Source organism: Coccinella septempunctata, chromosome 7 (assembly GCF_907165205.1).
Source record: "Coccinella septempunctata chromosome 7, icCocSept1.1, whole genome shotgun sequence".
NCBI classification, from domain to species: domain Eukaryota; kingdom Metazoa; phylum Arthropoda; class Insecta; order Coleoptera; family Coccinellidae; genus Coccinella; species Coccinella septempunctata.
The window spans coordinates 19,041,420-19,329,777 of record NC_058195.1 but is presented as its reverse complement, the minus strand read 5'-3'; the positions used below and the strand labels follow the sequence as shown (position 1 = coordinate 19,329,777).

The window sequence follows — 288,358 nt, the reverse complement described above, 5'->3', positions numbered from 1 at the left end:
CAATTCCGAACGATGTCGCAATCCTGAATTGGAAATTCGAAAAGATTTCTCGGAAAATTAATTCAAAATAAAACTATTTAAAAATGAAAACTAAAATAATTATTCTAAAATGAGGGGGTAGGTTTGAAAACTACCCTCTCGTTACATCCCCCCGGCTCCGGTTGAAATATTGAATCCACGATGAAATAGGGGATTAAATTTTTCACGGAGAAATCTACTAAGTCCGGTTAACGGTTTGACTATTCACGGCAAGACGATTGAGATCGGATTTACATTAAACAGGTTCACCTAATCTACTCCAGGTGGCGTATACTCGGCTAATGCTATCTCGGTTACTCCCACTCTATGGTCCGCGTTGACGGCGCCTTTCGATGTTGAAGTTCCGTGTTCTATCAGCTAACCTCCAAAGTCCAATTGTCAAATCTCGCCGGGTGGTTCCAAATTTCGATTTCCATTTCCATCGGTGAAAAAAATGCCGGAAAATAGTGGAAACAGTGCAGGACGGAATCTTCAAAGTGAGTACCATTTCGATTTGTCATTCGTTGTGTTATTTCTGAACCATTTTAGGGTGGACTTCGCAAAGCCGGCTCCGGGCACATGTCATAAGGGTTAACAGTTACCAATATCATCGAACCAGGGTAGTTTGGAATACCAGACAGCGTCGTTGGCTCCCCCTGTGACGGTGGTGCAATTCTCCGATGGTGTTGGAGTCAGCAGCAGTTGTAGGTTGCATAAAAATGAGAGAAAAGCATTTAGTATACTGATATCCTGGAGCAGAGGGATAACAGGGTGTACGGTGGAATTTCGGAAGAAACGGTAAGTACGGTCGGTAATTTTAATAAGGAGATACAAATCTTCCAACGCTGGCAGACCAGGTTAGATCTATCGGTTATGGTGGAATCGCGGAAATATAGGTATGTACATTTTGTCAGTTAATAAGGAGATACAAGTATAAGGCTCTATTTCACTCACCTGGGCACTTATTCGGTGGAAGCAGCGGCAGTACCCCATTACTAACCTGTTTGCAGTGATGAATATTATTTTTAACGGTAATAGAGGAGTGAAATAGAGTCAGACAGAACGGATGTATCCCATTTATTATCGGTGCATGCTATAATATAACGGTACGGTTGATTTTTATTTCGGTTGCTATACAGTGTACTTACTAATGATCAGACGGATGGAACGGTTTTAAATCCTTCACATGAATATTGGTGATTTTCTTACCACTGTCATCTTTCAGGTCATAAACAACGGGTGAAATCACTTTCACAATGGTATACGGACCAGAGAACTTCGGAGCCAACTTGGCTGCAAAGCTATCAACGGCGGATGACAGCGGATTAGCACGGCGCAGAACTCTATCACCGACATGGAAACGAACTTCTCTTCGACGGAGGTTGTAATGGTGAGCTTGCTGCTCAAATGCACGGTACAACCTGGTATTGACAAACTCATAGGCCTCCTGAAGATGACGGATTTGTTCTGTACGGTGAGTAAGACTTACTCTACTTTCTTCTGGGCTTCTGTTTGTCTCCTCGGTATCTTCGTCTTGGGTGTTTGACAAGTAGATTGCCTTTGGAACTGCTAATTCCCCTCCATAGTTCAGAAATGCCGGTGTGAATCCTGTAGATTCTTGTTTTGCGGTATTCAGGGCGAAAGTTAGTTCACCTAATTTCTCATCCCAAGTACGGTGATCGGCTTCACAGAACTGACCTATCATAGTTTTCAACGTACGATTGGCTCGTTCTACGGCGTTGCACTGTGGTGTATACGGAGGGGTGAAACGGTGAGCAATGTTTAGCTCTCGGAGACTGTTTTTGAACAGTCTACTGTCATATTGTACCCCGTTGTCAGATATCACCAGTTTCGGACAACTATATCGGAGTATAACCTGTTCATATAGGGCTGAGTAAACGGTTTTAGCGGTGGCTTTCCGCAACGGACGGCATTCAACCCACTTCGTGAAACGGTCCTGCATCACCACTACGTAAGAATTTCCCTTCTTGGAACGGGGGAGTGGCCCAACCACATCTGTACAGACCTCTTGGAACGGTGCATCAGTCATTCTATGTGGTTGCATTTTTCCAGGCGTCTTCTGTTGTGGTACTTTGTACCTTTGACAGGATGGGCAGTTTCTTACGTATTTTGCGACATCTCTGAACATCACTGGCCAGTAATAATTCCGGGCTAGCCGAGAGATGGTTTTGGAGATTCCCAGGTGACCAGCTAATTCAGAATCGTGATTTTCTTTCAGGACCTCCAGTCGTTGTTCGGTGGGTACAGAGAGCTTCCATGGTTGTCCGGATCCAACTTCAGTAAAGTCGGAAGAGTCCCAGAAGTGACGATACAGTTTCCCATCCTCAACGGCGTAGTCAGGGAAATCCTCTGGGTCTCTTTGTACCTCTTGGAGCTTTTTGTTGTACCAACTGCAGCGAACTTCGACGTCGGCCAGGCATACGGAATCTACAGACGGTAACGGGTTTCGGGACAGACTGTCGGCGACTTTGTTCAGGGCACCTTTCCGGTATTGGACTTCAAAGTCGAATTGCTGAAGGAAAACGGCCCATCGAGCAATTCTTCCGGACGGTGACTTGATGGAATTCAGCCATTTAAGACTCATGTGGTCGGAAATTACGGTGAAATGAAATACTTCCAGGTATGGTCGCAGTTTCTCTATCGAGAAAACAATGGCGAGACATTCCTTTTCGGACACGGAGTAGTTTCTTTCGGCGGTGTTCAAGGTACGGCTGACATAGGCGATCACCCTTTCCTCTCCATCAAGAACTTGGGTCAGGGCTCCTCCGAGGCCTACGTCACTGGCGTCTGTTTGCAGGACGAACGGTTGATTGAAATCCGGACAGGCCAGTATCGGTGATTCGGTCAGTTTTTGTTTCAGGAGGTCGAACGCTTTTTGTTGTTCCTCACCCCACTTCCAACGTGGTTTCTTCTTTAACAGGTGAGTTAACGGTGAAACGACATCGGAAAAGTTCTCTATAAAATGGCGGTACCAGCTAGCAACTCCCAGAAAACGGCGCAATTCACGGATGGTTTTCGGCGCTGGGAATGCTACGATAGAGGAAACTTTATCCGGGTCGGTACGGATTCCTTCGGAAGTAACGACATGTCCTAGGTATTTTAGGGATTTTCGCACAAAGTCACACTTTTCGGGATTGAGACGAAGATTGGCTTCTCTCAACCGCCGGAATACTTCTCTTAAGTTCTCCAGGTGCTCCTCGAAAGTCTCCCCCAGGACAACTATGTCGTCCAGGTAAGCGAACGCCTCCGGTTCCATTTCTGGGCCAATAACGGTGTCTAAGAATCTCTGGAATGTGGCTGGACTAGCGTGAAGACCAAACGGCATGACGGTGAACTGGAACAATCCCCTTCCTGGAACTGTGAAGGCAGTAATCGGACGGCTTTCCTTTGCTAACGGTATCTGCCAATATCCTTGTTTCAGATCCAGTGTGGAGATGTACTTGGCCTTACGTAGTTTATCCAGAATCCCAGAAATGTACGGCAACGGGTATGCATCTTTTACAGATACTTGGTTGACGGCACGGAAGTCGATGCAAAAACGGTATTTTCCGTCTTTCTTCCTGACCAATACTACCAGTGAACTCCACGGTGACTTGGAGGGTTCAATCACTCCCTCAGCCAGCATACGGTCTACTTCCTGATTGAAGATCTCCTGCATTTTCGGGTTTAGGGGTCGGTATCGTTGTTTGATCGGTTCGGTGCCCGGTTTCAGTTTGATCTTATGTTCAATCAGGTCGGTTGTACCATATAGGTCTTCAAACTTCTTCAATTCTTCTTTCAGAAATGCCTCCAGCTCCTGCCTCTGAGACTCCGTCAGCTCCAATAGGTGTTCTTCGGCGGTGAGAACTTCTGCGGTGGTTTCGACGGGAGTCATCGGTTTCGAGATCAGACGGCCTTCCAGAAAGCACTCGGCGGTACTGAGATTTACGGAAAACTTGAAAGTCGACAGAACATCCATCCCCAGAATAATGTCAACCGGTAAGTTTGGGACCAGTAAGAATTTCAAATCAGGCAGTGTGTAATCGGAAATTTGCACGGTGGTGGTGTACAGTTTCGGTGTGACGGTGGTTTGTCCGTTCGCTATTACTGCGAAACTGTTGTGCATTGTTTGTCCTGTGATTCCTTTACTTTCACACTGATCGGATACGGCCTGACTGCAGAAACTCCTGGTCGCTCCGGTATCTATCAGTGCTCGGAAGTGTTTGCCGGCTATTCTGATCTCTACTAACGGACGGTTATCGTTACAGGTAGTCGGTGCCAGTGGAGTCAAGATTCCGGGAGATGTGGTCGACTCCGCCTCCAATCTCCCTTTCAGTTTCCCGAACACGGACAGTCTCGTGAGAGAATGTTTTCCCTCTGGCATCGAGAACAGAAGATCTTCGGTGGCCTGCGACACTCTCGACGCATGTGGCCATATCCACCACATCGGAAACACTGTGTCTGGAAGGACACTCTCCTCCCTGATGGTGGTTCGGTCCGGTCAGCGTGGTTATTTTCGGCTGGACGGCGGGGTGGCGGTGTTGCAGGTCTGGATCGACCTTCGGACCTGTCTCCAGAAGTAGGACGGTGAGATTCCTGTTGTTGGACTATTGACTCTCTGGACCTGGGCGGCTTTGGACGGCTTTCTCCCGGCGGAGAAAGTCGTGACTGGTTGGCTGGTGTCGGCGGGACTGATTCCCGGTGATCAGTTGTTTGGCGAACTTGTTCTCCGGTATCCATAGAAAAACTGGCTTGATATCGGTTCAGTTGACCGGGACTGTATGTCAGGTGAGGTTCTTCCACAAAACCTGGTTTGGAGGGTGGCTGGGTGTACTGGCTTATCTGCCACTGGACCAGTTCAGAAACTTTTCTCTTACGGAGAAGTTCATCATAAGTCTTGGTCTCCTGGAAGGCCAAGGCTTGTTGTAAGGGCGGGATCAACCTCTGTCGGATAAGCCGGATCTGCTCCACCTCGGATGGTTTTGCATAGGTGAGTTTCTGAAATAAGTTCTGCATCCGGGTAACATATAGAAGCAACTTTTCTTCAGGGCCTTGTGTTCGCCTTTTCATTTCCTCCAACAGATTCTCCTCGTAGTTAACTGGCAGAAATGCTTCTTTTTGTTGGTTGCTAAAATCCTCCCAGTCCTCGAAAGTACCTCTCCTGGGAATGAACCAATCCCTCGCATCCTTTCTTAGTAACTCATACACTGATTCAAAAACTTGCTCCAAGGATACCCTACGGGATTAAGCCAGCCTCTCCACCTCTTCAAGAAATCCAGTTACACTACCAGTGCCATCAAAGGAGATGTTCCATTTGTGTACCGGAACAGCTGGTACTGTTGATCGAGACTCCGGTTCCGATCTGGCAGGTGTTGTGATAATTGGCCGGTCAGAATTTATCCACGGTGCAGGTAAGTGTGGAAAAGACACCCTTCGTGTGGAATTAACCCATCTACTTTGTGTCGGGCCCTCAGGTGTTGCTGTCCCACAGTCCTGCGACTGTGTGAGAGGTATCGCTGGTAATTGTTGCAGTAATGCTCTACATGTCTGCCTTGTCTCATTCATGACCTGTTCTAATGTTGGATTCCTTACAGGTGTACCGGTATGTGAGACATTAACCACTGCAGGAGGATCGACACCATCTCCTAAGTCGATAAGTGATGTCTCAACCTTTGATAACCTCTCCGGTTGGATCGGTGACATCCCAGGTGAACTGGGCACCTCCTCATCCAAAAGAGACCTCTGACCTCGGTTGGATGTCTGCGGCTGTTCACGATCACTCCTCCTACGCAGCTCCTCCAGTGTCTCCAACGCCTTTTCTGTAGTCGCCTTCATCTGTTCAATTAATTGTAACTGTGCTGTGTCCGTGGTAAAAATAAAGTTCAGCCTGCCTTGAATGTGTATTAATCTGGTGTAGATTCGCGAAAATTCGTTAGCCGCATTATTATGATTGAAGTTCTGAAGGGATTCCACCAAATCGGTGAGTTTATTTTGACAGATCTCAATCTCGGAGGCGGGATTCAATGATGTTGGGGGTAGTAGAGGTTCATTAGACTGAAGCACTTGTCGTAACAGACTCCGTTTAGTCATCACAGTACCGGGTATCGATTGTCTCCTCAGTTGTAATTCGAATGTAAGTTCATCACTGAGTAACCGGTTCACATCCATGTTCGACATATTATATTCAACTAAGTCCGATTCAGAACGCACCAATATTTCACACTCGGTATGTCTTTCACAATCCGTTTAAGTTCTAGGTCCAACCCGGTAAGTTAATCGTTAGCCAACCTATTCACTTAAGTTCGAAGTGGGTATCGGTGTACCCCAAACAAAAATTAAGTCTAAGTGTATCAGAAAAGAGTCCAAGTCCCGGCGCACCAAAAACAATCTAAGTTCCGATGTATCACAAAAAAAAAATTTCAAAAATTTTTAAAGTCCAACGTTACTCGAAAAAAATTTGTATCAGTCCCACTAAAGTCCGAAAATATTCGAGAAATGCCGCACACAATCGCAAGTCACTTCGTATAGTCCGAAAAATTTCCCGAAATTCGAACACCACCAAATGGCACAGGTTAAATTTCCAAAAAAAAACAAAAAGTTTTCAAAGTTCAATAGCCAGAAAATAAATCACAATAATCGGCTTTCAGTTTTCAGAAATAATCGGTAAATTTCAACAGTACAGGTCAAGAGAAAGAAAACAGGTAGATAGGTTATCAACAGGTAATAGGTGATTCCCTATTGAACCGATAGGTAAATCACACCTATTAAATTTTACCAATTGCGACAATAAATTTTCAATTTTTCAAAGTCCGGAAATTCACTCACCTTCAATGTGAAATTAAAACAGTTCAATTCAATAAATCAGAAATATGCAATTAGAAATCGGAAATAATTTTCACTGATATAACGGCGTAATAACAGTGCAGTTTTCAACAACTCAATACAGTAATCGGCAAAAAGAATAATCACAAATTATTTTCAACGGTAGGAAAATTTTCAACATATAGTCCAATTCAATTCACAGTATAACAGTTCAATATGGAGTGGCAGGGAATAAAACACAGTTCAAGTTTATTCTTCACAGTTTTCCGTTCAGGGAATAGTTACTCACTGTTCTGAGGTTTTACTCACTGTTTCAGGAATTCACTCACTGTCCGGTTATTATCTCTCACCTCAGTTGTTTCCTGGTAGATTCTGAACGGTCCCTGCTCGGGCGCCATTTTTGTAACGGGGTTTTCCTCGGTGTACTCGAGCGCCAGCTATTCTTTAAGGGAGAATAGCAAACCTACCCTGGCAGCTACTAGCCGGAGACAGGGTTCCCTGGTGTCTAGGGTGTTAGCGACGCACAATGATAGGCAGAATCAACGTATACAACTTTTATTTTTCGATTCGTAAAAGGGGAACACAAATGGCACTATTACAAAATTCTTACAGTGACTCGAAATCAGTGAGATTTACAGGGCAAAACGGACGGAATGACACGGCATCCGATCTCAGACGTTATACGGGGGTTAACGGACTTGTTCGCCAGCCAGAACCTGAGACGTACACTTGACGGACAGATATTGGACTTCAGCCAGGCCAGGGGATGAAAGACAGCACAGAAATACGACGGCTCACCCTTAGGCTCGTTCGGCACTCCCCGGGTATCCACACCAGCAGAATGCCTCCCTAACCGTAGGGGTGAACACAGGAACGGGGTAAAAAGACGGGAACTGAGGAAAGGGTGCGCCACCCCAAAGTGTCCTCGGTACCCCCCGGGTATCCACACCAGCAGGGTACTTTAACGACAATAGGGGTGGAACTAGATAAGACGGGAAATTTCGGGAAAGGGTGAGCCACCCCAAAGTGCCTTCGCCTACCCCCCGGGTATCCACACCAGCAGGGTACGTTAATGACAGTAGGGGTGGAACTCAGACTCGGGTATAAGAGGGATGTCGACGGAAAACTGAAGTTCCAATAAAAAAAACTAACGGAGTGTCATCTTACCTCTGGGCTATATTCGGCCACTTACACTCACAACTCTCGAAATCACCCGAATGGTACACGGTAATTACTGAGAGAAAACAAAACTAAAAATTTATATTCTGAACGGCAAAAAAATGAACCCAAAACTCAAAAGAAATCTTATACTCTCAACGGCGGAAGGTAAGAGTGAAAATCGTAAGTCAATCAGTCCAGCGAAAATCGTAAGTCGGCAGCAAGTTAATCGTAAGTAAGTGGCCTGCGGGGGAACATCTGATTTTATACCCACAGGGGGGGTGCGGAAATCTGATGTGCCCGACAGTCGAAATTCGGTAAATTTGCGTCGACGAAGACGTTTTAATTTCGACTTATCTGTGCTAGCGAACAAAAAAAACTCGGTTATCTTCCAATTCAGGATGTTTTATACGGTGCGACATCGTTTTTAGGAAATAAAAACTGAATAAAAACGGTACGGTATGTTTACAATTCCGAACGATGTCGGAATCCTGAATTGGAAATTCGAAAAGATTTCTCGGAAAATTAATTCGAAATAAAACTATTTAAAAATGAAAACTAAAATAATTATTCTAAAATGAGGGGGTAGGTTTGAAAACTACCCTCTCGTTACAGTATCCGTGATGATAATGATGTCGTCCAAATAGACGAATACATAAGGCTCCAGATCGGGACCAAGGACTCTGTCAACCAAACGCTGGAAGGTGGCTGGACTATTAGATAATCCCATAGGCAGGCGAAGGAAGTGGAACAGACCTCTATTGGGAACTGTAAAGGCAGTCAGAGGGCGAGAAGATTCCTCCAGGGGCACCTGAAAGTATGCCGACTTGATGTCCATTGACGATAGGAACTTGGCATTGCGAAGTCGATCCAAAGTGGCATTTATATAGAGGAGGGGATACGCATCTTTTTCCGTAACCGCGTTTAGTTTCCGGTAATCGACGCAGAACCGGTACGAGCCATCCTTCTTTTTCACGAGAAGAATGGGAGATGACCAGGGGCTGGTCGAGGGCGCGACAATACCTTGCTTGAGCAATTTATCCAACTCAGCATCAATATGAACCTGCATCACCGGACTAACCGGATAATACCTCTGTTTGATGGGACGACAAGAAGTTTTTATCTCATGCTCCACCAAGAAAGTACACCCCAACTCGTCACCCATGTCCCTGAAAGCCTCCTGCACAACCTCATTCAGAATTCTGGTCTGGTCGGGCGTCAGATGCTCCTCCGAGGCAATTGCACCCACAGACAAATCAGCATCACGCCGGAAGACCCAGTTCCCTCCATGAAGATCCGGTACGATACCAAACTTCCTCCAGAAATTAATGCCCAAAATCAAGGTGTGCGGCAAATCTGGAACCACCAAGGCTGAAATCATCCTAACCCGATTCTCAAGCTTAATCGGTAGATCAATCGAACCGATACTTGAACAACTTTGACCATTAGCGACCCTACAAGAAGCAACATTATCAGAATTGATCTTAAGCTTCAACTTTTTCAATATATCCCATCCTGGACCTCCTATAATCGTGCTCGAAGCACCCGAATCTAATAAACCCAAGAAATCAACATCAAGAACCGAAACAGACAAATATGGACGTTCATCATTATGCGCATGTGCCAACACATAATCCAAGATGGCTTTCTGACGTCGAGGCAAACGAACACTGGCAGTCGATTGAGGGAAGGCACACGTACTGCCATGAGAGGTCTTCCCCATCAGTTTTCCGACGGCTTACACCCCGGACAAGTCCGAACAGTGAAATCTGGACGACCACAGCGGAAGCAATACTTCTTCCTCGCCGAGCGGCAGTCCCTAGCGGCATGACCAGGCTGCCGGCAATTCGAACAGGTCAAAACTGCATTCACCTGAGGAGAGGAGGAGGGGGTTTCGGCATATACGTAAGCCAGATCTGGCTCTACCAAAGAGCTTCTATTTCGTGGAGGAGGCACATAAGATTCAATTGACTCTTTGCGAGCCTCCAGTTGTCTTCCGATATCCAGAAGTTGCGAGATTGATGTTATTTCGGTCAAACCTATCTGACTCTGATAGCAAGGGGAAAGATTACGGAGAAGGATCTTCAGTCGGACATCGTCATTAACAGGGACAGTGAGGCGCTTGAACAGGTTATCAATCATGGCAAGGTACAAACCTATGTTCTCGTCAGGACCTTGAGTTCGGCGCTTAATTTCATCGAGAAGTTTCTCGTTATAATTGGGGGGTAAAAACTGTTTCCGTAATTCCTCCACTAATTGAGACCAGGTTGATACGGTGGCCCGAACCGATCTGAACCAGATAAGAGCCTTACCTTCAAAAAGATCGCTAGCAGACGAAAACAACTATTCTTTCGTAACGTTCCGTGAAATGCACAATTCCTCCACATTTTCTAGGAAGGAGCTCAGAGAGCACCTATCATTATTCCCACTGAATTTAGTGATACTCCACTTAGCCACCGATACAGAAGGGGCCCTACAATTATGGACGGCAACCGGAGCCGTGGATTGGTGAGCGATATCACTATCTATATCAACATCCGACCCAGATTCCGAAGCTGAATCCGATGCATCAACTGAGGCCATCAAAGTGCTCAACTCCAAAGGGGTCTGTGCCTGCAACGAAAATCTTCGATATTTCCTCGCGCGCGCACGTAACTCCGACTCTAGCCAACTATCTGCGCCAAATATCCCGACCTGAGAACTTGTTCCGTCTCTGAGAGTGCTTGAGAACGTTCAGCCCGCTTAAATAAATGCACCAAACGAGAAGACAGCTTAAGAAAAGATGAACTCCTCTCATCACCCGAAAATTCTGATACCTCTCTTTGAAGGACCGATATCGTACCTCCGATTACTCCCGAGTCATCGGCGAACTTAAATGGATACGGTGGGTATTTGGTTTCAATTCCCGATCGTTCTAACCTTAAATAGCCCCTAAGACTTTTCCTCATCTCGACAACCGTAGTTACATCGTCTACGCCTCTAATTGCCAACTCATACCCTAACTCATCTTTATCAAGACGACCTACATCTATACGGCCCTCCATACTTAAATCGATACTCAACAACGAATATGACCGAAACAAAATTACTATACCTAACCTCACAACGCGGAAGAACTGTATCTGAAAGAAGAAGAAGCAACAAAACTAAAATGATCACCACGGCAAGTCACGAAGTTTGATATCCTCTCCGGTTGGATCGGTGACATCCCAGGTGAACTGGGCACCTCCACATCCAGAAGAGACCTCTGATCTCGGTTGGATGTTGTGACCTTTCGTCACACCAAAATGCAAGAAATACCCGGGCTGCCAAGCGAGGGTATCCACGGCTCACTCAGTGAAGATAGGGTGGGTTCAATGTAAGGAACCGACAAAAGAGAAGTAGGGCGCCAGGTAGATTTATTTCCCCAGTAAATACCCTTAGGAACAGCAACAACCCCAAATCAACCAAACGAGTTGTACTGAAGAACGATTTATTCAGGCAGCAAAGAAAATACACGGGCCTACTTGTATGGCTATAGTTGTATTGAACGCCAAGGGGGGTGTGTGGTGTCTAATAATAATTGTAATACTTCAAAAGGATGGCCTTATTAAAATTAACCGAAATCGCGTCGCTTGAGCTCAGGCGCAGCGCGAAGTTCTCCAGAACTCCCAAATGTACGAACAACACTAATATACGTTCAATTTAACTGCACAGAATATCAACGTCACCAGGATGACGTACTCTAACTAAATTAATCTATATCTCGTTCCACTAGCAATAGAATGTGATAATAATAGCAATACGTTAAGGTTTTACAATATAAACCGTTATCGTTAAGGAAAGCAACAATATAATACGATATGCAACTTCTATAATACACTTGCGTGTCCTGAGAGTTCTCTCTCTCCGCTCCTGAATGGGAGAGATGGCCTCTTCGTTATGAAATTCTACAAGGTTTCTGTTGTAACAGCTCCACTTGGACTGGATTTCAAGAGTAGTTCTAGAAGGCTCGACTTGGACTGTGACTATACTAGGATTTATAGGACTTCTTCCCTACACGATGATTTCAGGGACTTCCTCTTTATACTAGGATTTCAAGGACTTCCTCTCTATACTACGATATGTCTCCCTACACTAGTATATGTCTCCCTACACTAGGATATGCCTCCCTACACTAGGAGATGTCTCCCTACACTAGGATATGTCTCCCTACACTAGGAGATGTCTCCCTACACTAGGATATGTCTCCCTACACTAGGACCCTGTCGATACGAAAGAACGTAAGAACTTAATCCTCACCATATAAGGAAGAATGAATGACAAACATTGTATCACAAAAGATGGTTTTATACATACCCAGTTCTTCGGGGGGAACTATTTAAATCTAACGTGAATCCACCAAATCTTTCCAAGCTCGACTATGCAATTAGACAACCAGAACCTCGGTTCTATCACAATCAACGTAGGTTGCTCCCAACTAATTCTTTTAAGTCAACGAATTTCACGGCAATAGCTGGTAATGGAGAGAAAATAACACACAATAATGAATTTGCAGAACGACGTACGACGAACATACCTTTATGAAGAAAAACTTCACGTGCCACAGCGAAGAAAGCTCTCTATCAATCCTCCTTAAGGAGATACGCCAATATAGAATCCAAATAAACCAGTTCGGCAGGAGATCACACAGATATCCGAAGATTATTCCCACAAATGGACGATTTTAATTATCGAAAACTCCAGAAATTCCTGATGGATACCTCCAAACTTACAAAATGGCTAATCACACAGAAAACTCATCTGACGCTGTCTAACCTTCAAAATTCTGTGAGCACGGAAAACTAAACTAAAACGTCAAGATCTAACCCCACTTGACCGGTAGCGGTAAAATAACAGTAGGCCGATCGCCCCACATCAACATAACCTGCAAATTCAATTCGTACCGTATTTATTGATGGTATTTGAAACCGTCACAATGTCTGCGGCTGTTCACGATTACTCTTCCTACGCAGCCATTCCAGTGTCTCCAAAGCTTTATCTGCAGTCGCCTTCATTTGTTCAATCAATTGTATCTGTGTTGTGTCTGCGGTGACAATAAAGTTCAGCCTGCCTTGAATGTGTATTGATCTGGTGTAAATTCGCGAAAATTCGTTAGCCGCATTATTATGATTGAAGTTTTGAAGGGATTCTACCAAATCGGTGAGTATATTTTGACAGATCTCAATCTCGGAGGCGGGATTCAATGATGTTGGGAGTAGTAGAGGTTCATTAGACTGAAGCTTTTGTCGTATTAGACTTCGTTTAGTCATCCGCTATCGATTGTCCCCTCAGTTATAATTCGTATGTAAGTTCATAACTGAGTAACCGGTTCACATCCATGTTCGACATATTATATTCAACTAAGTCCGATTCAGAACGCACCAATATTTCACACTCGGTATGTCTTTCACAATCCGTTTAAGTTCTAAGTCCATACCGGTGAGTTAATCGTTAGCCAACCTATTCACTTAGGTTCGAAGTGGGTATCGGTGTACCCCAAAAAAAAAAAAAATAAATAAATAAAGTCTGAGTCCCGGTGTATCAGAAAAAAAAGTCCAAGTCCCGGCGCACCGAGAACAATCTAAGTCCCGATGTATCAAAAAAAAAAAATTTTAAAGTCCAACGTTACTCGAAAAAATTTCAATCAGTCCGACTGAAGTCCGAAAATATTCGAGAAATGCCGCACACACTCGCAAGTCGTTTCGTATAGTCCGGAAAATTTCCTGAAATTCGAGGAGCACCAAAACGCAGGTTAAATTCCAAACAGTTTTCAAAGTTCAATAGCCAGAAAATAAATCACAATAATCGGCTTTCAGTTTTCAGAAATAATCGGTAAATTTCAACAGTACAGGTCGAAAGAAAATAGAAAACAGGTAGACAAGTTATCAACAGGGTAATAGGTGATTCACTACTGAACCGATAGGTAAATCACACCTAGTGAATTTTACCAATTGCGACAATAAATTTAAAATTTTTCAAAGTCCGGAAATTCACTCACCTTCAATGTGAAATTAGAACAGTTCAATTCAATAAATCAGAAATAATAGGAAATCGGAATTATTTTCACTGATATAGCGGCGTAATAATAGTTCAATTTTCAACAACTCAATACAGTAATCGGCAAAAAGCATAATCACAAATTATTTTCAATGGGGTTCAACAGTAGGAAAATTTCCAAAATATAGTCCAATTCAATTCACAGTATAACAGATCAATACAGAGTGGCAGGGAATAAAACACAGTTCGAGTTTATTTTTCACAGTTTTTCGTTCAAGAAATAGTTACTCACTGTTCTGAGGTTTTACTCATTGTTTCGGGAATTCACTCACTGTCCGGTTAATGTCTCTCACCTCAGTAGTTTCCTAGTAGATTCTGAACGGTCCCTGCTCGGGCGCCATTTATGTAACGGGTTTTCCTCGGTGTACTCGAGGGCCAGCTATTCTTTAAGTGTGCTTACAGATTCGCTCATATTTCATACCTAAATATATCTCCTTTGTACATATAATCAGTTTCCGAAGGTGTGAATAAACTTTTACATAATTTGATTTTGACTACTTCGTTATCGCTACCACCCTAGATAACAGCGAGCTCTGTCTCCGACTAGCAGCTACTCTGGTAGGTTCGAAGTGGGTATCGGTATACCACAAAAAAAAAATTAAAGTCTAAGTCCCGGTGTATCAGAAAAAAAAAGTCTAAGTTTCGGCGCACCAAAACAAAGTCCCGATGTATCCCTACAAAATTTCACAAGTCTAACGTTACTCGAAAAAAATGTCAATCAGTCCCACTAAAGTCCGAAAATATTCGAGAAATGCCGCACACACTCGCAAGTCGTTTCGTATAGTGCGGAAAATGTCCCGAAATTCGAATAGCACCAGAACGCACAGGTTAAATTCCAAATAGTTTTTCAAGTTCAATATCCAGAAAATAAATCGCAATAATCGAATTTCAGTTTTCAGAAAAATCAGAAATAATCGGTAAGTTTCAACAGTACAGGTCAAAAGAAAATAAAAGCAGGAAGACAAGTTATCAACAGGGTAATAGGTGATTCACTATTAAACCGATAGGTAAATCAAACCTATGGAATTTTACCAATTGCGACAATAAATTTTCAATGTTCGGAAATTCACTCACCTTCAATACTAAGTTAAAACAGTTCATTTCAATAAATCAGAAATAATGAGAAATCGGAAATAATTTTCTCTGATGTAACGGCGTAACAACAGTTCAGTTTTCAACAATTCAATACAGTAATCGGCAAAAAGAATAATCACATATTATTTTCAATGGGTTTCAACAATAGGAAAATTTTCAAAATATAGTCCAATTCAATTCACAGTATGACAGTTCAATACAGAGTGGCAGGTAATAAAACACAGATCAAGTTTATTTTTCACAGTTTTCCGTTCAAGAAATAGTTTCGGGAATTCACTCACTGTCCGGTTAATGTCTCTCACCTCTGTTGTTTCTTAGTAGATTCTGAACGGTCCCTGCTCGGGCGCCATTTTTTTGTAACGTGGTTACCTCGGAGAAAACTTATCTCGAGCGCCAGCTATTCTTTTCACTAGGAAGAATAGCAAACCTACCAGAGTAGCTGCTAGTCGGAGACAGAGTTCGCTGTTATCTAGGGTGGTAGCGATAACGAAGTAGTCAAAATCAAATTATGTAAAAGTTTATTCACACCTTCGGAAGCTGATTATATGTACAAGGGAGATATGTGTAGGTATGAAATATGAGCCAATCTATAAGCGAACATACATTCGGGAAATCCTATCCGGTCACGAGCACTTTATTAAGTTTATACCGGGTGCAGTGAAAAAATCAGGGGTTCAATGAAATGCGCCCACCAGAACTGACGGAATGAATACTGAGGACTTGCTATACGGTATCGGGATGTAATCGTATTTCTCCAGAAATGAAACACAACCAGGGCGGGTCTATTCGAGACTTTTGTTCGCTACCCCAAGGGCTATAACGCACCATGACTGATAGCGAAGAAAAGGTCTATTGTTAGCGCAACTACGGGATTTCACTGACGACGAGCGGTATCTCTTATTCTCTACCCCAAGGGCTATAACGCGCCATGACTGATAGAAAAGAAGAGGTTTCGGATTCAACACTTATAACGCGGACAGGGGGGTTGACGGGACTTTCCCTTCAGTACCCCAAGGGCTTACGCACCATGACTGATAGCGGAGGGAAAAGTCAGACCCGCAAAACAGGGTAAAGAACAATAAAATATAACAGAAAGCGATACAGTACAGCAGTGTCAAAGTCGAAGAAGTAACCGGTGTAGGTCTAACAAAGCAACTGAACGGTAAAGACAAGGACCTACCTCCTTTGTTTCAGGCACTCGCGAAAATCAAAGGAAAGAAAAAAAAACTAAAAATCAATTCTTAATATCACTGATGCAACACAAAATTATTCTTAAACGGCGAATCGTAGAAAGCACGGAGCATAAAACTAACTGAAGTAAAAACGACTGAAATAACAGAATCAAAAGTAGAAGTCACCACGTGAAAGACTGAAGTAAAAGAGCAAATGTATTCTATCAGTCATGGCGCGTTATAGCCCTTGGGGTAGAGAATAAGAGATAATACTCGTCGTCAGTGAAATCCCGTAGTTGCGCTAACAATAGACCTTTTCTTCGCTATCAGTCATGGTGCGTTATAGCCCTTGGGGTAGCGAACAAAAGTCTCGAATAGACCCGGCCTGGTTGTGTTTCATTTCTGGAGAAATACAATTACATCCCGATACCGTATAGCAAGTCTTTAGCATTCATTCCGTCAGTTCTGGTTGGCGCATTTTATTGAACCTTTGATTTTTCACTGCACCCGGTATAAACTATAAAGTGCTCGTGACCGGATAGAATTCCCGAATGTATGTTCGCTTATAGATTCGCTCATATTTCATACCTACACATATCTCCCTTGTACATATAATCAGTTTCCGAAGGTGTGAATAAACTTTTACATAATTTGATTTTGACTACTTCGTTATCGCTACCACCCTAGATAACAGCGAGCTCTGTCTCCGACTAGCAGCTACTCTGGTAGGTTTGCTATTCTTCCTAGTGAAAAGAATAGCTTGCGCTCGAGATAAGTATTCTCCGAGCCATTTTTTTGTAACGTGGTTACCTCGGAGAAAACTTATCTCGAGCGCCAGCTATTCTTTTCACTAGGAAGAATAGCACAACTACCAGAGTAGCTGCTAGTCGGAGACAGAGTTCGCTGTTATCTAGGGTGGAAGCGATAACGAAGTAGTCAAAATCAAATTATGTAAAAGTTTATTCACACCTTCGGAAACTGATTATATGTACAAGGGAGATATGTGTAGGTATGAAATATGAGCGAATCTATAAGCGAACATACATTCGGGAATTCTATCCGGTCACGAGCACTTTATAGTTTATACCGGGTGCAGTGAAAAATCAAAGGTTCAATAAAATGCGCCAACCAGAACTGACGGAATGAATGCTAAAGACTTGCTATACGGTATCGGGATGTAATTGTATTTCTCCAGAAATGAAACACAACCAGGCCGGGTCTATTCGAGACTTTTGTTCGCTACCCCAAGGGCTATAACGCACCATGACTGATAGCGAAGAAAAGGTCTATTGTTAGCGCAACTACGGGATTTCACTGACGACGAGTATTATCTCTTATTCTCTACCCCAAGGGCTATAACGCGCCATGACTGATAGAATACATTTGCTCTTTTACTTCAGTCTTTCACGTGGTGACTTCTACTTTTGATTCTGTTATTTCAGTCGTTTTTACTTCAGTTAGTTTTATGCTCCGTGCTTTCTACGATTCGCCGTTTAAGAATAATTTTGTGTTGCATCAGTGATATTAAGAATTGATTTTTAGTTTTTTTTTCTTTCCTTTGATTTTCGCGAGTGCCTGAAACAAAGGAGGTAGGTCCTTGTCTTTACCGTTCAGTTGCTTTGTTAGACCTACACCGGTTACTTCTTCGACTTTGACACTGCTGTACTGTATCGCTTTCTGTTATATTTTATTGTTCTTTACCCTGTTTTGCGGGTCTGACTTTTCCCTCCGCTATCAGTCATGGTGCGTAAGCCCTTGGGGTACTGAAGGGAAAGTCCCGTCAACCCCCCTGTCCGCGTTATAAGTGTTGAATCCGAAACCTCTTCTTTTCTATCAGTCATGGCGCGTTATAGCCCTTGGGGTAGAGAATAAGAGATACCGCTCGTCGTCAGTGAAATCCCGTAGTTGCGCTAACAATAGACCTTTTCTTCGCTATCAGTCATGGTGCGTTATAGCCCTTGGGGTAGCGAACAAAAGTCTCGAATAGACCCGCCCTGGTTGTGTTTCATTTCTGGAGAAATACAATTACATCCCGATACCGTATAGCAAGTCCTCAGTATTCATTCCGTCAGTTCTGGTGGGCGCATTTCATTGAACCCCTGATTTTTTCACTGCACCCGGTATAAACTTAATAAAGTGCTCGTGACCGGATAGGATTTCCCGAATGTATGTTCGCTTATAGATTGGCTCATATTTCATACCTACACATATCTCCCTTGTACATATAATCAGCTTCCGAAGGTGTGAATAAACTTTTACATAATTTGATTTTGACTACTTCGTTATCGCTACCACCCTAGATAACAGCGAACTCTGTCTCCGACTAGCAGCTACTCTGGTAGGTTTGCTATTCTTCCTAGTGAAAAGAATAGCTGGCGCTCGAGATAAGTTTTCTCCGAGGTAACCACGTTACAAAAAAATGGCGCCCGAGCAGGGACCGTTCAGAATCTACTAAGAAACAACAGAGGTGAGAGACATTAACCGGACAGTGAGTGAATTCCCGAAACTATTTCTTGAACGGAAAACTGTGAAAAATAAACTTGATCTGTGTTTTATTACCTGCCACTCTGTATTGAACTGTCATACTGTGAATTGAATTGGACTATATTTTGAAAATTTTCCTATTGTTGAAACCCATTGAAAATAATATGTGATTATTCTTTTTGCCGATTACTGTATTGAATTGTTGAAAACTGAACTGTTGTTACGCCGTTACATCAGAGAAAATTATTTCCGATTTCTCATTATTTCTGATTTATTGAAATGAACTGTTTTAACTTAGTATTGAAGGTGAGTGAATTTCCGAACATTGAAAATTTATTGTCGCAATTGGTAAAATTCCATAGGTTTGATTTACCTATCGGTTTAATAGTGAATCACCTATTACCCTGTTGATAACTTGTCTTCCTGCTTTTATTTTCTTTTGACCTGTACTGTTGAAACTTACCGATTATTTCTGATTTTTCTGAAAACTGAAATTCGATTATTGCGATTTATTTTCTGGATATTGAACTTGAAAAACTATTTGGAATTTAACCTGTGCGTTCTGGTGCTATTCGAATTTCGGGACATTTTCCGCACTATACGAAACGACTTGCGAGTGTGTGCGGCATTTCTCGAATATTTTCGGACTTTAGTGGGACTGATTGACATTATTTTCGAGTAACGTTAGACTTGTGAAATTTTGTAGGGATACATCGGGACTTTGTTTTGGTGCGCCGAAACTTAGACTTTTTTTTTCTGATACACCGGGACTTAGACTTTAATTTTTTTTTTGTGGTATACCGATACCCACTTCGAACTTAAGTGAGTAGGTTGGCTAACGATTAACTTGCCGGGTCTGACTTGGAACTTAAACGGATTGTGAAAGACATACCGAGTGTGAAATATTGGTGCGTTCTGAATCGGACTAACTGTTGAATATAATATGTCGAACATGGATGTGAACCGGTTACTCAGTGATGAACTTACATACGAATTACAACTGAGGGGACAATCGATACCGGGTACTGTGATGGCTAAACGGAGTCTGCTACGACAAGTACTTCAATCTAATGAACCTCTACTACCCTCAACATCATTGAATCCCGCCTCGGAGATTGAGATTTGCCAAAATAAACTCATCGATTTGGTGGAATCCCTTCAGAACTTCAATCATGAGAATGCGGCTAACGAATTTTCGCGAATTTACACCAGATAAATACACATTCAAGAAAGGCTGGACTTTATTGTCACTGCAGACACAACAGAGTTACAACTAGTTGGACAAATGAAGGCAACTACTGCTAAGGCATTGGAAACACTGGAGGAGCTACGTAAGAAAAGTAATCGTGAACAGCCGCAGCCATCTAACCGAGATCAGAAGTCTCTTTTAGATGTGGAGGTGCCCAGTTCACCTGGGATGTCACCGATCCAACCGGAGAGGATGTCAGGGGTTGAGACATCACTTATCGACTTGGGAGATGGTGTCGATCCTCCTGTAGCAGTCGATGTCTCACGTACTGGTACACCTGTAAGGAGTCCAAAATTAGAAGAGGTCATGAATGAGACAAGACAGACATGTAGAGCATTACTGCGACAGTTACCAGCGATACCTCTCACACAGTCACAGGACTGTGGGACAACAACACCTGAGGGTCCGACACAGGGTAGATGGATTAATTCTACACGAAGGGTGTCTTTCCCACACTTTCCTGCACCTTGGATAAATCCTAACCGGCCAGTTATCACAACACCTGCCAGATTAGAACCGGAATCCCGATCAACAGTACCAACCGTCCCGGTACACAAGTGGAACATCTCCATTGATGGCACTGGAAGTGTGACCGGATTTCTTGAAGAAGTGGAGAGGCTGGCCGAATCCCGTAAAGTGTCCCTGGAACAAGTTTTTGAATCAGTTTATGAATTACTACGAAAGGATCTTAGAGATTGGTTCATTTACAGGAGAGGTACTTTCGAGGACTGGGAAGATTTCAGCAACCAACTGAAAGAAGCATTTCTGCCAGTTAACTACGAGGAGAATCTGTTGGGGGAAATAAAGAGACGAACACAAGGACCTGAAGAAAAGTTGCTTCTGTATGTTACCCGGATGCAGAACTTATTCCAGAAACTCACCTATACAAAACCATCCGAGGTGGAGCAGATCCGGCTTATCCGACAGAGGTTGATCCCGCCCTTACAGCAGGCCTTGGCCTTCCAGGAGACCAAGACGTATGATGAACTTCTCCGTAAGGGAAAAGTTTTCGAACTGGTCCAGTGGCAGATGAGCCAATACACCCGGCCACCCTCAAAACCAGGTTTCGTGGAGGAGCCTCACCTGACGTACACTCTCCGTCAACTGAACCGATATCAGGCAAGTTTTTCTGTGGATACCGGAGAACAGGTTCACCAAACAGCTGATCACAGGGAATCAGTCCCGCCGACACCAGCCAACCAGACACGACTTTCTCCGCCGAGGGAAAGCCGTCCAAGGCCATCCAGATCCAGAGAGTCAATAGTCCAGCAACAGGAATCACACCGTCAGACTTCTGGAGACAGGTCCGAAGGTCGATCCGGAGCTTCAACACCGCCACCCCGCCGTCGAGCCGAAAATAGCCACGATGACCGGACCGAATCATCAACAAGGAGGAGAGTGTCCTTCCAGACACAGTGTTTCCGATGTGGTGGATATGGCCACATGCGTCGAGAATGTCGCAGGCCACCGAAAATCTTCTGTTCTCGATGCCAGAGGGAGAACATTCTCTCACGAGATTGTCCCTGCCGTCCGGAAAACTAGACGGAGGTATGGAGAAGGAGTCGACCATATCTCCCAACACATTGACTCCCATGACATCGACTGCCTGGAATGATAACCGACCGCTTGTCGAAGTTAAGATAGCCGGAAAGCACTACAAAGCATTAATTGACACGGGAGCCACGAAGAGTTTCATAAGTCGGAAAGTGGCAAAACAATGTGAAAGCAAGGGAATCACCGGACAACATGATGAGAATGGTTTCGTGGTGGTTGCAAATGGTCAACCCACGACAACACCCAAACTCTACACTACCGCCGTTCACCTGGCTGATTATTCCTTGACCGATATAAAATTTTTGTTGGTGCCTGATTTACCAGTTGACCTCATTCTAGGAATGGACGTATTAGGAAGGTTCAATTTTTCCATTAACCTCAGTACCGCGGACTGTTACCTGGAAGGTCGACTGATTGCCAAACCAACACCGAAAATAGAAACAACCCAGTGCAAATGGTACAACAAGAAGTTACAGGAGGTGGAAAAAGACCCAGCAAATTTTCCTGACTACTCCGTTGGAATGGAAAACTGTTGCGACATTTCTGGGACTCATCCGACTTCACAGAAGAGGGAACCGGCCAACCCTGGAAACTCTGTGTACCGACCGAATAGCGAACAGAAGTACTGCAGGAAAACCACTACTCAGAACTAGCAGGTCATATGGGGATTGCCAAGACGATTGCACGGATAGCCAGAAACTACTACTGGACAGGAATGTTTAGAGACATTGCGAAATACGTGAGGAACTGCACATCGTGCCAAAAGTACAAAGTTTCGCAATAGAAAACCCCTGTGAAGATGCAACCACACCGAATGGCGGATGCGTCGTTCAAAGAAGTATCCACGGACATTGTAGGACCATTGCCACGGTCAAAAAAGGGAAACTCCTACATCGTGGTAATGCAAGACCGGTTCACAAAGTCATCCTGAAATACGGTTGCCCAAAACTAGTAATATCCAACAACGGAGTACAATTCGACAGCAGACTATTCAAGAACAGTCTCCGAGAGCTGAACATCGCTCACCGTTTCACGCCACCGTATACTCCTCAGTGCAACCCTGTGGAAAGAGCTAACCGTACCCTGAAGACTATGATAGCACAGTTTTGTGAAACCGATCAACGAACCTGGGATGAAAAGATAGGAGAGTTAACGTTTGCCATCAACACCGCTAAACAGGAGTCTACTGGATTCATACCGGCATTTTTGAATTATGGAAGGGAACTAGAAGTCCCGAGGGCGATTTATTCGACAAACCCCCACAATAAAGAAATGAACGGAGAATCCAACCGTCCAGAAGAAGAAAACAGAGATATGACTTACCGTACTCAACAGATCAGACATCTCCAGGAGTCTTGTGAGTTCGTCCGTACTAAACTGTACCGTGCCTTCCAAGAGCAGGCTTAGCACTGCAATCTTCGACGAAGAGAGGTCCGATACCATGTGGGAGATCAAGTCCTACGCCGGGACCGTCCTTTATCCTCCGTTGACGGTTTCGCCGCCAAGTTGGCTCCGAAGTTTTCCGGACCGTTCACCGTCGTTAAAGTTGTTTCACCTGTCGTCTACGACCTGAAAGATACAGGGGGTAGAAAAATCACTAACATACACATTAAAGATTTGAAACCATTTCATGCATAATATAGACTAACTAGACGCCCAACTACCCACTATATTTCGTCCGATGTTTTGCATCCTTGTCTCACAGCATCGACCCTGTTTGTAGATGGCGCCAAAGGCCCTGGTATAGCGTTTAGCGCGGGAATTATGAATTATTCTTTCGTGTATTACTGTTTTCTTGTTTTGAAGTATGAGAGCGATTTCGCGCAACCATGAAATTGATGCTAAAATTTCCATGTTGATTATTATAATTCAAATTGGCAAACAATTTCGCTATCAATATGGCTGCGTGAAAATTTTTGGACGAAAATACAACTTTTCGAATGGTGGTTTTACGATTTATTTGAATTTGAATGAAACTAAAAACAAACATATAGGAGAACAATTGAAGTATTAAAAAAGGAAAATATAAAACAAAACAAGTAAAATATGAAGCAAGTAACGTATAAACAACAAAATAGGTCAAATGACCTTCACATATTCTTCTTTTTCATCAATTTTTTCGATTTGATTATAGCATTTTTTTGGTTTTTAAATTTCTGGTTTTCCCTTTTAACCCACCAGACTATTCCAATATTTACAATACTTTGCACTGTTATAGTTTCTATCTGTTCGCAATGTTGTTCACATGTTAACCATGAAAAATCAATGTGATTATGAACAAATTTAGAGGCATGATATGGAAGGTCAGAAATATTAGAGTTATCCACCATAAAATTCTCCAAAGAAGTTATACCTTGTGCAATGGATACTGTGAATACAATACTTGGATAATACAAACTCCTCTTATCATCTGACCATTCCTTGTTCCAGATGAACATGTTCTGTGCCTCCAACACATCTGATGACAATAGAGCAGAACAACCCGTACACGTTATTTTTTTATAGATGCCTTTCAAAATGAAACCAGCAACATAAGCTACTGAAAAAGTTTCTGCACGACCACCATTCACGTCTGCTTCAATTATGGATACCGTCTCCTCTGTTGATATTTCTGGCATACATATGACTTCAACTTCATTAGGTTGACATTCTCCTTCTTTATCATCTTTCTCCAGAAATGACTTCAAATTGCTGAGAAGATCATTATTGTCCTTCTCACAATTTGAATGAGTGGAACAATGAATTAGATTGTTTAAAATTTGGGCTTTCAAACTACCCACAAATTGAAAAGCAGAGGGATTATCATTACATCCTGATCCATATCTGATGCATCCAAATAGGTTTTCTAAAGGATCTTGATTTAGAGACCTTGGACGCAATACCGTAAATCCTTTAGAATGCACATATGCCCAGATTCCCCTGATAGCATTCAGAGATGTAATCCAACTCATTTGAGATGGTGGTGTACTTTGCTTGACCTGCCCGCTTTTTGAAAGCCTTTTAAATTTCCAACTCTTCACCATTTGCAGAGCTTTTGGCCAATATTCAATATGAGGAGAGTTTTCACTAATATTACATTTCAACTCCTTTCCTGACTGGTTGGTGTTCCCATCAAAACTATCGAACAGCGTATCCACTTCCATCAGGAATGAGGCTGTGCAATACACTCCTTTTGCATTGCTCCTAAAAATTGGTATTCGATGAAAAAATATAAAGATAAATTTGAAATTAATTTTACCATTTCTTATCATCGAGTACAAATATGCTGACACAGTTCTACTCATTACTTGTGCAGCTATGTTAACCTTCATGGCATACTTCATGACTGGGTCAAAAAAATTATCCTTCAGCTTATGAAGGGACCTGAAGACATAAGGAGATGCCTTGTCATGCTCATAAGCCCAACGAACATGCGAGAATTCGGCCTCCATAGTTGTAACGCTTTCTTCCATTTGAACGTCCAGAAATTCATTGTATTTCCTGAATAAAGCATAAGTACGCTTTAATAAATGAGGGACATCGTACATAATAAAAATTTTTTTGGCTCCATATATAAAATATGGTTTTTGAGTTGTCACACCCAATTCTTTCAGGCACTTGACATTGTTAACAACCATATCACAAATAGTTGCAACAATGTCTAATTTTGCTACGTTTGTAACAGCTTTGATGACATCAAATAGACAATTTCTAAGAATTTCTGAACTGCAACTCTTGTGGGTAAAGTAATACGCTATAGGTTGCTTCCATTTACGGTTTAGTCCCACAAGCATAAAGGCTAGAACTTTTCTGGCAGCCTGTTTTCCACTTCTTTCTCCTCCAAAGTCCTCAAAGCCAATGATTTTCTTCTGGCCCTTATCTTAGTACAAGTTTTCTTTGATGTCCATTTCATCAAAAAGCAACACGCAACAGCGATCAAGGTCCTGTTTTATATTTTCATTAATATGCTCAAAAATGTTTTTATTTATTCCAGCATTCAATGGCACCTTTTTGAGCAAGTTCAATACAGTGTTACGTGAAGGAAGCGCAACAAAGGAGCTCAGCAATTTGTAGCATCTGGGACTTTTCTTCAATAATAATAGAGACATAATTTTATCGTCCAAAGTCCATCTTCTGGCTCTTTTACCCTTCACTTTCGAACATCTCAATTGAGACATCATGAAGTTCCAGGATGTTTTAGGCATGTTTTTATATAAATTTCTAACCTCTGGGGCATCAGACAACTCTAAAACGCTCCTCAAAGTTTCAGACTTTTGTCTACACTGTTTTTTGAGTTTCCGTAAGTGGTCCTCTTTTTGTTGGATGATTTTCACCAATTTCTTTTTCCTGGGTGAAGTGTGTATCATGGAGAAATTTTCTATATCTCTGAAAATTCTGCCTCTTCGTTTAGGTGTTTGTGGCTGATCCAACTGCATACTATGAGAGGACCCCTTTGCATCTAAAAACAATGTGAACTTCAATTTTTATATACCTAGAGTTTTTGAGAATTTTCAATTCCTCTCACATTGAAATATTCTTGATAACAGCATACAAACAAAGGAAAAAGGGCGCCAAAGTTTATTTTGAATCGGGGCGTTGTATACACTAGAGAGCCGGTCCTGATTTAAAACATACCTGATTTAATAATATTGGGGATATCAGATTCGATTGGCATATCATTGCTACTTTCAGATACAATAAATCTGCTTTCTTCACATTTTTCTGGCGTTGCAGAAGTCGAAGCGAGTGATGTATTGAAGAACTGCATCTCTGAGCAGTCTATGATTTATAGAATCTGTGTATGATTCTAGAGTGAAATGTTTAGAGCATATTCTGTAATTTCGGAGATTCTCTCCCATGAATCTCATTCCTAGTTTTTCTTGCCAGATTTTGGATCTGAAAATGTAAAAAACAACATTGTATTCACAGTTATCACTGGTTTAAATATCTTCAACTTACTTGTTAATATTAGTTGGAAATCGATGCATTTTTGGTACTTAATCTTCTCCACCTCCACAAATAAAACATTTAACCATTTTAAAAGAATAATTTGTCATAAACAAAGTCTCACAAAATTCAAATTTCAAACCACTGTCACTCAGTTGACGCATGTGTAGCTGTATTCCGTGTTGCCACAACTATTTGCACGTGGACTGATGAACATAGAATAGCGCTTTCGCCATTGGAAATGGAACATTGATTTTGTTAATTATCTCGCAATGGCAGTTTATATTTATACATTTGGCAACGCCAGCAAAACCGTATGCAGCGCCTCTACATTCAGGGCCGTTGATGTAGACAAAGATAGATTTATGTTATTTTCAGTGAAATAGACAAAGATGATTGACATAGCCTGAATCGGACAAATTTAGTGAAGGAGTTGACCGTCTCATTGTTGTCTCTGATAATATATATTATTGTCATGATCCGTTAACCTCTGAAAGGAGGAAATCCGTTATTTCTTTCCGTTACCGAATATATATATATATATTTTTTTCGTTACCGATTATATTAGTTTCCGTTTACCTGTTTATCTGAATAACTGTACTTGCTCGGCCAACCAGAACCAGTGTTCCGTAAGACAAAAGGTGTCTAGTTAACATGTTTCAGATGGAACATTTACACCTGGAGGAGATCCTAGGAGAAGGCAGCTTTGGGCGTGTCTATAGAGGCCAACGACACGGCCAAGCAGTGGCGGTGAAAAGGACTATGTTGACTCACCACGCCATCCAGGAAGTCGACATACTCAGGTCCCTAGAACATCCAAACATACTATCCCTGCAAGAGGCCATCATTGAGGCAGATTACCTTTTTATGGTGATGCCTCTCTGCGACGAGGACCTCAACGCATTCCTGCGTCGAGAGGGACCGAGAAACCAGCCGTCTCGGTTCTTCCGGGTGATGAGGCAACTGGCAGCAGCCTTGACGGAGTGTCATCGTCAGCGGATAGTGCACTGAGACATCAAGCCGGCCAACATCTTACGCCGCCGGTGCCGATTCCTGCTAGCAGATTTTGGGTCGGCCGAAACGCTTACCACCGCCCAACCCCTGCTCACCGAGCCAGCAGGAACCGTGGTATACTGGGCACCGGAACAGCGAAGACTGGAGCCGTATGACACGTCCGTCGACCTGTGGGCGTTGGGGTTAGTGGCCGTAGAGGTGGCGACCGGCCTACCGTGCCGTCAGGGTGAGGAGGAACAGCATTGGGCCTCATCCCTGGGCGAAAGATACCGGGCGGAGATGGAACGGTTGAGATTTCCCGTCCGATGGTACATCGAGGGCTTACTCCAGGATAACCTGTCCCACCGGAGACCTGCTGCACAGTGGGAGTGGCCCGGAACAAATACCGTACTGTTAGTTGAAACCGTAGCCCAGCCACCCCCACTGATACCGGTATCCACACTAAGGCCAGCACTGCTTCCACCAGCTTCTCCGTTAACGCCACCACCCCAAATCTCACCTGTCCCACAGTAACCGCCAGCACCAGGGAAGACACTGGTTTTACCATCGTGGCTAGCATCCAAGATCCAGGCTCAGCCCAATCCCCGTCTGTGGTCACCCAGTTTTCGGACAGAGGTCATCGCCCTACTACCAACCACCGTCGAGGGCAGACGCCGGATCCGACTGAAACTCAGGTTTCCCTCCGGCACTGCCCGCCGTCTCTGGGTGCCAGTAGATTAAATCCGTAAGAATTATCTTACTGAAAAAAATTTGCGCCAGTCAAGCCGTGTGTTCACCGTATAGAAATACATAAGAAATACCAGGTATTAATGATCTTACCTCTTTTCAGACTCCCGTTAGACGGCTGCAACATGAGCGACTCAGAATTCCTGGACCGACTTGAAGAGGAGCTGGGCTTTGTCGATCCGTTCAAAGACCAGGAACCGGAATCTCCTCCTCGTCCCGTGCCGTTGCCGCTGGGAGCACTCAAAGCATTTGGTCGCCCCAAACCGATCACCTCTACATCTGTCACTGACTGTTCCCCATCACCGTCCAGGAAGCAGAAACCACAACAGGCGGCTGTTCAGACTCAAAGGCAGAGTGCGATGGAGTTAGACATTCCAGCTGAAAAGAAAAACACTTGTTGGGGTAGCGAATAAAAGTCTCGAATAGACCCGCCCTGGTTGTGTTTCATTTCTGGAGGAATACAATTACATCCCGATACCGTATAGCAAGTCCTCAGTATTCATTCCGTCAGTTCTGGTGGGCGCATTTTATTGAACCTTTGATTTTTCACTGCACCCGGTATAAACTTTATAAAATGCTCGTGACCGGATAGGATTTCCCGAATGTATGTTCGCTTATAGATTCGCTCATATTTCATACCTTCACATTTCTCCCTTGTACATATAATCAGTTTCCGTGTGAATAAACTTTTACATAATTTGATTTTGACTACTTCGTTATCGCTACCACCCTAGATAACAGCGAACTCTGTCTCCGACTAGCAGCTACTCTGGTAGGTTTGCTATTCTTCCTAGTGAAAAGAATAGCTGGCGCTCGAGATGAGTATTCTCCGAGGTAACCACGTTACAAAAATGGCCAAAAAAGAGCCAAAGCTATTTTACTTCAGTCTTTCACGTGGTGACTTCTACTTTTGATTCTGTTACTTCGGTCGTTTTTACGACCGACGCGGAACGCGGACAGGGGTGTTGACGGGACTTTCCCTTCAGTACCCCAAGGGCTTGCGCGCACAGTACAGCAGTGTCAAAGTCAAAGAAGTAACCGGTGTAGGTCCAACAAAGAAACTGAACGGTACAGACGGGGACCTACCTCCTTTGTTTTAGGCACTCGCGGAAAATCAAAGGGAAGAAAAAAACTAAAAATCAACTCCTAATATCACTGATGCAACACAAAATTATTCTTAAACGGCGAATCGTAGAAAGCACGGAGCATAAAACTAACTGAAGTAAAAACGACTGAAGTAACAGAATCAAAAGTAGAAGTCACCACGTGAAAGACTGAAGTAAAAGAGCAAAATATGCGATAAACCGGAGCCATTTTTTTGTAACGTGGTTACCTCGGAGAAAACTTATCTCGAGCGCCAGCTATTCTTTTCACTAGGAAGAATAGCCAACCTACCAGAGTAGCTGCTAGTCGGAGACAGAGTTCGCTGTTATCTAGGGTGGTAGCGATAACGAAGTAGTCAAAATCAAATTATGTAAAAGTTTATTCACACCTTCGGAAACTGATTATATGTACAGGGTGGGCAAATTTCGATGTTTTAGTACTACAGCTTTTAAACCAGAGGAGATAGACAAAATCTGATACCCCATTCTCGTTCTCTTTTTCTGAGAAACTTACAATAGTAGAAGTGATTTTTGGCCACTTTCTTTTGTTTTCGAGTTATAAGCAAAAATTGGAAAAATGGCGATATCGAAATAAATTTATATCTCCGCTAATACTGATGATAGAGCTCTGAAATTAAAACATTATACAGGCACTTTGTTCCGTAGAATCCAGTGGCGTGCTCGCCTTTTTTGCAGGATTCTTAATTACGATGCTATTACCCATAGTTATGTTTTTTTAAATGGGAACACTAGTTTTATGTGCAATTTTTTGAAAGCTTAATTTTTACTGATTTCAAAAATATATAACATCATATGGTTTGTATCAATATAAATAATTTAAAATGGTCAAAAACCTTTTTTCTCAATATTTCTATGGTTTCAACTTTTGACAAGCACAGAAAAATAGAGTTTCCTATAACAAAAGCAGTCTTCTTCAGGCAATGTCATTCTTTCTATGCTTTTTACCAATTTTCACAAAATTTAAATCAAGATATATTTAATAAATTTTCATAATAATGAAAAGGCTTATAGAAGGAGACAGTGGTAATCATACGATGCTATATGTTTCTGTGCTCATCAAAAGTTGAAACCATAGAAATATTGAGAAAAATGGTTTTTGACCATTTTCTATCATTTATATTGATACAAACCATATGATGTTATATATTTTTGAAATCAGAAAAACTTAAGCTTTCAAAAAATTGCATAGAAAACTAGTGTTCCCATTTGAAAAAACATAACTATGGGTAATAGCTTCGTAACTAAAAATCCTGCAAAAAAGGCGAGCACGCCACTGGATTCTACGTAAAAAAGTGCCTGTAAAATGTTTCAATTTCAGAGCTCTAGCATCAGTATTAGCGGAGATATAAATTTATTTCAATATCGCCATTTTTCCAATTTTTGCTTATAACTCAAAAACAAAAGAAAGTGGCCAAAAATGACTACTACAATTGTTAGTTTCTCAGAAAAAGAGAACGAGAATGGGGTATCAGATTTTGTGTATCTCCTCTGGTTTAAAAACTGTAGTGCTAAAACATCGAAATTTGCCCACCCTGTACAAGGGAGATATGTGTAGGTATGAAATATGAGCGAATTTATAAGCGAACCTACATTCGGGAAATTCTCTCCGGTCACGAGCAGTTTATAAAGTTTATACCGAGTGCAGTGAAAAAATCAGGGGTTCAATAAAATGCGCCAACCAGAACTGACGGAATGAATACTAAGGAATTGCTATACGGTATCGGGATGTAATTGTATTTCTTCAGAAATGAAACACAACCAGGGCGGGTCTATTCGAGACTTTTATTCGCTACCCCACTGACGACGAGCGGTATCTCTTATTCTCTACCCCAAGGGCTATAACGCGCCATGACTGATAGAATAGAAGAGATTTCGGATTCAACACTTATGACGCGAAACGCGGACAGTGGATGTAATTGTATTTCTCCAGAAATGAAACACAACCAGGGCGGGTCTATTCGAGACTTTTATTCGCTACCCCAAGGGCTATAACGCACTATGACTGATAGCGAAGAAAAGGTCTATTTCCAGCGCAACTACGGGATTTCACTGACGACGAGCGGTATCTCTTATTCTCTACCCCAAGGGCTATAACGCGCCATGACTGATAGAAAAGAAGAGATTTTGGATTCAACACTTATGACGCGGACAGGGGGGGTTGACGGGACTTTCCTTCAGTACCCCAAGGGCTTACGCGTCATGACTGATAGCGAAGGGAAAAGTCAGACTCGCAAAACAGGGTGAAGAACAATAAAATATAACAGAAAGCGATACAGTGCAGCAGTGTCAAAGTCAAAGAAGTAACCGGTGTAGGTCTAACAAAGAAACTGAACGGTACAGACGGGGACCTACCTCCTTTGTTTCAGGCACTCGCGGAAAATCAAAGGGAAGAAAAAAACTGAAAATCAACTCTTAATATCACTGATGCAACATAAAATTATTCTTAAACGGCGAATCGTAGAAAGCACGGAGCATAAAACTAACTGAAGTAAACGCGACTGAAGTAACAGAATCAAAAGTAGAAGTCACCAAGTGAAAGACTGAAGTGAAAGAGCAAAAGTCACCGCGACTGAAGTAATAGAGCAAAAGTCGAAGACAAGGTTCCTTGGTGTCTGGGATGTTTGCGACAACCAGTGAAATTCAAAATCAACGCACACAAATTATATTTTTCGACTCTTACAAGGAAGCACAAATGGCACTATTATAAAATTTATAAAATTCGTACAGTGAATTTACAGGGCAAAACGGACGGAATGAAACGGGATCCGATCTCAAAAGTTATACGGGGGTTTACGGACTTGTTCGCCAGCCAGAACCTAAGACGCACACTTAATCAACGGACAGATATCGGACTTCTGCCAGGTTAGGGGATGAAAAATTACAACACAGAGTTACGACGGCTCACACTTAGGCGCGTTCGGCACTCCCCGGGTATCCACACCAGCAGAATGCCTCCCTAACCGTAGGGGTGAACACAGGAACGAGGTAAAAGACGGAAAAATGAGGAAAGGGTGCGCCACCCCAAAGTGCCTTCGGTACCCCCGGGTATTCACACCAGCAGGGTACTTTAACGACAGTAGGGGTGGAACTAAGAGAAGAGTGAGCCACCCCAAAGTGCCTTCGGTACCCCCCGAGTATCCACACCAGCAGGATACGTTAATAACAGTAGGGGTGGAACTCAGACTCGGGTATAGAAGGGATGTAGACGGAGATTGAATGTCGGATCCTACCAGCTTACTTTTATAATAATTTAATTTTATTCGTCATGACACTGTAGAAAAAATAAATGTTAATGTCAGTTGGACAGAAAAATAAAGATCGACGAGAAATTTTGGAATATTGATATTTTGAGACAGTTCAGCAGCAAACTAAACATTTGGTGACCCCGACGTGATCTTTTGAATGGAGCAGAATAGACCAAGAAGAAATTCAGCTGGGATGAATAGATCATTATCGGCAGATTTTGTGTGGCCCGACAACTTTGGTAATGGAACCGGAACTCCTAGGGCAGACAGAAACACATCACATGCTGGATCTACACATGATACTGAATTTCAGCCTGCATCCACAAGTCGTTTCATTGCAAGAAACGATAAACCAACTTCTTCCAAAGGAGCAGAATCAAACCGTAGCACTATTGATTTGCAGAAAAAAAGGCGCATCCTAGAAAATGAGAAGAAAAGGCAAGAGTTAGAAATGTTGAAACGAAAACAAGTGCAGTTTGAGCTCGAGTCGAAACAAAAGGAAATAGAAAACAGTCTCCGCCTGCAAGATATGGAAGAGGAATTAGAAGAAGCAGAATTTGAGGCACAAAACAGTGAAAGTGCTAGTTGTGTATCTAGAAAAACGAAATTTTCTGGAACGTATAGAAAGAATGATGAAAGAAATGACAATCATGTGACAAATTGGACTAATAATATTCCAGAAGCAAGCGAAATAGATGATTCTGAAAGTTTTCCAAGAAAGAATTCCAAGAATGATATCCACATGTTATGCAACACACTACAGGAAGTACTTATGACATTCAAAACTTCAGGACAACCCCAAAATGCTTCGTATAAAATTGGAGCCAGACAATTGGTTGACAAAGATTTTCCTTGTTTCGATGAAAATCCCCAAGTTTGGCCACTATTTTATAAACATTTTACGAATATTTGTTCATTATGTGAATATTCGAATGAGGAGAAAATGCTCAAATTACAGAAATGCTTGAAGGGATTAGCCAAGTCTACCGTTTCTGGAATGATGCTAACATCGAACGTGGATCTGGTTATGAAAACACTTGAAACACGCTTTGGCAGGCCTGAATTCATCATCGAAACACTCGTTATGAAAATCAAAAATATCCCGTACATAAAAGACTGTAATTTGGAGAAACTCATTCATCTATCGAATGAAGTTAATAATATGGTATCTACTATGAAAATTTTGGAATCCACAGGTCATCTACAAAACCCACAGTTGATGAAGGAACTCCTAAATAAGTTACCAGATATATTGAAATTGAACTGGGGTGAAGTTGTTTCAAGGAGGAATGGAATAGTAAATCTCGCTGATTTTGCAGAATGGTTGGAGAATTACGCTAGCGCCGCATGTTTTGTGAGTACACCTCAGCCATTTGAAATCGAAAAACAAAATCAATGCCCATATTGTGGCAACGACAGTCATCAAAGTGAGTGTCCTAATATGAAGGCTGACGACATCGATACCAGATGGAAAACCGTTACGGCGAAACCACCAAAAATTAAAGTGTCGGAACAGAAAAGTATGTGGAATCTCTGGTTGCAAATTGTTCCACCACCGTCTTCTCCATAAAGAAAAAACCTATCCTTCAAGTGAAAATACTGCTAATGACAGTACGTCGAAAGTTGAGATGATATGTGCAGTAGCCAGCGACAGGAAAACGTTATTGCGGATGATTCCAATAAAGCTTTATGGTCCGAAGAGCATCCAAACAGTATATGCACTTTGTGATGAGGCATCCACCATTACGTTGCTAGATGCAGAAATCGCGAAACATCTAGGTATTGCAGGTTCTCCAGAACAGATATGTTTGCAGTGGACAAACGAAGAAATCAACTCACAAGCGAATTCGATTAAATTCGATTTGAAGATTTCTAAGGTGGATAAAGGAAGCAAAATTCATCTTCTAAAGGGTGTTCGAACCATGGAAAATCTGTCGTTGCCGTCACAAACAATAAAAATAACAGATATTGAAAAAGAATCTCATCTGAAAGGAATACCGATTCGGAGTTATGAGAATCAGAAAGCTGTCATGATAATCGGACAGGATAACATTCATTTGATAACCCCTCGGCAAATACGATGTGGAAGAGAATATTCTCTGATGGCGACAAGATGTTTATTGGGATGGTCAGTACATGGGCCCAGTTCAAGAAGAAATGAAAAGTAAAATACTCGTGTGTTACATGTATGCGAAAAACATAGTAAAGACGATGAGCTTCAGGATCTAATGAAGAGGCAGTATTCGACTGAATCTTTTGGAGTTTTAATAACACCCAACAGATTGAGCCAAGACAATTCTAGGGCAATGAATATAATGAAAGAGACAATCAGAAGAGTAGATGGTCGATATGAAGTTGGACTTCTTTGGAAAGAGGAAGACATGCAGCTTCCAGAGAGTAAATTTCGAGCATTGCAGAGACTGAAATGTATCGAGAAAAAGTGCCGAAAAAACATTGACTTCGGAAAAGAGTATTGCCTAAAAATTCAGTCCTACATAGAAAAAGGGTATGTGACGAAACTCAATGATGAAGCTGACGTATATGGTCCACGAACTTGGTACCTTCCGCATTTTGCAGTCGAGAATCCAAATAAACCAAATAAAATCAGGTTAGTTTTTGACGCAGCCGCCAAATCGAATGGTCTCAGCCTAAATGATGCGTTATTGTCTGGTCCTGATCTTTTACAGTCGCTGGTAGTTATTCTATGGAAATTTAGACAAAGAAGATTTGGATTCTGCGGGGACGTGCGTGAAATGTTTCACCAGGTTCATATCCGCAAACAAGATAGGCCTTCGCAACGTTTTCTTTGGAGAGACTTGGAATATAATCGTAATCCTGATACATATGAGATGAACGTAATGACCTTTGGAGCTACCTGTTCGCCAGTTTGCGCACAATTCGTAAAGAATTATAACGCTGAGAAATTTGCACAAGATTCTGAGATACGAAAAGCAATCACAGAGAAATTTTACGTAGACGACTATCTTGACTCAAGGGACTCAGAAGAAGATGCGATAGTAACAATTGCAGAGGTTCGTAGGATACAAAAGCTTGCTGGATTCGATGTTGTGAATTGGATGAGTAATTCAAGTAGAGTCCAAGAATTTTTGAAGGAAGACTTGTTATTGGCTACATCAAAAGGCATAGACGAAAATTCCCTCTATCGTGTATTGGGCCTATGGTGGAACGTTCAGGATGATGATTTCTCATTTCGCCAGAACAACATAGAAATGATGAAATGCGAACATCCAACAAAAAGACAAGTCCTTAAATCTGTTATGTCTCTCTTCGACCCTCTAGGCTTCATAGCATGCTTCACCATCAGGGGAAAAATACTTATGCAAGATATTTGGAGATCATGAATCGACTGGGATGTAGAGGTTCCTGAAAATTTGAAATATACCTATAGAATGTGGCTTGAAGATATTGCAAAAATTACCGAATTGAGAATTCCAAGGTGTTATAGTATCAACATACCAATTGCCGAAAGAATTGAGATTCATACATTCTAAGACAGTAGTGAAAAAGCATTTGCTGCTGTGTCATACCTCCGTGTCATCACAAAATCCGAAATTAATGTCTCTTTCATCAAGGACAAGAGTATCCCCGTTAAAACCTCTGTCGATACCCAGATTAGAGCTGCAAGGTGCTGTGTTGGCTAGTCGACTTGCAGAATCCATCAAACAAGAACTCGAAATACACATTGATAAAATGTATTTTTGGACCGACTCACGATGTGTTCTTGGATGGATAAAAGGTGACGGAAGGAAATACAAACAATTTGTCGCACATAGAATAGGAGAAATTCAAGAACGAACGCGATGCGAAGATTGGAGATGGATACCTTCTGGGGAAAATCCAGCAGATGAAGCCACAAGATCGGAAACTGCATGTAATCAAAAATAATTTAATCGTGCTTCAAAAATGATCATCTCACAACAATGGTTCAAAGGTCCCGATTTTCTGAATCAATCACAAGACCACTGGCCCCAGGAAAAAAACAAGTTGGAATATTTCACCGAGTCTGAAATTAAAAAGGAATTTCTGTTGTGTGAGGTATGCTTGTTTATAAAAAAGACAGAAAATGTTTTACCAGATATACAAAGGTTCTCGAAATGGTTAAGATTAATTAGGTCAACTGCTTGGTGCTTGAGGTTCATCAGGAATTCAAAAACTAAGCGTGGAATTGGCGAAATGAAGGGAGAATTGAAAGTAGAAGAGTTGAACGAGGCTGAAAGAATTTGGATAAAACAATGAGAGTTTTGGCGAAGAAATTAGGCACCTGGAAGAAGATTAACAACTGAAAAAACATAGCAAAATCATCTCTTTGTCTCCACTGATGAAAAATGGTATTATGGTATTGGGAGGAAGGACAAATTTGTCCAAAACTATGGATCAGGATACCAAAGAGCCCATTATCTTATGTCCAAAACATCACTATACCAAACTTCTGATTCGACACTACCATGAAAGATTTCGTCATAGAGGTATAGAGACGACGCTGAATGGATTGAGACAAAGATTTTGGATAATCAATGGACGAGCAGCTGTTAAATCTTCATTTAACCAATGCAATAAGTGTAAGATTGAACGTAGCAAGCCTAAACCTCCGATCATGGGACAATTACCAGAAATTAGGCTGAGGAAAGAAGTTCGCCCATTCGTTAATGTAGGTATGGACTTCTTTGGACCTATACTGGTTAAAATTGGAAGAAGACATGAGAAAAGATGGGGGGGGTATTGTTTACGTGTCTAGCTGTCAGAGCTATTCATCTCGAGATTTTTCATACGTTGAATACAGACTCCGCGATCATGGCTATGATGCGAATGTCGGCTAGAAGAGGAAAACCAGACACCATTTATTGCGACAATGGGACAAACTTCCGAGGGGCATCTAAAGAATTAAGGAACATGATTCGAGACCTAGATACATCAGCCATCGAAAACTCCATGTCGTCAAGAAATATAGAGTTCAGATTCATTCCTCCTGCTTCTGCCCACATGGGTGGTGCTTGGGAAAGGCTCATTGGATCTGTGAAACGTATTATCGGCAACGTCCTCTACCAGCAACCGTTGAAGAAAGAAATTTTGTAGACCCTATTCGCAGAAGCAGAATTTCTAGTTAATTCTAGACCTTTGACTAGACTATCAAATGATCCAAATGATCTCGAAGTACTTACACCAAATCATTTTTTGATTGGTTCTTCAAATGGAGAAGGTCCCCCATCCTGATAATTTGAATGAAAACTATCTAAGACGGGGGTGGAAATTATCTAGACATCTTTTAGATTCCTTTTGGAGTCGTTGGGTAAAAGAATATCTACCGACTCTAACCAGAAGAAATAAATGGATTAGAGACCAGAAACCAGTTCGAGTGGACGATGTTGTTGTTCTAGTTGATGATACTGCCCCAAGATATAAATGGAAATTGGGAAGAATAACTAATGTTTATCCTGGACCAGATCAAAAAGTAAGAGTTGTGGATGTAAAGACGTCTTCAGGGGAATATCGACGACCTGTCACAAAGGTGTGTCTATTGGAGCTAGAAAAGAACTAGTTCTTCTAGCAGAGGGGAAAAATGTCGGATCCTACCAGCTTACTTTTATAATAATTTAATTTTATTCGTCATGACACTGTAGAAAAAATAAATGTTAATGTCAGTTGGACAGAAAAATAAAGATCGACGAGAAATTTTGGAATATTGATATTTTGAGACAGTTCAGCACCGAACTGAACACTGAAGTTCTAATGATATATAAAAAAACGGAGTGTCATCTTACCTATCGGTTTGGACACTTGCACTCGCAAACTCCCAGAAAACAGAAAAAAAATCACCCAATAAGGTAAAATTATACTCCAAATCGAAAAAAAACTCAAAAAAAAAATAAATCTTCTCGAAATAACCCACGTTTTGTCGGTGGACGGTGTTATAATCGTATACGCTGAGAGTGAATTAATCAAGCAATCAGTGACAGCGAGTCAATCAATCGGCAGAAGCAAGTTAATCGTAAGTGAAATGACCTGCGGGGGAACATCTGATTTTATACCCACAGGGGCGCGGTGCGGAAATCAGATGTGCCCTGACAGTCGAAATTCGGTAAAATATGCGTCGATGAAGACGTCTTAATTTCGACTTATCTGTGCTAGCGAACAAAAAACTCGGTTATCTTCCAATTCAGGATATTTTATACGGTGCGACATCGTTTTTAGGAAACGAAAACGGAAGAAAAACGGTGCGGAATGTTTACAATTCCGAACGATGTCGGAATCCTGAATTGGAAATTTGAAAAGATTTTCTCGGAAAATTAATTCAAAAACAAGATTACTTAAAAATGAAAACTAAAATAATTATTCTAAAATGAGGGGGTAGGTTTGAAAAACCATCCTCTCATTACACAGTTCTTCCGCGTTGTGAGGTTAGGTATAATAATTTTGTTTCGGTCATATTCGTTGTTGAGTATTGATTTAAGTATGGAGGGTCGTATGGATGTAGGTCGTCTTGATAAAGATGGCTATTTAAGGTTAGAACGATCTGGAATTGAAACCAAATACTCATCGTATCCATTTGAGTTCGCCGATGACTCGGGCGTAATCGGAGGTACGATATCGGTTCTTCAAAGAGAGGTATCAGAATTTTCGGGTGATGAGAGGAGTTCACCTTATCTTAAGTTGCTAAGCGGGCTGAACGTTCTCAAGCACTCTCGGAGACGGAACAAGTTCTGAGGTCGGGATATTTGGCGCAAATAATTGGGCTAGAATCGGAGTTACGTGCGCACGCGAGAAAATATCGAAGATTTTCGTTGCAGGCACAGACCCCTCTGTAGTTGAGCACTTTGATGACCTCGGTTGATGTAGCGGATTCAGCTTCGGAATCTGAGTCGGATGTTGATATAGGTAGTGATATCGCTCACAAATCCACGGCTCCGGTTGCCGTCCATAATTGTAGGGCCCCTTCGGTATCGGTAACTAAGTGGAGTATCACTAAATTCAGTGGGAATAATGATAAGTGCTCTCTGAGCTCCTTCCTAGAAAATGTGCATTTCACGAAACGTTACGAAAGAGCAGTTGTTTTTGTCTGCTAGCGATCTGTTTGAAGGTAAGGCTCTTATCTGGTTCAGATCGGTTCGGGCCACCGTATCAACCTGGTCTCAATTAGTAGAGGAATTACGGAAACAGTTTTTACCCCCCAATTATAACGAAAAACTTCTTGATGAAATTGAGCGCTGAACTCAGGGTCCTGACGAGAACATAGGTTTGTACCTTGCCATGATGGATAACCTGTTCAAGCGCCTCACTGTCCCTGTTAATGACGATGTCCGACTGAAGATCCTTCTCCGTAATCTTTCCCCTTGCTATCATAGTCAGATAGGTTTGACCAACATTACCTCAATTTCGCAACTTCCGGATATCGGAAGACAGCTGGAGGCTCGCAAGGAGTCTATCGAATCTTATGTGCCCCCTCCACGAAATAGGAGCTCTTTGGTGGAGCCAGAGCTGGCTTACGTGTATGCCGAAACCCCCTCCTCCTCTTCTCCTCAGGTGAATGCAGTTTTGACCTGTTGGAATTGCCGACAACCTGGTCATGCCGCACGACGAAGAAGAAGTATTGTTTCCGCTGTGGTCGTCCAGATTTCAACGTTCGTACTTGTCCGGGGTGTAAGTCGTCGGAAAACTGATGGGGAAGGCCTCTCATGGCAGTACGTGTGCCTTCCCTCAATCGACTGCCAGTGTTCGTTTGCCTCGACAGAAAGCCATCTTGGATTATGTGTTGGCGCATGCGCATAATGATGAACGTCCATATTTGTCTGTTTCGGTTCTTGATGTTGATTTCTTAGGGTTATTAGATTCGGATGCTTCGAGCACGATTATAGAAGGTCCTGGATGGGATATATTGAAAAAGTTGAAGCTTAAGATCAATTCTGATAATGTTGCTTCTTGTAGGGTCGCTAATGGTCAAAGTTGTTCAAGTATCGGTTCGGTTGATCTACCAATCAAGCTTGAGAATCGAGTTAGGATGATTTCAGCCTTGGTGGTTCCAGATTTGCCGCACACCTTGATTTTGGGCATTGATTTCTGGAGGAAGTTTGGTATCGTACCGGATCTTCATGGAGGGAACTGGGTCTTCCGGCGTGATGCTGGGTGCAATTGCCTCGGAGGAGCATCTGACTCCCGACCAGACAAGCATTTTGAATGAGGTTGTGCAGGAGGCTTTCAGGGACATGGGTGACGAGTTGGGGTGTACTTTCTTGGTGGAGCATGAGATAAAAACTTCTTGTCGTCCCATCAAACAGAGGTATTATCCGGTTAGTCCGTTGATGCAGGTTCATATTGATGCTGAGTTGGATAAATTGCTCAAGCAAGGTATTGTCGATCCCTCGACCAGCCCCTGGTCATCTCCCATTCGTCTCGTGAAAAAGAAGGATGGCTCGTACCGGTTCTGCGTCGATTACCGGAAACTAAACGCGGTTACGAAAAAGATGCATATCCCCTCCCCTATATAAATGCCACTTTGGATCGACTTCGCAATGCCAAGTTCCTATCGTCAATGGACATCAAGTCGGCATATTTTCAGGTTCCAGCGTTTGGTTGAGTCCTTGGTACCGATCTGGAGCCTTATGTATTCGTCTATTTGGACGACATCATTATCATCACTGATACCTTTGAGAAGCATGTTGAGGTATTAAAGGAGGTCTTCAAGCGCCTGAAGGCTGCCAATTTAATGGTTTCTAAGAAGAAGTGTCATTTCTGCCGATCGGAACTCTTATATTTGGGATATGTGGTGGATTCTACAGGGTTAAGAATGGATCCAGCTAAGGTCCAAGCCATCTTGAACATACCGGTGCCCACAAGTGTCTCGGAGGTTCGACGTCTGCTGAGACTAGCTTCATGGTACCGACGATTCGTACCAAATTTTGCGGATCTAATTGCTCCTCTGACGTAGTTATTAAAAAAGGGTAGACCTTTCAAGTGGAGTGCCCACTGTGATGAGGCTCTGAATAACTTGAAGGAATGGTTGATTGGTGCCCCTGCGTTGTCTTGTCCTGATTTCTCGAAGCCATTCACTATACAGTGTGATGCTTCAGGTTATGCAATAGGTGCAGTCCTTACTCAACAACAAGGGGATGGAGAAAAGGTGATATGTTATCTTTCTAGGTCTTTAACTCGGTTAGTACGCAACTATACCACCACGGAATGGGAATGTCTTGCCGTTCTATGGGCGATTGAAAAGCTGCGACCGTATATTGAAGGCACCCATTTTGAAGTGGTCACCCATCATGCATCTTTGCTCTGGCTGGACCGATTGGAGTCACCTTCTGGTCGACTAGCCCGTTGGGCGATCCGGCTCCAACAATATGATTATACCATTATTCATCGAAAAGGTAAATATGACATCGTACCTGACGTTTTGTCTAGGTCGGTACCCGTACTCGATACCGTTGACACTACTTTGGGTTGTTCCTCGGTACAGGAAAGCTTTTGGACGGGATAGTCAAGACCCCGCACCGTTTCTCTTCATGGCATTTTATCCAGGGTAAACTCTTTAAAAATGGTACCCCCCGCATTCCCGAATTGGCATCTCCTTCTGACTACTGGAGAGAAGTTCTTCCGCGACCTCATCGGAAAGCCTTAATTGGAAAGGTTCACGAATCTCTTTTGCATGTTGGCGTGTATCTATCATAAGTTGGCCGAGCGCTATTGTTGGCCCAAAATGCGATCCGACGTAGCCTCGTTTATCCGTCGATGTATCACTTGTCATGCTATCAAACCGGAGCAGCGAAAACCTCCTGGTTTTATGCTCTCTAAACAGGTATCAATCCATCGACCATTCGAACTTATGTCTGCCGATCTGGTTGGACCTTTGCCTCGAACTCGCTCAGGTAACCAATATATTTTTGTCATCGCTGATTGTTTCAGTAAGTTCCCTCTACTGTTCCCGTTGCGTTCCGCTACCGCGTCGGCGATTGTGAAGATATTGGATACCCATGTTTTTCCTATCTTTGGGTGTCCAAATTCCATCATTTTGGTTAATGGCGTGTAATTTCGTTCCAGGGAAGTTACTAATTTTCTGAAATCTTATAATGTTAACATTCAGTATACGGCCTTATATCATCCTCAAGCGAATCCGGTCGAGAGAATTGATAGGGTTATTAAAACTATGTTGAGGTCATATCTTTCAGAAGATCAGAGAGGTTGGGATAGACAGTTGAGCAAGGTTGGTTTGGCCATTCGCTCCTCAAAGCATGAAGTAACCGGTCATTCCCCAAACATGATTGTCTTCGGAAGAGAAATTTCACTAAAGGGTGAAAACGCCTGCCCTGACCGGATTCAGTTCGACAGATCAGCTTTGACTAAGGAGCGCGAACAAACCTTCGCGAGGCTGTACGCGGGTGTCCAGAGAAAGTTGTCGCGAGCGTACGAAGTCAATAGCCGCACATACAATCTTCGACGACGGGATGTTCAGTATACGGTTAACCAATTGGTGTGGAGGATGAATCAGGTGTTGTCCGATGCGGCGAAGTATTTTTCAGCTAAGTTGGCACCGAAGTATGTTGGACCTTTCTTGGTCTCGAAGCGAGTCTCCCCTTGGACCTATGAATTGCAGGGTGAGGATGGTAAATACCAGGGTGTTTGGCATGTTAAGGATTTGAAATCCTTAACCACTGTTAAGAATTCGGGATGTATGTTTTTTTTGTTTGCGAATGGACCAATGCTCGAAAGTGTTTGCCTTAAATTTACACCAGAACTGGTATATTTGACAACGTCGGTGAATCAGCGAAAGACGAAACTGATCCTGGAGAAATGAAGAAAGTATCTCTCTCTCGACGGTCGAGTTTGTTTCGAGGAGAAAATTTCGAAAACTCCGAAAATAATCGAGAATATAGTGCATGGTCGATGCAAGTAGAAAGGTGAGTCGAATTACCGTTTTGGTGACTTATTTCTTTTGATTTAAAAATTATTTATTATTAAACTTTCAATCATTACAGTCCACTAATTAATTTTGTCGCGTTAACAACCACCTTAATCACGGCAGTAACCTTGCTGTTATGGTTGATGTGACCTTTATTTTCCTTTTGAATAATGATGACCGGGGCAGAGGATAGCTGTCCCTTGCTTTTGCATAAATTGACGAGGGTGGTCACTACCCCTATCCAGTGACGGGAATTCCTCTCATCATCTATGGTACAGACCATGCCACGGCAGTACTATAGCTGTTGTATTTTCCTTCACTTGCCCCTCATGTAGATCGTTTGTCGGGGTAGGGAGATTTTTAGGTTGAGTGTGGTCTTGAGCCTTCGTGTTTTCGATTTTGACGTTTCGGTGCCGAATTTGACGTTCCTTGATATTTTCCTTTATCGATATCGATTTTGATGTGGATTTGGTCTACCTTCGCTACTGGCGGATTCGCAAAGTATCTATGTTGTCTGAGGTGACTTTTCCTTCTGATTTTGATTGCTAATAATTCGACGTTCCTTGATATTTCCGTTCATCGATATGGATTTTGATGCGGATTTGGTCTACCTTCGCTACTGGCGGATTCGCAACGTATCTATGTTGTTAGAGGTGACCTATCCTCCCAATTTTGATTGCTAATTTCTTTTCCGGATTATGACGTGTCCTGGGTGACACTTGCCTTCCCGATTTTGAGTGCATCGCTTTTCTGGATTGTCCGTTTTGGGTTTGCCTTCGCTTCGGCGGATTTGCGACGTGTGTTGCCTGAGGCGATCCTTCTTACCGATTTTGAAACGATAACTGCCGTAAGACTCCCGACGAGTTATGACTCTCAGCGGGTCGTGCATGAAGCTGTGCTCTCTGCCCATGAGGAACCCAGATTTAAAGTTAACTTATTTGATTTTGACTTATGATGTTTTTTTTTGTATGACCGTAGGATTCCCGACGAGTCAAGACTTGCGGTTGGTCGTGCACTGAGCCGTTGCTCTTTGCTCACGAGTACCACCGTTTTGCCGATTTTGACGATCTTTCCCGATTTTATCGTTTTCTCGATTCTGACACCCGATTGTGACATCACCTCCTAAGGTTGTGGTGGGGGTCGTTCAGGTTGCGACTTTGAGAATAAATGAAGTCCTCCTGGTCCAGCGCCTTTTCCGTGGTCTTCGACTCGGTCTGCGGAGAAGTTCTCTTTTTAGTTCTTGAAAAAAAAAGTATTACATAATATTAGTTTTCTTTTTAGTTGAGTCCGTACTTTTCTTGTCATTTAGCTGGACCTGTCGGTATCTGGTCACCTTCAGTGGTCAGATAGCTTTCACTTTTTCATGTCGTTCAATGTGGTGGTTAGAGGCTCTTCGATGTCTGGATACCTTCGGCGGGGGATGTTGTTTTTTTTTTATCGTAAAGGGAGAATTGTAACGGTTTCAAATACCATCAATAATACGGTACGTATTATGAATTTGCAGGTTATGTTGATGTGGGGCGATCTGCCTACTGTTATTTACCGCTACCGGTCAAGTGGGGTTAGATCTTGACGTTTTAGTTAAGTTTTCCGTGCTCACAGAATTTTGAAGGTTAGACAGCGTCAGATAAGTTTTCTGTGTAATTAGCCATTTTGTAAGTTCGGAGGTATCCATCAGGAATTTCTGGAGTTTTCGATAATTAAAATCGTTGTGGGACTAATCTTCGGATATCTGTGTGATCTCCTGCCGAACTGGTTTATTTGGATTCTATATTGGCGTATCTCCTTAGGAAGGATTGATCGAGAGCTTTTTTCGCTGTGGCACGTGAAGTTTTTCTTCATACAGGTATGTTCGTCGTACGTCGTTCTGCAAATTCATTATTTTGTGCTATTTTATCTCCATTACCAGCTATTGCCGTGAAATTCAATTACTTAGAAGAATTAGTTGGGAGCATCCTGCGTCGATTGTGATAGAACCGAGGTTCTGGCTGTCTAATAGCATATTCGAGCTTGGAAAGATTTGGTGGATTCACGTTAGATTTAAATAGTTCCCCCCGAAGAACTGGGTATGTATAAAACCATCTTTTGAGATACATTATGGTGTCATTCATTCTTTCTTATATGGTGAGGATTAAGATTAAGTTCTTTCGTATCGACAGGATCCTAGTGTAGGGAGACGTACCGTAGTAGACAACCTAGTGTAGGGAGACGTATCCTAGTAGACATCCTAATGTAGGGAGACGTATCCTAGTATAAAGAGGAAGTCCTTGAAATCCTCGTGTAGGGAGGAAGTTCTATAAATCCTAGTATAGTCACAGTCCAAGTCGAGCCTTCTAGAACTACTCGTGAAATCCAGTCCAAGTGGACCCGTTACAACAGAAACCTTGTAGAATTTCATACCGAAGAGGCCATCTCCCCATTCAGGAGCGGAGAGAGAGAACTCTCAGGACACGCAAGTGTATTATAGAAGTTGCATATCGTATTATATTGTTGTTTTCCTTAACGATAACGGTTTATATTGTAAAACCTTAACGTATTGCTATTATTATTGTATTCTATTGCTTGTGGAATGAGATATAGATTAATTTAGTTAGAGTACGTCATTCTGGTAACGTTGATATTCTGTGCAGTTAAATTGAACGTATATTAGTGTTGTTCGTACATTTGGGAGTTCTGAAGAACTTCGCGCTGCGCCTGAGCTCAATCGACCCGATTTCGGTTAATTATATAAAGGCCATCCTTTTGAAGTATTACGGTTACTATTAGTCACCACACTATTTTCTTTACTGCCTGAATAAATCGTTCTTCAGTACAACTCGTTTGGTTGATTTGGGGTTGTTGCTGGGAAAAGAAATCTAGGGCAGAGTTCCTTTGAATCGGATGGCCCATGAACTGGACGCTACAGTTTTCTACTACACTCGATAGTAATTTAGCATCCTTAACTTAAATCCCATTTTTGCAACAAGGTGCGAGCCAAAGGGTCGGCCATTTTCCAAGAGATATCGATCGATGTTGCGAAAATGGGATTTACGTAAAGGATGCTAAATTACTATCGAGTGTAGTAGAAAACTGTAGTGTCCGGTTCAGGGCCGTCCGATTCAAAGGAACTCTCCCCTACCTGGCGCCCTACTTCTCTTTTATCGGTTCCTAACATCGAACCCACCACATCTTCACTGAGTGAGCCGTGGATACCCTCGCTTGGCAGCCCGGGTATTTCTTGCGTTTTGGTGTGACGAAAGGTCACACACTTTCCTCGGACCGATTGACTAACTTTTCCGAGATACTTTTTCCCCCGGTCTTTCTCTCCCACGCTATGGGTGGTACCAATACGTCCCAAAATCGAAATCATTGAACGATCATTCTTGCTGAGTTGAAAAATCAGCGTGCCCGAGCTCGGCGGTTACAAAAAAATTTCGGCTACTTCGAATTCTACGAACTGATTTCCTCTCAGGGTCTCCAGACTAATAAATCTCCTTAATCAACATGACTGACCGTTTTCAACCGTTCTGAAGTCCCTATCACCGGATATTGGAATCAATTACATAGGCACGCTATCGCCGGTTGTTCTCCGAAACGTACATTGTATCAATATCTGCAGATTTTCTGACTGAGTGACACTAACTCTTTCAACTCTTATTGAACTGGTTATTATTTGAATTCCCGCGACTTGATACCGCCTGATCTCAAGCGCCTCAAAGTGTCATATTTCCACCTAATAATCGCCTCTGCAGCACGGCTGCAACAATGTATGAAAATTCTAGCAATACCTCTTTCGAATTATGCCAAACTTATTCGGAATCTCGTATTCCAATTTATTACACTGGTGAGGAGCAACTATGACTTACTTGGCCCCTGGAGTCGCCCTTAGACTCCAGGCAGACCCAAGGAGTAGTGTTAGTGCTCCACACTACAATCTCCCGAACAGTGGCGGATTTACATATTTGCCGCCATTAGGCTATTCAAATTTTGCCGCCCTTACCATAATTATTTAGTTCAAGTTCAGCAACTATAAAAACAAGTAGCAAAGACGAAAACAAACAGCAAATATAATATACATGGTGCATAGGAATTGTTGCGAAAAATTAAATTCTTTGTCAAAAAATAGGGTGGATCTTCAATGTAAAATTTTTTTCTGAGCCCCCTGCTTAGTTATAGCTCCCTAAAGGTGGCACCCGAAAATCAGTTTTTGATTTTTTTCTTGGGAATCGAAAAACTGACAAGAATGAAATTAAGCAGATATTTTATGCGGGGAAGTTTTCGGTGCTGTTCCTCTATGATTGAAGGTGCTAGCTATTGAAAGCCACCCCTAAACATTGTTCCGCAAGAAACTTTTTTCCATATCCATATTTCATAATAAAAAAAATTGATTTTGGATAGCTTGATCTATTCTTGACAAATAAGGTATTTTGTAGTATCTTGCGAAAATTCACGGTTTTTCAGAAACCGTGTGTTTGCGCACACAATCATTTCAATAAGTATGCGACAAAATTCTCAAGATGATAGTCAAATCAACAAATAATTGTAACTGAATCAAAGTCAATCCCTATTTTGTCAGTTGTCATATCAAAATTACATCCGCTTACTAGATAAATTCTAGTTCAGAAATGATTCCAGCCTCTACGACTCACGCTATCATCATGATTATTTTTTTATACCGTGAATTTTAGCACGAAATCATAGTCAAAATCATTTAAAATATCCTTCTCGCATCAAATTATGATGTTTATAGGTCCAATAAATTATTCTCCATTGCTACTTGTTCAATATATTCAAAAATAAAAAGGTTTCAGTGATTTCGTTTTAGAAATCAAGTGAATGTCAAATCGTTGATCGCAAAATCAAATATTATGAAACCTGCTGTTGAAATATCTTTCTGCTATGTCATCATGTGAAATTTTGTTCATTAGTTCTGACTCTATACACAAAAAACCAAAGCGTTCAGCTTTTCTTGCCTTCATGTGGTTCTTAGGTACCTAACTTTTCACCTTTTTCAAGCAAAAAAAGCTTCTCTCACCCGAACCATTTGTCGATGGTGTATACATAGAGCCATAGGTACGAACTGCTTTATCGAAATTTGGACAATCATTTCTTGAATTGTGTTTTTGTAGGAACCGAAGAAACACATCCCAACGATTCAGAATCACCAAAAATTTTTCACTTTTCACCCTCACGAAGTTTCAGTTAAGAGTCCAATGCGGCCGAAATAAGAGGGAAACAGGAAAATAATAATCATGCAGGGCAAAATAATGATGCAATACTTGTTCAGTTTTTTTTTATATGTCGGGAAAATCAGTTGTAGATAGATATTCTACGATTCAGAATCACCAAAAATTTTTCACTTTTCACCCTAACGAAGTTTCAGTTAAGAGTCTAATGCGGCCGAAATAAGAGGAAAACAGGAAAATAATAATCATGCAGGGCAAAATAATGATGCAATACTTGTTCACTTTTTTTTATATGTCGGGAAAATCAGATGTAGATAGATATTAAAATAGATTTGAAATAAAAGTATTTCAGTTTCTATAATGGGTTAAAAAAAAATTGTCCCCAAATTTGCCGCCTCCTAAAATCTGCCGCCCTAGGCATCAGCCTACCCAGCCTCTACGGTGAATCCGCCACTGCTCCCGAACCCAAATCCCTTCCAAATCCAAAGGCTCTTGTAGCGGTGTACGCCTAGATAGTGACATCTTCGCGACCCATCCTGAGCTTGAATGCCTAGCAGACGCTGCGGACAGAGCTAGTAAGAAAAGCTACCTGGTGACCAAGAAGCAACGTTAGTACCACCTGCGAGAAGCAACTATGACTCAATTGGCCCCCCGAGTCCAAGGACCTGGGGTAGACCCAAGGAGTAATGTTAGCGCTTCTAAACGGGAGAAGCTACGACTTGCCTACTCCCCGCCGGAAATCCGAGCGTGGACGCAAGGAGTACGTCTCACTTTCCCCCTCTGAACCAAGGGCTTGTCATAGATCCAAGGGGCACAGCTTCATAGTGACGTCAGGGCGACTACGACTCACTTGGCCCTACTAAATCCCCGGATTTGGAGGAGACCCAAGGAGTAACGAATGTCTGGCAGATACCGCAACCTCTAGCACAATCCCATAGGAACCAGGGCCAACGGCGCTATAAATATGTTGTAGAATTACGAACTATACATGTGCCGGGTCAAGACCTTCCGAGGATCTCCCCCTGACCGCTCGAGTTCCGTAACCAGAGCCAGGGAGCAACTACGGAACAATGGTTAGCAAATAGCAGCCCTCAAGTTCTTTGTGAGACCTGTAATTTGAGATGTTAAGCTCCCCCCACATCCCCGACATCCAAGTGGGAAGGAGTTAACGGTTTCAAGGGCCTTCCGTGAAATACCAATCGCCTTGGTGAGCTGGTTGTGCCCGAAGCGACGACACACTTTAGTTGGAATCAGCGTCCTTGGGATTCCGACTATCGTGTAGAGGAGGGGGTTTTAGTGGGTGAAAGTCCCACACGAATCCGCAGCACTCCGCTGCGGAGAAGGCCATAGGCTTTCCCCCTACCTCTTGGGCACGAAAAAAGGTCGTATGTCCTCTGCGCAGGGATCAGTGGTACCAGAGACTCTCTATAAGTGGTTCCTGTCAGTGACTGAGTGACGGATAACCTCCAATTGTCCAATTCTGCCGGGTGGTTCTAGATTCCAATTTCCATTTCCATCGGCAGGAGAAACGCCGGAAAATCGTGGAACCAGTGCAGGACGGAATCTTTAAAGCAAGTACCATTTCGATTTTCCATCATTTGTGTTATTTCTGGCCATTTTAGGGTCGATTTCGAAAAGCAAACTTTGGACGCATGCCATTGGGGTAGCAGCCCCCAAAAACATACGATCTGATGGGGCTTGGAACCTGGAACGTCGTCGTAGACTCTCCGTAGCAATTGGAGGTTGCATAAAAATGAGAAAATAACATTTACGTCCAGTTTCATAATCAAATTTAAAGTCACTTTGCTCAAAGCTTCTTCTGATATCATTTTTAGTAGGGTTAAAGGAAGCTTTAAAATTAAAGCGACTTTAGGTTTGATTATGAAACCGGCCGTTAGTATACTGAAACCCCAGAGCAGAGGGATAGTAGGATGTTTAATATATGCACGGTGGAATTTCGGACATATAGGTAGGCACAGTCGGTAATTTTAATAAGGAGATACAAGTATAATGCTCTATTTCACTTACCGTTTAGGCAAGCTTACCTGGCTAGTGTAAATTCGGTTTAAGCGGTTGTCATTTTCTTTTCGGTTATTTTCGGTTTTATGTAACGGTAATAGAGGAGTGAAATAGGGGCAGACAGACAATTTTCCCACAATCATTACAGAATGAAGTAACAGTATCGGTTCTCGTTTTTCTTTTAGTAAATTAACGCAATATTCTGTTGTAGGTGTTCTGGGATACCCCTCGTCTACTTGATGACAGTTAGACGGGCCTGGTTGGTGGTAATAAAAACTGCACAGAACATACAAAATTATAGTGAACAGACACTTGAATTTTGCGTCAAATGTTTGGGCAATCATTGCACAAAAGATTGCGAACTTACCAGAAAAGGTGAGGAGAGAAATGCCACATGCATTCTGTGCGGTGAGGAAGGCCATCCAGCAAGCTACAAAGGATGTAGCGAATTCAAATTAGTGACAAGGAAGAGGAAAACAGGCCAGAAATCGGCTCAGCAGGGCACGATTCCTCAAAAAGTCCAGGAGAAAAAGAAGCCCACCCTCTCCAAAGTAGACGACAAGAAAAAAGAAGTACCCAAACCAGTACAGAAGAAGGAGCAACCGAAAATGCCCCAAGCTAAATCTACGATCAACAACAACAAAAGAAAACAGAAAAGTCTCTGAATCCGCCGACGATTTAGACACTTTTACTGAAAAAATTTTCAACAAATCATGTTGGAAATTGAAAGAGAGATGGAGAAAAAACTCCAAGGAATGTTCAGTAAACTGAAATAATGGAACATACAACTAGGAAAAATTCCCTTAAAATAGTCTCCTGGAACATGAACGGGGTCAGAACTCGAAAATCTGAGATAGAAGAAATAATATCAGAGAGAAAACCTGATATTATATCCTTACAGGAAACAAGAATAAAACCAAATACGCGATTGAACATCATGAATTATGAGATATATAGATGTGACAGAATCGCAAACACTGGAGGAGGCGTTGCCTTACTGGTTAGACGAGATCTGGAACACTATTTTACAGGAAGATCTGACGAGTCACTCACAAATAGAAACAGTGACGATTGTTGCTGAAATAAATCGACAAAGAGTCGAAGTCACATCGGCATATAAAAGACCCCCAAATAACTTATTGGAAGAAGAAATCAATAACTTACTAGATGAAACAAACCCGGAAATCTGCATCGGAGATTTTAATTGCAAATCTCCAGAATGGAACAGCAGGATGGAAAACAGAAATGGCAGAAAACTGAAAGATCTCGCTGAAAAACATGAAACTATCGTTATTGGACCCTAAGAACCAACGTACCTAGCATTCGGAAATGGATTACCAGATATAATTGATATCGCAATTATGAAAAATATCACTGGAGAATTCTCCCTTGTACATATAATTAGTTTCCGAAGGTGTGAATAAACTTTTACATAATTCGATTTTGACTTCTTCGTTGTCGCTACCACCCTAGACAACATCGAGCTCTGTCTCCGGCTAGCAGCTACTCTGGTAGGTTTGCTATTCTTCCTATTGAAAAGAATAGCTGGCGCTCGAGATTAAGGCTTCTCCGAGTATAACCACGTTACAAAAATGGCGCTCGAGCAGGGACCGTGCAAAATCAAGTAGGAGACAACAGAGGTGAGAAACATTAATCGGACAGTGAGTGAATTCCCGAAACAGTGAGTAAAACCTAAGAACAGTGAGTAACTATTTCTTGAACCGAGAACTGTGAAAAATAAACTTGAACTGTGTTTTATTACCTGCCACTCTGTATTGAACTGTTATACTGTGAATTGAATTGGACTATATTCTGAAAATTTTCCTATTGTTGAAACCTATTGGAAATAATTTAATTAATTTGTGATTATTCCTTTTGCCGATTACTTTATTGAATTATTGAAAACTGAACTGTTGTTGCGCCTTAATATCAGTGGAAATTATTTCCGATTTCTTATTATTTCTGATTTATTGAATTGAACTGTTTTAATTTCGTATTGAAGGTGAGTGAGTTTCCGAACATTGAAAATTTATTGTCACAATTAGTAAAATTTAATAGGTTTTATTAACCTATCAGTTTAATAGTGAATTTTGACCAGTACTGTTGAAACTTACCAGTTATTTCTGATTTTTCTGAAAACTGAAATTCGATTATTGCGATTTATTTTCTGGATATTGAACTTGAAAAACTATTTGGAATTTAACCTGTGCGTTCTGGTGCGATTCGAATTTCGGGAAATTTTCCGGACTGTGCGAAACGACTTGCGATTGTGGGCGGTATTTCGCGAATATTTTCGGACTTTAGTGAGACTGATCGAATTTTTTTTTTTCTTTCGAGTAACGTTGGACTTGTACAACTTTTATGATACATCAGGACTAAGATTGCTTTTGGTGCGCCGAAACTTGAACTTAGATTTTTTTTTTTTCCCTGATACACCGGGACTTAGACTCTTTTATTTTGGGGTTACACCGATACCCACTTCGAACTTAAGCGAATAGGTTGGCTAACGATTAACTTGCCGGGTCGGACTTGGAACTTAAACGGATTGTGAAAGACATACCGAGTGTGAAATATTGGTGCGTTCTGAATCGGACTTAGTTGAAAATAATATGTCGAACATGGATGTGAATCGGTTACTCAGTGATGAACTTACATACGAATTACAACTGAGGGGACAATCGATACCGGGTACTGTGATGACTAAACGGAGTCTACTACGACAAGTACTTCAGTCTAATGAACCTCTATTACCCCCAACATCATTGAATCCCGCCTCGGAGATTGAGATTTGCCAAAATAAACTCACCTATTTGGTGGAATCCCTTCAGAATTTCAATCATGAGAATGCGGCTAACGAATTTTCGCGAATTTACACCCGATTAATACACATTCAAGGAAGGCTGGACTTTATTGTTACTGCAGACACAGCACAGTTACAACTGGTTGGACAAATGAAGGCAACTACTGCTAAGGCATTGGAAACACTGGAGGAGCTACGTAAAAAGAGCAATCGTGAACAGCTGCAGACATCTAACCGACATCAGAGGTCTCTTATAGATGTGGAGGTGCCCAGTTCACCTGGAGTGTCACCGATCCAACCTGAGAGGATGTCAAGGGTCGAAACATCACTTATCGACTTGGGAGATGGTGTCGATCCTCCTGTAGCAGTGGATGTCTCACGTACTGGTACACCTGTAAGGAATCCAACATTAGAACAGGTCATGAATGAGACAAGACAGACATGTACAGCATTACTGCGACAGTTACCAGCGATACCTCTCACACAGTCACAGGACTGTGGGACAACAACACATGAAGGTCCGACACAGGGTAGATGGATTAATTCTACACGAAGGGTGTCTTTTCCACACTTACCTGCACCGTGGATAAGTCCTGACCGACCTATTGTCACAACACCTGCCAGATCAGAACCGGAGTCCCGATCAACAATACCAACTATCCCGGTACACAAGTGGAACATTTCCTTTGATGGCACTGGAAGTGTGACCGGATTCCTTGAGGAAGTGGAGAGGCTGGCTGAATCCCGTAAAGTGTCCCTGGAACAAGTTTTCGAATCAGTTTATGAATTACTACGGAAGGATGCAAGGGATTGGTTTATTCCCAGGAGAGGCACTTTTGAGGACTGGGAAGATTTCAGCAACCAACTGAAGGGAGCATTTCTGCCAGTTAACTATGAGGAGAATCTGTTGGAGGAAATAAAAAGACGAACACAAGGTCCTGAAGAAAAACTGCTTCTGTATGTTACCCGGATGCAGAACTTATTCCAGAAACTCACCTATACAAAACCATCCGAGGTGGAGCAGATCCGACTTATCCGACAGAGGTTGATCCCGCCCTTACAACAGGCCTTGGCCTTCCAGGAGACCAAGACGTATGATGAACTTCTCCGTAAAGGAAAAGTTTTTGAACTGGTCCAATGGCAAATGAGCCAGTACACCCGGCCACCCTCAAAACCAGGTTTCGTGGAGGAACCTCACCTGACGTACACTCCCCGTCAACTGAACCGATATCAGGCGAGTTTTTCTGTGGATACCGGAGAACAGGTACAAACAACTGATCACAGGGAATCAGTCCCGCCGACGCCGGGGGAAAGCCGTCCAAGGCCACCCAGGTCCAGAGAGTCAACAGTCCGGCAACAGGAATCACACCGTCCGACTTCTGGAGACAGGTCCGAAGGTAGATCCGGAAATTCAACACCGCCACCCCGCCGTCGAGCCGAAAATAGCCACGCTGACCGGACCGAATCATCATCAGGGAGGAGAGTGTCCTTCCAGGCACAGTGTTTCCGATGTGGTGGATATGGCCACATGCGTCGAGAATGTCGCAGGCCATCGAAAATCTTCTGTTCTCGATGCCAGAGGGAGAACATTCTCTCACGAGACTGCCCCTGCCGTCCGGAAAACTAGACGGAGGTATGGAGAAGGAGTCGACCATATCTCCCAACACATTGACTCCCATGACATCGACTGCCTGGAATGATAACCGACCGCTTGTCGAAGTTAAGATAGCCGGAAAGCACTACAAAGCATTAATTGACACGGGAGCCACGAAGAGTTTCATAAGTCGGAAAGTGGCAAAACAATGTGAAAGCAAGGGAATCACCGGACAACATGTTGAGAATGGTTTCGTGGTGGTTGCAAATGGTCAACCCACGACAACACCCAAACTCTACACTACCGCCGTTCACCTGGCTGATTATTCCTTGACCGACGTAAAATTTCTGTTGGTGCCTGATTTACCAGTTGACCTCATTCTAGGAATGGACGTATTAGGAAGGTTCAATTTTTCCATTAACCTCAGTACCGCGGACTGTTACCTGGAAGGTCGACTGATTGCCAAACCAACACCGAAAATTCAAGAAGCTGTTGAGGTGCAGGGCCGGAGAAAATCCCTGAATACACCTGCGGACAACCCATCACCTAAACCGTTACCGTCCGTAGATTCCGTATACCTGGCCGAGATAGAAACAACCCAGTGCAAATGGTACAACAGAAAGTTACAGGAGGTGGAAAAAGACCCAGCAAATTTTCCTGACTACGCCGTTGAAAATGGAAAACTGTTGCGACATTTCTGGGACTCATCCGACTTCACAGAAGATGGAACCGGCCAACCCTGGAAACTCTGTGTACCATCCGAACAGCGAACAGAAGTACTGCAGGAAAACCACGACTCAGAACTAGCAGGTCACATGGGGATTGCTAAGACGATTGCACGGATAGCCAGAAATTATTACTGGCCAGGGATGTTTAGAGACATTGCGAAATACGTGAGGAACTGCACATCGTGCCAAAAGTACAAAGTTTCGCAACAGAAAACCCCTGGTAAGATGCAACCACACCGAATGGCGGATGCGCCGTTCAAAGAAGTATCCACGGACATAGTTGGACCATTGCCACGGTCAAAAAAGGGAAACTCCTACATCGTGGTAATGCAAGACCGGTTCACAAAGTGGGTAGAGTGTCGTCCGTTGCGGAAAGCTACCGCCAAAACTGTTTATTCGGCCCTCTACGAACAAGTCATACTGAAATACGGTTGCCCAAAACTAGTAATATCCGACAATGGAGTACAATTTGACAGCAGACTATTCAAGAACAGTCTCCGAGAGCTGAACATCGCTCACCGTTTCACACCACCGTATACTCCTCAGTGCAACCCTGTAGAAAGAGCTGTAGGAAATGTAATAATTTCCTCGAAAACAAATGCACATGCCGAATTCCTACAACAAATTCGACGAAATATCAAAACGGAGAAACATAGGAAAGCACTCCTCCTTCGTCGTACAATTTCATTGGTGCAGAGAAAATGTTCCGAAAATGGTATAAAAAGAACCCATATGGAAAGCAAAATTCAGTCACATTCACACTCAGCGATCGAGACAGACGACCACCAGCTAAGAAAATTACGCATATCGTTTCCGCATTCCAAGCCTGCACACAAAAGGTTTTTCTCAAAACCACTCCAGCTACTCGAAGACCTGCGGTCCCAACACATCTGGCAACAATTATCAGGGCGACACTTGACCTGCATCCCGAGCCTGCATTCCGGACGTCAACAGTGACCGCACATTAGGGCGAAACAAATTCGTTTTTGTTAAAACGACATCGCGTATATTTTACTCTTCAGGGCAATCCTCATAAAAGTTGGGTTGAATAAAAACTGTGATATTCTGTGGGAATATTTTATTTCACTTCCCTTTTCCCTGAAAATACTAACGATAGTTCCAGCTCAACAGGCTATTCAACCCACAAATTGGTGACCCCGACGTGATCGAAAAGAAGCCCCGAAGAAAAATGGAACAACAAGCAGCCCAGGTCTCAAGAGTCGCCGTTCGGATGCCAGAGTTTGTAGCCGCCGATCCCGAATTATGGTTTGCCATGGCTGAAGGAAGTTTTCTTTGCTCCGGAGTGACACAAGACCGGACTAAGTTTGGCTACGTCGTAGGAGCCCTGCCAGCAAAATTTGCCACCGAGGTGAAGGACATAATCATGAACCCACCTACCGACGGGGCCTACGAGAAATTGAAGATGGAGCTTGTGCGACGTCTGAGTGCCTCCCAAGAAGAGAAGATCCGCCGCCTACTGGAACGAGAGGAAATTGGAGAACGTAAGCCGTCACAATTCCTTCGACATTTACAGGGACTCGCAGATCGAACCGTCCCAGATGCCCTGATGAAATCCTTGTGGATGAGCCGGCTACCCAAGTGTGTCCAGGTGTCATTGGCCATCATCAAGGACACAAATCTCGAAGACTTGGCAACCCATGCGGACAATATAATGGAAGCCTCCCGACCTATCGTCCACCAGATAGCAGAGACAACCAACATAGAGGCCATCATCGATAGGAAGCTGGAGCAGATGTTCTTAGGACTGAACCTGGAGATAGCCACCCTGCTAGCAGAGCTGGCAGCACACCACCGAGAGCGACCCAGGAGAGATGGTAACCGAAGCCGTTGCCACGACCGTCGAAGAAGCCAGAGTCGCAGACGATCGCCAACTGACGGAAAGTGCTGGTACCATACGAGATTTGGAGCCAGGTCCACGAAGTGCGTGCAGCCCTGCAACTACACCTCGGGAAACGAAGGGGGCCTTCACTAGAAGCGGCCAGTGATCCCAGCCCAACGACGCGCCGCTTGTTTATCACGGATCAGGACTCCAAGTTGCAGTTCCTGGTCGACACTGGAGCAGACCTGTGCGTCTTCCCACGCAGCGCAGTGACTGGCAGACGAGAGAAGTCCGACTACGTCCTTTCAGCAGCCAATGGGACACCCATCGCCACGTATGGTACAACCACCCTCACGCTGAACCTAGGACTACGCCGAGATTTCACATGGAGGTTCGTCATAGCAGACGTATCGAAGCCCATCATCGGCGTCGACTTCTTGAGTTTCTACAACCTGCTAGTGGACGTGAGGAACCGAAGACTTTTGGACGGAACCACCCAACTCACTACCCAAGGAGAAGTGGCTGAGTGCTCCATCCCAGAAGTCAAGACTGTCAACGGATCCTCCAGGTATCATGATCTACTAACGCATTTTCCAGAGATCACCAGACCTGCAGGAGCCCCAGGACGCATCAGGCACAACACGAGGCATCACATCAAAACGATGCCCGGACCACCAGTAGCTTCGAGACCACGACGTTTGGCACCAGATAAGTACAAGGCAGCCAAAAAGGAGTTCGAAGCCATGCTACGACTAGGAATCGCCCGTCCATCCAAGAGTCCATGGTCATCCCCACTGCATCTCGCACCAAAGAAGGGTTCTGAAGAATGGAGACCGTGTGGAGACTACCGTGCCCTAAACGCCCGGACTGTCCCTGATCAGTATCCCGTGAGACACATCCAGGACTACGCCCATATCCTCCAGGGGAAGAAAATTTTCTCAACCCTCGATCTAGTGAGGGCATACAACCAGATACCCCTGGCCGAAGAAGATGTTCCCAAGACCGCCATCACCACGCCATTTGGATTGTTCGAGTTCCCAGTCATGACGTTTGGACTACGGAACGCAGCACAGACTTTCCAAAGATTCATCGATGAGGTTCTACAAGGACTGGACTTCTGCTTCAGCTACATTGATGACGTACTGATCGCCTCATCGTCCGAAGAGGAACACATGGAACATCTCCGGATCATCTTCGAGAGGTTCCGCAACTACTCCATCGTCCTCAACCCAGCAAAGTGTATCTTTGGACAACCTGAAGTGAAGTTCCTTGGTTACCTCGTCTCTACCGATGGAACAAGACCACTGCCAGACAGAATCCAAGACATACTGGGGTACAGTCAACCCACAACCGCCAAAGACCTTCGAAGATTCCTGGGTATGATAAACTTCTATCGTCGTTTCATACCCCGAGCATCACAGACACTTGCACCTCTCCACGACCTGCTTGTGCCAAAACTGAAAGGAAAGGCGAAGATCTCATGGACCCCAGAAGCCACTGCAGCCTTTGAAGAAGGAAAGAAGATGCTAGCTTCAGCCACCTTGCTTGCGCATCCCAAGGACGCCGCTCCTCTAGCCTTAGTAACCGACGCGTCAGACACTGCAGTAGGAGCTACTCTACAACAGTTGGTCAACAGCGAATGGCAACCACTGGCATTCTTCTCCAAGAAACTGTCACCACCAGAGACTCGTTATGGAGCGTACGACCGTGAACTGCTAGCCATCTACCTAGCCATCAAACACTTCAGACACATGGTAGAGGCCAGAAACTTTACCATTTTCACGGATCATAAGCCATTGACGTATGCCTTCAAGCAGAAGCCAGAGAAGTGCTCGCCCAGACAGTTCCGCCATCTGGATTATATATCGCAATTCTCCACCGACATACGCTATGTACCAGGATTGCAGAATGTCGTCGCTGATGCCCTTTCAAGAGTGGACGAAGTGACTCCCATCTTGGACTATGCAGCATTGGCCACATCGCAAGAAGATGACAACGAACTGCAGAGATATCTTCAAGGTGACACAGGATTGCTGCTACGGAAGATGAAACCACATGGGTCAGAAATCGCTGTGTACTGTGATACATCCACACCTCAGGCACGTCCATTTCTCACCAAATCATTCCGCAGAGCAGCCTTCGATACCATTCACAGACTGGCACATCCCGGAGTGAATGCATCCATCAAAATGGTCAAACAACGTTTCGTATGGCCTTCAATCAACGCAGACTGCAGAAAATGGTCCCGTAGCTGTATAGAGTGTCAGCGAGCCAAAGTCACTCGCCACGTCAATGCTCCACTGGGTACTTTCATGCCACCAACACGTCGATTCGACCACGTGCACATGGACATCATCACCATGCCACACTCTGAGGGCTACCGATACTGCCTCACTTGCGTCGACCGATTCACTAGATGGCCAGAAGCCATCCCACTCCAAAACCAGGAGGCATCTACCATCGCCAGAGAATTTTACACAAACTGGATAGCGAGGTTCGGTACTCCACTTCGGATCACCACTGATCAAGGAAGACAATTCGAGTCGAGCCTGTTCAACGAATTAAGTAAGTTGACTGGCACGAATCACATCCGTACTACCGCCTATCACCCAGCAGCAAACGGCATGGTGGAGAGAATCCATCGACAACTTAAGGCAGCAATAAAATGCCACAAGAACGACCGATGGACCGAAACACTCCCAACCGTCCTCCTCGGAATGCGAGCAGCCTGGCGAGAAGACCTAAAAGCAACGGCAGCAGAACTAGTATATGGAGAGCCACTCAGATTGCCTGGAGAGTTCCTGGATTCCAGAAGTACGGATGGCAGCGAGAACACATCCGACTTCATAGTGAACCTGAGGCAACAAATGCGAGAAATAAGGCCCACTGACGGAAGCCACCACGTAGAGCGGACCAGCTTTATATTCAAGGACTTGGTAACTTCACCTTACGTGTTCGTCCGGCATGATGGCCCGAAGAAAGGCCTGCAAAACCCCTACGACGGACCATACGAAGTGTTGAGTCGAAGTCCAAAACACTTCATAATAAGAATGAACAACAAGGAAACGACAGTGACAATCGACAGGTTAAAACCAGCCTATGTCATCGCGGACGACGATATGGAGAACCAGCCAATGCAAGAACACCCTGTAGAACCCGATAGAGAAGATCAAACTCCAGCCCAGGAAAGAACAACTACTAGATCCGGCAGAAGAGTTCATTTTCCCAAGAGATTTCTACAATATGTTTCGTAACTTCGTCACTGGTGGGGGAGTGTGTAGGAAATGTAATAATTTCCTCGAAAACAAATGCACATGCCGAATTCCTACAACAAATTCGACGAAAAATCAAAACGGAGAAACATAGGAAACCACTCCTCCTTCGTCGTACAATTTCATTGGTGCAGAGAAAATGTTCCGAAAATGGTATAAAAAGAACCCATATGGAAAGCAAAATTCAGTCACATTCACACTCAGCGATCGAGACAGACGACCACCAGCTAAGAAAATTACGCATATCGTTTCCGCATTCCAAGCCTGCACACAAAAGGTTTTTCTCAAAACCACTCCAGCTACTCGAAGACCTGCGGTCCCAACACATCTGGCAACAATTATCAGGGCGACACTTGACCTGCATCCCGAGCCTGCATTCCGGACGTCAACAGTGACCGCACATTAGGGCGAAACAAATTCGTTTTTGTTAAAACGACATCGCGTATATTTTACTCTTCAGGGCAATCCTCATAAAAGTTGGGTTGAATAAAAACTGTGATATTCTGTGGGAATATTTTATTTCACTTCCCTTTTCCCTGAAAATACTAACGATAGTTCCAGCTCAACAGGCTATTCAACCCACAGAGCTAACCGTACCCTGAAGACCATGATAGCACAGTTTTGTGAAGCCGATCAACGAACCTGGGATGAAAAGATAGGAGAGTTAACGTTTGCCATCAACACCGCTAAACAGGAGTCTACTGGATTTACACCGGCATTTTTAAATTATGGAAGGGAACTAGAAGTCCCGAGGGCGATTTATTCGACAAACCCCCACAATGAAGAAATGAACAGAGAATCCAACCGTACAGAAGAAGAAAATAGAGACATGACTTACCGTACTCAACAGATCAAACATCTCCAGGAGGCTTATGAGTTCGTCCGTACTAAACTGTACCGTGCCTTCCAGCAACAGGCTCACCACTACAATCTTCGACGAAGAGAAGTCCGATACCATGTGGGAGATAAAGTTCTACGCCGGGACCGTCCTTTATCCTCGGTCGTTGACAGTTTCGCCGCCAAATTGGCTCCGAAGTTTTCCGGACCGTTTACCGTTGTTAAAGTTGTTTCACCCGTCGTCTATGACCTGAAAGATACAGAGGGTAGAAAAATCACTAACATACACATTAAAGATTTAAAACCATTTCATGCATAGTATATATTATTGTCATGATCCGTTAACCGTTCTTTAGAAATAACCTCTGAAAGGAGGTAATCCGTTATTTTTCTGTTACCGAATATATATATTTTTTTTTTTCTGTTACCGTTTATATTATTATTTTCCGTTTACCTGTTGATCCGAATAACTGCTAGGTACACTGACTAGAAATTGTCCTTGTCATTCTCATCATGGTCAAAGAGAGGCTGCCGTCCAGTGTAATATTCCTAGTGCACACCCCGGAAGGAGGTTGAACAGGTTACGCACAGTGACGGCTCGTGCTCGTTATCCTGAAATAAAATTAATATCTATTTTTTGAACCAATAACTGAAAATGAAAACGCGGAATCCCACCATAATCTCTGTTTTTCTAAAATTAAATATTGATATATTTTTTGTCGATTAAGTTTCTGAAGATAAGTTGGATAGGGTTGCGGCTAAGGGATGGAAAAAAATATTCAATTTTATTTCCCAAAAATAAATGCAATCAGAAATGACATGTTTTTCAGCATCTTGATGTTAAGTTATTGGTTGAGAAACTACTCATTGATAGAAGAAGAAGGTAATTGAAAAGCAATTGGTGGGTTTCAGTGTCTTCATTTTGAGTGGTTGATTAATATTGAAGAAATATTAATTTTATTCCAGACTTATGCCCCATCCTGTTGATATAGTCTGATTTATTTTTATACAACAGTGTATAAAAGTTTCGCTTTCAATGCGATATAAAGGCTTGTTTTTGGAGAAAGAATGTACTATACTTCTTTGTTTTTGCCCAGCTTTTGAATAATAGTTTTATTCTTCTTCGGTGTCTCTCTGTAAATACCGATAACAAATTCATTACAACACAAAACGTCAATACGAATCAAAATTTTAAGTTCACTGAAACACATCTACAATTTTGATTTTAAGTGAAAATGAACTAATTTTTCCTTTCTTTATTTCACCATTCTTCCTTCTACTGTCACATGATCTTGTGACAGGATGCAAAGTTTGTTTCGATTTGCTACTACTCCAATTATTCAACAATTAAAGAAATTTAGAACCACTCAGATTGTCAAAATTTACGAAATGAATCGAAGAAAACTGATAAACACGTGCACCCCTTTCTCTTATTCTACGACACTGACCTAATTCAATTCATAATATGGGAACAGCGAACAGCGATGCGGATGCGATTCTTATATCCCCACTCCGAGGCTCGGCCGGCCGGCCTACGCGTATTCAAGAAGCTTCGAAATCACCGTGCCCTTATAAATTCACTAGGAATTACGAATTTTTATGGTCAAAAAATCACTTAACTACTCTTATACGGTCGGAATACCCTTTTTCAAAAATTAACTATTCATTTAATAATAAAAAAATCTAACTATAATTAGGGATATATTATATTTTCATTGACTAAAACTACTCTTAAAAGGTGCGAATACGCTCTTTTCTAAAATAGACATAATATTTAATGATTAACTATTCATTTGATTATATAATATCTTAGAATAGACAATGAGGAAATCTAGAAATATGACAACTAAACGACCAAACCATAGCAAGGTAGGCCCAACAAGTGCTGGCCGACCGTGTATGTATCTAGCAGCGACGTAATACGATGTTCAACTTGGTGATAACTGCGTGCGACGTAGGTGCTGTATAGTACAATAACTTGAAGCGTTTCACTAGGCTACTTCTACTCTGTAATCTGTGCTAGGCTACTACCGGCTGGCCGACCTAGCGTGTAGCGTGTTTATCGTAAGGAAAGAGAACTTCGAAATAAACTAACTCAGGGCGACAGGGGCGTCACGTTGATCGAAATAAGTTGTCGTACGTATTACTAGGGAATTAATCGAGAATTTAATATCGAAATTAATCATTTGGAATGAGTTTTGAAGAATAAAATAATTATAATTATTTTCCATTTCTCGATTATTTTTGGGTCGGCCCGGCCGACCCTGCATACCCGGACGAGCCGTCATTGGTTACGCATGCCAGCCAGTAGAGAGTTAGCCCTCCGTGCCTGTCCAAGAAACAAAGGCCACCTGCAAGGAGAAATCTCGTAAATCTGAAGCCCGTCACTAACCTAGTTATAACCGATTACACCGTAACAATTCCGTTCGAATTCCGTACAGGCACCACCGTTGACCGAAATACTGTATCTACAGATTTTCATCCGTTCAGCATACAATTAAATATAAATCAAACCTGTTAAAACTGTCTGAAAATCTGTTATTCATGTAAGGAATACCAATAAAGGATACTTTTTCACATTTCAACTGAGTATATCGGTCTATTAATCAAATGCATCTAACCAATTTCTGTCCTGAACCGAATCGAAATTATTGTACCGTCAATTTAACACTGTTTACCTGAAGAAAGCACCGTCTACCTGAAAACAGAGTACAGAGGAAAACCGTTCCAAGAAGAAAAGTTGACCACGAGGAACGATGAAGATTGGAGAGTTTATTGTTAGAAATTACCCACCTGCAAGTCTCATGCCGGCTCCGAGAGTCCCAACGTCCGTATAGCCAGGTCGGAAGGGGTGAACCGGTCCATGGAGCCCCCACGTCGAGCTGTTGGAGGCTTTCCACCTGTTGCAGCTCCCACGAATCCCGGTTAACCTACAAAACCACGATGGAATTCCAACATCCGCCAAACACAGTTAAATTAGGTACTCACCGGAGGGATGAAGCATGGCACGTTTCCGACCAGCGATGAAGATGAATTTCCACATAGAGAAAGGAGATTTTCCACTATTATACACCATTACCATTTATCCACGGAACGCTGAACAAAGTTCTTTGACAAGATGGCGGAGACCTGCGCCGAGGTGACTGACGCTGACGTTTCTGCGTGCGCATTGGAACTATCCTTTCCAACCATAGAGAGGAATAAGTACTTGATTGAGTTGTGAACTGGTCACGAGTATAGGTGGCGCGCGCGAAAGTAAGGTCATTATTTCTAGGGGTAGATAGAGTCGTGAAATTAAACTCACTATTTCATCGTAAGTTAATTTCTTCCGAGCTGAAGGGGGTGTAATGAAGTCCAGTTTTCTGAGGAAAATTGGAGTTCATTTTAGTGCATTTCTTTCGTTTTAAATTTCCGTCTTTGAAAATATTTTAATTCTCGAATATTCCGTACGTTCATTCCGACAGGCAGAGTAAATGTAAAAAAACCGCTTATCTGTATTTCACGTTGTTTTTCTTACATGCCGCTGAAGATTTCGACGTTTTTCATCTGTTGATATGCGATAAACCGGAGCTGACGACGTTTTTCATTCTTGTTGCATTCTGGAATTTTCAGATTTTTACCGTGAGAGGGGATATGCCTATAAAAGCAAATTTTCCCCCCGCGACGGTCACTCTTCGACTGTTACTTCAGTTCTTCGGCTGACTTTTCCACTTTTGACTTTTACTTCAGTGCTTTCACTTCGCTTCAGTATTTTCGATTTTTCGCTTTCTAACGTGGTGACTTCTGTTATAGATTCAGTTAATTTTCGGTATTTCTTTCGCCGTTGCAGAATAATCATTTTGTGTTTGCATCAGTGCTTAGAGTTAATTTTTTTAGTTTTTCTTCTAAATCCTTTGAGTTTCGAGTGCTTGAAACAAAGGAGGTAGGTCCCCGTCTGTACCGTTCAATTTCTTTGTTAGACCTACGCCGTTACTTCCTTAACTTTGACACTGCTGTACTGTATCGTTTTCTGTTGTATTTTATCGTTCTTTACCCTGTTTCGCGAGTCTGACTTTTCCCTTCTCTATCAGTCATGGCGTGTTAACCCTTGGGGTACTGAAGGGAAAGTTCCGTCAACCCCCCTGTCCGCGTCATAAGTGTTAAATCCGAAATCTCTTCTTTTCTGTCAGTCATGGCGTGTTATAACCCTTGGGGCAGAGAATAAGAGATACCGCACGTAGTCAGTGAAATCCCCTAGTTGCGCTAAAAATAGACATTTTCTTCGCTGTCAGTCATGGCGTGTTAACCCTTGGGGCAGCGAATAAAAGTCTCGAACAGGTCCGCCCTAGCCCCTTGGGGTACGGAAGGGAAAGTTCCGTCAACCCCCCCCTGTCCGCGTTCCGCGTCATAAGTGTTAAATCCAAAATCTCTTCTTTTCTGTCAGTCATGGCGTGCTATAACCCTTGGGGCAGAGAATAAGAGATACCGCACGTAGTCAGTGAAATCCCGTAGTTGCGTTAAAAATAGACCTTTTCTTCGCTGTCAGTCATGGCGTGTTATAACCCTTGGGGCAGCGAATAAAAGTCTCGAACAGATCCGCCCTTATTGTGTTTCATTTCCGGAGAAATACAACTACATACCGATACCGTATAGCAAGTCCTTAGCATTCGTTCCGTCAGTTCTGGTTGGCGCATTTTTATTGAACCGTTAATTTTTCACTACACCCGGTATAAATTTCATAAAATGCTCGTGACCGGATAAGATTTCCCGAATGTATTTTCACTGATAGAATCACTCATATTTTATATCACACATATCTCCCTCGTACATATAATTAGTTTCCGAAGGTGTGAATAAACTTTTACATAATTCGATTTTGACTTCTTCGTTGTCGCTACCACCCTAGACAACATCGAGCTCTGTCTCCGTCTAGCAGCTACTCTGGTAGGTTTGCTATTCTTCCTATTGAAAAGAATAGCTGGCGCTCGAGATTAAGGCTTCTCCGAGTATAACCACGTTACAATGTCCCTACCGGATATCCACTAGGTGTCCGTGATGGACGTTATACGGACCATGTAACATATACATGTTATTTGGTCCATATTACGTCCATTACGGACTCCTAGTGAATATCCGGTATGGACATTCAAAAGATGTCCCTACCGGATATCCACTAGGTGTCCGTGATGGACGTTATACGGACCATGTAACATATACATGTTATTTGGTCCATATTAAGTTCCTTACGGACTCCTAGTGAATATCCAGTATGGACATTCAAAAGATGTCCCTACCGGATATCCATTAGGTGTACGTGATGATGATTACATATTAGACCTAATGGAAGAGAGAAGATTGAACAAGAATAACACCATAGAATACAAAAGGATAAACAATATCATAAGGAACGAAGTACGAATGGCTAAAGAAAAGGAACAGAGGGAGAACTGTGAGGAGATAGAGGCACTGCAGTTGAAATATGACTACTTTAACGTCCACCGGAAGGTGAAGGAAGTCACTGGACAAAGAAGGAATACAAACTTCGGGAAGCTAGTTGACGCTAACGGGAACGTCATTGTAGACATGGAAGAGAAAAAGAAGACGTGGACTAGGTATATAGAGCAACTCTTTGAGGATAATAGAGAGACCCCCCAAGACCCCGGAGTAACACAGACAATGGGCCAGAAATAATAGAATCAGAAGTGAGGGCAGCTATAGAGCAGAGCAAGGAAGGAAAAGCGGCAGGACCTGACAACATCCAGATAGAGTTCCTGAAGCTTCTAGACGAGAATGGGTTGAAGAAGATTACCAAACTTTTCAACAACATCTACAAATCAGGTAAAATACCACAAGAATGGCTAGTCTCAGAGTTCATTGCACTGCCAAAGAAACAAGGCGCAAAACGATGTGAAGAGTATCGAACGATAAGTCTGATGAGCCACCTGCTGAAATGCTTTCTCAAAGTCATCCATAGGAGAATATACAACCGATGCGAGAACCTAATCTCTCGAAACCAGTTCGGTTTCGTCAATGCGATGGGAACCAGAGAAGCACTCTTTGCTGTCCAAGTCCTTGTCCAGAGATGCAGAGACGTTAACCGTGACGTGTACTGCTGTTTAATTGACTACGCCAAGGCATTTGACCGGGTTCAACAAGGCAAAATGATGGAAATACTGGGGAAGACAGGGATCGATACCGGTGACCTGAATATCATAAGTAGCTTGTACTGGGGCCAGTCGGCAACAATGAGAGTCGACGGAGAAACAACTGAGGCCGTCAAAATAATGCGAGGAGTAAGGCAGGGCTGCGTACTCTCACCCCTGCTATTCAACATCTACTCCGAACAGATTTTTAAAGAAGCACTTGACAACGAAGAAGAAGGCATCTCAATAAATGGGAAGAAATTGAGTAATATAAGATACGCGGACGACACCATCGTGTTCGCAGATAGCCCACAAGCACTGCAACAACTTATCAACAAAATAGCAAGAGTTAGTAAGAAATATGGTTTGGACATAAACATACAAAAGACCAAAATTATGGTCATTAGCAAAAACAAGATCGACAACATCCAGTTATCCATCAACAACCAGCCAATAGAGAGAGTACCACACACCACGTACCTAGGAACACTTATAAACGAGAACTGGGACACAACTCAAGAAATCAAATCACGAATCGCCAAAGCCACAGCTGCCTTTAACAAAATGAGCAAACTCTTCAGAAGCCATGATCTTACACTGGAAACAAAAGTGAGACTTCTCAGATGTTACGTCTTCTCTATCCTCCTGTACGGGGCAGAATCTTGGACACTCAATGAAAACACATCAAAGAGAATAGAAGCCTTCGAAATGCGACTCTATCGAAGAATGTTGAAGATATCATGGCCCGAACATATCACTAATGAAGAGGTACTAAGAAGGATGAATAAACGAAAAGAAATTATGAACACCATCAAGATCCGGAAACTGCAGTATCTGGGCCACATCATGAGAAACGACTCCAGGTACTCTTTACTCCAGACAATCATCCAGGGAAAAATCGATGGAAGAAGAGGTCCAGGAAGGAGAAGAATATCTTGGCTGCATAATCTTATCAAATGGACCGGAAAAACATCAGCCGAGCTCTTCCGCATTGCCGTAAACAAAGTTAGGCTTGCCATGCTGGTTGCCAACATCCGTAACGGATAGGAACCACAAGAAGAAGAAGTACGTGATGGACGTTATACGGACCATGTAATATATATGTATGAGTTATATAGTCCGTACTAAGTTAATCACGGACACCTAATGGATATCCAGTAAGGACATATTTTTGACGTTGCCTGTATTAAGTCGGTCAGGGACTATTTTGGAACTATATGATACGGACATATGTCATCCAATGGATATCCGATACGAACATTGTACATAAATCGGACTAACAATGGATATATATCGTGGACGTCCTAAAGCTGTCCGTAAACGGACGTCCAAAGGACTTACAAATCAAGTTCATGGACGTTCCGACGTTAAATGGACATAAATTGTACGTCCCATGGACGTTGTGTGCTATTAGGGAAACATCCTGAGCGACAAAACGAAAGGATGGTTTTGTTTTGTGACCAGGATGTTAGTTTTCATCTGAACATTGTTTGGAATCGATTGGTATCAATAAAATACGCTGTTGGATGTGATAAATTTTTATTTGCAATCTATAAAAAAATTACAAAAATTTGAAATGATGGACAACGAATAGAGCTTTGACTAGGATACAAACAAGAGTACATGGTTATCTGCTATAGTTACGTGAAAGTGAAAGGTGTTTTTTCTGTGAAGAAGTTTCGAATTAATAAACTGGAGTTGAATTTTTACAATTTATATCAGAAATTGATATGAACCAATATTCAATTTACCGTCATAGGATACATATTTCCGTTACTTACATATTATTATTATTTACAAAATTTTCAGAACCACAATTGAAAAAAACCTTACAGAGGTATACAAGCCTTGTATTCAAGCCCGTCAGTATAATTTCTTCATGCTTTTTCATGATTTCTTCATGGTATGGTCTCTTTATGACACAATATACAAATTGATTGACGAATGAACACTCACAGAAGGTTTCATAAAACTTTGACTTTCCAAACAACAATTTGACACTCACCCGATTCCCAAATCGAAATCCATAAAACTTTTGCATTTCTGAATATATTGAAGGCAATTGAGAATATTTGAATGGACGTCTAAAGGTCATAATTTCCCCTAAATGAGCCCTTCATGTGAGGGATGCTTCCTGCATACAACAATTCACGTGGATAAAGAGTTCTCAATCGACTTGCAGTAAAATGTTCATTACACATGGTGTAGTCAGTAGTGTTTGCAGGCCTTTACGCCCTGAAAATTTTATCCACTTCGTAGCACTGAAAACAAAAATCAATGAATGGCCGAGTCACATATTACCAGTTAATATTACATTTCCATTTTCCTTAGTAAAATTCGTTTTATTTGATCCACAGTTCTTCACCATACAATAATTTTCGAACGATATTCTGGGGTTTTCGCCAAGAAATTAGACAACAATTTCAATAATCAGCAACTAGAACGGGATCGAAAAACAGAAGGCGATACGAGGTTGTCTATGGATACGAGAATCAAAACATTCAAAATCGGTTTGATCAAAATGGCCATCTGACTCTGACATCTCGCAAAATTTTATATGTCCCTCGAATTAAAATTTTAACCAGTCTTAGGGCCTTAAAAACACATTTGAAACACAGATGGCGCTGACATCACTATAGTCGCTTCGTTTCCTATCTTTCTACTCTATAATCTTTGCTGGAAATGATATCGACAAACCATAGCAGAAAATTGTGCTTTTTATCGCATCCACTTACACCACCTAGAAGCCAAGATTTGACAACTGTCAATGTTATAAATTCGATTACTAAAAAACTGTACATAGGATCAACTTCAAATCTGGCAATTAAATCGACAAACCATAGCAAAAAAAAGTTATTTTTATCCATAGACATATAAACATGGACTGTGCCTTTCCTTTCTATCTATGCATGAAATACGGTCAAAAAAAGTGACAGAGAGAAACGCACGTCGGGAATGCAGTTGTCTCTTTCTAGAATATTGATTGGTCTACACTCACCTCTATGTGAACAAAAAAGATACAGTTAAATTCCCGACGATCATTTCTCTCTTTCTATAAAAAAAGCCAATTTCATGCTGACATTGCTCAGTCCATGTCTCTATGTCTATGTTTTCATCCCATTGAACTCTATGGGAACCATAGAGTTCAATGTTTTATCCTATCCACTTACACGCCTTAGGGTGTGTTTATAAACTTACTCCGAGAGTAGAGTATGAGTATGGTCATGCTCAGAGAGCATACTCTTAGGAACTAAAAGTACGTTTGTGAACGCTTCGGGTAATCAGAGCTTACTCAGAGCTTGCTCAGAGTAAGTTTGTGAACGCAACCCTAAAAGCCAAGATTTGACACCTGTCAATGTCAAAAATTCGATAACTCAAAATCTGTACATAGGATCCAAGGAGCAAAGATTATATTATATTATATTATAGTATAATCTTTGCCAAGGAGATATAGGAGATATCCTATATCTCCTTGCATAGGATCAAAGAGGATCCTCTTTGATAGGATAGACCATAGCCTACTAGAAGTTCTAACTCTAGTAGGCTATAGGCTTCAAATCTGGAAATGATATCGACAAAACATAGCAGAAAAATGTGCTTTTTATCGCATCCGCTTACACCCCCTAGAAGCCAAGATTTGACACCTGTCAATGTTAAAAATTCGATTACTCAAAAACTGTACATAGGATCGACTTCAAATCTGGAAATGATATCGACAAAAAAGCGCTAGAAAATGTGTTATCAGTTTTCTTCTAGCTGCTATAGTTCTCGAGATCCCTTCAGTAGACAACGAATTTTGCTCACCCTATTACTTAACTGTAAAGCTACATTCACAATCAATTCACGGGCCGAAGTGCACTTCGGCACGGAAGCTTAGCAGATGGCGTTCTCCGTTACCATTCACAATGAAATTCAAGACAAAATTTCTTGCAAGTTGCAAACTATCACTTCGGCAAGGAATTTCGTGCCGGCTATAGATGATGCTGATGCTTATGTTTTGATCAGTTACATTTTTGATTCATTTGAGTATTTGGTTCCAAGATTATTGCGAATGGTAAATTTCGTGCCGAAGTGCACTTCGGCCCGCGAATTGATTGTGAATGCAGCTTAAGTAATAGTGACTCTAATCGTGAACAAAAAATTTAATTGCCAACACAAACTTTTTATGAGATCCTAGTGAAGAAGTTACGTGTTATAGACATAGCTTTTCACTTACTGCAAGTGACAAATATGATATATTTTGTTTAGTGTACATTCAACTGTTACTTGTGCCGAACAACTTTTTTAGTTGCAGTAAATGAGCACAATATCCTATCAAGTAACACATGATACTTGGATCAGGTCAATAAAGTCAGTTATTCTGAATAAAAATGAAATATACAAATTGCAAGTACCTTTGCTTAGTTATGATAAGTTACTTGTAGCAGAGACAAACGAGACGGTTAACTTGGCATTGAAATCTGTCCCATTTTAAGGAATTCGTGCATCTCTCTCTTTCTTGTATAAGCTTCCATAAGTCTCTCTTCGTTTAATTATGGGAAAGCGTTTGTAGAGGTCGCCCCAGTAGGAAACATTTCGTAGTTGTCACATGCGTCATTTGACAATTTTGACATGACAGCTTTGAGGTTGTGTTTATGTTTACTTGTGTGAAAATTCGCATGATTTTCAGTTCTTTTCTGTTTATTCCAAGTTTCGAGGTTGGCTTTGTTATCAACCAAAGTTCTGGAGTTCTTTTGACAATTTGAAAACAATCTTCCAAGATATCAAAATGCCAAGATTGCTTTGTTTACTTTGTGGTGGTGATGAGACTAATGTTCAAAAATTGCATAATTTTCCCCGTTGCAAGGTGAGTTAATATATAATTATTGCTTGAATTGTTTTGTACTAAAATTGTGATGTTTTTTATACTTGAAGTTGAAATATAGCTATGAATCTTACTGATGTAGTTTTACATTTCCTATTTCCTTAGTGAATAAACGGGAAACTTTGCATTTTTGATATCTGAAAATTTTCCTTGATGAAAATATGTCAATGAAGGCAATATTCATCAGATAGGAAATTTTCCGTTAGTCAAAAATGCAAAATTTCTCATAAAACAATGTTGACTCTTCGAACGGAATAAAATCGGCAATGCGTCAGTTCAAATTTCCCGCGCTTTTGCGAGATACTGCATGCAGCGCCTCTACAAATGCTTTCCGAAAAAATGAGAGAGATGGAGAATTAGGATGTGACAAACTTTTAGCAGGTAGTTAACCCAAAGAGGAACCTCTTTGGTTAACCATCTCGTTTGTCTCTGCTTGTAGTAAAAAAAAATCCTTTGTGGTAAACCCGCTGTTTAAACAAGTGGACTTCGGGGTGGTACGTAACTCGCCGGTACGTTGCCAGATCGTACGATTATTCAGATAATTGAAGGAAGAGTAGAACCTCAGATTTTAATGATTATTTTTTAAAGATAGAATTCTTTATATGGAATCAAATGGTGTTAGACTCAATCTGTGGAAACTCATAGTTCGGCATGATTTTTTGAAATTTTTGTAAAGTCTGTTATCTCGAACTCGACATTGTGTCATTATCCGATTTTTTTGCCGATTTTTTCCTATATGCAGAACAAGATACAAAATCTATTTGTACAACTATCAATCTCAACAAATTTGAGAGGAACGATTTTTCGAAAATTTCATCAGAATACGTGCATTATCATGACATATTATATTTTCACCTTTCGGTCCTTTAAACTTTAAACATACATTTAAATCCACAAAAATGATATTCTTATGTATAAAATTGTTTTTTCACTGTCCTAACCCAACCTAACAACCTAACCTAACCTCCAAATGATTCAATTAAATTTTTGGCCAAAATTGATCAATTATGCACATTTTCCCAATGAATTGTTTCAAAACCCCAATTTGTTGAGAAAAACATTGGAATTTATTAAAAATTACAGTGAACAAACATTCAGCTGTCATAATTCAGTGCATTTAACGAACATTTCAAAAAATTATACCTACTGAATTATAAGTTTCCGCAGATTGATTAGATTCCTCATGAACAAATTCTATCTATAAAGAAATAATCATCAAAATCTGATTCTAATATAAGGTTTCTGCACAATCTGGCAACAAAAAGCTCGAATGACGCTGTTACCGCACGCAGAATTTGACTACCGAATCTCACTTGTCTAAACAGCGAGTTTACCTCCTTTGTGCCTATAGCAAGTCACAATTTCAATTTATTGTATTGAAATTTTTTTTCTCGGTGTTGATTTATTCACGGGCTGACTTTGTGTTATTTTAGATACATTGTTTTATATTATCTCATTGCTGGTCAGTGGGAGGTTGAGTTTGAATAGCAGTATGCTAGACTTCGCCTTCGCTGACTGGTCATGGGAGTGTATTTTTTATTATAGGTTTCTGTATAATAAAGACGTCGCATTTATTTATTTCATTTAGCTCAATATTTTTCTTTCCATTATCGCTCCCACCCACGACCATATATTGTGATTTAAATGCATTTATTGTAAGATCCCTTCTTTCGAATTCATTTTGTAGTTTAACTAACATATAATTGATGTCATCATATAGTCTTTTGCGATTATTATACCTGGTCGTCAGCAAAATTATGTGATAGCGAAACAGATGACGAGATTAGTGGAAATACCATGAGTACGTTTTCTCTCATCCGTAGTTTGGTCGAATTTTTTTTGTTGCCATTTCTCCTTTGAAAATTTCGCAGCGGGGGTCAAAAGAATGCTCGTTTATCAAACTTTTATGCTTCTTAGATCGCAATCATCATTACTTCGCCTATAAACCAATATTGTCTATGACAATTTTTAATGAAACACTCTAGGAGTGATGAAAAAGTGATTTTTTTATTCCCTTTCAACTCAAAAAATGAATTGGAGAATACGTTCAATTTTATTTGAACAAGCTTAAAAGTGAAGATTCAAATGTTCTTGCATAATCACGGTTACTTTACCACGCATAATAGCTACAAATGAAATTGAGAAACGTTAATTTAATAATCCTTTTTTATTAAATACATAACTTTTACAATGACTTAAGAGTTCGTGAAAAGTATTCTTGAACTTTACAAAATATGGCATTTACATGAAGTATTGAATATAATACATTGAAAACATGAAAAATCAGCTTGCAGGCCAATAAATCGATATACAAAATGCAAACATAAAGAATGCAGCATTTCGAAGGAAGAACTCATAATAACATTGATGATAAAATGTAAAAGTTATATAACTTTTATAAAACACACCTTTTTCATTCACAGAAAGATATGATACAAGCAATTTTGTATCAATAGCAGTATATTTGTGAATATAATATGAAAGGAATTTTGACAACCAATAAATGAATTTTTCAAATGTAATTTCAATAAAAGGGGAAATTTTTATCTTTGGGAATGAATTATCGAACTTCTGAATAATGACCTAAATGGTTTAGATTACTTGAATCTGTAAATAAATAGAAGTCTATTATAAAGTTTTTGGCAATTTATCACAAATTCAACACCAAGTCACTACGAAATATTTTACTTTTATTCATATGCTACCTTATCCTAAAAATGGAAATTAATGCTACTTCACACACATTCAAAGGTTTTATGTTCCTTATATTATGTATATTTATAGAAGAGTCATTTGAGTGAATCCTGTTTGATAATACAGAACATTGAAATGCATGTCACATAGTAGTAACAAATTCAACAATGAAAAATATTCAAGAATCCATTTGTATCTTTATTGTTTTCGAAATGAAAATTAGTGTAAAATTCAGTCATATTAGATAGGTATTGACTTCAGATCAATTTTTCAGTAAATGAATGTGTTACCTCGAGTTGAGTTATTTCGACACTGATAACTTTCATGAGGAAAAGTTTTTATACACATTATTATTTACAAAACGAACAATACATCAACGACGATGAGGTTTGAGAGTTTTACTATCTATGAGAGACTTAGGTTATTGCGTTACTTGGCTAATCATCCATTGACTATACGCCTATCTACTCCGAGAATTTTTGATCCCATTTATATGGCAAAGGTCTTAAAAGTATTAATTATTATATTTCAAGGTAAATATCAGATCCATATCTCTGGATTATTCTAAATGAAGTGATTTTGGTGAAAAATTGGGACGACTATAGTTAGGTACAAAAAATTTAACTCATTGATAAATAACAGAAAAGATTAAGATAAGAAGCAATATGTGATGATTAATAGCTTGAATTGGATTATATTTCGTAAAAAAGTTGTGGCGCCGTTACGTATCACAGCAGATGACTGCGTCTTTTTCGTACTGCTATGGTAGGGGAGATCATTACTGCACCCGACATTCTAATGTTAACTCGGTACCTTAACATCTCATTAAATAATGATGATATTATTCGCTATATAAAACATCATGATATTGAATTGGGCTAAAAAATCTTCAACTATATTCTACATTTGTCTTTTTGAAAGAAGTGCGTCTTGACTTTAGAGAGCACTGGTACAAAAATTTCTTCTGCAGAGAATTTTTGTTTTCTGTAAATTCGATTGAAAGACACTCTGACTCTTTTGTGAAAACTAAATTAATTTTGCAATCATCAAATTGGGTTCATGATACAAAAAGTGTCTATTTCTCAACTATGTACTACCATTTTCCTGAATTACTACGTTTTTTTATTGAAAAAAATCATGAATTGACTAGATGAGAGAAAGTATGAATTTTCTAGTCTTCAAAATTCCTCCGTAAAAGCTTTGTGCTTTGTTCACAAAAACTTGGTTTTCCTATTATTACATAGAATAGAATAAGAGGTATAAACCTATTATATTATATTTTCCCTGCCTGCAATTACCCAAACATAAAAAATAAATTTATAATTCAGTTACAGCATACAATTGACGTTCGGTTTCATTATTGGCATAAACTGGACCCTCGTGCGCTTGGTCTTGTATTTTGGCCGACCTGAATTGAGAATGGGAGGACTGGTGTTGAACGCCCGCACCCCTTTGAAGAGATCGGAACTGCGTGTTTGGTTGGAATGAGCTGGTTCTATCTTGCCACGCACCCCTTTGAAGAGAGCGAAAATTAGCGGGATTCAACGGTGTCTCGATGCTAGTGTTCGGTACCATGGGTACTGAGGGTTGTTTGCGCGACTTCTCGTCCGGTGTTTGTGGAAGGGGACGCCTACCCAGGGTACTAAACTTCTGAATATTGGCAGTCCTTTGTTGGCCATCCTGATGGGAAGCACTTCGAGGAATCGAACGTTTATGTTGATGCTGCTGATCAAACTTAAAACCTTTGAAGTTTGGGAAATCCTTGCAGGCAGGCCTGAAAATGAACAGATTGCAACGTTAAAGGACCACTTGAATGATTTCCCTGCTGTTTATCTATACTGGTGAAACAAGATGGGTGCTAGCTGTTAGAGGTGAAACAATGCATGTCTGCGACTTTTACAGATGTTAGAGATAAAAAACATAAAAAATATCTAGAACATGAAAACTCTAGGTACCTACTTGAAATATATTTCTAAAATATGGTTTTTGAAATGAATTCATAATTTTGTAGTATGACCCTACTTTAGGGACCTGAAAAGTGAAGCGGTCTTCGTACATTTGAAACTCCGAAAAATCATCGCTTGTATTGCCGAACCTGGTTTAATTAACCCTCTAGGCCAATGAGCAAATAATTTTGTATTCTGGATTTGAATATTGAAGGCATTTCGAAAGACTATGTTTCAAAATTACTCCGCCATTGTATAAAGACAAGTGGTCTTTATACAATGCCTCCGCGAAAGAGGACTTATGTATTAATTGATATTTATTTATCTCTGTACAATTGGGATCTAAACGAGGTGAACCCCATATAAGGTATCCACTAATTAATAAAAAAAAACAGCTTCGATACAATATTAGGAACTAGAACTTAATTTTTATATGTAACAAGACAAATAGGAAAAAAAACATATTGGAACAAACATGAATCATCCAAGAAAATTCTCCTTCAAAATACGTTTTGCGGCTGCAGATTTTATTACAGAAATATCAAAAAGGTTGGAATACTGATTGGCGTGTCTAGAGATCCTGATCATCGGAGAATTCTGGGAAGAATTCGTCCGCATGAAAGGAATGTGGAAAAGTTCAACAGTTCTTAAATTTCTTGTTGGGACATTTATTCCTATTTTAGACAATAATTCAGGACACTGTATAAGACCCTGCAAGATTTTGAGCAGAAATAGAATATCCGAAATGGCCCTCCCATCCTCGAGGGACATAATAGAGAATCTTCTTCTAGCTAGTTGATAGTTATGATTATAGTCGAAGGTAAACCTACCACACAGTTGACGCAAAAATCTATTCTGTACTGATTCAATCCGAGAGACATATTTTTTGTAGTGAGGGCTCCAGATGACACTTGAAAAATTGAGTTTAGACGCTACAAATGCATAATATAATGCGAGTATATTCGAGGGATTTCGAAAATATTTAGTCCTCCTCATCACGAAGCCTAGCACTCGCGGCTATGAAGTCGATGTGCTGGTCCATCAACAATTTAGAGTCGAGAATAACCCCAAGGGTATCTGTTCTGATACCGGAAGAATCTCACCATTTAGTTGGTAGGAAAAGTGAATACGGGATTTTTTGCGGGTAAATATCATCTGCGAACACTTCTCAATATTTAAAAATAAACCTTTCTCCCGGCAGAATGCGACGAATCTATTCAAGTCAGATTGGAGTAATAAACAGTCGCGGAGCTCTCGTACTCGCATATATACCTTGAGGTCATCAGCAAACAACAGGAATCTGGCATATTTAAAACATTTTTGTATAGGGTCGATATAAATCAGAAAGAGAAGTGGTCCCAGGTGAGATCCCTGAGGGACAACCGACGAAGAAGTGTATTTAAACGACTTGAATCCCTGGACCGAAACAAACTGTGATCTACCCTTGAGATAGGATTGAAACCAGCGCAGGAGATCGCCCTTCACACCAACCTCCGAGAGCCTATTAAGTTGTATGTTATGGCTTGTTTTATCAAATGCCTTACATAGGTCGGAGTACACAGCATCGACCTGCTCCCGCGCGTCTAGTGCATGTATATATTCAGTAAATACTTATAAATTATAATAGTTTCCACAGATCTCCCACGAAAGAAACCGTGTTGTTCTGGTATTATGAGCTGAGCAACATGAGACAAGAGATACTTATGGACGAGTTTTTCGAACAACTTCGGTATCAACGATAATTTGCTGATTGGCCTGTAATTCCCTACATCCGATCTCTGGCCGCATTTGAAAATGGGTATCACCGAAGCTTCCTTCCACAAAGTTGGAAAAGTCCCCTCCGTGATAGACCTGTTGAATATGAGGACATAATCAAGAAAATTGCGGGTACATGGTCAGGCCCTTTATCAAGTTCAGTTCATGAAGACCCTCGAGTATCTCATTCCTAGATAAATGAATCGAACTGAGGATATTGGTATCAACGCTTTCCACTGAATCACGATTGAATGAGTACAGGGGCTTGACACTTCCTTACCCCCACCCCAAATACGGTTTTTAGTTCTGCAATCAATCGCTATGTGGCACTGCATACGAAAATATTCTCCACAGATTACTGTATTCTGACATATTGGATTTGTGAACGCCAACACTGTCAATGTCAAAGATATGTAATATCTTTGGTCAATGTCAATACGTTTTAATGCAAATTCTTGTTTACAAACGAGATCTTATACGAGAGTAAATTAAAAATACTCATTTATTGAACTCGACAGTTTTATCAGGAAATCAATTTTCTTGTAAGAAATATTTGATTCAAAGAACCACGTAATTATAACATTAATCGTTTATACTTAAACCAATCCAAACCCTTTAAAAATTGTGTTAATGGAAATGAAAATCAAACTGTGTAGTCAGTTATCAAGCCATTCCGTGGGGTCAATGATGAGCTCATTTCTCAATGGGGTAAGTATTATTTTCAAACATAATAATACAAAAATTTACTATTTTCCTTTTTAGAAATCAAGCATCCGGTTCAGCTTCACAGAGAGGCTATCGACACTGCTGACTTTATACTATTCTTGGATGAGTTATTTGATTCGTTGAATGTATCCAGAGCTTGGACATCCACTGCGAAACTCTTAAAGAAGACGGTTAGTATTCAAACAGAACACAATGTTTGTTGGGAGCAGGCGATACAAATTTTCAACAGTACATATTTCATTTTATTGCCCTCGAAAGAAAAGATCCATTATGGTGCCACTTTGAAGAATATAGTGACAACATTGAAAGCATTCCTTTACCTTAGGCAAAAACTGTTCAATGATTATCACTTTAAATATATTCTCACTGGGGCTTTCAATCAAGATTGTTTAGAAAACCTTTTTGGGTACATTAGAGCACATGGAGTAAGGAATACTAACCCAAATGTTGAACACTTTATTTCATCATTCAAAACTTTAGTTATTAATAATTTCATGTCAGTGCATTCCTGGTGATCTAACTGTGAGGAAGATAAAACAGGGAGTCGTTGTTTAGAGACTTTGAAATCTTTCCTGCAGGAAAATATAAAATCCACATAGGTCTTTGGGCAACTAATTTTTTTTTTCCGAATTTTTCATGCATTCTAAGCTTTGGCATGCTGTTTTCGATTTCTATGGCAGACTCCCAACAAACATTGTGTCCTTTTAGGATAATGTTGAAGATTTCTGAACATATAATAATTTCAACCTCATTTCCTATGAACAATATTATTACTGTTTATTATAATTATTGTCTTACGAAGATATGTGACCCTACTGACATTTTACCTCTGCTCATATATTCATTGCCATAATTATGGCTTATGTATTTCCATATTTTTTTTCCTGTGCTGGAAATATCAATATATGTATATTTTTCATGAGATGTTTTATTTCTCCTTTAAATTCGCCCTAATAATCCATATTATTCTATCGACGTCTAAAACACCAGTGAGTGGGCTAATTTAAATTTCGCGCCTTGCAATTGCAGTTTCCTTTTTTACCGACATTACTCCCGGTTAGTTGGGTGGCAACCGCATGGGGGCGCTGAGGGCGGGATAAACTGTATTTTTCACCGTAGAACGTGAGCGTCAGATCTATTCTACTCTGTAATCTGTGAATGAGTACTTCTCAGGTTCAAAAACCGATTAGAAGTGGTCAGCCAATAGTTGACAGACACTACCGCCGCCAGCCGCAGTACGTGCACCCAATTGCATCTCCGACGGCAAATGATTCGATCCCACTCCATTTCTCGACACGAAGTTCCAAAAAGAACTAGGGCTTGATCGCACGCCTTCCTCGTAAGATCTGATGAATGATTTGTAATCAGACTCGATAAGCATTTTCGATCGCGCTCTCAATTCTTTGAATATGTTGTAGTCATTAGGATTTCTGTGCATTTTCCACTTCCTATGACATTTATTTTTTTTATTATTGTTTGAATTGTTTTTTCAGAATAATAAAATGGGAATTGTTTTTGTTTTTTCTGTGAAGGTACGTGAGCATTGATTATAAATTTCAACTTGATATGAAACAATTCTTCAGCTACATTCACATTCAAGCCCTGCAGAAGGCGGTTCCAGTCTATGGCAGTAAGAGCACAGTTGATCAAATCATAGTTAGCTTTCTTATAATTCAAAAAGGACGGAATGGTTGCACTCAAATATCTTATGCATCTTATTTCTAAAAAGAACTCAATCGATGGGTGACTTGGATATCCATTTACCATCGGAAAAGCGCTCTTATTGATGGAAGAAATACAAAAATCGGAACACAAAATCAGATCCAAAAGCCTTCCATTCTCCTTAGCAATATTATTGAACTGCTTAAGATTAAGGTAAGCAAAGGTATCGAGCAAAGCCGAATATTTATTTTCTACATTAAATGGTTCCAGGACACCATGACTCGCCTCTCTCCACCGCGTACTCGGAAAGTTAAAGTCACCGCAGATCAGAGCAAGCCGGTTATCCTGAAACGAAAGATTATGTAGTTTCGAGGAGAAGAAAGTATATGCTAATGAGTCATCTGGCGGCAAATATGCACAACACACAAACACACAAGCATTGTCTACAAGAAACGAAACCCATAGATCCTCGGCATCACTTTGGAATTGAGTCCAGAGAGTTGGTTCGAGCTCATTTCGCACAGCGATAAGAACTCCACCACCCTCAACCTTCGAACTTGCACTCGACTCACGATCACGTCTGAACACACTGTAATCGCTGAGATTCATCAACTCGCAGTCAAGCACTGAGCTGTTTAGCCATGTCTCTGTGATGCAGAGGATATCAGGCTGATATGCTGCAACACTAGTACAGAAGCCATGAAGCTTCGTTCGAAGTCCCCTACAGTTTTGATAGAAAACACTTAATCCCATTATTTAAAGCGAAATACACATTCATGCTGACTTCCAATCAAAGATTATTGTCCCAGGTGTTTTACAAGGTCATCGTTGTTCCTAATTTGGACTATCTTTGAGTGTTCCGTCTTTCTTGCTAAAATGTTTCCATTTTGCACCCAAACAAATTTGAAGTTATTCGCTTTCATTAATGAAGAATTTATTTGGAATTGTACTCATTTTGAATCCGTAACGGTTTTCTTCATTTTTGCGGGCGATTTTAGCCGCTTCAAGGAACCTATCCCGATTTAATTTAGAGGCGAATCTGACAATTATATTTTTGGGCTTATCAGTATTTTGGGATGGTACCCTGCAGACACTATCTTTCATGTCGGGGCTAACCGATTGCTTCAAGAAACCTCCTATTTCAGAAACGGTTCTTACAAGATCCTCTCCTCGACTCTCAGGTATACCCTGCAACTCGAGGTTATCGCCATTGGTAAGATTCTATATTACTCAATCGATTACTCAGAGAACCGACTGCAGCCCTGAGATCCATATTTTCCCTCCTCAATTTATCCACAGATCGACAGCAATCATCGACAGCAGACAACCTCATCTCGAAATCCGTCACCGTATCTGAACCTTAGAACATAGAATATCAGGAAGGAGCTTTTTCGAATAAATGTGACGGGAATTGTGCGACGGAAACGGCCATATTGGTCTTCCAAGATCTGATTTGAAAAGTGGCAGACTTGGAAGTCAAATGCTTCTATTATCTGTGGCCAAATGAACTAAGTGATGTTTTAACTTAATTTTGGTAATTTGGATTCTTGAAATTTGCTGGAAATAAGGATTTTGGATATTTTAGCGTGAATAATTCATAGGTAGGTGATTTTTCAAGCTGAATATCAGGTATTAATTATATGAGTTTCTGAACTTCATGACATAACAAGGTTATCCCATGACAATAACACTCCATGGGCGTAGGTGATGTTAAGTCATAGACCTTAATACCATTAAGTATATAGCCAAGCAGTGTTAGGCGGGGTGAATTTCCGCTTTGATTAAAAATTTGAACGAGCGTGAAAAAGCTTGTGACTTTACGTCAGTGCTTTCCTAATTTTTTTGATTAATCAGAATCAACTGACTATTGAAGTTAGTTTTTAGGAAACTTCATTGTCCCACGCCACTGTTGAAACGGAAATATATGTCGGCCATATTTCTTCTCTATTCCGGTCAAATTGAAATGAGCAATATGCTCCTTCCTGTTATTCTATATTCTAAGATCTGAACAGAAATTCACGGATTCCTTAAGTTTCTGCATTTCATCGATCATCCTCCTCATCAGTCCTGGCAAGTCATCAGGTAGAGTACGCTTATCCTCCGCAAACACATCCGATTAAGATTCCCCGAACTCGGAATTCTTAGCGCTTGAATTAGCCTATCTCGTACGGGGACGAGATGATTCGCGGCAGCCCGCGCATATCCATCGCCCACCGGGGAGACACCGAGTTGCTGCTTGGAAACATCGGAACATGTGGAATTCGCATGAAAGAAATTACGACAAAAACCACTACATTCTACAGCCGGATTGTTCTTAGATATTTGTTTGGTACAAAACTTGCAGACCGTCATAGTAATAGCGATAGAAAATTCCAGAAACAGGAATTAAGACTATCGAGTTCACCAAACGCACAAACTGGCCTTTAATATTTTATTAAATTCAACGCGCCGATTTGAATAAAAATATAATAACAACGATATCGATACACACATGCAGTCGGATGCACGGAATAATTGGTTATAATGTTAATGATAGAAATGGTATAGCTTTAACTGATCGGATGGAAGACAATGATTCATTTGATTTTTGATAGTAAAGACAAATCCTCATTTTACTCTGCGAGATGGATACAATCCGGATCTATGTTATGATAATAACATAGTGATAATAACTAAAACTTTTTCAGAGTGAGTCTAAGAATCCTAAGTGATTTTCCGCGTAGCCAACATAGGCCCATGTTATGTTTAGATAATGTTATTCTTTCTGCTTCCTCTCTGATTAAACTTCGAGAAGGCACTCTGACTAAAATCGATAGCGACATAAGGTTCGTAGGTGTAGTGAAGGCTGCAGCTTAAAAACCATTCCTAGAGGTTTTCGTCAAGAATCCATTTCTTGTTGGTAATAAGAAACCCAAAATTTGTAAAACGATTACAAAATTCCCCACCTCAAGGAAAATGCGAAAAGATGACGAACTCAATAAATAGTGGTCGTAAGGAGAAATAAAAGAGAGAGAGGGCTGTTTTGAGGAAACCTAGGTGAGGCTACTCCACAAGCGATTTCATCTTCCATTTCGATCATGAACTCATTGCTTGTCGACTGATTGATGATTCTAATTCGATTGAAATTTCACAATCAAAAATAAAAGATATGAAGCATAAATTACAATTTTGGGGCCTCGACTCCAGCTGTGATGTCTCTAATCAATTCAATATGAATATGAATACAGAGTGTTTCACGAGTAAACGAAGCATAATATTGTAATATAGGTGGCTGTAAACTAGACTGTAATATACAGAAAAGTTTGCGGATTAATTTTCACCCCATTCGCCTTTTTAATGAGGGTATGATAAGTTTTTTTTCGAATTCTTCATTGATTCTATTATTGCCATTATTGGATCTATGAATATTATGGTCTAAAACCTACTTTTTGTTATTGAAACATTGATCTTATTCATGCACGAACAAAAGTATTCATCAGTATTTTATGTCCCTGACAACCGAAATATTTTGAGGGAAAACCGTAATATTATCATAGGAGGTGTAACAATACCGGTGTTCAAATGAAAGGTTGAAGAGGGGATCTTACCGATATCTATTAGTTCATAGATTCATACCGACCAATCCGTGTTATTAGGAAGGACCATACCTCTTACGTTTTCAGAATTCGTTTATTTTGCAGTTCTTTCCTTTCAACAGTGCTGTTTTTCTTCACTTATTCCGTTTTCCTTCTCACACTATCTCTTTCTGGGCCGTTTAGATTACCGTACAATTTGAATCTGTCCAATGGAGACATAAGTTTCCCAAGAGGGGGAGAATTTTCCGAGAGGGGATTTTTCTTCCGAGGCCCTCTACGGTGAAAAGAAGAATTAATTGAGATCGAAGTGCTGACGAAAGTGTATCAAGAGTTTTGGAATTTTCATAGAGATTTTTACCGAGTGTCCTATTGAGTTCAGTGGTGCTCAGATGATAAATTTAATTAAGGTACTTCTGTCCTTTGGGTTTGTTTGTGCACCCTGGGGTGACCACCGTTCAAAGAGATCAAATCATTTAATATTGTGTTAGATTGCCAGTTTCTACTACTATAAAATCTATCAAAGCAGGAAATTACTGTTCGGTTTGGGGCCCGTTATATGGACGAAAGGAAAAATGTAACTTTTAGTCTCTTTCAAACCTTTTATTAATTGACAACTACTGTCTCCACAATTGTTCATATGACTAGATGAAAATATCGTAACTAAGAACATTTAACAATGGGTCCAACAACTACCGTGAAATAGCAGTTAGGTTCCAGGAGGGCTTTGGGGCCCATTAGCGTCTCAGTCTTTAATATATTTTTCCGTTATTTACCGGTTAGGTTCTAGGTTAGCCGACTACAACCCATCGGACGAAAGGATGGGCAATAATCGGGGGAATGCACGTCAGAGACTCGAACATGTCCATTTCATGGGTCTGACAGATACAGAAACAGAAGACGTAGCTGCACAGAGCGTGAGCCTATACGATAGGAGCAAGAAGATAAACGACCAAATGTTTCCAAGCGAAGAAAAAAACGTACACGTGCACTCAATGATTTGAGCGTAGATACGAGAAGGAAAATTATGTAGTGCACTCTCTATGATTCCGAAGGCAGAATAGTGATATATGGAGCCAAGATATAGCCTGGAGAACGAGGCGAGAGGCAAAGACGATAACATGGCGCGGAGACTATCGTAGTCGAGAAAACCAAAGGTATGCACAGCTTGTAGCAAGCCTCAAAGATCAGAGGCATCAGAGAAACAAGAGATGGACATATATTGCTAGAAATCGAGAAAGGAAGCAAGTACGCACAAGACATATACAAAAAAATCAAGCAAACCATGAAAGTGGAAGTAGTGAAAAAATACTCAGGTGCGAACATTAAACAGGCAGTGAATATGTATGGAATTGACATAGATTTTAAAGAGGAAAAAATAAAAAAGGCAGTAAACGAAAAGCTAAATCTGCCACCGAACAGCGAGGAGATAGATGTTAAGACACTGAGGTCAATGTCTGGAGGGAGAAAAGCAGCCACCATACTGGCAAGACCCGATACAATGAAAAGACTAGTAGACATGAAACGTATGAAGCTAGGCTTCTCCACGGTACAGATGAGAAAGAGAGAAAAGCAGGTTCTATTTTGTCCCACGTTAACACACCAAGTATGTTCTATCAGAAGCAGCTTTCCTCCTTCAATTTTGAAGTGCATAACATGAATACTGGACATGCTTATATGTACCTATGGTACGAAGCTATTGCCAAGAGAGGCTCTAAAGAAATTGGTTCTTGTACTGAAGCATATGTGGTCGGATAGATGCACTGGACAAAACAACTGATGTGTGTTATCGATGTAAATGTTTTTACTACACACTGGTTACTTCACACAAATCGAACAAAAATTTGTCGTTCCTGGTCATAGTTTCATGCCCAGCGATAGATTTCGTAGTAATAAAACTTTTCAAAAAATGACAGAAGCCCATTCTTCCTAGTGACTGGAAGGAGGTGATAGCTAAAGCGCGGTAAATAAACCATTCTTGGTAACTGAGATGGAGCAAAAAGTTTTCAAAAATTTCGATCATTCAACAGCAAACTACAAATCACCGAGTTTGTTCGGTTCCAAATAACCCATGACCAGCCTGTTAATCTGTCTGCCTGAAAATCACACAGTTTTTTACAACCTAGGAAGGCTTCACTAGTATATTTCCCACAATTTTGGACATCACTAACACCGAACTTTTACCACCTTTATACCAGGAATTAATTCCAATCACAAAAGAAAAATGCTGTTTTGGTCATGCTTCAGTTCATAGACAAAGAAGGGCATCGACAGTTCTATAAAAATTTCAATCTGAGTTCCTAATAAAATTGCTTTCATTGTTAAAAAAGTCTCATCATCAACTCGTTATTTTCCTATCTCATTAAACTCAAAGTGAGATCGTAAGGCTAGAATAGCTAGGATTCAAACTACAACAGCTCTATGCTGAAACACTGATTGAATTCTATCTTCATATTATCCTACTCGGTTGCGTTCACAAACTTACTCAGAGAGTACGGCCATGCTCAGAGAGCATACTCTGAGCAACTAAAAGTAAGTTTGTGAACGCTTCGAGTAATCAAAACTTACTCAGAGCTTGCTCAGAGTAAGTTTGTGAACGCAACCCTCGTAGTGTCGTAGTATTCGTTTGTATTGATTAACGCTGAGTAAAATTTTTAAATCGATTTCAAGCGAATAACCTGGTCATCATTGGTAATTACCAACAATAACCAACTGCATTCAAGCGCTTTTGGTCATTGTTGGTTATAACATAGTGACGTCATGAAGTAGCCCTTCAACGTCATCATCTGGACCGCAGATAACCATACTCGAGAGCTGGGTTAAACTTCTGGTTATTGAAATGAGGTTAGAAGTTGCGAAGGGCCATAACCAAGGGCAAAATCAGCAATAACCGCGGTTATTACGGGTTATTCGCTTGAAATTGATTTTAGTTTGATGGATCCACCAGAATAGTTTGAAAACATCAAATTCAATCGATTGTACCCTCAAGACAAGGATTTCATCGCATTACCAAAATTACAATTGATATCTAAAGCAGCGTTAAAAACAAATTTAAAGAACGCAATAATAATAAGACCCGTTTGCACCAAACATACTCAGTGTTGAAGGTCCTTTAAAATGAACTCTTGACTTAAATTACGTTACACCAACTGTTAAATGACATTAAAATGGCTAAAGCTAACCTTAAATTTAAGCGCTCCTGTAATGACCACTTGAATATTTGAGGGCGGGATTCTAAACTAGAATAATTTGTTGAATTAGCTGCAGAACTTCCCATTTTTGATGGATTTTGAAAATTTAATGAATTCATTACTGAATACCAAGCCTTCTCTTTTGTCTTTATTGTAATGTCATAAAATCATATTATAGTTAGCAACAAACTCCTTTCTTCCGTTGAGAAGTTTATTGCCCTTGCAGATTACCACCATCTGCTTGGCAATGGTATTCGTACTAATAAGGACAATAGGCACATTTTCTTCACGTTCCTCTTCAACACAAGACCTTCAAAGAAAGTGTTGTACTTATATAAACTTAGGTACCTTTTATTCGACAATTCTTATCATTATCAATAATAAATAATAACCTGAGGTTATTAATCCTCCTTTAAAGGGGGATTGGTGCAAACGGGCCTAAACTGAATTTCAAATTACCATTTTTGGAATTAAATTGACTAATCTGAAATTCAATAAATTGACGGTTTCTGAAATAAACTTGATTAATCTGAATTACAACGGGAAATGGTGTAAGTCACTTGAGGTCATCAAAGATCTCACTCCTCTACACCTAGTGATAGATAGCGTAGCCCATGAGGCCATCCACAGAATATTTAGGGAAGGTACAGATAATGAGAGAATTGAAAGTCAGAGATCCTGATCCTCTCTAGAAAAGTACATTTAATCAGCGAAACTACCTAGTGATGTTATAATTAAAAAAGTAAGCATTGAGAAGAACGATGCTTTGTAAAAGGGAGGAATGATAAAAATAATACACTACCCAGAATTTTAAAGTCAATAACATTAAATGGTTTACTAATGGTTCGAAATACACGACAGGGGCTACATATACACGATCGTTAGACTGCTGCTCGAGTGCAATCGAAAGTATGTATGCTCATACCTCAAAAATTACAGAAATTGTTGAGTCCATCGCTAGAGAATTGCGATTCATCGTATTTCTATGATGTGTGATCCACTGAAAAAAGCCAATTATAGATTTCTAGACAGCTTCGTGAGGAAATTTTGAGATGAAAGTTGATCGTAGTTCAAGTGCAAATGAAGAGAATTCAATCCTTCAAATAGTGACAGAAAATTCATCTATCAGTACGCGCAGAATAAACAAGCAGAAGAGGTCCCTAAAAACAGAGTAAATAAAATAATAAAAAACATCATCAACAAATTGTACAAAAATTAGAACAAGGTGATGAAATTCCAAGGCTCAATTTTTCTCAATGGATCATAAGCCATAGAAGAATGATTTCTTGGATTCCGTTTACCGATGAATCGCAATTCACTGAGGATGGAATTAATAACTCCCGTAATTTTCACGTATTGGCTCAGAATAATCCAATATAAATAATTCAAAAAGATGCCTAAGATTACCCATAAATGTTTGGAGCGGTATCTACAACAATCGTTGGATTGGCCCTCATATTTTTGAGAATAGGTTGACAGGAGAAATTTATAAAAAATTTTTGGAACATACTTTGCCTGGTTTGTTGGGAAACATTGTGAACATTGTTACAACATGATGAATCTCCTGCACACTACTCAAGAGAAATGAACGACTATTTGACCAACATTTTTTGAAAACAGATAGATTGGCAGAGGTGGACACCGTTTCATTTAGGAACACTTTTTCACTAGTTTATATCTCAATCTGAACTCTTTACTTACTTACAATAGTATTCTTTTTCAGTCATAAAAATCATATTGTTCACGCACAGGCTGTGTAAAGGATGACAAAACTGTAGAATATGAAATAATTTTACCTGTAAGTTCGAGATTTATTAATGGTAATGTCCACGTACAGGGTGATCCAATATTCACGAAAATAGGAAAAGTCTGAATTTTACCCAAAACGGATCTGATTTATTTGAAATCTTTCGGTCGAATAGTTCAAGAGTTATGTTAAACTCTGAAATTTCAGGCATAAGATGAACATCACCCTGTCTAATCTAAGAGAAATGACAGGTTTTGATGTCTAATCATAAAGAAAAACCAATTATGTATAGGCCGACGTTTCGTTTATTTTTATAGACATCCTCAGGGCACTTGAAGAGACAGCAGAAAACTTTGTGTTATGACTCAATCAAAACATGAAAGTTGTAGGCATAATAACAATTAATGGAATACAATTTACAAAAACAAGCATGAACACCGGACGTTAAAGTTCAAAAATCAACTAAAATAGGTAGGTCAACAAAATATGACGAGTATAGAAAATGAAATAACAATAAAGCATAAAATACTCACAATACTGTATGATCTACTTTGTCAAACAAGACGCTACATCAATACAACAATGAACCAAACTAATTAGCATAAACACATTCATTACTCGGCAAGACAGCGAAAGTGAATGAAGATCCCAGACATGAACTGAATACGTAGCAATTTATTCATTATGGATATATAAGAGAATAATATGCAGTATTCATATTTTCGATGTCAGTTCTCCTATTAACAACATTCGAGTCATTCCCTATTTAAATCATTTCATGTAGTAATCTTTCTTTTTTCAAATTTGTTTACTTGCAAATGACCCCCGTTTCATCAAAATTAAAAATATGTAGAGAATCTCTACTAGGTGAAATAGGGGAATCATCCTGTATATCCCAAACGACGGTACTCAGGCGATTAAAACCTCTTGATACGAGTCCAGCCTGATAACATTGGGCACCTTTACACTAACGCTCTTTCCTGCGCGACTGGAACACCCCGTGCCACTAATGAAAGAATGCTAGTGTAAGGGCAAATCATTCGGGCGATAAACCCGACTTAGTTCGTTCGGATTCCGGGCGTCTGTGTATTCGCGCAGGATTCTAATTGAAGGTACCTCAGTGTTGTTACCAACCTTTCTTCAGCACTTATATTCTCACGCATTTTGGGTCTTGTTTAGAAATTATTGGAGAAACTAATTCTAATAATATACGAAAGATTTGGCATCCATTCTCAAATAATTTCTGAAGTCCATAGGAAAATTTTCACGCAACTCATTCAACAAAGGCATATGTCCAAATGCCGATTTTACATCCATTTTTTCACCCAACATCTTCTGTTTCTTTTCTTTGAAATATTCATATACACTGCCAAGCACGAAGCCACTTTCAGTTTGCGTTTTTTTATTTATTTTGTCCATTTCAAGCTATGCAGTCGCGCTAAAACCGTTGAAAATTTCAACATGCCACGAGTCACACCAACCTCTCGCTTATAATGGGAGATTTCGAATTGGACGCTCCAAAGTAAACGCGAAACTGCGCGAAAAACCTTTGCGACTTCAATGCACAAAATAGTTGACACGCGCCACTCCATACAGATTCGATCGCGCGCGAAGGAGAGTTTAGGTAAGGGCACCTATTAATTCATGGTGTCGAATTCTTCCCAGGATATTATCATGTATATAATTTCGATCTGGACTAGGATAATGATTACGTCGTAGGCCGTAGCTGAAATGAGGCAATAGGGAAGTTGTTTTAAGAAAGGTTGCTCAAATCTTCCGATATACCTTTTGGTTTTCATCTGTTTGAGGGAAAAGTAGAAACCTCTCACCTGTCTCAGTAAAAGTCAGAGCTCTCTAGCGTCTTGCACTGTTTGCTCAGAGTCGCGTACTTTCCATTATTGGGTCCTGCCAAGATGGGGTCGTGATGGTGTGATGGTAATCTGCCAAGGGTGTGACCGCGGAGATGCGACAGATGGGCTCCTCTATGATGTTGCTCGTTTGGCCGGTTGTCACATCCATCTCTGTAACAGGTGAAATCTGCGTTGCTCATATCTGACTCACTGGAATCCCTTAAGTATATCGAGTTCTTATAGATATTGATCCTGTTTTGAAAGACAATAATTCATTTGAATTGTTATTGATGATATTTTAATTTGAATCAACTTATCCTTCTCATTTTCATTGTCCATTTCGATAAGTTTCTAAGAAGTGATAAAATGTAATGAATGGAAATACTCATATCTGAAAAATTAGAAGCAGTTGGAAGATCAATAAGAAATCACAAAATCTTACCACATTTTCCTCGAAATCATTCGAGATAATCTTTATATGCATACAATAGTGGTGACAATTGCTCGTTGACGCGTAGTTTTGACAGAAAACATTTGAACTAAGCAGCAAATGAAGTGGGATGTATAAAAAATTTCCCCTGGGTGAATTGTTAGATCAACACGTCGGGTTACCTTTCCCGATTTTCTGATATGTACATTGCGTTGCTATGGAAATACGGCCATTTTATAAAAATATCTTTTTTTCTTGAAATTCTATCTATAACTTTGACGTTTCTTCATCTTCATCCTCAATCTAAACGTAGGTGGAGCAGGATATTTTGTTCTTAAGCTCTTCTTGTTTACAGATTGTAAATATAAGAAAAATTTCCGCCAATTGAACTTTCAACCCAGCCGTCCCATCCGAAGTCCGTGATTTTTCCAAAGAATGTTCTTTTCGCTTTACTGAATCATCGTACAAATCTGTTTGTACTACTTCGTCGTTTTCCTCATGAAAAAAAATTTGGATGTTAACATCCAACCCCTTAAGGGTTGAAGTTCCAACCCGACCGTTCCATCTGAGTCCACAAGTTTTTTTACAAAATATTTCATTGTCCCTACCGAATCATCGTACACAATTAAATGTAAATTATGTAGGTTGAGAGGTTGAACTTTCAACCCCGTTGCTCATCCGTCCCCACAATTATTTTCACAAATATTCCTCCCACCGTATTGATTCGTCGTAAAAAATCTGTTTGTGCTCCGTCGCCGTTTCCCCTAAAAAAAAACTAATGTTCTTGAAAAAAGTCCGGGATGTCATACCTCCAACTTTTGAGGATAACCCATAATAGGTTATCGTGAGGAGAGATTAAGTTTTGAGATGAATCGCGATAATATCCATTTCGAACTTTTTCATCGATGAAGTGGAAAAGAAAATTCCGTTGTGGGATATGGAATCTCCCGAATATTCCAATATAATTTGAAAACATGTGGAAAAGTTATCTGAAGGTGATTCAGAACAAAACTTTCAAAAAAACGGGAAAGGAGAAAATTCCCACAAAACTAAAGACCGATAAGTCAACTATCGTCTCTTCGTAAAATGTAAAGTAAATGAAAGAGTAATATCCAAGAGGCTTATAGAAGAAACTGAATAAGGTAAACGAACCGAATTCAAACACTGTACTGAAATATGAAGTTATTCTTACCAAAGTTCTGTTTCGTTTCAACAAGTTTCGATATGAGTGTAGCCATTTATAAACAGTTATGAACATTACTTTCGAAAATACGAAGTACGTAGGGAAATCCGACAATAACGACCATTTCCATGAAAACCTCTAACCTCTATTGTGAACGCCAGTTTCTTACAAGGAACGTGATTTCGGTGTGTACTTATAGGTAAGATTGTGATCAAACTTTCATGCAAATTCAACATTTTTTGTTTGAAGATCATTACTGAACAGTTTTTCCAATCGATTTTCATTCCATTTAATTTTCACTTGAAATCAAACTAATTTCTTGGGTGTCCAATTTATGTACCTACAAGAGCATATATCCTAATAATGAAACGAGGTGTCCGAATTATATCCATATGTTGAAATTAAGTTTTTGTGTTTTTTTTTTCTAGTATCTAGACCTCTGTCGGAAGTGGATTTCGCAGTTAATTTATCCTTTTCCTAATTCAGATACCGGGTGTCATAGTTATATCCGAAAGTGTCTGCTTTTGACACACACGTCAAAAGAACATTTTTATTCCAGGATGTCGAGAAGAAATTGTAAATACTCTTTAGAATCCTTGAATGCAGCAAGAGGCTATGAAAAATGGTATGCCAACTAAAACAGCGAGTAGGGTATACCAAATGCCTAAAACCGCACTGCATAACAAGTTTATAGGAATATATCCAGCACAGTGTAAAACTGGGGCTCCAACCATTGTAACATAAAATGAAGATTTATTAGTAAAATGGATTATACAGATAGCTAAGGTGGGATTTCCCGTAACCAAGGGGCAACTCTTAAACAGCGTTGTTCAAGCTCTCCTGTAAAATAAAAGTAAAGAAGATCCTTTCAAAAATAGAGATAAGGGTTGCATGCCAGGTCGTCGATGGTATGAAGGATTTTTGCGGAGTCATCCTGAGATTTGTAGGCGCACATGCCAGAATCTAGTACAAGCTAGGTTTAAAATATCGGAGCACGGATTGAGGGGGTGGTTTCGCGAAGTAGAGACATATTTTAAGGATAATAGTCTGTTAGATATACGGAAAGATCCCCGTAGGAATTTCAATTCGGATTAGCATGCATTCTTCCTATGTCCCAAAGGATCCCAAATATTGACAAAAAAAAAGAGTCAAGAACGTTTCAGAATGCTTGACTGCTTTAATAACAGGTGCTTATTTTATAGAATTTTTTCAACTTAAGTATCCAATCGTTACTTTTTTTCCACAGCAAATGCAGCAGGTGAATTGGTACCACCAGTCATGTTTTCCTACGAGAGAATTCAGCAAAACGTTGTAGCCTTAATGCCCCACAATTGGGGATTAGGCAAGTCGCATTCTGGATGGATGATTCTTCGAATATAAAATCAATGTCTTCTATCAATGGGTGATTGAAAATGGTATCGAATTACCCCTAATTTTTTTGTGGACGGGTATAAATCCCATTCAACATTGCATCTTAGCAATTTTTGTTCTGAGAAAGCAATTTTTCCCATTGTATCCCAACTCTACCCATTTACTTCAACCGCTCGACGTCGGTACTTCTAAACCACTGAAACCAATGAAATCTTCGCCTCGTTACTGAACACCGTAATAAAAAACACTCTTAATCCAACATTAATGAAAAACGCTTTCCAACCTGCAGCTTCTCCCCATTCGATGCTAATGCCATCAGTTTTGATAAGTTAGTCACAAAAGATCTTCAGGAAAAAGAAAATTTTGTGAATTCGATTCGGATCATCTGAAATTTCTCGAAAACGATATAGCCTCCAATACTCTTCAAGACTTCAAGAACACATACAGCTCTGGAATTTAATTTTCTGGCCGACTACAAGATTTATCTTTATACAATTTATGGCAAGAGTACCAGAATTATGTAAAAAAATCATCAGAAAATCAGAAAGGTGATGGACCAGTCCGAGCTTCTTCTAAAAATCCGAAAGATAATGATCCCATGGCAACAATTGCTAAAAATCCAGAAAATAGTTTAGTGCTTGAGGGAGACTGGATCAACGATATGCTTCTTGTTTTTTGATACTTAAATAGAAGACATAGAACTGGCCAGTAACTGACTGTTCAGACAAGAACATTATTGAGGCAGCTGATAAGAGAACTGTGGTGAAAAATAAAAAAGAAGGATCCACCTTGGGTGAAGCAGAAATGAGAGAAGCGAAAGTGAGTACGCTTGTAACAGCCGAAGCGAGAGAAAAGGTAAGAAGGGAGCTAGACGAATACGAAAAAGAAATAAACCAATTGAAAGTTGAGACAGAAATAGAGCCTATTGTAAGAGACCTTGCAACGATCTCAAAAAATTCAGGAGCATCATCTTCAGTTCAGCCAGAAGGATTGGAAAGCATTGTCAGTAGCATTAGGAAAGCAACTAAAAATAAGGAAGTACCATCTTCATTCAAGACCATTTTGTTCTGGCCTGAACAGAAAGAAGTTAAAAAAATGAGAAAAATATTCAAAATACCTAGCGTTGCCAGTTCCGATCAATGAAAGGAGTACTGTCATAAAAAAAGATAAAGAGAAACAAGAAGAGAAAAGATTAAGAAATGAAAAAATTAAACAGATAAATTTGGAGAATAAGGTTTTCGAACCAAAGGCAAAGCGGAGGAATTGTACGACACACAAGAACCAGAAGACTTTCGATATAGATACTGAAAATTCTCAGAAAAAATGTACCTTTAAAATTGGTAGTTTTGTGATACCTAGGTGAAAAATTTTCAGGAATTATTGAGAAAGTTAGAAAGAATGAAGTCCTAGTAGGTGCAATGAGTCCCAGTGGAGACCACTGGAAATGGCCATCGAAGAAGGATACTATACGGTACCGATTTACGAACACTTTAGAAACTATTGGGGAGCCAACTCTTCATAATAAGAATAAAAGGGGTATATACACCGTCCTTAAAATTGAAAAGTACCTCAATTTTCATGCAAACATGACGTGATGGGAGCTATGTCTGAATTTGTCTGATGAATAAATGGTGTAATAAGTAGAAAATTAAACTCAAAGCGCAATAGATGCACCCTGCTTTGTTAGGAACAGAAAAATATATCGAGACTTGAAATGGGAAACCGTCACGGAATTTATAGAGAGGGAAGTCCAGAACACATTTGAAACGGCAAAGACATATCCAAATCTAAAACTAAGGAAACTAATAAACCTTGAGACCTTGAGAGGAACATATACTCATTGAAACAATCCAATGAAGATATCCAACAGAGGATGAACCCATCATGAAAGCGATCAACGATTTATAGTCAAATGCTCGAAACGAATGAAGAAGCGTCTCAGGAAAGTGAAAAACCCCATTTTTTCTGCTTCAGTTGAGATATGGTTCGTCTTTTTGTATGTTATTCATAAAAATGTTATATGTAGCTATGTTTGGATAACATAAATGAGAAATTAAAAAAAAAAATTAACACAATCATATAGTAATAAGGACAGTGACAATAAAAATGTTTGTAACTCCTTCTAAGAACTGCTGAATAAATTGAAAAATTTTTTTCAGCAGGTTAAAAAAAATTTACCTGGTCAGCGAAGATGATTTGATTTCTTGTAAAATGTCCGCCTGGATATTCCGAGTGGTATACATCAAGTCGGGACATTGTTAGTAGCAAAAATAGAGTTATCACTCAGAATTCGAAAGATAAGTATCATAAGCTTATTCACCATCGAAAGTCCATTTTTTTTCTAAATAAAATTTGAAATTTGTCCTTCAAAATAGAATCGAGACTATTGTCGAAATGAACTAAAGTTCCACTTTAGAATGAATCTAGAAGATTCGACAGAAACGTTAAAACGAGGAAAAATATCAATTAATCCTTAAACCTAATAATGCATCTAAATGAAAGAAGACTAAGCGGATGCGTATAAACTAATGGCCTAAATTGTAACAGAAATTGCTGACAACGAAACAGAATATCAATATTTTCTAATTTATACCAAATAATACATACACAGATTGATTGAAAGCTTGGAAATTGTTCAAACCTCAGGAAGATGAGCAAAACGAAAAATTGTAATAGTCATTTTACCCAAAAACGGGACATACAAGTTTTTGGTCTATGTACAGGATGTCCCAAAATCGATGCTCACTTAGAGCATCTCAAACATATTTTTTCGAAATAATTAGATATCAGAAAGCAGATCATAGATATATGATTCGTTCTCTAGTTACAGGGCGTTTCTGAAAAATGACTGTTTCAAATATTTTGCCATATTTTGGTTCATGTTCGAGATATTCGAAAGATTTCTGATAGTTTTTTTCAGTAATTTTTATGTTTTATGTGATACTCGTAACGGATCATAGCAATTAATTACCATTTCAGGATATAGAGGGTGTCGGTTTCTTTTTAATAAGTCACCCTATATATTCCAACGCAGTTTTGGTTTCGCAGGTTTGTCGAAAAGCATCCCGTTTTTCAGGAATATCACCCGTTTCAAAGATATTAAGTTGTTCGACTTCATTCTTGACTAATATATAAATCTTATATTATGTATATCTATTCGACTTGCTTTAGTGCTCGTTCGAGTTCGTCAATGTCGCGTTTCTATCGAAGTTTCGATTCCGTTTATGTGTATTCTTAATAAAATTTTAATCTGACAGGTTTAACTGTCGAGATAACTGGCGGAATAAATTTATTTCGAAAAAATGCTTGGACACGTCGATTTTTGTTTCGAGGGGGACCACTTTCAAACACAAATTCACAACTATATCGCTTCAACCCTTAGTGTTAGAACACCAACCCTTAAATTTTGAATGGGAAAGATAGGGTGGGTGATACCTCATTTGAAAGGCCTTTTTATGCTGAATTCAGCGTATTAATTTTTCTCATTTAATTAGTTCATTTTCGAGATATTCTATTTTGAATTTCGTACAGTACCAGTAATTCCGCTAACCATGCTATGTGAAATCAAAAATTATTTGACTAATTCATTCTGTGTTAACGATGGTAACCGTTAATTGTCAACATTAGACAACGAAATAATTATTATTGGTTCTTAGTTTCTTCAACAATTAAGGTGAAAATGGTTTATTCTTTGGCAGAAAGAATTGAAATTATTTCTTTATTTTCCATTGTTGATGAGAGAAATGAACATTATTTTGATGTCTGGTGTATGGCAGTTATGGAGTTTCATTAAATCTACAAAATGAATGAATAAATTCGCTTGATTCAGACAGCTTGCTTGACGACAATACCATAGTTTTTTCAAATTCAAATGTCAATATTTCAAGAATCAATGAATCAAATGAAGAAAAAACCAATATGCTGAACTCAGGATGCGAAGACCTTCTGAATGAGGTGAAATTTACCCCATCTTCCTCATTGAAAATTTAGGGGTTGTTGTTCTAACACTAAGGGTTGAAGCGATGTAGTTGTGAATTTGACCTTAAATGTTGTCCCCCTCGAAACAAAAAATCGACGTGTCCGAGCATTTTTTCGAAATAAATTTATTCCGCCCGTTATCTCGTCTGTTTCGTTTTAAAAAGCCCACCCTGTATATAAAGAGTTCCATATCAATTATTGAGTAGAAAAACAAACTATCAGAACGGATGAACTTTTTGAAAAACCGGTAAAGAAATGCTTTACGTTAAATTGGCGACTAAAAAACTGCGTTGAAAAATATAGCGTGTCCCATTTGACTCTCTATATCTCTGAAATGGTAATTGATTTGTATTATCTTATAGTTCCAAAGATGCTCACAGTGAGCATAGAATTTGGGACATTCTGTATGTAGGAATCTACAGCTCGCTGATTTTCTCCTATCAATTGAACCAAATACAGAGTGTTTTAGAAGGAGTCGAAGTTGGAAAAATCATCGATAGAAGAGACCGTTATACGCCCCTTGATCGTGTGTTATATGCATCATCGAGAAAAACATGGAATCTTATTTGAGCTGTATGAATCGACCATATGTTTCCGTTCGGAATATTGACATGTTAGGTTCCTACGGGGAATTTGCATTAACGACACCTTAAGATATTAGTATTCCTTTAATTATCTTGCAAAGTCTGCGATTTTTATGAAATATTTCATTTCGGTCCGCTGTCTACCCCGACAGTTTTCTGTTGAGTCTTTTAGACTCTAGATATAAAGTATAAAATTAACCTAAATTGGCCTAAATTATCCATGAAAACTGTACATGTTGTCACCATTTAGTCTGATGAGGCAAAAATAAGGTGGTAATATTATCAGTTTCAAGAGCATTTTCAATACCGTACCACAATTCTTCACATTTCACTACAAAGGAAGTTCCAAATGACCTCAAACATTTTTTGGTTGTTAGAGGCATCTTTCGATAAATTTGGAGCCAAAAGTAGTGTTCACTACTGGATTCAATTCAGTGTAATGAACTAATGATTCATACCATTTCAGGCGGTCGGTGTGTGAATCCATTGGATATGAATGCCTAGTAACTCCGCCTTCTCAAATACACTGCGTAAAAAAATTAACGCACATTATGGAAATCTCAAATTTATTCTACAACTGAAGGTGTTCTCAATGATAATTATTTTTATCAGAATTATGCATGCATATGTATCCACTTTCAACGGTTTTCTTCAATACAGATGTTTTTTTTCCCAGCAGGAAAAAAAAGATGATATCAGATTTTGAATGTATTGGCTCCATTCTAAAATCAGTTGTTCTCGATAAATTCTAGTGATCAATAGTTTTTCTTTCGTTTGATTTTCTACACTCGATCGCTATGCAACGCGAAACACGCAATTTGACCCAAGAGGAATGTGCCCAAGCGGTAGTTTTGCGAGAAGAAGGGTGGGCATACACAAAAATTGCAGAAAGGTTTGGAGTTTCCCCATACAAGTGTGTCCAGAATGTTGCAGCGATTCAGGGAGACAGGTATGAATGTCTGAAGACCAGGACAGGGTAGACCACGGGTGACAACTGCCATTCAAGAACGTTACTTGAGAGTTTCTTCGTTCTTCGACAACGGTTTGCAACCGCTCGCCTCCTTCAAATTCAGCTTGAGCAAACTGATGAGGTGCAAATTAGCACTCAGACAATAAGAAATCGCCTCAGAGATTTTGGATTTTACGAGAGAGCATATCCATTGGGAAGAGGCCGATTGGGAATATGATTTAAGGCCTCGTGTCGCGGCAAGAGGCCCAGCTTTTACCCCAGCTCATCGAAGGGCGCGTTTGGATTTTGCGAGAGAGCATATCCATTGGGAAGAGGCCAATTGGGAAAGAGTTCTCTTCACAGATGAGTCTAGATTCTGCCTCTACCATAGTGATCGACGTTTCCTGGTATACAGACGTCCACATGAAAGATATGCTCAGTGCAATTTCCTGAATACTACTGGTTTCGGGGGAGGATCGGTTATGGTATGGGGTGGAATATCTTTGACTGCTCGCACAGACCTAGTGGTCGTTGATAATGGAGCTATGAATGCTGATAAGTATATAAGGAACATTCTTGAAAAGCATGTAGTGCCATTTGCCCCATACATTGGTGAAAATTTCATTTTTATGGACGATCATGCCAGACCCCATCGTGCGCGCATCGTTCAGTAGTACCTTGAAGCGGTTGAAGTCTCTCGAATGGAATGGCCAGCAAGAAGTCCAGATCTCAATCCGATTGAGCAGGTTTGGGACAACCTCAATACAAGGCTCAGAAATTCAGAAAATCATCCAGCTACTCTCAATGACTAAGGAATCCAACTCGGAGAAATCTGGGAAGGATTGGATCAGAACATTTTAAGATCACTCATTTTGAGTATGAACCGTCGTTGCCGAGCTGTAATTAACGCAAGGGGTGGAAATACCAAGTATTAAATCACTTATCAGCATTTCAGTATTTCTAGAATTGTTCATTCCTCTTCTTTCACATAAAATTCGGTGAAATCCTGAATTTTTCTTCCATTTAATGTATCTTGTTTTGACCAAAACCTTCCCGAGAGAACATAAAAAATAAGTTATAAAGTCAATGTAGAGTTAACTTTCATTAAAATTGAGATTTTCAGAATGTGCGTTAATTTTTTTGCACAGTGTATTTCATGTGGGCGATTCTGGTGAAATGGTTTATTTTTATGAGTTCTACCTTCAGTGAAGAAATAATTACCTTTGAAAACACTCTGTATATAGGATTAAGAAGAATTACGGAAACATAAATAAACACAAGGAGGTTCAATCCATGTAGTAAAAAACGTAATTTGATTCGTTTCATGTGAAGATGATATCTTGTCAGTTGTACAGCAAGGTATACCAAATGATTGGAGGATATAATTGAAACAATCTACGTAGACAATTAATGGACCAACAACCACTTGGTTGTAGCTAATTTCGACTGTTGAATTCGATGGAATATAAATTCATTCACAGAGAAAGACGGAAATTAAAAATAACTGAAATTTCTTCAAGAGAATTCAAGGGGATCTACTGTTGTAAATTTACTTCATTCAATCCAAGTCGAACCAAATGTTCAAACAACAAAAAGTTGACTTCTTCCGACAGTAAATACTTGAGGAAATTTCCGGCAAATGTTCGAAATAAAAAAGGAATAATATAAAAATTAAGACAAGTACAGTGGATTTTGAGCATCATGCAAGGGAGGGGCAGATGCATGCACCCTGTTATACATCAAGGCGGATGAGTAGCTGGGGGGAGGAGTGTCTGGGGGATAAGACGACCCTTGGCTCCGTTGTAGAGTGCGAGCTGCAACTGCCTGGCTGGCTTGTGCTGTAGGCAGAAATGGGTCAGTCTCATTATGGTCCTGGTAGTCTTTCCTGAAACAAACAATCGGTTTGTACTAATTTCATAAGTATCCAGTGGTAAGAGAGGAAAATCAGGTGATTTAAAGGGTTGAGAAATCGCTATCGATGAGCGAACCACTGCCAATTGGGTCCGCGAAGACGAATAACCAGAGCGTGCTTAGGCGCTGGTCTCCCTCACCCGCTGCCCGCTACCGACGACGTGCGGCTGACGTCATACGGGAACGCTGGCGGTCGCTGACAACGGGCGCATGGTCTCTCTGAAATACCTTTCGCATTCTACATGCGCGCTGCAACACTAGGCTACTATGTAGTGTGTTTCAAGATGAATGTAGAATTCGAGTAGAATTACTTACTCGTTTGATTTTTGGGGAAGAAGACGATGAACTATTGGCTTTGTCAACAAAGAGGCAAAAAACGGATACAATGTTCCAGAAAAGGAAAAAGGAAGGCACTTTTTACGGTTTGGATAACTGTATTAAGTGCAATGATACAAAATTTAATGAATTTTCTCGACTTCCCCAAGAAGTTTAAGTTCAATTGAACATGAAATCACAAAACCTCCAACCATTAGATGCCCACGGCCTATTTCACCCTCTAAAAATCATTATGCTTGAGTACATTACTTTTATAGTCACTATGTGAGGCATGTATAGTGCAAGATAACATTCTATTAACTGAATCAGCATTTCGTACTTTTTCTTATTAGAAGAACTCATTTTTCCCTCTGACGTCCACCCGTCACTATGCTATTGAATCAATCCAACCGGCGCGTGCGACGTGTGACCTTCGCCAGCCGCGGCTGAACGTCGCACGCGACGTTTCAGGCAGACCGTGCCCGTAGTTTTCCGAATATAGCATTCACACGTTGACGGCGGCGGGTCCGCGTACGTCGTCGGTCGCGGGCAGCGGGTGTTCGGGGAGACCAGCGCCTTAGCGAATTCTCTCGAGCCAGGAGCCAGATCGGAAATAAGAAAGAAAAAGCTCTAAATTTTTGACGCTCACCAAACGTAAATATAAACAAATCAACGTCAGTCGCCCATTTGACCAAAGTGAGGGTAGCACTGATCAACTCATTCACAAACAGAGAGAAAAACACTATAGTGTTTTTGGCCTCGGTTCAAATTAAATTCATTATGGTTTTTATGGAAAATCAGCCCGAAAAAGTGGATATCTCGTCCTGCCTATTAAACTCGTTTTATTCCATTTTGAGGCTCAAAGACGACGTTATTCAACCCATAGCTTTGTAGCTATGCAACTTACCCTTTTGGGTAAGTTGACGATTATCCATTCAGTGAAATAATTTTTTTTTTTTACTCACAAGTGGAATAGAATAAGATGAACATGACTGGATAAACGCCATCTTGCTCTTGTTGCCATGGCGAATAAAGCCCAGGCAACAATCAATCGAACCGACACCTTTCGTGCCATTTCATGATGCAATGAAATGAGAATTATATAATTCTCTGGAAAGTGTTATCATTTGAATCCTAATCAAAATGGAATGAAATTGTGTATACAACACATGTGTTATAAATGTTCATTCATTCGAAGAAATAAACCTATTCGCCCTTCGGGCTCGTGTATTAAACTTGCTTCTCATGAATAAACATTCATTAAACCCACTTGTTGTATGAATAACTATTATAGTTTGCTGAATCATAGACTAATTGAACAGAGAATAGATATAGCCCACCCAAAAAATACAGTGTTTCTGACAAAGCAGTGGCGACAATTGGAAACGTGGCCAAATCCGCCATGTTACTGCCAAACAATAAAAAACAAGACCACAATTGTCGCCACTGTCTTGTAAGAGTCACTTCATCTAAAAAATACAATGACTCTGACAAGACAGTGGCGACAATTATAGTTTCGTTTTTCATCGTTTTACCATATCATGGCGGATTTGGCCACATGAAGTGACCCAATCCGCATTCAGATTATTATAATCTGTCCTTCTGTCAGGTTAATGCAAAATTTCCAATTGTCTCCACTGTCTTGTGAGAGTGACTGAATGTAAAAAAAAAAACGCTTCAGCACCATCTGTTTTTGCGGTACAGTTACTATGTAATTTGAAACAAAACTAAATTGAAAAGGAATCTGTGGCGCCCATTTCGAATTTTTTTGTAGAAATCAAGACAAATAATTATCTTCCAAAATCAGAAAGAAATTCGAATTATGCGTTGCCCTGAGGCTTGTCGGCACTTAGCAAGCCTACTTCATAGGGACCTTACTGTAAAAGTTTCATGTCAACAGAAATACAGCTATTAAAGCTGATATCAACATCATGCTTAAACCTGTAAGCCCAACATTATACATGACTTTCGCCCTCTGTAGAAAATGCGTGTGAAATGGCCGACAATCAACTTATTGTCATATTTTTTTTAATTCTTTTGCTTACCCCTAAATTGTAATTGACCGCAAAAATGAATACTCACTTTTTCCTGATGTAGATCCAAGTGTGGGAGTCAACCCACACGAGTACAGTTAACAGAAATCCAGCTATTAGAGCTGATATCAACATCATGCTTAAACCTGTGAGCCCAACATTACACATGGCTTTCGCCCCCCGTAGAAAATGTGTGTGGAATGTGCGACAATCAACTAATGCTGTAATGGTGGTGACTAGGCCGTCTGCTGAGTTTATTTCATTTTTTAAAGAACTGAATTTGGTATCCAGTCCCTTTTTGGGAAATAAATAGGTTGCGGGTAGTCTCAGTTTCTGAAGGTTCGTTCTCACGTTCTCAATGGCTGTTTTGGCCTCCCGCAGTCGCTGAGTGAATGGGTTAGCTCTGGCTCTCTCACATATTGTATAGTATCTCAATATTTCTTTGGAAAGTTCGGTATATCCCCGATCTTCGATGAATTTGTCGGGTGCCATACAAAGATCACCTGAAAATAAATCAAAAATTACATCATTGCAACTTAATCACACTTTATTTAACCTGAAACTGAGTGAAGTGGAATAAGCAATAAATCAAAAACATGATTCCCATCCAATACAGGGTGTAATCGAAGGCGAGGCTTTTTTTCAATAGAAGGTAAAACTGGTCAAAATGAAGCGTTTCACCAAAAATTACCTATACAAAACTTTCAAAATGACAAAGTTGAAAAAGAAATTGAAAATGATTACTGAAATAGATCCTAATACGACCCGACCCTATACCGTTTGTTAGCTGAATTATCTCCAAGCAGTGGAAAAAAACTTATCTCCTGATTCGACCATGTGGTTTCGTTTAGGATATTGGCTCGTTCGATATTTACGTGGTAATGAAAATGGAAAGTTAGAATTGCCGAATTGTTCCATAGAAATCATATTATATATAATTATATTTTTTACGATGAAAATTCCGTTTTTAAAAACACAAACTTTATTTTTGGAAATTTACAACAGTGACTAGAGACTACTCTATGTAATGAGACTGATTGACTTCTGAATTAATTCTCCTCTTGCATCCTGAATGAATTGATATTTATAACATAGGGTTATCTTAAAAGAGATAAGGATGCAGGTGCACTATTGCGTAATATTAATATGGTATGGCTATATGTAGATTCAAATGAGTAACAAACAAAAGTCTAATTTAAGTTAATAAGGGTTAGGATTATGTAATTCCTCCCCACCTTGGATAAAGGTATCTCCCAAAGGAGTAGCTTTACAATTAAAATGATTATTGAAATATTTAAAGGCTAAAAATGCAATTATTGCTAAAATTATCAATATTAAGATTATTAAAAATGTATGATTATTATTTTGGAAGTTCCATCCTTCCAACTCTTCTAAATGGATATCTGGGATTTCTTCATCCTCTGTAGCATCTTCTCTCTTGGAGTATTTGTGTTTGGATACCATCTTGGGTAAAACGATGAATTTTTCTTCACTAATAACTGCAGTTGGGGAAATTTCTTTTTGACCATTACTGACGACACAACTTGTGCGTATGATAGCGATTGGAGGAACAAAATGCCATGTTGTTTGATGAGGGCAATCTTCTTTAATTTTTGTGTTTTCCACGGAGAGGATATTTCCATCTTCTAATAATTTGAGGTTTGACGTAGGAACCATTTTTCGTCTTGTACAATTTTCGAAGTGGGTTTTCAAGATATTTTCCATACATATTGGAGGCTTGGATAATGAGTCTTGATCGCAGAGGAAATCATCTTCGACTGGATGACATTCACTTGTTGACCATTTTAATGTCTCTTCTTGTGAGAGCAAATAAGGATAGGTAAAGGGAAGGGTAAGATTGTTTTGAGGCAAATAGTAAAATTTATGTAAATCAAAACTATCTTCATAAATTGTTGGAATTGATATTAGAAATAGTAAGATCTTGTCTTTGAAAATAACTTTTGTATGACACAATTGATAATAATCTTTTATGTGATGCATTGGAATAATAGTGACCTTTTTGACTAATTCTACGAATTTTGTGTACGGTAGAATAGATTCATGTAAGAGATGTAATCTGGCAAAACTAACTGCTGTTTGAATTTCATCTAATGTATTCTTTATGTCTTTGATTTCAAATGTCATGAGATGCATTTGTTGAACATCCCTCAATGCTGGCACAATTTGCAGTAATTTAAGATTATCATTCAATTTTTTAAATTTATCATTATATTTATCTTTAAGGTCATTTACAATAGTCGCGATCTGTTTTTGATTCTTCATGAGTGTCTTCTCATTTTTCTCTATGCTATTAAAATAAGTTCTATAAAGTTCTTCATCATCAGAATCTAATGTTCCAAATAGTATTTTAGAAATCTTGCCACCAAGGTTAATTAATCCTCTCTTAATTCTAGTTTTTTCATTTAAAAGTTCCTCGAATGTATTAGTATTAATTTCATTAGAATGTAATAAATACTCGTAATTAGCTGTAGCTGCAAAACCCAACTGTTGATGCTTCAATTTCCACTTGATATTTAAAAATTATATCTTGTATCTTTTTTAAATCAATATGATAGATTAATTGCAAATTCTTTCTTGTAACATAAGCCTTTCCTAGCAAAATAGGCAAAATATTATTTTCTATTGGAATTATTTCAAAGGGAGTGATCAAAATTATCATTTCGCATAATATAAGAAGGAAGCTCGTTTTCAGGAGCATTATGTCTGAAACAAAATAAACTATTTTTTCTTTCGTTGTTTAAGAATTCTTTTATGATAAATATGCTTATTCTTTTTATCTTGAATACGATGTGAATCAATTTCTCGAGCATCTATCTTTTTAAAGACCGGATCTAGTTTTCTGGTGATAGGATTTTTAATATAAGTGGGATTATCATTTAATGGATGGTCTTCTTCGGCGGACCTTTTCTGATTTATGTTTTCCAAACGATTAATACTTTTATACTTTCTTTTTTCTAACTCTTTCGAAATATCATTGAGATTTTCCACATAATTTTCAACATAATCTTGTATTTGTTCATTATGAGTTTTTTCAATGGGTAATGAATAATTTAAATCAGCTTTGATTATTTGCATTGGAGTCATTTCTAGACTCGAATGATTAGAATTATTATAACTTAATAAAGCAAGAGCTAATTTATTTTGAAAAGTAGAATTTTTATCATCTATAGTACGTAATTGCTCAATAAGTGTTGAATGAAATCTTTCCACAATTGCATTAGAATTTGGATTGTAATTTGTGATATAATGAATTTCGATTTTATGTACTTTACAAAAATCTTGAACGACACTATTTTTAAATTCTAATCCGTTGTCACACGTGATTTTAGAGGGTACACCATAATGACTAAAATACATTATTAATTTGTCAATTACTTCCGTTCCTGTTTTCTGAATTAAAGGATAACATTGTCCTAATCTTGAAAATGAATCTACTATACTTAAACAATAGGTTTGACCAAATCTTATGGTATCACAATAAACATGTGTAAAGGGTTTCGATCCTATAGGGTTAGGTTTGAATTGAAGTTGTATAGGAGTTCTTTCGTATTTACTTTTTTGACATATTTCGCATGAGTTAATATAATTTCGCACATCTTTATTCATATTAGGCCAATAATATTTTCGTCGTAAACTAATTAAATTTTCGCTTACACCACGATGTCTAGTTTTGGTTTCATGATATTGTTGGATTCGTAAAATTTGTTCTTCTTTATCTTCAACATCTTCAACAAATATTTTAGAAATTTTAAATTTAATAGTTTTATAATCAAATTTATCTTGTAGGATTCTAATAAGGGATTCTTCTAACTCTTCGGATTGAAAATATATCGTGTAAGGTTTTTCAGGACGAACATATTCTTTAATGAATTTAAATAAATCATTATCAATGGAATTTATCAAAACACGAAATCTTATTTTATCTCCAAATAACTTCGTTTTGGTAACGTTATAATTTGATGCTATTTTGAATATTATTTGCAAAGGATATGCATTTAAACATCGTTCCGTATATGGTAACTCTAAAATTGGATTCTCTACGTTACTATGGACAGTGAAATCATCATTTTCATCATTTTCAATATTATTATCTTGATTCAAATCATCTTCAATATTATCTTCATTATTATCATCATTATTATAATTTTCATTTAAGTGAGTTCCTTCATTATTATCATTATTAATATTCTGATTAGGATTATTAGTATTTTTATCATGAGCATTCAAGAGCTCTAAACATTCATCTAGTTCCTCTTCAGTAACTTGATTAATCATTGACGCTAATTCGTCTTCATCTACTTCTTCATAAGTAGCTTCTTTAATCAATTTCATAAATTCTTCATATTCAATACCATTAAAATCAATATTTTTATTATTTATTTCCTTTTTCTTTTTACTTCGAATATTATATATCATTATATTTATATTTGAATGCATAAAAATAAATTGTATCATTTTGAATATTATAGACCATTCCAATTGGTCTAAACCACACGCAATTCGTGGTAACGCTAAATATTTCTCATTATTATTTTCACATAATTTCCGTAAATCTATTAACGCTTTAAAAACTGTTTCATACTTCGGTGAATTTGGTTCCTTTAAAGAGAATAACCATGTCAAAGGTTTATGATCCGTGTATATCGTAAATTTTCTTCCGTATAGATAGGGTCTAAAGTGCTTACATGACCAAACTATTGCGAGGAGTTCTTTTTCAATTGTACTATATCTCGTTTCTGCAGGGTTCAATGTTCTACTTGCATAAGCTATTGGTAGGTCATTCGGAGGATTACCTTGAGATAAAATACTTCCAATTGCAAAACCTGATGCGTCGGTACTAAGCACAAAGGGCTCATTGAAATTCGGATATCGCAATATAGGGTGATTCAATAAATTTCTTTTGCATACTTCAAAGGCTTCAATATATTTCGGATCTATAACATTAATTTTTGCGTCTTTTTTCAAACATGCCGTTAATGGTTTCGTAATTTTCGCGAAATTAGGAATGAATTTTCTATAATAACCAACTAAACCAAGAAATGACTTAATTTCTTTTTGTGTTCTGGGAATAGGGAAATGCTTAACCGCTTTTAATTTATTTGGATTGGGTTTAATTCCTTCAGGGGTAATGTTATGTCGTAAGAATTCAATTTCATTTTTGAAAAAATGACATTTGTCTAATTGTATTTTCAAATTATCTTTCTTTAAAGCTTCAAGAATAGTATGAATGTCAGCTAAGTGTTGTTCGGGTGTATCAGAAAATATAATAACATCATCCATGTAAATATAGCATATTTTTCCAATATATTTTTTCAAAACGTCATTCATTAATCGCTGAAAAGATGCCGGAGCATTTTTTAAACCGAAAGGCATTCTTAAAAATTCGTAGTGACCATCTTAAACAGTAAAAGCTGTTTTTTCAATTGAATCTTCATCAACTTCTATTTGATGAAATCCGGACGCTAAATCAAGTACGGTAAAATATTTTTTATTTCCTAATTTGTCCAATATGCTTTCAATTTGAGGTAGAGGATATTTATCGTCAATTGTTTTATCGTTTAATTTTCTATAATCAATTGCCATACGCCATTTTGTTTTACCTGATAAGTCTTTTTTCTTTGGAACAATAACAACTGGAAAAGACCATGGGGAAATACTCGGTCGAATAATCTTTTTATCTAACATGTCTTTAATTTGACTTTTCACTTCTTCGCGATGAATTTCAGGATATCTATAAATTTTACAATGAACTGGAACATCATCAGTCGTACGAATTTTATGTTTTACTCTGTTTGAAAAATTAAGGGGTTGACCAGGGAGTTGAAGTACTTCTTCATTTGTTTGAAGTATTTTCATTAATTGACTATTTAATTTCGATTCTAAATGACTTAAATCGATTGGAATCTCCGTTTGATTCTGAAAAACTTGTTGGTAGTGAAAAGGTATTTGACAATTATCATTAAAAATAATTTGATTTTTGAAATCTAAGTTAAGTCCATATTTATTCAAGAAATCTGCACCAATTAAACCATCATAATTTTTATGAAATTTATACAAAATAAAAGGATGAAAATCATCTGTTCTAAATTCTGAAAATAATGGTAGTAAAACTTTTTCATCAGAAGTTTGCTTTCTGAAACAAGCAGTTAATGTAGTCGATTCTTTGAAAATATTCTTAGGGAAATTATTGTATGCAAATTTTGGATCTATCAAACAAACTGAACATCCGCTATCAATTAATAATTTACATTTTGGATTTGAAAATTCAATATAAGGTAATTGATTAGAGTGATCTAATGAATTATTTAAGTCAATGGCTCTTCTTGAGGCGTTTCGTGAAAATTTTCATTACTAGGATAACGATCAGGATCTTTAGAAGTAGATTGTACATGAGTTAATTCTTCAAACGTAAAATTAGGTTTAGGATTCTCATTTACGAATCTTCTTTGAGGATTTACATCATATTGTGAAGAATAATTTGGACGTTTTTGAGGATAATTTCTACTTTGAATGGACATTCTTTCTGGAGGACTATTATTTCGATAATTAGGATTTGGTTTAAAAACATTTTGATTATTATATCGATTTCCAAATACTTGCTGATTTGTCGGATAATTATATTTTACTGGACGTTGATTAAAGTGTATCGGTTGCGAAGGAAATTGCGTATTTCTTTGATTATTTTGATTAGAATGATTAAAATGATTGAAATTATTAGCAGGACGATTATAATTATTTGCTGGGCGATTGAAATGTGTAAAATTCATTTTTCGATTATTTTGGTTAAAATTATTAGAATAGTTATTCTTAATTGGTTGAGGCTTATTCCGTCTGCTTCTATCGAGTAATTCATATTGTTCTAAATTAGAAATATAATCTTTTACAGCATTTACAGTATCATCAAAGCTATAGTCATTATGCATAATCAAATGCGTTCTTAATTCGGAGGGTGAATTTGAAATTAGCACTGTTTTGCAAATTTTTAGAATATTCGTTTTATACAATAATTTTTCTGGATCAGTCATTGGGTCTGCATCAATTCGATAATTAATTCGTATTTTTAGAGCAATTATGCGTTTTATAAAATTCAATAAATCTTCATGTGGCTTTTTATTTAAAAATTGTAACTGGTGGATTAATACGTCTAGGTTGATAAGATCTCCAAATTTAGTATAGAGAAATTGTTTGAGAAGTTCCCAATTATTCGGAATATCGGAAGTTAATACTTCAGCACGAGCTCTATCAATTAATTTCGATTTTACGACAGCAAAGCAATAATTTTTAACAATTTGATTCTCATTAGCGAACATCATTAAATAATCTTCAGCATTTTGAATGAACGAATGCAGCTCATTTTCTATACCTGAAAATTGAGGTAATAGCATGCCAAATTTTTCTGCAATAGACAAATCTATTCTTTCCGTAGCCATTTTAAATTTATTTACTTTTTTATTCTTTTTGAAGGAAAAATGCTTAATTGAAGTAATCTTGAGATTTCGTTATTTTAAATAATTATTCAATATTAGAAAATTCACGTTATTATCGGTTTTTTGAAAGAAACCTAGAAAAAACTCTTTGAAATCGGTTTTAATGAAGAAAAACCTAGGAAAAACTTTGATAATCGGTTTTTTAGAAGAAACCTAGAAAAAACTTTGGTACCGGTTTTACGCTCAAAACTGGGAAAAAGAATGATAACTTTGGGCCAGGTTATTAGACTGGGGGAAAAAATTCAGGACTTGCTCACCACGTTGTATTCCTTAAAGTTGTCTTTTGAAGTCGTCGAAGGGCGCTACTCGATCAATCGAACTCCTACGGGGTTTCACCTTGTTCTTTGGTTGTGCTGGACAGTTGAAACTGACAATTGTGGACGCTCTGGATTCTCGGCTTCTCAGGCACAATTCCAGGTTTTCTGCTTTTCACACAAATCGGCACAATCCCATCCTCGTCGCCAATTATATTTTTTACGATGAAAATTCCGTTTTTAAAAACACAAACTTTATTTTTGGAAATTTACAACAGTGACTAGAGACTACTCTATGTAATGAGACTGATTGACTTCTGAATTAATTCTCCTCTTGCATCCTGAATGAATTGATATTTATAACATAGGGTTATCTTAAAAGAGATAAGGATGCAGGTGCACTATTGCGTAATATTAATATGGTATGGCTATATGTAGATTCAAATGAGTAACAAACAAAAGTCTAATTTAAGTTAATAAGGGTTAGGATTATGTAATTATATTATTACTCTAGAATGCTCATCCAGTAGTAAGAAATGCGGCGAAAAATTGACAGTGGTCGTTAATACGAATGCGCATCATTAGTTTATTTTCTAGTAGAACGTTGCAGAGTTTCTGAATATTCTGTCGATCGAATCTTATGAAGAGGGGACAATTCATGTAACGAAGGTATGTCGGACAACAACGCGTTTTCTTTCAGTCATTTGATTTCTCACTGTTGCACGATCTGATCGGAGGTAAGAAGTTTTAAGTCACATTTTCTGAAATGTACTTGTCTATCATTAAAAATAATAAATGCAAACAAAAAATTCAAAACTTGAATGAATTATCGAGTTCCACTGATAGCGAATTCCATTGACGGTATATAGTAGTATTGCACTAGATCAGGATATTTCAAAATTGTTGCACGGAGTTTATGATATGCACTCAATGCCTGTTCATCTAATCGAATCTGCGATAATATCGAATTGCATTGGTGATATTCAGTCCAGATCTTCTGGAATTTCTGTTGTGAGTTCCAAATATTAAGTAAGCACCAGTTGTTACCATGGAATCCGCTATAAAACTCCAATCCTCAGCCAATTCACGGTTTGGTCAAACAATCAATGAATACTCAATAATACCTCTATCGTCAAATTTAGATTTGGACTTATAACAACGTTAGGTACCTTCGAGATCCCGATATATTTTCATTGAAACCTGCAACATCATTGTATGTACTGTTTTTCTAACAAAGCATATACAGGGTCTTTCACGAGGAACCTCACCCATATTTATACGGGAAACTACTGAACGTATTTTCTTGAAATTCAGCACTTATAAGTATTTCACGATGCTGATGAAATCTAAAATATTTTCAAGGCATGAGCACCTCCGGTTTTTCCGGAAATGACGTCAACTTCCGTTTTTCGAATTAGAACACCATTTTTTTATTGCAGAAATAGATTCCTTAGAAAATTTCAAGTTACATATTTTGATATAACATTTTTCAGTTTTGGTTGGAAAATTCTCTGTGAGCGGGAAAATTCGAAAAAAAAATCGAAAATAGAGCTCCGCTGAAACAAGAATAACTTCGAGGTTTCTGGATGGAAAATTTTCATTTTTGGGATTTTTCAAGATGTAAGATTGATGTATCCACTTTAAAAATCGAAATCGCGATTCATGATACAGGGGGTGAAAAAATCGCTTTCAAAGTTAGGGATGACAAAATCGTGAAAAATCAATTTTTTCAAATTAGAACCCCATTTTTTTATGGCAGATATTGAATCTACGTTAAAAAATAATGTGAGTGTATGCATCACACCCTTGCCCTAAAGTGGATATTTTCTGAGTTATTCACAAAAAACTGTTTTTCGTCTTTCAGCTATTTCTTTTCCCTTCACGCCAAAAAGATGAAATTTTCAGGAACTGTTACTTAACCCATGTTTTAGATTTTACTACCCTAATATGCAAGAGAAAAAAGTTACAGGTTGTTCCTAAATAGATGGCGAATTTTGATTCGAATTTGTATCGGAAACCTCTTTATTTCAACTAATCGGCCATCGGTTTTCTCTCCAGTGATAAATAAATAATTCCTTATGAACCATATGCAAAAACTTACCATGTTTTACATTCTTTTTCTTTAATGATAGATATCATTAATTACATCTGCCAAATTCCTCTTTATTCAGTAGCATTTTGTCTTTACTATTAATTTGGTGATAATTCGTATTAAGTTATAAAATCGATCACCATGCCTAATTTTACCAATGAAGATTATTTAAATCTCATTCTACTTCATGGAGAATGTAATAAAGTTGTAGATAGAACGATTCGACTGTTCATTGAGAGGTTTCCTGACCGACCCAGACCAACGAGAGATACCATTAACAGAACCATGACAAACTTGAGAAATGTCGGATCTTTCGTTAAGAAAACTATACACAGAGAAAAAAGTGTAGTAGAAGATGAGAACAACGAAATTACAGTTCTTGCATATTTTCGTGTGAATCCTCAAAATTCTCTCAAAGATGCCGAGATTGATCTGGGATTATCTCAATCGAGTGTTTGGAGAATATTAAAAAAACCTAAAATGCACCCATACAAATTCAATAGGGTACAGCATTTGAAGGAAACTGATTTCGTCAGGGGAACAGAGTTTTGCGTAGCTATGATGATTCGATTTCAAGAGAATGAAAACTTTTTGGACTGTATAATTTGGACAGATGAATCTAAATTCACAAAGAATGGTTCTTTCAATAGGCATAACAGTCATTATTGGGATGAAGAGAACAACCACCACTTCAGACAATGGAACTTTCAAGAGACCTGGAGTTTCAATGTTTTTTGCGCCATCAAAAATAATGCAATTCTCGATGTTCACATTTATGATGGGACTTTAACTGGTAAGATAGAACACTACACATGTTTGCATTATTTAAAGAATGTTCTCTCTTAGGAGATAGATATTCTGACATATTGACTCAAATAATTGAGCCGCTAGTACAGAACCATAATGACTTATGGTATCAACAAGATGGCGCGCCTCCACACAATTCACTCAATGTGTCAAATATCCTCTACAGGCTATTTGAAGATCGATGGTTGGCGAACAATGGTCCACATCTTTGGCCACCACGTTCTCCCGATTTAACTCCTTTAGACTATTATGTTTGGGGTAGGATAAAAAATATTGTCTACTCAATTCCCCTGACTGATAAAGAGGACTGCATAGAACGAGTCAGAAATGCGTTCAGGTTTGTTTAGATTTTTAGATTCATAGTTTTGAAACTCAATTTGGTTTTTAAACACTTTTGCAGTTCTCTTCCTCCCGATGAAATAAGAAGAGCAACGCACGACGCATTCCTGAGACGTATAAATAAATGTCTAGAAATTAACGGTGAAAACTTTGAGCATCTTCTCTAGTTATAACTGCGAGAGTTTGCCATGGTTCTCCTAATAGTAACTTGAAGTCGGTTTCAAGAAGGGGTGAAAAATCTACAGCATGGTTCAAATAACAGTTCCTGAATATTTCATCTTTTTGGCGTGAAGGGAAAAGAAATAGCTGAAAATTCAAGACGAAAAACAGTTTTTTGTGAATAACTCAGAAAATATCCATTTTAGGGCAAGGGTGTGATGCATACACTCACATTATTTTTTAACGTAGATTCAATATCTGCCATAAAAAAATGGGGTTCTAATTTGAAAAAATTGATTTTTCACGATTTTGTCATCCCTAACTTTGAAAGCGATTTTATCACCCCCTGTATCATGAATCGCGATTTCGATTCTTAAAGTGGATACATCAATCTCACATCTTGGAAAATCCCAAAAATGAAAATTTCCATCCAAAAACCTCGAAGTTATTCTTGTTTCAGCGGAGCTCTATTATCGATTTTTTTTTCGAATTTTCCCGCTCAGAGAGAATTTTCCAACCAAAACTGAAAAATGTTACATCAAAATAACTTGAAATTTTCTAAGGAATCTATTTCTGCAATAAAAAAATGGTGTTCTAATTTGAAAAACGGAAGTTGACGGCATTTCCAGAAAAACCGGAGGTGCTCATGCTTTGAAAATATTTTAGATTTCATCAGCATCGTGAAATACTTATAAGTGCTGAATTTCATGAAAATATATATGTAAGCCGGCTCAAAACGTTCTACGTCGTTTTCCGACACCCAATCTCCACTCCTCTCTATTCGTCCACAAATCCTCAGGTATGTCTCTATCTCTTAGTTCTCTGTCAATTCCCTCTCTCCAGCTCAGCCTTGGTCTACCTCTTCTATTTCTCCCTAGTGGTTTCCACAGCAATGTCTGTTTGGGTATTCTGTCTTCTGGCATTCGTTGGACATGCCCAAACCATACCAATTGTTTTGTTCTGATGTCGTCCACAATTGTGTGTTTTATACCCATGATGTCTCTTATTCTTTCATTCCTTATCCTTTCAGTCCTAGATCTTCCTGCTGCCCTCCTCCAAAAATCCATCTCGGTCGCCAACAGTACATTCTCCATTCTTTTTTTCAACCGCCAAACTTCACTTCCATAGGTTATCATACTTCTTACAATGGTATTATATATTCTCTTTTTGTTGTCTTTGGATATTCTTTGATCCCATAAAACTCCATTCAACATTGATATTCCTGCCCAGAATTACCCGTTCCTTTATCCCCTCATCCATCAATCCATCTCTAGTTATTTTCAATCCTAGGTACTTATATTCCTCACAAACTTTAATTACTCGTCCATCTTTCAGTACGACATCTTCTCTAGTTCCTCCTATGCTCATTCTTTGGGTTTTCGCAATATTAAGTTCTAGCCCCCATTTCTCATACTCTTCGATGAGTTTTCTTGTCATGTACTCGAGGTCTTGTTGGTCTTGGGCTAGTAGTATTTGGTCGTCCGCAAAAAACAATGTGTATAGGGTTTTCTCGTCATTTAGGGGGATTCCCATTGCTCCACATTTCTTTCTCCACAATTGTAAGGCCTTTTGAAGATATATCTTGAAGAGCACTGGGGAGAGGCAACATCCCTGTCGTAGTCCTTTTGTGATGTGTATATAATTTGAGAGTGTATTCTTTATCTTGACTCTGGCAGTGGAGTTCTTATAAAGATTCTTGATGGCTCTTATCAAGTTAACGTTTGAGTTAGTTTCTTCCAGCGCATCCCATAATTTTGTCAAGGGTATACTGTCGTAGGCCTTTTGGAGGTCCACAAATAATAAATATAATTCCTGGTCTTTTGCCGTTTTCTTTTCTATTATCTGGGTCAGCGTAAAAAGATAGTCTACGGTCGATCTTCCCGCTCTAAAACCCGCTTGCTCTTCCATTTCCATCTCCTGATACTCGCTTTCAATTCTCCTCTTCAATATTTTTCCATACACTCGGCTCAGAGTGCTTGTAACTGCCAGGCCTCTGTAATTTGAACAGTCATCACGTTTTCCTTTTTTGAAGATTGTAGACATGTATGCCGTTTTCCAGTCGTTCGGGATCTCAGCGCCATTAACACACATCTGAAACAATTTTTGTAGGTGTCTAAATAAGTCTCTTGTTCCATGTTTTATTAATTCTCCTGGTATATCTCCCGGTCCGGATGATTTTCCATTTTTCAGTTGTTTACATGCTTCCTTCACCTCCTGGAAGCTCAATCTTATTGGAGATGCGGTAATAGTTATTTGTTGTGATATTTCATTGTTCGATTTGAATTGTTGTCTATTTTCAGTTTGTAGGCTTCCAAAATATGATTCCCATTTGCTCATTGGGTTAGTAGCTATGATGTCTTTATCTTGATTTTGTCTTAATTGTTTCAATAATCTCCAGCTTTCTGTACTTCTTCTTCCGCCAAGAAAAGTGTTAATGTGGTTACATTTTCTCTCCCAGTCTTCATTTTTCTTCTCTGTTATTTCTCTCCGAACTTTGGCCTGTATTCCAATATACTCTTCTTTATCCGTATCCTTTTTGGTGTTCAGGAACTGTTGGTACTTCAATTTTTTCTCTTTTATGGCTTCCTCTATATCAGGATCCCACCAGTAGGGTTTTTGTTTCCTTGTGTATTCGTAATGTCCCAATGCCTCCTCTGCAGCCGAGTGTATACATTTTTTAATGAATTCATAATATTCATCCGCATCCGCATGCTCCGAGAATCCTCCCATTAATTTCTGATCAAGTCGTCTCCTATAAAGTTGTAACGTACTCTCATGCTCCAGGCTGTCCATGTTGTATCTCACCGGTTTCAAACTTTTATCTCGCTTCTGTTCTTGTAGATCCAGTATTTGGCCCTTTATCCCAAAGAGAATTTTCGCTCTGACTATGTGATGGTCACTACCACATGTTGCACCCCTATGAACTCTTACATCTTGCACTCTCAAATTTGAGGTTTTCTTCATAATTGTGTAGTCGATAATGGATCTTAGTTGTTTTGTATTTTGTATCCAGGTGTATTTGTGTACATCGCGATGTTGGTAAAAACCGTTCATTATTTTCAACTCATTTTGTTCGCATACTGTTATGAGTCGATTTCCATTGTCGTTTTTTGTGTTTTCTCCAAATGGTCCTACAGTTTGTGAATTGTTGCTTCTACCAACTCTACCGTTTAAATCACCAAGCAAAATAATTTCTCTTGATTTTCCCCCTCTAGATATCTCGTAGTTTAGGCTTTCAAAGAATTTCATGAAAATACGTTCAGTAGTTTCCCGTATAAATATGGGTGAGGTTCCTCGTGAAAGACCCTGTATAAACACAATTAGTCATCCATGCATGTGTTCAATACCGACAAGAAGTCCTGTATGAATCGAAAAATAAGTTCTTTTACCGAATGCAATATGTTTATTTCTCATTTATACCAAATAAACAATTCGACTAACATAACGTAGGAAAGTCTAGGCAACGTTCGAGTTGAAATAAACTAATGTCGCGCATTCGCTTCAACGACAACTGTCAATTTTTCGCCGCATTTCTTACTACAGAGTAAGTATATATATTATGATTTCTATGAATTGTTCACATTATTTTTTCTTAACTTACACGATTTCATGAAATGGTTCATTTCGATACCACCTAACAGAAGAGACTTAGGACACAAGTGTAAAAAATAGAATAATACTTCAAAATCTCACCAATGAAATTCGTCCAAATTATTTACGATCTTTTTCACAATGGGCATCACAATCTTCTTGTTCGAACATTCCAGTGTTACTCTGGGCGGGCTAGTGATAGCGTTCCAGATGGAAAGTTCTGCCATTAATATATGCACCAATCACCTGCTTGGCAGGGAAGATCAATAAAATTCCTAACGGACATACGCTGCCATCAAATATTTCGCTGCGAACAAACGCAATTCGGCAGGTATTCGAATACTCATCTAACCTCACTGAATTAGGAAGTCACAACCTCAGCATTCATTGGCCCGGAACCAACCATGGCAGTCGTCCCGGTCTGCGCTACTAGCACAGGCACCAGGTACACAGGGCAATCTCGGTACCTCCCGGTAAACACACCAACCTCTGGCTGAGCTTATTTAAACTGCCCTATGGCTGAATTCACGGGTTATTGCAGACTCGGAGCTCTCTTAAGGTGCGATTCCACCGGAGTGCTGAGTGCTGCACTGTTGCGCACATTGTGCTGCACAAAAATTCATTGCATTGGACTGGCCCACAAGAAAAAGTAACGCATAGCTATTTCGGTGGAAACGGACGCTAAATGTGTTAACAGCTTGTTCGTTCTGGAGTGCTACACAAAATGTTTCTGAACCACCAATTAAACTTTCGAGAGGAGGACGAAACCATTGAGCATATCCTCAATGACTGCCCAGCGGCAGACAAGGTTCGATCAAGCTGGTTCTTGAAACTAACAATGAACTAACATGAACTACTCCCCTTCTGACATCATCTCTTCCCTAATTTTTTTTACGGGTTATAAAAAACACTGAGTCATAAAACTATACCTAATATGAAGCACTAAGTAAATGTTACTCACACAATTTTTTTAGATCTCATAACTTTATTATTAGGGGTTGAAAATAACAACCCCTTATGGTTTTCCTTCGGAAATTGTTTTCGTGGGATAGATTTTCGGAAAAAAAAATTCTCTTATGGTTTTCCATTCAATTCTGGAGAAAAAGAGTCTCATACGAAATTTTGAAACAGTCGATAGTTTTCTCGGAATAAAAACTAACAAGCAGTTCTGATCACTGTTCATTCCATTTCATCGTATAAGTGTTCCATAGAATGACTACCTCGCTAAAATACATGCATCAACTCTCTGCCTCGTGGACCTTCGTATTCTTTCGAATATCCCGGTAGTATTTCTTATGGCTTCACACGATGCTACTTTTCGATCTCTCAAATCAAGTATGTTCTAACCCCAAAAAATTGGACTTTCAAGAATTTTGTACACTACCCAATTACAAAAATCTATTCGAAGAGGGAATTATCGCTGTAGTAATGTATGGACCTGGTCCTGGATTCCGGTTGGTTTTCTGAAAATTTAGTACTGCTTCCTTCAAAGCATCAGTTCTGAGTTCTGACCGCCCTGTTACGACCGGTAGATACTGCAATCCTTTCCTGTATCAGCTAGTAGTTGGTGAATTCTTGCAAAAATGCGATGATCGGGTAACTGTCGATATGGATAGCGCTCCGAGTATAAGCGCCTAGCCGAATTTCCATCGGCCAAACCGTAGCAAAAGTGCTTTTGATATTTTATTACTGCAAAGAACTCATTAAAAAAATTGAACTCTTCTGAAACTGAAACTGTAAGAGAGAATCATAGAAAACCTTTTTTTCTTCTGTCAAAACCTATCGAGCACAAATGATTTCAGAGATCAAATAATAGCATCGTGTGAAACCATAAGAAATACTACAGGGATATTCGAAAGAATACGAAGGTCTATGAAGCAGAGAGTTGATACACTATGCGATGAAATGGAATGAACAGTGATCAGAACTGCTTGCTGCTTGTAAGTTTTCATTTATTCCGAGAAAAGTATCCACCGTATCAAAATTTTGCATGAGACTTTTTTTCAACAGAATTGAATGGGAAACCATAAGAGAATTTTATTTTTCGAAAATCTATCCAACGAAAACAATTTTTGAAGGGAAATCATAAGGGGTTATTATTTTCAACCCCTAATAATAAAGTTATGAGATCTAAAAAAAATTGTGTAACATCTACTCCATATTATGTTTAGTTTATGACTGTTTCTAAGAACCCGTAAAAAAGATTAAAAACTGTCAACTCGTCATCGCCTTACAAGGGCTGTATCTTGGAAGGGAGGTCGATTTCGAAAAAATTTATAGGAACTACCCCTGTTTATTTTCATCGAGGAATCATCTCCCTAAGTCCTTCGCATTGGTTTACAGACAACAAACTGTTACAAACGAACATCAAAGACAAGCAAAACTGAAGTTTTTACTCGAATATGATCTGAGTAAACATCAGCATTTTATATATTTCAAGAGATTGAAAGACCATGACTTGCTGGAAATATTATCCCCTGCTTTTCTGAAGTCGGCTGAGCCGAAATCTGAAACGGGAGGATTTGTCATAGCTCATCAAGATGGAGTTATACTAGATACTACAATACTAGATGGTATAAGAAGAATATAATGAAAGTGGACATTGCAACATCTTGCAGGGCTTGCGTGATCGACGAAAACTCTTATGCACATTCTGTCCGCTGGCAGATCATACTTAATCAGGGTATATAGAGAGACACAATGCGAATTCCCTACTTCCATCTGAGAGAAGAAGGTATAGACAAATAATCAGAGCCGTTGGGCTTTTCCAACAATCATATCCAGATATACTGATAAATCAGTAGATCTACTGATTTGGATCTTGGTCTATTGATATACTAATTCGCACACGAAATCTACTGATTTTTAAGTTAGCAAGTTAGCAAATAGGTATACTTTCAATAGTATCGAATAATAGTCATATCGGGTATGGACTTTTATTTCAAAACTCATTATTCGATAGTTCACCTTCAGATGCTATCGATATTATTATTAAATTTGGTAAGAGTTGAGGTAATATACTTATGAACTCAATACAATATATAATGAGAAAGTAACTAAAAAAGAAAGCTAAATTAAAGACTTGAGATGTATCTGTCATAGCGATTCTTGATTGAATTTACTGAAGTTGCAGTCACTACGTCAGGTGACAATCTGTTCCAGCTCTCGAATATTCTGTTCGACAAAAAGTTTGTGAGCATTGTTTTAACTGAAATGATGATATGCCATCTGGACCGGGAGCTGAAGAGGGTTTCGAAATATGTTTCTTGATCAGGTCTTCACTAAATAGAATATCAGTCAATTCAGAAGTTGCACGGGATGCCTGTGGAGTAGGAACTGGGCCTGTTGCCTCGTCAGTGAATGCAGCAGAAAATATCTCCGAGGATACATTTGCGGTTTCTTCATCCTTCTGACATAATGAATTAGTGCCATTTTTTACTAGAGGAATGCCCACTTTGCTGTTAGATGAGGATCTCAGGTACTTGAATAGCCTTTTTTTGTTTTCAGAGCTGGCTAATTGGTGCTCATAGGAATTTTTGGATTTTTGTAACTCATTCGATAAATAGTTTGAAAAAGATCTATGGTTGCCATAGTCGCTTCGGGAACGGCTTCTGAGATACCTCTGCCATAGGGACTTCTTTTGCCTGATCATTCCGATGGCTTTTCCAGCAATCCACGGTTTTGGGACGTTCGATTTTATATTTCTTTCTTCTGAGCAAGAAGTCACTGCTCTGTTGAAGATTGTGGAGAATGTTGACCACAACGTTTCGACATCGGCGCCTCCAGGAAGAACCTCAAGCCAATTGTCTCTTGACAGCAGCTCTTTGACTCTTTCGTAGTTTGTCACATTAATTGTTTTATGTATTGATTGAGGGGAACTTGATATGCTGAGTTGTAGTTCATATAGCAATACCAGATCTAATAAGGAAGGGGTTTGACCTTCCCTGTATCTGGTGGCATTTGAAATTAATTGGTGCAGACTGAAGTCTTGCGACAATTTTGCATATTGATATGAGGGAGATCCGAAAGAACACTGCCCCGAAGGCCATTTGATGTCCAGACAATTGAAATCACCAGTAATTAGCACATTATTGATGTGGAGGGACACTGCAGATAGATATTCAGAGCTTTACGTCGGACTCGCATGGACGTGGTCGATAAACGCAACCAATCATCAAACGTAGGTTGGGGCAAGAGATGTTAAGAAAAATGTTGTCAATTCCAGGCCAGTTGTGGGTGTACGACTGAACACTAAAGTTCCTCAATACCTCATTATTAACATAGATACAAACGCCACAATAACCAGGGGTGGTAACACTGTCACAGCGGTATATAGTGTAGTTCGGTATAGAACAGACTGAATCATAAATTGAAGGTTGCAGCCAAGACTCAGTTATGAAAATAATATGTTGCTTATGGAGTTGGATAAAAGCCTGTAGCTCAAGAAGTTTTGAAGAAAGCGACTGGGCATTGGTATAACCCATTGGTCAAACATGTAAGTTGTTTAGTTTTTTGGCTGATTATTGGAATAGCCAACAGGGACTAGCCTAGGAGAACCTTTGAAGTATTTAATAGTAAGGTTTTTTTCCTCCATTTCTTGAGTTCCCCACGCAAAGCATCCAACTCCGCTATCTGTAATTTCGTTTTGTCGTCGTAAATAGCTTTATTGCGAAACTGCGAGTGTCAGATTTAATGCCTGAGTGTATTCGATACAATCTCTGGGTTAGTAAAGGTCACCTTCAGCCATCGAGGACGTGTGTCATCCGTCGAGCACCAACAAGGCAGGTACTGGCATTTTTTTGTATGAGATCCACAATGTTTCGGACTGAAGAAAGGTCATTAGATTCGTCACCACTATCCGGAACGTTAGCAATGATGATGTTGTGAGACTTTTTTCAATCGATCAAGCAATTCAGGGACAATACTTGGACCGTTTGCTGGATTGGTCTCGGAGTTGGTGATCTCGAGAGACTCGATGTCAGAAATGCCACGAGTGAGTTCTACTTGTGTTTCAGAAATTGCTTTAATCTCGTTCTGGTTTTTATCGATGGATGATTGATGCTTTGATAGCATCTTGGAATGCTCATTAATAGCGGCAGTACAACTCGAAAGTTGAGTAAGAATATCGTTTTGACGTTTTTCAATTCTCACAACACTTCTCAGCCATTTCATTGATTTTTTCCATGAGTGTATCGAAATGTTGGAGAGTTATAGGACTGTTGTTATCAAGAACAGTCAGAGGGCAATTCGCATCCTCTGGCAGAACAGAACAGTTGTAAGCTGCAGCATTGCGACATTTTATAGGGTATAGGGACAACCAATATTGACGGTCTTCACTTTCTTGGGCCTGTAAGAAAGTTTCAGGACAGAAGAGGAAGGCCACGGGCCACGGACTAAGGATATTGGTGAGTTATAGGAAGTACGTAAATTACAGCAGCAACGGAAGCCGGTGACCTCTCTCCCCCTTATCTCGTCGAAGCGTACTAACAGGGGCTTGACACTTCCTTACCCCCACCCCAAATACGGTTTTTAGTTCTGCAATCAATCGCTAGGTGGCCCTGCATACGAAAATATATGTCATGTTCCCAACAGATTACTGTATTCTGTCATATCGGATTTGTCAACGCCAACAGTGTCAATGTCAATATGTTTTAATGTAACTTCTTGTTTACAAACAACAATCTTATAGGAGTGTCAATTAAAAATACCCATTTATTAAATTCGACAGTTTTATCAGGAAATCGATTTTCTTCTAAGAAATCTTTGATTCAAAGAACCACATAATTATAACATTAATCGTTTATACTACCAATCCAACCAAACCCTTTAAAAATTGTGTTAATGGAAATGAAAATCAAACTGTGTAGTCAGGTACTAAGCCACTCCGTGGGGTCGATGATGAAGCTCATTTCTCAATGGGGTAAGTATTTTTTTCAAACATAATAATACAAAATACTGTAACCAGTCCGGCCCTTGCGGTCGGACTTTTCGAGAACCAGAGCGGTCGAGCGCTTCCAGAATAAAGGCGAAGGTACCTGAATGTTTCCGGCGCCTATATAAGCCCAGCGGAGGAGCAGGTAGGCAAGTACAAGTACAGTTTAAGTGCAAGCGACTAGTGGAAATAAACAAGAGTGGAAATAAATAGTAGTGTAATAGTTAGTTTGTGAGTTATAAGTGTATTAAGTGTAAATAAATAATTTTAATAAGTTGGACGTTTTAATCTAGCGAAGAAAACGTTACATTGGTGTCAAGTGTGCGGTTCAACATCGCTCGAATTAAATAAATAATTTTGGATATTTGGAGTTCATGCCAGTGACCACAAGACTGCAGAACGCGATGGAGACTCAAGCGGTAACGGACTTTTTGAGAAAACTAAATGAGAAAATGGACGAGAATTCTTGTAAGTTGAATGAACAAATGGTCCAAAATGAAGAAAATTCTCGAAAATTGAATGAGAAAATGGACGAGAACTCTTGTAAGTTGAATGAGAAAATGGACGAGAACTCATGTAAGTTGAATGAACAAATGGAAGAAAATTCCAGAAGATTAAATGAGAAAATTGATGAGAAATTGAATGAGAAAATTTGACGAGGTTGATGAAAAGTTTGACAAGGTTAACGGAAAGTTTGAAGAAATGGCAGGAATAATTGAACATCATGCCAAATTGATAGATTCCTTGAAAAGAATGTCAAACAGAACAGATATTCGGGCTTCAACACCCTACAGCACAGCGAAAGCGGAAAATGACGGCGAAGGTAGTAGAATGAAGATCAAGCCTCCAACTTTTGATGGAAAAATACCCTGGTCGACATATCAAAAACAGTTTGAAGCTGCTGCGCTGGCGAACAATTGGAACGATAACGAAAAAGCCACGGCATTAATAATAGCTCTACGAGGAGAGGCACTCAACATTCTGCAAACGATTCCGGAGAGTCAACAAGCCTGTTACGAAGTTCTTACATCGAAACTTCAGATGAGATATGGCGATGCTCATCTACAACAAGTTTACCATGCACAAATAAAGAACCGAGTGCAGAAAACAGGGGAAAATCTACAGGAGTTTGAAGCTGATGTGGCGAGATTAGTCAGGCTGGCTTATCCATCTGCTCCAGATAGCTTCCTGGAACAGCTATCAATCCAGACATTCGTGGATGGGATAAAGGATAGTGAAATACAACAAGCCCTGAGACTAGCACGCCCTAGAACCGTAGATGATGCCTTAGCCCAGGCTTTGGAAATCGAAGCAGCGAAGCAAGCGTCGCATAGGGGACACCTTCGTGTAAGACAAGTCCAAGAAACAGACCGATCTATTGAGGACATTGTCAGAGAAGAAATCCGCAGAATATCACAAGTTAGGAAAAAAGATGCTGTGTGCTGGAACTGCAACAAAAGTGGGCATTTCAAGCGAAACTGTCCAGAATTGGAAAAAGAGTCACAGCAGGGAAACTAAAAGGGGTCGGTGATAAGGGGCATAAATCGACCCAAGCCAAAAATGCCCCCGAAGTGATAATCCGAGGAATAATGTCTAACGATTTATCAAGCATAGTTATCCCTGGAAAGATAAATGATCGAAATGTGAAAATACTGGTAGACACTGGCTCGACCAAAACCATTGTGCGTCCAGAAATTGCTGAAGGACTCAAGACTCGCCCAGTTAGGATCAAACTTCGAACTGCGTCTGGACAAGAAATACTAACTTATGGATCGATCGTCTCCACTTTTGAATTAGGAAACACAACAGTTAGCCACGAAGTTCTGGTAGCTGGAATCACGGAAGAAGTTATACTGGGATTGGACCTTGTTAAGAAGCTTGGATGCCAATTGGATATAAAGAGTGATGTACTTCGGCTAGGAAGTGAAGAGATTCCATTCAATGATGTGGAGGACAAGATATATCGGATTCGACTGACCGAGGACATCACGTTGCCAGGGCGAACTGAAGGCATAGTGACTGGTAGATGTGACGATGTAACGAGGAGTGGCTGCGTGAGAGTAATTGAGCCCTGTGACGATACAACATTAGCTAAAGGACTATTACTTGGGAAGACCTTGGTAAGGGTAAGAGGCAGCATTCCCATCCGATTGCTCAATGTCAATATGTTTCCAGTCACCCTGAAGAAGGATACCTTGATTGGAAGTGGTGTACCAGTGTACCATATTTCGGGTGGGATAAGTACTGCAGAAATCTCAAAGTCACAAAGGAATTCTGAAGAACTGGTGTCCCTCCTCACTTCAAAGTGTCAAGAGCTCGACCGATACCAACTACTCGAAGTGAGAAAATTGGTTCAAACCTTCTCCGACGTTTTTGCCACTGACGGAAGAGCAGGGAAGACCGATGTTGTGCAGCATAAAATCAATACGGGTGATGCACAACCTATCCGACAGCATCCTAGACGTCTTCCTCTGGCAAAAAGAGAAGAAGCTAAAAGAATTATTGAAGACATGGCGAGAGAAGGTGTAATTGAACCGTCAGATAGCCCCTGGACATCGCCCGTAGTATTAGTGAAGAAGAAGGATGGAACTACTAGATTCTGCGTAGACTATAGGCAGCTCAATCAGGCCACGAAAAAGGACAGCTATCCCTTACCGAGAATTGATGATACCCTGGATACACTCTCGGGATCACGTTGGTTTTCCACCTTGGATCTGAAGAGTGGATATTGGCAGGTTGGCTTGGATCCAAAAGACAAAGAAAAGACTGCCTTCAGTATTGGAACGGGTCTGTGGCAGTTTAAAGTTATGCCTTTCGGTCTATGCAATGCTCCTGCCACATTTGAACGTCTGATGGAGACAATATTGAGAGGGCTCTCCTGGAAAACTTGTTAGGTGTATCTGGATGATGAGATAGTAGTGGGAAAATCATTCCAAGATCACTTACGCAACCTATCCGAGGTTTTCCAGCGACTTCGTGATGCCAACCTAAAGCTAAGTCCTAAAAAATGTAATCTGTTTCGAACAGAAGTGAAATATTTAGGACACGTAGTTTCACGTAGAGGTGTCAAGGTTGATCCGGATAAGATCAAGGCAGTGCAGAAATGGCCTATACCGAAAGACAAGAGTGAGTTGCGGAGTTTCTTAGGCCTTTGCACTTATTATTGAAGATTTGTATCTGGTTTTGCCAACGTTGCCAAGCCGCTGACGAAATTGACGGAAGATGGACAGGAGTACATATGGTCCGATGATTGCACTGAAGCCTTCGAACGATTGAAAAAGGCTCTGGTCACAGCTCCAGTTCTGAGTTACGCAAGGGCTGAAGGTAAATTTGTGCTCGACACCGACGCCAGTAATACAGCCATTGGCGGCGTTCTATCGCAAGTCCAGGATGGACAGGAAAGAGTCATCGGGTACTTCAGCAAGGTGTTGTCCAAACCAGAACGGAATTATTGCGTGACCAGGAGAGAACTTTTAGCAGTCATCAAGTCCGTAGAACATTTCTACAAATATTTGTACGGAAGGAAATTCTCACTAAGAACGGACCATGCTGCTTTGAAATGGCTCCTGAGTTTTAAGAACCCGGAAGGACAAGTGGCTAGATGGATTGAGAGGCTGCAGGAGTATGACTTTGACACTGAACACAGAGCGGGGACTAGCCATCGCAATGCAGACGCGTTATCAAGAAGACCTTGTCCCGAGAATTGCAGCCATTGTTCGCGTCTGGAAGAAAAGATCGATTTAAGGCGGACCACCGTTATCGAAGACGACTGGCTACCTGAAGAAATTCAAAGAGCACAAGAGGAAGATAACGACTTGAAAGTAATCCTGAGTTGGAAGAAGAGCGGTAGACGACCTACTTGGGAAGAAGTATCCAGGCTGAGCCAGAATATAAAGTCGTATTGGGCACAATGGGAAACGCTGAAGATTGATGGAGGTCTTCTGAAACGTTGTTGAGAAAATGAAGATGGAACTGAGCAGAGACTTCAGTTGATTGTGCCGAAGAGCCGTGTGATAGACATTCTGACCAGACTACATAACGGAACTTCAGGTGGACATTTCGGGATAACCAAGACATTGGAAAAAGTCAGGCAGCGATTTTATTGGCCAAATTGTAAGAGGGACGTTAAAGATTGGTGTAGAAGATGCAAGGTTTGCGCTGCTGCTAACGGACCTTATGGTAGAGGAAAAGCACCAATGAAGCAATATAACGTCGGATCTCCCATGGAACGAGTAGCTATCGACATCGCTGGCCCCTTTCCCGAAACAAACCATGGAAACAAGTACATTCTGGTAGCGATGGACTATTTCACGAAATGGGTGGAAGCCTACGGTATTCCTAATCAAGAGGCAAGTACGGTAGCTGATAAATTGGTCAGAGAATTCTTCTGCAGATTTGGAATACCTCTGGAGCTGCATTGTGATCAAGGCCGAAATTTTGAATCGAAGTTATTCCAAGAAGTATGCAGCAAATTGGGGATTCACAAAACAAGGACTACACCTCTTCATCCACAATCAGACGGCATGGTCGAACGAATGAATCGGACCATGGGAAAACATCTAGCCAAAGTAGTTTCTGATCACCAGCGGGATTGGGATGAATATTTACATCTATTCACCATGGCATATAGATCTTCGGTTCAAGAATCTACCAAGAAAACTCCATCCCGTATAATGTTCGGCCGAGAAATAAGGCTGCCTTGCGACTTAGAGTTTGGATGTAAGCCTGGAGAAGACGTAGCTGGGGAGGACTACGTTAGTAAATTAAGGAACAAGCTGGATTACATTCATGACAAGGTACGCAATCAAATGCAGCAAGCAAGTGACCGAATGAAAATGCGCTACGACATCAAGGCTATTGAAGGTGGATTCACCACTGGAGATCTGGTGTGGCTACATAATCCACAAAGGAGGAAAGGTTTTTCACCGAAGCTGCAGAGACAGTGGGAGAGATCGTATGAAATAATCAAGAGGATAAATGATGTAGTTTACCGGATAAGGAAGCTCCCCAGAGGAAAACCAAAGGTTGTCCATTTCAACCGATTAGCCCCGTACGCGCAGGACAAAGAAGAAGTACGTCTTGTGGAAGTCCCGATGCAAGGTAGCAGCGATTACCAGAAGTTTATGGATTGTTATGGTGAGACACGCGTTGCACGGTTCGGCGTTACACAGGAAGTACATCAAGATCTCTTTACCGTGTCTAAGGAATACTCTCTCGCTCATTGCGTAGCGGAGGACCTTCGTATGAGCAAAGGAATAGCAAGAGTATTCAGAAATAAATTTGGACGTCAGGAACAACTATTGCGACAGCAGCCAAGAATCGGAAAAGTTTTGAAATTGAAGGCTGAAGGGCGGTTCATTTATTACCTAGTCACAAAGCAACATTCCTATCAGAACCCAACCTATCAGAATCTATGGACGGCACTGCATAGCTTGAAAGAAGACCTTCAACGCTTTGGGGTTAGGAAATTAGCTGTTGCCAAGCTCGGTTGTGGATTGGACCAGCTAAATTGGCGAGTTGTGCGAAGCATGCTGGAGGTGGTATTTCAGGGGACTGGTATACGGATCCTGGTGTGCAGTTTCAACCCAAAGCAGGCCAGGGAGCCTGGAAAAACTGTGGAGTGCTACTTCCATCAGAATGGCTACTGTAGGAATGGTGATGAGTGCAAGTTTCGCCACGGTCCTCGGAGGAATTCACTAAATCTGTTCTGGGACAGAACAGGCTTAAGGAGGGGACAGTGTAACCAGTCCGGCCCTTGCGGTCGGACCTTTCGAGAACCAGAGCGGTCGAGAGCTTCCAGAATAACCGCGAAGGTACCTGAATGTTTCCGGCGCCTATATGAGCCCAGCGGAGGAGCAGGTAGGCAAGTACAAGTACAGTTACAGTGCAAGCGACTAGTGGAAATAAACAAGAGTGGAAATAAATAGTAGTGTAATAGTTAGTTTGTGAGTTATAAGTGTATTAAGTGTAAATAAATAATTTTAATAAGTTGGACGTTTTAATCTAGCGAAGAAAACGTTACAATACAAAAATTTACTATTTTCCTTTTTAGGAATCAAGCATCCGCTTCAGCTTCACAGAGAGGCTATCGACACTGCTGACTTTATACTATTCTTGGATGAGCTATTTGATTCGTTGAATGTATCCAGATCTTTGACATCCACTGCTAAACTCTTAAAGAGGACGGTTAGTATTCAAACAGAACACAATGTTTGTTGGGAGCAGGCGATACAAATTTTCAACAGTATTTCATTTTATTGCCCTCGAAAGAAAAGATCCATTGTGGTGCCCACTTTGAAGAATATAGTGACAACATTGAAAGCATTCCTCTGCCTAAGGCAAAAACTGTTCAATGATTATCACTTTAAATATATTCTCACCGGGGATTGTTTAGAAAACTTTTTTGGGTACATTAGAGCACATGGAGTAAGGAATACTAATCCAAATGTTGAACACTTTATTTCATCATTCAAAACTTTAGTTATTAATAATTTCATGTCAGTGCATTCCTGGGGATCTCTCTGTCAGGAAGATAAAACAGAGAGTCGTTGTTTAGACAATTTGAAATCTTTCCTCACACGAAGAAACAATCACAGTACTCCTACATTGCAGGAAAATATAAAATCCACATAGGTCTTTGGGCAACTAATTTTTTCTTTTCCAAATTATCCACGCATTCTTTATAAGCTTTGGCATGCTGTTTTCGATTTCTATGGCCGACTCCCAACAAACATTGTGTCCTGTTTGGATAATGTTGAAGATTGCTGAACATATAATAATTTGAATTGCATTTTTTTTATGTTTATGTATTCAATATTTTTAATTTCAATTTTATGCTTTATAAGCAGGCATTAGTTGTGTTATTCTGATGAAGTCAAATGAGACCGAAAGCATGGACAGCATCTACTTTTTCACAACAGAATTGTAGTATTTATTATAATTATTCCAATATTTATAGCTTTTGATATTTCAGAGTGGCATATAATGATTTAATTGCATATTTAATTTTTTTGTATTGGAAGATTTTTCATTTCAATTATATTTCTCATCAACAATTTTATAATTGTTTATTAAAATTATTGTCATTCGAAGATATGTGACCCTATTGACATTTTACCTCTGTTCATATATTTATTGTCATAATTGTAGCTTATGTATTTCCATATTTGTTTTCTCTGGTGGAAATATTAATATATATTTATTTTTCATGAGACAAGTTTTTATTTCTCCCTAATAATCCATATTATTCTATCGACGTCTAAAACACCAGTTAATGAGCTATTTTAAATTGCGCGCCTTTCGATTTCAGTTTTCTGTCATACCGACATTACTCCCGGTTAGTTGGGTGGCAGCCGCATGAGGGCGCAGTGGTCGGGATAAACTGTATTTTTCACCGTAGAACGTAAGTGTCAGATCTATTCTACTCTGTAATCTGTACGTACTAACAACAACACCAGGTTTACTGAATGATTGACAGCCGGTATGATACAAATATGTAGCTTGGAGGGGGGGGGGGGTGCGCCGCGCAACTAATATGGAATCCTACAAAGAAATTATTGAGACAATAATTATTGATTTAATGTGAGTTTCAATGTATGAAAATGAAAATAAAATAAACTCTGAATCATCAGAAAATTAATGGACGCACCAATTTAGAATTAAACTTCCAAAAATCGCACTAGATAACTTAATTTCACAGGAGCAAAACTCAAGACGTGTTTACTTTCACGACGTATGACGTTGTGATCATTTATAAGTACTCTGAGTAGAGGCATCCCTAAATAGTTCACTTGTTCAGGTGATCTGGTAGCACTACCTGTTCTGAAACCCTATCCTACGCCCCTATGGACGAAATTTCGTATTGCGCCAGTACAGGGAAAGTCCTTCTTAAGGGGATTCCTAGAAGGCAACAACAAAAACCAAATCCTTGCGATTTACGAATGTAGGTGAACTAGTGGCCTTATTATAAAAATGAGGTAATATTTTTCTTTTTGTCGTATTTTGAGTGAAGTTCATGATTTTAAACTTTTATCGATACTGGTTCGAATTCTGATGCCAGACCTGGTCCATCAGAACGGAAGAAGGCCAAATACATGCAAAAATATTTTAAAAAATGGAAAAATGAGGACCAGTTTAAATCTGGTTATCTCCACACATAAAAGATGTCGGTAATGCATATTGCAAAGTATGTGCCAAAAGCATATCAATTAAATCAACAGGTAGTCGGCACTTCCAGACATGAAGATCGAGATAACCATCAGAAAATGATGAAGTCCGTAAAAGGTCAACAAAGAACAATGACATCGTTTTCAACTCACAACAGTCTGGAGTATATAACAAAAAAAAAAAACTGAAATGCACATAGCTGCCTTTGTTTCTGAACACAACCGCTCCTATAACCTAATGGGCCATTTTATTAAATTGCTACTAACATCAAGATATTCTTGAGGACCTTGAGGTATTACTTCCCCTCAAATGTGGTCGCGCCGAGGGTCGCACAAAGTGCTCATCAATGGTCAAGAATATTGTAGGAAAAAAACTTAAAAAACAGCTTCAAAAAGTTTGCGATATTCTGAAATTCTGTTTAGTTGTTCATGAATCTAATGACAGAGGATGTACAAAGCATTTGTGCCTAGTTGCTAAATATATATAGTAAAATTTGAAAAAGACACATTCCTTATTCTTACTCCCTCTGCATGGTGCAACTGTAGCGGATCTTTATGAACACATAACAACGCATCATCAAATTGGGTTTGCAGCTGATAGGGCAAGCGTTATGGTTGGGAAGAAAAACTCGTTGGTTACCAGATTGCAATCGGATATACCAAATTTGCTTGTTCTGAGATGTGTGTCATAGCTTTAGCTTATGCTCTTCAAATGCTTGCCTGAAAAAATCTAGACGTGTTGAAGATTTAATTAGAAATATTTATAACTTTTTTCAAATAGTCCAAAACGCGTCGAATCTTTAAACGAATTTCAAAATTTTACAAGAACTCCCATCCACAAAATGACCCCCATTAAGCTAGCAGAACCACTTTCGAATTTTGGATTTTTTTTGCGGCCATAATTTTAGGCTAATTTATTACCCCAATTAAAAATTTTTTGCTTCCCAATTTTTGGAGCTGCTAGCTTAACGTTAAGCTAGCAGAACCCAGAAGCTAATAAAACATTTAGCAGAAATCTGACAATACCATAATTTTAGACTCTCATTTGAACCTACTGCGGATTTCCCTAGAATGGTTCTTTAAAAAAAAAAAGGTTCTGCCAGAATATGATTACATCATATTTTAAGGCTAATTTATTACCCTAGCGACAAATTTTTTGCTCTCCAATTATTGGAGAAATTGGGGGTTTTGTTAACCCAACCCGTCGCTAGCCGGACAAAACTGATAATCCATTATTTTTCCAGAATCTGATTATATCATATTTTAAGGCTAATTTCAGGCTAATTTATTACCCTAGCGACAAATTTTTTGCTCTCCAATCATTGGAGAAATTGGGGGTTTCGTTAACCCAACCCATCGCTAGCCGGACAAAACCGATAATCCATTGTTTATCCAGAATCTGAGTACATCATATTTTAGGGCTAATTTATTACACTAGTGCGAATTTTTTTGATCTCCAATTGTTGGAGAAATTGGGGGTTCCATTAACCCAACACGTCGCTAGCCGGACAAAACCGATAATCCATTGTTTATCCAGAATCTGATTACATCCTATTTTCAGGCTAACTTCAAACTGATTTAATACCCAAGTAAAAATTTTTTTGTCCTCCAATTGTGGGAGAAATTGCGAGATCTGAATGCTCAAAGTCATGCCACCAATATTAAATCGATAAACAATTGTTGTTTAAATATCTGATTACATAATAATTTTAGGCCCATTTCAGGCTCTCATTCGAAACTACTGAGAATTTTCCTTGAAACCGTTTTTTTTTTTTGAAAAAAAAAAAGGTTCTGCTAGCTTTGCCGTCAAGGTAGCGGAACCAAACCGCTAATACATTATTTATCCAGAAGTTGATAACACCATCCTTTCAGGCTAATTTTAGGCTAAATTATTACTCTAGCGACAAATTTTTTTGCTCTCCAATTATTGGAGAAATTGGGGGTTTCGTTAACCCAACCCGTCGCTAGCCGGACAAAACCGATAATCCATTATTTATCCAGAATCTGGTTATATCATATTTCAAGGCTAATTTATTACCCTAGTGCGAATTTTTTTGCTCTCCAATTATTGGAGAAATTGGGGGTTCCATTAACCCAACCCGTCGCTATCCGGACAAAACCGATAATTGATTGTTTATCCAGAATCTGATTATATCCTATTTTCAGGCTAACTTATAACTAATTTATTACCCAAGTAAAAATTTTTTTGTCCTCCAATTGTGGGAGGAATTGCGAGATTTGAAGGCTCAAAGTCACGCCACCAATATTAATTGTTTTTAAAATATCTGATTACATAATAATTTAAGGCTCTCATTCGAAACTACTGCGAATTTTCCTTGAAACAGTTTCTTTTTTTTATTTTGTCGCTAGGGTAATAAATTAGCCTAAAATTAGCCTGAAAGGATGGTGTAAATGAACTTCTGGATAAATATTCTATTAGCGGTTTGGTTCTGCTACCTTGACGGTAAAGCTAGCAGAAACTTTTAAAAAAAACTGTTTCAAGGAAAATTTGCAGTAGTTTCGATGAGAGCCTCAAATAAGCCTAAAATTGTTATGTAATATGATATTGATAATGATATTTTAATAACAATTGTTAATCGATTTAATCTTGGTGGCATTACTTTGAGCTTTCAGATCTCGCAATTTCTCCCACAATTGGAGGACAAAAAAATTTTTACTTGGGTAATAAATTAGTTATAAGTTAGCCTGAAAAAAGGATATAATCAGATTCTGGATAAATAATGGATTTTCGGTTTTGTCCGGCTAGCGACGGGTCGGGTTAACGAAACCCCCAATTTCTCCAATAATTGGAGAGCAAAAAATTTGTCGCTAGGGTAATAAATTAGCCTAAAATTAGCCTTAAAATATGATATAATCAGATTCTGGAAAAATAATGGATTATCAGTTTTGTCCGGCTAGCGACGGGTTGGGTTAACGAAACCCCCAATTTCTCCAATAATTGGAGAGCAAAAAATTTGTCGCTAGGGTAATAAATTAGCCTAAAATTAGCCTGAAAGGATAGTGTAATCAACTTCTGGATAAATATTGTATTAGCGGTTTGGTTCTGCTAGCTTGACGGTAAAGCTAGCAGAACCTTTTTTTTTAAACCATTCTAGGGAAATCCGCAGTAGGTTCAAATGAGAGCCTAAAATGAGCCTAAAATTATGGTATTGTCAGATTTCTGCTAAATGTTTTATTAGCTTCTGGGTTCTGCTAGCTTAACGTTAAGCTAGCAGAACCCCCAATTTCTCCAAAAATTGGGGAGCAAAATATTTTTAATGGGGGTAATGAATTAGCCTAAAATTATGGCCGTAAAAAAAATCCAAAATTCGAAAGTGGTTCTGCTAGCTTAATGGGGGTCACAAAATGCTACATTCGTTCAAACCCGGTGGCTATCTTTAGAGGACGCAGTATGTAAATGGAGTTCTAGAGCAATAGGTTGCTATCGGGACAAAATATATTAAGCGATCTTCAAGGTCCATTAACAAGGCCATTTTTATTGTTTGCACAATTTATTTTACCACTCTTTACAAATCTTAATAAGATCCATCTATTATATCCCTCGTTGAACATTTTCCAAATTTAGTAGTAGTTGGGGAGCCGACGATGCTAAATCGGGATTTACTCGAGCGTCGTGGAGACCTAGTGGATTTTGAAGATTAGATGGTAGAAAGAAAAAAAGGTTCTATGATGTTTGCACTTTGTAACGATCTCGTTACAACCCTAATCCTCATCGCCGTGACGCTACTGCTTCCGTAATATACGGAATAATTAACCGGATTTTTCTTAGGAGGGAGGGGAGTCGTTCATTTTCAATTCCATTTGAATTGACCTTCAAATCAATTAGATTTTGAACTTGACGTTGTTAACAGGTGACGAAAAGTGAGTACGTTATATCTGGTGATAAAATATCTTTATTGATTAATTTCAATTATATTAATTTTACTTCATTTTCTTTGTTCAGAAATTTAATTTGCTGAATTTCGTAATTTTCATCCTGCTCACCATCAGTGGGTTGGGACTTTATTTAGTAATTCCTTTTTTCCTTTCATTTCTTCACTTGCCAGAGAGTACATGCTCCCTTTTTTGTCATCATTTTTTCTTTAATTTCTTGATATAATTCTTTCGGATGATTTATTGAAAAGTTGTTGTACTTCTATTTGGTTAATTCTAGTTTGACCAATTTGTTGAATTTGTTTTCTCTTTCCGGAAAGATATAGCTAGAATTTTGTTATATTTTGTTGAACTTGATCATAGTTTTTTATCTATTCAATCACTTATAGTTCGTTTTTCTGTGAATTATTTCACTTAACACTTGAAAGGCGTTTTGTACTGATTCCAATTATTATATTACTATAGAAGGAGTTAGTTGTAACAGAATTAAATCGACCACCATTTTGACATCTACTAATTTTTGTCTATTCTGCACTGCACGTTGGAGTATCAGTTGACATTGAAGGGAAGCAACACCGTCTGAAGCTGAGTCTTAAGATCAGAATGTCGTGGACTGAAATTTTTTGGTTGATATACACCCAGCGAGCCTCCAATAACTGAACTGCACATCAAAGGCATCTGGATTGAACCTTGAGAACTGAAATTTTCTGCCAATTACCATCCAACGGGAAATACCCAGAATAGAACAAGTGAGGTCTCAAAATTTCTGTTTTTTTATAACTTTAACTCGATCAGTACATATTTATCAAAATTCTGTCTGGACCCCAATTAGCTTTCTATAACGCCTTATTTGTATTTTTTTATATAATCAGCCTTCAGCAATCATAACTTATTTTTTTTTTTTTTGTAAATTTTTAATTTTAATAAAATTGTAAAAAACCATTTTCTTCAACTTTCCCTGAAGCAGGATTTCTCTTGGTTTACGTGGTAAACCTGGCGCCCAACTAAAGTTAGGTTCTGTGAAGAAAATTTTGGGGACTCACCCCTCACCGCATCCATCTGAGCAGCCGATAGGCCAAGTACAACTGTAGGTTACACATTGGCGCCCAACGTGGAGCCCGACATTTCTTTTGAGAGCTTCACAGTGCTTAACTTCCTTTTCTTTTCTTTTTTCTTTGAGGTCTTGCTTCTTGGAGACGATATTTGTAAAATAAATGGTCCGACAGAATTTGTTCAAAATTTACTAACACATATGTCTACTGGTAATATTCGCTTTTGAACGAACTCCTTCCTTCTCGATATTTAATTATTCAAATTTTTTTTCTTTATCGCAAATTTTCTGAAGATATATACGATTTTCCCGAAATTCAATAAACTTTCATTTATTTTTGAATTTTTTCGTAACTACGTATGTACCTATAAATTCGACACAATATGAATCCTAATCACTTGAAAATTAATGAACTGATTTATGAAATTAAAATTCGAGGTGTTGAACCTACTGGAGATATTGATACTAAGAGAAAAATATTAAGAGGACTCCTTAGTCAGGAAAAAGCTAATCGCAGTTTTCATGCCGTAACAAATCCATATTCTCATTCTCAAGACGTAGAAGAAATTGGTGAAACTCTCATTGATTTGAAAAAGGTTATTTCTGACTTTAGCGGTAATAGAGATGATCCTACCTATACTAGAATTTCTAGTCGTTTAACTCACGTGTCTAATCGATTATCTAAGTTAGTTGCTGATGAGGAATTTGAGATTTTGACGAAACAGAAGATTGAGTATGGAGTTTTAGAGTTGGAGGCTGATCTCGATTTGAAGGGGTCTCCTGCTAGGTCTTCTACCCCCACTCAGGTGAATGCTCCTGTCCATTATAGTAGTTCATCGAATGGTTCATTTATGGCTCCACATAAATGGAATATTTATTTCACAGGTTCGACCCAGACCGAGTCAGTAAATTCATTTTTAGAAAAGGTTGAATTGTTGAGACAGGCACGAGGTGTATCGAAGCAGGAACTTTTCCAATCTGCTTGTGACTTATTTAGGGGATCTGCATGGACGTGGTTTGTTAATAGCAGAGCTAAATTTCAAACTTGGGATGAGCTTGTTGTTGAGTTGAAGAGAGATTTTCTTCCTTACTTTTACGAGGAGGACTTGGAACAAGAGATCAACGCAAGGACCCAGGGTTGCAACGAAAGGGTGTCTCTGTATATTTCTTCGATGGAAGGTCTTTTCAATAGGTTGACGAACAAGCCTGATGAACCAACAAGGGTAAGGAAAATTCGTAGAAATCTGTTGCCATTTTTTATTTCAGGTTTAGCGATGTATAATCCTCAAACAGTCCGTGAGCTCACCGAAATGTGTAAAAGGCTGGAAGAATCTAGAATATGGGCCAGTCGTTATAAGGCTCCACCGACTCATGATGCCGGCCTCTTGGAACCAGACCTAAGCAGACCTGTTCGTGATTCAACTTCTTTCTCTTCTATGACTAATAGGTCTTTTTCTCGTGGTCAATCTAATAATGTATCTACAATATCTAGTTCTCAATGTTGGAATTGCGGTTTATCTGGTCACAACTATCCTCAATGTCGAAAACCCAGAACAGTATTTTGTTATGGTTGTGGTAAGAAGGACACATTTAAGTCTAAGTGTGATCAATGTAATTCAAAAAACGTGAATCGCGGTGGCGAGAACACGAATCTCGTCACCAGTCAGAACGGTCATGTTACAGTCAATCGAAATGTCACAAATCATGGCGCCGCGAATTCGAGAAACAACCGAAGACAAAACGTTTCGAACCAATAGAATATTCACATTTAAAGCCTTCAGTTATACATATCAATCCCCTTTTTGTAAAGAAACCTAACGATAATCGCCCCTATCTCAACATTGAAATTTTCGGGCAAAAAATTCTTGCCTTAGCTGATACTGGTAGTACCTCTTCTATTTTGGGTTCTGCTGGTTTTTCCCTTTTGCACGAGCACAACATACCTATCAAATATGAATCCCCGATAAGTGTTACTACTGCTGACGGCAAACCACAGGATTTTCTAGGGTATATTTCGGTTCCCATTTCTCTGGATGGTGTTTCAAGGGAAATGAAAATATTGGTGATTCCCTCTGTTGTCCACGCTCTAATTTTAGGAATGGATTTCTTTGAATCATTTCGAATTGAAGCTAATTTCACTAATCTTTCTTATACTTATGAAGCTTCAATAAATGCAGTAAATGTTATCAGGCCTTTTTCGGAGTTGTCATCGTCAGAGAAAAAAGAACTTCAGGATGTGATAGATTGTTTCAAGTCTATTGCTCCTAACGATAAAATCGGTCGTACACATTTGATAATTCATCATATCGACACGGGAGACGCGAAACCAATCGTTCAACGTCAATATCCTTTATCGCCTACAATGCAAAATCATTTAAATAAAGAAATTGATGAAATGTTGGAATTGCAGGTTATACGTCCTTCTCAGTCTTTTTGGTGCAGTCCATTGTGGTTAGTTCCAAAACGTACAGGGGAATATCGTGTGTGCTTCGATGGTCGAAAGTTAAATCAGGTTACAGCAGATGATATGTATCCTATGCCTCAGATAGACTGTATTCTCAATAAATTGAAGGACGCCAAATATCTCTCCTCAATTGATTTGACCAAGGCTTTTTTTCAGATTCCTTTGGATGATTCTTCCTGTGCCAAGACCGCTTTTGCAGTTCCAGGAAGAGGTCTGTTTGAGTTTGTTGTTTGTCCGTTTGGACTGAAGAACAGTCCAAAAGCTATGGTTCGCTTAATGGATAAGGTTATAAGTCATGACTTAGCGCCTTATTGTTTTGTTTATTTGGATGATATCATTATAGCCACTCCTACTTTTGCTCTTCATATCAAGGTTTTGAAAGAGGTTTATCAGAGACTCAAAAACGCGAATCTCACAGTAAATTTAGATAAGTGTGAATTCTGTCGCCCATCTCTTGTTTATCTTGGGTTTGTAGTCGATGAACATGGTTTGAGAACTGATCCAGAAAAGGTTTCTGCGATTGTCAATTATCCAACCCCCAAAAGTACAACTGAGATCAAACGTTTAATTGGTCTTGTCGGTTGGTATCGGCGTTTTATAAAAGATTTTTCGTCTGTCTGTTCTCCCATAACTGATTTGTTGCATGGTCGAAAGAAAGGACAAACTATTACTTGGACTCCTGAAGCCGAAGCAGCTTTCACTGAAATAAAATCTCGTTTAGTTTCAGCACCACTGCTCGCCAGCCCTGATTTCTCGAAACCCTTCATTATCCAGTGTGATGCTTCTGATACAGGTGTTGGTGCTATTTTATACCAGGAATGTGATGGTTTGGAACATCCCGTAGCTTACGCTAGTAAAACTTTGACAACTTGTCAGCGTAAATATACTGTGACAGAAAAAGAATTGTTAGCGGTCATTTTCGGAATTGAAAAATTCAGGAGTTATGTAGAAGGTACCAAATTTACAGTTGAAACGGATCATGCCTCTCTTATCTATCTTCATAACTTGTCAAATCCTTCCGGACGTTTGACTAGGTGGGCTGTTAAACTTTCTCAATTTAACTTTGCAATAAAACATCGAAAAGGATCTTTGAATGTTGTGGCTGATGCATTGTCGCGCTCGGTCGCAGATATTTCTGTAATTGACGTTTCTACTTTTCAACCTGATAGATGGTATAAGTCAATGATTGAAAATGTTCTGAAGAGTCCCGATGAATATCCTTCTTTTCGTGTTGAAAACGGGATTTTGTATAAACATGTTCTTTCACATCACAATTTAACTAGTAATTTAACCGATTGGAAAATTGTAGTCCCTTCCACTAATCGTTTGGAAGTTCTCAGCTTTTATCATGATAAAGAAACTTCTGCTCATTTAGGAATATCTAAAACTCTTACCCCGGGTTTCATAAAGCCTGATCGCGGAATAAACTCTTGATTGACAAATAGACGTCAATTTGTTTTCAATCGATAATTTAGTAATGATCATTCAGAATATCATTCTCGCATCAAATTATGATTTTTAGACGTCCATTCAATTATTCTCAATTGCTCATTCTGCAATATATTCAGAAATAAAAAAGTTTCAGTGATTTCGTTTTACAAATCGAGTAACTGTCAAATCGTTGATCGGACAATTAAAGTTTTATGAAACCCGCTGTTAATCGAATATCAGAATTATACTACTGGCCAAAAATAAGAAGGGACGTTTACAAATATGTTAGAAAGTGTCCTATTTGTGCTGCCTGTAAAAGTACGAACTTGCCTCCGGCCGGTCAAATGGGTTCATATAAAAACATAAATTTTCCCTTTCAATGCCTTTCTGCGGATATTTTAGGTCCCTATCCTAGATCTAAAAACGGAAACCAATATGTTTTAGTGGTTGTCGATTGGTTTACTAAATTTACTTTGGTTCAGCCGATGTCTAATGCTACTTCGAAAAATATCGTCAAATTTATTGAAAATCATGTATTTCTCATTTACGGAGTACCACAGATTATGATGGTTGATAACGGTAGTCAATTCATCAGTAAAGAGTTCAAGCATTTGATGGAAACTTATCGAGTGCAAAAGATTTGGTACAACGCGAAATATCATCCTCAAGTTAATTTCGCAGAGCGAGTCAATAAAGTTATCGTTACATCAATCCGCTGCTACATTCATGATAATCACAAAACATGGGATTCTTCTATTTTCAAAGTAGCTCAAGCTATAAGATTGGCAAAACATGACGTCACCGGATATTCTCCTGCTTTCTTAACTTTTGCTCGGAATGTTCCTGTGACAGGGGATTTTTATGGAAAAATTTCGGACAATGATAAGAATATTCCTTCTATTTCAGACAAATCACAACGAATTGATGACGTTCAAAAGCTTCCTGATTTATTTGTAGAAGTGCGAAATAGGTTGCATCAGGCTTATCTTAGGAACTCTCATCAATACAATTTGAGGAAACGAAAAGTTAAATTTTATGTCGGTGACAAGGTGTGGAAGAAGAATGTTACTCTTTCTTCAGCTGTCAATAATTATTGTGCCAAGTTAGCCCCTAAGTTTGTACCTTGTGTTGTTACTAGAGTTGTTTCAGATTTGGTTTACGAACTTCAAGATTTGAATGGTAACGATTTGGGTCGCTGGCATATTAAGGATATTAAGTCAGCCTATATGGACGAAAACTCAGATTCCGATGAGGAGGAATATTTCAGCGCTGATTCAGATGATAGCTCAAAATAATTTTATCTCCACTTCCTTGCCTTGTAATTTATCTTTATTATCTATGAACAATGGTGTCGTGAAGAAGAATGAATCTGTTGAATGGCATAATTATGAAAGAATCTACATTTTTGTAGTTCCTTCGGAAAATTTGTGCTTTCATGAGGAAACCTTTCAACGGAGTTATGTTCATTCGGTTCTAGTAATTTTGATAATTTGAGAACTGATGTAACATATAAATTTGCGTTCTATATGATTTATCTTTATACTTATCTATATATTGCATAATTTTGAGTTTGATAATAGTGCCTGAATTTCTACCTGGTTCCTCTGTGATTGACATGAATCTAAATTAAAAAAAAAAATTTGTGAACTCCTAAAGTTTCCAAATTTTTTTTTACCCAGCTGGGGTGGTGTGTAACGATCTCGTTACAACCCTAATCCTCATCGCCGTGACGCTACTGCTTCCGTAATATACGGAATAATTAACCGGATTTTTCTTAGGAGGGAGGGGAGTCGTTCATTTTCAATTCCATTTGAATTGACCTTCAAATCAATTAGATTTTGAACTTGACGTTGTTAACAGGTGACGAAAAGTGAGTACGTTATATCTGGTGATAAAATATCTTTATTGATTAATTTCAATTATATTAATTTTACTTCATTTTCTTTGTTCAGAAATTTAATTTGCTGAATTTCGTAATTTTCATCCTGCTCACCATCAGTGGGTTGGGACTTTATTTATTAATTCCTTTTTTCCTTTCATTTCTTCACTTGCCAGAGAGTACATGCTCCCTTTTTTGTCATCATTTTTTCTTTAATTTCTTGATATAATTCTTTCGGATGATTCATTGAAAAGTTGTTGTACTTCTATTTGGTTAATTCTAGTTTGACCAATTTGTTGAATTTGTTTTCTCTTTCCGGAAAGATATAGCTAGAATTTTGTTATATTTTGTTGAACTTGATCATAGTTTTTTATCTATTCAATCACTTATAGTTCGTTATTCTGTGAATTATTTCACTTAACACTTAAAAGGCGTTTTGTACTGATTCCAATTATTATATTACTGTAGAAGGAGTTAGTTGTAACAGAATTAAATCGACCACCATTTTGACATCTACTACATAAGTTTTGTCTATTCTGCACTGCACGTTGGAGTATCAGTTGACATTGAAGGGAAGCAACACCGTCTGAAGCTGAGTCTTAAGATCAGAATCTCGTGGACTGAAATTTTTTGGTTGATATACACCCAGCGAGCCTCCAATAACTGAACTGCAAATCAAAGGCATCTGGATTGAACCAGTGAGAACTGAAATTTTCTGCCAATTACCATCCAACGGGAAATACCCAGAATAGAACAAGTGAGGTCTCAAAATTTCTGTTTTTTTATAACTTTAACTCGATCAGTATATATTTATCAAAATTCTGTCTGGAGCCCAATTAGCTTTCTATAACGCCTTATTTGTATTTTTTTGAATTACGTCTCAAGATGTCGAGTAAGAAAGTCGGTGCGAGCGAATCTCTGAAAATCGTGATTTCCGAATGTGGTTGCTGCAAACGTCCAACTGTGAGAAACAGTGTTAAGTGTAATGTTTGCACGAAACTTTATCATCCTAGCTGTGCAATAAAAGCTAAGAAATGTTGTGAGGAAGAAATATCAACCGCCGTCGATTTGCATTTATCTGACGTATCTCCGATGTCGGAAAATATGCCTAAGAACCTAAGTAGTGATTCAAATCATCGTGAGCTACTTTTGAAAATTATTTCTGAGTTGGAGGCGAAGAATTCTTTACTGATCGAGAATAACTCCCTATTAAAATTCAAAATTTCCACTCTTGAAGCGGAATTAATTGATAAAAATATGATAATAAACAATCTCTCAAGAAAAAACAGTGCAGACACACCTACTGACAATGGAACAGATAAGTTCGCGGCGAGTATGCGAACAGGTTCGGATTCTGTAACTGTTGATCCTGGTCGATCGGGTTCCTCTGCACCCCACGGTATTAAAGAAACCGCAACTGTGGATCCTAATCCTGCGAAATTACAGGGTGTTCCTGGTCCAAGCGAGACGGGGCTTTCGATTTCTAACACTGCTTCAACAGGACCACCAATTCGATATGCTTGGAATAATAAAAATCCGGTACTTTTGAAATCGGTTGGCACTGAAGTGCCGCCATCGGTGGATAAACAGGAAAATGGATTGGAATGGGAAGTCGTTTCCCGTAAGCGTTCATCTCAGCGACGTAATCGCCCATTGGTTGTTGGAAGCTTTTCAGGGAGCTCATACGTTGAGGGAGTTGAGAAATTTAAGGCATTCCATGTATCGAATCTGAAGCCTGAGACTACTGTGGAAGATTTACAAAATTTTCTGAATAAAAACTTCTCTATTGTGAAGTGTGAGAAACTCTCGTCAAGATATCCGGAAAGTTATTCGTCTTTCAAGGTACTTCTTCCTAATTCTGATTACGAAAGAGCCCTTGACGGTTCATCGTTTTTTTCGCCCGGGAGCGGTGAACAATCAAGCAACTTAAAAGTTGTGAAGGATGCTTCCATTAAAATTCTACAAATGAATGCTCAATGTATCAAAAATAAAATAGTGACCGTGGAATCAATCTTGGCAGAGCGTGATCCTGAGATTGTAAGCATTGTAGAGCACTGGTGTGAGCAGGAAAATGTGAAAACCATGACCATTCCTGGTTATATACAAGCTGCCTGTTATTGTCGCCCAAATAGAGAACATGGTGGATCAATAATCTACGTTAAGTCTGGTCTGCAAACGAAGAATTTGTGTGTATTCAGATTTTCGGAAGAAATGGAGTGCGAAATATGTGGAACAATAGTGACTGTTAATAACATGCGGATGGGTATTCTGAGTGTCTACCGACCATGTTCTGGTAATATTGAAATTTTTCTTGATAGACTATCACTTGCATTGAATTATTGTTGTGCTTCAACCGATAACATATTTGTGTGTGGTGATTTGAACATTGATTTTCTGAAGGACAAATGTATAAACTACAAATTACTTATTGATTTAATGGAATGTTATGATCTACACATCTCATCTAACATTCCTACAAGAGTATTTACTGATATAACGGGTCATACGTCTGTGTCTAAAGTCGATTATATTCTAAATAATGCAGATCCATCAATTTGTCATGCTGAGGTTTTTGAAGCGTTTCTGAGTGATCACCGAGCTATTTCGCTCGAACTGTCCATTGGCCCTGACTTGAGAAAAAAACCTGTTACTAGGTTAGTGAGAAATTTGAGTCAGAGGAACCTGTGCATATTTGTTGATCAAATTCAAAATTGCAGTTTTGAAGATATTTACCTTCACTCTAATGTTGATGATTGCTTTGAAGCTTTCACGAATATTATTTTGAGTAACTTTGAAGTATGTTGCCCGCTTATCAGATATACCGATCATGTTCAAAATGTTAAAAAATGGGTCACCCCTGAAATTAGGCATGCTAAACAAGAACTGAAGAAGATTCACTGGTTATATACTAATGTCAAAAGCCCATCCACCCTTGATTTATACAAAAAAGCCAAAGCTTCTTATAATATCTTATTGAAAAGTGCCAAATATAACTTTCATAGTGCCCTTGTCGAAAGATCAGACAATAAAACATAAAACATAAAATTGTTATGTCTGGAAGGATCAATAAATTATACTATACTATACTACTATACTACTATATAATCAGCCTTCAGCAATCATAGCTTATTTTTTTTTTTGTAAATTTTTAATTTTAATAAAATTGTAAAAAACCATTTTCTTCAACTTTCCCTGAAGCAGGATTTCTCTTGGTTTACGTGGTAGACCTGGCGCCCAACTAAAGTTAGGTTCTGTGAAGAAAATTTTTGGGGACTCACCCCTCACCGTATCCATCTGAGCAGCCGATAGGCCAAGTACAACTGTAGGTTACAACTTTCAGCGGTGGGGAAAGCGTAAGCAGGGTCAAAGATGTAAAAAAAAACTCAAAGATGTAAAAAAAAATCGTCAGGTGTACATACTCGAAACCGGCGTGAACTTAGCAGCCACTTCAGATCTAGCGGCCGTTTGACCAGTGGCGTAGGTTACATTTTTTTTAGCGTACTGTGCATACTGAAATCGTTAGTAGGTCTCGGAAATAAATGAATTCTTTCAAACTCGGAGTGTTTATTCATTAGATGTTGATAAATACTATTTCAAAGATATTTTATTCCTAGAATGTTGAAGTGTGACTTCCAGCCGTAAAATGGATATTCGAAGATAATAGAAAATAGGTCTAAAAAATGATTAAAGGGTTTGAAATTCGGTTTGCATATGTATAAGGCACTCTTAAACGATATTTCGAGAGCTTTTTTATTTGCGAGACTTGGAAGGGTGAATTTCACCCCCTCATCTCAGAGTCCACAAAAAAATAACTCGAAAATAGGTCTAAATGAATTGAGGGTTTGAAATTCATGGTATGTATTAATAAACCCTCAAGGAACGATATTCCAAGAGCTTTTCGTCCTTTACATATTATGAATTAATATAAGCGTCCCCTTTACAATGTGAATTGTATTTCATTGCATATAGATATGAAAATTCATAATCATTATAGATTTGAAGAAACGTATTTGAAAAATCATCAGAAAAAACTACGATGACACATAACCTAAAATAAAATGAAGGTTGTTCATTTCAACTCGACGCTTAAATCCCCAATCCCAATCGATAAACGTAGCGATCGCAGCGACTCCTACCATACGTTCCCCGTTTTTGGACACATTTTTAGTACTTCGATCGTTCTCCTTCTCTCTACTCTCCATACTTAAGAATAAGAGTTTATTTGTCATAGAACGAATGTCGGTACGTCATCATTGGTTGAATTTTTCAGATGCTTGATGTATGGTATGTATTCTTTGTGTGATTTTCACAAAAGATTTGCTTTCTAGTTGGAATTATGACAATTTCTACAATGGTTGAGTTCGGCTTAGCGACTTTTCGACTCTGAGTATTCCCTTTTCTGTTCGGGTCGAGGAAGCATGTTCTTGTCTTGTTCAACTGAATATGAAGCAAAAATCTCGAAGTTATTAATATTAGAATGATGCCTTATTTGAGAAAATTTGAAGATTTTTTTCAGATTTCAGAAAAATTTTCTGCGGAATCATTAGAGCAATGTAGAATTCAATCTGACATTGAAAACAAAAGTTGGTACCTCAAAACGGGTCTCAAGACCTATCTAAGTTGATACCTTCTCAAGATAGTAACAGCATCTCAAGATGACGGCTTATTAATAAACTCATATTAAGTTGTTATCAGTTTGATACTACATATTTCAAGAAGCGAGTCTTGGAACTCAACTTATGAATGTCTTGAGTAATGGCTTGATATACTTGAGATTACAAAACAAAAAGAGAAATTATTATTTTTATTTTTGCTCGATATTTTTTCATCAATGTGGCATACAGTGGGGTGTAACGAAGTAGATTTATCGATCTCGAACGAACGGACATGTCACATCACATTCTTGTTCGTCTAAGTGATCGAGTTCATCGTAGCATCGTCAAAATTTGAAGTTTCCAAATTCCATCTTGAGATCATTCGAGGACATCAGTCACATTTAATAATAAGCGCCTACTCAAGTGAGATCGCAGAATTACACTACTTAGACACTACTTTTGAGATCTGACTATTAATACGGTCTAAAACTCTTCCGTCTTAAACGAAAAATAGCACCAGAAAACATTTTTTCGAAAAAGACGGCGTGAAGTTTGTTTTTTTTTTTTTCACTAGAATCCACGATTTGACGACACTATTCAAAATTTTTATCAGGAACTCCAGAACTCTTTCAAATCTACTAAAAACTAAAAAAAATAATATTTTTCAAAAAAGGTGGCGGAAAGTCCCCTGTGACAATCATTTTCTTTCAGGGCCGCCGCCACCGCAAAATGATATTCTTCCACCTTGCTGTGACTACTTCTAGTTCTTTATGGAATATCGTAGAGCATGTTCAAAATGAAGATATTTAGAGATAAGTTTTTTTATAATTTGATATGCCTTGGTAAATGTTGAATCTAAAAAAACGATAAGAAAAAACAAGAATATAAAAGAGTGAGTTACAGTAGAATCCGCTTATAATGACATTGAGAGGAAATGAAAAACACGTCATAATAACCGGAAGTCACATAAAGCAAAATTGAAGATATTTTTTATTGATTTAGTTTGAGAGAAAAACGACAAATTATATTATTATTATTATTATTATTATTAACCATACAATTAGAGTTGAAGTAAATACATATAAACTCAAATAAGCTTGCATATAAAAAAATTCAACGTACACTTCCCCAAAATAAAGATAAACTAGTGAATGAATATAAAAAAAAAATATATATATATCGAATCATTTCAAATGTGAGTAACACACACAGGACACAAAAATTCGGCACCAACACAGCGAACATTTCTTCACCATTAAAGTTGTCTCAGTCTGTCTAGTCCATTGTTGAAGCTATTGGTGGTAGAGCTATTGACCACGGAACTGGGAAGTCTATTCCAGGATGAGAACACTCTGTTGGGTAGGAACATCTGCCTTGGAATGGTCCGGAAATTCTCCTTCCTGAATTTAAAATCGTGACCTCGAAGATTATTGATATTTTTACAGAATATGGCTTCCACCTGAGGACCAAAATTTCCATGCATGCACTTGTATGTGAATATCAGGTCACCTCTAGTGCGTCTATCCGCAAATGTTGTCATGTTGTTCAGACGAAGGCGGGTCTCATAATCAGGTCGGACGATTCCATATGGAATATATGTTTCCATTGAAAAAATTCGAAAATATCAGCTTCTCCTTCAAAAATAAAACTAAATATGAAGAACTTTTTCATTTTTAGAAAAAAAAATCAGATATAGCTTGTATCGTCTCAAACCTCTTCCCATGAAAAGGGGTGGGGTGGCTCAAGAAAACGATCGAGCTGTCAATAACCGGAGGAATTTTCCACGAATAATGTTGTTGTATCTGAAATCATGTCATTGTAAGCGACATGTCATTATAAGCGAAGTTATTAAATCCGAACCCTGTTGTAAGGAGTTTTGAATGAAACCAAACTTAACACTGCCATTGCGTCATAATAAGCGATTGGTCAATATAGCCGGCGTCATAATAATCGGATTCTACTGTATATATCTACTAACTACGCCGGCGCCGGTATCATTCAGTAAAATACATACAGTGAAACGTTTGAAAAATACAGATATAGAACTGACCTTCAATATGATTTAATTTGAAATTCTAAACTCCACAGATAAAGAGATATATGAAAATCTTCAACAGTCTGAATTCGTGCAAACATGATAATATACTATTGTAAAGAGTTGATGCTTCTCAAATATTTTAAATCCCTTACCGAAATCAACATTTGGAATTCGGATTGGCATACAGAATGTAAAAAATATTTCTGAATCATCCTGGAAACCGTCACAAATCCCAAAAACTATACAGTCCGTGACGTTTATCAAAGAGACCGACTGGCTAGACAGCAATAACTAAAGAAAAGGAAAAGTGAGTCAGTGAGTGACCGCTGCGGTGGAGATATCTGGAGGCTGACTTTGATAGTTATTTATGAGTAGAATGCGGCATCTTTGATCTTTTTCCATCTGGCGGTATTCCTCTTGTTTCTGGTTAAAATGCGTTTTATTCGGTACTTCAAGTACATATGTGAATTGTTTGGCAACCAAGCGCAAAAACCGCCTTTTCGATTTCACTCTAATAATTAATAATGTTCGTCTCTTCGATTTTGAAGAAAAAAAATTTTGGTGGGAAAAAATTTGTATCGTTTTATCAACTGATTTGCCGCCCCCAGAATGTGCCGCCCCGGCAGGGTGCCCGGTTTGCCGGTCCTGACGGCGGCCCTGTTTTCTTGACAATTTTGATCTTCTTAGATATAGTAAACTGAAATTAATTTACATGGTCTGACTTTCCGAATGTTGGTAATTAGTTGATATCCGATATAAGGTCTCCATCATCAACCAATATCAAATTCAACAGAGACGGATTCTGATTGGCACGGAATCTAGTAGGGCTGGTCACCAGCTGAAGAAGACTCGAATTAAGAACCATTTCTGCATAAAAAGATGAAACCGATTGGACAGACTGGCAGCTGATAAGAGGCCAATTCATATCAGGAAGGTTGAAGTCTTCTGTACTAAGTAGATTTTTTCCTCTTAAGATAGAGAGGCCAGATGGGTTGAAAATACACTATCGAATTGACTGGCTCTCGCACGATAGACACAGCCTATAGCTCGGCCTATAATTAACTAGAAATTACCATATATGAAATGAATGAATGATGAAAATTTTATCAACCCCAGGAGCATCAACGGAATGGATAGAGGTTGTAGAAAGAAAAAAATATCATCCCTCAAATAAATGCAAAATCGTCCATACTGAACTGACGGTCAATTTGACACACCGCCCGCTAAGTTATCTCATAAATGGACCAAGGTACGGGTCTGGGGAGTTTTAGGTAGCGGGCCCTGTATATAAACCAATCACAGATTCAACTGTATAGTTTGATTAAGACGATCATTGATATTCTGATCCATCTTTTATTGAAAAATTAGAATACGCAAATGTCTTACTTACCAAGAGCAACCCCCGAAGAAATATATACACTCGCCATCAAGTAAGACGCTATTATGGCCAATAGTCCGCACACTGAAAAAGCGATAAGGGCACATCTGTTGTGTCTCGCCACACCCACCAACAAAATTACACAAAGTATCAAAAGTACACTCAATATAGCCATCGTTAAGGGCCAACGCACCATCTCAAAACGTTCACCTGCCCTAATCTCCTCTGTTAGATCTAGATTCAGAGGATGCCTAATGTCGGCAGCAGCGTTTGCCACCAAGGAACAATTATCTGTTGCTCTCAGCAGGAAACCTTTAGCTTCCTTGTAAAGGGTCATATTGGACACTGGCTCATCGAAGATATCGTTGATGGCCAACAACTGTTGGGAAGCCTGTACTCTGAGCTGGCGTTCCATAAGCTCCGTCTGGTTTCTGATCTTTCCCACCACGTTGTTCACTTGCCGTGCCTCCTGCATTAGCTGGGTGAAGCCGTTATGGAGGTCGTCGTTTCCGTATAGCCCTAAGCCAACTGCGGCACAGCAAAGAACTGATACACAGGCTAAGATTACCTTCAGGGCGGCTATCGACTTTGCCGGTCGCGGCTTGCGGTCGCAGCATCTTGTCAAGAGGTATATAAGAAGAAGTAGTAATGTCAAGATCAGGAGTGCTGCTGGTATGGATCCCAGAATTCCAAGACTCTGAAATGAAAAATATTCGTGACTATTTCATGCTAATACAGATTCATCTATAGATTCCATTAGTAAAATCAAATGATTTATTCCTTTCTCGATTTGGGATCGTTTGGCATACAAATAGGGTAAATCCAAGTAAATGCCACAATAGTATCTACTAATACATGAGTGAAACTCATCGTGAACACATCAAGTTTCCACAATACTTATTGAAGAAAATACACATTCTAATTGAAGAGGTGTTTTTATCGAGATCTCTATTGTAAGCAGGAATTGCAAGTAACTACCTATTCCTAGTATTCCTAGAAGGAACATGATGACATCATTGATGTTGATTCACATTTATCATACAAACCACTCAATAATTTGTAGAGGAAAATTCAATCATTTTTAAGTCTTTTTATTTCTAATGGTTGTATACCACATGAGATCAGGTCGCGGACGTTGCAATAGCATGCTTTTTCGATGGAATTCAGTTTAGCGCCCTAGTTGTGAATGCTGGGAACCAGAAGAAACTATAAACCATCTGGTAAACCATTGTTTCATTTATAAATTTCAGAATAGTTTCAGGACTATACCTGCAGTTTTCGAATCTTTTTTGAATTGGGTTGTGAATTTTAGGTCAATCTGACCTAATTTTATTTTCTCACATTTTTCTGCTTTTCGTTTTTTTTTTATTTCAGATCAAATTTTCTGCTAACTTAGAGAAGACTACCTGGATTTTTTTTTTGAGGAAAGGATTAATTTTTGCTGACTGAGATAGTCTTCAATATGAAATTTTTCAGCTTATAATGAAAGGATCACCCCTAGAGGCAATGGATACACTAATAAGAATTAACTCAAATACCTACCACCCGTCCGTCGATATGAGAATCGACAGTTGTTACGAACCGAATGAGCTAGCCAATTTGCTATTGTCAGGGCCACCAAATGCAGTACGCTCCACCGAAGAAAAGCAGATGCTGACCGTTGGATTCGGTCTCGCTTGGCCTCGTCAAAGCAACATAGCTTCATCTCCGATGGAGTAACGTTTGGAATTGACGGACCCTTATTCAATACTGGCAAGCGCTATTTGGCGCGTGCAACCCGAGCAACGGGTATTTTTTACACTTTTTGCTGTATCAAGTTAGTTGACATTCAGAGGTGTGAAGGGGTTGATTTTGATGCACAAATTATTTCACCCTATAGATCGTGTTCAGTATGTTAGTGACAACCCATTTCCATCAAAAAGCCTCGAGCAACGGTTTTTTTACACTTGATATTGAGACAAGTTAGTTAAACTTCAGAGGGTTGGAAGGGGGGGATGCAAAAATGATTTCACCCTATAGGTCGTGTTCAGTATAATGGTAACAACCCAATTTCATAAAAAACCCCGAGCAACGGTTTTTGTTTACCCTTGTTATTGCATCGAGATAGTTGAAGGGGGGGGGGTAGTTTTTGATGCACAAATTATTTCACTCTATAGATCGTGTTCAGTATGTTAGTAACAACCCATTTTCATGGAAAAACTCCGAGCAACGAGTTATTTTCACAGTGTATCAAGATAGTTCAATTTGGGGATGTTGGTGGGGGTTGTTTTCGATGCACAAATTATTTCAGCCTATGGACTGTGTTTATAATATTCGGAAAAACCCATTTGTATAAAAAAAACGAACAACGGGTATTTTCACATTATATATATTAAAAGCGAAAATGAAAAAACCGTTGCTGCTTTCACACAGATTTTATGTCGAGATCTTTCAATTCAGAAGCTGTCCGTCTAATGACTCCAAACGAATACGCGATACAAGGGCGGGCCCATACGTTGATTGATGTGATCTGAGTTTTGACTGCAGTATTTTTTTAAGCCTGAAAAAGTTTGCGAGAGATCTTTCAAATTTCCTTTGTTTTGATGTCAAAGGCTTGTTGTACTCTTAAATATGTGTTTTGATCTCTTGCACTCAGTTCTGGTATTTTTACGTCTTCAGCCACCAACATCTCTTCACCCTCTTGTATTTGTCCTCTTTTCACACGAACCACCGCACATTTGTTCAGGCCCATCTGCATACCAATAGTTTTAGTAAAGGATGCTACTATTTTCAATAATTTTTCCATTCGTTCTTTACTGTCATCTATATACCTACATCTGATGATTTATCTTGATATTTTCTGTTCTATCCACAACGTATCCATAGCTTTGTCCCGCAATGAGCCAGCTCAGGAAGTTCATTGCCCAACAGAGCCATAAAGGGCTAAGTGATTCTCCCTGAAAAATTCCTGCTTTGATGTTGATTGTGTCTGTTAAGTAGTGTTCATCCTATGGTCAAGACCAAATTTTTTCGCCAGGTTCTCATCAGGTGCTCCAGGAAATCAGTGATCGGCCTCGATATTCCATGAAGTATCAACACTTTTACAAGCAATGTGTGCGGCACCTAGTCAAATGCTTTGCGGTAGTCCACTCATGCAACCGATATACTCCTTTGTTTGATCTATAAATCAACAGCTCCCTAGCCCCTCTAGAATTGCCTCGGCATTCATTTTATTCACGTGTTTTCATATGTAGTGTGTCAGTACTGCTGTAAGGATTTTGTAGAGCGGTGGTAGGCAGGTGATCGGCCTATATTTGCTGTTGTATTTTTATCTTTTGAAAGTATGATAATGGTTTCAAGTCTGAGAAACTCTGGTATTTCGGTTAGATCCTTGGAACATAGATACAAGGAATGGAAAATAAACATTTATTGTTCTCCAAAGACTGGAGTGAGATAGTTGCTTAGCCAATCACAATTGAGATAGTTGAATCTGACATCATTGTCACGTCAATTTTTCAAAAAGGTAGGAGCTATATAAATTTATTTATTTTACGCCACTGCTTTAGTGTCGCGCTAGACAGATAAGCATCAAAGGTTTGTGCCACAACAAATACATTCATAGCACGTCAATGTCAATTCCCAGTATTTATGTTCTAAGGTTGGATCCCTCAGGGCCTCTCGAAATTCATCATTTAAATGTTGATGAGTTGCCGTGAAATATTTCCACCAATAATAGTGGACCCCCTACATCTGGGACTGACCAGGTTTTCTTCATGAGCACTTCTATATCTTCCTTTATGATGTTTTCATATTCCATGTGGTATTTCGATGATTCCTTGTCAGCCTCCCTTATCCACTGAATTCCATTATCCTACGTTTTTTCCTCCCACCATATTTTCCACCAAAAAGCAAGCATGTCCCCCTTTGTTGGTGGTATTCCTTCTAACGCAGGCTCCGCCTCAAGACTCCTGAAAAACTGCTGTTGATTTCTATGGTACAATCTGTTTGATTTTATTTATCTTTGCACTCGTTCATTGTAACGCTTGATTCGGTTACCTAATATTTTTATTTTCTGTTTCAGCTCATCATTCAATATTATTATTTGCTGTCTGAAGTGTTCAGTTCGAGCTTTCATATTGAATTTCGCCGCTATACGGTAAGTTAATCTTCGTACTTTCGGAGAAGGTGCATCGGTGTCAAGGTAAGATTGTAATTAAGGTAATAATAAAGATCCTACATTCCAAATATGGTTATGCTCCGGCGAATAGTTTCCGTATTATAAAATTTTGAAATTTAAGGGATGACGAATCACCCCCTGGATCCCTATGCGAGTCGCTGATTTTTTGTGTGGTTAATCACATCGATATAAAGATCCTACATTCCGAATATGGTTAAGCTCCGGAGAATAGTTTCCGTGTTATCGAATTTCGAAATATAAGGGGTGACGAATCACCCCCTGGATACCTACGCGAGTCGCTGATTTTTTGTGTGGTTAATCACATCGATATAACGATCCTACATACCAAATATGGTTATGCTCCGACGAATAGTTTCCGTGTTATGAAATTTTGAAAATTTAGGGGATGACGAATCACCCCCTGGATCCCTATGCGAGTCGCTGATTTTTTTTGTGGCTAATCACATCGATATAAAGATCCTACATTCCAAATATGGTTATGCTCCGGAGAATAGTTTCCGTGTTATAAAATTTTGAAATTTAGCGGATGACGAATCACCCCCTGGACCCCTATGCGAGTCGCTGATTTTTTTTGTGGTTTATCACATCGATATAAAGATCCTACATTCCAAATATGGTTATGTTCCGGAGAATAGTTTCCGTGCTATCGAATTTCGAAATATAATAAGGGTTGACGAATCACCCCCTGGATCCATATGCGAGTCGCTGATTTTTTTGTGTGGTTAATCACATCGATATAAAGATCCGACATTACAAATATGGTTATGCTCCGGAGAATAGTTTCCGTGTTATCGAATTTCGTAATATAAGGGATGACGAATCACCCCCTGAATCCCTATGCGAGTCGCTGATTTTTTGTGTGGTTAATCACATCGATATAACGATCCTACATACCAAATATGGTTATGCTCCGGCAAATAGTTTCCGTGTTATCGAATTTCGAAATATAAGGGATGACGAATCACCCCCTGGATACCTACGCGAGTCGCTGATATTTTGTGTGGTTAATCACATCGATATAACGATCCTACATACCAAATATGGTTATGCTCCCGCGAATAGTTTCCGTGTTATAAAATTTTGAAATTTAGGGTATGACGAATCACCCCCTGGATCCCTAAGCGAGTCGCTGATTTTTTTGTGGCTAATCACATCGATATAAAGATCCTACATTCCGAATATGGTTATGCTCCGGAGAATAGTTTCCGTGTTATCGAATTTCGAAATTTAGGGGATGACGAACCACCCCCTGGCTCCCTATGCGAGTCGCTGATTTTTTTTGTGGTTTAGCACATCGATATAAAGATCCTACATTCCAAATATGGTTATGTTCCGGAGAATAGTTTCCGTGTTATCGAATTTCGAAATATAAGGGATGACGAATTACCCCCTGGATCCATATGCGAGTCGCTGATTTTTTGTGTGGTTAATCACATCGATATAAAGATCCTACATTCCAAATATGGTTATGCTCCGGAGAATAGTTTCCGTGTTATCGAATTTCGAAATATAAGGGATGACGAATCACCCCCTGAATCCCTATGCGAGTCGCTGATTTTTTGTGTGGTTAATCACATCGATATAACGATCCTACATACCAAATATGGTTATGCTCCGGCAAATAGTTTCCGTGTTATCGAATTTCGAAATATAAGGGATGACGAATCACCCCCTGGATCCCTATGCGAGTCGCTGATTTCTTGTGTGGTTAATCACATCGATATAACGATCCTACATACCAAATATGGTTATGCTCCGGCAAATAGTTTCCGTGTTATCGAATTTCGAAATATAAGGGATGACGAATCAACCCCTGGATCCCTATGCGAGTCGCTGATTTTTTTTTGTGGTTTATCACATCGATATAAAGATCCTACATTCCAAATATGGTTATGTTCCGGAGAATAGTTTCCGTGTTATCGAATTTCGAAATATAAGGGATGACGAATTACCCCCTGGATCCATATGCGAGTCGCTGATTTTTTGTGTGGTTAATCACATCGATATAACGATCCTACATACCAAATATGGTTATGCTCCGGCGAATAGTTTCCGTGTTATCGAATTTCGAAATATAAGTGATGACGAATCACCCCCTGGATCCCTAAGCGAGTCGCTGATTTTTTTGTGGCTAATCACATCGATATAAAGATCCTACATTCCAAATATGGTTATGCTCCGGCGAATAGTTTCTGTGTTATAAAATTCTGGAATTTAGGGGATGACGAATCACCACCTGGATCCCTATGCGAGTCGCTGATTTTTTGTGTGGTTAATCACATCGATATAACGATCCTACATACCAAATATGGTTATGCTCCGGCGAATAGTTTCCGTGTTATAAAATTTTGAAATTTAGGGGATGACGAATCACCCCCTGGATCCCTATGCGAGTCGCTGATTTTTTTGTGGCTAATCACAACGATATAAAGATCCTACATTCCAAATATGGTTATGCTCCGGAGAATAGTTTCCGTGTTATAAAATTTTGAAATTTAGGGGATGGCGAATCACGCCCTGGATCCCTATGCGAGTCGCTGATTTTTTTTGTGGTTCATCACATCGATATAAAGATCCTACATTCCAAATATGGTTATGCTCCGGCGAATAGTTTCCGTGTTATCGAATTTCGAAATATAAGGGATGACGAATCACCCCCTGGATCCCTATGCGAGTCGCTGATTTTTTTTTGTGGTTAATCACCTCGATAAAGCGATCCTACATTCCAAATATGGTTATGCTCCGGCGAATAGTTTCTGTGTTATAAAATTTTGGAATTTGGGGGATGACGAATCACCCCCTGGATCCCTATGCGAGTCGCTGATTTTTTGTGTGGTTAATCACATCGATATAACGATCCTACTTACCAAATATGGTTATGCTCCGGCGAATAGTTTCCGTGTTATCGAATTTCGAAATATAAGTGATGACGAATCACCCCCTGGATCCCTAAGCGAGTCGCTGATTTTTTTGTGGCTAATCACATCGATATAAAGATCCTACATTCCGAATATGGTTATGCTCCGGAAAATAGTTTCCGTGTTACCGAATTTCGAAATTTAGGGGATGACGAATCACCCCTGGCTCCCTATGCGAGTCGCTGATTTTTTTGTGGTTTAGCACATCGATATAAAGATCCTACATTCCAAATATGGTTATGTTCCGGCGAATAGTTTCCGTGTTATCGAATTTCGAAATATAAGGGATGACGAATCACCCCCTGAATCCCTATGCGAGTCGCTGATTTTTTGTGGGGTTAATCACATCGATATAACGATCCTACATACCAAATATGGTTATGCTCCGGCGAATAGTTTCCGTGTTATCGAATTTCGAAATATAAGTGATGACGAATCACCCCCTGGATCCCTATGCGAGTCGCTGATTTTTTTTGTGGTTAATCACATCGATATAAAGATCCTACATTCCAAATATGGTAATGTTCCGGAGAATAGTTTCCGTGTTATTGAATTTCGAAATATAAGGTATGACGAATTACCCCCTGGATCCATATGCGAGTCGCTGATTTTTTGTGTGGTTAATCACATCGATATAAAGATCCTACATTCCAAATATGGTTATGCTCCGGAGAATAGTTTCCGTGTTATCGAATTTCGAAATATAAGGGATGACGAATCACCCCCTGGATCCATATGCGAGTCGCTGATTTTTTGTGTGGTTAATCACATCGATATAAAGATCCTACATTCCAAATATGGTTATGCTCCGGCAAATATTTTCCGTGTTATCGAATTTCGAAATATAAGGGATGACGAATCACCCCCTGGATCCCTATGCGAGTCGCTGATTTTTTGTGTGGTTAATCACATCGATATAACGATCCTACATACCAAATATGGTTATGCTCCGGCGAATAGTTTCCGTGTTATCGAATTTCGAAATATAAGGGATGACGAATCACCCCCTGGATCCCTATGCGAGTCGCTGATTTTTTTTTGTGGTTAATCACATCGATATAAAGATCCTACATTTCAAATATGGTTATGCTCCGGCGAATAGTTTCCGTGTTATAAAATTTTGGAATTTAGGGGATGACGAATCACCCCCTGGATCCCTATGCGAGTCGCTGATTTTTTTTGTGGTTAATCACATCGATATAAAGATCCTACATTCCAAATATGGTTATGCTCCGGCGAATAGTTTCCGTGTTATAAAATTTTGGAATTTAGGGGATGACGAATCACCCCCTGGATCCCTATGCGAGTCGCTGATTTTTTGTGTGGTTAATCTCATCGATATAACGATCCTACATACCAAATATGGTTATGCTCCGGCGAATATTTTCCGTGTTATCGAATTTCGAAATATAAGGGATGACGAATCACCGCTGATTTTTTTGTGGTTAATCACATCCATATAAAGATCCTACATTCCAAATATGATTATGCTCCGGCGAATTGTTTCCGTGTTATGAAATTTTGGCTGTACGTCACTGGTCACCGCGTTCGGGTGTTTCCGTCGAAGGGTCTGCTGCAAACGGTCTGCTAGGTTTTCCTTTCTGAGGAGATTATGTAAAGGATCTAGTGTTATAGCTGTGTTTGGTACATACTTGTGGTAAAAATTTATTTCACCTAAAAATTTAAAAAATTTTGTGAGTCTTGGGCACTGGAACGTTTCTTATTGAGGTGTAATTGTCTTTTAATGGCTTTATAGAATTGTTCTCAATTATATGACCTAGATATTTTACAGAATCAACTGCAAATCTAAATATCACAAATTTTAACCTGAATCCTTCTGTTTCGATTGCTTGAAACAATTGTGTCAATTGCTCAATATGTTCTGAGAATGTTTTTGAGAACATCAGAATATCATCAATGTAACACAGAGTAAATCCGGAAAGTTTGTGTTTTCTCATTTCTATTTCCCATTATTATTTGGAATATCGCTGGCGACGTTTTAAGACCAAACGGTGAACATGTCCTTTGAAAATGACCCTCTTGAGTAACTAAAGCCGTCTTTCGTCTGTCTGTGACCCTTAGCGTTATAGACCAAAAGGCCGAATTCATATCAAGCGATGAGAAAAATTTACAATCTCTCGTTTTTTCAGTTGAATCTTCGATTAGCGGGAATGCCTTGATCTTTTGTTTTCGTCCCTTTTTAACGTCAATGTTACTGGATCTGCAAAAGGACTGTACGATTCTTCTATGAGATTTTTGTCCAGCAACTTCGCAACTTGCTGTCCAATTTCTTTCCTATCTTCGATTGTACAGCGATATAACCTCTTACTGCAATATTTTTCTTCAAGTAGGTCAATATGTGCTTCACAATCCGATACCGTGCCCACATCGTACTTGCCTTTCGCAAAAACAGATAAATTTTGTTATATCAGTTCATCTATTATTGATTGCTGAGCATAGTTCAGGTGATTGACATGACTTTCGAAATGTTTTGTCTCGATGTTCTCATTGAAATTGATCAAATATTCACATTTATTCATATTAATTTTGGTAGACCCTTACTTTCAACAGCTTTTGAAGAAATGTGTCTCATATTTTCATTCTTCATTCAATATTTCTTTAGAAATATGGAGTTCTTTCATTGATTTCTAAATTTTCATTTTGTGTTAAATAGAAACTCTTAGTACAATCTAAACCAATCAGAAAATCATACTCGAAGTTTGATTCATCTATAACAAAATATTCATTTTTTTCCCCATATCAAAAATTCTCACATTAAGTGATGCCATAGCACTACTTGTTTAACGCCATTAATCGTTTTCAGATTAGTTTTATTGAAATTACTGTAACCAGTCAGGCCCTTGCGGTCGGACCTTTCGAGAAGGATCGCTGCAACGACCGCGAAGGCAACCTGCGTGAAGATAGCCGGTAAAGTTGGCCGGTAAAATTTCCGGAAACTCCCGAACTACCATAGGCGTTCGTTACGGATATTCTCACCGAAATAGTGAATAGTAATCGATTCCAATGAAAATTTATACATCACAGAATAGTGATTAATATATTTAGAATCAATAAAACGCAATTTCGATTCCATTAGAAGAGTATGGGTAAAATACACTCGTGTTACGAAATTTTAAATAGAGAAATGGATTGAGAACAATATGACAAAATAAAATGAATTGGTGTCATGTGATGAAAACCCTATATTGAGACGCAGGGGATAACAGGGTGAAATCCACCCTTAAGTGGTTTTTTCGCTCTACAGGGTTGTTATCGTGGTTTCTTCAAAATATGAATATATAGAAAGAATCTGCATTTACAGTAGCTTTCGATTGAGCCTAGTCTTGTTTTCTTACGAGGGGATAACAGGGTGAAATCCACCCTTAAATGGTTTTTCCGTTCTGCAGGGTTGTTATCGTGGTTTCTTCAAAATATGAATATATAGGAAGAATCTGCATTTACAGTAGCTTTCGATTGAGCCTAGTCTTGTTTTCTTACGCAGGGAATAACGGGGTGAAAACCACCCTTACGTGGTTTTTTCGTTCTACAGGGTTGTTATCGTGGTTTCTTCAAAATATAAATATATAGAAAAAATCTGCATTTACAGTAGCTTTCGATTGAGCCTAGTCTTGTTTTCTTACGCAGGGGATAACGGGGTGAAATCCACCCTTAAATGGTTTTTCCGTTCTACAGGGTTGTTATCGTGGTTTCTTCAAAATATGAATATATAGAAAAAATCTGCATTTACAGTAGCTTTCGATTGAGCCTAGTCTTGTTTTCTTACGCAGGGGATAACAGGGTGAAATCCACCCTTAAATGGTTTTTCCGTTCTGCAGGGTTGTTATCGTGGTTTCTTCAAAATATGAATATATAGGAAGAATCTGCATTTACAGTAGCTTTCGATTGAGCCTAGTCTTGTTTTCTTACGCAGGGAATAACGGGGTGAAAACCACCCTTACGTGGTTTTTTCGTTCTACAGGGTTGTTATCGTGGTTTCTTCAAAATATGAATATATAGAAAAAATCTGCATTTACAGTAGCTTTCGATTGAGACTAGTCTTATTTTCTTACGCAGGGGATAACAGGGTGAAATCCACCCTTAAATGGTTTTTCCGTTCTACAGGGTTGTTATCGTGGTTTCTTCAAAATATGAATATATAGAAAAAATCTGCATTTACAGTAGCTTTCGATTGAGCCTAGTCTTGTTTTCTTACGCAGGGGATAACAGGGTGAAATCCACCCTTAAATGGTTTTTCCGTTCTGCAGGGTTGTTATCGTGGTTTCTTCAAAATATGAATATATAGGAAGAATCTGCATTTACAGTAGCTTTCGATTGAGCCTAGTCTTGTTTTCTTACGCAGGGAATAACGGGGTGAAAACCACCCTTACGTGGTTTTTTCGTTCTACAGGGTTGTTATCGTGGTTTCTTCAAAATATGAATATATAGGAAAAATCTGCATTTACAGTAGCTTTCGATTGAACCTAGTCTTGTTTTCTTACGCAGGGGATAGCGGGGTGAAATCCACCCTTAAATGGTTTTTCCGTTCTACAGGGTTGTTATCGTAGTTTCTTCAACATATGAATATATAGAAAAAATCTGCATTTACAGTAGCTTTCGATTGAGCCTAGTCTTGTTTTCTTACGCAGGGGATAACAGGGTGAAATCCACCCTTAAATGGTTTTTCCGTTCTGCAGGGTTGTTATCGTGGTTTCTTCAAAATATGAATATATAGGAAAAATCTGCATTTACAGTAGCTTTCGATTGAACCTAGTCTTGTTTTCTTACGCAGGGGATAACGGGGTGAAATCCACCCTTAAATGGTTTTTCCGTTCTACAGGTTTGTTATCGTAGTTTCTTCAACATATGAATATATAGAAAAAATCTGCATTTACAGTAGCTTTCGATTGAGCCTAGTCTTGTTTTCTTACGCAGGGGATAACGGGGTGAAAACCACCCTTACGTGGTTTTTTCGTTCTACAGGGTTGTTATCGTGGTTTCTTCAAAATATGAATATATAGGAAAAATCTGCATTTACAGTAGCTTTCGATTGAACCTAGTCTTGTTTTCTTACGCAGGGGATAGCGGGGTGAAATCCACCCTTAAATGGTTTTTCCGTTCTACAGGGTTGTTATCGTAGTTTCTTCAACATATGAATATATAGAAAAAATCTGCATTTACAGTAGCTTTCGATTGAGCCTAGTCTTGTTTTCTTACGCAGGGGATAACAGGGTGAAATCCACCCTTAAATGGTTTTTCCGTTCTGCAGGGTTGTTATCGTGGTTTCTTCAAAATATGAATATATAGGAAAAATCTGCATTTACAGTAGCTTTCGATTGAACCTAGTCTTGTTTTCTTACGCAGGGGATAACAGGGTGAAATCCACCCTTAAATGGTTTTTCCGTTCTGCAGGGTTGTTATCGTGGTTTCTTCAAAATATGAATATATAGAAAAAATCTGCATTTACAGTAGCTTTCGATTCAGCCTAGTCTTGTTTTCTTACGCAGGGGATAACGGGGTGAAAACCACCCTTACGTGGTTTTTCCGTTCTACAGGGTTGTTATCGTGGTTTCTTCAAAATATGAATATATAGGAAAAATCTGCATTTACAGTAGCTTTCGATTGAGCCTAGTCTTGTTTTCTTACGCAGGGGATAACAGGGTGAAATCCACCCTTAAATGGTTTTTCCGTTCTGCAGGGTTGTTATCGTGGTTTCTTCAAAATATGAATATATAGGAAAAATCTGCATTTACAGTAGCTTTCGATTGAACCTAGTCTTGTTTTCTTACGCAGGGGATAACGGGGTGAAATCCACCCTTAAATGGTTTTTCCGTTCTACAGGGTTGTTATCGTGGTTTCTTCAAAATATGAATATATAGAAAAAATCTGCATTTACAGTAGCTTTCGATTGAGCCTTGTCTTGTTTTCTTACGCAGGGGATAACGGGGCGAAATCCACCCTTAAATGGTTTTTCCGTTCTACAGGGTTGTTATCGTAGTTTCTTCAAAATATAAATATATAGAAAAAATCTGCATTTACAGTAGCTTTCGATTGAGCCTAGTCTTGTTTTCTTACGCAGGGGATAACGGGGTGAAAACCACCCTTACGTGGTTTTTCCGTTCTACAGGGTTGTTATCGTGGTTTCTTCAAAATATGAATATATAGGAAAAATCTGCATTTACAGTAGCTTTCGATTGAACCTAGTCTTGTTTTCTTACGCAGGGGATAACGGGGTGAAAACCACCCTTACGTGGTTTTTTCGTTCTACAGGGTTGTTATCGTGGTTTCTTCAAAATATGAATATATAGGAAGAATCTGCATTTACAGTAGCTTTCGATTGAGCCTAGTCTTGTTTTCTTACGCAGGGAATAACGGGGTGAAAACCACCCTTACGTGGTTTTTTCGTTCTACAGGGTTGTTATCGTGGTTTCTTCAAAATATGAATATATAGGAAAAATCTGCATTTACAGTAGCTTTCGATTGAACCTAGTCTTGTTTTCTTACGCAGGGGATAGCGGGGTGAAATCCACCCTTAAATGGTTTTTCCGTTCTACAGGGTTGTTATCGTAGTTTCTTCAACATATGAATATATAGAAAAAATCTGCATTTACAGTAGCTTTCGATTGAGCCTAGTCTTGTTTTCTTACGCAGGGGATAACAGGGTGAAATCCACCCTTAAATGGTTTTTCCGTTCTGCAGGGTTGTTATCGTGGTTTCTTCAAAATATGAATATATAGGAAAAATCTGCATTTACAGTAGCTTTCGATTGAACCTAGTCTTGTTTTCTTACGCAGGGGATAACGGGGTGAAATCCACCCTTAAATGGTTTTTCCGTTCTACAGGTTTGTTATCGTAGTTTCTTCAACATATGAATATATAGAAAAAATCTGCATTTACAGTAGCTTTCGATTGAGCCTAGTCTTGTTTTCTTACGCAGGGGATAACGGGGTGAAAACCACCCTTACGTGGTTTTTTCGTTCTACAGGGTTGTTATCGTGGTTTCTTCAAAATATGAATATATAGGAAAAATCTGCATTTACAGTAGCTTTCGATTGAACCTAGTCTTGTTTTCTTACGCAGGGGATAGCGGGGTGAAATCCACCCTTAAATGGTTTTTCCGTTCTACAGGGTTGTTATCGTAGTTTCTTCAACATATGAATATATAGAAAAAATCTGCATTTACAGTAGCTTTCGATTGAGCCTAGTCTTGTTTTCTTACGCAGGGGATAACAGGGTGAAATCCACCCTTAAATGGTTTTTCCGTTCTGCAGGGTTGTTATCGTGGTTTCTTCAAAATATGAATATATAGGAAAAATCTGCATTTACAGTAGCTTTCGATTGAACCTAGTCTTGTTTTCTTACGCAGGGGATAACGGGGTGAAATCCACCCTTAAATGGTTTTTCCGTTCTACAGGGTTGTTATCGTGGTTTCTTCAAAATATGAATATATAGAAAAAATCTGCATTTACAGTAGCTTTCGATTGAGCCTTGTCTTGTTTTCTTACGCAGGGGATAACGGGGTGAAATCCACCCTTAAATGGTTTTTCCGTTCTACAGGGTTGTTATCGTAGTTTCTTCAAAATATAAATATATAGAAAAAAATCTGCATTTACAGTAGCTTTCCATTGAGCCTAGTCTTGTTTTCTTACGCAGGGGATAACGGGGCGAAATCCACCCTTAAATGGTTTTTCCGTTCTACAGGGTTGTTATCGTAGTTTCTTCAAAATATAAATATATAGAAAAAATCTGCATTTACAGTAGCTTTCGATTGAGCCTAGTCTTGTTTTCTTACGCAGGGGATAACGGGGTGAAAACCACCCTTACGTGGTTTTTCCGTTCTACAGGGTTGTTATCGTGGTTTCTTCAAAATATGAATATATAGGAAAAATCTGCATTTACAGTAGCTTTCGATTGAGCCTAGTCTTGTTTTCTTACGCAGGGGATAACGGGGTGAAAACCACCCTTACGTGGTTTTTTCGTTCTACAGGGTTGTTATCGTGGTTTCTTCAAAATATGAATATATAGGAAAAATCTGCATTTACAGTAGCTTTCGATTGAACCTAGTCTTGTTTTCTTACGCAGGGGATAACGGGGTGAAATCCACCCTTAAATGGTTTTTCCGTTCTACAGGGTTGTTATCGTGGTTTCTTCAAAATATGAATATATAGAAAAAATCTGCATTTACAGTAGCTTTCGATTGAGCCTAGTCTTGTTTTCTTACGCAGGGGATGAGAGGGTGAAATCCACCCTTAAGTATTTTTTTTTAGTTCTATAGAGGGTTATGATTTTGAGCATTATCATATTATTCTACTTTTAAGTATTTTGCTGCTGTACAGTTCCAATCGCATTGTCCATAGTTGCTGGCCCAAATGCGTTTTGAGGGATGAAATCATATACATAAATGGTAATTTTGGGTTTTTTGTCGAAATATTGATTGGAGTGGAATGCGAACAAAATATTTTTCAATACCATCAATTCATTCGGCATAAGTCACAAATATCATTGAGTGTTTTATCCTCCATATTATGCCCATTTTTAATTTCTTGGCTTGTCAATAAACATTTCATATGAATTGACCGGTAACAGTTTCTGCAACGAAAATAATCTTTAGTCGCATCAGAAATATCGCTGCAGCAAAATAAACATTTCTTCCTCATGTCATCAGAATGCTCTAGGAGAGTTTCTCTTAAGGTTTTTCTGAAATTATTGATATCCCAAAAGGTTGTCATATCTAGTCCTAAAGATAAACATTTAAAAAAATATATTACATAAACACCACAATTGAAATTATCAGTTTGTTGTATATGTTTTGGAGTAATAATTTCGAAGTCATCTATATTGATAAATTTAGAGAGGAAAAATTTCTTCACATTTCTCAAATATGATTTTAATGTCGAATGCTCATTCCCCATTGAGTCCATAAAAATAATCTTTTTCTCCTTCAGAGATAGGGAAAACAATACATAATGGTTTGCTCTGTGTACAGGTAGAATCAAGTAATCTTTATGGAAATGTAAATTAATGTTAAAATTTGTATCAAACACTTTATGAGATGCTATAAGGGACGCCTTCTCAACAGATACAATCTGATACTTATCTCCAGACAGTTTATTGAAAATATGAACACAATGGTCAATGACAAAACTGCTCAACTCTTTAGGAAATGTCAGTGTATCGAAATCGCTTATCAGTAATTCTTTAATGGAAAAGTGAATATCGTGGCTTCTACAAACAATATATTCTCTTCCACCCGGCAAAGGTTTGTAATAATTTGAATTTCTTACAAGACCATTTTCGAGGAATTCTAGGTCCATTATCGATCTCCAAACTTTGCCAGTGTACGTACTCGAACATTCATTCGGTAAAACGTTGTGTGGAAGCAAATAGAAAAAAAAGAAATATTTGAGTGGTTTCAGCATATTTTCTCTGAAGAATTTAGTATCTCTATGAATTCTTATTATTTTAATTCCTTTAAAGGTAAAAATTACAAAATCGCACCAGATACGGTTGGTTATTTCCAAGAGACCCTGTATTTGGAAATAATAGTCATGTGAGCACTTTATCTTTCCATCTGTTGTTAGGAATTTAAAATGGTAGGTCTCAGGGTTTTGTTGTCGAGCAGTATATGGGCATTTGATTTCAATTAATCCCTCTTCCCCTATCAAACCATCAGGTGATCCAGCCAAGTACTGGAATTTCGGATGGATTACTAACCCAGCCATTCGACATAATGTTCCCGTTTTCTTTTCATACATAGCTCTTGCCACTTGTTCGTTAGCGATACCATGTTCAATGGGAGCAGTTCTCAGGTTCCTGCTTTCTAAAATGTCCCTACATATATTTTTGTAGATAGATGGGAGGGTGTTTTTTCCAAATGCTCTGCATACCCTCCCGAAAAACGAGGCAGTCACCCTTATTTTTCTCTCTTGTCTCCATAATGGGCTCTCTCTTTGGGAAATGGTTTGTTCTTCAAGTATTTTTAGCTCCAAACAGCTTTTGAACATTTTATTCACGAAAAGAGAAAATGAATGAATCGTACACATTTGATGAGGTATTCTGAGATTGAAATGTATTTCTTGAAGAAACAGTGCTGGTACATATTTTGCAAATATAATCTCCTGAAAAATCCATCTGACTTTCCGGATCAACACAGTGTTGATGGAACCAACGATTACAACTCTCATCACTACACTGAACCCAAAGGGCGATCTCATTCAGCACGCCTTGTCCACAATGTGCGCAGAGAGCTAAGTCTTCATCCTCATCAGCATAAATCAGTTTTTCTTCTACAGAGCCGTTAGCTTCATTAAGAAGTTTCAAATGCCGGCCAATGAAATGAGAATCGTATTTTCTTTTTTTTTTACACCAAGATTCCTGTGAATATTTTTCTTCTGTCGGATCATGTTTCGTTAATCTATTTTTTCTTATTTCCAGCTTGTTTTCAACAATTAACGCTGCAATATCATCATGTAATTTCCTTATAAATCTTGAACATTTCAAATTTTTTTGACCATCTAACAAATTCAGCTTAAGTTGTCCAAAATAATTTTCAACCAACGCATTACTAAGCCGAGTTGAACCTCTCAATAGAAATGAATTCCAAAGAGGACATAATGGGATGTATTTTTTCATAATCAGATTCCATAGGTCTTCATTGAATAGGCTGTTTTCATTCCCAGATTTGGATGGAGAATCATCCAGTACAATATTTTCAACGAGCGATGTATACCGTATGAAAAAAGGACTGGATCGCAGTAAACTTCTGGCTTCGTCTTCAAAGTTTTCTACTAAATTTAAATCTCCATTAGGCGATTCTCTTTTCTGCGAATTGACAGAAAATTTAGAACATATTTTTTCAATAGATTTTTTGGATTCCTCGACTGTTCCATTGGTAAAACGAGAGTTTAATATGGTATATAACTTAACCACGAATAAATCAAATGTTTCCAACTCAGAAATTTGGAGAGCAGCAGCAACAGCATCTTTGAAATAATTTCGCTGCAAGTGGTTTTTTGAAATTTTGTCTATATCTAAACATGCCATCTTCATGAAATGAGCGCAACAAAGGTGAATAGTAACGGAAGGTACATCAGTGTAATTTTCGAGGAAATTATAACAATGCTTCAGATATTCTAGTAAAGTACACCTATTGAAAGCTTTACACATAGCGTGTAAATTGGCAAATGAGAAGTCAGAAACAACTCGCGAAAATGCTGGCCAATGATTCGATTTTTCACAAGAGTATCTGAAGTCACTAAATAATTTGAATATTGAGTTGGAATCGTGAACTGCAGATATCATAGAAAAAATCGGGAAAATTCTTTCAGATTTTTGTAGACGAATCACAGCAGTATAGAAATAAATTCTTTTACAATTCATTGGTTTTCGAATGACACTTCCAGTGGCATCAAAGAATATTGTTGGTAGTTCATTATCTCTAAATTGTGATTTAAGCACATGAATTTGATCAACACTGAATAGTTTTATGTTAAATGGTAGACTGATTTCTTGAATGAAAGATTGGTGGTCTTTCTGAAGACTTATGACATCGAGAAGGTCATCAGTGCTGCTGTCATCTTCACAAAGCTTCTCAGACCGGATTTTTCGATATGTTGTATCAGATTTAATATTTTGTAAATTTTTTCCATCTTGAATGATCGGTATATCTGCATTTCTTAGAATATTTTTTTTGTAGTTCAAAGGCTTCATAAATGCCAATTTCTCTTTCAACAAACGTCTTTCAATACCTCGAACTTGAGCTGTCGAAAAATTAGGATGACAATAATTGATGGAACTACTATAAACCTTAACATTCCTCTCCGGAATTGAAATTAAGATTTTGAATTTCTTGCAACGGCTTTCATTTTGCTTACAGATTCCTAAAACAGTGAACTCATTCCTCTTTTTCGTCCACCAGAAGTCTTCGAAGACTATAATGCAAACATTGTTAACATATTTTTTTATCCTATTTCTCAGTATCAGTGGATAGTATTCTTTCGATAAATTATTATTTTGGAACATGATTTCGAAGATATTGTCCTTTATTTTGAATGATCCTTCGAGGATAGTACAATTTTTGAAGTTGTACACTGATCCATCGAATTGAACATTCTTCGAATCTAGTGGCAAAACTTTCAAATTTGTTTCACTTGGGTCAGAAAGATTGAGAATATCGGTTGGTATGGGAATACATTTTTTGGAAAGGTGATTGGGTCCAATTCTCTGAAGATTTGTATTCTTAATTCCACTGTTACTATCGTTTAGTACATTTTCTGGGAAATCGGGAGTTGAATGACATTCAACAGATGGTGATGAATTTTCAGAAAGATTTTCCAGTTTAGAATTTTCTTCATTTCTCGAATCATCTGAATTATTCTGCATCATGGAAAAATTGTCCTTAGTATTATCGGTAGAGTTGGAAAACTGTTCTTCCAAAATTTGCAGACGGTGCTCTAATTCCACATTGATATTTTTAACCAAATGTTTCCATTGATAGTAAAGCCTCTGCCGATTTTTCAATGTGTTTTTGAGGCGCAAAGATTTACAAAATTTCGAATAAACAGAATCAACCTTACGATATGATGGACAAACATTACAAACGGAAATATCAAATTGCCTTATTACTTGTTCCAAATTTGTATAACCAGTCTTAGCAGAAATTTTTCTATCTGAGTAAATGCGAAATGCTCTATTATCATTTAAAATCTTAGAAACAACACTTCGGTAACCGAAATTGGTACCTTTGAGTTTGTGACTGATCTTTTCAATTAACTCAACGCTGACTCGTCCTCCCGAGGTGAAGGAAAAATTTTCGTGCTGTAATTCTTTGTATATAATATCGAAAGCCTGATTTTTAGTCAACTTTTTCACATACATTTTCAATAACTTAAATGACTACCTTGTGAATGAGTTGAGGTGACGAAAATTGTAGACTCCTACAATAAGTGAACGAAAGATATGACGGAAATACTTGAGTTCTGCTGTTATACGAATGTAAATGAGAATATTTTGCACAAACGTAAACGGAATCAAATATTTAAAGCCACTTCGCAAATTGAGTGTAACAACTATTTCCAGTCCTTACGACGAGAGAAGATTATGAGAAACTACGATAACAACCCTGTAGAACGGAAAAACCATTTAAGGGTGGATTTCACCCCGCTATCCCCTGCGTAAGAAAACAAGACTAGGTTCAATCGAAAGCTACTGTAAATGCAGATTTTTCCTATATATTCATATTTTGAAGAAACCACGATAACAACCCTGAAGAACGAAAAAACCACGTAAGGGTGGTTTTCACCCCGTTATCCCCTGCGTAAGAAAACAAGACTAGGCTCAATCGAAAGCTACTGTAAATGCAGATTTTTTCTATATATTCATATTTTGAAGAAACCACGATAACAACCCTGTAGAACGGAAAAACCATTTAAGGGTGGATTTCACCCTGTTATCCCCTGCGTAAGAAAACAAGACTAGGTTCAATCGAAAGCTACTGTAAATGCAGATTTTTCCTATATATTCATATTTTGAAGAAACCACGATAACAACCCTGCAGAACGGAAAAACCATTTAAGGGTGGATTTCACCCTGTTATCCCCTGCGTAAGAAAACAAGACTAGGCTCAATCGAAAGCTACTGTAAATGCAGATTTTTTCTATATATTCATATGTTGAAGAAACTACGATAACAACCCTGTAGAACGGAAAAACCATTTAAGGGTGGATTTCACCCCGTTATCCCCTGCGTAAGAAAACAAGACTAGGTTCAATCGAAAGCTACTGTAAATGCAGATTTTTCCTATATATTCATATTTTGAGGAAACCACGATAACAACCCTGTAGAACGAAAAAACCACGTAAGGGTGGTTTTCACCCCGTTATCCCCTGCGTAAGAAAACAAGACTAGGCTCAATCGAAAGCTACTGTAAATGCAGATTTTTTCTATATATTTATATTTTGAAGAAACTACGATAACAACCCTGTAGAACGGAAAAACCATTTAAGGGTGGATTTCACCCCGTTATCCCCTGCGTAAGAAAACAAGACTAGGCTCAATCGAAAGCTACTGTAAATGCAGATTTTTTCTATATATTCATATGTTGAAGAAACTACGATAACAACCCTGTAGAACGGAAAAACCATTTAAGGGTGGATTTCACCCCGTTATCCCCTGCGTAAGAAAACAAGACTAGGTTCAATCGAAAGCTACTGTAAATGCAGATTTTTCCTATATATTCATATTTTGAAGAAACCACGATAACAACCCTGTAGAACGGAAAAACCACGTAAGGGTGGTTTTCACCCCGTTATCCCCTGCGTAAGAAAACAAGACTAGGCTGAATCGAAAGCTACTGTAAATGCAGATTTTTTCTATATATTCATATTTTGAAGAAACCACGATAACAACCCTGTAGAACGGAAAAACCATTTAAGGGTGGATTTCACCCTGTTATCCCCTGCGTAAGAAAACAAGACTAGGTTCAATCGAAAGCTACTGTAAATGCAGATTTTTCCTATATATTCATATTTTGAAGAAACCACGATAACAACCCTGCAGAACGGAAAAACCATTTAAGGGTGGATTTCACCCCGTTATCCCCTGCGTAAGAAAACAAGACTAGGCTCAATCGAAAGCTACTGTAAATGCAGATTTTTTCTATATATTCATATTTTGAAGAAACCACGATAACAACCCTGTAGAACGGAAAAACCATTTAAGGGTGGATTTCACCCCGTTATCCCCTGCGTAAGAAAACAAGACAAGGCTCAATCGAAAGCTACTGTAAATGCAGATTTTTTCTATATATTCATATTTTGAAGAAACCACGATAACAACCCTGTAGAACGGAAAAACCATTTAAGGGTGGATTTCACCCCGTTATCCCCTGCGTAAGAAAACAAGACTAGGTTCAATCGAAAGCTACTGTAAATGCAGATTTTTCCTATATATTCATATTTTGAAGAAACCACGATAACAACCCTGCAGAACGGAAAAACCATTTAAGGGTGGATTTCACCCTGTTATCCCCTGCGTAAGAAAACAAGACTAGGCTCAATCGAAAGCTACTGTAAATGCAGATTTTTTCTATATATTCATATTTTGAAGAAACCACGATAACAACCCTGTAGAACGGAAAAACCATTTAAGGGTGGATTTCACCCTGTTATCCCCTGCGTAAGAAAATAAGACTAGTCTCAATCGAAAGCTACTGTAAATGCAGATTTTTTCTATATATTCATATTTTGAAGAAACCACGATAACAACCCTGTAGAGCGAAAAAACCACTTAAGGGTGGATTTCACCCTGTTATCCCCTGCGTCTCAATATAGGGTTTTCATCACATGACACCAATTCATTTTATTTTGTCATATTGTTCTCAATCCATTTCTCTATTTAAAATTTCGTAACACGAGTGTATTTTACCCATACTCTTCTAATGGAATCGAAATTGCGTTTTATTGATTCTAAATATATTAATCACTATTCTGTGATGTATAAATTTTCATTGGAATCGATTACTATTCACTATTTCGGTGAGAATATCCGTAACGAACGCCTATGGTACTTCGGGAGTTTCCGGAAATTTTACCGGCCAACTTTACCGGCTATCTTCACGCAGGTGCGAAGGCACGGGAATATTTCCGGCGCCTATATAAGCCCAGCGGAGGAGCAGGTAGTGAAGGACAGTGAAAGCGTGAAAATAAATACTAGTGGAAATAAATAGTAGTCACATAGTTAGTATGTGAGTTATAAGTATATTAGGTGTAAATAAATAATTTTAATATTAATAAGTTGAATGAACGAATGGTCCAAATGGAAGAAAATTCTCGAAAATTAAATGAGAAAATCGACGAGAACTCTTGTAAGTTGAACGAACAACAAATGGAAGAAAATTCTCGAAAACTAAATTGAATGAGAAAATGTACCAGATTAAGGAAAATTGTAACGATGTGGTGAGTCAACTTATAGATAAATTGAATAAGAAACTGGAAACCATAAATGAAAAATTTGATAAAGTAGACGAGAGATTTGATATAGTGAACGGAAAATTTGACGAAGTTTATGAAAGAGTCATTGAGTACTTCAGTTCAAGGTGTTGTCCAAACCAGAACGGAATTATTGCGAGACCAGGAGAGAACTTTTAGCAGTCATCAAGCCCGTAGAGCATTTCTACAAATATTTGTACGGAAGGAAATTTTTACTAAGAACGGATCATGCTGCTTTGAAATGGCTCCAGAGTTTTAAAAACCCGGAAGGCAAGTGGCTAGATGAATTGAGAGGCTGCAAGAGTATGACTTTGACACTGAACATAGAGCGGGGACTAGCCATCGCAATGCAGACGCGTTATCAAGAAGACCTTGTTCCGAGAATTGCAGCCATTGTTCGCGCCGGGAAGAAAAGATCGATTTAAGGTGGACCACCGTAATCGAAGACGACTGGCTACCTGAAGAAATTCAAAGAGCACAAGAGGAACATAATGACTAATCCTGAGTTGGAAGAAGAGCGGTAGACGACCTACTTGGGAAGAAGTATCCAGACTGAGCCAGAATATAAAGTCGTATTGGGCACAATGGGAAACGTTGAAGATTGATGGAGGTCTTCTGAAACGATATCGGGAAAATGAAGATGGAACTAAACAGAGACTTCAGTTGGTTGTGCCGAAGAGCCGTGTAACAGACATTCTGACCAGACTACATAATGGAACTTCAGGTGGACATTTCGGGATAACTAAGACGTTGGAAAAAGTCAGGCAGCGATTGTATTGGCTAAATTGTAAGAAGGACGTTAAAGATTGGTGTAGAAGATTCTAGGTTTGTGCTGCTGCTAACGGACCTTATGGTGAAGGAAAAGCACCAATGAAGCAATATAACGTCGGATCCCCCATGGAACGAGTTGCTATCGACATCGCTGGCCCCTTTCCTGAAACAGACCATGGAAACAAGTACATTTTGGTAGCGATGGGTTATTTCACAAAATGGGTGGAAGCCTACGGTATTCCTAATCAAGAGGCAAGTACCGTAGCTGATAAATTGGTCAAAGAATTCTTCTGCAGATTTGGAATACCTCTAGAGCAGCATTGTGATCGAGGCCGAAATTTTGAATCGAAGTTATTCCAAGAAGTATGCAGGAAATTAGGGAATCACAAAACAAGGACTACACCTCTTCATCCACAATCAGACGGCATAGTCGAACGAATGAATCGGACCATGGGAAAGCATCTAGCCAAAGTAGTTTCTGATCACCAGCGGGAATGGGATGAATATTTACATCTATTCACCATGGCATCTAGATCTTCGGTTCCAAGGAAACTCCATCCAGTATAATGTTCCGCCGAGAAATACGGCTGCCTTGCGACTTAGAGTTTGGATGTAAGCCTGGAGAAGACGTAGCTGAGGAGGACTACGTTAGTAAATTAAGAAACAAGCTGGATAACATTCATGACAAGGTGCGCAATCAAATGCAGCAAGCAAGTGACCGAATGAAAATGCGCTAAGACATCAAGGCTATTGAAGGTGGATTCACCTAAGCTGGAGATCTGGCGTGGCTACATAATCCACAAAGGAGGAAAGGTTTTTCTCCGAAGCTGCAGAGACAGTGGGAGGGACCGTATGAAGTAATCAAGAGGATAAATGATGTAGTTTACAGGATAAGGAAGCTCACCAGAGGAAAACCGAAGGTCGTCCATTTCAACCGGTTAGCCCCGTACGCGCATTACGAAGAAGAGGTACGTCTTTTGGAAGCTCCGATGCAAGATAGCAGCGATTACCAGAGGTTTATGGATTGCTATGGTGAGACACGCGTTGCACGGTTCGGCGTCACACAGGAAGTACATCAAGACCTCTTTACCGTGTCTGAGGAATACTCTCTCTCGCTCATTCTGTAGCGAAGGACCTTCGTATGAGCAGAGGAATAGCATGAGTATTCAGAAATAAATTTGTACGGCAGAAGACGGAAGAACTATTGGGACACCAGCCAAGAATCGGAAAAGCTTTGAAATTGAAGGCTGAAGGTAGGTTCATTTATTACCTAGTCACCAAACAACATAAGGGTCCCAATCATTTTTATATCAATGCATTTCATGGCAATCAAAAGGGCTGTTCAAATGGAACATCATTTTGGATTGAATTTTCATGAAACTTTTTGAATTTTACGAAATTGTAATGGAGCATTTTCCGCTATATCTTATGGTTTACCCAAAGACGGCCATAAAAGCCTCAATTCAATGTTTTCATTCACGACTTGTTTATGAAAAATCGATATTTTTCGTAATGTCTTCATTATATAGGAATGAATTTCATACGAGAATTTTCTATGGATATGTCAGATGTGTATGATTCAACGTGTGCGTTCCTTAAATCCCCAGATGATAATTGAATTAATTTTAACCTTAGAGATAAGTTATAAAATTTGGGATTGATGTGGATGATTGAGTTTGCCTTGGCCCACCTGAAGATGTTCTTGTGATAGCGAAACACGTTTCGCGGTTTAAAAACTTTTCGTGTGGTATTTCTTTGCCACTTCTCCCGCTCGATGTTCCAACATTTATGGCAGCCCTGCAATAACCCAAATTGATTTGGTGTTGCAGAATTCAGGTAGGTATTGTGAATGGAAAGTGATCTACAGACCTACAGATGTAGAATATAAATCTATGCACTGACCGAGGAAAATTTGAATTTTGTACTTCTGTTAATGTTCTTAATTTAATAGAACAAATTGGAAACATAACTGTATCGATTTCGAATACTGATTGACATTGATATACTCTGAACTTGAATATTTCCTCAATTCAAATACTTTTCTAGATTATTATATATTATATATTACAGTTCTTTGGTTGAATCTACAGAAACAATTGAAGATTTTTTGTGACCAGATATTAATCTGCGTTTGGACTTTCAAGGCCTACTGGGAAGTCAATCATTCTTCAATGGACTATTAATAGCACTATGAATCTAGCTTTCGATGACAGCGAAAGGACTAGTGAAAAAATTATAATTTTTCTGTTGATGTCTTTTTCTGTTGAAATGGGGACCTCATTCATTGTTTTGACTAGATATGTCGACGAAGATAGGGTGCCGAAACCCGCTTATGAATAATCTAAGGAGGAGTGAACGAAATAACAAATGTCAACATCCCATATGTTTTCCAAGTCAGAGCATAACAGTAACTCTCATTTCTACTGAGGAAATACCGTAGTATGGAGAAGACTACGATAAAGCTTCAAGTAGATTGAAGTTTGACAGACATTACTCTCAATACTCACGAAAACTTTGTGACACTAAAGAAGGTGTTGGAATATCGATCGGAGCAAGTGGCACAGAAATACCACACAAAATTTCAAAACTCATCAGACCAAATAGAAAACACCCGTTTCACATGAGCATCGTGTCCCGGACTTGCGAAAAAATATTGGCACATTTTTATGAGATTTGCCTTTGCCTCCTGGTCCTCTGCTTGATTGAAAAATGATTTCCATTTATCGTGCATATCGTTAGCTTTCCACACATCGGACATTTCTGACCGGGACAACTAAATAACTCATCAGGACTCGGGGATTCAATGCTCCAAACCGAGAAATGTCTTGATGTACCGCGACGTACATCTCAAATGGCAAAATTTGCAGATGTCAATCATTCTTGAATTTACTATGTATATGTGAATAATTATTAATTTTTCTATTAATCTTCTATAAACCATAAGCGAAATTGAAAAAAATCTACGCTGCCTTCGCACCAGCGGTATTCCGCGATGGCTCGAAATTTTTCCTACGACAGAATAAGCTAATTATGACGTAAAGAATATTTGATAAGAAATTATTAAATGATTATATGGCACCCGGTTACACAAACTGAAAAGTAAAACTTTATCTCATATAGGTACACGCATATTGAAAGAATAATAATAATAAACTCACCTCTAAATATATTTGGTTATAGGGGTCGAAGGAACTATTCACATGGTGAAGGCTTATGTTCACATGGGGTAAAGAGTGAAGAAGATGAGCGATATAGGGAATGCTATACGCTTCATCCCCTGTGAAAACGCCCATGCCACCGATATATGAATCCTAGGTCATGCTATTCCGGTATGCATTGCTTTTGTAGTCATCGTATTCGACGAACGTTGTCCATTTTGCTGAAACTAGAAACTTTGTCAGGATTAATATGAAACATGGGTGGGTTTCGACACCAATAATTTTCGAAATTTTCCTGAATGTAGAAACCAAATATACACCTATAAGGGATACAAGATGCGTCAAAAGTGCTTGATCGGTCGATAACTCTTGCAACTTTGGGCTAGCCGCTAGGAGAATGATTTGAACACCGGCGGAGACGACTCTACTAGCGATCTTAGCATAAGCTAAAATTATTTTTTACTTTGGAGGACCTGAAGTTGTGATATACGATACCTCCCTGCTTCTCCAAATGAGTAAACCTACCCAATTTTCATGTCATATTCCAAATATACATGAGAATTGGATTTCGAAAAACCCATTCGACGTCATGATTAGGTAACTCCCTTTATGACATAGGCCACTTTTTCCGACAAATTCCACGGTTATGATGATTTCAACTAGCGATCGCATCTTGAAAACTGTTTGAGATAAATGTATGATTTTTTTATTGAATTCCCGAAGATTGCTCAAGTTTTTCGTATTTACAGGTGGTCCGAAAGACTGCGCTTTGTTGAAAAAGACTTTAAAAATATATGTCAATATATTGGGAGATCCAAAAAGGTGGTGGCATTTGGAATTTTATGTTTGAGTGAATTAATGAGAAAAGATTACTACAGGATTTTCGATGAATGTCATCGTAGAATAAGTTCCCGAAAATTGATTTTTCTATTTTTCATATGACTTGTCCTATTGTCCCATTGAATATGTCTTAAGGTACCAATAAATACCTTATTATTTTTATGATATCAATGTATTAAGATCGAGATTGAGATGAACAGCCACAAATACGCGCCAGTTGTCCTGCTAATTGTTTATTCATGTGAAATTTTTGTTCAAAGGTGAAGTTCATCTTGACTTGAAACTTCAATTCCTTTTACTTATATTGATGCAAGATGATTTTTGTTGAAGAATTAAACATTCTTGTAATTAACCGTTAATTCTTTCGAGAGATACCCATTCCCAACTACTGCATCATATGCATTTCATCTGGGGGTTGATTTTTTTGAAATCTACAACTGATGTAACGTATTCAAACTTTAGCCAAAGAAGATAACGAACATTAACTCTCCTCAAGCTAGTGCATATTATGATATTATACTGATCTCTTGTATTTTTCATGCAAATAACTGGATTTGGTATGCCTTCAATCAGTTTGTATAAACTTCAATTATGTTCGTCACATATTTTCCGAAGAGATTCGACATTGTGATAAAATACGTAATAACAGAAACTTTTATGTAGAACGGGCAACAGCGTTGATTTAAAACCCAGAAATGTTTTGACAAGCTTCATAACCCACATTTTCGTAGTATACAGAGTGAAATGTGTCAAATTTCCATGGCCAACCTAGTGCTAAAATAAAAGTGAATGGAGTATAGACATAGAGACATGGACTGTGCCTTCCCTTTCCGTCTATGCATGAAATAAGGTCAAAAAAGGTGACAGAGAGAAACTAAACGTCCGTCGGGCATGCAGTTGTCTTTTTCTAGAATTTTGATTGGTCCGCACTCTCCTCTATGTGAACACAAAAGAGACAGGTAATGCCCGACGATCATTTCTCTCTTTCTATAATAGTCCGGGAGGCAGGGGCTTTTTTTTCAAGGAATTTCATCCCGGCTGAATTTAATACTGTAGGTTGTAGTCACATTGCAAATGACGAAACCGACCGTCAGCTTCAATACCATCGGTGGGTGCGGGCGTGGGAGGCGGCGGAACTTAGGAAAAAATGCAAAATTTCAAGTGATTTTATCCCGGCTGAAATTTTTTATATGTAATATTAATGTTAAATAGAAACAAAATAGTGAAGTCAGCCGATAGGCGGAGGGTGGAAAATACGTCAGTCGAGCGCGTGAACAGGGGAAAAAATTGGAAAATCAAGTGATTTCATCCCGAATGAAAACACCTCCATATGATTCCTTACATTGTAACGGGTTTGGTTCGGAAAAGGGTTTAATCTCGAGCGCCAGCTATTCTTTCAATAGGGAGAAATAGCAAACCCACCCAGGTACCTACTAGTCGGAGACAGAGTTCGGGTTTATCTAAGGTGGTAGCGATAACAAGTACTTTAAAACCGAATTTATTACAACAATCTAACTTACAGTGAACTATACAGTTATTTCCAAGTCAAGAAATATATACAGCTGATGACCAAGTTCAAAAATAAGGAAAACAGAAATACAATAACTTGTCACGGTGATCAGAAAGTGAAATCAATGAATCAAATAATATTCAAATCAATTATATTCAGTCAAACTATCAGGTATTAAAGAAAGCAAACAATTAATAGCAGTTACTTTGATTCCTTCTGAGGCAATGACGGATGTACGGGGTTTATACAAAATTTACAGCAACCGCCGCAACCGGGTGTCTCAGAAAGATCCAAGTCTCTGTAATCGGTTAATTTAGCAATGGGTTTGATCCCGAGCACTTCCAGTGATTTTCAGTGTACAGGCCAATCAGAATTTGAAACTATTTAATAAACGGGACGGGGCTGATGCAGGTGAAACACAATGCAACAATTTACAGGATAACGGGGTAGTTTATCGTGGTCTCTCCGTGGCAACCTTGGGTGTACACGCCAAGCATTACCAGCAGAAAAACTTCGAGACTTCTGCCGATTGGTTTCTGTCACCAGATAGCCAGGCGAGAGAAGTCTGCGGTAAACGGGAAATCTACACGGAACACAACAGGGGTAGTACGGTATAGGTTACTGTGGTCTTTCTGTGGCAACCTTGGGTGTCACACGCCAAGCATTACCAGTAGAAAAACTTCGAGATTTCCGTCGACTGGTCTTGGTTCACCAGAGAACCAGGCGACAGAAGTCTGCGTTAAACAGGGGGATTAACAACAAGGATTAACACAATTCAACAAATAAAAGAATGCAACTTTGAATCACGAAGTATGCGGTATCATACTGAATGAAGAATCACGAACGAAATCAAGACTGAAAACAGAATGAATCTAGAATACAGAATAATAACTACCGAATGAATAATAATGAATCAATAACGAATGACTACCGAATGAATAATAATGAATAATCTTCGTCTGGTGGTGCGGCCCTATTTATTAACTATCCAACATGTGGACGGTCACGTGATCAAAATTGCACTCAAATTTCGGAATTCTCGAATATTCTCCCCAGAAGAAATATTCCCGGTGGCGGTTATCTCTTTATAGGTAAAAGAAACTGTCGTTATCTGCAATCCACGTTGTTTTATACTGAATTCGGTGTGTTTTTGTGGACGGAAAAACAACGCCGAATGCAGAAAGACACTTTTTCTTTATTTTAGATTCTTACGGCGGATTAATGATGGAAATTTCAATTATACGGAATTTGAATTTATTAATCAGGATTCTGAAAAATATTTCCAAAATGAAACGGAGTAACTATATTGAAACTGAAATCTCCATCAAACGGTGTTGCATTGTTTCAACTGGAAAATTCAGGGAAACGGATATTTAAAACGAGGCTTGATTTTTTATAGAAAAAATCAAGTATCGTTACAAAGAAGACCGGGAAAGACCGTCAGTCAGAGCAAAAATATATGAGCGGCGCTCATGCATTCATACGGCGCGCGGAATTTTCAATGATCTGACTGACGGTCTTTCCCCCGCTAGACACGCAGCTGACGGTCATTTTTATATTTCCATATATGTAAGAAATCATATGGAGGTGTTTTCATTCGGGATTAAATCACTTGACTCTCAAATTTTTTTCCCTAGTTCACGTGCTCGACTGACGTATTTTACATCCTCCGCCGATCGGCTGACTTCACTATCATGTTTCTGATTAACATCAATATTACATATAGAAAATTTCAGCCCTGATAAAATCACTTGAAATTTTGCATTTTTTCTCAAGTTCCGCCGTCTCCCACGCCCGCACCCACCACATTTTTTTTTAAAGAAGCGCTCGTTGAATTTTCAATGGACGATTGGTTAAATGATCACATGGCATCGTGGATTGGGAATAAAACAGTTTTCGTAAACTATATGGAATGCCACAAATATAAAGTTGAACAAGGTAAAATTCAACGATCATCGGATCCATTGTTAACGTGTTCAGGTAACGAAGAAGCAGAGATGGTTTTCCATGTCTGTCACTTGAAATCTGATGTTCATGTAACAATGCGATGTTCTGATACAGATATATTGATCATTATGTTGGGAAATATGAATTTCATCGAGAAGAACGTCCAAATCTCGATGCATGTTGGACCGGCAATATTCAGACATTCATTGATGTCATCAAATTGTTTGCATCATCGGGTCCAAATTTGTGCTCTGTATTGCCAGGATTTCATGCCCTCAGTGGATACAATTTCAACTCAGCATTTTACCGTAAAGGCAAAAAAAACGTTTGAAATTCTCCGGAAGTTTCCAACGTACATCCAAGCAGTGAGTGACTTTTCACAAATTCCCAATTGTAACCTCTATCAATTGTTCACATACTTGGAATGCTATTTTTGTAGAATATATGGATTTACAGAATTTGATGATATTAACACTGCTCATGTGTTAACATTCAATAGAGCATACGGCAGTTAAGATGATTGAAATCCACTTAACTTGGAAAAAAAAATTGACGGATTTTTATTCCCGCCCTCTAAGGCTGAACTGAACCAACATTGCTTTCGAACGGCATAGATCGTCCACCTTTGGAGCCAAGCACATTTACCTGTACCTACCGATTTATTTGAATGTTGATTATGTTGATAACGAATTAATAAAAATATGAATGATTAATTGCATATGTGCAATAAGATCTATACTATCACTTGGACACAGAGAATCGTCTCGGGGTCACTTTAGAAAAAACAACATTCTGACAGTTTATGGTCTCCACATATAAGACTACTTTTATTTCTCCACAAGCACCAGTATTACTTTGAGGACTGTAAGAATGGTAATAACACAAGAAGAACTGAACCCTACTTTTATCCCATACACTCCTCAACTTTAAGGGAGAAAAATGTCCATTATGTAGGGATGAAATTATTCAATGGCTTACCAAGAAATTTGCAAGGCATCGATCAGTTTGACCTTTTTCGGAGAAGGATTCACAGCTACAGCTACATACTTCAGTGTTAACCTTATAACTTGGAAGAATTTAGAGAATTTTGTAAAAAAAAAATTGCTCCTGAGATATATTTTTTTTTTGTTGATTTGACATGTTTCTATTTCATTTTGACATATCTGTGACAAGTAAATTAATTGTATACTTCATTCAAATTTATTTTAGCAGTCGGTTGGCCATGAAATAATTTTCTCAAGTTTTTGTAACTAGAACGAAGTTAGGTTGGCACTCATGAAATGTCGTTAATGTCATAACGCCGTTGCCACAACTAATATCAATTTATATTACGAAAATGCCGAAAGTGATTGAAAAAAGAGACAGGGTTTCAGGAAGTGCTATTTAGAATTCAGGTCTAAAATCCACAATACGTCAGACGGTAGCGAACATATTCAATGTAAGACAATTTATATAATGTTTCATCTGAATCTAAACGACTTATATTTCAGCTGGATATTTCCACAATCATAAAGACTGTGAATGAAGAGGATGACAAGAATATCCTTCTATTGGGAGACCCAAAAAAGTGGTGGCATTTGAGAATTTTATGTTTGAGTGAATTAATGCGAAAAGTTTACTACAGGATTTTCGATAAATGTCATCGTAGAATAAGTTCCCGAAAATTGATTTTTCTATTTTTAATTTGACTTGTCCTATACAATGTAAATACCTTAAGGTACTAATAAATACCTAATTATTATTATTACATCAATTTATTAAGATGAATAGCCACAAATACGCGCAAGTTGCCCTGTTACTTGTTTATTCATGTGAAATTTTTGTTCAAAGGTGAAGTTCATCTCAACTTGAAACTTCCTTCAATTCCTTATTGATGTTTTATTATATTGATGTTTTTGTTTTTGTTGAAGAATTTAACATTCTTGTAATTATCTGTTAATTCCTTCGGGAGATACCCATTCCCAACCACTGCATCCTATGCATTTCATCTTCGGGTTAATATTTTTGAAATCTACAACTGATGTAAGCCAAAGAAGATAACGAACATTAACTCTCCTCAAGCTAGTGCATATTATCTCTTGTTTTCTTTTGTATTTTCCATGCAAATAACTGGATTTGGTATGCTTTCAATCAGTTTGTATAAACTTCAATTATGTTCGTCACATTTTTTCCGAAGAGATTCGACATTGTGATAAAAAACGTAATAACAGAAACTTTTACGTAGAACGGACAACATAGCGTTGATATAAAACTCAAAAATGTTTTGACAAGCTTCATAACCCCACATTTTCGTACTATACAGAGTGAAATGTGTCAAATTTCCATGGCCAACCGACTGCTAAAATAAAAGTGAATGAAGTATAGAAATGGAATAAATATACTATACTATAATTAAGTATGTTATATGATGTTGCTGCTTTACCTACATGTATCATGGGTTAATCGTAACAAACCCATTTGATATTGATCGAAATCATAGTTTCAATAAATATAAATGTTAAAATATCCGTAGGCTTTATTAACTTATGAGAAAAAAGACATCAGTCAGACCATTGAAAATTCCGCGCGCCGTATAAATGCATGGACGCGCTCATACATTTTTGCTCTGACTGACGGTCTTTCCCCCGCTAGACATGCAGCTGACGGTCATTTTTATATTTCCATATATGTAAGAAATCATATGGAGTTACATGAACATCAGATTTCAAGTGACAGACATGGAAAACCATCTCTGCTTCTTCGTGACCTGGACACGTTAACAATGGATCCGATGATCGTTGAATTTTACCTTGTTCAACTTCATATTTGTGGCATATAGTTTACGAAAACTGTTTTATTCCCAATCTACGATGCCATGTGATCATTTAACCAATCGTCCATTAAAAATTCAACGAGTGCTTCTTTGAAAATAAGTGTGGTGGGTGCGGGCGTGGGAGACGGCGGAACTTGGGAAAAAATGCAAAATTTCAAGTGATTTTATCAGGGCTGAAATTTTCTATATGTAATATTGATATTAATCAGAAACATAGTCAGCCGATCGGCGGAGGGTGTAAAATACGTCAGTCGAGCACGTGAACTAGGGAAAAAAATTTGAGAGTCAAGTGATTTCATCCCGAATGAAAACACCTCCATATGATTTCTTACATATATGGAAATATAAAAATGACCGTCAGCTGCGTGTCTAGCGGGGGAAAGACCGTCAGTCAGAGCAAAAATGTATGAGCGCGCTCATGCATTTATACGGCGCGCGGAATTTTCAATGATCTGACTGACGGTCTTTCCCCCACTAGACACGCAGCTGACGGTCATTTTTATATTTCGATATATGTAAGGAATCATATGGAGGTGTTTTCATTCGGGATGAAATAACTTGATTTTCAAATTTTTTTCCCCAGTTCACGCGCTCGACTGACGTATTTTCCACCCTCCGCCTATCGGCTGACTTCACTATTTTGTTTCTATTCAACATTAATATTACATATAAAAAATTTCAGCCGGGATAAAATCACTTGAAATTTTGCATTTTTTCCCAAGTTCCGCCGCCTCCCACGCGCGCACCCACCGCTACTTGACCAGCTGACGGTTGGTTTCGTCATTTGCAATGTGACTACAACCTACAGTATTAAATTCAGCCGGGATGAAATTCCTTGAAAAAAAAGGCCCTGCCTCCCGGACTAATGTCTCTATGTCTATGTAGGTACCTAACTTCAGTCAACAGGTGACCCTGTACTTTAATGTTTCATTTAGACCTAACATTGCTATAATATCAATTACGAATCTTTATTATTTTCTCGGCCCAACATCTTTTCCCATGCCAGTTATATAACTGGCATAACTGGCACAGTTATATAAATGGCATAGGTAAGTTCAAAATAGAACCTCTTAAAATGACTACATTGAGAGGTTATGTTCCCTTTCATAGATTGAATTGATTAAGTTTATGAAGAAGGATATAGAAACGAAACATCTACAGTGTTTATGCACTCTCAGGTAGGAGTTTCAAGGTATCTAAGGAAGATGATTCAATTCCATGTGATGATATATTCTTTATCCTGAAATCTAAAACGAATTGATTTTGATAATCACAGCTCATGGAACATTTAAACTGTAATGTCCTAAAGATGAGAAAAGGATTTGAATGTAATTATTCAAGATGTGTTAAAATTATACAAAAGTTTTCACATTTGATGTTCAACTTTGAAATTGAGAGACAATTAGGCTCTACAGTTGTCATGAGGGCAATTGCTTCTCCTTTAAGGAAACTCAATCGAAATTAATGGGGTTAGGTACTTAACATTGACAGATCCACACTTTCTGGCCGTGGTGATGTTAGCTCCCAGCCGGCCAGCTCCAAAACGACTATTCCACCACGGACAATACCGTATCTATCATATCGATGCTGTAGTCGATTAATTTTTTTCCCCCATTTAGAATAAAATGCTGAAGCGAATGATAAGATATATGCAGAGAAGGATGAAGTGATTTCATAATACATTTTTCTTTTCTTCTATTCGCAATATTTCAACTCAAAGTATCAAAATAAATGAGAAGTGTGCATAGAGGAATGTTTCAGATGTACTCGGGAAAATTTTCGCTTCATTCTGACACCCCTTGACCCCCAGCTCCAAGAAGTAAAACGAACCGATATTCTGTTTATTACGGAGCGGATGTTCCCCATTTTGTTTCGACAGTTTAAAATGGCCGGCCAGAAAATTGATGATGGAAAGGTTGCATAGAAGAATGTTTCAGATGTACTAGGAGAAATTTTCGTTTCATTCTGACACCCCCAGCTCCAAGAAATAAAACGAACCAATATTCTGTCTGTCACGGAGCGGATGTTCCCATTTCTTTTAGTTAGTTTAAAGTGGCCGGCCAAAGAAATTGATGAAAAGGGTGCATAGAGGAATGTTTCAGATATACTAAGGAAAATTTTCGTTTCATTCTGACACCCCTAGAGCCCCAGCTCAAATAATTAAAACGAACAGATATTCTGTCTATTGCGGAGCGGATGAAAAAATGGGGAACATGCGCACCGGTGTGAACCTAGCAGACCGTTTCCAGCAGACCGTTCGACGGAAACACCCGAACGCGGTGACCAGTGGCGTACAGCCAAAATTTTATAACACGGAAACTATTCGCCGGAGCATAACCATATTTGGAATGTAGGATCTTTATATCGATGTGATTAACTACAAAAAAAATCAGCGACTCGCATAGGGATCGAGGGGGTGATTCGTCATCCCCTAAATTTCAAAATTTTATAACAAGGAAACTATTCGCCGGAGCATAACCATATTTGGTACGTAGGATTGTTATATCGATGAGATTAACCACACAAAAAATCAGCAACTCGCATAGGGATCCAGGGGGTGATTCGTCATCCTCTAAATTTCAAAATTTTGTAACACGGAAACTATTCGCCGGAGCATAACACTATTTGGAATGTAGAAGGATCGTTATATCGATGTGATTAACCACACAAGAAATCAGCGACTCGCATAGGGATCCAGGGGGTGATTCGTCATCCCTTATATTTCGGAATTCGATAACACGGAAACTATTCGCCGGAGTCGCTGATTTTTTGTGTGGTTAATCACATCGATATAACGATCCTACATACCAAATATGGTTATGCTCCGGCAAATAGTTTCCGTGTTATCGAATTTCGAAATATAAGGGATGACGAATCACCCCCTGGATCCCTATGCGAGTCGCTGATTTTTTGTGTGGGTAATCACATCGATATAACGATCCTACATTCCAAATATGGTTATGCTCCGGCAGATAGTTTCCGTGTTATACAATTTTGAAATTTAGGGGATGACGAATCACCCCCTGGATCCCTATGCGAGTCGCAGATTTTTTGTGTGGTTAATCACATCGATATAAAGATCCTACATTCCAAATATGGTTATGCTCCGGCGAATAGTTTCTGTGTTATAAAATTTTGAAATTTAGGGGATGACGAATCACCCCTGGATCCCTATGCGAGTTGCTGATTTTTTGTGAGGTTAATCACATCGATATAACAATCCTACGTACCAGATATGGTTATGCTCCGGCAAATAGTTTCCGTGTTATCGAATTTCGAAATATAAGGGATGACGAAACACCCCCTGGATCCCTATGCGAGTCGCTGAGTTTTTGTGTGGTTAATCACATCGATATAAAGATCCTACATTCCAAATATGGTTATGCTCCGGCGAATAGTTTCCGTGTAATAAAATTTTGGCTGTACGCCACTGGTCACCGCGTTCGGGTGTTTCCGTCGAACGGTCTGCTGGAAACGGTCTGCTAGGTTCACACCGGTAACATGCGCTTCGTCATAGACAGTATTATGGTATATTTTGATCCTTGGAGTTCAAATATTGCGAATAGAATTGAATTGTACTGAACTAGCGTGAAAGCATAATAGCCCTGTGCGACCGGGGCAGTATACTAGAGCTCCGAGGATCAAAATCAACTATTCAGTCTACGATGAAGCGCATATTCCTCATTTTTTAAGTACAAAATAGCCAGCCAAGAAAATTGGTGGATAAAGGAATGTATCAGAATGTACTGAGAAAAAAATCTGTTTTATTTTGACAGCCCTAGAACCCCTCCTCTAACGATCAAAATGAACCGATATTTGTTTACGATGGAGGGCATGCTCCTCTTTTTTTTCAAAATTTGAAATGGCCATCTAATGAAGTTGATGGAATGGGTGCATGGGGAAATAGATTTTCTTGGTCATTTTAAATTTTCAAAAGAAAATACTTTCGATCGTAGACAGAATACAGTTCGTTTTGATCCTTGAAGTTAGAAATCTAGTGCTGTCAGAAAGAAATAGAATATTTTCTCGGTAAATGTGATACATTTCTTTATTCGGTTCTCTATCAATTTTATTGGACAGCCGTTTTACACATTCGAAAAAATATGTGGAACATGCTCTTCATCGTTTACAGAATAGTGTTGGTTCATTTTAATCCTTGGAGCTCGGATTCTAGGGCTTTCAGTATAAAAAAAAAATGTTAGGTTATTTTAGAAATCCGTTAAATATTCTGAATAGAATGAAAAAACGTTGTATAAAATGATAGATTATAAACCCTAATCTATAATCCTTGGTAAGAAGTCACTCCATCCCTTATATCTTATCATTCGTTTCGGCATTCTATTCTAAGGAAAAAATTAACAGACTGCAGCATTGATATCAGACATACGGTATTGACCATGGTGGAATAGTCATTCTTGAAAGTAAACCGGAAGTAAACATCACTACGGTGTATAGATCGGGTTGATTTGATGGTAGAAGATGGATCCACTGAACACGATATCATTAGCTTGAGGGAAGGCATGAAAATTGATATTCGACACTTTTTCCCAGAAAGAATCTGTTGAACTGAGCAATCAACGATTCATAACATTCAAAATAATTCAACTTCATTGAAAAATAATCAAAAATATCAAAAACAACAAGCAGAACGAAACAGCACTGTCAATATTTAGAGTTCCGCTGATGCTGGGGGCGCTGCATTCTTAAATTAAGACGCCTATATGTAGTTTCAAAATTCATTCTAGTCCCGAAATGATTCCATGAATTAAAGACCACGCAGGAGATGCAGCAGAGTGCAGAATTCGAACGAACATTTTTTACATTCAAAGTATACCGGTGTGAACTTGGCAGGTCGTTTCTAGCAGACTGTTTGACTAGTACGTGAGGTAGCGGATTCTTTCAAGGTAATACAATACCATCGGTGAGTGCTAGCATAAGAGGCTGCGGATTTTGTCGAAAAAAAAAGCAAATTCTAAAATGATTTTATCCCAAGTGAGTTTTTTTACATACAGGTGTCCCTGGTGGAATGCGAGAAACAGAAACTAAACTGAGGTCATAAAGGTGGACTCATATCAAGAGGTTTCAATTGCCCGAGGGCCTTCTTTAGGATATACAGCGTAATAATCACATGTTCAATGAAATTTCAATAAATCTTTAAATCATCCGCAGAGACTGTTTCTATATACCGTAATATCAGATCATCCTGTACATTGACACTGGAACATTTTCTTATTTTTATAGCATAGAAAAGCAACAATTAAAGTGTAGAATCCAAAAACTTTGCCTCGGCGCGATATGCAGGGAGGGTAATGATTATTTTTTCTCTAATAAAAACAGTATTTTGTAAAATATCACTATCGAAGCTCAGCAATAAATATGTCGAGCAGTGTAGGTTCAGTTCAGATTGGTATGCTTTTGAATCCCTGCCTATGCCACCTGACTGATTCCGCTAGTTGGTATGGTTCTTTTGAGTTTGATAGTCGTACGAAACTTGTTTGTTTTTCCATTCGATAGTGAAAATCCAGAAGACATGGTATAAACTTATGGTTTCGGGTGCGCGTCGGACGCATGCAGTGGCTGCAGAATGTGACAGCTGTGCCTGTCGCATCTATTGCTCATAAGCAAAGATATTACACACCAAGATAGAGCATAGTGAGAGAGAAAGCGTCCTCGAAATAAGATAGCTATATGTTTATATTTTGATCAGAACCATAACAATAAACCACATACAACGATTGGTTGAAAGAATCGTTTTTTCCGAAGTTAGCCGAAGTGATGATCAAAACCAAAACAATAAACCACATACAACGATTGGTTGAAAGAATCGTGTTTTCCGAAGCTATCCGAATGATGCTGAATTGTTAAGCAGCGTTGGCAATATTTTTGGAAATGTATATAATCCCAGGTTTTTGCTTCCGTTCGAGAGGAAATATGACATAATTATTTCACTGTAAAATGTATCGGCTATTGAATAAATGATAATACTGACAATACTAATGCTTGATGAATTCAGGATATGTTCTAAGCCAAGTTACAGAATGAAATTAAGTTCATATATTTAATATAAAAAAATAAGGAGATGACGAAGAAAGAAGTTTGGCAACGTTGTTTATTTAACAACCCACTTCTAATGGCCACATGTTTACATATTCTCGAATCTCGAATGATACAAACGTTATTGTTGGACGATTTACGTGAAAACGGTGTAAGACAATAATTATTTTTAACTAGAAACTGCAAAAATGGTGAATCGCTGTGTGGTGAGCAGAAAAATCAGCAGTAAAAGCAGTGGGAAATCCATGCACCGATATGTAAACAACAACAAACGATGTTTTTCCATAGGCGTAGCTTGGGATACCTAGCTTCTTTCATTAGTCTCGTACTACCAATTTCGTATTGTTTAATTCATCACTAAAGAATTTTTCCTCTCATTAGAATGCCTATTGATAGTGCTCGACAGAAATTATGAATGGACCAGTTAAAACTGAAAATTTCAGAATCTTCCAAATGGGTATATGTTTGCTCAGTTTGCTCTGACCATTTCTGTGACGAAGATTTCATCCTTAAATTTGGAAAAAAATGTTTGAAAACTGAAGCTATTCCATCCAAGATTTCATTGCCTGATCCTTGGTGAGTATTCTGAATATTTTGAATGTATCGAGTGAAATCAATCATTTAAATAATGTTACTATAATAAATCAAGGGATTACACAATTCTTATTGAAGAATCCTAATTTTTTATATTTTATTTCAGTTCAAGTAACACATTAGCGGCTTCAGACGAAAGGTATATGACCCAGGACCCATCAGATGTTGGTAAACTTGGGGAGTCCTCGAAATCGATTGGTTCTAAATTAACAGAAACTTCAGATTTGTCTGCTACCGCAAGTGCTTCAGATTTATCTGCCACATTGACTGCTTTCGATTTATCTGCTACAGACATGTCTGTTGCTTTGGCCGCTTCAGACTTAAGGTAAGCGCACATACAACGGCATCGGACGGACGGTATGGATCGGAATAAATTACTTTCAATGGAACTGAATGGAGCAACGCACATATGTGCGGACGGCAGGCATCGCATCGCATCGCATCCGACGGAATTGAGGAACGAGAATTAAATTCCGACCGATGCGTGATGTGCCGGCCGATCCCGACATATGTGCGATACCAATCGGAGATTGCCGCGGCATCTGCGTCATTTTACAAGTCTCTACATGCAGCGGATTGTACGGGTAGTCATAAGAAATACGAATTCACGGAAGAAGCATGAGTTTTCAATAGAACTTAATACTGCGCGTACAAAATTATAATGAATTGTACAGGGTGGGCAAATTTCGATGTTTTAGCACTACAGCTTTTAAACCAGTGGAGATAGACAAAATCTGATACCCCATTCTCGGTCTCTTTTTCTGAGAAACTAACAAGAGTAGTAGTCATTTTTTTCCACCTTCTTTTGTTTTCGAGTTATAAGCGAAAATTGGAAAAATGGCGATTTCGAAATTAATTTATATCTCCGCTAATACTGATGATAAAGCTCTGGAATTGAAACATTATACAGGCACTTTTTCAAGTACAATCCAGTGGCGTGCTTGCCTTTTTAGCAGGATTTTTAATTACGAAGCTATTACCCAAAGTTTTGTTTTTTTAAATGGGAACATCAGATTTCTGTGCAATTTTCTGAAAGCTTATTTCTTACTGATTTCAAAAATATATAACATCATATAATTTGTATCAATATAAAAAATAGAAAATGATCAAAAACCTTTGTTTTCCCAATATTTCTATGGTTTCAACTTTTGACGAGAACAGAAAAATAGAGCTTCCTAAAACAAGATCAGTCTCCTTCCGGCAATGTCATTCTTTCTATGCTTTTTACCAATTTTCACAAAATTTGAATCTTGGAGAAATTGAGTAAGAAGCATAGAAATGAAAGGACTAATAGAAGGAGACTGTGGTAATGATAAGATGCTACATTTTTCTATTCTCATCGAAAGTTGAAACCATAGAAATATTGAGAAAGAAGGTTTTTGACCATTTTTTATTATTTTTATTAATACAAACCATATGACGTTATATATTTTTGAAATCAGTAAAAATTGAGCATTCAAAAAATTGCACAGAAATCTAGTGTTTCCATTTAAAAAAACATAACTTTGGGTCATAGCTCCGTAATTAAACATCCTGCTGAAAGAGCAAGCACGCCACTGGATTCTACTTAAAGAAGTGCCTGTATAATGTTTCAATTTCAGAGCTCTATCATCAGTATTAGCGGAGATATAAATTTATTTCGAAATCGCCATTTTTTCAATTTTCGCTTATAACTCGAAAACAAAAGAAGGTGGCCAAAAAGGACTATAACACTTATTAGTTTCTCAGAAAAAGAGACCGAGAATGAGGTATCAGATTTAAACTCCACTGGTTTAAAAGCTGTAGTGCTAAAACATCGAAATTTGCCCACCCTGTACAATTTAAGTGACAGAAATTATAGCAACCATTTTTTTTTCCTTCATCAAATGCGGAAATAAATGAACATATTCTCCAAAATCCCTCCTTTTTTACATATGTCATGTATCCACATTCGTCTACGATTCCTTCGCTTCTGAAACTCTTCTTCCTCCAGAACAAACGCTAGTTCCTCACCGCTTGAAGACATATTCGCAACTAATCTATTCCTCCGGAGTCCGGCGATTCCGATGTTTTATGTGCGATACCTTCATAAAAATTCCGCCGGTGCCGTGCCGTTCCTTCCATGCCGTCCGTCCGATGCCGATGTATGTGCGCTTACCTTTATCAGGCAAAGTCGATTCCTTCCTATTTGATACTGAAAAATTTGCAGCACCACATACAAATACGTGAGTGTATTGAATATTATTTCGAATGCATCAGGTGAAAACAATCATTTAAAAAGTGTCTTGTGATAATTTCCAACCATAATTTATGTTGATATGTTTTCATTTCAGTTCATGTTGCACATCGACTGCTTCAGATGGAAGGAGTGTGACCCAGACACTCTCAGATATTTTTAGAGTAGAGGAATTCCCAAAACTGAGTGGTTCTGAACTATCTAAAACTTCAACAGCTTCAGATTTGTCTGCTACATTAACTGCTTCAGATTTGTCTGCTACATTAACTGTTTCAGATTTGTCTGCTACAATTACCAATTCAGAATCATCTTGTACTTTGGCAGCTGCAGATGTATCAGACTCACTGGTTTCCTCAAAACTACACGATACTAAAGAATTCAGAGCAAGAAGGAAAAGAAAATGTTTTGTTGGTGATGTAACTGAGGAAGATTTCAAAACGAGGAAAATATGCCTTCTCTCTTGCTAAACGAAAAATTGGAGAACAAAAGAGGGCACTGGAAGCAATGAGGATGAGAAACAGAAGACTCCAACAAAAAATCTCAGATCTCTAATACTTGATTTCAAGTTCAGCAATGAATTCAGTAATCTAATAAAAGAATTATGCTTTCTAATTAGTCCCTCTTATTATAAATGTTGCATATAAATGTTGAGCTACAGGATTATTGTGATATGTTTTTATAAAGGAATTTTTTGTCAGTATTACGTTTTCAATCATTTAATAAGAACATTCAATCATTTAAATTTTAAGTATAATTTTGATAAAGACGCATTAACTATTTTTAGAATTGTCTGAGTCTTAGTTAATTTTGTGAGCTCCTTATTGACCTATTAATTTATGTCATTGTACTGTAATGTTTTTCCGGATGGAGTTGTATAATAATAATTAAGAATTGTTCTTATAAGATTTTGTTCATTTTTTCTATAGGAATATTTCTTCTATTCCTGTTCAACTACAAAAGCAAATTTTAATGAATTATTGTAATTGATTTCTAAATAAAATGTAGAAAACAAAATTTAAGGCTATATCACATATTATTTTCTACTGAAATACTAACTATCAACATGATCGAATCTGTATTTTTGGAATTATTGAAAAAATAAATTTTTCCTCACATCAGTGGTTTAGCAATTTTTTTTTGAAATCTACCTTTATCAAAAAATTTCCCTTGGCACAATAAGTGAACGGCCTAGTGCAAAACCTGAAATACCTCGATGTATGGCAATGATATGGATCATACTAAACAAATATTTATTTTTTGGAAGAAACCAATCTTAGTCCCGAGGTTTTTTCACGGAATATGAAGTTTGGATAGTCGACAATCATATGTGTGAATATTTCGTTTTGACTCTCGTTAAAACTTCGAAGATATATCGGAAAAACTTCGTGCTTCAGATTGGTAACCCGAATTGATATCCCAGGGTTGAATAGGGGCGGTCTGCAAGCAGTAAAAGAAATTTTTTTACGGAATATCATAACCATTTGTGCGAAAATTTCTTTTAAAACTTCGGAGTTATATCGAACACAATTCGTGCCTCAGGTCATTTCAGATCAATTTAACGAGAAATTATATCAAACAATTTTATTTTCCAAACGAATTGATGTAATTATCAAATTCATATACACCCATCATTACTATTCTTCACACCGCTATAATAAAAGATATTACATTATATTTTTTACAAGTTTTCAACTACGCCACTGGTTTCTGTTTACTATTGCCGCGTTTGTTTGTAAACATTCAGTGTTTATTATGCGGACAAAACATTCCATGCATTCAGTATAGGGATGCTCCATCTTGGTGTGTAATATCTTTGCTCATAAGCAACTACGAAGCATCAGTCACATTCTCTAGCCAGTCAAGCCAATGCATGCGTCCGACGCACAACCATAATCATACCTGGTAGGAAAACTTATATTCCTTTTCGTTCCGTCGATGCTAATATTGTGTATATGGATGGAAATGGAAAAAAAACGAAAAGCAGCAACAACATGGTAGTAATAAAAAGAATGAAATTACATCAAAGGACAATGATTGAATATTGAATAGGTATATACATTCCGATTCAAAATATTTCATATTGTATAGAAAGGTGAGTAAATGATCCGATTCATAGATATAATAATAGTCAAATTGTAGAAATGGTTCAGCTCATTATTATTTTATCACTTATTCGAAAATTTCGAAAAATGGTGATTGACTGTGAACACTGAAAAATACCATATAATAGAATACTATATCTGTTCGAACAAAAATTGCACAGACGTATTGAATTTATATTTCGAAATGTATCCCGAAAGAAGATAGACCATTTCGTAATGCAAGAACTGAAATAATTCCCCCAATGATTGCGTAGCACCAGTAACTCACAAAGAAACGGTACAGAATTTTTGAAGCGTTTCAAGAAGTTAACATCTCTTTCGAACACCGCGGAAAACGCTAATGATATGCACTCTCAATAAATTTTTCAAAGCATTTCAGTTGTTAAGTTAGTTCTTGTGAATTTGAATTTTCTGATCAGAAAATGACAACTCCCAAATAGTCCCAAAAAAAATCCAATTAAATATAGGGAGGAGGCCATTTCACCGAACTATAGGTAGATATGAAATTATTTTCGAAAGTAATCCCCAATTAATCTTCACCCTCGCATTATGTGCAGGGGCCCCACCTAGTTGAAAGTCTCGAAGGGCAAGAAATTCTTCAACGTTATCGAACTCTCTATCGGATAGTAAGATTCTTCCTTTCTTTGCTTCCCGTGCATACTTTTCGCACGGGCTCTTCTAATTTTTTAAACTCGTCATTGGAAATCGAATTTGGTACAATCTGTACGTACATGTCGTACATACATAAAAGGCAGTGACTAGAGTCCCGACTCGGGACTCGTGTCCAGTCCCGAGTGACGTCATTAAATTCTGGACTGATATTCGGTCCCGATGCACTGCATTGGTGCTTTGAAATGCAAGCAGTGAAAGCAGTAGCGAAAAACTAAATTATCAGTACAAATCATAAGCCTATACCCAGTCAATTAGAAACAATGATTTATATTTCAATCGGGCATGTAGATATAAGTTGCTATAAAGATGAATATATTTTTAGTATATTTTATTTTCAAATCATCACATTTATAAAGAGAAAAAAGAGCAATCTTGAAATGAAGCATCTAAGATGCTCATTTTAAACAGAACCCCTTCCTTTACCTTTTTCGCTAAATTTTCATACACTTCAAATTAAAATACATTTTATTGAGATGCTGCAGCATAGTGTCGTTATTTCGTATAAAATATTATACATTTCACAAATATATTTGTCAGCTTTCTTTCTCTATCACATTTTTTAGTCAAGAATGGCCGTAAGGAAGAGGTTCACTTCTGAATCAAGAATTACGTCTGGTAATTGCAATTCCTTTGAATCAATTTACACTAACCAATTCTCAACTTTCTCACTATTTAGAATTGCATACTTGCTCCTTCCATTCTCAAATTAAAAGATAGTATTTTCTCCTGCCTTTTCAATCTTGATTTAAGCCCACACTATTTTTTGATAACGTATCACTCCTTGAATTTTGTCGCAACTATTCATAAATAATATTATAAGATTCGCGAACATAACCTCAAAACCCTTTTACAATCGGGACTGGACAACGGTCCCGAGTAAGGACAAGCGACCTGTTTGGTATTTGAGTCATTTGATTTCGTCAGTCGGGACTGGACACGGATCCCGAGTCGGGACTCTAGTCACAGCCTACATAAAAACCCAAAAAATCTAAAACAGAGGAAATTGCCCATGTATCCTGAAATCGATTTTTTAGGTTAGATTAGGCTATGCTCATGCATTCAAGAATCGTTTTTTGATACCTTAGCCAAAGATTTCGAATTACGACGTCTTTACAATTCATTTGCCTCATTGAAGTTATTCCTTCGACATATTAATTAGTAATTCTCATTAAAGATCGAGCGCCCTGTATACCATACATTGCAGTTTCTCCCTTATCGTCAGCGCCGAACCAAGACGACCGTACATAAATACCAAAAACAGATCGATGCAAAACCGGCAGCCACGCCCGTCACTTGGAGCTCTCCGGTGCTCCACCCTCGGGGCAACGGCCCGGATCCAGATGGAACAACTTTGGTTGGAATGAGGCGATTTTAGAAGTTTCAATTAATGTTTGTTCAATAAAATTAGGTGCCTTTTTGCGTAATGGAACAAGATTATAAGTACATACAAGTTGTTACGTTCCATTTAGATCCCATGTTTTGAAAAAATTTCAAGTAGTCAAACTCATCAACAATTATGTTTTTCCGCCGACCTCATAATAATACAAGGTGTCTCAAAAGGGTTGGGGGTATTTCTTTTTCGAATATTGAATAAAACAGAAAACAACACAAAATCTTGAATATTTTTATTTTGTATTTGTACGATGGATGGAGAATTCGAATTGCAAAAATCACATTGTCCAAATATGCACCCTCATGCTGATGGCACTCTTATAACCGCGAACCAAAAATGCCGATCTAGATGTGTTGTAGATTAACATGAATTTATTATCAGAGACACGTGGGGCATATAGAGTATCTTAATCTGACACGCTCGAGTATGTACAGCTGACAATTTTTTTTTTATATCTTTGAAAACCTGCGGACGCATTCCCCACTGCTTTAAGTGCATATATCATAGAACCTTTTCATCTTTCTACCATCTTATCTCCAAAATCCACTAGTTCTCCACGAAGCTCGAGTAAATCTCGATTTAGCTTCGTTGGCTCCCGAACTAACATGTTCAGGTTCGCTGTCGCACCAAAAATTAACCCTATGATACTATCGGTGGCGCTTATCGCAGCGAGATTCGAAAGCTCGATAAGCGCACCGTACAGATAAAACTCTATGAATAATTTTTCATTCGGTTGTTTTCGGGTTAAAACCCTATGCTAAAAACCGGTGGCGTGAAAGGAGCCTGTTTGGGACGTAATAGTAAAACACTTTCCGCGCGCTCACTATTTACTAATACTACTATACCCGGCCACAGTTCGAGCAAGTGGATTGTTTACTGTGTATTGTATAGTATCTGCATTACACGTAATACAGATAAGTACTTTCGAAGTTTATATTCAATACCATGGATGAAAGATTAAAAAAAAAAAGCAATCAGTTAATCTACAAATCTACCTAAATGGATGGTCTTACGGTTGCCCAATATTTTGAACAAAATAGTGATTTTGTTGCTGCCGAAAAGCGAGGAGTGTAAATAAAAAAATAAGTTTAGCTACCTGTTTGCAGATCAAAGACTATTTCGGAAAACGGATGTAATTTAACTCGTTATTTTTCCTCAGAAATTTATTGAAAAGAAATTTATTTTAGTTGGGTCAACAACCTAGCGCAATCCTTTCAAGTTTTGTTTAAAGGATAAATTGTGATCTTTTATTACCTTACTTATTGCGAATAATAATAAGTTGAGAAGGGGTTGTTAACCAGTAGATATACCGCAGTCGTAGTACAAAAATACGTGAAGTGCCCTTTTTATACCTATATTTTCGTTACTTCTTTCAGATCTGCCAAAATTGTGGCAAAGTGTACGTGGGCCAAACAAGACAATACTTGAAAGACAGAATTCGACAACATAAAAATGATGGCAGACATTTAGAAGCCGAAAACAAAACTCCCCTCACACAACACACACACACGCAGAGAGGGACATATGTTTAATTTTGAAGATGTAACCATCCTAGATCACGAACAGCATCATTTCAGACGTCTTTTAAGTGAAATGATACATATAAGAAGAAACGACACAGTGAATTATAGAGAGAACAAGAATAAGAATGGATAATGGATAATAATGAAAAATTGTTTGTCTGCGCGCTTTGTTTCGCGTTCGTCGCTTTTTGTATGTTTGTCTTACATTGTATGTTTGCTGTTTGGGGTAAATCAAATAAGCCGAGACCGAATGTGAGAATATTTGTCATCGATAACAACGTATGTAATTCCGATTCGGTTTCATTGTTTTTATTTCATTGATTGTCACACATCGGACTGTTTATTAATTTATTCTTGACTTCCCATGACCAATTTTAAAAAATTAGTTTTATTAGTTGTATGATGAGGTATAATTTGTTTTTGTTTTGTGTATGATTTAGAAATGCCTTCTTTTTACCCTTGAGAAAGGAACAAAATAGTTCCGAAACGTTGGCGAATTCATAAGTAATTGTTTTTCAACTTGTCCAAATTCCTGCAAATGATGAGGTATAATTTGTTTTTGTTTTGTGTATGATTTATAAATGCCTTCTTTTTACCCTTGAGAAAGGAACAAATTAGTAATTGTTTTTCAACTTGTCCAAATTCCTGCGATATTTTACTTATTTCAAACATGGACGTGAATACTGCAGGATATTTGTAAAGTTAATATAGAATCACACCGCTTGTGAAATCCATTTATTTTGCATTTTGATATCCAAAGGGAAAAAACAACTTTTCCGGTACATTCATTTGTTTTTCGGTTGTGTTCTTACATTTTGGCTCAACACATGACTTTCTCGTATTTGAATAAGTGTGGATAAAACTAATAAAGAAAGTTTCAAATCCTTTGTTTTTCCTGATGAAAAACCACTTCGAAGAACGCTCAGCATTTCCGCGGCCAACTGAAGGTGCGGTGGCCTATCAGGATATCATCCTTTATCTCAGTGGTCCTCAAAGCTCAGTGATCCTGACCGAATGCGGTCTGCGTGCAAAACCTTGTACCCCTGCAGTCTCTCGACGAACAGTTGTATTTTCGTCGACTGCAATTCTAAAGAACCACCACATGGTTTTTACTTGCCCCGCAAGCTTTGGGTTCGACTATATAGAGTACGCACTGGTCACGGCAGAAGTGGATCAGCACTCCATAGGTGGGGAATGCGCTCCTGCCCAGAGTGTGAATGCGGTGCTGCCTCCCAAACAATGGGTCACATTACCTATGAATGCCCGCTAACAACTTTTTCTGGAATAGGCGACGACTTGTTTCACGCGACACCGGAGGTCATTTCCTGGCTCGAACAGCTATGCCTGGAGCTGCGATAGTGGAGACAATGATTGTGATTGTATTTGTGAAGTGTGTTCTAGTGTTACGTTGTGTGTACCTGTCTTTACTTTCTTTTCTTTCTTTCTTGTTTTTTCATGTATGTTCGAGTAGACCATAGGCTAAATAAATAAAATAAAATGTAGTATTGTTTGGGAGTCATGGATGGGTGTAGGATTTTACAGAGTAAGTGAGTCTTCCTGAGACAGATGGCGCGTCGTGATGAGGATTGAAAATTATCCACGTGTATTTTGTTGGATCAAGATAATAATTTGGCCAATTGTTCAATAGGAATAGATCATATTTGGATTAATTTACTAAATAAAGGACTGACATTCGGTAATTTTAAAATTGATGAAGGAGTCTGATATAGACTCCGAAACGTTACTATACATAATTATAATTTCAAAGTTCCTGTCAGGCAACAATTTTTTCTACTTGATTCGCTCCTGACAAATTAGTGCAAGAATTTACGCAGGAGCAAATCGGTTATTTCAATTTTTAATTGATTTTGTTCCAGAGATTGGGAGTGAACACCCAAAAAAGTTGCAGAATCCTCGCAGATTGAATTTCAATCGATATCAAAATTCTTTGTTCTAATTCCTTTTTTATTTTCGTAGAACTCTTTCTTGAAACGATCAAGAACTCTAGAACTCCTTTTTCAACGAAAAATAGCATCAGAATTAATTTTTTCGAAAAATGACGGCGCCGCGTGAAGTAAGGGCCACCAATTTGTTTTTCATTAGAATCCAAAATTTGTCGAAACTATTCAAAATTTTTGTCAGGAACTCCAGAACTCTTTCAAATCTACCCAGAACTCCAAAAACAAATAGTATATATTTTTCAAAAAAGTTGGCGCCAACTTCACATAAATGAATAATGTTGTCTAGTGCATTATGAATATGTACAATCCCATTTTGGGAGAGACAGCCAGGTTTCCCGCTTGTTATTTAAGATAGAGCCTCGCGGTTTTCACGTTACTGTTCTACTTTTTTGTGAAACTCAAGTTGGCCTAATCAGATTTTGCATAACTGCTTCCGTTTATGAGATACAGGGCGATTTAGTAAATTGACACCTTCTTTATCTGCGTTATTTGAAACAATGCTGAGCTAAAAACTAGGTCTTATACAGAATACTGCGTAGAAACCAATGGCGTTCTCCTTTATTTTTCGGGGTATGGTTCTGAAGATATGACACAAACCTATTTTTTTTTTCAATGGAATACCCTATATTTCATTTATTTGTTGAATTCGATATTTTTTTCGTTCAAAATGATGTATAATACCATATACCGAGCCATATACCTAGGTAGGATGTTCAGAAATGCTAAAGAACACTAAAACATCACATAATGATGGATTTTTGCAACGTAGAATAAACGAGACACTGCGCACGGATGATAGCGCATAGAACCCATTCAATCCATTCTCGAAACTATCGACAACGAATACGCTACGGAATGGGGTATTTTTCTAAATTTCAAAATATATGTCATTAAAATCCTTATAACTCACATACACCGAAATATATTTTTTTCGAATTGTATCATATTGCATTTTGTCTGTATTCACTTACGAAAATTCTGATTTCAGAAGTGCTCTCTTATGAACATTGTACGTCATTTTCAAAATCCGGCAACGCCTATCGAGTCAATAATGGTCACGAAAGTTTTCCGATCAATATAGACGTAATAAATATCAAATTTTGTGATCACATTTGACACGAAAAACAATGAGACAAAATGAGAACGATCGCCGTACTAAAAATGTGTCCCCGAAAACGGGGAACGTAGGACAGCAGTCGCTGCGATCGCTACGTTTTTCGATAAGTGGTGGGGATTTGCGTCAATTTTAAATGAACAGCCTTCATTTTATTCTAGGTTAGGTTGCTAACCACTTTTGCAGGTCTAAAAGCAAAAATGGTGGTTGTCTTATACTTGTCAAAAATACATTGGACTTCAAACAAATCGAAAATCTTTGTAAATACAATGAAGAAATATCATCAGAGATGGCAGCCATTGAAATACCTGAAGAAAAACTCCTGGTTTTTTGCGTATATAGATCCCAAAAAGCTCATATAACTAAATTAGAAGAAATCTTAGAGAACATAATTTCTCAGAATAAAAACACAAAATACAAATGGACTGTCTGTGGAGATTTCAATGTGGATGTTCTGAGTGAAAGAAGAGATAAGGAAAAATTGTGTAATTTGTTCAGATGCTTACATAATACGTGAACCATCCAGAATAACAACTAGCAGCTCTACATGTATTGATAATATCTTCAGCAACTTTGAACTTCGTGAAATCAGAACACTCTTTACCTACTTTTACCAAAGAGGATTATTAACGAAGCTGTAACAGATGAAATCATTGTTAAATAATTTTTTCCGCCGACCTCTTAATAATAGTACTGTTTAACGTACACGAAATTAGCTGTTAATAAACCCTTTTATTGATTAATTTCCTATTAATGCATTATTGTCATGGGTAATCGAACATAGAAGTATTCAGCAGCTTCCCAAATAATTATTTCATTTTCATGTAGCATTGATTTTCGAAGTACCTAGCGGGTGAATTGAAAAGAGATGAATTGTGGAGGTTGCAGAAAAATTATGATGGTTAGAGAGTAATCAATATATCTATTTACTACAACTCCAGCTTCCACCAGCTCCACACATTCTTTAACAGATATAATAGGGACTGATATCAATGTGATTTACTCAAAATGTCAACTCCAAAATGCCCTCTATGGACTTCTCGAATTGTTCGATCGGCCGCATATCCGCATTCCGATATGAGCATAGAAAATTTATAAGGTGTCAAATTTGACTAGGTATCGATAGAAAATTTTTGCAATCAAGATTTCACATTAAATTCGAAATGTGGTCGACGTAAAAATCTTGTAATCAACTCGTTTATTAATTGAGCGATTAATGACCTTCGCTCACACGTTAAAATATCTCAATCAATAATCGCTTTTATTAATAACCTTTTTGATTAAATAACTATTTCCAGTTTTATATCCACAGACATATCCAGTATTTTGTATATTTGTACTCCCCATAGCAAAGAAAGGGTAAAGTTTACCCGTTAAATCCACTTTTTCAACCAAATATATGGCAATAGCTTTCGAAAAAATGGTGAAATTTTTTAATAATCAACGACTTTAACGTCAAACTGAAAATAAATAATACAAAGATCTGCGAATCCGGACTTGTCTCTTGTCATTTTGCTCAACAGCTGATCGTACAACACGCTGCGCGAAGTTGGTGCACTAATAACCGTTTTATTTGGGAACAGCTCAAGGGCGAGAAGCTCAGAGCTGTACCGGTGCATGAAGCACCAAAAAGAAAACTCCTATTATTTCAATGCGATTTTTGTGACTGTATACTCTTCACCAATTCATGAATCCTTGGTTCAATGCTAGGTACTTAAAGCCAAACACAAGTCGGCACTGATATCCAACTGATTTCGATGCTTGTTTTTAATTATTAGTAGAATCGAAAACCCCTGCTCGCATAAATATGTCGATGAAAAGAGAGAGCATTTCTATTGAAGAAGTTTAAACAGTTTAAACTAATAAAAAATAATTGTTATCAATAACAATGTCCTGTCGGATGGCTTCGCGGACCACTTCGGGTTCTTCCAGGAACCACCAGTGGTCCGCGGAGCACCGGTTAAGAACCAGTGAACCAAAGGTAGAATCATCCTGAGAAGATCCTAGAACTATCCAAAGTGAGTACCTAAGAACTGATCTGGGATATTTTAATAACGTTTGTTTCCCGTTCGGGTTTTCATGAAATGAGAACCATCCTCGAACAATCAACAATCCTAGGATTCGATTGTAGGGCGCAACAGTTCTAGAACAATTCTTGAACTGTCCAAAATTCGAACCCGAATACAGCTGTAGATCGTTGCGCTCTGGCTCCGCGTCCCCACCAAACCAATACCCACAACCAACTAGACCAGCCGATTCTTCCACTATTCCACTAGACTCCGAGCATATTCGAATTTAACACTGAAACTCCTATGTTTCGATTCGAATCTTCCACATCAGTATAAGATAATTGTTTCAATATATTGAATTCATTGATTTGTTATGAAATTAGATTACCAGTACCCCTTTTTCAGATATTGTTTTGTGTGTACCTGAAAGAAGTTCTCACACTTTGCAGAGTACTTCCCCAGAATGGATAGAAAGATCAGAAAACTGAAATCAACATTCAACTGCTTGCGATGCAATATATATGGTATATCAATTTGTACAATTTTTATCAGATTCAAAAAAATTGTTTGTATGGAAATATCAACTTTGATATATAATAGTTCAATATGTACTTTTGTATTCTATATTCAAAGCTGTATTATTTGTATAGAGGTGTTTTGAAACGTGAGAATTTCGATAAAACTATTCTCACCAGTCATACCTCTGTTAAAAAAACCTTACCATGAAATACACCCTGCAAAATCTTCAATTCTGTCATATTTTTTTATAAATTTCGAACAAAATAAAGCAACTCTAACAAAGTATTTCATTAATATTAAATGATTCAAAACAACAATGTTTAGATGGAAAAAACATCCTGATCACAAAACAAAGCCCTAGTTTTGTATCTATATCTATAGAGCCATGCAGAAGGCGGTACTGCTGGGAACGGCGAGAACTGTACGCAAGTACATGGGAAATTCAGAGGAACACCGGCTGCTCCGACAGGAAGTGCGGGTGGAGCAGGAATCCAACCGACGCCGACGGCAGGGAGCCAAGGAGCGACCCGGACCCGACCACCACCACTAGCCCGAAAACCTGGAAAGGGCTCCAACAGAGCTTAATCCTTTTGATACCTGCATCATAAAATTCACAGGGTGTATTCTTTAGGGCGAAAGCATCGAATATTGATAGAAAAAATTGACTTCGGATGGGGCTCTGGGGTTGAAATTTCAACCCTTAATATTGAAAATTCGTATTTAATAAGAAAACGTGATTCCTGCATCATAAAATTCACAGGGTGTATTCTTTGGGGCCAAAGCATCAAATATTGATTAAAAAATTCGACTTCGGATGGGGCTCCGGGGTTTGACATCCGAAGTCAAATTTTTTAATCAATATTTGATGCTTTCGCCCTAAAGAATATACCCTGTGAATTTTATGATGCAGGAATCACGTTTTCTTATTAAATACGAATTTTCAATGTTAAGGGTTGAAATTTCAACCCCAGAGCCCCATCCGAAGTCAATTTTTTCTATCAATATTCGATGCTTTCGCCCTAAAGAATACACCCTGTGAATTTTATGATGCAGGATTCACGTTTTCTCATGAAATACGAATTTTCAATGTTAAGGGTTGAAATTTCAACCCCAGAGCCCCATCCGCAGTCAATTTTTTCTATCAATATTCGATGCTTTCGCCCTAAAGAATACACCCTGTGAATTTTATGATGCAGGATTCACGTTTTCTCATGAAATACGAATTTTCAATGTTAAGGGTTGAAATTTCAACCCCGGAGCCCCATCTGAAGTCGAATTTTTTAATCAATATTTGATGCTTTCGCCCCAAAGAATATTTGCTGTGAATTTCATGATGCAGGAATCACGTTTTCTCATGAAATACGAATTTTCAATGTTAAGGTTTAAAATTTCAACCCCGGAGCCCCATCCGAAGTCGAATATTTTAATCAATATTTGATGCTTTCGCCCCAGAGAATACACCCTGTGAAATTTAATGATGCAGGATTCAAGTTTTCTCATGAAATACGAATTTTCAATGTTAAGGGTTGAAATTTCAACTCCAGAGCCCCATCAGAAGTCAAATTTTTTAATCAATATTTGATGCTTTCTCCCAAAAGAATATACCCTGTGAATTTTATGATGCAGGAATCACGTTTTCTTATTAAATACGAATTTTCAATGTTAAGGGTTGAAATTTCAACTCCAGAGCCCCATCCGAAGTCAATTTTTTCTATCAATATTCGATGCTTTCGCCCTAAAGAATACACCCTGTGAATTTTATGATGCAGGATTCACGTTTTCTCATGAAATACGAATTTTCAATGTTAAGGGTTGAAATTTCAACCCCAGAGCCCCATCCGCAGTCAATTTTTTCTATCAATATTCGATGCTTTCGCCCTAAAGAATACACCCTGTGAATTTTATGATGCAGGATTCACGTTTTCTCATGAAATACGAATTTTCTATGTTAAGGGTTGAAATTTCAACCGCGGAGCCGCATCCGAAGTCGAATTTTTTAATCAATATCTGATGCTTTCGCCCCAAAGAATACACCCTGTGAATTTTATGATGCAGGATTCACGTTTTCATATGAAATAGGATTTTGTAATTGGAAAGTAGAAATTTCAATGAACCTATCCGATTCGAACGCTCAATATCCGATTTAATCTGAAAAAACAACGATTGAAGATTTGAAGTCCTCAATATACTGATAATTGAACTATGTCTCCCATTATACATCCAATTCTCATGATGCAAACTGAATCAGTCTGTACGCCACTGGCGTCAGCGTTCGGGTGTTTCCGGAGATTTGGTCTGCTATCTTTGGCCGCTGTATTCACACCGGTATCTGAACCGGGGCAGCATAAGCCTATTCCTATGCCTTACAGACACATCATGAACATCTCCTCCAAAAAAAAGCTTATCACGCAAATATGGAGGGTTTGACAAAGTCAAAATTTTTTTAATTCAAACAGCAAGCTGCAATCTGTACAAGCAATCGAGTCTCAACCACTGGAGTTCCTTTTTTTTTCTAGATATCCTGGAAAACTTGCGCAAACCGAATATGAATCTACAACATGCATTTTGAACTTTCTGAAGTCGGTACTTAGTTGTGGAGTCCAAGCAAGGATAGAACAGTATCAAGCCATAATTCAAAATAGACATCACAAGGGATTCGCAAAGGTATTTACGCGAACCAAAACTCAGAATACGCCAATTCCTATATAGATGTCTCGGTGTAAGGTACGACTTCTTCACGAGCAGCGCAACATGCTCAGCAAATCTCAGTCTGCAGTCGAAAATGATGCCAAGATTCCTGCAGCTGTTAGCAAACGGAATTCGCTCATCACCAACTTTAACGATAATCTGCTCCGAATTAATTCGAGATCCACTAGAAAAAAGCAACGAGGCACACTTCTGGATACTCAACTTGAGATTATTGGCACTGGAGTACTCTACTAATCTGGACAAATCTGCATTGATCTTCGTCACCGCTACATCAGCATAAGAGGGATGGGAAGAAAGTCGAATCTGCGCATCATCTGCATAAAAGTACATCATCACATACATAACTACCCTATACATATCGGCAACATAGGTCCCAGGATTGAACCATGCGGAACACCGGAGGTTACGGGGGAAATATAAGAAAACATCACCTACACGAACTCTCTGAAATCTGCCAACGAGATAAGATCGAAAGAACCGCAGAGCACCCACACTGAAACCGTAAAAAGATAATTTAGCACACAAGAGCTCGTGGTAGAGAGTGTCAAATGCTTTGGCAAAATCTAATAAGGTCAATATCGTGGATTGTCCCTCATCCAATGCCCTAAATATGTCATCCGCAAGTCGTTCGTGCATGATATCGACCACACTCGCCACATACAGGCGTTCATCCTACGCGCATCATGTAATTTTTCAGGATGGATCGGAAGAGATGAATGACGGAAAACATGCAACCTTCATGCGCACACACGAGTGTTGTTGGTTTTCCTTCTTTGCATGTTGCATAATGCACGCCGGCTCCTCAAATTTGATAATTTTCAACAAATTGATTGCCATTATTAGCAACTTGTTTTACTGCAGTACTTTGAGTTCATAATTAGATAATAAGGGTGAACTCATATTTCATTTCATTCAGTCCCAATCTTCTCAATTGATAATGGTCCTATGCGAATTTATATATTTCACGCCATCAGCTAGTTATCCACGATACTGATAATGGCCCGTCGGGCACTAGTATTCTATCCCGTGGATCTTCGATCTCACTACCTCCCTTCACTCTGTGTGAACTGTCAAAAGTAATTTTCAGTAAAAAAGACTCCAGGTAAGGATGGCATAACGTATTCTAAGCTCAAACATCTACCCATCCAAGGTAAAACTATAATCCTGCGGATATTCAACGGATTACTCTCAAACTCTGACATTCCCTCATCTCTTACGGAAACAGTTGTAGTTCCTATCTGCAAACCTGGAAAGCCCCCTCATGACCCTAATAGCTACCTGCCAATAGCTCTCACCTCATGTCTGCTGAAGATCTTTGCATCCCTTATAGCAACAAGATTGGAGAGAATTAACGAGCTGAAAACCCCTACAACTGAGCCCCAATATGGCTTCCGTAAGGGTAAATCTGTCACTGGTGCTCTGACTGCCTTAACGACCTCCGTTTACACAGCATTTGTTAGGGATGAATTTTCCGTCGTTGTTTTTCTGGATATCAAACAGGCGTATGACTGTAAGATTTGATACCTTACAATCTATTTTACTGAAAGAAGGAATTCCTGTCCAGCTGATCAATGTCCTGCAAAAACTGACCGTGGGAAGGAAGGTTTTCTTGGTATACCCTTGTTTTAACAAACTTATTCGCCCCAAAACATCTTTTCTAGGCCTAGTCCAGGGTTCCCCTGATAGCTGCACTCTCTTTAATTTTTTCGTTAAAGGGCTGTCCTCCTTTTTGAACGTCCCAGGCATTGAGGTAATCCAATATGCGGATGACACCACAATAATATCGTCTGGAAAATCCTTTAAACACGCCTTTGAAAGAATGACCCAGGCATTGATTGCAGCGATGGACCCAGAGTAGGGGACTCACTGTCTCGGCAGAGAAGTCTGCTGCTATGTGCTTCCACAAGAGAAAAACTTTGGTCAATCTCCGTACGCTTCAACTTTCTGCTAGTACAATTCCCTGGAAAACCTTCACCAAATACCTTGGAGTAACCTTACATGTCAATATGAACTGGTCCCTTCATATCGAAAACATGTGTTTGAAAGCCAACCGAAACATTAACGTCATGAAAGCCCTATGTCGTACATGATGGGGTTCACACCCCCGAACCATGTTAACTATCTACAAAGCCATAGTTCTTCCCTTTCTTGACTATGGGTCTATTTTCTTGGGAAGATGTACCAAGCCCATTCTGTCTCGACTTGATAGGGTCTAGTTTTCTGCCATCCGGGTGGCTTTGGGATACATGAAGTCCACCTTGCTGAGAGTAAACAACTTCCTCTTTCCCACCGTCGTAACTGGTTGGCTGCCAAATTTGTTTCTAGGGTAGCTAGAATATCACCTAATCCCCTCCTTCAAAAGATGTCACTGCTGTCATCTTAGCACTATGCATGGGGTGGTCGATCTGTACCACCTTCATTAGAGGCTCTCAGTTTGCTACCTGAGACAAATTGTTTCTTCTCCTCTTGCCGTCTTTCTTGTTTTCAGTTTCCTTTGTCCGTCCACTACCTTGATGTCGACTATTGCTCTTTAAACGTTCGCAAAGAGGACTTGGAAAACTCATATTTATTTGTTGAGAGATGTGAAGAGAGGTTTCCCCATCACTCCCGTCTATTCACAGATGCCTCAAAATTTCGGGACCAGGTTGGTATAGGTGTTTTCAGCTCAGAGGGCATCTCATACAGTGGGCGCGTCCCCTCGTACTTCTCCATCTCATCCGCTGAACTCATTGCGATCGATAAAGCTCTGTCTATAGTTGAAGAAACGGCTAACAATAATACTGTCATCATTTCAGACTCCAAGTCCGCCCTTGAAGAGACAAAAAACTGGCTCCCCCACTCCAATAATGATACTATAACCTTTTCAATCCGAAACCGACCCTCTACACTTTCTCAGTCCCTCCGTAATATTGAATTCGTCTGGGTTCCTAGCCATACAAACATTTCAGGCAATGTTCATGCAGACCGTTTGGCTAAGGAAGGTAGCAAACTCCCTAGCCCCTTCCTATCAAAGAAGACATAAGAGAACATTGGCCCTCATTTAAACGAAACATATGGGAGAAGTGGAGGTCGGAATGGAAACGATCTTCCGTCTGTTCCGATATTCCTGAACAGTACTGTCAGTATTTCAGAGACGATGCCTATTGGTCCAGTCGTTCGAGTTCTATTGTTATTCGATTGCGGGCCAGTAAAACCAGCAATACCGGAACAGGCCCCTTCCCTCCTTAGGGGTCATCTCTACTCTACTATGATTAACATGACCCACTTCCATAAAAAACCATGGTTCCATTCAATTGATCTCCCTAGAGACAATCTGACGATAATGAACAGACTCAGGGCAAACCACTGCTGTTCACCTGCCCACTTAGCTAAGATCCAGGTCAAAGACGACCTTTGTGAATGTGGAGAGAGAGGAGATTTGCACCACATTTTCTTTTCATGCTCTCTCAACGAACAGCAGAAAACTATATGACGACCTTTCTAAAGTATGTGCTAAAATGCCTTTTCCTCTTAACACCCAAGATTTGATATTCTCTGAAAATCTGTTAGTATACAAATGACTCTACGGTTTTTTGAATTCTTGTGGATAAAAGCTGAGATATGTGGATTTCCGTGAAGCTAACCCTGTGTATCCTTTCAGTTTCCCAAGTGATAACTTATGTGTCACCCCTCCTCACCTGAAGCTGAAACTTACCTCTGTACTATATAAAATATAATAAATAAAAGTCTATATCTATCACCCTTTGAAATTATATTAAAATATTAAGTTCTTTGAAGATTGAAGTGTTCAATGTGTAGATGGCCCCGCTGCCAAGCACAATAAAAGAAGAAGAAGAAGAAGATTCCAACAATCGTCATAAAAATGGAATGAAATGGGGAAACATCATAGCAATTTTTCAACATAACTAACATAAGCACTTTCAAGAAACTGCCTCGATTTTCTACATTTTTTTTCGCCCTAAATCGCACAATACAACATGATTCTCTCAAAAGTGAACTTATGCATTTAATCCGATGAACTTGGTACTGAACCATTTATTGTCTAGCCATATGTTTATGTTTTGTTTCGTTTTTGCGATGTCGCAGTCACCTTCCACAGTCCCGTACTTAAAATCCAATGAGGGGCTGTGGCTCAGTCATCTTGGATATTTTATTTAGACAATTTATGGTTGGACGACTTATTTTGATGATTTCTACCTTCTGTCAAAAAAAATGCATACAGTAGTGTTCGCTTATAAAGGCTCCGTTTTCAGCGAACTTTCGCATATAACGAACCGATTTTCAAAAAATAAAAATATTAATTAATTCCTGATAGCTATTTACATTTATCCTTCATTGCGAACTTTGCTTAAGTATAGCAAACCGTTTTTGGCGATCCCTTGAGGTTCGTGTTTTTTCTGATATGCCTCACCATCTCATACTGTCACGAGCCGCCACTGGTTAGTATCTGGTCATAACATCTTCAACCTTCAGTCCAAAAGAGTTACCAACAGTAACTCTTCTCAAACAACTACATATTATGTGTCAATAATTTAATTTTCTTCTATACCATAAATAAATGAATTCAAATCCTGATTCTCGCCTTTGCATGCAATCAACTAGATAAGAAATCCCTTCAAACAGTTTGTATAAACGTTAACCCTTAAGGTCGATTCATATTATACGTTCCGCTCAGTTCAGGCCGGCGGAAGGATCATTAGCCGTTGACGGAGGTTGCGTTCATATTATCAGTCACGATCGTCTCAGTCATCTTCCGCTTCGTGTGTCGTGAATCTTCGGCTGCATTCGAATCGACCAACACGTGACACATGAAGCCTTTCATTTTGATCAAAACAGTACAAGAAAGGACCCTAAAAATTATTTTTGAATTATTAGTATTATTATTTTCGTTATTTCTCTTCCGTGCCTTATCTCATAGGACGTAAACCCTTTAACTTTTGCTAAAAACAAAATTGCCGCAGTTTCGCCTGAAAGAATTATGTGCTATTGCATTATTTTATTGTTAGACGAAGATGAAGAGGAACAAAAAGTCGGTAAAAAGATTGGGTGTCTAACCAATATTTTAAAAGAGGGAAGTTGAAGGTGAATATTGGACATTATAAAAGAAATTGGTCCACATATCATGGCTATTTTAGAATGAACATTTCATCATTTCGATTATACTTATACTGTAAAAAATTTCGCAATTTACAAAAAACAAAACTTAGTTCAAAAAAGCTTTCACAACAAAGAAAAACCGGCGATTGACTGAGCTGAACTGAGCGGTTGCTTATTCATATTATACGTTCAGTCCCGTTCAGTCCGACCACGCCCTTCAGCCCATCCGCAAAATATTCTCTGGAAGAATACCATCGGACGGCCGTAAGCGTGCCGATAGGTGCTGAAGGGTCGGAGACGGATAGTATGAATTAGTCCATATAAAACACATTGAAAGATATTTTGGCTGAGCTGAACTGAACCGAGACGGACGGATAATATGAACTGACCTTTAACCACTAATCATACGTCTCAGAGACGGCACGACCTCATCCTATTCGTCAGTTGACCTCTCCCTAGTCCCTTTCAACTCATGTCATAGTCCTTCCACGTAATTTATCATTATTCCACTCTAACTTAGTACCCTAAAGTTGATTGTCGTATATAGTCTAGTTTTCTAGATATTTTTATTGAAAGATCGATTGCCGTCCCTTAGACGTATAGTTAGCGTTAACGTAATAATAAAAAGACGAGACCTTCTCTGAGTCGTATCATTAGTGATTTGAAATAACGATAGATTGCCGAACTAGTTCGTCAAAAAGTGTAAAAATATCCATAAAAATTTCGAAATACATTTGTTGAAGTGGTTTGATGAAGCTGGAAGTGATTCCAGTCGTAGGTCTCGTCGGTAACCACTCGCGATATTTTATAGACTCATCCATATTTATTTATTTAGCCTATGGTCTATTCGAACATACCCAAAAGAGAGAGTGAAAACAGGTATTTACAACACAATACCAGCACAAACTTCACAATACAATCAGAATTGTTGTCTTCATTATCACAGCTCCAGGCCTAACAGCTCGAGCCATAGGAACTGTCAACTCGTTCATTTTATATAATAGTTATCCAGAAAATTTGTAGAAAGAAAGATCTGATTTAATGAAAAAACTCTCTCAAAATCTAGTACCTATTACCACAATTAACAGAAGACGTCGAAAAATCCAAAGCTGGCATGAAAAATTACGACTCAGTATTTTTGAAATACTAGGTAAAAAAGGGGCTGAAAATACTTGAAATTAGTGTGAAAACATTGAAAAAAAAAACGAAAGAATTGTTCTATTTGCTCTCATAAGAAGAAAAGAAGGAAGGCATATGTTTGTTATGAATGCCAGAATCCAATTTGCTTAGAGTATGCAAAAAAAGTATCTCCGGAATGTGTAAAAATTCGTGATATACAGGCATTGTCAGTTTTTTCAGAATACCTGTTTTTGATCAATTCTTGTGAATAGATTTCCGTCCAACTCTTATTGTATAAAGAAAAATAGAAAAATCACTTATTTATATAGTATTTCAATTGAATTTCAGTTTTTCAAAGAATCTTTGCCAAAATGTTGAATATTCCAGACTACATTGGAAAATTGTGATTTTCACTGAATATTGAACTTTTTTTCATTTCTGAGCATAGGTTTCGCCTCTAGAATAACAAAGGCAACATATAAACAGCTCATAAAGTTAAAACTGTGGAAACTTAAAAAAATATGTCCATCTATATGAAGCCGTCTGTGAGACGTATAGGTAGTGACAACGTTACATACCCTAGTTCAAGGTGGAACATCCTATGCCGAAGAACTTCCTCTTTGAGTAGCTCATTGGGTTAAGATGAGTTCCTAATAGGCGAACTCCGGACACCTGCCGCCCTCCGGTTTCAATATGGCTTACCAGGGTAAGGGAGCACTGCCCTGGCGGACATTTATTTCTTCCCTTCTCGTGGGACCGCTTATGGATACCGAAGAAACAAACACAAACACAAAACCAGTCGAGACGGGGATCAATCCTATCTCGACGACCGAAACCTCGAAAGAGGAATGTGCAGAAATCGGGGTGAAACCTGATTCTGCCATTACAAACCCAACCCTAGGCGCGGAGGAGAAATCCGGAACCGCACAAGGGGAGGGTATCCCCGAGGCTGCAATCGCTGTAGTCGCTAAGGAGGTTGAGAAGATGAATCTCACCTCCAAACGCAGGCGAATGGCGGGAGCAGCCAAAAGGCACCTGAAACGGCTACTGAAATCAGGTGCCGACTACAAGTCGGCACTTGCGACAGTACTCCGTGAGGGCGCCGAAAAGGCAGCAGCAAAGGAGAGGGAACCAAACCTCCCAACGCCTGCTGCCAAAACTCCGAAGAGGTTGCGCTCTGATGGCAGTACTCCTAGTGCCAGTGCGAAAAAGCACTGTCCTGGGGGAACGGTCAGCAAGGGGGTGACCTACAAGGAGATGGTGGAAGGGATCAAGGTCGGCATTGTCGACAGGGACCCTGAGGCCAATCTGTCAGCTGAGCAGCTGGACCTGCTCCAGGGCGCCATCCTGAGGCATACCCTCAGGAAGGAGGAAAAAGGAGCGGGAATCCGCTTCTTGAGCTGCACTCATAAGCCGGGTTGGCTTATGATTAGATGCGCGGACGAGGCCACTGTCTCGTGGCTTGAAAACTGCGTGTTGCAGATCAAGCCGTGGGATGGGGCCAACCTCCGCATCGTTCAGGGAACGGAGCTGCCAAAGCCCTACGTATGCGTTGCATACATCCCTGATCCTCCACTAGGAGATCGACCCTCACAGGATGAGGTGCTGACAGGTCTGAGTGTGATGAACCCAGACCTGGAAGCAGAGAGCTGGGCGGTGTTACACCACCAGGTTTCAGGGCCGGGCCGGACATGGACCTTCTCTGTAGATGAGAGCTCCATGTCTAGGCTCAAGGCCTTGAACATGATGCCCTACTACGGTTTCGGGAGGGTTACCTTCCGGGCCAAAGAAAAGGGCATGGGTGCCGACAAAGAGTCGGACACCCAAACAAAGAAAGAGGAAGGAGGGGCCAATCCCTCCACCTCTGTTGGCACCTCCAAAGGTGAGCTCGCTGAGGGAGAGAGGTCTAACTCTGCTCCCTCGACGAGCAAAGCGCCGCAGGCGTCCCTTCCCACCGGGGCTCTTCCCAAGGCTGGTAAAACGGCCAGGAAGGGGCCGGCGGTGGGAAGAAAGAAGTAAGTCGCAACATCTAGTGATGGCGCGGCTCTTCAAATGCCTGCAGGCTAATGTGCAACATTCCAAGGCTGGATCCTACCTCCTTGGAAAACGAATCCTGGACGAGAGGATAGATATCGCCCTCATCCAGGAACCTTGGGTTACTTCCCGAGGCCGAATCAACGGCCTCAGTAACCTTCCTGGCAAGGTAATATCACTTGGATCTGGGGAATCACCCAGGTCCTGTATCTTTGTCAGGAACACTATTGACATTTTTGTACTTACAGGATTCTGTTCCAGAGATGTAACATCCATCCTGGTAAAACTTCCCATGGAAACGGGCACTAAAGAACTGGTCATCTGTTCTGCCTACTTCCCTGGTGATACCATGTTCCCCCCGCCAAATGAAGTGCGAAAATTAGTTGCCTTCTGCAGGGGGAAAAACCTTCAACTCCTCGTTGCTTGCGATGCCAACTCCCATCACACTACGTGGGGTAGCACGGACATCAACGAAAGAGGTGAGCACTTATTTGACTTCATTCTAGAAGAAGCGCTTTTTGTATTGAATCGGGGCTCTGTTCCAACCTTTGTTACGAAAAATCGGGCTGAGGTATTGGACAAGACTCCATAAAATTCTCTCCAGAGAGCCGTCTTTGACGCTGGGATCTGTTAAAAGATCAGATGGCACCTATACGGCCTCTGGGGCGGAAACCCTTAAGATCATGGCTGACACACACTTTCCGGATCACGTGCTGATTGATTCCGCATCTGCGGAAGAAGGTAACTTCACCAGTCGCCTCAAACGACCCAGCAAGGAATGCTGGAAATTTGTCAACAAACTTGTCACTGCGAGCGCGGTGAGAAGGGCAGTTTTATCCTTTCTCCCATACAAAGCGCCAGGTGACGATGAAATATTTCCAGCTCTACTTCAGCACGGACTGGAATTCTTAATGTCTTACCTCATTAGGCTCTTCAGATCCAGCTTGGCATGGAATTTTATACCATCCAACTGGAGGAAGGTCAAAGTCGTTTATATTCCCAAGGCGGGAAAAACAGACTCACAGCCTAAATCATTCCGACCGATCAGTTTAATTTCGTTCGTGATGAAAACTCTTGAAAAGATACTAGACGAGCACGTCAGAGAGGTGATTCTACGGAAGCATCCCCTGAGTGCTCATCAGTATGCCTACCAGAAAGGCAAATCCACAGATCTTGCCCTCAATAATCTTGTCGGCAGGATCAATGAATCTCTCAACTCCAGGGAGATTGCAGTGGCTGCCTTTCTGGACATTGAGGGAGCCTTTAATGCTGCCCTTACTGAATCTCTAGTGAGGGCTGCCAAGGTTAGAGGTGTCCCTCCTACCATATCGAATTGGATCAGCACAATGCTGAGCTCCAGAAACATCATAACCACGCTTTGTGGCGAAGCACTTAGATTCAAAGCAGGCAGAGGTTGTCCGCAAGGAGGTGTACTATCACCCCTTCTCTGGTCACTTCTGGTTGATGATCTAATTGCAATTATCAGCTCGCTTGACGTATATGTCCAGGCTTACGCTGACGACATAGTTGTTTTACTGGAGGGCAATGACGATGCAACCATCTCAGATGCTCTTCAGGAAACACTAACAGTAATTCAGGGTTGGTGTGATGGGGAGCAGTTAGGGGTGAACCCCTCCAAGACCCTGATTGTCCCCTTTACCAGGAGAAGGAAATTTCAAATCCTTCCTCCAACTCTCTACGGTAAGACCATTCCACTCGTAGAGGAAGCCAAATATCTAGGCATTACCCTGGATAGGAAGCTTCTATGGAACTCCCATGTGGAAAAAGTCGTCCACAAAGCCAGGCACTCCCTATGGGCCTGCCAAAGGATCTGTGGAAGGACATGGGGGATAGCGCCGAAGCAGCTCCGCTGGCTATACGTCACGGTGATCAGACCATTGGTCACCTATGGCTGTGTCGCCTGGTGGTCCTGCACTGAACGCGTTCTAACCCAAAACAAACTTACCAAACTCCAAAGAACGGCTTGCCTCATGATTTCGGGGGCATTCCGCTCTACTCCAACTTCGTCCATGGAGATGCTATTAGACCTCCCTCCCCTTCACATTTTTGTCCAGGGAGAGGCAAGACTAGCAACCCACAGGCTCCACCACCTCACCGTGAACGAGCCTGACAAACTCACTTTCGTGCCCAGTCGTCTGTCGGCCCAACTGGAGGCTGACGTGGTGATGGGCATGAGAACTGATCAAATAATCACAAGAACCAGCACCGAGGGAACATTCGTTTCTGTGATTCCAAGCAGGGACGAATGGCTCCATCACAAGGATTTCTATTTACAAGGACCTTGCTGGTTTACTGATGGCTCCAGAACCAGTCAGGGATCTGGAGCCGGAGTCTACAGCCGTAGACCGCTGACCAAACTCAGTGCTAGTCTGGGAAAGTCGGCGACAGCTTTTCAGGCAGAAATCTTCGCCATTGATCTGTGCGCAGGCCATTTACTTGACAGTGGCTGGGCGGGCAGATCGATAAAAATCCTTACGGATAGTCAAGCTGCGATCAAATCTCTCGCGGCTGACAAATGCAACTCGGCACAGGTATTTGAGTGCAGATCTAAACTCACCAAATTGGGAAGTTTGAACAGACTGCAACTGATTTGGATACCTGGACACTCTGGCTTCAGTGGCAACGATGTATCGGATGCTCTGGCCAGAGAAAGCGCGACATCAACGCTTATTGGCCCGGAACCTAGCATAGGAATTCCCAATTCCTTAATCAGGGACCGAAACAACAGCTGGATAAGGCAAAAGGTCCTAGAGTACTGGCGCAACCGACCTGGATTGCGTCACTCGCATAGGGCTATTTCAGTGCCTCCCAGCCCATACACCAGTCGCTGGCTAGAATTTTCTAGAACTAATCTGAGATCCATAATAGCGGTTTTTACAGGACACTGCAGACTCAGAGCCCACCTCAAAAAACTCAAGATCGTCAACGACCCACTCTGCAGACTCTGCTTAGAGGAAGACGAAACAATTGAGCATATCCTCTGTGACTGCCCGGCGGCAGACAGGGTCAGACTCGGAGTTTTCGGCTCTCCGAAGATGATCCTAGAGGAACTCAAGAATCACTCCCCCTCCGACATCATCTCCTTTTTGGGTAGGATGGGACTAGAGGGAGAGATTTAGCTCTTTGAGCATGCTTGTGTGCTACAATAGACCGTTGGTCGCGGTGGCAGGTTTGGGTTAGTCCGTCCAACACACCCAGCAATCAGTAATCAGTAATCAGTACATATTTGGTACGCTAGTAGTTAAGGGTTAATAATGTTCATCCAACGACAAAGGAAACTCTTTCTTTCGTCTATATGTTCATCACATATTTTCGAATTCATTTATTTTTTGATGTAAATTAACATTATGAGAAACACATATAATTACCAAGACTTTTAGATACAACGGACAACATAATGCTGATTAAAAACCCGAGTGTTTTGACAATCATAACCTCACATTTTCATACTATATAACTATTACAATACTCTAGTACTAAGATTGCCAGGAAATCGTTATAGAAATAAAAAAATGGTGAATTGGCAAAATTTCTATTTGCAAATTACTTAAATCGCGACAGTTTCGAGATGGGATTTATCTCTTCTTCAGGCTAAAAAAAAAAAATTACAAGACATTGTAAAACAAAATATGACAAACTACACCTAATAAAGCTTACCGAAATAAATACTTTTACAATAATTGGTAATTCAAATGTTTCGACATCACACAGGCACTAAAAACTGGATTAGATGGAACCTTCTAGAATTCTAAATATAAACAATCAGACATGCTCCAACGACGAGGTTAGTTGTTATAATCCAATTTCTTGTGTTCACATCAACTTTGTATCCTAATGGCCTACCACAAATCATTTAATATTTAGAAATTAAATTGCAATAAATCTGGCTCAAATTATCAATGTCGGTCCTATAATTTACAGAGTTACACGTCTTTATATAAAACATTTCGGCAAAAGATCTTTTAATATAATTTTTCTCTTTGTGCAAAATTTCAACATTATCGAGATTAAAATCGAACATGTGTCCTGTACGGCCCTAGTCTATCATCATCTTAGTACAGGACACATGTTCGATTTTAATCTCGATAATGTTGAAATTTTGCACAAAGAGAAAAATTATATTAAAAGATCTTTTGCCGAAATGTTTTATATAAAGACGTGTAACTCTGTAAATTATAGGACCGACATTGATAATTTGAGCCAGATTTATTGCAATTTAATTTCTAAATATTAAATGATTTGTGGTAGGCCATTAGGATACAAAGTTGATGTGAACACAAGAAATTGGATTATAACAACTAACCTCGTCGTTGGAGCATGTCTGATTGTTTATATTTAGAATTCTAGAAGGTTCCATCTAATCCAGTTTTTAGTGCCTGTGTGATGTCGAAACATTTGAATTACCAATTATTGTAAAAGTATTTATTTCGGTAAGCTTTATTAGGTGTAGTTTGTCATATTTTGTTTTACAATGTCTTGTAATTTTTTTTTTTAGCCTGAAGAAGAGATAAATCCCATCTCGAAACTGTCGCGATTTAAGTAATTTGCAAATAGAAATTTTGCCAATTCACCATTTTTTTATTTCTATAACTATATAACTATACTACTATACACTACAGTTTGGAATGTGTCAAATTTCCATGGCCAGCGCCTGCTTTTATGAAAATGAATGGATTATCTCGATGTTGGACTCACACAGGAGAAACACGTTCGAGCAAAAATACAACATTACAATGAAAACTCTGGAAGATGTACTGATTGATTGGAAAGAAAATAAAATTGTCCATCCAGCACAAGCTTAGTCCGAGGCTTAGTCTCAGTCGAGGTCTCAGTCTGTACAAAGCGGTTCTGGTCGTACGGCGTACAACTATAGGATTGTGCAAAATCCAAAAGACTAAAAGTAAACAGCCCAGCGATTGAATGATTCTAATCGAAAATACTTATTGACAGCTGATGCACCATGGTACGTTACGAATTGAAGACTGCAGAGAGCTCGAAATCTCATACGTGATAATATATGTCATCAAATCCGTCTCCACAAGATACTAAAAACGATTGCAGCAAAGATTATAAATAAAAAAAGATAATATAATCTTTGGATTGCAGAAACATCCATCCAGAACATATTCCCTGAAGAACCCGACAACAAGAGTCTCAAAAATATGGACTGGTTAGGTACGAATAGAACTGTAGCTGGACATTTTACTTTTATGCTGAGAGCTTCGTCAAATTCTCTTGATACACGAGTTGATACCATATATATGTAAGTAGATTGTGAATGATCAATAAGGACACGCAAAAAAAAGTTTTCACAATAAGGTGAAATTAAGAAATGATAACGATGAATTTGAAGAATAAAGTTTTTTAATTGTTATTGTTCGATAGAGATTAACTTGATTTGCACTGAAGAATTCGATGAAATGTAGAAATTAAGATTTTTTAAATAATAAGCTTCCCCTCGAATTAAGACAAATATTACCCCTCTAGTTTCCTAGTACAATCAACACAATGTATTTCAAATTATTGCGCCGCTAAAGTAACCTTTTTAGGGTGTGTTACTCATAAATCAATTCATAATCTGTATCTAGAGCGGTGCATTTCCGAATTTTGAAATTAAATAATGTAAATAGAAATAAACCGAACGAGAAAAGGTGATGCCAGATAAATTTTATTGGAAAATTAATTTCAATGCCTAGATTTGAATGAGGAATGTATGTATGTACCATCAAACAATCGTCGCCGACTGTCATGATTCAGAAATTCTAGAAGTGTGTACTACTGGCTTCTACTAGAAAAACATCAATGAAAATTATAATATTTCAATGACAAGAACCGTATGGAAAGTATAATGTTATAATCAATTACTAACCTGGTAATTTTATATATTTGTACGTATTTTCAAAACAATAATCAAGTACACACACAATCACCAAGTAGCAACTTGTAACACTTCTCACAACACAAACTGCTGTAGAGAAAAGGAAACTTTAGCTTGCCGCTTACGACTGAAGAGGGCGCTAAATAAATTGAAGACAGACCGTAGACAGAGACAAGAGATTCCTTCCGACTGACCACAAAACAGAGATAACAGAGAAGCACAGAAAATCAAAATGTTTTCCTTCCCGTTAATGACACTCATAGACCTAATAAGACGTTTTCGGAAACTTACTCGGGTTCATTCGATCCCTAACCTTTGCGTTCGTTTACCTAACCCGAACATCTAACCCGTGTTCGGAAAGTAGGGTGCTGCAACCTCGATCACTGACTCGGGTTGATTTTCCGTAACCCTACACAAAAGCAGGGTCGTTCGAATCGCTAGAGTCACCGCATGCGCACTGCAGTTTAGTTTTGTATCTGAAAAACGCGGGAATAAGCTTTCTACTCTTATTCTCAATATTTATTAATTTCTAAGCAAGATTGCAAGAAGATTCTTACGACTTTTTCTTATAAACTCTGTTTATGCATCAATAAAATGTGTAAAGTTTATAATTAATTTGAATGACGTTTTGGTTATGTTATTCTCACGACTGACACTTCCAAATCCTAACCTGATAAGTTCGTGAACTTAGAACCGGGTCAGTGATCCGAGAAGATCCGTCACGTGACCTCAATGGATCGAGTTAGTAACCCTGAGTAAGTTTCCGAAAACGCCTATAATAACGTGCGTTCAAAAAAATTCGTCGTCAAGTAGGCTATGGAATTTCAAACGTCGATATTGCGTATCTAAACGTAGTTCTTAGCTTGTGCTCTATTATTATTACAGGTTAGCTGTCAAGTTAGCGTTTTGGATTGTTGTTAAATTAAAATTACCAGCAAATAATAAAGATGGTTTTTACCGACGTACAAAAAGCATTCATTATTGAATCCTACTTCAGAAATGGGGAGAAAATAGAAGGCGAGTGGAAATATTCTGTTGAGAAATGTCTCAGCGACTTCAGGATCGAGTATCCCAACGTTGCTGTAGATTACCAATCTTTCCAGAGTACTGTTTCGCGATGTGTGAGCGTTTTTCGTGAAACAGGTAGCGTTCAAAGAAAAAAAGGAAGTGGTCAACCAAAGAAGAGAAGACCCGAACTAATCGAAAATGTTGAGAATGTTATGACAGAAGCTCCACGAACCTCTGTTCGGGTTTTATCTCAACTAGCTGGAGTCTCTGTTGGAACATGTCACACAATTTTGAAAGAAGACATCAATTTGTATCCTTATAGATTGACATGTTATCAGAAGATTGAAGAAGTTGATTACCCTCGTAGAATGGCCTTCTGTCAGTGGTTTCTAAACGAATTCATCGATAACCTGAATAAAGTTTTCTTCTCCGACGAAGCCTGGTTTCATCTTTCTGGATATGTCAACTCCCAAAATATGAGAATGTGGAGCAGTCAAAAACCGGAAAATTTTTACATTGAGACACCACTTCATTCTCAGAAAATTGGAGTTTGGTGTGCTATCAGTCAGAGAAGAATTGTTGGACCTATTTTCTTTGACAGAACTTTAACAGCAGAACGCTATAAAGAGGATATTATCATGCCTTTTATAGCTGAATTAAATTTCGAAGAATGGTCATATAGTTATTTTCAACAAGATGGAGCCAGAGCACACACAGCTGTAGAAACATTGGCTACACTAAGGAATATTTTTCAGGATCGACTCATTAGCCTCAATACTGAAAATGAATTTCCTCCAAGATCGTGTGATCTTACACCATGTGATTTCTTCTTATGGCCTCATTTGAAGAATTCTATCTTTCAATCACCTATTTCTAATCTGGACGAACTCAAGACTAGGATCATTGAAAAAATTCATCTAATTAACGATGATCCTCTTATATTAAATAATGTCTTTGAATCTCTCAAAAGAAGATGTGAGAAGTGTTTGGAGCAAAGAGGAGGACATTTCCAACAGCTACTTTAATTATATAGAACTCTTAAACGTGAAACTCATTGTTATGAAAATCCTATAATTCAGTTTCTTCAGTTATGGCAGAGACTGCCTCTGGTTATGGATTTTCACTGTCAGCGTCAATTCAATATTTTATTCATTGAGAAATAAACATATTCTGAGGTTCTTAGTGTGATTTATTTCTATTACCTACTGTTATAGGTACAACCTTTTCACATAATTGTGAGTACAAAAACCATAATACTCGATTCGTTCAAGATTCATGTCTTTGACTTATGAACTCAGGTTAATTTTTCCAATCGCCTCAGATTATTTGGATTCTTGTAATCTTATTCAATGAAAAAATGCTAATAAATCATTATTGAATGTGCAAGTAATTTTTTCTGAGAAATTGCCTTTTCATACAAAATTACGATAAATAGGTTAATGTCATCAATGTTTACATTTGGCTGTGATGACTGATGAGTGTGATGTAAGGAAAGAATTACGTTCAGTCACAGAAAATCAACCTACTAAATTCCATAGCCTACTTGACGACGAATTTTTTTGAACGCACGTTACATGGACAGGCCTTCACGTGGTTTTCCCGTTCACCGCATCGAGGAATACCCAAGAGAGAGAGGGGGGTGGTAGAAAAGAGAGATAACAGCAGCCCCTGGTAGTAAACGTCAAGCTGGTAGCTGGTAGAGAATAAATCAACGTTGCCGCTTCAACCGAGTTATCGAGTAAACTCGGGAATTCTACCAGTCCGCTGATCCTCCATGTTGCATTTTTGGGTTGTTGTCGGTAGATTTATAGATTTTCTATTAATATGTAGCAATTTTTGTACTGAAATCAACTTCGGAAAAGTTATCAAATCAACTATATTTTTCTCGTACTTGAATCTTTCAAGTGCTGATAAAATAATAATTTCAGAGATCGGGAGTGAAAACCCTAAAAAGTTTATTAAAAAAAAAATACTACCTGAAAAATTTTTTTTCTGGTTTTTATTAATGTAGAAACACAACTTGAGAGTTGTGTAAAACAATATTATCTCCTTCGCCAGGGTCTGATTTTATATACACTGAAATTACTCGTGATTTGTTAAGATAAAAGGACCCCTGCTTTGGGTTCTGGCAACAAAGAGAAAAATTAATCGTTGAAGTGAATTTTTTTAGCATTTCACCTTCCTTGAGCAAAAACATGTGTGGCATAGAGAAAAGGGCAATAATTTTGAGTAGGATGTTTATTGATTCTTTCACAAATAACACAAAATTTCCTGCTGCGGCAATATTTATATGATTATTAATCATTCACAATTTTTTTCAATTATTTTGATAGGTTCTCCATCAGGTGGTTTAGTTGCTCTTCTCTGGCACTCCTGGCATTAATATTTTACTGCTCCTATTTCTTTATCGTGTGGCTTTACAGTGTTAGATTTCTGTGACACTGATCAACAGAAAATATTGAGTTTTGAGTTTGCCGATGTCACAGGGCTTACTGAATATCAACATGATTTACATCTTTTCCCTTTCTAATATTAAATCCAGATTGGAGTTTAGTATTTTCTTCGGACATGCCTTGAAATAGAATGTGATGGTAGATAGTAACTACTTCGTTTAAAACAACATTCTTTATAATATTCAATAATATCCATTATCTCGAAATTCAATTCACCTCTACAAATTCTTGCTGTGGCCTTATGGAATATAGGAAGTAGACTTCCTATTCCTTGTGATTGTTTGTAAATCATGTCTTATATGTACATGAAATAACAAAGAAACTCCTTTATTGGTCTATTATTTCCAAAAATAAATCTCTTTCGCTTTATTAGCATGTAGCAGTCGATTCTAAAAACCTAGTTTTCTGCTAAATTGCTTGTGAGGAGAATGAAATATCGATTGAAAACACGGTAGCTGAGCAGTAAACAATAAACATATGATTTTGACATTTTCTACCATATGTCCATCTCTTTCTAACGTACTACTCGTGACCTCTCTCTCTCAGGGCCTGTCCATATTTTATTAGGTCTATGAACGCACGTTACACGAGTCCAAAATTTCAGATATCCCCATCTCATTGTTGCAGGTATTTGGCAAAAAAATTATTAAATTCCTTCTACACTACTATGAAAAATATAATTCACATCGCATCATAGACCTAATAATACATGGACCAAAGATTATAGAGTATATAATCTATAATCTATAATCTATAATCTTTGACATGGACAGGCCTTCACGTGGTTTTCCCGTTCATCGCATCGAGGAATACCCACGAGAGAGAGGGGGGTGGTAGAAAAGAGAGATAACAGCAGTCCCTGGTAGTAAACGTCAAGCTGGTAGCTGGTAGAGAATAAATCAACGTTGCCGCTTCAACCAAGTTATCGAGTAAACTCGGGAATTCTACCAGTCCGCTGATCCTCCATGTTGCATTTTTGGGTGGTTGTCGGTAGATTTATAGATTTTCTATCAATTTGTAGCAATTTTTGTACTGAAATCAACTTCGAAAATGTTATCAAATCAACTATATTTTTCCCGTATTGAAACTTTCAAGTGCTGATAAAATAATAGTTTCAGAGATTGAGAGTGAAAACCCTGAAAGGTTTATTAAAAAAAAATACTACCTGAAATTTTTTTTCTTCTGATTTTTATTAATGTAGAAAAACTTGAGAGTTGTGTAAAACAACAATATTATCTCATTCGCCAGGGCTTGATTTTATATACACTGAAATTACTCGTGATTTGGGAAGATAAAAGGACCCCTGCTTTGGGATCTGGCTACACAGAAAAATTAATCGTTGAAGTGAATTTTTTTAAGCATTTCACCTTCCTTGAGCAAATACATGTGTGGTATAGAGAAAAGGGCTATAATTTTAAGTATGTTTATTGATACTTTCACAAATAATATAAAATTTCCTGCGGGGGAAATATTTATGGTGATTAATCATTCACAATTTTTTTTTCAATTATTTTGATAGGTTCCCCATCAGGTGGTTTAGTTGCTCTTCTCTGGCATTCCTGGCATTAATACTTTACTGCTCCTGTTTCTTTATCGTGTGGCTTTACAGTGTTAGATTTCTGTGACACTGATCAACAGAAGATATTGAGTTTTGAGTTTGCCGACGTCACAAGGCTTACTGAATATCAACATGATTCACATCTCTTCTCTTTCTAATATTAAATCCAGATTGGAGTTTAGTATTTTCTTCGGACATGCCTTGAAATAGAATGTGATGGTAGATATGTAACTACTTCGTTTAGAACAACATTCTTTATAATATTCAATAATATATACTATCTCGAAATTCAAGTCACCTCTACAAATTCTTGCTGTGGCCTTATGAAATATAGGAAGTAGATTAGGTATATTCCTTGTGATTGTTTGTAAATTATGTCTTATATGTACATGAAATAACAAAGAAACTCCCTTATTGGTCTATTATTTCCAAAAATAAATCTCTTTCGCTTTATTACCATGTAGCAGTCGATTCTAAAAACCTAGTTTTCTGCTAAATTGCTTGTGAGGAGAATGAAATATCGATTGAAAACACGGTAGCTGAGCAGTAAACAATAAACATATGATTTTGACATTTTCTACCATATGTCCATCTCTTTCTAACGTACTACTCGTGACCTCTCTCTCTCAGGGCCTGTCCATATTTTATTAGGTCTATGATGACACTACGTTCGTGTTCTGTGCTCTCATAATAGATAGAGAGTTCGGCAATCACCTCGGACCGGTCGGATTACTCTGAAATTGTTCGTTTATGGGCCTGTTCCGATATTGCTGGTTTTACTGGCTCGCAATCGAATAACAATAGAACTCGAACGACTGGGCCAATAGGCATCGTCTCTGAAATACTGATAGTACTGTTCAGGAATATCGGAACAGACGGTATGACGTATATTAGTGTTCTGTGTTTATGACCATTGACTAAAGTTCTTTAGTTCAATGTTTATGACATGCAGAGGAATGGGAATCTCAGATCAATAATTTTTGTATTGATGAGATGGAAATACACATCTGGACCAATCGGCAAAGAAAATCTGAACAATCGGTTGACGACGTTTTCGCTCGGATTATTTCTCTATATGGGACGTAAAACGTAAACATTTTTTATTTGATCTGAGGACGTGAAGTTTTTTTTTAAGATCGTCCATAGCCTACTAGTAGGCTTACTCTGAAATTGTTCGTTTATGGGCCTGTTCCGATATTGCTGGTTTTACTGGCTGGCAATCGAATAACAATAGAACTCGAACGACTGGGCCAATAGGCATCGTCTCTGAAATACTGATAGTACTGTTCAGGAATATCGGAACAGACGGTATGACGTATATTAGTGTTCTGTGTTTATGACCATTGACTAAAATTCTTTAGTTCAATGTTTATGACATGCAGAGGAATGGGAATCTCAGATCAATAATTTTTGTATTGATGAGATGGAAATACACATCTGGACCAATCGGCAAAGAAAATCTGAACAATCGGTTGACGACGTTTTCGCTCGGATTATTTCTCTATATGGGACGTAAAACGTAAACATTTTTTATTTGATCTGAGGACGTGAAGTTTTTTTTTAAGATCGTCCATAGCCTACTAGTAGGCTATGGCTCCTCGTGTTCATAACGGTTATGAAACGCAAATGCTGTGTACAGTTCACAACTGCTGTGAGTGAACCACTCTACGAACAAACCTATAGAGTTAACTCTATAATCGTTGATTGCTCTGAGTCTATGCAAAGAAGAACTCTTTCTGTCTTGAGTCTATGTTCATGACAGAGCTGTGAGTTGTCTCCAAAGATATTACACACCAAGATAGAGCATCCCTATACTGAATGCATGGAATGTTTTGTCCGCAAAGTAAACACTGAATGTTTACAAACAAACGCGGCAATAGTAAACAGAAACCAGTGGCGTAGTTGAAAAGTTGTGAATAATAATATGTAATATCTTTTATTATAGCGGTGTGAAGAATAGTAATGATGGGTGTATATGAATTTGATAATTACATCAATTCGTTTGGAAAATAAAATTGTTTGAAATAATTTCTCGTTAAATTGAACTGAAATGACCTGAGGCACGAATTGTTTTCGATATAACTCCGAAGTTTTAGAAGAAATTTTAGCACAAATGGTTATGATATTCCGTAAAAAAATTTCTTTTACTGCTTGCAGACCGCTCCTATTCAACCCTGGGATATCAATTCGGGTTACCAATCTGAAGCACGAAGTTTTGCCGATATATCTCCGAAGTTTTAACGAGAGTCAAAACGAAATATTCACACATATGATTGTCGACTATCCAAACTTCATATTCCGTGAAAAAACTTCCTGACTAAGATTGGTTTCTTCCAAAAAATAAATATTTGTTTAGTATGATCCATAACATTGCCCATACATCAAGTTATTTCAGGTTTTGCACTAGGCCGTTCGTTTACTGTGTCAAGGGAAATTTTTTGATAAATTTAGATTTCAAAAAAAAAATTGTAAACCACTGATGTGAGGAAAAATTTATTTTTTCAATAATTCCAAAAATACAGATTCGTTCATGTTGATAGCTAGTATTTCAGTAGAAAATAATATGTGATATAGCCTTAAATTTCATTTTCTACATTTTATTTAGAAATTAATTGCAATAATTCATTAAAATTTGCTTTTGTAGTCGAACAGGAATAGAAGAAATATTCCTATAGAAAAAATGAACAAAATCTTATAAGAACAATTCTTAATTATTATTATACAACTTCATCCAGAAAAACATTACAGTACAATGACATAAATTGATAACAAGACTCAGACAATTCTCAAAATAGTTAATGCGTCTATCAAAATTATACTTAAAATTTAAATGATTGAATGTTCTTATTAAATGATTGAAAACTTAATACTGACAAAAAATTCCTTTATAAAAACATATCACAATAATCCTGTAGCTCAACATTTATATGCAACATTTATAATAAGAGGGACTAATTAGGAAGCATAATTCTTTTATTAGATTACTGAATTCATTGCTGAACTTGAATCAAGTATTATTTTGTTTTCAACCATTTTGCACAATTGAAAATGTGGTGAGTACCACACTATTACAAGATAAAAATTATCCATCATTTTTAGTACATATAGATCTGGAAAATAGAATATATAAACGAAACAATAGGATTCTGAAAGTGTGACAACATGACAATGGACAGATACTATCAAATTTGAAAATAAAGGAAATAAACGTAGTTTCTTTGATGAGGGGTATCAACAGACTGGTGCAATCATTGCATGTAGCAGACAAATCTGAAGCTGTTAAAGTTTTAGATACTTCAGACCACTCAGTTTTGGAAATTCCTCTACTCTACCAATATCTGAGAGAGTCTGGGTCACACTCCTTCCATCTGAAGCAGTCGATGTGCAACATGAACTGAAATGAAAACATATCAACATAAATTATGGTTGGAAATGATCGCAAGACAAACACTTTTTAAATGATTGTTTTCACCTGATGCATTCAAAATAATATTCAATACACTCACGTTTTTGTATGTGGTGCTGCAAATTTTTCAGTATCAAATACTTCTAAGGAATCCACTTTGCCTGATAAATCTGAAGCGGCCAAAGCAACAGACATGTCTGTAGCAGATAAATCGGAAGCAGTCAATGTGGCAGATAAATCTGAAGCACTTGCGGTAGCAGACAAATCTGAAGTTTCTGATAATTCAGAACCAATCAATTTTGAGGACTCCCCAACTTTACCAACATCTGATGGGTCCTGGGTCATATACCTTTCGTCTGAAGCCGCTAATGTGTTACTTGAACTGAAATAAAATATAAAAAATTAGGATTCTTCAATAAGAATTGTGTAATCCCTTGATTTATTATAGTAACATTATTTAAATGATTGATTTCACTCGATACATTCAAAATATTCAGAATACTCACCAAGGATCAGGCAATGAAATCCTGGATGGAATAGCTTCCGTTTTCAAACATTTTTTTCCAAATTTAAGGATGAAATCTTCGTCACAGAAATGGTCAGAGCAAACATATACCCATTTGGAAGATTCTGAAATTTTCAGTTTTAACTGGTCCATCCATAATTTCTGTCGAGCACTATCAATAGGCATTCTAATGAGAGGAAAAATTCTTTAGTGATGAATTAAACAATACGAAATTAGTACGAGACTAATGAAAAAAGCTAGGTATCCCAAGTTACGCCTATGGAAAAATATCGTTTGTTGTTGTTTACTTACCGGTGCATGGATTTCCATTGCTTTTACTGCTGATTTTTTTGCACACCACACAGCGATTCACCATTTTTGCAGTTTCTAGTTATTGTCTAACACCGTTTTCACGTAAATCGTCCAACAATAACGTTTGTATCATTCAAGATTCGAGAATATGTAAACATGTGGCCATTCGAAGTGGGTTGTTGAATAAACAACGTTGCCAAACTTCTTTCTTCGTCATCTCCTTATTTTTTTATATTAAATTTATGAACATAATTTCATTATGTAACTTGGCTTAGAACATATCCTGAATTCATCAAGCATTAGTATTGTCAGTATTATCATTTATTCAATAGCCGATACATTTTACATTGAAATAATTATGTCATATTTCCTCTCGAACGGAAGCGAAAACCTGGGATTATATACTTTTCCAAAAATATTGCCAACGCTGCTTGACAATTCAGCATCATTCGGATAGCTTCGGAAAACACGATTCTTTCAACCAATCGTTGTATGTGGTTTATTGTTTTGGTTTTGATCATCACTTCGGATAACTTCGGAAAACACGAGTCTTTTCAACCAATCGCTGTATGTGGTTTATTGTTTTGGTTTTGATCAGAATATAAACATATAGCTATCTTATTTCGAGGACGTTTTCTCTCTCACTATGCTCTATCTTGGTGTGTAATATCTTTGGTTGTCTCTGCCAAAAGTGCCAAAAGCTGTTATTTGTTGATCATAGACAAACTGTTGTTGATACTTGTTCTAAGATATTTGGTTTGGCTGTATTTTGTTGAATATATTATAATATTCACAGAAGGCCTACGTATAATTACTTTAGCTGCAGTATATTCATCAATTCCAGGAACTAGTTGAGATATCTATCTGAACATGCCCAAAGTGAGACGTAGCAAAAAGGCACCACCAGAAGGTTGGGAATTAATAGAACCTACTCTAGACGAACTGGAACAAAAAATGAGAGAAGGTATTCAAAAATTTAATGGTTCGGCATTTTGGAAATGCTGGTACTGTAAAATCTTATTGTTTATAATCTTCTCTGTGTTTTTTAAATTCTTGTCTGACCATAGACCTAATAAAATATTATGTATTATTAGGTCTATTTGTCTGACTTATTGAATACATATATCCTATCCTCTAGACATTTTGAGTGATATTTATTTTCTACATTGAAACAGCGGAAACTGAATCCCATGAGGGGAAAAGGAAAAACGAGTCTCTCTGGCCTATATTCAAAATACACCATCAAAAATCGAGATATATTTATGACCTGTTCTATAGAAGAAAAGCAATCAGTCGAGAATTATATGATTATTGCTTGAATGAAAATATAGCAGATAAAAATTTGATTGCGAAATGGAAAAAGCAAGGATATGAAAACCTATGTTGCTTAAGGTGCATTCAAGTGAGGGATACTAACTTTGGAACCAATTGTATTTGTAGAGTCCCAAAAGGCAAGCTTGAGGAGGTATGTGATTATCATGTATTCTAATTTTCTAGGAGTTTAGTGTACAGGTTGGTGACAAAGTCGATACTCATCACAACTATCTTCTAAACCATACCAGATAGAAATTCTGTTTTTTGACAAAAAAGTTCTGTCTTTGTTGGTCGTCCAACACGACGGCCCTCAATTCTTAATATGTTATTCTTAAATACTTTTTTATTGAATTCTGCCTCTTAGATAACATTGAAGGATTTCAAACTGTCAAGGGAATTGTTTGTCAAAGAAAGAAGATATATGCAATTTTAGGCTGGAAACGCACCGGATGCAACATTTTGTTGTGAGACGTTGCGCATCATTTTGTCTCGCAACAAAATGTTGCAAGCTAAAATCTAACTATCTTTCGCTTGCAACATTTCGGTTGCAACAAATTTTTCCTAGTGTATTTCTGAAGTTTGACAGGATCACACGTATTTCGACTTTCGTATTTTCGAGGTGAATTAATTTGTATACGTATAGAAAATGGACCCGAATATCCTTATATGGCAATTTCATCAATTACTGGAACCTGAAAAGAAGATTTGGATACATCCTTTAAACAAAAAAAGAAACATACTGGGATTCATTGGAGAGCTCAGGAATGATCCAGAGAAATTTTATAACTATTGCCGAATGAACATCGAAACTTTCGACCATCTTTTGAGTTTAATCAAGGAAAAAATTCGCAAGCAAGATACGAATTATTATTATGATAATGATAATGATAATGTTTATTCATCCAAGAACTTATTGTTACAAAAATTGTACAATCAAGGTTGAATACGTCAAATATTAGTAGGTAACACAAGAGAAAAAATAAACAATAATGCAGTTCAAGAATAAATTAATTCTTACACCAAACAAGAAATTCTGTTAGAGAATATGGCTCGCATTGAACATTTCAAATAAAGTTCTCCTAAAAATTTTCTGATTTAATGCTCTGAATTTGCGAGGCAGGGCATTAAATAGCTTTAGACCCATGTATAAGGGAGACTTCTCTGTAAGAGACAATGAGTGTCGTGGATACAAGTAAGGCTCAGTATGCCTAGTATTATTACAGGTTAAATAGTTCTTAAACTATTCGGGATGATCTACCATGAAAACAAGAACTCTGTAAATATATAAGCCGTATACCGTTAGAAAATTATTTGCCTTGAAGTGACCTCTACAAGATTCTCTGAAACTCAACCTTAACATTACCCTCAGCATGAACTTTTGTCTCAAAAAAACTGATTCAATTCCCGCACTACTACCCCAAAAAATTATACCATATGATAAGATGGACTGAAAGTTCGAATAATAGATAATTTTCAAAGTAGGAAAATCAACTCTAGTTTTAAGGACATTGATTGAATAAATAACTGAGTTGAGACGTCCAATAAGCATTTCAATGTGTACGCTCCACTTGAGGTTTCCGTCCAGACACACTCCCAGGAACGTCGTAGTACCAGAGATTGAGATGTTATCATTCAGGTTGCTAGGAATGACAGCTGAAGACCGATCACAACTAAAGATCACACATTCAGTCTTTGTTGTGTTCATAACCAGATTGTTGTCTTCACACCACTTGTTGATATCACTCAGTATAGAGTTTGCTCTTTGTACCGTTAGTTGAAGAGAAGGCGAACAAAGCAAAACATTAGCGTCGTCAGCAAAGGAAACAAGTAACGCCGTGAAATTTCTAACTACTTGAGTTTTAATTGCTAAGGGAAGATCATTTATATAAATCAAGAAGAGAAGGGGGCCCAGAATGCTTCCCTGTGATACTCCCATTTTCTTTTTTCTTGTTTTTGATTGATAAGTGATGTTATCCACCTTCACAACCACTGATTGGGGCCTATCCCTCAAGTAGCTCTCCATCAACTTCAATTGTTTGTCCCTAATTCCGTATTTTTCAAGTTTACCAAGCAATATATCTATGTCCACACAATCAAAAGCTTTTGATAGATCTAAGAAGAGTCCTAACGGTAATTCCTTTTGTTCTAATGCTGCCAGTATGGCCTGGTACAGTTCAAAGATCGCTGTTTCAGTACTTCTTCCTGGTATGTAACCATGCTGGGAATCTGACAATATTTTGAATTTACGGAAGAAATTCAGTAATCTGGCAGCTAGGATCTTTTCGAATATTTTCGCAAATGATGACAGAAGACTTATTGGACGATAGCTGTTTGGGTCATTATGATCTCCTTTCTTGTAAATAGGTTTTATTATCGCTATTTTCAGGTCACTTGGAAATACACCATCAGTAAAAGATTTATTCATGATATGTGCCAACGGTCTAGCAATTAAATCGATACTCTTCTTTATTACTTCCATTGGAATACCATCCCAACCTGCAGATTTAACATTTTTCATACTTTTGACAGTGTTTATTATTTCTGATTCTGTAATTTCAAATAAATAAAATGACTTATCATTATTTTTGATCGATTTCGACTGATGTGCGTTTACATGCGGTTTTTTCTTTATTTGAGGTGGAGGGTTGGAAAAAAATATGTTGAAGTCTTCCACTATTCTCATTGGCTCAGGCTCATTGTCAAAATTATAATTATTCTGTTTCCATATTCCATATTATAATTATTCATTATTATTATTATTTCGGAGAGTTTGGAGGTCATGAAGACTATTGAGAAATGTCCTATAGTATATAACATTATTAGCAAGGTAAGAGGGTTTTACCTCCTTGAGCCAGTAAAACCCGTTACCTTGCGTGTATTGTTTTATATTTTATTTGTTTCTCATTTGTAAAAAGGTTAGATAAATTCCAAAAAAATCTCAATAATTTGTCGCAAATGTCGTAAGCTATGTAAGCGTTGCCATAAACATGTCTGTTTATTTTTCTTTACATTTGTTTTGGCGAAAGCGAAAATGAATGTACCAAAAGAAATTATTGAGGCAGCCAGCAGTGGAGCTTCAAGTTTATTACCTGCAAAATCAGCTTCAAGGTATGAGCGAGAATACGACGACTTCAAAAAGTGGCAAAACAAAAATAGTGTGATTGGGGTAACTGAAGATGTTTTGTTGGTCTACTTGAATCAATTATCAGCTAGATTCAGCCCTAATACTTTATGGGCAAAATGGTCTATGCTGAAAAGCTGCTTGGAAATGAAAGAAAATGCCCCTGTTCGCAGGTTTGTTTTCCTTAAAAAAATTTTTGAAAAATATGACGTTTAGTTGTCATTTGCAGATTTCAGAAGGTAATAGCGTTTCTGAAACGAAAAAATGAGCGTTATACGCCAAAAAAGGCCAAGGTATTAAGTAGAGAAGAGGCTGAACAATTTCTTTTACATGTTCCTGATGACCAGTGGTTGCTGGCGAAATATTTGGGATTTTTGGATGTTGTTGATGTGACGAAATTCTCTCCTTAAACATAAATGATGTAGAAGATATGGGAAAATACGTTATTGTGACATTGCGGCAAACAAAAAATTTAACAACAAGAAGATTCACCATAACCGATGATGGCTGCAGCTTCAAGCCCTGCATGTTATACAGAAAATATGGAAATCTTCGGCCAGTATCAACTCTTTCATCATCAAAAATCTGTGTTACTGGAAATAACAATTGTACCATGATTTTCAACATATATGACTATAAAACAAAATTTTCTAATGTAAATAATACTACTAACTTGTAAAACTTTTGCAAGTTAACTGTCAGTTTTACAAGTTAGTGACTTGATAAGATAAACTTCCTTGATTAATTATTGTGTTTTTGGAAACTGACGTTTACAAATGAGGAACAAATAAAAACATTAACTGCACTGCGCTTTTGCTATTTTTTTGTGCTTGATACTGAAAAATAAGTTCTTTAATGAATCGCTCCAAGTACAACTATATCATTTGGCCATCAGGTTTTTTATTTTTTCAGAAACTCCTGAAACTTGAAAGGGGAACTCTGTCAAAAATATCGAGTGTCGTCTGACTATGTTTCGGGTGAAAAATTGGAAATGAATTTAAAAATAGAATATTTGTCTCCAAATATATAATGGCACTAGAGTTTGATGATTGCTGTGGATATAATCATTTCCACTGCATGAGTTTACTCAATTATGGTTGTTTTCTGCTTTTCATTTGTAAGTTACGAATATGTAGCGTACGATGAAGAAAACAGTCAAATTTTAATTAGAGAATAGTACAGGTATAAATTTTCTTGCATTGGTGACGCAATGAGATACAGTATGCCTCATAATGTAAAAGCAAAAAGTGACCTAAATCAACTATTGACTAAAGTATAGTTTGTATTATTTCTACTCATCATCTGGACAACAGAACTTCGATCAATAGATCAATCCTCTAGTATGTTGCAAGGTGAATGTTGCAACCTCTTCGGCAGGGCTGCTTCGCCTTTTTGTTGCGAAACGTCTCGTAACGTTGCAACTGACTTTCTTCCCATTTCATTCTGAAGGGAACGAGACGCTTGCAACATCTTGAAACAAAATGTTGCATTCGATCATTTCGAACCTTCGGTACAGCACCTACTAAATTTGATGCGAAACACCTCGCAACATCTCGCAACGTTTCGAACCCGTGTTGCAAGCGGTGCGTGCCGTCCCATTTGATTCTGAAGAAAATGTGGAGCTTGCAACATCTTGCAACATCCCGCAACGTCTCGCAACAAAATGTTGCATCCGGTGCGTTTCCAGCCTTAGAATATCATATATTTCTGATTTCAGAATTTCTATCTATAGTATAGTTTGGGAGACAGTAGTAGTGAGCATCGAATTTGTCACGACTCTGTATAGCAGGGGTGTTCAACTTGATGTGACTCAAATCTACTACGTACCAATGAAACCATCCAAGATCTGCCATTAATAAAATTGTCAAAATTTTAAATGAAATAGTACATGATGGTACAAACTCTACAGCGATTGACTGGATTTATAGCCACAATCGACTGGTTGGACACCCCTGCTGTATAGTGTATAATATGATAAGATATAAATATCAGTATGTCTCCTAATGTTGTGTATGTAAGGTGCAGGTAAAAAGGCCTGTCATATTCGCGAATCCAATTCCCGTTGAGGGCGCTGCGAAATGCAAACAATCTTTGACGTTTGTCAGTACTTTTTTCGAGATTTGTACGGCCTAACAGAGTTTTTTCTAGTAAATCAAGATATTTATCGGAATTATTGGAAGTGAATTGATTGATTTAGTTTCGTAAAGAAAGGTCAACATTCTTTGGAAATACTTCATTGGAAAGGGATGAATTGTGGAATAAAATCGAGTTATGATATTGGTGATCCACTGTATTTAGACACAAATTCCTATTATTTCACAGATTCTTTCTTGAAGTAAACCTAGGTAATAATGTTGAGGTAGCATATACTGAGTTTGTGAAGGAGGTAGAAACTAAACATCCTGATAAGTAGAGCGTTCATGTGGAAGTTTTATAGTTTCTATTTAAAATATTTCAATTCCATGTTATGATATTGGTATTCCTCATACAGAAATCTCAAGAGACATAAATATGATTAAGCTCATGGAACAAGTTTTACAGATGAGAAAAAGCATTCATTTGGAAGTATGAAAATTATGAAATTGTATTTCTAAATCGTCAATTGGATTTAGCAGAAGACTCTCATAAAGAAAAATCGTTTTACTTAACTCCTGCCAGTTGGAAGCACTGGTATAAATACCTTTTCCAATATTTTTTCGGAATCAATATTTCTATTCAGAAACCCAGACAATAATCCCAATATATTGTTTATAATTGGTTCAGGTCAGGGATGAAGGAAATCAATTAGATGAAAATTAATTTTAAATTTTATTAATTACTTGTTCATTGTCTGCCTGTATCTAATCTATTTATCTATTTATTGTTGATTCATTTTATTTCATTCAGATTGTCAGAAAAGTTTCCTATATATGTATATACTTTTGGATGGTTATTCAAAGTTAGTGATCCTTCTAGTTTGGGATCCCTGATTTTTATTTATTTTTTTTGAGTTGGCCATTCTGTATTGTTGTGTAATGTCCTTGTATTGCTCTTTCAGAACCCCGAAGGTGATTTAAATATAATCGAAACTTCGGCAGAATTTTCATCTAATTGATTTCCTTCATCCCTGACCTCAACCAATTATCAACAATATATCAATTTGAAGGTCATTAAACTAATATTGTCAATAATCCCAATATAACTTCTCCAAATAATAATTATAATACTTTGTTGGACAACGTGAGATGAGAGAAAACATAAGAAATAAAACTTGTTTTGACTTTGCAGTACTGACAAAGTAGTTTCGTAATTCAGTCGGCAGAGGGCGTCTAGATTTTTAGATTTGCCAATAATAAGGTGTAAATCAAATGGGGAATGTGTGTAAGCTAGTCAGAGAATGATACAGTTGATTTTGAGTGTCCTGAGAATGTATGGAACTTTGATATTATTTTTGAGAGTTAAACACAACTTATCCATAATTATTAAATATTGGTTTCCGTAACCAAATATAATGAGCGTATTTTGATTCATCATCATCATCATCATCATCATTTATTTAAAAACTCCAATACAAATAACCCTGTTAGGGTGTAGAGCTAGTCAATCAATGATTATTTATGTAAAAGTCTATAATATGTAGATCTTATTATTCTGCCTTGCTAATAAGAAAGGTCCTATCTGCAGAATGATGAATATAAGGTTTGTTCAAAGAGTGGTTTGCAACGGTTGTGAACTGTACAGAGTAAGCACCATTTCATTTCAGGGTAGCGAAAATCCATTTGCGCTTGGTCTGTACAGTTCACAACCGTTGTGAACCACTCTACGAACAAGCCTATAATATAATAGAATCAAAAATCTATTAACCAGGAAGAGATGAATTAAAATTGTTTTGCAATCAAGTTCTATTCTTCGACATAAGATATAAAATAAAACATGAAGAGTTTATTAAAATACTATGTGTTTTAAAATGAAAAGAAGCAAAAACCCCTAAATTTTGCAGAAAGGACCTTTCATGTTAGGACGGCAGTATTCTACTGTAGTATAATTTGATGTTTAAGTCTCAATGGCGGCTCCTCAGGGTATGCAGGGTCGGTTGGACCACAGAAATACATAATCGAGAAATAAAAAATAATTTTCGCCATATTTTCGCGATTAAGACGCGTGAAGCGTCTTTAAGCGGTGCTATTCGAGCGAATAAGTCATGACGTCAGTCTTTAAGACGCTTTAAGCGGAACCTGACGGTCTCTGAAGAGCGCCTGTGTCGTCTTAAGCGGAAAGAGGTGATATAAAGAAGAAGGGAGAATATGTTGTTTATATCGAATTTGATTTGAATTCCTACTAGGGAAGAGTGCTTTTACTGCCAATAATGCACTTTCTGCATTATCATTTAGAATAAATAAATATTTTTCAAATAATAGCCAAAGAACAGAAATTGAAAAAAATCACAATTCGATTCGCTGTCTAATGACAACGACAGATAACTCAACCATCAGCGATATTCTATTTTTGCGACAACAAAATTAATGATGTCACGCTTAAAGACGCTTTAAGACATCGATTAAGACGCTTAATCGCCGAAATATGGCTCTAATAACTCATTATTTTTTGACACTTAATGTGAATGATCAATTTCGATAATCAAATCTCGATAAATTCCCTCGTATAACGTAGTACAACTTGTTTCGATCAACATGACGACATGACATCCTTACCGCATCAGCCTAGCGAACGCTTCAAGTTATGGTACAACACAAGTTACGACGCACGCAGTTATCACCAATTTGAACTGTACAATACATCTTATTACGTCGCTGCTAGATACATATACTAAGTTCGAAAAATACACTCCATCTACTCCTATCGTTCTTTTAATCGAATCTCTAAACTAAACTCGATAAAAAGAACAATAGGAGTAGAGAGAGGCGACGGAGTGTATTTTTCGAAGTTAGTAATACACGGTAGGCCAGCACGAGTTGGTGATTTCAAAGCTTCTTGAATACGCCTAAGATCAACTGGCCGATCCTCGGTGTGGGGATATAAGAAGGAGAAATATGTACATTATCACTCAAAATCAAAATTGTAGATGTATTTCAGTGAACTTTAAATTGTTATTCGTATTGATGTTGGTGTTTTGTGTTGTAATAAAATGTTTATTGGTGTTTACAAAAAGACCCTGAAGAAGAACAAAACTGTTATTAAAAAGCTTGGCAAAAACAAAGAAGTGTTCTACATTCTTTCTCCAAAAACCAGCCGATATCGCATTGAAAACAAAACTTTTACACCCTGAGATTGTATAAAGAAAATCCTACTATATACAGGTTGGGTATAAGTCTGGAATAAAATTAATATTTCTTCAACCAAGAACTCAAATGAAAACACTAAAACCCGTCAATCGATTTTAAATTACCTTCTTTTTCCGTCAATCACTTAGCTTCTCAACCAATAACTTAATATTAAGATGCTGAAACATTCTGATTGGACTTGTTTTTGGGAAATAAAATTGAATATTTGCCGTAACCCCATCCAAATTATTAGAAACTCAAAATCCTCTTGACAAAAAATATATCAATGTTTAATTTTTGAGTAACAAAGATTATTGTGGGATTCCGCGTTTTAATTTTCAGTTATTGGTTGAAGAAATAGATATTAATTTTATTCCATGCTTATGCCCCTGTATGTACTGGGTCTGACCGACCCACACCTCAAGGGCACGAGCCGTCACTATTATCTAATCAACAATAAACTTTGGTGATTGGAGTTCATAGTTTTTGATTTATTCTGAATCATCCTTAGCTAGGCCTTATTACCCGCACCTACCCTATATTATGTTACTAGCGATGTCTATATTTGAGATATTCTATTCTGTACCTAGGGCGTGCAAGGTTAAACACTCTGATCAAACAAATGTCATTTGTGCAGATTTTACCTATGCAAAAACCTAAGATATGGTTAGATGGTCAGTGTACTCAATCTCAAAGATGATAATCAATTCTGGCTGCATTCAGAAATTCTAATAGTGACTTTATTGGAATTTGATGGGAGGTAGTGCTACTTCAAACTTTTTATGACTCATTGACCTTTCTGCTTTTTCAATAAATTGTTTCGTCATTTACTGATTCCCACTGAAAAAAATTATCGAAATGATACTAACAAATATTGTCCTTACTAACCTCACAATCGTCAACCTGACAATCGTCAATAATTAAATATTTAGAACAATATATAGACTTATAATGAAATATGCGCATCCCAACTTCATAAACTGTGCACAACCAGCTATCAAGAGCTTGAGAACTGCAGAAATTAAATTAAACAGCTGCAAAATGAACTATATAACCAATTCAACGAATCCCGTTACTTAATAATCAAAATCCAACCGATAGAAGAACGATTAACAAAACTGAACAAAACATTTGACGAAAGAATCACAGGACATATTACCTCTCTTCCACCAGGAAGATATAGCTCAAGTTGACAGAAAATATCCATCAAAATTTCTTATACTGATATTGCAGGGATATAATGGAGTAGAATAAAATATGTAATTATAAAATCATTGTTTTTTGCTACTACTCTGTACAATGTGTTCGATTTGTATTTGATGGTACACACATGGAAGAACCGAAAGTTGCAATTTCTTCTAAATTTCTGAACACGTTTGGCACCTGTGGGGGTAATTAGTGGCGCAATGATGGGTCCTTAAAGTAGTTTATAAGGCCTTATCTTCTCTTAACACTAGTTTTATACCGAAATGTACCGTTGAAAAAAGTTTTGTACCTTCAATCAAAATGACGAAAATACGGATTTCAGTTTGGAGGTACTGCACTTTTGAAATTGCAAATATTTTCTATTTCAAAATTTCGCACAAAAATGTACCGTCAAGATAGAGTTTTTTACCCTGAGATTTTGGTTTCAGAAACAAGCTAATACCTGTATACTAGTTTTGTACCGTTATGAAAAGGGCCATTTTCTAAACCCTGCGAATGTACAGGATGTCCCAAATTCGATGTCCAGTGGGGGGGATCGCAGAAGCTAGATGAGCTATAACAAAACGGATGACACCATTCCGAGCTCTTTTTCAGAGAAACAAGGAATCGTGAAAACCGCAGTTTCAAAGGATTCTTTGTTTTTGAGGTATTAGCAAAAACTGATATTTTGACAATTTCGTAAGTTTCTCATAACTTTTCTGTATTTGAAGTGAAAGATCTGAAAATTGAACTTTTTTCACCTTTTGCATAGAATCCAATGGCATTCTCAAAAAAAAAACTTTGCTATATTCCGCATGAGGAGGCAAAGTCTTATTTTTAAATGAGGGGTTCAGAACTGAAGTGAACCAAGTCCATTCAGCCTAGTTTTGAGATGAATGGCTTAGAAGTTGTTTATCACCCATTAATTCAAAAGTGACTTCTTTAGATTTTAAAAGGTTAGAATGTAAGCATATGGTTACATAAGAATAATAATAAATAAAGAAGTCACATTTGAATTAATTGGTGATGAACAACTTCTAAGCCATTCATCTCAAAACTAGGCTCAATGGATTTGGTTCACTTCAGCCCTGAACCCCTCAAATTAAAACTATCATTAAATTTGTCCCTTATAAATGGGAATTGTTGAGTTAATCGGTCAAATTGGCATACTTTCATCAAGTTCGCTTTGATTCAATAAGGAGGAATACTAAGATAATTCGAAACTGCTTTTAAGACTTCTGATTACAGTGTACAAAATATATTTTTGATGTTGAATTTCGTACAAAACTAATACAAAATACCCATGAAGCTCTACTACTTCATAGAGTCCAGGGTGGAGGAAAGCACTACGATTTCAGTACAAAACTGGTATGTAAGTTAGAGAGTGTTTTGGAAATAGTAAACTCATAATTTGTGAAACATGTCTCCAGCACCACTTATTTTCTAAACCTTCAATCTCAGAGTACAAAACTTTGACATGAAGGAAATTAGTAACTTCAAAAGTTCTTTTATTTTCTTTCTAAACTGTTAATTTCTATAATATAATATAATACTATAACATAACATATCATAACATAATAATAATAATGACAAAGCAGCAGGCACAGAAGTAGTGTTACACTACTTGTATGAGGCCTACAGTCCCTGGTCATATTATTAGACGCATTGATTCGATGCAAAATCTCAATATTGAATTATTACATTGAATGTATATGATACATATATGTACTTCATCTGTAAATGGTTTTCACATATAATATGTCATATCCGATAAAAATTTTGATTTATTGATGATTAAACATGAAATTCTAATATTTTGCTGAGCCACCCTGTGTAGCTATGAGAGCTTCATACTATCAATGCAGAATTGCCAAATAGAACACTTTAATGAGAGTCGTAGATAAAACTGACATTCTGTGGAAATGAAATTCAAATATTCTGCTTTTTCCTCGGACAATACCAGTAAATATAAAAAAAATCCTCAGTGCGTCTAATAAACTGGCCAGGGACTGTACATATTCACTCCAACACAAGAAAATATACGCAATACATCAATGAAAGTTTCTTGAAAAATCCACACAGAGCACAAATCACAACAGGATCGCAATATTCCGTCCTGCATCCTCTCTAATTTCCATGTTGTCATCTATAGTTAATTAAGGTGTTTATAATCTTCCTGTCCACACTACTCAGCTACTTCTTCACTTCTTTCTTGAATTTATACTCATATATGGAGGCCTTCAACTCTTTTGGAATCATGTTGAACAATCTAGGAGCAACAAAGTGCGCACACCTCTGCCCAATGGTCTTCGAAGTCCTAAGGAGAACAACTCCATCTTCTCTCATTCAATAATGAGAGAAGATGGAACAATTTCCATTTGAATGTTGTATGCGGCAGATATTTTTTTTTCCTATTCACATTCATCAAGAGATCCAGAGCGAACAACTGTCTTAAATCATGAATCCCCGTTTCAGCGTGCAGCTGATCAGTTGGAAACTGATGCCTCTGTTATATATTATCTTTATTCCACTTTCGTAGCACCTCTAAATTCCGCAGATAACAGTCACTCACACCACCCCAAGCTGAAATTCCGTACGTTAATTGTGACTGTAATAATGCACAATAAAGGATATTTATATGTCTTCGTTCCAAAAAGCCTCTGAGTAATCTGAACCTCTGAGTAATCTGAACCTCTGAGTTAATCCTCTCAATTTGCCCTTAAGTTTTCTCACATGTAAGTCCCATCTGAGGTGTCTATCAACTATAATGCCTACATATCTGACATACACAACAGGCGTTATCGAATTGCTCGGACCTATCTCAAAGGGAACCGCTTCAGGCAGGTTGTTGAAATAAGAAGTGAAGGCCAAATACTTAGTCTTATTACAATTGAGAGTTAGCTTATTACTACCCAACCATCAGCAATATCTTTCTCTGCCTTCGATTTCAAAGTTTCCCAACGTTCTGATGTATAAATGATAGCCGTGTCATCTGTAAAACTTATGATTTTACCTATTGTTTTTTGCTGGAGGAGGTTGTTCATGTAAATGATGAACCAAATAGGACTGAGCACTGTACCTTGTGAACTCCTGACTCCACCACGATAGGATTACTTCTTACTCCATTTATCTCCACCACCTGTCTTGTCTTGCATAAGAAGTTTTTGGAGTTTTATCTGCCTGGGTTAAATTTAAATCGGGAGTCGGTCTACCCAGCAGTTTAATACGGCTTTTTTCCGCCAGCGAAAGCCTCGCGAAATCAGTTTTTAAAATATTTTGAACACTGTTGTCCGCCATGATTTCAAAACGTAAACAAATACGAACACACGCTAGGTTGTCTATACGCTAGCGGGCAGCGGCTAGACTGAAGCGGATGACTTTTATCGTAGCCCTTTTACTCCTTAAAATGACCGAACACGAAGAGTTGCGGCTGGAGCCGAATGACTGTCCAATGCAAGAATTCGGGGCTATACGATTCATCGCCCATGCAGGGACGATAATCATAATTATCACAATCATAATCTGCTAGATTATGATTGAAATAAACAAAACTGAAGAGTCGCATGGAAGTTTCACATTGATAAATTATATAAATAACCGTGGAATGTAATATTTTCATTAAAAATCGTATGGGAAGGTAGCCCTATAACCCTCACAGACCAGCCGCCACTGGTATTAACCAATGTTATGTAAGTATATTGGGCAAGAAGATATAGCAATTGGTATTATAAGCAGTGGCGAGCATAGACAATGGGTAAAGTTATAAAGAAGATAATTTGAAATACCACATCACCGGCGCCATGAAAACGTGCCAAACTCAGGCACTGGAGATCATTACAGTGTTCTTATAGTGTATACTTCAAATTATGGTCTTGATATGATATACAACTTTTTCGCAGATTACCCATTGCGTAGCTTTGCCACTGCTAGGAAGCTCAAGTTCTGTATGTTTAGTTTGACTTTGCCCCGCAACAACGTCACGTCCTTCCAAACAGGCGCCTCCTGTCTATATCTGTTTCCATCTATACAATTGTTTTTTTTTTTTCAAAAAGTAGCCCGAATAAGAAGATAATGTTCGGCCAAATATTGAAATTATTCATTTTATTTATGTACTAGACAATTTTACGAATCCTTCATAAGCATTTTAATCCTTGAGTGCAGGTCTGGCATCAGAAAACGAAAAAAGAAAAAAATAATATGCAAAAAAATTACTTAATGCAAAAACAGAATAATATCGAACTGTATTGTATTATCCTGATTCTCCCTAGGTACCGAAGTAGGTACCCCTCAGAAGCTCTTTGAGCATGTGCGAATTCGGAGGACCAATTATTTTCTGTATAGGCTTTGTTACTGTGTCCTTACACCACCTAGAAACAGCTTTGTTAATTTCAACCCAGGAGAGGAAAGGAACACTCTTTAAAAACATATGCCTTAATCCATTGTTAATCTACATTGTTAACATTTTGAGTTCATAAATTGATGAAAATTTTGATTTTGGTAAATTATTTATTTCAGGGGCGCATCGTGGAATGTGTTCATTGTGGATGTAGAGGTTGTTCTGGATGAAGAATATTTATATGTTTAGTTTTTTATATAGTTTGATAAGTGTAAAGAAAATATAATAAGAACGCCCTTATGATAGCTTGATCTGTGTATTCATTTCCCTTTCTCCTACATCTGTTATTACCGTGCGTCTGTAATTCACTATCATCACCATTCATATTTCGATGTTGGATTGTGGTTGAATATTCTGTGATACACATGGCTGATTTGACAAAGTAGAAAATCCGCACGTTTCGGTCAATTATTATCTGTAGATACACATTATTCTCTATGCATCTAAAATCAGAATGACGGAATGCTGCGCACCGTAGATTCGGGTGACTTGGGACGATTTTTGAATTCAACTTGTCATATTTTCAAAACGGTGACCTATTTTTTATCTGAAAAAGAGGTTCGAATATTCTTAATGACATCAATAGATCAGGATATAAACCATGCTTCAAAATTCGGATATAAATTTTGAAAAAAAAAATACTTGTCCCAAGTCACCCACCGGTTTGGGAGGCTTGGGACCCACAAGTTGAATTCTATTGATTTCTCAACTCTCAAATGAAATAGGTGGCTTTTGGGGCGGTGTATAGTTTTGAAAAATTAGGTAAGGAAATTAAATGATAAACCCCTATTACAGCGAAAGTAAATATACTGAAACTCAAATGTAAAGAAACTAAACAAAACAAGGTAACTTCGATTTGTTTCATTCTTTGGTGATTTCTTTGTGGAAATAACACGTAAATAATGATATCCTGCGAAAAATCGGCTTATTTCCTGCTGCCAATGCGCCGCTTGTATCCATTCGGCATTGTCCCAAGAATATGAAAACATGAAACAAGCTTGTTTCATGACATATCTAATATCCAACGTATCCAGAAAAAAATTACACATGCACAAAGTGAAACACATGTACAGGGCACTAGAAAGTATAAGGGCTATAAGAAAACGAGCTTTTACTGTCCTGAATTCGTTAATTTTTCCTGTCAATTCAAACGGTCTTGGTTACGGCAAACTCAACAGGAATTAATTGTTAAACTAAACGAAAAGACGCTACACAATCTCATAAGTTTGTCCCTTCACTCATAAATGGTAAGAAACAAAGAAATCTGCAAGGGGGTAATTGTCCCAAGTTACAGGACTGTCCTAAAAGTCACCCGAATCTACCAGTACATAAATTTCTCAGAAGAAGTAGTAAGGATATCACACAGATATAAATTTAAAAGAAGAGTGGTTAAAACTGATTCTTGTAGAAAACCATTATACAGAGTTTTGAAATTACTACTCCCATCAACAAGAACACAAAACCTTCTATAGTATCTGACAACATATTTCCTAGTAAGCGAACCATCTTTTCACACTTCAGATGCGTATACGCATAAAGGTTCGAAAATTAAACCATCTTTCCATACTGTGTCATATGCTCCAGATAAATCCACAAAAATGCTGTTTCTGTTCTCAGTTTGTTCTTGAAATCGGCTTCAATGAACATGGTGAGGCTAAGAACCTGATCACAACAATTTCAATTTTTTTTTTAACCCTCTTAACAATTTTGGAAAGCGTCGATTCAACCCTTAAAAAAAGAACTCTCAATAAACTAATGGGTCGATTACTACTAGGATCAGAGGAATCTTTCCACGTTTTAAAATTCCTATTAATTTCGATTTTCGGAATATTCCGTTGAAACATTTTAATCGAAGATTATAGTAGAGACAAACGATAGAGACTTTAATCTCTGATTATAGAGTTAACTCTTTAATCTTTGATTGGAATGTTCTGCTTTCTAATGATTGCTATAACAACTGCCCTCTAGTGGACTCAATCAAGGACCACCACCCAGCAAACACTGAAATACAGTCACTAGTCACTGTACAAAAACTGTACTTCGTTGCTTCAATTGACTGCAGTGACGGTAATGCAATAACTGCACCAAAAAGGACCGTATATGTCCCGGTGGACTGTGCAGTTACTGTACAGTACAAACTGCATTCGACATACAGCCACAGCTGCACTTCAAAAACACCGATGGTATTGCAATCTCTGTACAGCAAGCTGCACTTCAAATGCAGCAGTGACGTGCTAAAACTATACAGCAAGCTGTACTTCAAATGCAGTATTCACTTTGCAAAAACTGCACAGATAGCTGCACTTCAAATGCGGCAGTTACGTGCTAAAACTGTACAGCAAGTTGTACTTTAAATGCAGTGGTCACTGTGCAAAAACTGCACAGCAAGCTACACTTCAAATGCAGCAGTTAAGTGCAAAAACTGTACAGCTAGCTGTATTTTATATGCAGTTTGTTCACTGTGCAAAAACTGTACAGCAAGCTGTATTTTATATATGTTACGGCTAAAGATAGGTGTGAGCATAAACTTAAGATTAGCCGGCTAAACTTAGGTTTATATTCGAGGATCGGCTAAAGTTCGATAAAATATTCATCCGCGTCAGGGCATTTCATCTTTAGCCGGCTAATGTGCACATTACCCAAAACGGAACGGCTAAAAATGTATTCGATGGACACGCGGACAGGTGATGTATCATGAATGGTCGGATGGGAGAGGACGAAAGCACACGGCCACTTTTTTGTTTAAATTTTTAGAATTGAAATATGCAAAAGAGCATCGAATGTATTGGGGTTGTATTACATAACGCCCATGGGTTCTCAATTCTACATTTAACGATTTATTTTCATCTGTTTAGGAGATTAATGCTCTTCAAACCGAGCCTCATTTGTGAAAAACCATAATATGACCCCACAATAAAATGAGATATTAGACATAGAAAACTTTTTCCGTAAACAAAAGTATATTTTCCCTACCATTCAATAATTGGGTTTATGGAAAAATTACGAAATAGGAACTAATGTTGCAATTTCTTTCCAACCAATTCTTGCGCAAAAAAGAACAAAAAAACACTATGAACATGAACATAGTTGAAAACACTTTCTCTAGCTGATTTTGTTAAAAATTTCTTCCCGAGTCATTGAACATACGGGTTCCTAAATATGGCCTGTTGCCACCCTTGATGAATCATCCTGGGGGATATAGAGTTAACTCTATAATCTTTGTGCCAAATAGTCCGGTTAACTACAAACAAGATTGGGCACTTCTACTTATATTTTTCTAGAATTCAACCTTTGGTATTTTGGTGAAGAAGTTTTTGTCTGCTCATTCAATTTCCCTCAAATTATGAATAATAACAAGATGAAAACACTACAGTTTTCCCTCACACTCAAAATAGCATGTCATGAATTTTGTCATCAAGCGTTTAGATTTTTAGATTCGTCAAAAAGAATTCGTTGAGACAAAGTTGAAACAAATATAATGTTCATTCTCATTTATCCAACTGCTCAACAGAATGCTTCTCTGCTATTAAAATATGTGAAATTCATACAAAAAATGCATTGCATTAATAGTTTGATTATACTCGTATCACTATTTCTTTATATTCTTTTAATTGCCGAAAATTTGCGCCCCTCAAGCCTTCTACATTTTTAGCCGATGGGATGTGGTTACACTCAAGTTTAGCCGGCTAAAGATAGAAGAAACTAACATTAACAAATACCCGAAGCTAAACCTAAGTTTAGCCGGCTAATCTTAAGTTTATGTTCACACCTATCTTTAGCCGTAACATATACAATAAACACTGTGCTCATACTGCGCTTTGAATGTAGCAGTCACTGTGTAAAAACTATATCGAAACTTGCAATTACGAAACAATATTCTATTAGAGAAGTTTCCTAGTTATAAACAGAAAATCAATTCTGCAAATCGGAAATTTTCAATTTCACTTGATATTTTGGTGGTAAGTGCAGGGGTGAGTTCACGCTATTTGAGGAATGGCCTGCTCTTGGAGTTGGAGGTTAATGAACTCTAGGGGTCATCTGCAACATTCGCCGAAGCAGCGTAGTTCGTACCTGTTTTAAACGCCGGTTACGTGTAGAGGATATAGAGTAGTGCGTCGCCGGTGACGCCATCGTTTGGCGTATGCTGCACCGCAATAGACGTGTATGCTACCCTGTGATCGCAACCGTCAAGAGCAGTGATGCCATCATTTGGCTAATTCTGGTACCACCATGATGAGATGAAGTATTCTTCTACCATGGGTATAATCAAAGATATTACCCTTGTTTATATAACCCCTATAAACAAGGATATTACACATATATGTGTAATATCTTTGGATTATACCCAAAGATATTACACACCAAGATAGAGCATAGTGAGAGAGAAAACGTCCTCGAAATAAGATAGCTATATGTTTATATTCTGATCAAAACCAAAACAATAAACCACATACAGCGATTGGTTGAAAAGACTCGTGTTTTCCGAAGTTATCCGAAGTGATGATCAAAACCAAAGATATTACACACCAAGATAGAGCATAGTGAGAGAGAAAACGTCCTCGAAATAAGATAGCTATATGTTTATATTCTGATCAAAACCAAAACAATAAACCACATACAGCGATTGGTTGAAAAGACTCGTGTTTTCCGAAGTTATCCGAAGTGATGATCAAAACCAAAACAATAAACCACATACAACGATTGGTTGAAAGAAAAGAATCGTGTTTTCCGAAGCTATCCGAATGATGCTGAATTGTCAAGCAGCGTTGGCAATATTTTTGGAAAAGTATATAATCCCAGGTTTTCGCTTCCGTTCGAGAGGAAATATGACATAATTATTTCAATGTAAAATGTATCGGCTATTGAATAAATGATAATACTGACAATACTAATGCTTGATGAATTCAGGATATGTTCTAAGCCAAGTTACATAATGAAATTATGTTCATAAATTTAATATAAAAAATAAGGAGATGACGAAGAAAGAAGTTTGGCAACGTTGTTTATTCAACAACCCACTTCGAATGGCCACATGTTTACATATTCTCGAATCTTGAATGATACAAACGTTATTGTTGGACGATTTACGTGAAAACGGTGTTAGACAATAACTAGAAACTGCAAAAATGGTGAATCGCTGTGTGATGTGCAAAAAAATCAGCAGTAAAAGCAATGGAAATCCATGCACCGGTAAGTAAACAACAACAAACGATATTTTTCCATAGGCGTAACTTGGGATACCTAGCTTTTTTCATTAGTCTCGTACTAATTTCGTATTGTTTAATTCATCACTAAAGAATGTTTCCTCTCATTAGAATGCCTATTGATAGTGCTCGACAGAAATTATGGATGGACCAGTTAAAACTGAAAATTTCAGAATCTTCCAAATGGGTATATGTTTGCTCCATAGACCTAATAATACATGGACAGGCCTTCACGTGGTTTTCCCGTTCACCGCATCGAGGAATACCAACGAGAGAGAGGGGGGTGGTAGAAAAGAGAGATAACAGCAGTCCCTGGTAGTCTTTAGTTCAATGCTGGTAGTAAACGTCAAGCTGGTAGCTGGTAGAGAATAATTCAACGTTGCCGCTTCAAACAAGTTATCGAGTAAACTCGGGAATTCTACCACTCCGCTGATCCTCCATGTTGCATTTTTGGGTGGTTGTCGGTAGATTCATAGACTTTCTATTAATTTGAAGAAATTTTTGTACTGAAATCAGAGATAACAAAAGAGGTTGTCTCTGACTGAAATCAACTTCGAAAATGTTATCAAATCAACTATATTTTTCACGTACTTGAAACTTTCAAGTGCTGATAAAATAATAGATTCCGTATAAAGAAAATACTACCTGAAAAATTATTTTTCTGATTTTAATTAATGTAAAAAACTTGAGAGTTGTGTACAACAACATTATTATGTCATTCGCCGGGGTCTGATTTTATATACACTGAAATTACTCGTGATTTGGAAAGATAAAAGGACCCCTGCTTTGCGTTCAGGCTGCACAGAGAAAAATTAATCGTTAAAGTGAATTTTTTCAAACATTTCACCTTCCTTGAGCAAAAACATGTGTGATATAGAGAAAAGGACAATAATTTTAAGTATGTTTATTGATACTTTCACAAATAATATGAAATTTCCTGCTGGGGAAATATTTATAGGATGATTAATCATTCACAACTATTTTGATAGGTTCTCCATCAGGTGGTTTAGTTGCTCTTCTCTGGCACTCCTGGCAGTAATATTTTACTGCTCCTGTTTCTTTATTGTATGGCTTTCCAGTGTTAGATTTCTGTGACACTGATCAACAGAAAATATCGAGTTTTGAGTTTGCCGATGTCACAGGGCTTACTGAATATCAACATGATTTACATCTCTTCTCTTCCTAATATTGAATCCAGATTGGAGTTAAGTATTTTCTTCGGACATGCCTTGAAATAGAATGTGATGGTACATATGTAACTACTTCGTTTAGAACAACATTCTTTATAATATTCAAAAATATATCTATTATCTCGAAATTCAAGTCACCTCTACAAATTCTTGCTGTGGCCTTGTGAAATATAGAAAACAGACTAGGTATATTCCTTGTAAATCTTTGTAAATCATGTCCTATATGTACATACATGAACTAACAAAGAAACTCCTTTATTGGTCTATTATTTCCAAAAATAAATCACTTTCGCTTTATTAGCATGTAGCAGTCGATTCTAAAAACCTAATTTTCTGCTAAATTGTTTGTGAGGAGAATGAAATATCGATTGAAAACACAGTAGCTGAACAGTAAACAATAAACATATGATTTTGACATTTTCTACCATATGTCCATCTCTTTCTAACGTACTACTCGTGACCTCTCTCTCTCAGGGCCCGTCCATATTTTATTAGGTCTATGGTTTGCTCTGACCATTTCTGTGACGAAGATTTCATCCTTAAATTTGGAAAAAAATGTTTGAAAACGGAAGCTATTCCATCCAGGATTTCATTGCCTGATCCTTGGTGAGTATTCTGAATATTTTGAATGTATCGAGTGAAATCAATCATTTAAATAATGTTACTATAATAAATCAAGGGATTACACAATTCTTATTGAAGAATCCTAATTTTTTATATTTTATTTCAGTTCAAGTAACACATTAGCGGCTTCAGACGAAAGGTATATGACCCAGGACCCATCAGATGTTGGTAAAGTTGGGGAGTCCTCAAAATTGATTGGTTCTGAATTATCAGAAACTTCAGATTTGTCTGCTACCGCAAGTGCTTCAGATTTATCTGCCACATTGACTGCTTCCGATTTATCTGCTACAGATATGTCTGTTGCTTTGGCCGCTTCAGATTTATCAGGCAAAGTGGATTCCTTAGAAGTATTTGATACTGAAAAATTTGCAGCACCACATACAAAAACGTGAGTGTATTGAATATTATTTTGAATGCATCAGGTGAAAACAATCATTTAAAAAGTGTTTGTCTTGCGATCATTTCCAACCATAATTTATGTTGATATGTTTTCATTTCAGTTCATGTTGCACATCGACTGCTTCAGATGGAAGGAGTGTGACCCAGACTCTCTCAGATATTGGTAGAGTAGAGGAATTTCCAAAACTGAGTGGTCTGAACTATCTAAAACTTCAACAGCTTCAGATTTGTCTGCTACATGCAATGATTGCACCAGTCTGTTGATACCCCTCATCAAAGAAACTACGTGTATTTCCTTTATTTTCAAATTTGATAGTATCTGTCCATTGTCATGTTGTCACACTTTCAGAATCCTATTGTTTCGTTAATATATTCTATTTTCCAGATCTATATGTACTAAAAATGATGGATAATTTTTATCTTGTAATAGTGTGGTACTCACCACATTTTCAATTGTGCAAAATGGTTGAAAACAAAACAATACTTGATTCAAGTTCAGCAATGAATTCAGTAATCTAATAAAAGAATTATGCTTCCTAATTAGTCCCTCTTATTATAAATGTTGCATATAAATGTTGAGCTACAGGATTATTGTGATATGTTTTTATAAAGGAATTTTTTGTCAGTATTAAGTTTTCAATCATTTAATAAGAACATTCAATCATTTAAATTTTAAGTATAATTTTGATAGACGCATTAACTATTTTGAGAATTGTCTGAGTCTTGTTATTAATTTATGTCATTGTACTGTAATGTTTTTCTGGATGAAGTTGTATAATAATAATTAAGAATTGTTCTTATAAGATTTTGTTCATTTTTTCTATAGGAATATTTCTTCTATTCCTGTTCGACTACAAAAGCAAATTTTAATGAATTATTGCAATTAATTTCTAAATAAAATGTAGAAAACGAAATTTAAGGCTATATCACATATTATTTTCTACTGAAATACTAGCAATCAACATGAACGAATCTGTATTTTTGGAATTATTGAAAAAATAAATTTTTCCTCACATCAGTGGTTTACCATTTTTTTTTTGAAATCTAAATTTATCAAAAAATTTCCCTTGACACAGTAAGCGAACGGCCTAGTGCAAAACCTGAAATAACTTTATGTATGGGCAATGTTATGGATCATACTAAACAAATATTTATTTTTTGGAAGAAACCAATCTTAGTCAGGAAGTTTTTTCACGGAATATGAAGTTTGGATAGTCGACAATCATATGTATGAATATTTCGTTTTGACTCTCGTTAAAACTTCGGAGATATATCGGCAAAACTTCGTGCTTCAGATTGGTAACCCGAATTGATATCCCAGGGTTGAATACAGGGGCGGATGGGACCACCGGGAAAATTCCCGGTGGGCCGGTCGATTGTTGGGCCAGAGGGCTGGTCAGTTCGTACCATTTTTTTGTATTCGGCGGAACATATTTTACGTCGATATTTTTATTTTTACAAATATTGAAAACCAATTTGAAAATGAATGTTGGGAAAACTACCATTAAATGAATGTTTCGATAAGTTTTGAAAATAATATTGATAAAATTAAATTATTCCTGAACAACTGGCATAAACAGGGTGGCTTGAAGTACAGAAGTTGCAAAAAACTCTACACGTGATTGTATGATTATTATGCTGAACTTGCCTTATACGAATGTTTTAAGTTGCCAGTCCATGGGACACGGGGTGTGAAAGTAAAGTTTAGTTATGTGATATTAAACCTCTGTTTTCAACATCACCCTACCAAACTTTACTTTATTACTTTATTTAATATTATTCGACAGAAGCTTGCTCGCTATAGGAAAAACAAAATCTATGTCGGCCAACTTAGTATTTGAAGATGCATAGATTGCAATTCAATTATGTAAAACGAAAATCTCCTAAAAAAGCTTAAGGTTATTGAGAAAATATATATTTTCTGACAGGATAGGTCTCTTCTCTGCCGAGATCTAGCTCCTTATATAATCTACACTGAAACGAGTTATATAAGTATTCTTATTTCTCAACAAAAAACTCCTACAACTACAATTCAATTTTCTTGTTTCTACAGTCAAAATTATCATTATTATAAATTTTTGTGTTTTCCACATCACGAAACTAGCAACATAAGGCGTGTTTAGCTTAATGGCCATTTAATTAGTTGCAGTATCAATAGTTTATAGATTTTATTTAAGTTTTGAATAATATGTAGAGTGTTTCTTCAAAATTTATGTAGGTACAGTGGGTGTCTTACGTAAGTGGGTCACTGGATTGCACCTTATTCGTTTAGCAAAATCTTGAAGTGAATAATCAATATGATGATATTTCAAGGTATATAAAAATATGATATCGAAAAAACTATCTAACATAATCATGGAAAAGTATTATGGTAAAAAACTAAAAAAACCATTTTTCTAATTTGTAAAAATTCTTCAGTGTCGACTGGCTTAGAAATTAATGGTACATAGAGACTATTTCTAACCTTTTTTTTCATTTGAGATTCCACCAACATACATTTTCCGTTGATTCTATTTAATCAGAGTTGTTTTGAATGAAATGCATTGAAATAAATATAAAACTAACATAATGCAGATCGTAAAGGAGAAGTTAATTTGAAGGTCGATTTATAGTGGAAGAACAGTGGATCTTTCATATAATATTTTTTTTTTTTGAGCAGCCCTCGGAGCAGCCCATGTTTATACACAGCTTCCTGAAGAAAGCATATGAAAATAAATGTCAAATTTTTTCTTAGAAACCAGAAAACGGACAAAAATTAAATTGAGTAGTTCTATATACCTAAGCAATAAAAATTTTTTTGGTGTTTCCCTATAATGTCTGCATGCTACCCGCCAACTAGGTGAAAACTTTCGCTTAAAGCAGGAAATCAAAAATTAATTTCTCGAAAGTATTATATGAATAAGGAAGAAAAATTCTCGCGAAACGATTTTAGAGGTGTTTTTTAATATCCCTTGCAATTATATGGGAACATGGCCCAATTTTTTCATCGCGTTCTCGCTCCCACAAAATGTCTGCTCAATTTTTTGACAGTTTTCTGAATTGTAAAAAAAAATTCGAAAATTGCTTTTAAGGTGCCATCTTTAGGGGCTGCTCATAAAAATGTCTTTTTCATGGCAACTCATGCTAGCTACTCCACTGAACCCCCACCTTAAAAGTACTTTTTTCGTTCTTGAAGTGGGCCGGTCTGGGTGAAAATTCCCGGGCCGGTTCGAAGTAGCCCATCCGCCCCTGGTTGAATAGGAGCGGTCTGCAAGCAGTAAAAGAAATTTTTTTACGGAATATCATAACCATTTGTGCGAAAATTTCTTCTAAAACTTCGGAGTTATATCGAAAACAATTCGTGCCTCAGGTCATTTCAGTTCAATTCAACGAGAAATTATATCAAACAATTTTATTTTCCAAACGAATTGATGTAATTATCAAATTCATATACACCCATCATTACTATTCTTCACACCGCTATAATAAAAGATATTACATAATATTATTCACAACTTTTCAACTACGCCACTGGTTTCTGTTTACTATTGCCGCGTTTGTTTGTAAACATTCAGTGTTTACTTTGCGGACAAAACATTCCATGCATTCAGTATAGGGATGCTCCATCTTGGTGTGTAATATCTTTGGTATAATCCATATTTTGGTAATGAAAGGAGTCTTCAATTATTGGATTAAATCTGTTTATGAAATGTCTCTTTAACCTTCATAATCGAATTTTGAAATGAAGAATTGCAAATACAGAAACTGTGCAGTCACTGTATATCAAGTACTGCGTTTTGAAAATGCAGAATTATCAATACAGAAACTATGCAGTCACTGTACATCAAAAACTGCGTTTTGAAAATGCAGAATTATCAATACAGAAACTGTGCAGTTTCATTACAGCAATCTCTGTGCTGCATTCTGGTGGCACTTGTAGTGCAGTATTTGAACAGTTGCTGTATATTGTGTTTGTTGGGAAAGATTTCGACTCAGATACAACGGCATCCGGCATCAAGGATTTCGACTCAGTTACAACGGCATCCGGCCTTCAGGATTTCGACTCACATACAACGGCATCCGGCCTTCAGGTTTCGACACAGATACATCCGGCCTTCGGGATACTTAGAAGAGCTAAATCCACAAAAGTTGTATTATGTTTGTCCAGTAACACAAGTATGAATTTTTTCTGCTCTTAGCTATCACCTTCAAATCTAGCATGTATTGACCAACTCCACCAGTGAAGAGAATAATAATAATAAAAGAAAAAGAAAAATGATAATTAATAATATTAATGCAATTACTACAGTACTTACCCTGTTGGTCCTACCTCAGTAATAAAATCAGTGGCTTGGCTTGGGGGCGCTTGACGGCCGTTTTCAATAAACCTATCTATCCATTTTGTTTCACCTACTGAAGATATAATAAAAAATATCTGATTTCGTTTCTATGGTCTATCTGTAGATATATTTCAGAATGGTTACCAATAGGCCTGTTCGTAGAGTGGTTCACAACGGTTGTGAACTGTACAGAGCAAGCGTAATTGCATTTTAGGGTATCGAAAATCCATTTGCGCTTGCTCTGTACAGTTCACAACCGTTGTGAACCACTGTACGAACAAACCTCATGATTATCTACCAATCGTCATTGAGTGAAACTATGAATAGATAGGTTTATTGAAAACGGCTGTTAGTGACATTTACAAGTATTCAGTATTCATAAAATAGGTACAAAAACATGTAGAAATGAAGAAATCATTAAACCATGAATATTAAATAACATAAGCACATCCACCATAAAAAAGGTTTATTGTTTATTATAATTACCAGCCCTCAATTCATAACTTGAATCAAATTGGAAGCAAGAATTAATAGCGTCCAAAAATGGCGACTAGCGTCCCTACGACGTGTTCAAAGAAGGATAAACTCAGGAAGTACCTTTTTTTTTTTTTTTTTTTCTCTTAGTTGGCACTGAACATAGTTCTTCAGCCACACACTAAAAATTTTGAAACTAGGTGTTTTATATTAGGGGAGACTGGGGAGGGTTGATACGTTTTTTGGAATTTTTATTCTGGAAACTGAATTTTATGAAGAAGCAGGACTTTTCTTATATTATATAATTCTTCAATTAATCGTTCAACAAAATAAATATAGAAGTCGCAAAAAATAAACATCTTATTCTGTACAGAACGTTGAACACAAAAACATGCAAACTGTCTCAAGCCTCCCCACATATGGGAGGATTGATACGATGTACTGGGAGAGTAATCGAGAGGATTATTCAGCACAGTAGGTAGGTCAGCAATGATACTGGCTTGCTTTGATCCCATAGGTGTAGAAAAATCAGGAAATTGTCAGTTAGTCACTTCCACACAAGAAAAGTCGGCCTCGTTAAATACATGGGGATTGTACGGTTTTTAAAGATCCCTTTGATATGTTGGATGGTGAAGACGCCTTCATGTAGGCCTATCCAACTATCTACGGAATATTTTTTGAAGATGATGCATGTATCAGGCCTCCCCACGACAAATGTCTCAAACCTCCCTGAAAGCAATTTTTAAAGTGATTTATGTTTTCATCTTATGCTCATATATTTTGAAAAGCGAATAAAACTGTAAATTGAGTAGTTTTATGCATATTTCCCAGTGAAATGTTTGTTTATGCCGACGAATTAATGCATGACCATAAAACCCTTAGGTAACATGAGTAAAAACTTACAATTTCTCACCTCGAAACACTCTTCGTTGAATATTTCACAAACAAACTACTGTTAGCCTTACAGATTAACGTCACGCAATGCCCTGTGCCAAAGAATAGTGTTCAGTAGTATAATACATTTGAAAACGGCTACAGATCGCGGATATAAGCCTGTATCAAGCCTCCCCATGTATCAATGCTCCCTAGTCTCCCCTAATATGCCATTTTTGATAGATATCGTAGACGTTTTTGTTCTCGGAGGCTAGAAGAGCCTGTATATTTACTGGAAGTTGTATATTTGTCTCCAATAGTTTTTCAATCAGTTCGTGTTTTTCTCTAGTTTTGCTACAACTAAAAATCAAATGGTTTAGATCTGCGATTTCTTCGTCTTCTGCGCATAAGGGAGAGTTTGAGATTCCAATCTTATGCAAATGCTCATTAAATAGTCCGTGATTGATTTTCATTCTCGTAATTATGGTACAATACTTCTTATTCACATCGAACGCAAAAATGTGTGGTACTTTTTTGGGGAGGTCGGGGTGTATGAGGAAATATTTATTTTTACTATTTTGACCGATCTCTTTCCATCTGTGTTTCCATCTTTTTCGAATGCCGTGTTTGAATTCAGCTAAGATGTCCGGGTAGCCAGGAATATTTAAGATTTCTCCGCCTATGCGAGCATCTTTCGCAGAGGCATCGACTATTTCGTTTCCGTCTATTCCACTATGACCCTTTACCGAAACAAGAAAAATGTTCATGTTCTTATGTGACGCTTCCATGAGGAGGTTTCTAATTCGATAGATTAGTGGTCTTCTTTTGTTAATTGACCGTATATTGTTAATATTTTCGAGAACAGACTTCGAATCCGAGAAGATAATTGCATCATTACCATTGCCATTCTCAATACACCATTTTAACGACTTTTCGATTGCAACGGCCTCAGCTGTGAAAATGCTACAAGATTTTGGCAATTTGAATTTTCTAGTCAGGTTCAAGTTTGGAATGAAGAAGGCACAACCAACACCAAACGAATCCTTGCTTCCATCCGTGAAAATGGTCGTTGTTATTTGGAGGTCTTGTATCAGTGATTGGACAATACCATGGTTGTATACTGGGATGTCTAAATATTTGGGAAAAATTATCAGCGGCTCAAAAAGAAGTAATTCGAACCGGAATGAAAATGATGGTGAGGTTTCCAACTGGTTAGGATCGTGGAAAAATTCTTGAGTATTCAAGAAGGCGGTCGTCAAGGGAGGTGAATTCTTTATACGCCAGAAAGGGTTTGTGAGGTTCTCCGTATTCAGGTGTGCAAGCCTAGTTATTAATGGAGAGTTGCATGCTCTGAGCCTAGCTATAAACTTTTCGGCGAGGTATTGTCGTCTTAGATCTAAGGGAGGTTCATTCGCTTCCGCCAATATTACATCGCATGGTGAGGATTTCATAGCTCCTATGCAGAGTCTTATGGCCTTGTATTGGATTCGGTCTATTTTCTTTAAATTTGTATTTGCTGACGACCCGTAAAATATACTCCCATAGTCTAAAATTGATCTCACATAAGATTTATAAAAAAGTAGTGCTGTTTTGGGGAGTACCTTATTATCTAGAATAAGGAAAATGAGTTTTATTGTATGGAGCACATAAAATAAAAATGAATGGAATTGACCCTTGAATGGCCTTGAATAGTTATTACGTTTTCTTCGCTTGATTAAAACGTCCAACTTATTAAAATTATTTATTTACACTTAATACACTTATAACTCACAACTAACTATTACACTACTATTTATTTCCACTCTTGTTTATTTCCACTAGTCGCTTGCACTGTAACTGTACTTGTACCTGCCTACCTGCTCCTCCGCTGGGCTTATATAGGCGCCGGAAACATTCAGGTACCTTCGCGGTTATTCTGGAAGCTCTCGACCGCTCTGGTTCTCGAAAAGTCCGACCGCAAGGGCCGGACTGGTTACACTGTCCCCTCCTTAAGCCTGTTCTGTCCCAGAACAGATTTAGTGAATTCCTCCGAGGACCGTGGCGAAACTTGCACTCATCACCATTCCTACAGTAGTCATTCTGATGGAAGTAGCACTCCACAGTTTTTCCAGGCTCCCTGGCCTGCTTTGGGTTGAAACTGCACACCAGGATCCGTATACCAGTCCCCTGAAATAACACCTCCAGCATGCTTCGCACAACCCGCCAATTCAGCTGGTCCAATCCACAACCGAGCTTGGGAACAGCTAATTTTCTAACTCCAAAGCGTTGAAGGTCTTCTTTCAAGCTATGCAGTGCCGTCCATAGATTCTGATAGGTTGGCTTCTGATAGGAATGCTGCTTTGTGACTAGGTAATAAATGAACCGACCTTCAGCCTTCAATTTCAAAACTTCCGATTCTTGGCTGCTGTCGCAATAGTTGTTCCTGACGTCCAAATTTATTTCTGAATACTCTTGCTATTCCTTTGCTCATACGAAGGTCCTCCGCTACGCAATGAGCGAGAGAGTATTCCTCAGACACGGTAAAGAGATCTTGATGTACTTCCTGTGTAACGCCGAACCGTGCAACGCGTGTCTCACCATAGCAATCCATAAACTTCTGGTAATCGCTGCTACCTTGCATCGGGGCTTCCACAAGACGTACTTCTTCTTTGTCCTGCGCGTACGGGGCTAATCGGTTAAAATGGACAACCTTTGGTTTTCCTCTGGGGAGCTTCCTTATCCGGTAAACTACATCATTTATCCTCTTGATTATTTCATACGGTCCCTCCCACTGTCTCTGCAGCTTTGGTGAAAAACCTTTCCTCCTTTGTGGATTATGTAGCCACACCAGATCTCCAGTGGTGAATCCACCTTCAATAGCCTTGATGTCGTAGCGCATTTTCATTCGGTCACTTGCTTGCTGCATTTGATTGCGTACCTTGTCATGAATGTAATCCAGGTTTTTCCTTAATTTACTAACGTAGTCCTCCCCGGCTACGTCTTCTCCAGGCTTACATCCAAACTCTAAGTCGCAAGGCAGCCTTATTTCTCGGCCGAACATTATACTGGATGGGGTTTCCTTGGTAGATTCTTGAACCGAAGATCTATATGCCATGGTGAATAGATGTAAATATTCATCCCAATCCCGCTGGTGATCAGAAACTACTTTGGCTAGATGTTTTCCCATGGTCCGATTCATTCGTTCGACCATACCGTCTGATTGTGGATGAAGAGGGGTAGTCCTTGTTTTGTGAATCCCCAATTTGCTGCATACTTCTTGGAATAGCTTCGATTCAAAATTTCGGCCTTGATCACAATGCAGCTCTAGAGATATTCCAAATCTGCAGAAGAATTCTCTGACCAATTTATCTGCTACCGTAGTTGCCTCTTGATTAGGAATACCGTAGGCTTCCACCCATTTCGTGAAATAGTCCATCGCTACCAAAATGTACTTGTTTCCATGGTCTGTTTCGGGAAAGGGGCCTGCGATGTCGATAGCTACTCGTTCCATGGGAGATCAGCAACTATCAGTTGCTGATAGTTCCACACCATTAAAGCTACAACAGGATCACTTGGAAACCGTCGAACACTCTGCAGAAAGTAAAATGCAGAAACTGATTGGCAAACCTTTGCATGGGAGGCACCAGAACGAGGTCAACCATGATTACGTCGACATATCTGCGTCGAACTACTGGTTGACTTCCGGAAGGTTGTTTCCTGAGACAGAGGGCTTCATGCTCGCCATCCAGGATCAGGTGATTCCAACAAGAAATTACATGAAGTACATCGCCAAGGATGCCTCAGTAGCGGACGATAGCTGTCGTTATGGCTGTGCGACACATGAAACTATCCAGCACATCACCGGCGGATGTCAGAAGTTCGCGGGCACGGAGTACAAAAATAGACATGATGCTGTTGCCAAGATTCTTCACCAAGAATTGGCACTAAAATATCAACTTCTAACTTCGAAAAAGGTTCCTTATTACAATTACCATCCGGATGCTGTGCTGGAAAACGAACATCACAAGCTCTACTGGGATCGCACGGTTCTCACAGACCGAAAAATAACCCACAATAGACCAGACCTCATATTGCTCAATAAGGATGAGGACAGAGCACTATTCATAGACGTGGCAATTCCAAATAATACCAATCTTCTAGATAGGCACACTGAAAAAATTTCAAAATACAGAGATCTCGAGGAACAAACCAGAAGACAGTGGAAGCTGAAAGATATCAAGACCATCCCTATTGTCATTTCATCTACAGGCCTGATACCGAAGAAACTACTAGAGAACTTGAGGAAACTTCAGTTGGACGAAAATATCTATAGAGTCATGCAGAAGGCGGTACTGCTCGGAACGGCGAGAACTGTACGCAAGTACATGGGGAATGCAGAGGAACACCGTCTGCTCCGACAGGAAGTGCGGGTGGAGCAGGAATCCAACCTACAGCAGGGAGGCGAGGAGCGACCCGGACCCGACCACCACCACGAGCCCGAAAACCTGGAAAGGGCTCCAACAGAGCTTAATCCTTTTTATATCTGAGATATCTGGGATAAGTGAATTTTCCTCTGGAGAGGAGTGTGAAAGCCGCAAGGCTAAAGTCATAATAATAATTTATTCACCCAAGCATACAATACAATTCAGAATTTGAGAGAGCTCAGAAAAGTCATCTAAGGCTTGTGTATGAACTCTCTCCAATCAAAGTAGTGAATTAGCAGCATGACTATGAAATTACAAACACAATGCAAATAATATAATTAAACATCAGAAAAGTTCTTGAACGTTTTGTCTCGAGAAACAGTCAAGTAACCAGCTATTTGTTCTACGCTTCAGAGAATGGTAACTTTGTGGGCTTTTCAGATAGGTGGGAACAATATTGTAGATCTGTGGCAATCTATAAAGAGCAGAAGATCTGATCTTCTCCCTGGTAACCCTGAATCCTCTAACCATCACATTTTGTGTCTGCCTTGTGTTATAAGTAGAACACAAGAGATCCAACTCGTGACGTTTTTTGGGGATCGATAATACCAAACTTTTTATGTATAGCTGCCTCGGGTCCATTATTCTCAATTCCTTATACAATTTGTCACTAGAGTACAGCCGAGGTTTCTTGAATAAGATTTTTATAAGTCGCTTCTGTGCTCTCTCCACCGTGTTATAATATTTTTTCCTCAAACCGCCCCAAGCACGAATTCCATACTGTAAAACCGACTGCACCAATGCGAAGTAAACAGTGAAACATAAATCCCTAGGTAGAAAATTCCTGGCCAAACGAATTCTGTAAGTTATTTTTCTCAATCTCTTATGTAATTCCATGCTGTGCACATCCCATCTCAGATGACGATCAATATAAACTCCCAAGTATTTGATAGATCTCACTGCTTTTATTACTATATTGTCGAAGAGGAGCGCTTCAAAGTTCGGCTGTTGTGAACTATTTAATGAAATCGGCAGGAAGTGTGATTTGGATTCGTTGACTGAGAGTAGATTTAGATCAAACCACTTCTTCACAATCTTCAGTTCAGCTTGCGCCAATTCTCCAACCTCCATCCAAGAGTTTTGCTCAAAGAGAATACATGTGTCATCAGCATAAGAAATTATTTTGCCCTTCATACTTAACTTCAGCAGATCATTCATATATATAAGGAACAATAGCGGACCCAAAACAGTTCCTTGGGGAACGCCACAACGAATAACCTCCGGTTCACACACAACATCATAGATCTTAGTTCTTTGGGTTCTATTATCCAGATAACTCTTAAGCAAGTCAAAAGCACTACCTCTCACTCCAATATGAAACAACTTTTTAAGCAGGATCTCATGATTGACGGTGTCGAACGCCTTCGATAAGTCGACAAACACACAGAGAACTTTCCTATTTCTGTTAATTGCCTTGTAAATATTTTCCATCAAAGCATCCAAGGCATCTGAGGTTGACCTACCTTGTCTAAAACCGAATTGACTCTCAGAAATGATCTTGAATTTATCAAGGTATTTGTTCAATCTGATGAAGATGACCTTTTCAAATATTTTTGCAAAGACAGTAATGACTGACAGAGGTCTGTAATTACCGGGGTCGCTCCTATCTCCACCCTTGTGAACAGGTGTGATCAATGCTGTCTTAAAACATGAAGGCACAGACCCTACCTGAAAACATGCATTGACCAACTCGACAAAGGGTTGTGCTATCAGAGGTGCCATGTCCTTAGCTAAACTCCCAGTAATCAAGTCACAGCCAGATGATTCAACCTTTTTCAAGGAATATATATCAGTCCTGTGAGCTCCTCGACGCTTGTCGGTTCCATTTATATGGAGCCAGGCCATGACATATGCTCAAACCCAGACTCAGAGGATGGGCCCAGAATGGAAGAAGCCAGTTTATGCCCTACAGAGGCGAAGTATTTATTCATGCCATCTGCAATCTGTTTACGGTCATCCGTCTCTACCCCATCAACAACAATTCGGTCAGGAATAGCTCGCGTTACACTATTGGAGTTTGTAACCTCATTGATAAAACGCCATGTTTTCTTAATATCACCCTCTGCAGACCGGACTCTATGACTATAGTAGGAAAATTTAGCCTTCTTCAGAAGTGAATTCAGTTTGTTACGAAAAGCAGTATACAGAGTTTTGCTCTCATCGCTCTTCTCCTTTAGGAACCTCTGGAATAGAAGATCTCTTCGGCGTATGGAATTAATTAAACCAGTCGTTATCCATGGTTGTCTTTTCTTAGGTGTTGATTTTCTGGACGTGATCGTCGCTGATTCTACGCAATTAAGGATGTTTGCCATAAATATTTTAGACTTTTCTTCAACATCTTCAGTCCTCCGGAATTCTTCCCAGCATACTTTAGATAGCTCAGATAGCAACAATTCACGATTCACACACTTACGATATTCAAACGTCTGACCAACAGTCCCCGTGGTCCTCGTAGCAGAAACTTGATGCAGAGCAATAGTCACATAATGGTCAGTAACATTTGTTCTCAGAGTGAGGGGAACAACCAAGTCCATTGTAGACAATCCCTTAACAAACATATGATCAATGCATGTTGCCGTATTAGCAGTCTGTCTAGTGACTGAATTTATGATTGATTTAAAACCAGCACCATTTAGAATTTGCATATATTCCTCACTTACACTATCGGATTGGTCTAAGATGTCGACGTTAATATCCCCAAGAAGGTAAGTGACGCCTCCCAGGTTTCCCTCAGAAAGAAAATTTTCGAGATCATCAAGGAATCTTTCAACCCGATAAGAATGTGGTCGGTACATTGGCACAATATTAAAGCTCCTTCCTTTCTTCACAAGTGAACAATTCAGGACACTCAACTCATTGATCACTTTAAACTGAACTTTATGGACTAAATTTGATCTTATATACATAATAACCCCATCATTTTGATTAATGGCTGAATTGTTATAGTAAACACAATAATCCGGAATCCCAAACTGCTCAACATCTTCAACTCTCCACGTCTCCGTTAGAACCAATACATCAAATTCAAAACCAAAAGACGAGAGTAGCACCAGAAACTCATCGAAGTTCTTCTTGATGCTCCTCACATTCATCTGAATCAGGGCCAGCTTTTCTCCACCCTCCATTACAACCTTCCTCACCATAGAACAATCATCCACAGTCACCGTCTCCATCTCATCGACATTTATTTCATCCATCAACCAACTCATGCTTATTGTCTGTATTGGGGAACGTAAGAAATAACAATATGTTTTCTCCACAAAATAATAAATCTATGACAAAACAGAAAATGATCAAATTAAAGAACAATACAAAAAAATGACCCAATATAAACCCGGACAGGCACAGGATTCAATGGTAGAAATATAATATGAAATCTTTCAAACCAATTAACGATCTCTATTCTTCGATCCAGATCTAAGATTCCTCATTTTTTCTTTCACATGCTTTTTGTTATCACCAAACTTAGAAAGCGGTTCTTTTTCCTTTTGGTCCTTCGAAGTATCCTCCTCTCTCTGTGTTGCCAAGGAATGTTCAACCTCACTGATGGCCATGCTCTCTCTCCTTGAAGTCGACGGAGCACTTGAAACCCTTCTATCAAATGATCCATAGTGACATCCATTCTCGAGCTCCTGGGCAGTGTAAGGCTTCCCATTTATAAATAGTTTATTTCCTTTTAGGAATGATTTTATTGTAGAATCTTCTCTTATCTTTGCCAGTTGACTTCGCAGAACTTTATTTTCGAATCGCTGTTTTTGTGTGAGATCATTTCTGATTCCCACTTTAGTGCCTCTGAGTTTCATACTGGCTTTTAGAATCTCAGATTTCTTCAGGAAGGACGTAAACTCAACTTTAATAGGACTTCCATCATCAGGTCCCAGTCTATAAGTATTGTTAAGATCGGTGACTTCTATTTTTACACCCAGCATATCTCTTAGAGTCCTACAAACAACTGAAGGCGAAAAGTCCTCATAAGTCCGGAGACCAAAAATGATAATGTTGTTTTTCCTTGAGAGAGTTTCCATAGTCTCTAGCCTTCTTGAAAGGTTGGCGTTCTCCTCTTCAAGCTTCCTCACCTTATGGTGCAATTCCTCCAGTTTCAGCAGCAAATTACTCTCAGATGCGGCAATGGCCGATTTTATCTCCCTCCTATTACCCAGAATCTCGTCTTTTAAAGATTCAATCGCATGTCCCAGATCACTCGCCATCTTCATGAACTCAACAACCTTGCACGATCGTGTATGAATACCCTAATCCAGCCCGTCCGGTTACTTATCAAACGACAAGCAGCATATGTGTCTGACTTTGTGGAATTGTTTATATTATTAATTCAGCTATAGAAACTGAAGTAAATGAATGAATCATTCAATCCGACAGATTCACTTAAACACAGCAAAATTTAAGGAGCAAACACACAACCCGCTGTAATAGCTTCAGTATTTGACCATCTATCACGCAAAACACCCATGAAATATCGAAAATTTCATAGAAAACTTGTATGACTTCTACACCTGGCCGCGAACATACGAATAATCAAATCTTCAACGTTTCCCATTGTGCCCAATACGACTTTACATTCTGGCTCAGTCTGGATACTTCTTCCCAAGTAGGTCGTCTACCGCTCTTCTTCCAGCTCAGGATTATTTTCAAGTCGATATCTTCCTCTTGTGTTCTTTAAATTTCCTCAGGTAGCCAGTCGTCTTCGATTACGGTGGTCCGCCTTAAATCGATCTTTTCTTCCATACGCGAACAATGGCTGCAATTCTCGGGACAAGGTCTTCTTGATAACGCGTCTGCATTGCGATGGCTAGTCCCCGCTCTGTGTTCAGTGTCAAAGTCATACTCTTGCAGCCTCTCAATTCATCTAGCCACTTGTCCTTCCGGGTTCTTAAAACTCAGGAGCCATTTCAAAGCAGCATGGTCCGTTCTTAGTAAGAATTTCCTTCCGTACAAATATTTGTAGAAATGTTCTACGGACTTGATGACTGCTAAAAGTTCTCTCCTGGTCACGCAATAATTCCGTTCTGGTTTGGACAGCACCTTGCTGAAGTACCCGATGACTCTTTCTTGTCCATCCTGGACTTGCGATAGAACGCCGCCAATGGCTGTATTACTGGCGTCGGTGTCGAGCACAAATTTACCTTCAGCCCTTGCGTAACTCAGAACTGGAGCTGTGACCAGAGCCTTTTTCAATCGTTCGAAGGCTTCAGTGCAATCATCGGACCATATGTACTCCTGTCCATCTTCCGTCAATTTCGTCAGCGGCTTGGCAACGTTGGCAAAACCAGATACAAATCTTTTATAATAAGTGCAAAGGCCTAAGAAACTCCGCAACTCACTCTTGTCTTTCGGTATAGGCCATTCCTGCACTGCCTTGATTTTATCCGGATCAACCTTGACACCTCTACGTGAAACTACGTGTCCTAAATATTTCACTTCTGTTCGAAACAGATTACATTTTTTAGGACTTAGCTTTAGGTTGGCATCACGAAGTCGCTGGAAAAACTCGGATAGGTTGCGTAAGTGATCTTGGAATGATTTTCCCACTACTATCACATCGTCCAGATACACCAGACAAGTTTTCCAGGAAAGCCCTCTCAATATTGTCTCCATCAGACGTTCAAATGTGGCAGGAGCATTGCATAGACCGAAAGGCATCACTTTAAACTGCCACAGACCCGTTCCAATACTGAAGGCAGTCTTTTCTTTGTCTTTTGGATCCAAGCCAACCTGCCAATATCCACTCTTCAGATCCAAGGTGGAAAACCAACGTGATCCCGAGAGTATATCCAAGGTATCATCAATTCTCGGTAAGGGATAGCTGTCCTTTTTCGTGGCCTGATTGAGCTGCCTGTAGTCTACGCAGAATCTAGTGGTTCCATCCTTCTTCTTCACTAATACAACGGGCGATGTCCAGGGGCTATCGGACGGTTCGATTACACCTTCTCTCGCCATGTCTTCAATAATCCTTTCAGCTTCTTCTCTTTTTGCCAGAGGAAGACGTCTAGGATGCTGTCGGATAGGTTGTGCACATCAGTCTTCCCTGCTTTTCCGTCCGTAGCAAAAACGTCGGAGAACGTTTGAACCAATTTTCTCACTTCGAGTAGTTGGTATCGGTCGAGCTCTTGACATTTTGAAGTGAGGAGGGACACCAGTTCTTCAGAATTCTTTTGCGATTTTGAGACTTCTGTAGTACTTATCCCACCCGAAATATGGTACACAGGTACACCACGTCCAATCAAGGTATCCTTCTTCAGGGTGACTGGAAACATGTTGACATTTAGCAATCGGATGGGAATGCTGTCTCTTACCCTTACCAAGGTCTTCCCAAGTAATAGTCCTTTAGCTAAGGTTGTATCGTCCGAGGGCTCAATTACTCTCACGCAGCCATTCCTCGTTACATCGTCACATCTACCAGTCACTATGCCTTCAGTTCGCCCTGGCAACGTGATGTCCTCGGTCAGTCGAATCCGATATATCTTGTCCTCCACATCATTGAATGGAATCTCTTCACTTCCTAGCCGAAGTACATCACTCTTCATATCCAATTGGCATCCAAGCTTCTTAACAAGGTCCAATCCCAGAATAACTTCTTCCGTGATTCCAGCTACCAGAACTTCGTGGCTAACTGTTGTGTTTCCCAATTCAATAGTGGAGATGATCGATCCATAAGTCGGTATTTCTTGTCCAGACGCAGTTCGAAGTTTGATCCTAACTGGGCGAATCTTGAATCCTTCAGCAATTTCTGGACGCACAATAGTTTTGGTCGAGCCAGTGTCTACCAGTATTTTCACATTTCGGTCATTTATCTTTCCGGGGATAACTATGCTTGATAAATCCTTAGACATTATTCCCCGGATTATCACTTCGGGGGCATTTTTCACTTGGGTCGATTTATGCCCCTTATCACCGACCCCTTTTAGTTTCCCTGCTGTGACTCTTTTTCCAATTCTGGACAGTTTCGCTTGAAATGTCCACTTTTGTTGCACTTCCAGCACACAGTATCCTTTTTCCTAGTTTGTGATATTCTGCGGATTTCTTCTCTGACAATGTCCTCAATAGATCGGTCTGTTTCTTGGACTTGTCTTACACGAAGGTGTCCTCTATGCGACGCTTGCTTCGCTGCCTCTAATTCCAAAGCCTGGGCTAAGGCATCATCTATGTTTCTAGGGCGTGCTAGTCTCAGGGCTTGTTGTATTTCACTATCCTTTATCCCATCTACGAATGTCTGGATTGATAGCTGTACCAGGAAGGTATCTGGAGCAGATGGATAAGCCAGTCTAACTAATCCCGCCACATCAGCTTCAAACTCCTGTAGATTTTCCCCTGTTTTCTGCACTCGGTTCTTTATTTGTGCATGGTAAACTTGTTGTAGATGAGCATCGCCATATCTCATCTGAAGTTTCGATGTAAGAACTTCGTAACAGCTTCAAACTGTTTCTGATATGTCGACCAGGGTATTTTTTCATCAAAAGTTGGAGGCTTGATCTTCATTCTACTACCTTCGCCGTCATTTTCCGCTTTCGCTGTGCTGTAGGGTGTTGAAGCCAAAATATCTGTTCTGTTTGACATTCTTTTCAAGGAATCTATCAATTTGGAATGATGTTCAATTATTCCTGCCATTTCTTCCAATTTTCCATTAACGTCGTCATAAACTTTGTCAAACTTTTCGTCAATTCTTTCATGAACTTTGTCAAACTTTTCATCAACTCTCTCATAAACGTCAAATTTTTAGTTCACTATATCAAACTTCTCGTCTACTTTTTCAAATTTTTCATTTATGGTTTCCAGTTTCTTATCCAATTTATCTGTAAGTTGACTCACCACATCATTACAATTTTCCTTAATCTGGTCCATTTTTTCATTCAATTTTCGAGAATTTTCTTCCATTTAGACCATTTGTTCGTTCAACTTCCAAGAGTTCTCGTCCATTTTCTCATTCAATTTTCGAGAATTTTCTTCCAACTTACAAGAATTCTCGTCCATTTTCTCATTTAATTTTCTCAAAAAGTCCATTACCGCTTGAGTCTCCATCGCGTTCTGTAATCTTGTGGTCATGAACAAATAACCGAAATTATTTATTTAATTTGAGCGATGTTGAACCGCACACTTGACACCAATGTTACGTTTTCTTCGCTTGATTAAAACGTCCAACTTATTAAAATTATTTATTTACACTTAATACACTTATATGACTTATAACTCACAACTAACTATTACACTACTATTTATTTCCACTCTTGTTTATTTCCACTAGTCGCTTGCACTGTAACTGTACTTGTACCTGCCTACCTGCTCCTCCGCTGGGCTTATATAGGCGCCGGAAACATTCAGGTACCTTCGCGGTTATTCTGGAAGCTCTCGACCGCTCTGGTTCTCGAAAGGTCCGACCGCAAGGGCCGGACTGGTTACATTATTATAACGCAAGAAGTACCTCCGAAGTACTTCAAATGAGGAAATTAACATAATACGTCTAGTGCCAGATATCGTATATTCGTAATAAAACTTTCAAATTAATAAAACAAGAAACGGTAATAATGGAATAGTTGGTAATTCAAATTCACTCTAGAAAAAACTAACGGGAAAAACCGAACGGAAAAAGAGAGTTCTTAACAAAATATATCAGTACCGAAGGTAAAATCATTCATACATTCCTATTGAAAATATTCGATATTTGTACATTTCTACTTTCTACATAAAATACTAGCTGTAACCTCCCGCGTTGCAGGCGGGCAACATTTTTCAATAATATCCAACTGAAAGCATTAACAAATTATAGGTACACATAAACATTCCTCTCGAATCACTCTGTTTATTAAAAAAAACACATCAAAATCCGTTGCGTAGTTCTGAAGATCTAAGCATATATAGGGACAGACAGCGACTTTGTTTTATAATATGAAGTGATATTATTATAATACACAAGGTTCCCTTGCCGGCTTCGCACGGGTGGCGTAACTAATGAAAAAATTTGGACAAACATCCTTGATTTTTTCTTCGGAATCTTCTTTTTCCTTATCACTCAATTCTGCGAAACCTGGAAAAATATGAGGCTTGTTCGTAGATTGGTTCCTAACGGTTGTGAACTGTACAGAGCAAGCGCAAATGGATTTTCGTCCCCCTAAAATGGAATTGCGCTTGCTCTGTACAGTTCACAACCGTTGTGAACCACTCTACGACCAAACCTAATATATGTGTTCGAGATCTACATAAAATATTCTCTATGATCGCTCGATCTGTCGGAGTATGGAGAGTAGAGAGAAGGAGAACGATCGCCGTACTGAAAATATGTCCCCGAAAACGGGGAACGTAGGCTAGGAATCGCTGTGATCGCTACGCTTATCGATAAGGGGTGAGGATTTTACTTAGAACATAAATATCTATGTTCCAAGGGATTTTAGCGTCAATTTGAAAAGCCTTCATTTCATTTTAGTTTGTAGTAGACTGCTTTTTGAAGGTTTTATTGCGAATATGCGGCTTTGGGTACTTGATGCATCTTATTAGTTTTCATTGTTGAAGTATTTCGTTAATTACGGCCAAGTCCGTCCGTTCCTATTTTATGTGTTTCACACACAATATAACTCATTTTCTTTATTTTAGATAATAACGTACTTTCTGAGTTTTTCTTTCTTTGAACACGTCTATGGAGGGTCTCTACCCTCCATAAACACGTCATAGGAACGCCAGACGCCATTTTGGACGCTACCCCTTTTTGCTTCTAATTCTATTCCATTTATGATTTGAGGGCTAGTTATTAAATATAATAAACTTGTTTCATGCTGGATGCGCTTATGTTATGTAATATCCATGGTATTAATTTCTTAATTTCTACATATTTTTCTGTGGCCTATCTTATGAATACTTGTAAATGTCACTGAATCGTCCCGAAGCCAAGCCAATGATTCGATTACTAAGGTACGACCAACAGTGTAAATACTGTAATTGCATTGAGGACCCTTAATCATCATTTTTCCTTTTCTTTTATTATTATTATTTTTCTCTTCACTGGTGGAGTTGGTCAATACACGACATATTTGAACGTGATAGCCAAGAGCGGAAATAATTCATATTTGTGTTACTGGACAAACATACAACTTTTGTGGATTTTGTCCTTCCTAGTATCCTGCAGGCCGGATACCGTTGTATCTGCGTCGATTTCTGAGGCCGGATGCCCTTGCAGCTGCGTCTCTCACCCTTGAGGCCGGATACAGTTGTAACTGTGTCTCTAACCCTTTAGGCTGGATGCCTTTGCATCTGAGTCTAAAAGCTGATTCATGCTAGACCGTGTCGGAGCCGGGCCGGGACCGACTCCGGGCCGTTGCAATGGATCGCCACTCTGAAAACACGGGCACGGCACGTGTCCCAATCGGTGTAGTGTGGATGCGTCAATTGAAATTGCTCATATAATTATTTTACCGTGTCCCGTCCGGGTCCCGGCCCGGACCCGACACGGTCTGGCATGAATCAGCCTTTATGCTTCCCACATCCGCCTGAACCCTACCCAATTCAGAACTGTTATATGCTGAACGTAACTCATCTCACTGAAATATCGATTAAGAGTCATCATCAAGGAGTTGGTAGCTGTAAATATAACTGATTCCACCAAGTGTGCCTTTCACATGAGATTTTCTTCCGCCAGTTGAACCTGTTGCCGTAGCTACGTAAAATCATACCTGTATAGTATATTATGTAATTGTTGCTGTTCTAAGGGGAGGTTTTCTCGCAGCTCTTTTTCCTCCCCTCTGTAGCGCCCTAGAGCTATGACATTGGGAATCGTTTCCAATGAAACCCGAAATAAACATTTCTTGTTTGGGTTTAAATGTGTTGTTTTCTTTAGAATCTTCCATCCTCCCGTCAATTTTTCCATTAGTAATCAGGGTAAGTACATTGCCTACGTGTGGAGTCCTACCACAACCGACGATGACGATTTTTGGCCATAGAGTAGTAAGGTGTCTTTGGAAGTGCTGTCATTCGAAAGTATATTCGAAGTAAAAAGAATGCTACAAGCATCACTGACCAGCGCAAGGTAATTTAAGGTCAGGACAGTACAAGGTTATGTGTCATCGTGGGTTTTCTGATGATTTTTCAAATACCTTTCTTCAAATCTATATTAAATAATAATATGAGTTCTCCGAATTATACAGGGTTGGGATAAAGTTTGGCACCAAATCATGGAGAAGTCTTGAGAAAAGTTACTCAAGAATTTGTTAATAGACTGGCATATTGTCAGGAGGTGAATGGCAAGCACTTCGAACATTCAAAATGATTTTTTTTCAAATTATTTTCAATAAATTTTTTCTACTAGTAAAAGCCCTGTATTTCGTCTTTTTATATATTTTCATAAAAAATACGTCATGAAAAGCAGAAAGAGTTATCTAATACAAAGTATTTCGTTTTATTTCTCACTAGTGATACAAATAACAACGATTTATTTATTTGAATGGATTTTTTCTCAAATGTACAAAAAGACTGAATTTCTTCTTTTTACAGATAATTTTTACATGGAACCCGATATGGACAGATCTTAAACAAGGTGCACTTTCAGAATCTGCAGAAATATATAGGGTGTCCCATCTAAATAAAAAAAAGTTTTGTCATTTCCGGTTAAACCGGAAGTATCTCATCAATGAAAATATGCTCATCAGATGCATTGTGGTCCATTGCACTCAGCTGCCAAATTTCAAAAATATCGCCCGTTTTGTTTTAAAGATATTAATTTGGTGCCAAACTTTATCCCAACCCTGTATGCAAATACAAGTCATATTATAAAGTGGACATTGTTATGAGCTTTATTCATTCATAATAAATGACGAAATCAATGAAATTCAAAAGAAATCAGTGATCAAAAAAATTGTACCTACGTTTGTTTATCATTGTTTATCGAAAAAAGGTGTGTTAGTTGGAGTACTGTAATTTTCAAAATTATATAAATTCGCAGTGAGGAGTAGTACACATCAAGACAACAAAAGGTAGCAATCTCAGATTTAAAACTTAGGTATTAGAATAGATTCTGTTTCCAATACTCAGCTGAAAACCTTTTTAAACGATATATTATGTTATGCCAACAAAATTCTTCAAGAATATCTACTTCTGAACCATGTAGTTATATTGGTTAGATATTCTTATTAACAAGAGTCCACTTCTCCCGAGGGATGCCAATTTCGATTTCGTTCATAATGAATCCATCATCTTTTTGATATCTTCATCGCAAAAGTTCTCTTGACATACAGATTGATTCCGAGTCGATTCTCAAGGTAAGGTTTTTTCCAATTTTCTCTCAAAAAATGCACTCGGAAATTTTATTCTCCTTTTCTTTCCGATGCCAAAACACTAGCGCACTCTTCAACATTTCACCATGGCTGTTCTCTTAACAAAAATTGAAAACAATAATATTCTAATCATCTGTCACCAGGCAGACTTCACTCAACCAACTACAATTAGTTTAAATCAAAATTTTGTGATGGCCAGCGCGCCTGTTGGCAAAAGCACTACCCTATTGGTACATATTTCAGGGGACAAATAATCTGTGGTCTCAATCTCAAAGCAGCGATCGTTTTTCTTCTCTCTACTCTCCATATGTCAAAGGAGAAAGGAAAGTCCAAAGATTATAGAGTAGAAAGATAGGAAACGCCCTCATATCTCCAGTACTAAAAACCGACTACATTTTGGCCAGTGAAAACACATTTGACAATGAGATGGCGCTGAAAACGTACTGTCAATACAGAAGAACTGTTTAATAACATTTTTCTGTTTTATTCGAATTCTATTCCTTGTATTGGATTTCAATATCGACTTTGTTGAGACCAGAAAACAAACATCCTGAGCGACAATACGAAAATCAATATCAATGAAAAACGCTGTTGGATGTGCTATATTTTTATCTGCAATTTATACAAATTTTACATTCTCTTGTGATCTGCAAAGATGTAATTTCTCGCAATTACAGTGACTTTGTACAAGTTATATCAGAAATCAATATGAACCACAATATACCACATCATAGCATGCCTACACATTTCAGTTACTCACATATTATTTAGAAAATTTTCGGAACCACAATTAAAAATACCTTGCAGAGGTATAATACAAGTATGTTAGCCCGTCAGTATAGTTTCTTTATAATTTCTTTATGATATGAACTCTTTATGACACAAAATACAAATTGATTATGTATTCGGGTTCGGCTTTTGGACAGTCCGAGAATGGTTCTAGAACTGCGCAGAGGATTTAATACTAGGGCGCAACAGTTTTGCGCAGTCCTAGAACAATTCTCGGACTGTCAGAAAGCCGAACCCGAATACATTGTATGAATGAACATAACACTCACAGGAGGTTTCATAAAACTTTGACCACAGAACATAAACATCAATTTGACTTTGACTTTCCAAACAACAATTTGACAGAATCTCGATGCCCAAAACGAAATCGATAAAACCTTTGGATTTCTGAATATACTGAAGAAGTAGCAATCGAGAATCTTTGAATGGACGCATAAAAGACATAAGCTGTATTCGGGTTCTAGAACTGCGCAGAGGATTTTATACTAGGGCGCAACAGTTTTGCGCAGTTTTAGAACAATTCTCGGACCGTCCAAAAGCCGAACCCGAATACAGCCATAATTTCCCCTAAATAGGCCCTTCATGCAAGGGATGCTTCCTGCATACAATTTACGTGGATGAACAGTCCTCAATCAAAGAGGCCTCAATGCAGTAGAATGTTGATTGCACGTGGTGTAGTCAGTAGTGTTTGCAAGCCTTTATGCCCTGAAAATTTTATCCACTTCGTAGTACTGAAAATAAAAATCAATGAATGACCGAGTCACATGTTTTAGTACTTACATTCCCAGTTCTTTTTATGTGATCCACAGTTCTTCACCATACAATAATTTTCGAACGATATTTTGAGGTTTTCACCAAGAAATTAGACAATCAGCAACTAGAACGAGCTTGATGAACAAAAGGGGTACGAGAATCAAATCATTCAAAACCTCTTCGATCAAAATGTCCATCTGAAATCTCACAAAATTTCATATGTTTCTGCAAATGTCCCTCGAATTAATATTTTAACCAGTTTTTGGTTAAAAAGTGTTTCTAAGGAGAAAGACTTTTGAAACACACCAATTTAGTCGCTTCGTTTCCTATCTTTCTACTCTATATTTTTTGGGAAAGTCCTTTTTTCTGTTCCCTTACGACTTTTTTTGAAATATTTTATTAGATAAAGCTTGTCCCGACTATTGTCGGGACAACACAACAGAAAATCAGAAAAAGAATTATCCAATTTGGTGCGATCTTTTGAACGTGATGTGCTTACATAATATCTATAGATTCTAGGGTCTGCATAACCAAGGACCTTCTAAGTAGCTGTAAGGAACATTCTGACGATTCTTGTTGTCCAGAGTATCACCTCTTTCTGTGCCCTACTTATTAACTCCTGGTCAAGTTCAAGGAGCTGGAGCTGTGTGTTTTCTGCCAGGTGGCTTTCAACCAGTCCATTCGTGGTGATTATCAGAGGCAGAATCATTAACGTTCTTAGTTTTTGTATTTCTTTCATTTCAAAGGCTAGATCATGGTATTTCGTTAGCTTCTCTGTATAAGCTTTACTGATGTTATCATCTGCCGGGACGGTTATATCAATGATGGTCGCTTTGTGGTGTTTTTTGTCGAAGATAACGATATCAGGCCTGTTGTGCGGCACCGCTCTGTCTGTTATTATTGGGTTGTCCTAGTAAAGTTTGAACTCATTATTTTCTACTATAAGTCTGGGTAAGTGTTCATGTACCCTTCGAGAGGTACGTATAAGCCCTGTTTTTACGGCAATCGTCTGATGAAAGATTTTTGCCATAGCATTGTGACGCTGGGTGTATTCTCTCGGTGCTAGGATGGAACATGAGAATGTAAAATATTTTATTGTTTCCAGGGCTTGAGAGCATTTACGGCATCTGTCAGTTGGTATGTTGTATGTTCTTTGCGATGTGCTTCATGTATGCTCTCGTTGGGACCACCTGATCTTGGATTGCAGCGAGACGCCCATCGATTTCCGGGAACAAATATCCTGATCTAAGGTAAGTGAGTAACTGCTCTTTGTCTACTCTTTTGTCTTTTAGCGCCTCCGGATACCTGCCATGTAAGGGTTTGCCGTGCCACTCCTCCAGTAGTTGGCGTCGTGTGTGATCTTCTTGGCATATTGACTGGAAGAACGGTGAGTTTTTTGAGTGGAAATATTTCCTCAGTTCTGTAACCGCCTTTATTATCGCCGAAGGAGCTAATGACTAGACAGTCCCTAATGCCTTTGAGTTCAGTTTTCTACGGAGGACTTTTTTTATTCTATCGAAGAATTTATTCTTGAATGCTTCTTTTTGATTGGATGTTCTTATCTCCAATGCTTGCTGTATACCCAGGTACTCGTATGATTCTTCTGGGTTTAGTTCTTGTATGGCCACTTCATCTTGAACAAGCATTTCACCTCCCTGTGTCTACTTCCCCCTCTTGACGTGCAGTATGGCACAGTAGTATGGCCCTTTTATTTATATACTTATATGTAGATATACTTATATGTATTCTTGATCACTTATGGATTATTTAATTCAATCAATTTATCTTTTAATAAATTGTATATTCATTTCAGAGTACAATTTTCAGAAGAAAATGAGAACAAACCTTAGAATTGTGCGAATTGGCTCCAAATGAATTTGTCCGTTTTTGAAAACAGAATCTTCTCGATCTAGTGGAAGACCTGAACCTGACACCTTCAGCTCTTTTCATATGCCAAAAGTGTTCTCCTCAAAGTATGTACGTATGTGATCATAACGATTAGGCCATTATTATTATTTTTCTATGTAGATACCTATACTTCATGCAATAAAAAATTCCAGACATTTGCAGTATCTTTTTGTCGAATTCAATGATTCCTTGGGAATTTCATCAATTTCTTGGTTATTCTGAATAAAGCTATGACCCTTTTACTATACAGGGTCTTTCACGAGGAACCTCACCCATATTTATACGGGAAACTACTGAACGTATTTTCATGAAATTCAGCACTTATAAGTATTTCACGATGCTGATGAAATATAAAATATTTTCAAGGCACGTTCCATTTATGCAGAACCTTGATAATGAAATGCCGGAGAACACAGAGCTGAGCGTTGTTTGTTGCACAAACTGAAAAACAGATGTTTTCAATGTAACGAACGTTCAAAGGAATTCGTAGACAATAATTTATATATAATATGAAAACCCATGAATTATATTTGAAGTATACAGGGTCTTTCACGAGGAACCTCACCCATATTTATACGGGAAACTACTGAACGTATTTTCATTAAATTCAGCACTTACAAGTATTTCACGATGCTGATGAAAAACCGGAAAAACCGGAGGTGCTCATCCTCCGGTTTTTCCGGAAATGACGTCAACTTCCGTTTTTCAAATTAGAACACCATTTTTTTATTGCAGAAATAGATTCCTTAGAAAATTTCAAGTTATTTTGATGTAACATTTTTCAGTTTTGGTTGGAAAATTCTCTCTGAGCGGGAAAATTCGAAAAAAAAAATCGAAAATAGAGCTCCGCTGAAACAACAATAACTTCGAGGTTTTTGGATGGAAAATTTTCATTTTTGGGATTTTTCAAGATGTAAGATTGATGTATCCACTTTAAAAATCGAAATCGCGATTCATGATACAGGGGGTGAAAAAATCGCTTTCAAAGTTAGGGATGACAAAATCGTGAAAAATCAATTTTTTCAAATTAGAACCCCATTTTTTTATGGCAGATATTGAATCTACGTTAAAAAATAATGTGAGTGTATGCATCACACCCTTGCCCTAAAGTGGATATTTCCTGAGTTATTCACGAAAAACTGTTTTTCGTCTTGAATTTTCAGCTATTTCTTTTCTCTTCACGCCAAAAAAATGAAATTTTCAGGAACTGTTACTTAAACCATGTTTTAGATTTTACTACCCTAATTTGCAAGAGAAAAAAGTTACAGGTTGTTCCTAAATAGATGGCGAATTTTGATTCGAATTTGTATCGGAAACCTCTTTATTTCAACTAATCGGCCATCGGTTTTCTCTCCAGTGATAAATGAATAATTCCTCATGAACCATATGCAAAAACTTACCATGTTTTACATTCTTTTTTTTTAATGATAGATATCATTAATTACATCTGCCAAATTCCTCTTTATTCAGTAGCATTTTGTGTTTACTATTAATTTGGTGATAATTCGTATTAAGTTATAAAATCGATCACTATGCCTAATTTTACCAATGAAGATTATTTAAAGCTCATTCTACTTCAAGGAGAATGTAATAAAGTTGTAGATAGAACGATTCGACTGTTCATTGAGAGGTTTCCTGACCGACCCAGACCATCGAGAGATACCATTAACAGAACCATGACAAACTTGAGAAATGTCGGATCTTTCGTTAAGAAAACTATACACAGAGAAAAAAGTGTAGTAGAAGATGAAAATAACGAAATTACAGTTCTTGCATATTTTCGTGTGAATCCTCAAAATTATCTCAAAGATGCCGAGATTGATCTGGGATTATCTCAATCGAGTGTTTGAAGAATATTAAAAAAACATAAAATGCACCCATATAAATTCAATAGGGTACAGCATTTGAAGGAAACTGATTTCGTCAGGGGAACAGAGTTTTGCGAAGCTATGATGATTCGATTTCAAGAGAATGAAAACTTTTTGGACTGTATAATTTGGACAGATGAATCTAAATTCACAAAGAATGGTTCTTCCAATAGGCATAACAGTCATTATTGGGATGAAGAGAACAACCACCACTTCAGACAATGGAACTTTCAAGAGATCTGGAGTTTCAATGTTTTTTGCGCCATCAAAAATAATGCAATTCTCGATGTTCACATTTATGATGGGACTTTAACTGGTAAGATAGAACACTACACATGTTTGCATTATTTAAAGAATGTTCTCTCTTAGGAGATAGATATTCTGACATATTGACTCAAATAATTGAGCCGCTAGTACAGAACCATAATGACTTATGGTATCAACAAGATGGCGCGCCTCCACACAATTCACTCAATGTGTCAAATATCCTCTACAGGCTATTTGAAGATCGATGGTTGGCGAACAATGGTCCACATCTTTGGCCACCACGTTCTCCCGATTTAACTCCTTTAGACTATTATGTTTGGGGTAGGATAAAAAATATTGTCTACTCAACTCCCCTGACTGATAAAGAGGACTGCATAGAACGAGTCAGAAATGCGTTCAGGTTTGTTTAGATTTTTAGATTCATAGTTTTGAAACTCAATTTGGTTTTTAAACACTTTTGCGGATCTCTTCCTCCCGATGAAATAAGAAGAGCAACGCACGAAGCATTCCTGAGACGTATAAATAATTGTCTAGAAATTAACGGTCAAAACTTTGAGCATCTTCTGTAGTTATAACTGCGAGAGTTTGCCATGGTTCTCCTAATAGTAACTTGAAGTCGGTTTCAAGAAGGGGTGGAAAATATACAGCATGGTTCAAATAACAGTTCCTGAAAATTTCATCTTTTTGGCGTGAAGGGAAAAGAAATAGCTGAAAATTCAAGACGAAAAACAGTTTTTTGTGAATAACTCAGAAAATATCCATTTTAGGGCAAGAGTGTGATGCATACACTCACATTATTTTTTAACGTAGATTCAATATCTGCCATAAAAAAATGGGGTTCTAATTTGAAAAAATTGATTTTTCACGATTTTGTCATCCCTTACTTTGAAAGCGATTTTTTCACCCCCTGTATCATGAATCGCGATTTCGATTTTTGAAGTGGATACATCAATCTTACATCTTGAAAAATCCCAAAAATGAAAATTTTCCATCCAAAAACCTAGAAGTTATTCTTGTTTCAGCGGAGCTCTATTTTCGATTTTTTTTCGAATTTTCCCGCTCAGAGAGAATTTTCCAACCAACACTGAAAAATGTTACATCAAAATAACTTGAAATTTTCTAAGGAATCTATTTCTGCAATAAAAAAATGGTGTTCTAATTTGAAAAACGGAAGTTGACGTCATTTCCGGAAAAACCGGAGGTGCTCATGCCTTGAAAATATTTTAGATTTCATCAGCATCGTGAAATACTTGTAAGTGCTGAATTTCATGAAAATACGTTCAGTAGTTTCCCGTATAAATAAGGGTGAGGTTCCTCGTGAAAGACCCTGTATACTTCAAATATAATTCATGGGGTTTCATATTGTATATAAATTATTGTCTACGAATTCCTTTGAACGTTCGTTACATTGAAAACATCTGTTTTTCAGTTTGTGCAACAAACAACGCTCAGCTCTGTGTTCTCCGGCATTTCATTATCAAGGTTCTGCATAAATGGAACGTAGTCAAAGTATCATCATGCAACACCTACCTAAACGAAAGCGTTTCGCTTAGTTGCACAGAATCACATGCTTCTATGCAATAATAAACAAATGCGAGGAAAACCTAATAATGAAACACATTAACACACTCTAGTTGGGTAACTATTCCGGAGATGTTCATTGAATAATTCAAAGGTGACTGTGGAGAAACTACCAGGTAGTAGATTGAGGACCTGTTAATAATGGAACTGAAGATATTTCGAAAAAACTATTTTTAGATTTTTGATCATGGAAACGAACGTTCAATAATTTTCGTCGGTACTGAGGTTGAGTGTTTTAAAGTATAGTTCTAACGTCCAGTTTCATAATAAAATTTAAAGTCGCTTCAAGCTTCCTTTACTGTCATTTTTAGTAGGGTTGAAGGAAGCTTTAAAATTAAAGGGACTTTCGTTCAGTTGCAGGAAAGTCCATTAAAATTCAATACTCTATTAAAATCTTAATCTTCCATTTTCCCCTTCAAAAATGACAGTTTTAAATTTTGATAGGGCATCAAATCTTAATGGACTTTCCTGCAACTGGGCCTTTAGTTTTCATTATGAAACCGGCTGTAAGCGTAGGTACTAACTACCCCATGTTTCCCAGGTTGAAAGTATGTTAAGATGAAACGCTTATCCAACAGTCTGGGCTGAGATAGTCACAAAACATGAAGTTCAAACACAGAATATCAACAGTCGTTTTGATATCTCCGTGTTCCTGATAGAACCTCTTTGATTTCAGTGATTTTTACCTCCCTATTTTCACTATGAGTCCCTCGTTTTATGCGAGAGCTTAAGTCCAGCCCTTCGTTTCCAGATATAAGTTATAAGAAAACGTCTATTCTGGAAATTGCAAGTTGACTGTTAATTCTATGGCTATACGCGACGTTACCAAATTCCAAAAACAAATTTTAACTTCGTTTATATAACACTTTGTAGTCTATGGACTATGATTAATCACTTGAAATTTTACAAGGAGTATTGCCCTATCATCCAAAATCTTGAAGTTATAGTGTGGCGGCGTAGTTGTACCTGTTATATCGTTTTGAGGTATTCATTGACACACGTTTAGTGGAAGACTGGTTTATTGAACATATTCAATTTATCAAAAATGCGCAGGTACATTCTGTACAACAAACATATTATACACATGTACAGTTACACCAAAAGTAAAATCAAAGATTGAACACAACTTCATAACATCTCCCTTTTTCTAATAGTTTTAAAACTTAAATCTATCTGGTTTCTTTATGACTCTACCATACATTGTTCTATCGGGTACTTTGTATAACGAATTATCAGAAATCGAATCTTTAAATGTTTCATTAGGAGAAATTTGAGCATCATCTCCATTTTCATGAGAAGAAATATTTTCATTTTCAGAGGAGCTTGGTAATGTTTCAATAAACCTACGATTTCTAGTAACAGAAGAACCATCAGATTTCTGCAAAATATATGACCTTTCTCTTGGTTTATCTATAACTTTACCAAACTGCCAATTTGTTTTGAGTTTATCCTGATATCTAACATTTTCATTGACTTCAATTGGTTTCAGAACTTTACATTTTTTATCATAATTCAGTTTTTGTTTCTTTTGATTAAGTTCTATTCTATTATCGAATTTTTTGAATTTTATACATTTAGGCTTAAGATAGTTTTCAGTAGTAGGTAATACATCTCTTAAATTCCGTGACATCAATAATTGTGCTGGTGAAAAACCACACTCTAAAGTACTATTTCTATACATAAGCAAAACTAAGTTTAAATCTTGTTTTTCCTCTAAAGCTTTGTACAACATTTTTTTTACAGTTTGTTTTTGTCTCTCCACCATTCCATTTGACTGAGGGTAATTGGGGCTAGAAGTTATATGTGAGAAATCATATATCTTAGCAAAATTCTTAAATTCAAGAGAATTGAATTGAGGGCCATTGTCTGAAATGAATATTGCCGGAATACCTAATCTACTAAAAATTGACTTTAGATGTTTAATAACAGTTGTTGAATATGCGTTTTTTTCTAAAAATATCAATTCAACCCATTTTGTATAATAATCAGTTACAAGTAAATACATAGTATGTCCTAAATATAATATGTCACATCCTATTTTGTACCAAGGTATTTTTGGTATTTCATGGTTTGTTAAGGGCTGTCTTTGTTGAGATACTCGGTATGTTAAACAAATTCTACAATTAAGAATAGTATCTTCTATTTGTTTACACATGCCTGGCCAATAAAAACAATTTTTTGCTCGACTCTTACATTTCTGGATACCGAAATGTCCTAAATGAATTTTCTGTATAATATCTCTCCTCAATTTATTAGGAATAATTAACTGCTGTCCTTTGAATAATAAGCCATTAGTTTCTATAATTTCAGCTCTAAATTTAAAATAAGGTTTTATTTCTGAAGGAACACTAGAAATTTTTGAAGGCCATCCGTCTCTGATCATATTTTTTAATATTAATAACTCAGAATCCTTCGATGTTGCTTCGATCAACTCTTTAAATTTTTTATCTGTCATTGAAAAATTCATATTAATTGCACAAACTTCTAAATCATCGTCACTATTGTTTTCCACACAAGTATTCAAAAATGCCCTAGACAATGCATCAGCAATATAAAGATCTTTACCGGGTTTGAAAACTATTTCGAAATCGTATTTCTGCAATTGAATCATTATTTTCTGAAGTCTCGAGGGACATAATGTGAGAGGTTTCTTAAAAACACCTAGCAAAGGCTTATGATCACTTTCCACAACAAATTTACGACCGAAAAGATATTCATTGAATCTTTCACATCCGAACAGAATAGCATAAAGCTCTTTTTCGATTTGAGCCCATCTTTTTTGTGTTTCTGTGAGTGCCCTGGAAGCATATGCACAAGGAAGATTATTTTGCAAAATACAAGCACCAACACCATCTTTCGAGGCATCCACAGAAACAACTACAGGTTTATTCACATCATAAAATTGCAATACTGGAGCATTAATCAACAAATTTTTCAATTCATTGAATGATCTCATGTGCTGCTCGTTCCACTCAAAAATCACATCTTTTTTCAATAATTCACGAAGGGGATAATTCTTATTTGACAAGTTAGGGATGAAACGACCAACATAGGTTATCATTCCTAAAAATCTATGTACATCATTCTTATTTTGTGGAACAGGAAAATTTTTAATTGCCAAAATTTTATTCTCGTCTGGAAAAAATCCACTACTGGTAATTTTATGTCCTAGAAATTTGATTTCACTCAAACCAAATCTACATTTTTCTTTATTGAAAGTTATATTATTTTTCCTCGCTATTTCGAAAATTTTATTCAAACGTATGTCATGTTCTTCCTGTGTACGCCCCCACACTATTATATCATCCACGTATAAATCTACACCCTCTATGTCAAAAATATTTTTGAATCGCTTATGAAAAACCTCAGGAGCTGAGCGAATTCCATAAGGAAGTCTCAAGAAACAGTATCTCCCGAATGGGGTTGAGAACGTACACAA

General features: G+C 38.3%; 4 protein-coding genes and 1 long non-coding RNA gene across 6 annotated transcripts; 2 read left to right on the top strand and 3 right to left on the bottom strand.

Annotated features, from left to right (window-relative positions):
• Nucleotides 1-74,966: 74,966 nt before the first annotated feature.
• LOC123317522 (protein tweety) lies at nt 74,967-223,535 on the bottom strand. 2 transcript variants are annotated; one of them, XM_044904096.1, is made up of 7 exons: nt 223,411-223,535; nt 179,297-179,523; nt 152,302-152,986; nt 104,762-105,215; nt 102,138-102,338; nt 91,938-92,129; nt 74,967-77,283 (listed from the first exon to the last, which is right to left on the bottom strand). In XM_044904096.1, the coding sequence occupies exons 2-6, from the start codon at nt 179,429-179,431 to the stop codon at nt 91,943-91,945; spliced, it is 1,662 nt and encodes a 553-aa protein (XP_044760031.1). In that variant the 5' UTR covers nt 179,432-179,523; nt 223,411-223,535; the 3' UTR covers nt 74,967-77,283; nt 91,938-91,942. The 2 variants fall into 2 exon arrangements, with proteins under 2 accessions (XP_044760031.1, XP_044760032.1); XM_044904097.1 differs by having other exon boundaries at nt 102,243-102,338.
• Nucleotides 223,536-231,717: 8,182 nt separating this feature from the next.
• On the bottom strand, nt 231,718-233,332 carry LOC123316899. Its single transcript, XM_044903172.1, has 4 exons — nt 232,662-233,332; nt 232,351-232,474; nt 231,945-232,226; nt 231,718-231,832 (listed from the first exon to the last, which is right to left on the bottom strand). Exons 1-4 carry the CDS (start codon nt 232,723-232,725, stop codon nt 231,718-231,720), a joined length of 585 nt encoding a protein of 194 aa, XP_044759107.1. The 5' UTR covers nt 232,726-233,332.
• Nucleotides 233,333-233,397: 65 nt separating this feature from the next.
• LOC123317029 (protein BUD31 homolog) lies at nt 233,398-248,189 on the top strand. Its single transcript, XM_044903377.1, has 3 exons — nt 233,398-233,625; nt 233,837-234,126; nt 248,058-248,189. Exons 1-3 carry the CDS (start codon nt 233,532-233,534, stop codon nt 248,106-248,108), a joined length of 435 nt encoding a protein of 144 aa, XP_044759312.1. The 5' UTR covers nt 233,398-233,531; the 3' UTR covers nt 248,109-248,189.
• Nucleotides 248,190-252,655: 4,466 nt separating this feature from the next.
• LOC123317028 (THAP domain-containing protein 5-like) lies at nt 252,656-256,158 on the top strand. The gene is made up of 5 exons (XM_044903376.1): nt 252,656-253,128; nt 253,254-253,335; nt 254,835-254,938; nt 255,063-255,344; nt 255,457-256,158. Exons 1-5 carry the CDS (start codon nt 253,121-253,123, stop codon nt 255,617-255,619), a joined length of 639 nt encoding a protein of 212 aa, XP_044759311.1. The 5' UTR covers nt 252,656-253,120; the 3' UTR covers nt 255,620-256,158.
• Nucleotides 254,032-254,790, bottom strand: LOC123317030. Its single transcript, XR_006538131.1, has 2 exons — nt 254,471-254,790; nt 254,032-254,370 (listed from the first exon to the last, which is right to left on the bottom strand). It is a non-coding gene; the product is annotated as an uncharacterized LOC123317030 (long non-coding RNA).
• Nucleotides 256,159-288,358: the final 32,200 nt, after the last annotated feature.

What these genes read in the sequence shown, in the direction of transcription:
- LOC123317522 (XM_044904096.1), bottom strand. Translation starts at nt 179,431, where the DNA reads ATGGGCGTTTTCACAGGGGATGAAGCGTATAGCATTCCCTATATCGCT. An exon ending in TTCTTCGGGGGTTGCTCTTG is followed by an intron (nt 105,216 to 152,301) that starts GTAAGTAAGACA and finishes ATTTATTTTCAG; the next exon opens with GTGATCTTTGTATGGCACCC. An exon ending in CATGATGCTCAAAATCCACT is followed by an intron (nt 92,130 to 102,137) that starts GTACTTGTCTTA and finishes CACCTGTTACAG; the next exon opens with AGATGGATGTGACAACCGGC.
- LOC123316899 (XM_044903172.1), bottom strand. Translation starts at nt 232,725, where the DNA reads ATGGTGAATCGCTGTGTGGTGTGCAAAAAAATCAGCAGTAAAAGCAAT. An exon ending in CAATGGAAATCCATGCACCG is followed by an intron (nt 232,475 to 232,661) that starts GTAAGTAAACAA and finishes TGAAAATTTCAG; the next exon opens with AATCTTCCAAATGGGTATAT. An exon ending in ATTTCATTGCCTGATCCTTG is followed by an intron (nt 232,227 to 232,350) that starts GTGAGTATTCTG and finishes ATTTTATTTCAG; the next exon opens with TTCAAGTAACACATTAGCGG.
- LOC123317029 (XM_044903377.1), top strand. Translation starts at nt 233,532, where the DNA reads ATGCCCAAAGTGAGACGTAGCAAAAAGGCACCACCAGAAGGTTGGGAA. An exon ending in GGAACAAAAAATGAGAGAAG is followed by an intron (nt 233,626 to 233,836) that starts GTATTCAAAAAT and finishes ACATTGAAACAG; the next exon opens with CGGAAACTGAATCCCATGAG. An exon ending in CAAAAGGCAAGCTTGAGGAG is followed by an intron (nt 234,127 to 248,057) that starts GTATGTGATTAT and finishes TATTTATTTCAG; the next exon opens with GGGCGCATCGTGGAATGTGT.
- LOC123317028 (XM_044903376.1), top strand. An exon ending in AATCTTCCAAATGGGTATAT is followed by an intron (nt 253,336 to 254,834) that starts GTTTGCTCCATA and finishes ATTAGGTCTATG; the next exon opens with GTTTGCTCTGACCATTTCTG. An exon ending in GCAGCACCACATACAAAAAC is followed by an intron (nt 255,345 to 255,456) that starts GTGAGTGTATTG and finishes TTTTCATTTCAG; the next exon opens with TTCATGTTGCACATCGACTG.